Source organism: Pelmatolapia mariae, linkage group LG13 (assembly GCF_036321145.2).
Source record: "Pelmatolapia mariae isolate MD_Pm_ZW linkage group LG13, Pm_UMD_F_2, whole genome shotgun sequence".
NCBI lineage: Eukaryota > Metazoa > Chordata > Actinopteri > Cichliformes > Cichlidae > Pelmatolapia > Pelmatolapia mariae.
The window spans coordinates 10,801,856-11,090,213 of record NC_086238.1 but is presented as its reverse complement, the minus strand read 5'-3'; the positions used below and the strand labels follow the sequence as shown (position 1 = coordinate 11,090,213).

Sequence of the window (288,358 nt, the reverse complement as noted above, 5' to 3'; positions counted from 1 at the left end):
CAGTTTCGGGACAGAATCTCATGCATATTCTAGACCATTAAAAATACAGCTCTTGGCATCTGATGACAAGTATCGGGTCTGTACACTGGGGCTGACATAGATCTGTCTGTCACCTCACAGTAAATCATTTTCACACACTCGGAGGTCACACGTGTTCGGTGATGGGTTTCTCGATTCGATACGAGGAGAAAAACCGAATATTAAGTGGAATAAATAAACGGGTAGAGCTGACGGTGAAAACACTTGTAATATTTGCCTTAGAGGCAAAAATGGGGCTTTATCTTTGAATCGCTTTTAACAGGTTTGTTGGTAAAAGGAATAAGACACTAATCACAAAGATAAATCTGTAGTGGAGCCAACTAGATATCAATTACTTTTCTGTTCTCACTCCATCTTCCCATCCCAGTGTTCAGGGTGGTGACAAGATCATGTTAATTTTGATTTAGCTCCCTCTGTACACCCTCAGTGTCAGCTGTCCTCTATATATGGCTTTTTGTAAGCGATCCGAGCTGTAAGTGTACGAGCTGCTGATGCTCCTGAAATTAAATCTCTCTCTCTCCCTGGATTTGCTCTCACCTGTTGCCAATAAACACCTTATTGGAGAGAACATCGGACCTTTATTTGCAGGTATCTTCTTAGTTTTACATTCACTTAACTCCTTACACACACAGGCACGCTGCACATTCAGGCACGCTCACTTCTATTGATTCATTTCTGCATCTCTGACCTGTGGTGTACAAACAGCCATATCACTTTTTCAAATTCTTTGGGGACCACAATTCTTGGAGCTGGCCTCACTCCTTTATTTCTTTTTCCAGATATAATGGGCAATCCACCCTGCTCGGCTTGCCACCAACTGGCAGCGCCAGCAGGCTGCCCCCAGACCTTGGAACGGTATCAAGCAGACCGGGCCAGTATCCTAGCAGCCAAAACCCAACAGATGCACCACACTGAAGACAACATCACAAAATCAGGGGACTTACATTTATAATGTTCTCCCTCACACATAAACACACTCATATTCTGAGCTAAAAATAAACACTGCCTCAGCAAGGGAGTTAGCAGATGAGTGGAAATAAAATCTGGTGTCTCAGTTTAATCTCTGCTGTTTTCTGTTTGTCCTTGTAGGTGCTTTGCTGTTTTATAAAAAAAATAAAAAATTAAAAGAAAAGCTTCATTTCTTTAGATGAGGGTCTTACTGTACGGTTGAAAAGGTCAGAGTTAATAATGATAGTATCACAACTTCGTCTCAGATATTTAATGAAAAAGAAGATACTTTTTGCTTGCTTTAAAAGGGCATTGCAGTACACCTGTATTAATCCATGGTACCCTCAGGAACTTCCTCAGGACTGATTTACATGTGTGTGTTATATTTAATCCACTCTTTGAGGCCATAGCAAAGAGATTATTTCCAGTGCATAAGCTTCTCCTCAAGTCACAATGATCCACATCACCTGTTCTATATGATCAAAGATCTGCACAAAATCATTGAAATAAGTGAATTAAGAGTTCAGTTACATCATGATTGAGTTGTGATTAAATTACTTTGTATTTATGTCTGTCTCTTGTTTCACCTGAAAAGCAAAAACAGAAAGACAGTTTCAGAATTCACTTCATCTCAGAGCTGACCAGTGCCACTTAGCAAGGACATCCTTGCACGACAATATGCCGTGAAATCCCTTTTTGTTTGTCACTTCAACACAAACTCTTCCCAAGCACTGCTTACTTTGTCTGCTTTGCGGCAGTCTAATAGTGGTTTCATTTGGGCTTATAAATGCTGTAAAACTCTGACAACAAACATCGATCTTGCAGTTTAATAAGAAATAACGTGGGACAGACCCCTCTATCATCGCTCCCTCCCTCTCTTTAGCACCCCGGCTCTTTCTAACAAATTCATGTGCACACTTTCTTTTCTTGGCATTAAAGCACCTGGCAATCAAAAGAACGACAAATTCCCCGCTTCGTGCAGCCGCGTCAGCAGGCATCAGCCGCTGATGCATTTTACCTGAGAAAATTAGCCAAAGGCAAAAGTGCACATTGTGTTAGGAAAATGATTTTACTGTCAAGGAAAGTCACACAAAGTTGCACACAAACACAGAAAGAGAGGCACATCCTGTCCTCTTTCTACAGACCAGTGCTGACACTATACGTCCTCGGGCCTGCCTTAGCTGGTGGTTTGATAAATTGGCCCTTTCATCTCGTCGATGTGCATTGTGTCAGTGGGTTTGTGTGTATTTGAATCTGTGAGTGCATGCGTTCGTATGTGTGTGTGTATGCACGTCTGCCTGGGTACATTGTCTGAGCTGTGAAGTGTTTGGCTTCCTCACTGAGGGCTGCTGTCACAGCCTCTGAAAGCGTGTAATAGGCGCCCATTCTCCCGGAATGAATACACATCCATACACTAGTGAGAAAATGTGGCATTTCAAAAAGACTCGGGATAATCGAACAGAAAAATTATAAAAAAAAGAAAGGATGGTGGGGGTGGGGGGGTGCATGGCAATGTCATTCTTTTCAGCTAAGCTCTAAATTTGGTGCATGATTGCTTTGGGAACTGTTTGCAGGCCACAGTGAATTAATGCCATTTCTAATAGATCAAGAGCCGGGGCTTTTTTTCTGTTGTTGGCTGTGGTAAACATTCTGGCTGCAGATACTGGGTTCCTGTGAGTTTCACTGGGATTCACGACTGTGTTAAATTGCCTCGGTTTCATTGGGATTCAAAGGCAACAGTTTGTTTATTCAGATTCCACTTCAAAATAATTCCTCTTGAAACATTTAGTTCATTTGCAGCAATTTCTTTTTCTTATTTTTTCTGAGATAATCATTTTATAGACTCTGGCAGTTTTAACATTAGAGAGTTTTGCTCCGGCAGGCACCCTCTGAATCATCTCCACACTGTGACTTCTCTTCTGACAAATCATCTTATTTTACAGTCTTTAACATAATATCTGCATGTCCAGAGGAAGCAGCACTATGAAAAGACAACTTTAAGCTATAGGAGATATGCCATAAAACTGTCGGGGACATTTCCTGCAACACCTCATCTGTGGCTGAGGGAAAAAAAAAAACCTGTTCACAGAGGAAAAGTCACACTGGTTCTATGTTTTGCAGGTCTGCAGGATGCCAACCCACCTAAAAAGTTGCATTAGTGGACGGTGAGCAATATAACAAAAGACTGACATCCCTGTTATTTCTTCAATTTTTATTTTTTTTTAATTTTTAATTTTTTTTTTACCACATGGCATTTAGATTTAGAGGACCATTCTGGGTTGAAGAGAACTTTTTAACACAGAGCGTGCTGCTTCATCTTAAACTCTATTGGTAGATGAGTAGATGCACTTCTCAAAATCTCACCGTTGTCGCTGCAAATGTGGCAAACATGCATATAGAAGCCCGGCTGCACAGGTGGTCAGAAGAAAAGTAAAGGTGGAGGAAAGAGATTATTATGCTATGAGTTGTGTGTTTTCTGATTCTTTGCAGGTGTAAGTGTTTGCAGCACCCAGAGCCCTAACAAACCTTTAAAACTTATCATTCAGATGCATTTCTTGGCAAGTAGTACATTTTGTATACTTTTTTCCTCTTGAAAATGAAAAAAAATCTGGATAACTTTTCTCTCAAACAAGCACAGTGGAAATATTCATGACTAGTCTTGTAAGTGTTACATCAACGCATTGATTTAGCCTACAAATGGAATTAGCAGTCTGGTGGTTTGTTTGACAGAGAGGCCTGGGATGAAGTCAAATTCCCAGCCTTAATTACGGTTTCGGGGCACCTCTGCACATGAACCCTATGGTTCTTCTGAGTGCTCGATGAAGACCACACAGCTGGAAACTACACTACATCTTCTCAACAAGACAGTAACAGTGCATGATATGCCTTATAATGAAATGATGGGGATTAAAAAGTGAGTGTGTGCAGAGACGCGTTAATTTGTAAGGGGGGGTCATGGAAACAGAGCATCGATATTACAGTGACTGGGATGACAGGGAATCTGGGTGCTCTCTCGGGTTATGCTCGTGTAATATGACATGCGTGTGGGTGCGAAGACCTACTCACTCGACCAGTGCTTCCACTCACTCACTCTACAAATCGAGCGTTCCGTGTATCACACACGCTGCGTGAGCCGAGAGCGCTTTCTGTCTCTCATTCATCCCAGTGAAGGCTGCTCACACTTTTTTCTTCTTCTTCCCCCTCTCGTCTACTTCAAGCTGGGATAGCTCGCTTTGTGTGTGTGTGTTTTTTCTCTTCCTCTATTTGTTTCCTCTCCGGTGCCTTTCGCACGGAGTAGTGGTGGATGATATCAACAGAGCTTCGTTCCTTCTTACCTCCGCGAAACCGAGGATTGGAGAGGAGTCGCTAGGGGACACGCGCATCACGACAGACGGCGGCGCGAGGGAGTTTTTCTTGGAGGGGGACATCGCAGCTTAAGACGAGGAACAAATCAAACAGCTACACTGGGAGGACTGGCGCTAAGTTTTGACGGATTTCGCGGTGCAGGTGCGCAGGTGCATCGGGTTCGCGGAGAGGAGTCAGTGCCTCTGCGGAAGGTGAGCGATGGACTCTAAACTCCACCGTCGCTATGTCCCCCCCCATCAGTTTGTTCATTGGATGACTTGTTGTATTGATTGGCCTTGTTTGATTTGTGTTGTACAATACCTAAGTTTTTACACCACTCAGAGCATCATGTGGAATTGCTGGGATACTCATCGTCGGTTTGTGGAAAACCTTTGCAAACTTTGTTTTTGTTCTCTAACTGTAGGCAAACCAGAAACGTGGTATCAGTGTATGTTGACGTACAGCCATGCTGCTGCATGGTGTCACAGGTTTTCATCTAATGCTCATAACATCTTTCTTAGCTGCTTTATTATTTAAAAAAGCAGCACTTTGAGTTATTTATTATTCATTCATCCACTGGGGCCATCTCTGAGTGTGTTGAACATGATAAGTTAAACTGATGTGGAGAAATCTGATTTGGGTCTGCAGCTAAAAATTGTTTTCATTGCCGGTTAATTTAGGTTGTTAATGGTTTATTTGTCTGATCTACAAAATATCAGAAAAGCCAATCACAGGATGCCAGAGTCTAAACATTTACAATCTAAAGAGTGGAGTGACACAAAGAGAGCAGATGCAACACTGGAAAACATGAAACCAGAGAACGGATGGACTGCTGGTTAAATGACTTTAATGAACAGTGCATTGCTGAAATAGTTTTAGATTAATTTTCTTATTGGAATGATTTAAACATCCCAGGTCGAGTTCACTTTTCAGTTAAGTTACAGAAAGTTGACCACACGCTTGAGTTTAAATTGTGTGCAGGAAATTTTCTCATTCTGAATCTGTTCAAAGCATCTGGTCCACATTCAGTGACTTCCTGTGAAACATGAAAATGAGACGCGTCGGATGTAATATGGATTAGTTTTGATGCTGTTTCACTGCTCCATATCCATTCTCATTTAGAGCACTCTTGTTGCTAGCATCTGTCACTTTGGGAGGAATGTCCAGTCAGCTTGATACCGGGTGTCTGTAGCAGAGTGATAAGAGCTTATGGTCTTTTCAGGTATTCACCTACCCGTCAACAGGACAGACACACACACACAGACACACATAAACAGCACAGGCTTTCCTTAAAAATCCCTCACTTAAGCACGATGTGATGAAATATGAATTTGGACCATTACACTTATTAATATCACATGCGGCCATCATCTCAGTGTCCTTTTCAGTCTTTTGTTTTCTCCCTAAAATGAGCATACATGACTTCCACTGAGTGGCACTGGTTCAGTTTTTCCCACATTTGCCTCAACTGTCCGAACAGCACTGAACCTTCATGCTCTGTTTACATAGAGTTACACTATCGATCACAAGTCATCGCAAGTGATCTTTAGTCCTACGCTGTGATCGATTCAGCCAGCGCTGACTTTTACTGTACTTTAGGTCAGTGCAGCAGGAAGGCAGGCAGGCGGGCTGGGTCTCTGAGCACTGGAACGGAAAAGAAAAACACCCTCTAAAGGCAACAACTAACTAATCGTTCACATCACTGTAAAATTTGTTAAATAATTATAGTAAAAGGTTCCCAGTTCCAAAATGTGAGAGCTAAAGCAGATGAATTATTTCAAAGTGCCAGTTTATGGACATAGATTTTTTAAAAAAGTATCTGAGAGGATTTAAAGTACATAGAGTGCTAAATCATCACCTCTGCTTTACAACATATTCATTTATTTACAATGGCAAATATGTTTTATGCTTTACATTCTATTGTATTCTTCTCTTTCGGGTTTATGAAGAGTATAATGGCTCATTTAACGTATTGTTATTGACGCAAATAGAATTGTTCCAGCTATTTGTGCCTGTTCCCTCTATGATGAACAACAGAGTTCATAGTCTAATTAAAGTTTTTAAATCACCCCTCAAAAAATAAAGCAAATTAACAGGCATGCTCATTATGCCACACTTACGCGCCGTTGTTCTTCCCAACTCTGAGGCGTCTAGAAGTATGGTAGCCTATTTCATTCTCCCCCTCGCTTTCTCTCTGAGCCTCTCTGGTGAAGAATCTGATTAACCAACTGGCATAATTCACTCTGTCCTAAAGGAACAAATGGAAGAGCAATGTTGTTCTTGAAGAGTGGCCCCTTTTTCCTTTCTAAATATAAATAAAACATATGAAGGAAAAGACACAAACGCTGACACACACACACACAGAGTCCGAGGGCAATAACTGAAGCTGTGATGCTCTCGAAAGACGCTGCAGCTTCATTACTTTCTTTAATAGGACAATGATTGATTGAGCGTGTGCATATGTACATGCATGTATATGTGTGTTTATCTTCACGGGTGTGCGATTGCTCTGTTTTCTTTAGGATTGATAGAGCATCATGTGTAGGTGTGCGTCTTTGTGTGTATGTTTTCCTCTCAGAGTGCTCCATAGCAACAGGCAGCATATCTTCTTCAAATATCTTTTTCTCAGTCACTGTGAGCCCTGACCTTACTGCTCACTGTGTGCTGTCTTTGCACGGGAGCATCTGCTTCTGTGTTAATAAGTGTACGTGCAAGAGAGACCATGTACAGTACATCAGTGTGTGGGCCATTTGGCCTCTCGTTAATAGCAGCATAGTAAGTAATATGGACCCGCTCGCTCTGACTGTCTACACAATCAAGATATTGAGTCCGTCTCATAGCAGCATCAATGCATTGCCAACTAGAGCTTTTTGTTCTCCTTTTTCTCTCAAACAAAGTAGATATCATCAAAACTATGCAATACTGACATTGATTTGTAATGCTTTGAACAAGTGGCAGTTTATCATTTTTAGCCTTTTTTATGTATCTCTCAAAGGAAACAAGAGCGACATCTTTAATATACATCTTGACACGGTTGTCGTGTTGTGTTAATATCGGGGTTAGACTAATAACTGGTTACGTATTTCATATCCGGGCATAGCAGCTCTTTAGAAATCAATTTTCTTTTGCTCCATCACCGTGTTAGGAAACTGGCCTGCTGCCAGATAGGGAGGGAACATGGGGAGGAGAGGGGAATATTGTGGGTGCATTAGTGAATGAACAAAGAAAAAAATATGCTTATCAGATGTAGAATTCATGCTTTTGCTTTTTATTTCTTTTTCAGACTCAGTTCTCAAAAACACACTCACACCAAAAGGAACAGATGCAAGTCGAAGAAGCAAAGACACTTTATACAGGCTATTTATATAGGCTAGGTGCTGCAAGGTCATACCCTATTTACTTCATGCCAGTATGTGTCTCTGTGTGTATACATCTGTTTGTGTGATGCACAGCATGTTTTTTACATTCAGTCATATCAGTATCACATTCCTTTGTGAGGACGTGTGTGTGGCCATCCATGCACACACAGCATGAACACAGTGCTGCAAGTGTGCTAACTTTGTCGATAGCAGTACAATGTTCATGTGGAGGCTGTACAAACTCATATACCTATAACCTTGCTGCTCTATAAAAGAATCAGGGCTGTACTGTATTGAAAATATTTCTCAAATGCGAAATAAAAACCAGCTTTTCATTTTTAATCGGATTCCCAAACTCACACGAGGTGCCACTGCAAAGTTCCATAATTCTGCTTGATTTAAAGTAGGTCAATCTCCCATTCAAGGTCATCTCTTGTTGCAGGGCTGCACCGCTTATCCAAGCTGCCATAGGGGGAGAGGCGGGTTACACTCTGGGCAGGTTGCAACTCTCTTGCAGGGCTAACACAGAGATATACATATGGGCAATTTAGAATCACTAACTCAGCCTAACCTAACCCCACTAACTGCATGCAAGCCAGAATACCTAGATGGAACATATGCAGACACAGGGAGAACAGAAAGCAAGAAAGACCTTCTTGTTGTGAGGCAACAGTCCTAACCACTGCGTCATCATGCTGCTTTGTGGAGGAATAGCATTATTTTAAAAGTTACAGAATGTTTAAGTTTTAGCTCAACTTAAAATGGCTTAAAGTTTTAGTTGCTTTCTTGTCTGGTTAATTTCAACATGGAGTTTATTCCCTTTGTTTCAGGAGTTGAGCTAGTTGCAGTAATCAATCTCATTAATTGCTTCCCTGATCTTGGAGCTGCAGCTGATGGAAGTACAATTCTCAAACAAACACCCAAGGGCCAAGCAAGCTCAACATTCAAGCCCAGAAACCTCTATTTGTACTGAAATTTAAAAAAAAAAAAAAAGAAAAAAGAAAAAAAGAAATCTCTACAGTGCAAAATTTATACAAAATTAATTGTCAAATTGGAAGTTGCAGGCAGCATCCTTTATCACAACTGCAGTTACCAGGCTTGGCTCTGTGCAGCTGAGCAGCTCTCCACGCATACACCAGCAATTAGTGGTGTACAGTATTTGTACGCTTTAATGTTGTATCAGATAATATTGCCTGCTGACATGCAAGAGTAAAATTGTCACGCAAAAGTAACATCAATGGGTTTGTCACTTCAGCTTGCATTCACACACTTTACACAGACACACATTACACGCATATATAAAACAGAAGCCCTATGACTGACAGATCATCGTACCATGATGTCTTTGTAACGTCCTCTGAGGATGTAAATAGAAAATCAACTCTCAGCTGTATTGTACTGTAACTACTCACACACCTGTTTCATAGTCAGACATGCGGTAAGAAGACATGCGGTTATTTAACTGAATGATGCTGTGGGATAATCTGTATGTATTGATGCTTCTGTGAATTTTGAAGCTAAACAAGCTTGTTTTAGTAATTAGGAAGAGCGATTGGTAATTAGCTTTATGAAATCATGTCAGCGTTTTGTGGCTTGTGTCGTTTTAGTTGTTCCACTAAATTTTATGCCTGATTAATTTTTTACTTCTGTGTCTTTCCAGTATGTTCTCGTATTGTGTGCATCTCCCTCCTGCTTGGTCTCAAATGTATATCTTTTGCGTTGAGGTGCATGTTGCCTCTTGGGAAATCTGTCTGCTTGCTCACTTCTGCTCTAATCTGCTTGTATAATATGGTTTCTATGTGGGAAAAAAAGGAACAATATTATTCCTGTATGACTTTTTGTTTGGGCTTGGGAAAATATATTCATGAAAATACTGACTTATCTTTAGTGCTCTGATCTCACTTCCATTCACTGCCTGTCAGAACGGGTCTCTGTGTGTATAGCTGCTGCCATAATGTACACTGAGTCAACCATTAAAAGCCAAAATCCTTGCAGCATGTTCTTTTGTACAAAGTTCCTCTCCACTTTCTTGCTTATATTGGATCTTCAGACTGTGCTTTGATGTCACATAGTTTTTTGGGGGGTGTGCCATCCAAATACCAAGTCTGCATTTTGTCAAAAGTTGTTTTACCTTTTTCGAAAAGAGATTTTAAAATGAAAACATGTCCAGAAAGTCCCATAAGATAGAAAAAGAACATCTGGCCAAAAGGGGGCAAACTATATAAGCATATAAAAAGAAAATCCAATCAGTTGCTAATGAAACTGATGAACCCCAACAGTTTTGTTGCTATCTAACATGGCATTTCCCATATGTTAAAGTAACTTAACAGCCCCCATTCAAATTTCAGGCTGCCTTTGGTCTCCCACCATTAACTCAGTTTGCCTAGAAGTCTGTTACTGAATACACACACACAGGCAGAGAGACACTACGCGGAAATGTGAGCTGTTAAACTGCAAACCTAACTTTGCCCAGGATAATGGTCTTCTTTCTCCCTCTAATGAGCCCATATTATGGCCTAAAGGGTTAGATCTGTTATTAATACCATTAACAACTAATGGTCCACTGAGAGAGATTTTCAGAGATAAAACTAACAGAGCACCCTCATGAATACAAGGGTCTCATCAAGCCAGAGAGGTTATAAAATATAAATGCATTGATAAATAGAGATGACTAATAGACACTTTCACTTATGGAAAATCAGACACACACAAGACACAAAAGCACCACTGAAGCATTTGATCTATTCAATCCACACCAGTACCGATCTGCATTCAGCATCACTGCCTTCAGAACCAGTCTGTCTCTCAGAAGTACAGAGGAGCTGAAAGGAGAGCGTTCAGATAAACTGTCTTCACCAAGCTGACTGACAGCATAAATATTCTTAATGGAAACAGTAAAATGAAGCAATAAACAGTGTTTATAGATTTAGTCGTTTCATTGATCGTTTTGTATTGACAGCAAAGCCAGAAAACAGGTGCATAATCAGAGTCTAAACTCTAGTAGTCTGTGTGGATTGGTGCATTTAATAGAAGTAAATGTCTATGTACTAGTGTACCTTAAAAAACTGAATATCGTCAGATGCATCTTACCTGTGCTGTGCTTTCATCTGAAAATGCCTCTTTTCAGATTTAAAAGAATTTTGTATTTCATTTGGAAATCGGGGTCCCAGAAACTGGAGGAAGGATTGAGAGGCACAGAATCCAAAGTGTTTGAAGTCCAATGTGAAGTTTCCACAGTCTATGATGATTTGGGCTGCCATGGCATCTGCTGGTGTTGGTGGTGGTTGGCTCACTGTGTTTTTGTCATAGACAGCAGCCCATTGTGTATTCTGCTAAAAAGACATAACACCAAAACCATAAACATTGTTAAAAGGCTCAGTGATTCTAATGAGCTCAAATCAGCTACAGCTACCTGTGCTGCCAGCCAGCTGTCAAAGCTGCCAAACCCCTGATAAGTTACACTGAAATATTCTTGTGCGTTGCACAATAGACGTAATTGAGTCTGTATGCTAAAGGCTGACTAATCAGGAAAATATGTTTTTACAATTTTGTTTTGTTTCTGTTAAGCTTATTTTGTTAAGTCACTATTACTCACTATTACTATTATAATGATCATCTCCTTGGCTGGGATAAGCTCAGAATTCACATATACATCCATCTCAAATATTACATAAAATACCAGTATATACCTCTCAGAGGAATGTGAGTCTCCAACTTTAAGTTTCACTAAAATTCATTCCAGTAGTAAGGTGCATAATACTGCAGCTTATCTCCTCTTCTCTCCCAAGAGTGGATAAGTCTAGCCTACACCATCTTTCATGAATAATCCCTGCCCTAAAGGGCATATTTCCACCACTGGGAGAGAAAAGAGGCAAATGAGATGAAGATAAGAGACAGAGAGATAAAAAGCATAGTGTGACTGTCTTTGACTAACAGTATCAGAATTAGGGATGAGATTGGTTGTACCATGTGAGTGATTACACACTCATTGTTTTCCAAAATAAGTGGCCAAAAATGGTGCTGCGATCGATATTTATGTCATTTAAACTTTTTTAAACAGTTGATGTTATGAAATTTCTTACTTTAACATTGCAGTGGCAGTTGTCAAGCAGTCACGTTTGTTGTGCGTTTATATTGTGTGCTCTTTGGTCATGGCTGACAGAGAAGATTGTTTTAAAAGTGTGGTCTTTTCTTTAATTAATGAACAAAAATTTAAAACGAATTAAAAAAGGAAAGAAAAAAGTCAAAGATTATGTGCATGCAAACAGTGTAATACCTACAGGGTCAACATTCAATTCAATTCAATTCAAATCAATTTATATATTGCCCATTTACAACAACAGTTGCCTCAGGTCGCTTTATATGATAAGATTAAGACTCTACATAGCACAGAGAAAAACAGAGAAAACCCCAACAATTAGATGACACTCTACGAGCAGGCGAAAACTCCCTTTTATCAGGAAGAAACCTCCAGCAGAACCAGTCTCAGAGGAAGCAGCCGTCTGCCATGACTGGCTGGGGTTGAGGGTAGGAGGACAGGACCTGGAAGACAGCCAGAGATTAATAATAACTAATGATTAAAATCCTGACATTTTATAAATCTAGAGCAGTCCAGCTTTTTTGACTTATACAGCAAACTGGCTGCAGTACTGACCTCAGTTCAAGGTAACATTCACTCTTCAGTCATTATAGAAGGAAACTCGGACAAGAAGTATAGCATCTCAGAGCTGTCACCAAGGTTATTGTGAGAAGATTTCAGGACTTGACGGGGCAATTGTCACTCAGATTCGCAACGCAAATTGACGTGTGAGAACTGTAAAATGTATTAAAGAGCACAAATGCACAGAAAAAAATGTTACAAAACTCAGAGAAAGAAATCCAGACATAAACTTAGAAGAACACACAGCCAATTTTGGAATAAAACATTGTTGATTTTCTTTCTGCATCGCAATCACACACTCTCTTCTTTTACTTCTTGATTGAACTTGTTGAATTTAACTCTGGGGAACAGACTGGACCTCTGATTCCATATCTTAAGCTTTTGGCTTTATTTTTTTTATTTGACAGCAAATCCATGTGCTTGTACCCACGCTGTATTTGAGGTTGTGTACGTATGCAGTTTGCAGTATTTAACAAGAATAGTAAAAAGCAAGCTTCTGCAGTGCAAACAGAATGAATGTGGATTTGGATTCAGACTCTGGCTTCAGCTCCTTTGAAGACTTTGTTCCCTCAGTCTATTACCTTTGATTGCTACTGTACAAAGGGGAGGGTTATGAATCTTGGAGTGTGTGTGCGTGTGTGTGTGTGTGTGTGTGTGTGTGTGTGTGTGTGTGTGTGTGTGTGTGTGTGTGTGTGTGTGCGTGTGTGTGTGTGTGCGTGTGTGTGTGTGTGTAGGGGTTTGGCGAAGGGAAGACAGTGTTGGGAAAGATTACATTACCAGGAGTGAAACAAGAAAAAAACCTGTAATGTGGAACATCAAAGTGACACGCCACAGCGCCTTTGCGATATAGGGTTCCATATTATTAACCTCCAACCCTTGCTATTGTCATTGCGGCTTGTGACTCATTAGACAGGTCATTGGCTCACAGGCAGATGTCAATATTTCAACATCCGTATGCATAATTTGACAGTTAAATGAGGGGAGCACTTTATTTTGAATGAGATAGAAGCTGTATGAAAATGTGAGCACGGAAAATGGAAGAGGAGGAGAGACAGTCCAGTTCACAGCAGCTACCCCCTGATGGAGCATAAATGAATAAACTGAGAAATGGGGGAAGGGAAGATAGGATCTTGTAAAAAAATGTCTCTGTTTTTTTCTTTTTCACCCTCTAAGTTCATTTTAAGGACACATTTTACCAATAAAGTCGTGCTGTCAGGCTATAAAAAATGTATCTGTGATAGGAGTAGTGTCTCTAAAGCTCCCCACTGGGCAAACACTTCATGCTATATGTTTGTCTACAGTAGGGTAGGGCTTTTGTTTATTACACTATCTAGTTGCAAGTAATATTACAACCTAATTAATATTCTAAGCCTATGTGACAAAAAACAGCCCCACTAGCCGCATTTATTAGAAAGAACAAAAAGTTCTTTCTATTCCAAGGCCAGCTATTTAATGAAGAGTGGGCCAGAGGCTGAGATTCTAAGGAAGTTTCAAAGTTCACATCGATGTTAAATACTTGATGTGGTCTTAAAAGAGCGTTCCCTTTTGTCTTTATATTCCTTCCGATGAAGACAGAAGGTTTGTGCATGTGCCGGCTAAGACTCATTTACTTTTTATAATTCTGTCCAAGTGAGTTTGGAGGTTTTTTCATTTTTAATTGGAGATGCTGTTTTTGTTTTCTGTCTTCACTTTAACTCTTAAAGACTTTTAACTTTCTTTCACATTTTAATTCTAAGCCTTGTTTTTGCTTTCATACACTATATTGCCAAAAGTATTGCCTAGTCTGCCTTCACACACATATGAACTTGAGTGACATCCCATTCTCAACCTATAGTGTTTAATGTGACGGCAGACCATGCTTCCGAGAAGGCTTTCCACAAGGTTTAGGAGTGTGTTTATGGGATTTTTTTTACATTCTTAAGACGCTTATTAGTGGGGTCAGGAAATTATGTTGGATGAAAAGGCCTGGCTCACAGTCTCCACTCTAATTCTTCTCAAAGGTGTTCTATGTGGTTGAGGTCAGGACCCTGTGCAGGCCAGTCAAGTTCTTCCACACCAAACTTGCTCATTCATGTCTTTATGGACCTTGCAACAACCCCACACCATAATCCCTATTCACCAAACTTTACACTTGGCACAATGCAATCAGACAAATACTGTTCTCCTGGCAACCGTCGAACCCAGACTCGTCGATCTGAAGGCCACACTAAGTCTGGAGGTTTGTACTGATTGTTTATATGAGATGTTCATAGAAGCAGTCTGCATACCTAGGTGCTTGATTTTATACATCTGTGGCCATGGAAGTGATTGTAACACCTGAATTCAATGATTTGGATGGATGAGTAAATACTTTTGACAATATAGTGTACTTTTCTCAAACCTTGTGTGTTACCCCATCAGGTTCCCAGCTCTTCACATCTATTGCTCTGCCAGACCCTTCGAACCCCTGTCCACATCTGCATGGGTATTCTGAAACACATCTTTTCTATGTGTTTTGGCCTTTGGTCCACACATTCATTGCATTTTAGGTGACTAAAAGTTTTTGAAAGGTTCCATCTTGGACAAAGAAAATGAAGATTTTCTCTTGAAATATCGAAGCCAAATTAACTGATCTTCTTCATAGTATAATACAAAGCCAACAACACAAAGCAAAGGTGAAAATCAGCACAAAGACAGTGATTCTACTTCAGAAACATGAAGAGGTAGAAAACAGCGGCTGCAGCCTGACTGCTCATCAGTTTTTTACCTGTTGAAATTCAGGGTCTGGCTGCTGGGCTGAGGTAGGCATTTACTTAGTTTTAACATCACTCTGGGTTCCTGGCTAGCATCCTGTCTGTGCAGATGCTGTGTCAATCAGCAATATTCTTCACTCTCATTGGTAGTTGATACAGTGGCTCGCTTGTTGAGAATGTCACAGAATGTCATTCCCTTTCATGGTCTCTGATCACCATGCTACTACAAATCACTTCCGGTATGTATCTAGCTTCATTAAATCATCTGACAACTTCACATCAGAACCTTTTCTCTAGAATGTCACAATGAGATTTCCATTGTGTAGGAGGACCAGGCCTCAAGGGCTGGTGTCCTGCCGGTTTTAGATGTGTCCTTGATCCAGCAGCTGATTTAAATGGCTACATCACCTCCTCAACATGTCTTGAAGTTCTCCAGACTGGTAATGAACTAATCATTTGATTCAGGTGTGTTGACCCATGGTGATATCTAAAACCTGCAGGACAGCGGCCCTTGAGACCAGGAGTTCCCCATTCCTGTCCTACACCAAAGCAATAAAAAAGAAGGCAAATACATTTCCTGTGTAGTAGCATGGCTTTATACTTGGAGGACAGAACAGGTAGATTGTGAATAGGTAGACTTCTAAAAGGACAGTTATTGGTGTCATCAAATGTCCAGCCTTTTGTTGCTCCCGTCCCAACTTTTTTTTTAAATGTGTTGCAGCCATTGAATTAAAATTACTTTATCTTTTTCTTTATTCTATATTTTTCAGGGTTCTATTGTAAATACAAACTAGAGTAACCACTGTCATTCTGAAATCATTTTATTTTGTTGTTATTTATATTTTACAGTCTCCAAACTTTTTTGGAATTAGGGTTATATATTGAATTTTGGTTTAATAAGTAAAATGACTGTGAAACAGTACTGTTGCAGAATTTTCAACACTTAATAAATATTTATTTATTTATTGGACAAAGTCACTGCAAGTCTATGAAAAGCCACTAAATGAGTTAAGTTTGCAACAGTGAACTGAAGCATAATGATTGGTACAACGAGTCCTTTATGAACCCTAGTATACCCTTTTTTGGTGATATGGTGGCATTTAGCTGATAGTTAATGTGATTCTGTCACTAATAACACATTTTCAGGAGCAAGTCTGAAAAATGGCATGTTCCATTAAAGTTATCACTGAAACTGTATGTACTATCAGCGACCTTCTGGTGAAGTGTAAGCCAAAGAATTACTTTCTAAATTGCATTTCTGTCTGTTCATGTCAATTCATGGAGAGAAAACTCTAAAATGCAAGCTCTATATGGAAAGTTTTGGCAGTACAACAGTTGCTGTCCTTCAGCTACAGCATGCTGGGAATTGTGAGCTGGGCAGACTGTGTGTGCCATTTTTATTAAACATGCACAATTTGTTAACTCTCACCAGAGGTTAAGTCTAGTTCTTAATCAGTCTTTCTATATGAACAGAATACATTACCTCTCTGCTGACTCTGTACAGTGCAGTGCATCAGCCACTTCTCTTTTTACAAATTCTGTCAGAAGAAAATCACAGTGGATGAAATCTTTGAGCTGCCTCTTCTAATCCTTGTCCAGTTTCTTGTGGTAGCCCTTCTGATAGCTACCGATCAGTAGTTCAAGCTTTGGCCCAGGAATTTTGTTTTGCTATGCTGGTGCCGCCAGAAATTACCACCACACTTTCCCCTTGTCCTGCTGATGCAGAGTTAGTGGCCAATCTAGAATCACCTCCACCCATTCTAGATTGGGCACCAGCACCATATTAGTGTTTGATGGAGCTCTTTTAAGCAATATTGATTAAAAAAGACAAAATTATAATGTTACTGTGCATTTTTAAGTCAAAATTGAAATAGTTAAAAGTGAATTATGAATTATATTACAATTGTTATTGCTTTTGTAAGTGTTATTGGCTCATGCACATACAAGTTGAGAACAGTTAAGTCCTTTCTTAATGACTGTATGAATTAATTGGGTTGCAGCAATAATTCATACCATTCGTCACACACCAAAATATATGTCATGGATCCTAACTGCAAATGATCAGTTCTTTGACGTAAGAGTCTATTAATGAACTTCCCCAAGTTTGCAAGTTTGGCATGAAATCCATGTGTTCACACTATTTTAGTTACCAAATGGTTTTATTACTAAGAAGTAGCTCATTAAGAAAATAGCTTTTCTGGGCTTGACTATACAACAGCTTCACTCCCACTCCCCTTCTATTTAAAAACTCTCTTTATTTGTCACAAGTGATCACGTTGTCTGCAATGACTTCTGCATGCATCCAAGTGAAAAAAAAGGTTCTAAATTAAACTAACAAGACAAAATCAAAAGATGAGCTGAAGGTAAACTTTCCACTGATACTAAATATAACACATATATAATACATGCCCTGTGGTTCAAATTGATACTAAAGCAGGAAGAGCGCATCTATTTAACCCTCCTGCTGCCTCCCCAACCTTTTTTTTCCTCTTTCCTTCCGTCTTCAATTAGGTATCCCACTATCTGTCTCTCCATCTTTTCGCTTCATTGGGCCTGCCATTCTATTAATCTTGCTAACAGATTGCCTCTATTAATTAGTCTACATCCCCCATCTTGCATGTAATATTCAGAGGTAATTGAGATATTAGGAAGATAAGGATATTTCTGCAGTCACAATCATTTTTAATTAGCCTAAAGATTAAAAGATAGACTCGTTTCCGCCTGGCTGACGTCCAGGCTGGAAGTGCAAGGTCTTTTCCTGTCACAAATTTATAGGAGGTTGCAAATTCTGCTGCAAATTTAATGTGTCAGTTTCCAAGATATATCTGTTCCATCATGCCTCATAGGACACTTCACGTTGTGGAGGTAATAATGCATCTAGGCCTCCAGACAAAACAAGTTTACAGCTTGTCATCTGTGGCATTTCAGATTGAATATTGTGCCTCTCAAGCATGTATAACTTACTGAACACAAGTAAAGATGATAGTAAATTCTGTTACTGTAAATCAAATGCAGTGCCTTTTCATTTTAACGTGCATTATGTGGGTCTCACTGCAGCTTCAATTAGATAATGAAAGAAATGTCCATACAGCGTGTCTGCAGTTAATTGGAAGGTCCAGGGTGCACTAAACAGACAAGATGAACAGACAGGAGTAATTACCACTAACTGTGTGTGTGTGTGTGTGTGTGTGTGTGTGTGTGTGTGTGTGTGTGTGTGTGTGTGTGTGTGTGTGTGTGTGTGTGTGCGGAGAAGCGTTGTGCAAACATATTGGCTAAATGGAATTAAACACTAGGTGTGAAACAAAGAATACCAATTCATTTTCCCTGCTGACACGTGGAGTACATTTTGTCTGATCTCATCACAAATGTTGTAATTCTCAAGATACCGTAGAGCACAAAAGGCCCTATTCTTTCAAAATTACCAGAGCTGACCTCGGCAGGATCCTTGTACTTCGTAGCTGTGAAAGACTTTGCCTCTGCAAGCCCTCCGTCCTGCCACTTCCTTTGCGAAAGGACCTCAGACGGTTTTAATGGCTTTGGTTTGTTCACTATTCCCTACAGACCCGTTACTCACTCTTACCATGTCAGAGCGGTGCCTATAGGGCACACATAATGAAGAGAATAGAAAATTGAACATAAGACCCCAGAGCAGATCATTAAGCTGTTTCTATTATTGTACTCTGTATATAAGCAAAGCACTGTACTAGGCTTTGAGCCATCACTCCCGGTAGGATGCTCATGTTTCTGTGGTTTAAGTGGTTCCCAGCGCTCACCAGGTATAAACACACCTTTTCTCACAGGGAAATGTTACTGGAAACAGGTTCACAGAGATGTTAAACCCTCTCTCTGCCTTACAACATTATTACTTTCCTTCCAATGTTCAAAGTTGCTTACAGCATTTCCATTACATACACTACTGCTTATTATGGTTGGCACAGCTGAAATTTTTTACCTGGTTCATTTTTACAAGAACACCTCCACAAGTTGCACTTTCTAAATGGCACACAGCAGACTAAGATAAATATAGTAAACTCTAAGTTTAGCAGTCTAAGCGCGTTAATTTAGCTCATGTCTGTGGCAAAGGCAGTAGAAATACAAGCACGGGAATAAAAAGAAAGCATGGTTCCAAATATCTATCGTAAACCAATCATTAGAAGCCAAGCTTAATGATTATTACCCTATTATTAAGTACCATAAGTGTTATGTACTTAGGTTGGGTGTCTAATTAAAAGGTAGCAAAACTGTGTACTGTAAGGAATTTTACTGAACCATGCAAACTCTCACTGAGGTTGGTTCACAATATGATCGGGATATTAATAAAAAAAACTTCTCTGCACCCAGAGTAAAAATTCTGCCCAAATGATTTGGGGTAAATTATTGCGCACATTTTAAGAATACGTCTATGATGTCACAAGCTCATTAATGTCTAAAATAAAGTCGTGACTCATTTGTACTTTCCCTGTTCACATTTGTGCAAAGAAGCAGACATTTGTGCTTCATTATTTCTGAAGTCATCACATTCTCGTTTGTCTGGCCTGTAATGCTAATAAAAATAAAACAAAAGGTAGTCAAAAAGGTTTGTTCTTGTTTTTTTGGCGTTTTTTTTTTTTTTTTTTTTGCGTAAATGTCCACTAACTATGTGCAAACAAATCCATACTATGGCGTTTCATTTCTAAAGAAAACAGTGCAGAGTTATTGTAATAAAACTAATAACAGTAAACACATATGATATCAGGAAATGAACAACAACACTGTATTTTTATGATCTGTTATATATGGTTATATTTTATTTTGTCTCTAAAAATACTGTAAGTAATTTTAAGAGTCCTTTAAAATACTCCCAGTATATTCTGACATTACATGGAAAACATGTGTGAGCTTATCAACCTTAAACGCTGAGATAACTGTGATAGCTGAGCCAGCATGGTGAGGCTTGGATTTAAAAATGTAAATCTTCTGATCCAGATTTGAAAGAAAAACTTAACGAGAGCTGAGCTTAGAGTGAAAATTGTCAACAGGTTGTTATGAATATTAGATAAAAGTGCTCACATTTGAACGGTGTCTGTTAGTGACCTCATTACAGTACAATTATGCAATGACAGAAAATAAAGAAAGCGAGTACGTCAACTTTAACTAAGAGATGAAGATGGCTGATTTTATGAGATTATAATTTTTCCATTTCATTTTTATGTTGATATTACTGGTTTTATTACCAGGTTTGATTGATTCAATTAAAATAAAATATACCTCAAATTATGAATTTGTTAAGATTAGGCCTAAAGTAAATCACTTTAGTAAATCACATTCTTGTTTTTGAGTATTTGCACTTGATATTTAAAAAAGTCAGGAACCAATTCTGTTTTTTCTGCTGTGTCTGTCATCAATAAAACCATATCTAAGTAAGCTTTTGCTCTCAACATCATGTTAGAGCTTACTGAATAATTTTTAAAAAGTTTATTACTAAGTAAAATGCAGAAAACTCGAGCAAGAGCCTCAGGCCATTGTTTCCAAGTCTAGAGCCAAAATCCATGAGAAGATGTTCTGACAGAGAGGATCAACATATTTTAGGCTGCACTGTCATAATGAATCTGTCATTCTGAAGGAAAAACGATTTCTAAATTGAGATATTTGCATGCTCATGCGTCTCAAACACACACAGTAAGGTTCACTGACATTTTATTCCGTCCTGCATTTTAATCATATTCATATTTGCATATGTTTGGGTGTGTGTGTGTGTGTGTGTTTTTGTAGTCTCAGATGAAGATGAAGTCTGCGGGCGTTGTGGATGGAGGCTTGTTCACAGAGAGCTATTGTAACATCTGCAATGCCCAGCTCATCTCCGAGTCCCAGCGCACCGCTCACTATGAGGTGAGTCCATCTCCTCTGCTCAGTTTCTGAGGTATTTTCTCATATTATTCCAGAATAAACATGTGTTCAACAACTGAAGAAGACACAAAGGTTCTTATGCATAAAGCAAGCCAAAATGTTGCAACGATTACTGCATTTTCAGGCAGATTCCTGCGTGGTACATTTTGCAAATGCCTTATTTGTACCAATTTCTGCTTGTGGCGTTCAAAATAGTGCTCATCCATTAAACATAGTATTAATGCAGCACGGTAATGCTAGTTACTTGCACAACAACAAATGTGCACACACAGTTTTTATTTTAATGTAGTATAGCTTTCAGCAGACTCTCTCAGAGTAATTTATTGGATGGCCATTCAGCCCTTGCATTATTTAACTAGAATCTAAATGTGTGTGTTTGTGCATGTGAATGTGTGCTTGCGTGAGTGTACTGCATTAAAGTCATACTTAATTACAAGATACAATTGGGATTAACAAGCAGACTAATGAGGGTGAGGCCCTTATCTAGGCAGACTAAAGCAAGGGCGATGATGGTGTGTACGGTAGGTTTCTGCATAGTTGTGCACCTACAGTACGTCATTCACTTGTCAGTAATCTATTTCTGTCCCTCCCGAGCCTGACAAAAACACACAGCCTTGAGTAGAGCAGATGAATAGCCAAGCTGAGTCATTGCATTTCATCAGTTCCAAAAGGTCTCTGTAGAGGTTAGCAGATCAAGGAGACAAGGAAACAAATAATTTGCAAGTAGGAATATTTTGAATGTTATATTCTAATCGGATAGAGGGCAAAGATGGACAAATTTACTAGCAGCACATTTCAAAAACAAAAATAATTTCTCATTTCCGACCAAAAGAAAAAAAAATGTCAGAAGTCCCACAGTTGTTCTTCAAACATCCCTAAATGTCTCACTTAACCAATTCATGCATCCTCTTCTGAGATGAGATCATTTATATGTATTAAATTGTTGAACTTCAGGTAGTTGCTTCAGCTTGGACTAATTAAAATGGACTTAACTAATGAACAAAATCCAGGTCAATATCAGGCTGTCTTTAGCCAATTAGGGGTGTTGCTGTTGGTCAATAGGACCATCAAATGCATTATGTTCCAGCGCGTTATTGAATGTTAAAACCAAAGGCTGAACAAACCCAGGTGTGTGACCTGTCTGTCAACTATAAGCCCAGCATGTGCCCCTTTGTTTCAGTCACAGTCAGTGGTTCTGTCTGCTGCATCAATAAGTGAATTCCTCACCTTCTTGAGCGTCTATCCTGAGATGCTCATTTCCTTCAGCCCTTCCTTTAATTTATAGCAACTCTATCTTGAACCACGTAACACGTCTGTTCTCAGTCTTCACCCTCTGCTGCAATGCCAAAATATCAAAGTGCCCTCCGCTCTTGTACAGGTACTTCTACTTTATCTTCCCAGGGGACTGTCAGGTCGACAACATAAACATGGTGATTAACACGTGACCAGATGACCAGGTCTGGTCTCAGACTAGAAATGTCAGTTTCACTTGGTAAGAATCTGGCACATCAATCAGTATTGACCTGCCTTTACTTAAGTTGCCAGTGTTTGAGTGCTTTATGTTTTAGCACCTTATATGAAAGGTTTTAACATTGCTTTGTGTGTTAGGGCATTGAGGGCCATTGCACTAGCTCTTCTTTTATCTTCAGTTTCATTTGTCACACACTTAAGCATTTGATTGTAAAGGTTATAAGAAAGATATATTTAAGCACTTCATTAAGTCCCTTTAGGTAAGCCTCCTTTTCTCAGTTCCCCTTCCACTTTTTTTCACAGTGCAGTGTCTTTTGCATGTCTGCCTACTTTTTTTTTGACCACATGCTCCTCCATCACCACCACCAGCCATCATGGTCTTTTTCTTGGTTTCATTCTTTTTCATAGCCTTTTCCCCCTCTGCTTTGTGTGTGGTAGAGGGGAAATTTCCATCAGCTGCCACTGACACTGACAAGTATGTCCTTTTCATTGGATTTGAATAGAGACAACTCTAGCATTATCTTGGCACATTTTTATTCTTCCGTAGCATAAGACAGTGTATGTGTGATGGCTTTATTCACTGTTTGATGAGACACTTTTCTAATTGTGAGCCAATCAATACTGCTTTCCATTTTGAGATGTCCTACATGTGATTCAAAACACTTTTCAAAGATTCAAAGATTCAAGATTCTTTTGCTTACACATATACAGTGTTGGGCAATTTACTTTGAAAAAGTAATTAATTATAGTTACTAGTTACTTCTTCAAAAAAGTAACTGAGTTAGTAACTGAGTTACAAGATCCTAAAAGTAATTAATTACTTGAAAACTAACTATTATGTTACTTTAAAAAAATGTTTAACCCTCTGGGCTCCAGGGTATAATTGGCCATTTTTAACCACTTTTGATTTTCCCTCTACATTTAACCTTTAAAAACGATTTACTTTGCCTTGTTTGGTATCATTCTTTTCAGCACAACCTCACGTTTCTGAATTTACAGTTATGTTTTCATTTTGACATACTGCATTAACACAATTGATCTAAAATCAGACAAAAAACATAAAATCCGAGTAGAAAAAGTTATATTTTTTAACAATCACAAACATGTTTATTGAATCGTATTTCATAACTTTAAATGCAAATATAAATTGTCAATTTTAAAATCATATGCACAAGTTTTGCAAACAACAAAGTTATTTGCAGCTATTTACCTTTTACCCTCTTTTTTTTATAACCATTTCAAACTATTTATATAACAATCAGGTGTTCTGCATTCAATATGTACTTACTCGCTCGCTCTCTTTTTCTGCTGTCTTTCTCTCTCCCTCTCTCTCGCCGTCGCTCATAAAACTTCCCCCTCTTCCTAAACAACAATGTCATGTTGCCATATCATTTTTTGATTGGTCGACATGGTGCATTTTTTTCACCAACACGAAAGGGCGTTTTTTTGTTTTGTTTTTTTATTTTTTGCTCATAAGCAGAGAGTGCTTGCTAGCGCTGTCCTTAGATGTTAGACGAGAGGAAACTGTTGACGAAAAAACGCCGCATATATATTGTTTATCATCTACATCATGGTTTTACGTATATACGCCTATCAACACAATTTAAAAAACTGGTATATATCACCTTGTTGCCTTGTCATCTTGAAGTGGTCATGTGATTGGCTTACCGCGACTACTTTAATTTTCCTCAGTCAAACAGCAGCACTCATGCGATTGTTTTGCCCCCTTAGCTCCAGGTGTTGTGCCAAAAAGTGATCGTGATTGCCGTCCGCGGGAGCGCGCGCACCTGCTTAAAGCTGTAGCGCCCAGATTACTTACGTAGACAGCTACTTCTATGCAACTGATATAAGATGCGGTAAGCTGAACACAGCTTCAACTGTCTGTTTGTTGAAAAAAAGTTACTTACTTGTAACGTCGTTATTCCCATCACTACACATATATAACTGTGCCATGCCTAACATTGCAAGTTCAACCATGGAATGGCTAAAACATCTCTGACATATCAGGACATGAATATAAGACCTAGGGATGTCCTTTGCTGTCTGGCACTGGCACAGTTAATTGCAGAATGGGCCTCCATCGATCAGGCTTGTTCAGGCACATCACAAGTGTTCTCAGCCCAGATTAGGATCTGTAGTAGTGATGTGCGGATCGATCCTGAAATATCGATTCCTCCGATACCAATCATTTATGTTCTAGAATCGATTCTCACATTAAAATATCGATATTTTAGTAATTTAGGGTAAATTTGTAGTTTATCATTAACAGGAACACAGTGGAAAGAAACTATAACATTCAGATTGTCTACATTCGAAGGAACTACTTCTTCTTCCGCCTTTCATAGTCATGTGCGAAATACGGCTATATAAATGTGTCGCAGCCCTTGGCGTGCGCACTCACAACAATGGCTGAGCGTAATTGGAGTCATGTGCGGACGTATTTTACCTCCACAAACAGCTGAGACATAGTTTGCGATACATGTGGCAAAAAAGTGAGGTGTTGTGTAAACACCACTAATCTTGTCAAACACCTCAGAGTAAATCATATCACAGAATATGACGAGCTTATGTTGAGGCGAACTGAAGAGAAGGAGAAGGACAGGTGCTGCTAGGGCGAGAGGTCTCTCACGGAGTCCTTTAGTGCCGCGGGCAGGCAAGGTGTTCAAATAGCGCACAACTTCAGTTTTTTTTTCCTATATGATGAACTCTGCATTATTAAGTGATAAGAACAAGTAATCTGATGTCCTGTAATCATGATGACGCTATAATTTGAGATACAATAAATAAAATAAGTTTTTGTACAAAGTATCGGTATCGGATCAGTATCGTCGATACCACCCTGAATTTTACTTGGTATCGGATCGGAAAGGAAATCAGAGGTATCGCACATCACTAATCTGTAGAGTTTGGAGGCTGGATCAACATCTGGGGCTTATCATCTTCCATAAACCATTCCAATTAGTTTTTCCAGAATGGTAGGAAGGTTTTTAAGTGTTCTGGTGGCACAGTGCTTCTCTGCAACTATGTTTACTTTAGTGGTTTCAATCTTGGGGCTGATTTCTGCCCATGTCACTCCTGGCCATATCACAGCTCTAAAGGCCTTTGTGGGAGACATTTTTATGTAGCTGTCTCCAGCCCTGTCTATCTCCTCCAACTTGATTTTACACTCGGAGAAACAGGGGAAGACAACACAGAGAGACATGGATAGTCCATTAGAGAAGGGCGAGCACGGAGGGTCAGTGCAGGGTAACCATGGTGACATGAGGTCCTGCTTTTAGCCCATATCCCAAAGCCATCAACTACATGACCATTTATACACCTATGAACACAAGACACACACACGCACTGACAAAATGCATCAACAGTAGTCTGATAAGTGAAGAGACGTGAGTTCGTGGTCGGGTTCTTCTCCTTGGGGCGAAGAATCCAATCAAAGCACTGGAGCATCAACTACAATGCCTTGTCATTTACTTTCATATCATATGGATATGATGACATATAGATTAAAAAGTTTGGCAGATGAAAGCATTTGACAAATATTTTTACTTTGATCTAATCACATTAATCTTTCATTAATTCAAAAATTCCACATTTTTTGTTCTTGACGCATTTCATTATCACCGTCTTTACTTGTGTGCCTGCACTTGGTTGAACAATCTGTGTTTGCTGCATATGGAGTAGTAAAGGTGTAATCTTTCTAGTTGTGTCAACGCTGAAAAAATAATGGCAGCCCTAGAATTTATAGATAATGATATACGTTATATAGTAGGAAGGAATGAAGGCCAGAGCATGGCAGTAAAATTATGTGTATGGAGCAAGATAGCAGTGTCAACCAAGATAGCATTGTCAAAACACATACACACTCTGTAATCTTTACCCTGCAGTGTTTCGGGGGATTTTCATTGTCCCGCATTAAAGTGACAGTTAGCAGCTTCAAGGACGGCTCGCTGTCCTTTCATGTAAACACCACTCTGGCTTATTATAGTTTATATTAGTTATACCCTTAAGTACAGTAATGCATGCAGACAAAGAAACACAAGCTTAGGTGTAGCGAGAATAACATATTAGTAACCAGAACAAAATAGTCAAGCGCGGCAGAAAAATCTACAGTCAATTAAGAGGCGAGTCTCAGATAATGATGGGGCGCGTGTGTGTTGCATATTCCTGCAAATTTTCACAGCAAAAGCCTTGAAATGAAAGGTTTCTTTCAACTGAAATTGCTTTTACTGTCATTTGAAATGGTTACATGACAAGCATATTTTGAATTATAACCTCCTCGTGGCTGAACATTGGCTAAAATGTCGTGCGTATCATGTAATAATTCATTTTACTAGGGTTGTTAAATACCTGTTTACAGTTTCTTTGCTCTTATTGTGTTTATTCATGTTTATGCTAGTGAAGCTTTGACAGCAAGAGTGCAGTACGTAGCTTGATTGATTACTGTCCTTGTGTTAGCACAGTTGGGTTTGTGTAAACTAATTCACTGCTTATTGAAAAAAATACAAGTAAATGAAATAAAAAAGTAAAAGAACCTTCGATGAATAGTGTTTTAGGAGAGAATGATTGCCTCCTACAGTATTTTATATTCAGGTTAACACAATAAAGTAAGAAGAGCAAATTGAATTGTTTTGGAGTCCGCCTTGTTTAGAGCAGAACAGAAGGAAATACAAGAAAAATGAAAGCTGCAAGCAGCAGTGATCATGCCCTTGCACCATGGTGCATGTTGGGGTTATAGACAATACAGATGGACATAGGCATTTCAAAGCTTTAGTTTGTTGTGTGGGATTTTCGATGCCAGACGTTTCTATCAAGGGGCGGAGTTATCAGCTGTTGCTAGCAATCTTGATTAGCAAAGAGCAGTCATTGGGTGTAACATACAGACACACATATAGACTAATTAGTGTAAAATGACAAACTAATGTGATGCTACCAATCACAAACATGTTGGATTGGCTGTAACATACAGACAAATAATTCCCTTTTATTAAAAAAAAAAAGAAGAAGAAGAAAGAAACAAAAGAAAGCAGGTGTCACGGTGGTGAAATAGTTAGCACCGTTGCCTCACAGCAAGAAGGTTCTGTGTTCAAATCAACCATCTGGTGAGGTTTGATTGTTCTCCTTGTGTCTGTGTGGGTTCTTTCCAGGTACTCCAGCATCCTCCCACAATCCAATGACATGCAGTTAGAGGGGAAATTCTAAATTTTCTCTTCCTGTATTAGCCCAGTGACAAACTGGTGACTCTCCAGGGTGTACCCCGCCTCTCCTCCCCTGGCAACTGGGATAAGCTCCAGCCACCCTGAATTAGATAAACAGGAAAATAATGGATGTTACAAATTAACCAGCACCTTAAACACAGTAGTGGTCTCAACTTTACCAACTTCAAGCAGATGAAACCAAGCAGCTGCCTGTGTCATGTCCAGGGGCGCCTCCAGAGTCTTTTTTATAGGGGTGGCCATATGGTGGCCACTAAAAATATTGGGGTGGCACACAGTGTGCCACCAACCTTCTGTCTGTGTATGTATTTGAGCATGCCTGCAGGCGAAATCACGGGGGACAACAAAGTGACACAATATGAGTGACAAATATAATATATGTAGGAATTAATAACAAGTTAATGTTTCAACTCATTGTAGCATGTCTTCCTTTCTCTTGTGCTCACATTTATTAACATTATTACCAACATAGGCCATACTTGTCAGGGGGAGCCACTGGGGGGGGCAGCAAATTTTGGGGGGTGGCCAGTGCCCGCCACCCACTTAGTAATGCCCCTGGTCAGGCCAACTGTTGGTCAACATGGCCACAACCCTAACTCCATAGGTCAGGTGGATGAGATATAAATATAATTTGCACCACTTAGAGTTGTTAGGATGTTGAATCATGTAGGATCATGTTGCTGTATATCATGTGTTGAATAAACAATGCAAATCTTTACTACATGGTATCTGTTGCACAAGATTGATTTACCTTTGCCCTGAGAGACTATGACGGTGACTCAGTATCAACATTTAGATATCTGTAGACCTGGTCTCTAGACACTGTTAATTTCCTTGTGCTTATGCTTGACATTTACCATGTCCACAAAACAGAAAAGCTTAGTATCGCCAAGATGTTTTTAATTACATCTGAGGTTGCCAGGTTTCATGAATTTTGCCACCCACTGTGACCCACTTTTCTTTTTCTTTTTTTATATCCATCATTAGGGTCTGAAAGTTCTTCTGAACACATTTGTCATGCAAATCGTGTAATGGACATGTCGGCCTACAGTGTCCATTTCATGCTTTGCCTCTCCAAAACATGAAATGTACACACATGCAGAAGTTGCAGTAAGATGCGGTAACAGCAGAGAGAGAGATTTTATTTCAGCCAAGATGAAAATAATCACGGAAAAGCATTTAAACAGACATTATTAACACATTTACATGTAAATACATATTAGCCGTCTAGCTTAACCCTGTTCCCGTGATTAAGGACCCTGGAATGTACTTCATACGTATTTTCCCTCACTATCGCACTCTGCTGGTCATGCAACTTCTACATGTGTCAATTTTATGTTTTCAAGAGGCAAAGCGTGAAATGGCCACAGTGGACTGGCTTGTCTAGTACACACGATACTGGGTTGCAATTGAGGTGGATATGGATAGCCTGTCAAAAGGAGTATATCAAAGTATAAAGCTTGTCATTTCATGTTGCCACACGGTGGAGTTATACCTATCATGAATATTAGCATGTGATTTCTCCTCTCCGATATAAAAGTCTTTCCTCACTTCCAACATTTAGCACTTCACAGTGTTCAATGTGTGCAGATCAAACAAAGAGTCTTCAATCCTCTACCACTAACACACTTCTCCACATCTTAGTCAGGGATCCACAAAGCTAAGGCAGGCCCAGTCCATTAGTCACCTGGCCAGGAGCAAAATGTTTACTAGCATCATCAGCTGAAAGAAAGATAAAAGCTTGCAGGGAGTTGCTAAGATAGAGTGACAGTCATTGATTTTTTTCCACTTGGCACAGTTGATAAAAAACTCACTCCCTAGTTGACCCTCTGTTTCTCTCTTTCTCTCTCTGCCAGAGTAAGAAACATGCCAACAAGGTACGTCTGTTCTACATGCTTCATCCTGAAGATGGAGGACCACCTTCCAAAAGACTGAGGCCAGATAATCCAGTATGCTTCTACTCACTGTTTGCGTGTGTCCGTGTGTCCGTGTGTGTGTGTGTGTGTGTGTGTGTGTGTGTGTGTGTGTGCGTGTGTGCATGTGCGTGTATCTACCTCTGTGCAAATATATAAAATATAAACCTAAAATGTGTATTATCACTCCAAACTTTTTACATGTATGTAAAAATGTATTAAATATTCACTGATGAACTGAATAAGTTGAAAGAATTTTCTGCATTGCAGTTAAATGGAAACTCGTACGAATAAAGGCATTTATTTTGAATGTCCTTTATCACATGTGTATGACAAAAACCTAAGTTTTTGATTAGCTTTAGTCTAATCCTTTGCTAGGCTCGTCCACTTTCATCCTTAACCATTGTGTCCAAGCGCTCATGGGAATGTTTGATCTCTTGTATGCAGTTGTGGGCTATAATTCTCCCAAGAGAGGTTATGCCTGCTTCTGGTCAGATTTAGTGAAGGCACACAGCGCCAAGCAGCTCTGTATCTGACTATTGCAGGCCATAGCAAAGGAGGTCAGTGCATTACCAATGTTTGTGTGTCTGTCCGTGTGCATGTGCAGTCGGAAAGCCATTGTGTCTGTGTTTCTAGAGCCCCATTCTGTAACTGTGGCAAATGCTGAGATTGCATTTGTACCCTACATTGAATTGTTGGGCTTCAAACATTAAGTATAACTGCTATTTTGGTAATGATTAATTTGTATGTGTGCGTGTGTGTGTGTTTGTGTGTGTGTGTGTGTAATTGACTATTGTGTAGAGGAAGATTTACAATATTACATTGTGTGTCCCAATTATCTGGCTCGTCCCATGTGGCATAAAATATACACTCACACACTAAAAACACATACCGTGCACACTGTGAGGACACAGCTGGTGGAAAAATAAAGGTTTTAAAACTAACTGACGAATGTAGCAATTCCAGAGGGAGAGAGAGAGGGAGAGGTGAAGAGGGTGAAAGTCTCTAAAGGTTTCAGAAAATAAATCCAGCGAGACTAAAGCGTAAAAACAGACCTAGATTAACAGTTTCAAGCCCTAGAGCTTGAGCAACCAAGTGGTGGTTTTTAAACTATGCTTCTTGACAGACTTACGTTATTTGGTCCATGGACTGCTTTGTTCCCCCACTGTTTACCTTCACATGAGCCATGATCATTTTACACCATTTCCTTTATCCTTCTATGCAGAGTCTTTCTTTTCCCAATGATTGCATACATTTAAATTTTAAGAATCATTCTTTTAGATCAAATGTAGATCAGTAGATCAATCCAAAACTATGAGACTTCAAATACACTCTTTAGGATCTGTTATCTAAACTGTCAGAAGGTTGAAGAAGTTTATAGGCAAAAGACTAAAACAAAAATAAAGGCCAGCTCCTGTTTATTTTTTTATAAATATTGCCTACTTTCTACACACGTGTCAGAAATAGCTGTGTGACAATATTTTGAAAAGGAAAGTGAAATTGAGAAAAACTAACTATGATTTGGTTTGTAATGAAAGATGAAAGACCGAGCGGTGACAGCGACTGAGCAGCGACTCCGTGGCAACCACCGGTCTCTAGGGAATGGCAAGTGGTTGCTAGAGATTGTTGACTGTTGTTTAGTAAAAATCGGTTGCACGAAGCTTGCTGCACACACAAAAAAAAACTCCCTGTGATTGCTTTTGTTACTTGCCGATTTGCATTGGTAGACTCCAGCTTGTCTGCAAATACTTGCCAAATACTGGTGCACTAGTGAAACGGAAAAGTAGAAAGAAAACTGGAACCACAAGGAGGTTTTGGGAGCAGCTCCAAATACTTCTTTGTGATCAATTTTACCTAGAGACTGTCAATTTGACTCACAAACCAGTCAGGGATAGTACATTTTTCCCTAGTGGCCTGTGGTTTCAAGAGGGTCATCAGTTAGTCTCTAGGGCTGTGTGACCTGGGTCTCACTCAACCAATGGAACCATAGTTCACAACAAAAGTTGTAAAAAGGTAACACATAACACTGCAGACACTCATAATATAATATGTCAAAGGCTTATGGGTACACACACACACACACACACATACTGTGGATGTATTCACACCTGCGTCTCCATCTGTCTCTCTAAAAACCAAATAAGACATGACTCAGCCCACTGTGGATTTCACCTCATATTGGACACTAAACACACATAAATAGGCTGTGTGCACAAAGACACACACATCCCACATCTGCTATACTGTAACCTACTGTGAGTGCCACAGCTAGCACTTTGTTCATAACCTTTCACGCAGAGATGTGACATTGATTATTTGACAAGGTGGGAAAACTGATGTAAGATGAGCAGAGATTAATTTCATTTCCCGAGGTGAAACTGTCAGCATTCAATTCGGAATAAACTTTTCTTCTTTCATCTCTTTCATCTTTCTTTCTCCCAGGGGAAGCGTTGCACGTCTTTTCTCTAGACTTCATCCCAATGTTTTTTCCCTCCTGTTTTGTGCTGATTGACATGGTGCAGTCCAATGGGAACTGCAGAAAATGCTTTTTTCCCCTTTTTTCTTTTTTGCAGAGTGATTGAAATGTCAGTGTAAGGTTTTTAAGGTTTTTGTGCTCGTGTGTACAGGTGAAAGTTTTTGTCACAGAACAAACAGAACAAACATAGAGAAAGTAGGTCGTCAAGGTGCTCTCAGATGAAAGAGGAGACATGATCCATTTTTCTGCCCTATTCTCCACCCTGTTCGCTCTCTCCATCTGTGCAGTTTTTCACCTGCGCAAAGGGCAAGACAGAAGAAAAAAACGTTTTTCTCCTCTACTGCTGTATTTTCACTGTGACTACTTCTAATTTACACTTTCAGAGCATCCTCGAGCTCTAAATGAGAGCTCTGTTTCCCTGAGCTGCTCCACGAGTATATTTAGCAATGTTTCCCACAGCGCCCCAACACAGAACAGTGGGGAGAAGTGAGAAGGAGCAGAAAAAATAAAAACAGAAGGAGAGGAAGATAAACACAGCTAATTAGGAATCTATTGTTAGGTGCGTGAGCAGATTGAAGCCACCCAAACAAAAATGAAAAAGAAAAAACAAAATCTGCGATACAGACGTCACTGTCAGGCAGCGGACAAACAGGCATACGTGCGGCATGTGCAAACAAGAAACACACACAACAATTAGGTTGCATGCAAATCGGTCTCAACAGATGCGCGAGGTGCGACAGGTAGAGACAGCGAGGTGTGGAAAACAGAGAGAAGCACAGTAATGAGCGATGGCAGAGATTTAGAAATCAAAAACGAAGAAAGCGAAAAGGTGATGACTTTCCGCACGATGGAGGAAAAACAGTGAGTCAGAGATGCTATTTAGTGTTTGAAGTGGTTTGGTAGAGTGGCAGCTGTAATGAGCTGACAATTATTCATATGTCAGTCACCCACACATGCTTCAGATTGTTTAAAACATTCCCCGCACTGTCACTAAATCCCTGGTGTAACATCTTTGATTTTTTCGAGTAGATGCTTCTTTGTGTTTCAGTTCCATCTCTGTCGACTGCTTCGCTTACTTTTTAGTGTTTGTTGTGATGGGTTAGACTGCTGCAGACTGCCACAGAGAAACAGCTCAGGCTTTTTGTCCTGAGTCAAAAACTGGAAAAACAAAACAAAAACCCCAAAACACACAAGGATGGGACATCAGCCTATTGCAGTTTATCTTCCTCCTTCTGGTACAACAAGATCTTAGTAGAACAAGAGCTCAACACCACTGCCCAAGGAAGGAAAAGGTATAGGGAGTATGTGAGGGGGAAGTGGAAAAGCAGAACAATGGGACAAATAGCAAAGGAGATGAGAGGAGGCACAAAAACTGAGAGGCAGTGGGGAAGATATGGTAATGAGGAAGGAGGGAAAATGTAGGCAAGAAGGAAAGATGGAGTAAGAGAAAAAAGTTTCCTAGAGAAGAGAAGAAAAGAGAAGAGGAGACTTGTCCTTACAGAGTCTCTGTCGCCCCATGCTGCAATCATGAATAAAAAACACTGGATAAATATAGATAAGCTGTTTTTTACTTTACATACAACAAAATCAAAATGGCAAATACACATTACACAGTGCTGCATGTGCTAATAAAGAAACCAAGATACTAATAAAAATTTCTGGGGCCTAAGTCCATATCAGTTTCTAGAAAGCTTAAAATTCCATTATTGAAATATCAGCTGATATTCTTTTCTAACAGTGCTTTCCAACAAGATTTTTAGAGCCTATTTTGCAACTTGCTGTTGTCAAATAGTCCACAAGCTTCTTCTGCTCAGCTGCAATGCTTAGTCTGCTCCATGTGGTGCAGATAATGGTTTGAGTCTTAGTCTAACCTGATTTGTTGGAAAAACTGTGTGATGACACTGTTTCTAAAATATGCTCCATTAATTTAAAAAAAAATAAAAAAAATTGTATAACTAATACCTTTAGTGTGTTCAATACCGTAAATAATACAGAGTTCAATATTGGCTGATGATATTGGCAGAGCAAGATAACAGTGTAGCTCTAATGCTAATGGTGATGGAGGGGGGAGGTCTGGGACAGTTCATAGCAAGCCTTTAACATGATCACAGCAGGGAGAGTCAGTGAAGAGGAGAGGAGGCGAGGCGGGAGGAGGGAAGAGGAAGGAGGAGAGGCGGTTGCGCGGGCCTGCCAATACAGATAAATATTTCATCCCACAACACACAGAGTCACTGAGACTGGAGCCCAGAGGGGGAGAGAGGATGGAGGGAGGCAAAGAGATATAGAAAAAGGCTAAGAGTGAAGGCAAGGCAGAGAGACAAAAAAGTAAGAGAAGGAAGGAGAGAGAGAGAGATGGGACAGCTGAGAGACAAAGCTAAGCCTGCAAGGTAAAGGTGTCCTTAACTCTCACATCCAGTGTCCGTGATGCTAACCAGAGCTGACATAAGGCACACATGCAGACACACAAACACACGCACCGCGTGCACCCACATACTCAGATATGGTATCTCAGACACATTTCTATTATTGTACTCTCACCGAGAGTGAGGTCTCTCTCTCCTCCAACTCGAATTAACACCTGGACTAAAAAGTGTGCTGGTGTGAAAAGAAAAAGAAAGAAAGCCCGGATGAACAGACAGAAGGTGGAGGTTCAATGCGAAGAGTTCAAGGAAGACATAGAAACGTTGCTATAACAGCCTCCAGTCGTGTGGCAAGGGCTATCCGCAAATTCTGGCACCTGGATTTGACCCGTTTGAGATGCCAAAGCATTAGCAGAACTAGAGACTAATGCGTAGACACTGTCTACAGCTGTTTCTTTAAAGTATCCTTTTTAAAAGTGGACAGTGCTGAATACAAGGGTAAGATAAGACTATGAAGGCACATTAAAAACAGATCACTCAAAGCACTTACCAGTGTTGTCTGGGGGGCATCTTTCTAAGTGCATGGGTCCTGATGCTTCCCAGCAAGCATGTAACAGAAAGAAATCGATATACATTTCTTGTCTTGTCTTAAAATATTTTGCTTTCTTTGCACTAACGAATTCTTTGCTCTTGACTGGCAAATAATGAAAGTAGTAATTGTGTGTAGGGACCCTTTGACATAGTCTAGTTAAAGCTGAATGCAAATGGTTAGTTGGACAGCTTGGATATGAGAGATAAAGAGGTCTCCTCTGCTGACTTGTAATTCAGTCGTGCAAGCTCCATTTTTAGGTTGATTTAAGGCACGGAGCTGACTGTAACAGGTCATTGACATTGTGAAACAAGAAGGTACCTTTCTCAAAGCTTATGCTACAAAGCTGAAAGCACACAACTCTATAAAATGTGATTATATGGGATATAGGATTAAATTGAATTCATCTGACCTATGAAGCCAGAACTGCTACTATATATAAACCATAAAGACTTCTAATGACAGTGTCTCTGTTTCTGGAATATCAGATATTACTCTGACCTTTCCCTGTTCTATGCCCCTGTTTATATATGTATATATATATATATCCCACAAAGACTGACATTGACAGTTATTTGCAGCATATGTGTGATATGTTGCACATTCTAGTAGGCTTTAAAGTGTTTCTGAGTGTTCAGGACAAGGCTCAAAGTAAAGTACACGCGTGCATGTATTACTCATCCTGTGAGTACATAAATGTATCGTCACAGTCCCTCTGTGTGGATTGGTTTAAGGTTGAGGCTAGGTTAGATTTAGGGCAAGACTGGGGTTAGGCAAATGTTTATTGCCTAACCGCAAGTCAGTATACTCTGATGGATTGGATGAAAGAATGACTGTGTGTGTGTGTGTGTGTGTGTGTGTGTGTGTGTGTGTGTGTGTGTGTGTGTGTGTGTGTGTGTGTGTGTGTGTGTGTGTGTGTGTGTGGGTGGGTGGTTGCATGTTTGTGTCAATCAGGCGGTTGGTTGGTCTTTTTGTTTGTATTCTCTCTCTTCCGTAGGGAGCAACTCCCCCTCATCATTAGTAATGAACCAGCTGCGGTGAAAGGCCGAAGCCACAATCTCAGCCCAGAGAGACAGATGAATATTTGATTAGTCCTCTCTTTGCCTTCATGTGTGCACGTGTGTGTGTGTGTGTGTGTGTGTGTGTGTGTGTGTGTGTGTGTGTGTGTGTGTGTGTGTGTGTGTGTGTGTGTGTGTGAGGAAGTGAGAGAGAAAAAGCCCAGTGAGGTCAGTGTAAAGTCTACATCTTTCCATTTCCTTCCCCCCCGTCTCTCTTCTTTTTCTCACTTTTACCTCTCCCTGCCTTTTTTCACACCATTCCCTTCGTCATCAGCCTACACCTCTCCACTCGCTATACTCTCCTGTACTTTGATTTATTTTTCTCTCTCAACACCTCTCTTCCCCCTTCTGACACTTTCTTTTACCATGTCTCTTCCTCTGTTTCTGCTATAGGACTGTGCAGAGACAGAAGTGGACAGGAACAAGTGCTGTACCCTGTGTAACATGTTCTTCACCTCTGCAATTGTGGCACAGTCCCACTACCAGGGCAAAACCCATGCCAAGAGAGTCCGCCTGGTGCTGGGGGAGCCACCCAGTGTACCCACAGCCATAGCCAACCCCACAAACACAGGTATCGCACGCAGTCTAGTTGTTATATTGACCTGTGTTAGACTTTTACATAAAGATTAAACTCAGATATTTAACTTAACGTACTGTGCAGCAGTTTGCAAATGGTGTAGTAAGGCACGCTAGTGTGCCTTTGAGCCAAATCCTGGTGTGCTGTGAGATTTTATGATAACCATAGTTATAAATGAAGGGAACTCCAGTCTCATTTTGCAGTTGCTGGATGGTGGGATTTATCCGTGTGTGATACATCAAAGACCCTGAATGACACCAAGGAAGTTAATAAGGGGAAAAAACACATCATTTTCTTGTGTGGAGTAACTACCTATCACTGCAGAAGACACACAACTTTTAGAAAATGGAAAAAAAAACTGTCAGCAGACACTATCACAAAAGCTGCATGTCTCTTGGCTACAGAAAGACCTGAGGTGTCAACACTATTCAAATGCATCACCTGTGAGAAGTTTGCTAATGCGAAGAAAGTGCCAGGCAAGATAAAGAGGCTCTTGGAAACCAAACAACCATTCTGACAGAAACGCAGCCCATTTCAAAAGCTTGCTGGATTTGAACCACTCGCAGCAAGGACTTTTGTTGTCTGACAGTTGGAAAGGGGCAAGGCATATGGTAGTGGACAGGCAAGTCTTGCAAAAAAACAAAATTACATGTCAGAGGTCCAGATGCAGCAAATAGATTATCAAAAGTGAAATTACTGAGAATAAAATCGAAAGAAAAAACTAAAGATGTGCCCGACAACACAGAAGCTGTTTTGCACAGATATGAATACGGGCATGCCTTGAAATATTGGCTTGCCTCAAAAAGTTTGAAAACCACAGTCACAGTGCTTTGTTTCTGTTACAGCAGTCACAGCAGCAGAAGAAGTCAAGGCAGTGTCCAAATATTCTTTGAGCTTCGGACAGCAAAGTAAAAAGAGCATTAAACTGTTCCTTTAAGGAACAAACAGCAGACACAGCTCTGCTCTTGGTCACAAGTTGTTTTTGGTGGATCTCTGCTCTCTTTGCCTCATCCTCCATCGTTCTTTACTGTTGTTGATGACAGACAAAGCCCCTCCCAGTAGTCAACAGACTACCAGCTAACAAGCTAGCTAGCTAACATGCCCTAGCTAACATGCTTCTGTCATGTGCTCATTGTTGCTATATTACTGTGCAAAATCCTTCAGCCAGTCCTCATTTCTTTCAAAGTTTTTCTTTGAAACATCGGCTGATTTTTCACTCATTTTCATAATGTTTTTGTTGTTTTTTGTTTCATTTTGTTCTTTGATTGTTTGTTAAGCTGACTCATTCAAGCATAAAAAAACTGCTGTGTACATAGTAAAAATTAAAGTAAAATAGTATCTTTAGTCACTTTGGTATTAGCACTCCTTTTCATAAACCACTAACAAGATGCTTTCCAAAGAGCTATTTTCTGAAAGGTTGGCATATTTTGGCAAAAAAAATCAAAGGAAACTAGACAAGTTGAATAACAAAAGAAGAAGTCTATGAAACTATCTAATGAAGATGAACCATATCTCAAGTCATGTCCATAAGAAATCAGGAAAGAATCAAGCAAAGATCTGACAGAGGAACTGAGAGATGTGTTTGGCACTTCAGTTAAACCATCTAATATTCACTGTCAACAATCATTTATTAAGGAAGGAAACAAGGAGAAAATGCTGTGGTATGAGGTATTAAAGTAGGTAGAACTGGACTGAAAATCAGTGTCAACTTGTCTTATGTAGTGATAAATCCAAATTTTAATTGTTTGGCTTGTCATCAATATTTACAGAAGAGAACGGTTGAGACATAATAGTGAGTGTATACATCAATCTAAAAAACATGCTGGAGGCTCTGTCATTGTGTGGTGCTGCATTTCACCAGTGGGGTTGGGGTTCTTGTCAACACTGTTGGCATTATTAATATAGAAAGAATCTGCTAGGATTTGATCTACCATTACCATCATGAAAATAACAACCATTTTTGAGCTTAGCAATAATCCCAAACCCACTACACAACATTATTGAAGCAGTGAGGGATCGTCTTGACAGCAAATGGAATAAAACGCAGCCAAGATCCGAAGAAGATCTTTGGATGTCCTTCAACAATCCTGGAGAACTATTCATGAAGACTACTTAAAGAAATTACAACAAAGCGTGCCTTCAGGCTGTGTTTTAAAATAAGGGTCATCATACCAAATGTTGACTTACAAGCTTGTTAGAATAGTCCAAACTCAGTTTTTGCCTTATTTGCATTTATGTTTGCACATATTTCAATAATTCACTGCACCTCTTCCCCATTTTTCTAGGAAAATATAAAGAAGTAAGGGATAGCTCAAGGCTTTTGCACACTGCTGCTGGTTACAAAAACCCTCTTTAAAATATACAATGCTGATATCGATTGATTTGGTAAGAGAAGTGATCCTGATGAGTGCAGAGGTGTTCCAAAAGCCCAGCTCTGTGAGCACAGTGCAAAAAACATGTTCTGTCCTGATGGTGTTTTTTGTGGCAACAACTTTAAATGCTGTCAGTGGTGAGCTTCACAGGATGCTGTCTCTCCACGTGAGCTCTTATACATGTCTATGTTTCAAATTTTGACAGAGTTTGAATCATTAATTGTTGGCTTATATTCTTTTTTACATCATATGATTAGAACCTTGAATCAGAAGTGTTAACTTTATTCTGGTTAATAATAGAACACATTTAAAGCTCTTAGACCGCTACACTAGGCATCTTGTCTCTTCAGCATTTAAAGGGTATGTTAAAAATTCCTTTCAATCATGAAATCTCAACCAGACTACTAGATGCACCAGTATAGCATTCAGCAATACATAATAGACAGAACACAATCTATTATTCTTCCATGCTAAGCTATTCATCTATAAGTTCTCATTCCTGATCTTAACACAAAAAGCCTGTCATCACTAGAGACCATAACTCAGTTGTCAAATAGACTCTCACCTCTGCTCGTATACATCCCCTCTTTGTGACATGTTTTACTGAACTGAGAACTATTTTTACTTCAAAGGCTTTATTTTTTTATCTGAAGTGGATTTGGACAGCTTTAGTGATGGTTCAGTCAAAACTACTAGCCTGGGATTCAGGGGGAAATGTGTTTGAAAATGGCAACATGCCAGAGGTCCAAGAAGTAAAACTTAGCAGATGAGGCACACAGACAGACATTAATTTATAAAAGTCTCCTGATTAGTAAAATGTGTTCTTAACAAATCAAGACATCTGCTGATTGATATTTTTTTTGTTGAAGCACATGATTGTTCAAGATTAGTGTGTTTTTAAGTGTCTGTGCTGCTAAGTTGACTCCAGGGGAGCTTTACATAATGTGATTCAAATTGGATTCAAAGGGGAAACTCACACAGCTATAAAGGCACAATCGCTACAAAATGGAGTGTTATAATCAAGCCCCTGAGTGACTTTTGCTAAACTCTGGCCTACTTTTGGGGAAAGTGTCACTTCTGTACAGGCACTGTCGTGCAGTTTGCTTCATTTTGTGACAGTAGGACCTGAAGGAAAAGAAACAAGAGAACAAGAAGAGAGAAAGAGTGACCTGGGAGAGAAGAAGAGGATTTCAGGAGAGATTAAAGTCAAAAAGCACCCTTCACGATCATTCCGAGATGAGCGCGCCACAGAAGATGCACAGCCAAGCTGACAGGCTTGAGCACACATGGACATAGAAACACACACATGCACGCACAATCATTATTAGAAAAACACAGAGGCAGGATGACTGACGCAGGCACTCACGGCATTCACTTGCATCTCAGGACACTTGGACACTAACAAACACACTAACACATATTCCCACAAACATACAACACAGTGAGGTTAGAAATAGTAGAGTCCATGTGTGTTGGAGAAGCCTTTGAGCGGTGGAGAGCAGAGATTGTACCTGCGCTCCCTCCCCGATGCACATCACATCCCCATACAATTCAACTCAACACCTCTTCCTCCAGAACACACACTATCGTGCACACTGCCTATGCCCCACTCTGTGAAAAACACTTATTTCTGCTCCAGTGTGCAGAGATCACAGTCAGGAGAGGAGAAGTGGTGGTGCAACAAGGGATAGAGAGGAGAAAAAACATCACAGAGTCTCTCCCTGTTGCTGCTCATCACATGCAGTTCCGTAGAGCTGTCAGAACCGAGGAGTGTCATTTACGCACTGGCACACGCAAGCACACATGAATGCTACACCGGAGATTTGATGATGGACTTGCCTTTGAGCTCAACGGCAATAAAATAAAATGACAGTAAGAGAGTTGCAGGGTTGAGTTTTGAAAGTGAGACGATGGCAAACACAAGCAAAGGGAATGTGAGTGGGTGTGGTTGGTGAGATGAACAGAGACACAGCCATAGATACAGTAACTATGTGAACAGAGCCTGAAGACACATCAAGGTATGAGCAGCCAATCAGCTCGAAGGGCTGGAGTCAATCCGGCGCAGGCCCCCACACTAAAAAAGACACATAAACGAACCCACCTCACACCCGTGGTCACTGGTCAAGGATTCATGCGGGCATTTGTTAGCAGTGAGACGATGGTTGTTGTGAAAGAAGTGATATGACTCATCTGAGCTTCAAAGCATGTGTGAGTGGGCTTTTGTTTGTGATATAAAATGTGAACTAAACGTGCGGCATCGGGGCTGTGTACTCACAGTCAGTATAACTCGAGAGTCATTGACACATTGTGGATGGCAAATCGGCACATTTGGACATGCCATCTGGCACTGTAAGCTTTCTCACGCAATTTGGCTGTGGACATAACCCCCTCCCTGCCATCCCTACTCAGGATGATTTGTTTGGTACACATACTGTACCTTACACATGCAAACAGCTTATTCTGGAGCTTCTTTCACACACACACACACATGCACGCGCACACATATACAAGACTTCACACGTTTTCTTAAGCGTGGCTTACACATTCTGTCCGCCACCCAAACACCCACATTCACACACAGACACACGAGTAGCCACACGCGTGTACGCAGTTTTCGCTGTGAGAGCTACAACCCTGTCCTGTGGACATGTCAGTGCCTGTTGGCTATTAATGGGCAATCACCATGGTAACCAGTGCCATGTCATGAGTAGCAGGTCACCTGGAAATCTGCCGTTTCTCTCTTTTTTTTTTTTTATTCCCTTGTAGAAGAGAGGAGAGGAGAGATGGTACAGGTTGAAAAAAAAGATAAAACAGGAAGGTTCAGAAGCCAGTCTCTAACACTTGCAGACTGGACCCCGGAGTGCAGATGGCCTCCTTCCAGCCCTCATCTATGCTCCACATATGTGGCTCACAGCAATCCATTTGCTCTTTGCTCTCAGCCTTGATGAGTACAATCTGATTACGGAGTTTTTAAATGTAAATGTGGTTTTTCAAGCATGTATTTGAGATTTCATGTGTCTGCGAAGAGTATGTGCGTGAGAATCTGTGCAAATGCATCACATTTTCATGTTAACGAGTTTCATGAAAATATTTTCATTTCATGTAATTTTCACATTAGAGCTCGATTTGCATTTGAATTCATGTTAATATCCTCCCTCCCTCACTCTCCCTTTCCTTCTCCTGTTCTCATTTCCTTCTACAGTCTCTTACCCTTGACTTGTCTCTAACTCCTATCTTTTCACTTCTGCTTCCAGATTCCTCCCCTTCCACCCCACTGCCCACAGACCCCGCGTCGTGCCCCCCTCCTCCACCTGCCCTACCCTGGCCCATGGCGGTGGTCAGTGGAAATGGTGGGAGAGAGGCTGGGAAATATTGCTGTCTGTGTGGAGCCTGGTTCAACAACCCTCTGATGGCCCAGCAGCATTACGAGGGCAAGAAACACCGCAGGAATGCAGCCAGGGCACGTCTCCTGGAGCAGCTAGCAGGCAGTCTGGATGCCACAGAGAGCACAGGTCAGCCTCTTGGACCCAAGCCCAGCAAAAGTGGCAAATGAGGGGCAGCAGGGGTGTTACGACTTTGTCAGAGGAAAGACGATAAGTGGGAGATCAGATGCAAGATGTGCAGCAGTGAATGAGGATTCATGAAATTCTGATATACCTTTCAGTGTGGGGGTACATATCATATGTTAAACTGAGGTAAGGCAAACCAGTTATTCATTGATAAATTTAGCACCATCAGCACTACTTAGTGTTGAGATCCCAGCTTACATGCATTTGGCTAAAAACATGGCAGTGTTTTTGCAAGAATTAGCCAAAGCTTCTTCTTTAAGTCAACTACCTCTACATTCCTACTGCTGGTATCTGTCTGATGGTCACAACACAACAGTATATGTCAAAAGCTGTATGTGAAGTGTACAAATGTGAGTAGCTATTTAATGTATAAGAGATTTTATGTCTATTTTATTAGTCCTGGCAAACTGGCAACCACCTATTACGAGATTACGAGAAATGTTTATTCCCCAACCAGTTGATTGCTGGAGGTTTCTGGCAGTTGCTGTAAAATTGTTTGCTACAACTGCAGAAAACCACTAGTCACTAAGGAAAGTATATATTCTGGGACCAATTGGTAAGTGGTTTCTGGAGGTTACTGGCAGTAACTAACATGCACCGGAAACCTCCTTGCAAAACGGTTACAGCAGTTGTCCATAGTTTGCATGGAAGACACCAGCTATGCTGCAAATACTTGCTACATACTCGCTAACCAGTAGCGAAACTGTGCAAAGGGGGACCATCCGACTTGAAAACTGTTGGTTGCGTTTTCTTTGAAGGCAAAAGTTCTTCGTTGCCAGTTTTCCTTGCTTTTTCTTTAGTTTCACTACACGTCAGTCAGTGAAATAGAGAGTGTTTGCAGAAAAGTCAATGTCCTCATGTAAACTATGGGGGAGTGCAGCAGTCTGCTAGCAATCACAAGGAGAGATTGGTGAAATTGATTTTTGCAATTGATTTCGCCAATCGTAAGCCAACAGCCTCCAGCAACAACTCGCCAACTGGTTGGTGAATTATCCTAACGACTGGAAGTTGCCAGCGGGTCTCTAGGCTTGCATGACTCAGGCATTAGGCAGACTTAGTCAGAGAAAATCAGTCAAGTCACATTGTGCAAATTTCTCAGACGGTTTCTAGAAAGCTTTTGTTACTAACTTGAGTAAGAGTTTTAAAATAGCTGGTTAATTTACAAGTAATATGGGTCCAAAAAGAAGTATAGGAGCCAGCATTTTTTTTGAAATACTCACCAAGGATACAAAGGACAGAGTCTCCCTGACCATTTCATTTTTATGTAAATGTAAGATTAAATAAGCTCAGTGCTCTATAAAAGTTGTTTTTCTATATCCAAAAGAAATATTTGCTCTTTGCAACTTACTGTGAAAAATTTCCACTTTCCACGTTTGCTGCAACCTAACCTTCGATGCCGGTTGTCTGGGGTTGGGCGCTTTGAATTACAGCACAGTTTTCACACTTATTAGTCTTACCACTGCAGTGTATTAAAGGGGGGGGGGGGCTCTCCTGGCACATTGCAATAAGCATACTTAAGAGATAATGCAGTGCAGAGCAGAGAAGGCTCGACAGGTGAAATCCACCACATTACATATATGCATATTTATATATGTGTGTGTGTGCTAATTCACACAAAATGACACATGAAATGGTCAAACATTAGTAAAGTAAACAAGCAAATGTGGAGATAATGGGGCAATGATTCCAACACTCACACAAATATTTCTAACAGATGGGTACTTTAATTAAATTATGAATAGCATTTGGCACAGAAACCACTTTCCCTTCTCGGGTTCTTAGGAGTGATATCATCCAATATCACCAAACATTATCCTACTTCAGCAAAGGAGTCCAACATGCATGCATGAATGCCACACGACACCTCTACCGCACACATACAAGTTTGACGCACGCTCGTACCACACAGCACACAGCCTGTGACAAACATAAATCCACTTGTGAAGCCGTAGCAGTGCCATTCGCTGCATGCTCCAGGTGCCATGACACAAATCATCATCTCAAGAAGCCAATCATATTAAAAGCATGAGTCATGTTGCCGCCTACACTGGCTCAGAGGCTTTAAGTGGTGTCATGTTAGATATCATCCCCCATTCACATACTGTGACCCAGATCCCACAGACTCCAAATTTCATAATGTAACCACAGAAAACATTTTTTTATTTAATTAGAATTTTGTTTATTTTTAAGACACTCGTCCTCATTGAAGAGCAAGGCTGCACTGCAAAATCTTTTAAATGTCTCCTGTTCAAGGGCAGTGAACGGGTCGAAGGTTTCTAAGTGAGCTTGCTGTTGCCGTGATTTATTATACGTGCCGTCAGTCATGTGTGTGTTCCAAGGCCTTTAGTCTGGAACGCTTTGTTCACTACAGCGCAGCTCCATTGTTTGTACTCGTTTGTTCTTGAGTTAGACGACTTTCCATTGGTCCAAGATTCTCACGTCAGATTGGCTTTTATCACCACTTAAGGTGTGAAGTCACAGGTGTATCAAGTGTAATCGCAGTGGGAGGGTCGAACAGGAGGTGGCAGCTGAACTAAGCAAAATACGCACAAGAGGGGGAGGAGAAAGGAGGAATTTGGTTTCTGCCAAGCACAGATTCATCTATGTCCTTTTGTCCTCATTTTCCCTTTCTGGAATAGTTTTCTCTTTACATTCGTTTTATCTCTTTCCCACCCCCTTCCTTCTGCCATACTCAGTCTTTGTTTTGGTTAGGTTGTGTCTAAATGTGTGTGTTTGTGTAAACCACTGTGGCGTCCAATCTGGCATCATGTCTCATCTGTCATCCTTATTATCTCCCCCACAAGGCACAGGTGAATTATTTGCACGCCAATATTCTCTTACTCTCCAAACTATGGCTACAGAGTCTGCCTACTGTGTTTTCTTGTTGTGTCCTATTGATGATATTGACCTTTACTTGTGTTGTCTCATCCCCCTGTGGCCATGAACGAAACTTATCATAAGACCTCTTGACATTTAAACACATGCAGGTTCTTATTTTTTATATATATATTTCTCTGGTGTAATTGCACAGACGGGACACAAGCAAGAATGTCGTGATTTTCCACAGCTAGGTGCCAGGCGAAATCCTTGGAGATGGATTACAGTGGTGGACAAGGGAGTAGCTACTGACGAGGGATGGGGCCCGGCTGACTCGGCTGTGTCTTTACATAAATCACAACAGGGGGAGAAACCCCTTAAGACAGAGCCAGCGCATTGTCTCTGCTCTCTGGAGACTCCGAAGAGAATTAGAAGCAGTGAGATAAGCGTCTAGGAATGGAGAGTGTGTCTGCGTATGTGTGTGTGCAGGACCCAAGAGAGGGTGAAGCACTAAAGCCGAGAGAAAATTGTGTGTAATTGATGACTGTGCCAGAGTTGTGAGACGGAGCTGACCTCCTCTCCCACTTACTGTGACACAGTCACACATCAGAATTACATGCAGAAACACATAACTAAGATGTAGTGTAAGCACCGTAGGTCCGAATACCAGCTCGTTCTGGGCATTAAAAACAGTTTCTCAAACAAAGCAGTAAATTTACCGAAAACCAGTATATACTTTTAGGCTTTGAGGATATATTTCCTCAGTTATGTTAAAAGTACCCAAAAGGTCTTATTTAACCCGATAAAATGAGCTCAAATAATAGTGTTATGTGGAAAAGTGACTCATACTGAAGAACATGGAAAATTATCACTCAGCTCCATTCGGCAGCGTGGAGCATTTTAACATTTTTTCAGCTCGTTGTTGTTGTTTAACAGTGCAACTGGCACATCTTTCTTTAGGCTCACCACCCTCGACGGTGTCATTTCTAGCAGCAGCAAGCAGCTGTTCTCACCAGTGATAAACCAACTACCTGTCCAGCAACACATCATGTGAAGTAAGCAGCTCCCTGGTGAATGTAGTGGAGCATTTAGCAGCTAAAGACCTGTGTATTTCCCTCTGGAGTTATTATCGACCAAAAGCTCAGTTAAAGACAGGAAAATAAAGTGAACTATTGGACTATGAAACACGAGAGATGAGAGAAAGATGCCACTAAATGCATTCCTGTTTCCATTTCTTTTGCCCATTTCTATTGGTAAATCAATTATACCAATAATAATTATTATTGTGTCTTTCAAAAGTTTTACTGAACGACTCTGGCAATAATCCCCAAATCCATGAACTTCATCTTAATAAGCTACCTTTAAGATTTATTCGTTGTTTACAGTGAAGAAACTAGAAAACTAGAATAATCTAAGAGAATCTGGAAATCCTTTTTTAAAAGCAATAGTTCACAAAGATAGTTTCCTGCGCCTGGTAATTTTTTCTTTGTCTGAAACAGATGGTCTCTCCAATTACTGTCACACTGGCTGCAAAAATAATTAGTCTCTCTCTAAGTCCTTCAAAGTTTGCTGGTAAAATTCCACTTGGATTTAATCTGACTCTCACCCAAATCTCAACCCCTCTCTTCTATGGTATTTTCGATATATTCCTTTGAGAGGCTCTGTCAAGTATTTGCTGCAGACTGTTAGTTTTGATTGCATCTCAATGGGCTCTTCTTGGATTCAGTTCATTTTTAATCTTGCAAAGCGCATGGTAAACTAAAGCACAAAGGCTCTGGGGTAGTAAGCGCTCCATAAACTAATATCCTACAAGAAGCATGAATAACATTACACATGAATACCCTACAGTGAGTGCAAATTAGAGGAAACTCTACCTTGAATTTATCCATATGAAACTTGATGTTCAATAGTTGTACAAGGCCCATTTCCTTCCCTCTTTGTCTTCAAACAATCCCACCGTTCACCAAAAGTGTGTGCAAAACACTAGATTTCACAACTGCTAGTGCTAACCGCTACCTGAAATGCCTCTGAGCCTCTCACATAAAAAGGAGCTGCAGTCAGAGCTTGGCAGTGCATGCTATTGGAACGAGCCACAAATATCATGCTCCAAATGGGTCATTAATGTTGCTTGAGTTGGGACATAGTGAAAAAGCTGAAAGCTAAAATTCATCACACACTGAAACTGCAGCAGGATGTTGAATTTCGCTGCAACAAGACTCTTGAAACAAACATAATTTTCCCAATTTTCTAAGCACAAAATGTAGCTCATTACTTTTTTGACAACCGTTTAGGCATCTCCACACCAGGGGTGCCAGCAATGCCAGAAGGCTCTGTACGTTAAACGACAGCCACAAACAGCTCCACGCCCACTGCCTTAGCGCTTCTCACCCCCTCTTTTCTCTCTTCTTGGCATATCTTCTTGTGTAATTAACAAGGCTTAGAACTCCCTCACAAATACTGCTCATGCTCGCAAAAAAACCCTACATTCACAACCCTGAGCCACGTGCTGTCACTACCGTTGCACACACACTTTCCCTGCATGTAATTAACATGGATTAGGGCACAGTGTGGTCTTATGCCAGAACTGCTTTATTAACCAAAACACGTTATCTGTGCATGTGTATATGTTTATGTGTGTGTTTACAAAAGGCTGGCGCTGACACAAACTGCAGCATATTGTACATCTCTGCTACTCGGGCAGGCAGTGTGGAGGTGACATCAATCAGGCTAAAAGCAGGGAAGCTGCCTTTGTCTGCGCACGCGTACACATGCACATGTAACACACTTCATAATCACACATAAAAGAATAGACCTCTTTATGTAATCCTTGCAGCAGTATAGAATTACGGGGAGGAGAGAGGAAAGAAGAAAGAGAGACTTATCTTTCCTTTCTTTCTAAATTATCGCTTCTCCAATTAATAGCCTTTTCATTTAGAGAGAACAGAAGTAATGACATTTTGGCAGTGGAAGATGTGCCGGCTCTCTTTTTTTTCCCTCTCTCTGTCTCTCTTTCACACACACATACACACAGAATTTGTTATTAGCTCCTAATAGTTGCAAAAATATCAACATTTAAGCCAAGACAGCAGTTACTTCAGGCAACTAATTCAGTCCTGGCTTTCTTGTAAATGACTGCTTATCCTTAATCACCCCTGAAAGAGACTAAGGGACTCTTGAGGCAACAGGGAGTAGATATGCCACATTATGCAGCCCTAGCCCAAGCCTAAACGACCTCCCACCACTCCTAACTATATTACAACTTCATCTCCCAGCGTACTTCACCAATTACTGCTACGAAAGGTCAAAAGGTGATGGAATACTAAGACAAGTCATAAATCTCAAGGACGATAATGACAGCAGCGAAAAGGGCATGTACACACAAGCAGGCACACCCCAATTGTTAGTTGCACCGCATAACTAAAATTTCACACCCATTGTCAGAAAATTACAATTTAATAAAGGACGAACTGAGAGGGATGCATTAATTTTTTACTTGTTTTTGTCATACAACCCCGAAGTGTCAAGGCAGATTTTTTTTTTCCGATGGAAGTAAAGTTCTGCAGTGACGGCTCTGCAGTGTGCAAAAAGTGAGAAAACAAAAATAGCTCTTCATTGTATCTCTAACAGGGGAAACACGGGCAATTATAGCGTGTTGCTGATTACCCAGAGAGATCATTTCCTCTGCTTCCTTTTATGAAAAAGAAAGAAGATTTTAAAATCGGTGCTCTAGTTACCACGGGACGTTATTTTGGGGCTTGGATACACATTTTTTTGTGGTCATTAAACCCCAGCATGAATGCTACATCAATGCTGCAGTGTAATAAATCATTATCCATTCCCTCCTCTGTTTAAAACATCGTATTATTCTCTGGATATTTCCTCTCTTTCACTCACTTCTTCTACCTAATCCCCATCTCCGCACCACCAAATCTCCCTTCTCCCCACTCCATGAGTATCTCCAAATTCATCTATCTATTTTTGGGTGTTCATCGCGACCACCTGCAAACCCTCTAATTAGTTAACATCTGTGTCTGAGCTGCACCAACTCAAGCTTGCATTCACCAACACAATAAAACTGTGCATGCACACAAAGCAGACATGCACACATCCCACTGTGCTGTTCGTTTCTGATTCCTAGAGTCCTAATTCTTCTGCGGTACCCGCCTTTCTAGTGCAAGTTTTAAAAAGGAACCCCTCACACACACACAGGCACTAAAAAGAAGGGGGCAGTGATCCAAGGATCTAAAAATGTAACTGGTTTTCTGCTAATGATCAGTCTAATCAAATCTCTTTCCAGATGCACTCTAATTAGGAAAATTACCCAGCACTACTGAGGGTAAAAATTAGACTGTTACTTAGTGTCAGTACAGATTTTTATTGTTGCTCATGTTGGGCTCACTACTACTAGCTGGTGATCCAAATGATGATGATGATGATGATGACAGCTTTTAGGGATTGTTATAAATCATACTTACAGAAAGTGACTTACAGTAACCATAATGTGTTTATGTCTCTCTAGGGCTGCGAAGTAGTTACTCTTGCAGTGTCTGCAGTGTGGTCCTCAACTCCATTGAGCAGTATCATGCACACCTCCAGGGCTCCAAGCACCAGAACAAGTGAGTGCAACAACATACAGCAGATTTATACTTCTGTGTTAACTCTACATCTTAGTGACTTGGCATGCACTTCCTTGGATAAGCAACTACACTTCGCCATCAATGCAGCCTGCACAGGTATGAATGCTGCCAGTGGCATCACCCATTTGTGTAGGATCTATATAGAGTCACTGTGCAAGTATATTTCAGGCATTATTTTAAAATGTCATAGTCATTTTGGGCTCTTAATGATTTCTTTGAACTGTTCTTTTTCCAGCTCAAAGTCCAGTGCTAATACTTTCAAGCAGAAAATACGCATTTTTACAATTGTTTGGTGTCTGATTTTCCCATTTGTAAAAGTTGTTATATGAAACTATATTACAGTTTAAAGTTATACATTATCAAGAGCATGGCAACTCTGACTCACATGTGAGTGCTGTTCAGTTAATATGTTTTGTTTAAAGTTTGTATTCCACTTTCCAAAGTTTGCATTCCAGTTAAAGACACTTTCAAGCTAAATGTCACTTCCTTATTCTGAAGCAGGTCACTACAGTGGATTGTTATACATGTTTGACAGATGTTCACACCAGATGCCCTTCCTGATACAGCCCAAAGGTTGTGGCTTGCTAACCAAGAGATAACTAGCAACCATAGGCTGACAACTTTCAATTTCTACCCTCTTATCCAAATATGGTTACATTTTGCTTTGTAAAAACCAAGACAAATGCAATGCAAATACAATTAGATTCAGAACAGAAACCACAAACTAATGGGTGACATCATCCACTTTCAATGCTCATGTTTATTACAAATTAATAAAAGTCTTTACTTGAAACAAAAATAGAAAACAACATAGATTTAATGACAAGAGCTGACTTGTGTTGTAAATGCCTAAAAACTGACATTCACTTATTTGGTTTACTTTTACTTTACCATGCTGTGTAAGGAAAACCATTTTGGGCTGTATTTATTACTGTCACAAAATATACTATAAAATAGTTCCAACATTAGAAGCGGTATGTTGTTTCAAAGAGTAAGGACTGATGGTTCCATTAGTTTCTGTATTAGTCAGATGTGTACGTGAGTGAAATGAGATATAATGAAAGTTCCAGCAGATTTGAGAATTACAAAAATAACAATGTGGAATTTATTAATGAGTCTTTCACAATTAGGCTTGGGTCATTACTGATTTTAGAAAATCCCAAGGAATCACAGCCGGTGTGTGAGAAATTATGTCCACCCGCAGGATGAGACTGTGATATGGAACAGTTACATTTCATGTGTTTGCCATGAGATAGCTGTCAGCATGGTTATAGGCAGGTTAATGGTGTGCTTCTGTGGAATACCATGTAAATTAAGTCTTTTATAAATCTATTTGTCAGATGAAAGGGTGCTTGAGGATATTATATTGTTAGTGCAGCTTTCTGCTGTTTTGTTTTTCCTTTTGTTAGAAATTTGAAGCTTTTTTTATTTTTTGGTATTTAACCACCCTAGAGCATATAGCTGTCTGGGCTGCACAGACTAAACTTCTGTAAGCAAGTTAACTCTTAGAGACTGGTGGGTGTAGTGAGAAAAGCAGCAGCAGCTATAACAAGGATGAAAAAGGCAGCGAGAGAAAGAAGTGAGAAAAACAGAAAGCAAAGACTTTCTTTAATCCATGAAAAAATATGTATTCGGTTGTAAGCATAAAGAGCAGATGATGCTCTGTATGTTTATCATGAGAAACATCAGGCATGTTCTGCCAGCTTTAAAGATTGTACAGTGTGAGGACACTTTAAAATAAATGACATATGTTTTACCATTGCCTGCACAGTTACTTTGCTTAACTAAGTCACACTATGGAAAACAGTGGTTGGACACTGAGGCACACAAAAAAATTGTTGCAACTCTGTGCAATGAGCTTGCAGTCTCGTTGCCTTTGAAATAGTTGTGTTAAAAATGGGTCCAGGTCAGTGACAACTGGCAGTCAGTTGCCATCTTCAAAGCAACTTGCAGCGATGAAACTCCAATAAGATGGTATCAGTCTGCTACCATCAGTCTGAGATTAAATGGGGTCAAGTTGGCAAATGCATGTAATCTGTTTGTGATAATAAGACGATTGACTATGATAAATTGGCAAAAATTGTAAATCTGTTGCCTTCTGCATGCACAAAAATTCACATTAACTACTTACTGCAGCAACCAGTTTTTCCTTTGTTGTAGTGACACGCAAAAAAGGCCATTTTCAGACATTAGTGTTACATTTCACATAAAGTCTTCATGCAATTTATGATTTTTCATTTGGATGATTCAGGCAAAAATGTTATAAAAACCAGTGGATGTTAACCAAAACCCACCCTTAACCCTAGATAGCTCACTAATCATCTGACGGCTGTTTAAAAAAAGGAGAAAGTGTGTCTACAAGTCAGGCACAGAGATAGAGGCAAAGTTTAACCACATTTTTTTCCTACCCACAGTGCTGTCTGGCCCTACTGTGATTTACTGAGATGCAAAGAAGCTTCTCACAGCGGTACAAATAGTATCTGATGTACTAATCAGAAGCTTGTGTGATTTGAAAATGAGAATTAGCAGGTCCAGTTTTGTAGTTGTTGAACTTTCATGATAAGTCGGGTAATAACCTTGAGTAACTCCGTGATTGCATTTCAGAATAGATGCTGCTCACTCGGAGGAAAAAGTATTTTTTTTTATACTTGGTGGTAAGACTGAAGGGCACAGAAGTGATTTCAGAAGTCACTGTTCATTTACTTCCACATACCAGTAAGCAAGGTAACTCAATCTAGTCAACCTTGATAAGAGCATAAGCTAAACTCCTGACATGTGCAATTGTTGAGTTGTATAATGTCTCTGTCCAGAGACAGTAAATCATGGGGAACCAGTGCCTCATAACTCTCTCCTTCTGTCAGTTTTACTGTCGCAAAGCAGAGAAGCGGGCAGACACACTGGAAGAGTCATACTTACGAGAGAGAATGAGAGAGTAAGCAAGACAGATAGGTACTAGAGAGACAGCACGCACCACAGACACCGAGAGACAGATGGGACGAGAGATGCAAACAGACACATTACGTTTGGGACAGAGGAAAAAGAAATAAAACGGGTATAGAAGACACAACAAAAGGCTGAGGAAAAAAACTGATAAGCAGGGACAGACAGACATAAAGCAATGAAGTAATACAGACCGAAAGATGCAGAGTAAAACAAAATCACAACAGAGTAAATCTCCTTAAACTGAACTGAAAGGTGGGACCAGAGATATGTGGAGCAAATATATAGTGGACAGTGAGATGAACCCATTGTTGCAGACAGCTGTGAGGTTTTACTACTTAAGATGGAGGTGATGGATTTACAGGGCATGATAGATGAGCCACTGAGGGAGAGGTACCAGGAAGATTTACAGGGAAACCACTGAAAGGTCACTGAAGAGAAACAGAGGAAGTCCCTCACACACTTTATCTGACAGGCTTCCAGGAAGGTTGTCAGAAACATAGTTTGCTGGATATGTCTGCAGAGTTCGTCTTTAGTCATTTTTTTTTTAGAACAAAGGCATTTACTCAGGTTTGTTCAAAACATTAGGGCATAAAGTTTATAACGCAATAAGTGCTTTAATCCTATAGGCATGAAAAAAATCTCTCATAAGACACTGTGTAGTCCTGTGAAAAAACCCACAATTCATTAGCTTATAAAACCAAGTTTAGCAGCAGTAACTTGAAATAATCATTTTCTGTATGATTTTATCTGCGTCTCACATCGTTGTGGAGGAATTTTGTCCCACTCTTCTTTACAGCTTTGTTTTGTTTAATTGAAGTTTGTGGACATTCATTAGTACACAGTTCTCTTAAGTTTCCGCCACAGTATTATACATTGGCTGGTTTGCTTGGGAGCACTGTCCTGTTGTATGTACCCAATTTTGACCAAGCTTTATCTGTCAGATGGATTGCCTCACATTTGACTCTAAATTACTTTGTTATTCAGGGGAATTCATGAGCTACACAGAGACTACAAATGGCCCAAGTCCTCTGGCTAAAAAATAAAACCCAATCATCACCGCTTCACTACTGCGTTTCACAGTTGGCATGAGGTAGTCGTGTTGATATGCTGTGTTTGCTGTTCACCAAGCATCTTCACTTTGGTCTTGTCTGTTCAAAAGACATTGTTCCAGAAGTTCTGTGCCTTGCTCTGTACTTTGCTTAACTAAGGCGCGCTGCCATGTCCTTTTTGGACAGAAGAGGCTTTAAACTGACAACCCTACCAAACAAGCCATACTTATTCAGTCGTCTTGTAATGTACTGTCATAAGGTTTAACATTTATCATGTTAACTGATGCCTGAACAGTCTGAGATGTCACTCTTGGGTTTTCTTTAAGTATTGCTATGAATTTGCTGGAACGTCCATTCATGGAGAAATTGTAGCACTGTGCTACAAACACACACCTAAATGCTCCAGAGCAGCAAAGTACCCCTGACTTTATAGAGGTGCTCACACTTGCTGATAATCACTCAATCATATGATTGGCAGGACCAGGCTTCAGTGTGTGTGCGTGTGTGTGTAGTTTAACAGAAGAAGTGTAGCAGCTTGACCATTTATAATGCAAAAATATTCGAAATTACCATCTTCTGTTTTTTTATTGCTATCGTTTAAAGTATGCAGTCCACGAGAGGGCCTTTATAGCACAAGCAATTTAAAAGTGTGACAGCTGTGAGCCCTTGTGGCATTATTGCATGCACATGCTAAATTCTGAAGTCTATGAAAGCAAAAACTGGTACTGTAAAAAGAGTCCTGCCAGCTCTGTTGCACTGCTGTTATCGATCCTCTGGGAAACAGAGAACAAGACCGAAGGTTCCACCTCATCAGTCTCACTTCCTCTGCCTTCACCCAGTCACTCAGATGAAACACAAAACAGCCGCCTGAATGTGTGTGTGTGTGTGTGTGTGTGTGTGTGTGTGTGTGTGTGTGTGTGTGTGTGTGTGTGTGTGTGTGTGTGTGTGTGTGTGTGTGAGAAACCAATAAATCTCTATAACGCACATCTCCTAACTGTTTCTACATCAGCACGCTTACCATTTTAGCCTTCGCAATAAAAGTGTAGCATCAGGTTTGGGTTTGATAGAAAATATTGCACTTTCACGTGTTATTGTGCTAAAAACATTTGAAAAGTGTTTTCCTGCTGACATAAAAGTGCAAACGCAGTTCTATGCACACACCAAGGCTGCAGCACAAATAAAAGACTAGACAACTTCTAAGGAATTGCTAGTTTAGATATGAATGAGGGCAGTGTGTTTTTTTCCTTTGCCTTAGAGTTGGTTTTGTTGGCTGGCTGGCACATGGCTTGAGTACAAATGTTTTTTTTACCAAGTCTGTTTCCTTTAAAAAACAAGCTGTCAAGATAAAAGGTCTTTTATATTTTTGTGCATCCCCTCGACCCCAAAAAGGATGAGCAGAGGAGAATGGATAGATAGATGGATGTGTGTTGAAATATGAAAAAACCCATGCAAAGGAAGCTTCTATGATTGTTCCTTTCACAAGACTGGATGGACAAGACTTTGGCAAACTTATGTGCAATCTTACACCCTAAGTTTAAATCTGTGTGTGTGTGTGTGCGTGTGTGTGTGTGTGTGTGTGTGTGTGTGTGTGTGTGTGTGTGTGTGTGTGTGTGTGTGTGTGTGTAATGTATGTGTGTTATTTCACACTCAGGATGAGCTTTGGCTTGTGTAAGGAGCTTTCCAAAAAGCACGGCTGACAGCGGCAGGGGATTAGCTCTCACCGAAGAAACATCCATGAAAAATGCGTGTGTGCGTCTGCGTCTGTTTCTGTGGAGTTTGTGTACGAGCGTGTGCTGTTTGGCATTAGGAATGTGTCACCGTAAAACAACAAGAGATTTCTGTATTCTTTAAACAGCTGGATGCATCAACCTGCCAGCTCTCCCTATCAGTACTGCCTGTTTCATACACAGTCAGCTGCAGGTCAGTTGAAATGCTGCAGAGTCCAAGCAGTTGCTTCAGACTGGCTGTTGTAATTGGACCTGTACAGGATGATAACAGCAGAGATATAACTTGATAAACTGGATGGAAGGCTTCCACACTTTACAGTATGTTGCAATTAAATTGATGCACCAAGCCGGCCAGGAGATAGAGACACAAGTAGGCAGCAGACAGAACCGAAACAGACAGATGAGCATTAGATCCCCGTGTTGGTTTCTAACTCGAGTACTGCGTGCTAATGGCTAAGTAGAAAAAAGTGAAAATTAAAGAAGGAACATAAGGCCATCAACCGACAAAAGCTGAGCTGGGTTTTTTTGCAGCCCTACTGCTGTGTAAAAATCTGGGAAGTCTTCGCATGATGGGAAGCAGCTCCCAGCAGAGACTGCAATCCTGCACTCATAGCATGGGTAATATGAGATCAACTTTTAAAACTTCTATGCAACTTTTTGCCCCACAAAAAAAAAATAATAATAATAATTTTAATGGCTGACATACAACACAAGTTAATCTAATGAATGCAGGTGTAGCCTGTATATGCTACAAATACAAAACCGAAGATTATAAATGACTGAATTAATAATTAGGATGTAAAAATAAAGAAATAGTTTGTTGTGAAGTGTGCAGGGCGAACTGAGTAGTCTCCCATCCTGAGCAGGTCTGGTTGTACGGCTTGTTTGTATTGCTGCCAGTTAGCAGCAGGGTGAACGGACTTTGGACGGTTTTCCATGTAGAAGCAGGAGTCAGCTACTTTTGAATCTTGGTCCAAAGCAGATGTGCCGGTACACAGACACACTATAGTATTTATCAATTATTTACTCTACAGGTATAACTTCCTGTTTACTGTGAACTGTTTGTCAAGGATTTGCACTGGAAACACTAATTTCTTTTCACAAAGTTGTCAATTGCAAGAAACAGCCGAATACACCAACACTAATGTGTCATATTTACCCTTTTATAATTGGAATTGCATTACCTCCATACAAATATTGCATTATTTACAGTTTCCATAAAAGAGATTTTATATTACCCAGACAGTAAATGTAAATAAAATTCACTATGATGATTTATAAAAGCTTTCAGGAAAGGTTAGAGCCAGATAACTGTTTTGAGTTTAAACCATTTACCTTCAGTTCCTCAGCTTATGTTCTCCAATTAAAGCCAGCTAAATTATTCACTGCTCTCTCTCTCTGTGTCTTTGCTCCTGCTGAGATGTGTCTGAAGGCTGGAGCAGTGAGAGCTGCATCAGGTGTGCACCACACAGTTGTTCACAGTTGACCAACACAGTATGCGCTGTTGCAGGTGGATAGCACTCAGTTAACAAGCCAGAAACTTTGCCTCTATCTCATTTTTTAATATTTTTATTATATATTTTAACGTGTTTTTCACAATTAAATGTCTGTCTTTTTAAATTTTAATTAATTTCTATAATCAAATCTAGAATATTAATCAAGAGTACTACTTTGAGCGGTTTGGGCTTGCAAAACTTCTATTAAAGAATTCATAATTGACATAAAGACTACCTTAAAGGCTTTTTTAAGGCTATTTTCCAGTAAATATAAAGCATACTGACAGATCCAGATAAGATTCTGTGTGTCTAAAGATACACTGAAAGTAAAAAGTAAACAAAGAAAGGTCACTAATTACCTACTTGGAACCAAGTGAAAACCAAGTGCAGTAGAGTGTATTTCACTTGATGTTAGCTGTCAGTATGGTTATAATATATACTTATTCTCTGACCAATGACACTGCCTGAGCTTTAACTGCCCATTTAATATTGTTTCCATTCACATCGCCCACTAGATTTGCATGGCCTTTGCTTTCTGGGCACTTTGTTTTGATATATTTCGACCTCTGGCTTGCTTTAATGTGTGTTTATGTGCACCGTGTGTACTTTTGTATGATGATGCTGATGCTGCCGTAGGCCCCAGAGGTATGATGGTGAGGTCTGGGACAATCCATTTAGCCTACTCACCCTGGTAATTATTTAGCGTCAGAGAACACAGACACAAAATAGACTAATGCACATTTAAAAGGGAAAGGCTCAGAGAGGGGGTGGCAACGACTGTTGGAGATTACAGTGCTTATTGTAAGATAAATCCCATGCAAATGGTTGACTTATCGACCTGCTAATAGGCCAGGCTTGCTATATGTATGCATGTGTAATAGCCCCAGCAATGTGTGTGTGCATCCTCTCACTGCTTGAGGCGAGGAAAAGGTTAATTCAGGATTCATCGGTTGGCTCTCGTCTCACATGCCCCCTCTGTCACACTTGAACACACAAACACTCAGAGGTAGGCTCATGCCTTGGGCTCTTTTCATCTCCCCCAGAGGTATTTGTCCTTGTCTTCCCTTACACCTTACACCTGAAAATCAAGACAAACAGGCAGACTTTGTATGCACACACACACACAAGTACACACAAGCTTACGCATACACCCCCCTGGGTGTTGCTGTCCGTTAACTTAATAAGGTAAGGGTGAAAAGGGTGAGTTTTATTTATTTGATTTTTATTTTTTTAGGGTGGTGGTTTGTGTTGGGGGATGGGGTTAGCCGGATCATGCGTGAACCATGACTCACATCGCTGCTCCCTTTGCAACTGCCACTGCTGAACTGTATACCTGACACGCAAAAACACACACACGCATCCAAAGCGTGCCAAGGTGACCTTCACATCCTCACTAACACCTCCCTCGGACACACAGGCTCGTGCACTCCTTCTGCCCTCTTTCGCACACACATTCTCATCCTCATATATCTTACATCCCACATGTGTGGCCCTGGGAGAGATTATTGGATTAGTCTATTTATTAACAACCCCATCCACTCACAGACCGTGACCTTTATTTGTACCCCTTCCCCAGCTTCACCTTCTAGTGTCCTGCTGCTTTTCTTGGCTCTGCCATCTTTCCAGCCTTCATCGTTCTATTCCTCACCATGTGACACCTTGCTCATACACTGGACTAATAAAAGTATGGCAGGGCTTTTTTCAAGGAAAGTCATCACCACTAAAATGTTTTCTTGACTGGATTAAATTGATTCAATCATAATAAATATTTTTTGTTAAGTAAATGTTAAAAAGAAACAGGAAAGCGCTTACAAATTTACTATGTCAAAAGCACTCAATGTAACAGTTGAATGCATTATGCAAAAGGGAGGAACATGTTGGGTGTTTGTGTATTCACTACAAACTCAGCAGATCCCCCGACCATGTTGCTCTATAGAAACAGACCCGCCAGGGGACATTTTCCAAACAATATGATAAATAACCTGGTAATTAATGGAAGTTGGAACCTGCAAGTTCAAACATATTATTGAGCAAACATAGCATACAGACCTGAATTTAAATGCAATTACAATTCCCTCACATTTACCCAGGGAAAATTTCAAACCATAATATAAATCCTAGAAACCATTCACAGCCTTTACTTTACTTAATTATTTTATGGAAAATAAAGCTCCCTGAATCGGTTATTACACTGCCCTTTATGAAATTGCTTTATACTTACAAGAAATAAATGAATAAAGTCTGCCACTGGCTTTCAAGCATCAGGGGAAAAAGCTCCTTGAGTAAAAAATATATATGTACCTCTCGCACCATAAGATGTGATAGAATTGCTCAAACATGCTGTAGTGTGTATCAATTATTTATTGTACAGGCATGACTTCCCATTTGAAGTTATTGTGAAATGTTTGGCACGGCTTTGCGCACTGCATGCACAAATTTTTTAAAAGGCTGAGCTCCATATTGCTTTATTAAACAACTGGAGACATGCCCTTCACATGGCAGTCACAGGAAAACTGTGAAATAGGATGTTTTGACCTTGTGCAGCACTGAACATGTTAAAGGTGCTAGCAATATTATTGTGCGTTCATATGAAAACCAACTGTAAAAGCTGAAGGACATGGGGTGGAAATTTATTGTGGATTTGTTGTAGTACATATTTGTGCCACCAGGTGGAGCCTGTCACTGTTGATGGAGTTAAAAGGTGTACCTGCTGACAGGTTGTAAATTGTAAAACACGTGAGTCTTCCTGCTAGTGAAGTAAAAAAACATCGTCCGCTTAACTGTACCAGTCTAATGATTTATTTAACACAAAGATTTTAAAAAATCTGGTAGCTTTCTCGTTTAGCCAACTACCTGAGGCTGAAGCTAACAACCGATGAACTTATGCGATAGCAAGGTGAGTTCGTCTGTCCCTCCACAGAATGATTGGTCAGATGTTAGCAAAATGGCGTTTGTACTGGATTTGACTTTTTAATGAATTTAATGAATACAGTCTTTCTGTACTTGACACATTAAAATAACCAGTAACCTGTGATGTATCATCAGCCGGATAAACATCGTCATCATTAACGGTATTAATGCTCGGGATCAAGAAAGAATGTCAAACATTTGCTGATGGAACCTCCTAAAATATGAAGATTGTTTGAATAAATATCATTCCACATCTGAGTGGTCGCAAGAATCAATAAATGTAAACTAATTAGAATCAACCATAAACTTTAAACCTGATGTTAAATGACGAGGGGATGCTACACAGTGGTGAGCATGGTCCTTTGAGACGTGTTCCTGCCATCAAATTCAAAATGGGTATTATTTATTTATTCAGAATAAATTGTTTATGCTGCATTTAAACGGCTGCATTTTGTTTTGTTCAGTGTCCCAAGTGCTTGGATTGGGATTTGTAGAATGGTCAAAACAAAAATCTCTGGATAAAATTATTTGTTTAGATAATTGTTTTGTGTATCAATAACACCTTTTATGTATGATGTTTACATATTTATGTAGAATGTACAAAGAATTTGGATTCAGGCCCTTTCTTTCTATCAGCTTACATCATTCTGTTGACTTTCTTTGACCCCTTCTTCTACCCCACAGTGTTTTCGCTCTGCCCCTCCCATCTTGTTGCCCTCCCACCCCTCCTTGCTGCTACCTGTCCCCTCAGAGAGAACAATACAAGCTACCAGAGTCGTGCCCTCCACTCTTCAGAGAATCTAACGTGCTAGATGAATCCTGACAGACCAGACAGGGTGTAGAGGCCACTGTTTTAACAGCCATTACCGGAATAGGTGCTGACAGCTATGGTGCCCATGAATCCTCTCTCTTTCTCTCACTCCATTTCAGCTGGCAACGTGTGTGTGTGTTTCTGTGTGAGCGGAGGAGATCCTGGGTGGGTGGGGACAACAGCCCAATTAGGACAGGAATGACAGTTTAACAAGGACTGAGCTGAAAATGGTGGAATTTGTTGTGGTTTTCGGGGGACATGTTGTCAGACTCAGACTGATACAGACGTATGAAGCCAAACATCTCATTTTCACTTGACTTTTATCTCAGTTTGTGGAAGTTTAGCTCATACTGGAGAGAAAACCACTCAAAACAGCATCATCAAAGTTAAAAGGCACCTCAAACTGACGAGAGGAACAATTACAAAACAGCGTCGCCGAGATGAAGGAAGTGTTGCGCATTATTGTTGAGATTTCTGTTATGACATTTAGAAAAGTGAAATACCAAGCACTCATTTCATTTTCTCAAGATCAGCTGTGGGATTTCTCAAGAATTGAGTCCTTTAAACACCCTGCCCTAAAAATGCCTACTCAGTTAGGTGTGTGTTGCGTGGCGTGATCTTCAATCCGATTTATCTCCTTGTTTTAATTAAATGCGGCATGTTTGCCGCCGCACTTGCTTTGTTTCGTGGCGATAAAGCCGCAGAATGCAGCCGCAGCAGCCGTCATCGTGAAAAACAATCAGCGGTTCAAGATAAAGGCCAAATCCACAGTAATTACCGCACCTTAAACATGAGGGTTTATGCTCGTATCTTTCCTCTTTGTTTCAATTTGGAGTATAGCCAGATAGAAGGCTGCTGTAATTATGAGAAGATTGTGAAACCGGATTATTGGTTAATGCTTTACATAAAGTCGAGCTGTCACTCCCGGTAAAAGGGAATTCTTTTCAGTGCAGCAGATAATACGATATAATAACAGCAATGCAAGGTTACAATGTCTCGTTATATTACAAATGACGACTGCGCTATATGAAAAACGGCATGAGACGCGGATTTACAGGTAAATTAAATTGCTTCCCCGGGACCAAACATATCAGACACTAAAATATCTTTCGCCCCATGGGCTTGATATTCCCTGTGGTTAAAGAGCCCTGTCTTGTCGGATCTGCCTATGTCAGAGACAGAACACGACTAACAAATTCTTTTCTGTGTTTTGTTTTCAGCCTGAAGCAACACCAGCAGTAAGCCAGAGAGACAGGCCACTCTGGAAAGAAGTGATGAAGACAGAGATTATTGGAATAAACAACTTCCGAAAAGAGGACTTGTCTTAGTATGCGAGAGTATGCGAAAGTAGTGCAGTGCAACTTCAGTATGCGTGTGTTTGTGTATATAACCTATATGTGTGTCATAGGCACTTATGCACACATCTGCAGTACGAGTGCGTGGGTCATTGTGAGTGTGTTAATTTCTATCTTTGATCAAAAAATAATATATCTTTGAGATTTATTCAGCACCTTCAATGAGTTCTAAACACCGGCGGCCGTCAGAAGACCTGCGGCTGCGTATTGCCATGTAATTCCAGTGTGAACCACAATCCTGAAATTGAAATGATGTCAGTGCATTGCTCGGAGTGGTGAAAACCATGACAATGATCGTCACAGAACAGCAGTTACAGTAACCATGTAACTAGCAGTCCCCCGCCCCCAAGTGCTCTGACCGTGAACCAAGTCTGACCAGAATCTTGCGTTTCAACGTGTATTTAATATGCAGTGATGCTGACGGTGCCGTGAGCGCGGCTCACTTTCAGACCACTTGAGACCTTCTCAGGCCCAGACTTTCAAGGACAAGAAACTTCCCGACGACCTCAGCCATTGCAGATTGCATGAATTTCCATAACTTCAAAAAGCTGTTGGTTTGAATCTAGTGTTGTCTATCAATTGCGGATGTGCCACTTTGAAACCCATTTTCACATATGCCAAAATAATCAAAACCTGAAGATAAAAGGGAGAGGAAAGTAGCAAAGAAACTATTGAACTTCTACTCTGAAGAGGGTCTGTGCAACTCTGTGAATCATCTACTGCTCAAAACATTCCCATAGCACTAAATACTGATGTCAGATGCAGTCTGGAGGTGATAAAAAAAATCTTTCTGAGAAGGGCAACATGTAGATATATTTTTTATTTTTCTGTTACTGCCAGAATAAAGAAACTTCACACTCATGTAGCAGCCACTGTACAATACAACTGGGGTGTAATTCAATGCATGCAAAGTGTAGAACATTGCATTCACTTGCCTTCTTGAAACCTACTTCTTGCGCATTTTGGTAATAGCGCTGCTTTGTAGTGATAGCTAGGTAATGAATTAATGCACATGCTTGTACCTGAACAAAGAAATCACCTTTTAGTGCTGAACTGCCTTCATCTCAACATCTTACCAATTCATCAAAAAAATAAAGAGGAGAGCCTTTTTAGATATTAGTCCAGTAACCACTGCACAACAACCTCATTCGTAAGTGTCTTCAGGCTGAAGTGTGTTTCAACAATGGTCTGTAGCACCACAAGAAGACGTGCTCCACTTTCCCATGCTGACACATCACATTGGCCATGAGCAGGGGAAAAGACTGAGAAATACAGCAGTCGATGCAAAGCTGCCCTCTGTTTGTTCTTGTTGGTCATCTGTAAACACATTAAAATGTTGTTTTTTTCTTTTCTATTTTGCTTATTTCGCGGTGAAGAGAGTGAACTACATATTACTTGATTAGAAGCTATTTTTCTTCTGGAGATATATGGTTGAGATATATGGTTTTTATGCAATCGTGCTAATAGTAACAACCATACAATGTGGGTTTGAAGTGAAATAGTTCAACAAAGCAAAAAAAGCGGTTTGTGTAAATAAAGCAGTAGCGACAGGTGAAGTTCGTGTTTTAAGTAGTACAGGATTTTTGTATTCATAGTGTTTATCTCCACTGAGCCACAGATGATAAGGGAAATGTTTCTTATAATATTGAAAAATACAAATATGTTGGCACTGGGATGAGAGTCTTTTGTTGGGTCATGTTTTTCATAGATAAACATAAGTGAAAATAAAGTAATGGTGACTCAAAGGGTCGGCGATGATGGACCAAAACTCTGTGTTTGGAAGCCAGTGAGTCATCACATTCATTTAGAGGGACTCTGATAACCGTCATTTTCATGAGGAAAACTGCAGTCGCTATAAAGACAGTGCCCGCAGAGAAACATCTGAAATGCCAGTGGATTCCTAAAACTGCCAAAACAACAAAGTTGGACTACAAACCGCTGGATATTTTTATACCATAACAAAACCACAAAAACAAGAAGTCTGTTTTTTGCTTGGCGATGAGCATCGTGACTGTTCTGATGACTATTTACACTGACTTCATTCTTTCAAACACTAGTGTATTCACAATAGAAGTGATGTCTGTGTGTGACGATATCACAGTCTGTGCAGATGACGACTGCGCCATGAGTCACATATTTTAGCAGATGTTACATAATATATGACAGAGATGTATCTATGGGTAGGAACTGTGTGATATGATGCTTGCGGGTGGGTGTCTGTGAATCTATCAACTGTGGAAGCCTTGCTGCGAGCTATGCAGCCTGAGCACATTTGTAAACACACACGATGATGAATACAATGGTACCTACAGTATATCTATTTTCTCTTCCAAAAACCACAAGTGTGTATTCCTTTTTCTGACTGTGTGTGCCACCATGAATACATCTGAAATGTCCTCTTACTTAAGCATTCATCTGTCATCACACTGCTCAACTTCACAATTTGCAGTAACAAATAAGACCTCAGTCAGACAGCCCTGGAAACTGGTTGGCAACCCAGTTGTCAGGGAAAACTGTATTCCCCAACTAGCTGGTGAGTGGTTGCCTGCTGTAACTAGCTGAAATCGGTTGCAAAACGCACACATCACTGAAAAAACCTTCTTGTGATTGCTTTGGTTGCTGGCACATTGCTCCAGTCAACCATAGTTTGCATGGAGACTTGTGTTGTCTGCAAACACTCTTTGAAATTTGAAAGCATGACACAAACTGTTAACAAACCTTTCACCTTCAAAGTGAAAGTTGTACCGTAGCCTTGCAACCAACACCTTTCAAAATCTGCAGCTTTTTCAAAGAGCGTCACACTTTCACTGGGAGAGCAGTTAGTGCTTGGACCAACAGGCAATATTTCCACACTACAGCCTACTGCTGATCAAACCAATTGCAAGGACCACCTACGATTGCAAGTAAGTTTTCGATGCAGCACTTTATAACCAGTCTTTATAACCAGTTTTGCCTAGTGACTTCCAGGAGCAACCTGAGACCCGGTCAGGGAATTCACATTTTTCCATAGGATTCGAAGCTTGCCAGGCTAACTGGTCACTAACCAGTCTCCAGGGCTGTTGATTGGGGCTTTAGCAATCGATTTCACAGACAGCCAGCAACCACTCACCAACAAATTGGGGAATACACACTTTTCCCTAGCGACAGATAGTTGCCTGCGGTCTATAGGACCTGAGTGACAGATCTAAATCATTTCGTTTATCGACGAATCTCATCACTTTCTTTGCCACTTCCTTCTCCAGACTGACTTTTTACATGCTCCTTAGACAAATTATAATACAGCACATTAGACAAAGACAAAGGTGTTGTGTCGTTTTATACACTTATACACATAATTGTAGTTGAAATTGTGGGTCAAAAGCATTATTCCTTATACTGCAAAATCTGACTCTGAAAAGAATTTCTATATTAATAGTCACATTGATAATCATTTATGATAATAATTCTACTAAATTCATACAGGTTCTACTTAAAGATTTTAACCTCCAACCAATATTATTACTATTTCTTTATTATTTATTTATTTATTTTTCAGGAATGAAACCATGTTCTCGCAAAATGGTATCTGCTGAAATATCAGCTTTTACTTTATGGCTATAAATTCCACCAACCATAACCAATCTACAGATCAACATATCATGCAGATTTAGCTGATGTTCTTATTCCTGCCAGATTGCTAGAGGCTCTTATAAATACACAAGCTGTTATACCTGTATGTTCACCATGGTGACGGCTCATTATTAAAGTAGGAAGCATGTAAAAAGGGAAAAAATTCATGGCCGGGGACTGAACACTGTGTGTTTGTCATTTGTGTGTGTGTGTGTGTGTGTGTGTGTGTGTGTGTGTGTGTGTGTGTGTGTGTGTGTGTGTGTGTGTGTGTGTGTGTGTGTGTGGAATAAAAGCAGAAAATGCTGGAAGGTTTTGTATGAAAACGAGTCGAAGGGAAACAAACAGCCTTAAAGTTTGGTTCCCAAAATAGTTTATGTAGATGCGGAGTAACAGAGGAGCAAAGTCTGGGTGGGGTGTGCCAAGAGCAACCTCACAAGCACACACAGATGCTTTCTTTAAACTTTTATTTAAATAAATGAGCATAATAACTTGCTGAGTGGAGCGAGGCTGAGCTGCAGGAAATCTTTATCATATATTGTTGTAATTTTCTTCCTAGAAACCAAATTGTTATTCCAAGCAAAAAGGAAAGAAAAAGAAGAAGAAAACAGAACACTAATTGCATAAAAACAAGTGCAAGAGAAAGGGAGAAGAGGAAGCAGCAGGTGGGAGAGAGTATCAGTGTAAACAGCAGCCGCTGAGCACTAGTAATGGTGCGATGTAGTCAACAGGAGATGAGCTAAATAAAATATTAATTCTGGTATTATGTCATTTGCACTGCACTACCCAACCTCTGTGTACTAGTCAGTGGGTATGAGAATACTAGGCCATCGCTCCACTTAGGCAGCAGTAGGGTATGCTATCTGAGCTCATCCATATTCATGACCCTATCACTGTAACCCCATGTTCTACTGGGATGGGTTTTTGAAAAGGAAATCTCTTCACTGTAGGTGCAGTTCACAGCTCGCTTTCTTCTAGTCCTGCCATGACCCGGCATCACCGTGGAGTTTACTCTGAATTAACTGCAGTAATCAACTTAAAAGACATCAAGGGATATCAGTGAGTCACACTGATGGTACCCAGCGATTTTACAGTTATCTCTCTGCGACAGCGTGCAACCACCCCATTATGAGAAGCATGTGTTGAAAATGTCACAATAAAAATTTGGTACGTCTCCAGCTGACATTTTAAAGGACATGTGTGGCACAGGGTGTGAACAAAGCTAAATCCCACACTGAGTCCATGAGTGTGTACCGACACCACGTCTTAAATTTGCAAAGGAGCTGAATCGAAAAAGGCAGACTTTCAGGGGAGATTGTTCTAAACTTTTCTTTGATTTGACAATACTTTTATTTTGTTGAAGAATAACAATGCCTGCCTTGTGGAAAAGGTTATGCTGACTGAAACCAGAGTGAATTTAATTATTAAAACCTCTTAGCAAGGACAGACAATAAAACATTTAATAAATAATAAAAGAGTTTTTGTTTTCTCTTGTTACACAAATACGTCAGTACAAAATTAGACATCTAACCTAAATATTTCACCAAATCAAAGGCAGACTTGGACTTTCTCCCATTTTATCATGTTGCATGCTGTGCCTATGCACACTAGCTGTCAGCTGTGATGATGTGAACCCCAGACAGCCCAGGAGCAACAGATTTCCACTCTGGTGCTCTGCTCCATGCATCAGGCTGTTGTACTTATAGCCTGTCAGAGCCTCCCTGTCTAAAAATCATCCTAGCTATTACAATATTGAGCCCACAGCCTCTGCTGGTTCCTGAGACAGCACCTCATAGGCTGGTGGGTAACAGCCAGACACATATGCAGCAGGCTAAACTGAGAGCATCTGCATTAAAACCAGACAACTAATGATAATGTGATAATTCTTAAAGGCAGAAATGAGTGTTATCTTGCAGCAATGACCAATCTGTCCAGGCTGACTTATTCTAAATGGGCAACAGGCAGCCTTTAGACCATGTCCACATTAACTGTCCCTTTAAAGGTCAGAGCAGTTGGGATACATGACAAGGATAAATCATGCATACATAAACGGAAGAACATTTAATAAAATGTACAGTTCTGGATGAGTCGCAGTTGCAAACCTTCCAATCCATTTTCTATCCACGCTGCAGGGGCTGCAGTGTAAGGACAGACGCCCACCCTGCTCTCCTCCAGCTCTTTTGGAGGAACACTGAGGTGTTCCCAAACCACCTGAGAAACATCATTTCTCCAGCATATCCTGGCTCTCCTCTCAGTTGAACAATCCCCCAAAAAACCATTTCACCTTGGAGCCTTCCGGGAGACTTCCTTGCCTGATAATCAAACCACCTTCTTTTGATGTGGAGGAATATAGTGGCTGTTACTCTCCCAAATAATCAAGGTCCTCAATCTAAGGGAGAGACCAGACACCCTTCATAGGAAGCTCATTTCCACCATCTGCACTCTCATTCCTTCGGTCACTACCCACAGCTCGTTGCTATAGATGAGGGTGGGAATGTAAATTGACCTGTAAATCAACAGCTTCACTTTGATGCTCTCTCTTCACCACCTTCTGCTCTCACTCGTAAACAAGAACCGGAAAGGTTTGAAGCACTCCACCTCCGGCAGTGACTCACTCCAAAACCAGAGTGGGCACCCATTTCCCACTGAGAACCCTAGCTCCATATTTGTAGGTGCTAATTCTCAGTCACAGATTAAGGCTTTTAATACAAAAACAATCAGAGAGCACAAATCTCCCTAAAGAGCAAGAGCTTTACTAAAACTTTGATGTTTTATGATGTTTTTGCTACAATGTGATGACATCAACCTGTTAAGGCATCATTGTGCCACTATAGGGCTTCATATTGAAAAAGTGTGTTGTACAGCTCTCTCCATGCCCTTTCATGTGATATTTTACAATATCGTTTATTGATTTTTTTTTCTCACTTTAACCTTGGGTGCTAACAATGAAGGTCAAGGTCAAATGGTTAGCCAAACTAGAAACTCATTTCCCCTAAGGAACAATATATTTTTGTGAAGTTTGAAGACGATCCATAAAAAATTGTGAGTATCATTTGGCGTGACCTTGACCTGATTTTCACCTAAATTAAATCAGCGTGACCTCCTATTAATATGTACACACAAAAAATCTGAAAATGATATCTTGAAGACCTTGGACCCTAGACTGCTAACATTTAGACATACAAATGGAATGTGTGGCATTTCAGTGTCGTTTACAACATTACTTGGTTATTTAAGGATGTGAGTAAGAATTTCAAATTAATTGAGTTGCGCTCTATTCTAACACTTCAAGAGATTTTTTGTTCTTCTTTTATCATTTATTATTATTAATATTCTGTTAGTTAGTGTCTTTTTCAGACAAAGACACTGTTACTCAATGTAACACTGGGACAGTGGCATTTGACAGCATGACAGGCTTCTTAATTAAAAGGCTGCTGAAAAATTAAACATCTGGACACCATTTGCGGTCCGGGATGAAATCAAAAATCAAGATTACTACTAAAATGTCAAGTGCCAGATATCACAAAACCTCAAAAAGTGTGGGAAATGAGCCAGAAGGACTGTGGTTAATGATAATATTCTCTTAAGTGTATGAGTCATCGCTCAGTAACCCACCTCCACCCCACTTCCCTTGTTGATAAGGCGAAATGAACTTTGAGTACAACCCAAGTGTTTACATCAATGCGCCTGTTGCGAATTTGTGTCCCATCTGCCTTTGCGAGTGAGGCCAATTGCTACATAATAATGAAATTATATCAGGGGTAATGCTGACAGATTGCCTCAGTGCTTTTAACCTTGTTTTAAGCCAAGACAAAAGGCTGTGGCTCCAGTCAAGCAGAGATATTGTTTTGGCTTCTGTTATAATCCAAATCTGTCTCTTGCTGTTTTTCAAATGGGGAAGCTTTGCCAAGCGCCAAACAATTCTTGGGTAAAAGCTTTTTGTTGTTCCTGCTCTGTGGCCGGCCAGAGCATCTCCAATTAAAACTGATCTGACACATTCACTGTTTTAGCCCTGAAACACGTACACTTTGGGAGTTGTGCTTCTGTACGTAAAATAAGTGTGCGCCAGTGTTCCCAGCAAATTAATATGCATGTGTGCACAGATAACGTTTATTTACTTCACTTTTTTGCATATTTCTTTGCTTATTTTTGTCTCCCTGAGTATCTGCGCGACAGATTTATGTGAAAGTTTTGGCAAATAGTATATGCTATGTGCATGGGCCCTAAAAATTCATTAAAAGCTGCTCACTCAATCTAAAAGCTGTTTTACCATCAGGGAGACCTTTATGACAAATCAATCTTGTTCCTAGTAAGTCATCCAATTTAAATAAAACAGGCACAGAATGCAGACGAGCCGACATCTGGTTCAAATAAATACTGAAACTTACCACCTACCAAAGCTAATTTACCTGACACACTTGGTCTTTTTTTCTCTTTTAGTTACATTAAATCAAAGGAACTAAGTTTAGAAATGTTACAGGGATGGCCCACAATACCTTCCAGACACTTCCAAACTAGGCTGTACATAAACTGGGCCAGTAAGGCAGCATTTGGCCTAATACAGTATGTATCTGGGCCTCGACTCAGGAGGGGGACAGACAGTGCAATAAGTCTGTCAGCTGACGGCTACATCTGATAACCCCCTCCTGTGACTGCTGTCATCTCAACATCCTGTTCCCAGCCTGCAGAGTGTACTCCAAACCAGGGATCTCAATCTGTAACCAGCATGCAGACATAAACACATATACATCCACAGGCAGCCTGTTTGCAGCTGAAATTATGGGTTGTCAAAGCCTAGTCAGAAGCCCCTTTCCCAACTAAACATCCTTTTATCTTCCTTTTGTAATAAATGAAGAATCAGTAACCAATACTAGACTTTTAACACAGCCATGTTTGATTTTCTTTTTTTCATTTTACTGACAGATATAAGTTGGAAAAAAAGAAAAAGATGAAAAGAAGGAAAGGCTAATGTTTTTCCTTAACACATTTGCATCTTCTGGAGCTGCCTCACCACTATGTGCAATTTTATTTTATTTTCAGGCCTCAAGTAACAGCAGCAGCTCCGGTCTGAGTTCTTCAGTTATCAGTAAGCAGGGTGGCTAGAAAGGTTCGAAAGAAAATCAAACAATCAGCTGATTTTAGTTCATATGCTCAGAGGAGGAGATAATGACATTACTTTTTCTTTTATTGCACAAAAGGACAAGAAAAAGTTCAAACTGCCTACAGGACAAAAAAAAAATGAATTTTCCAGCAAGCAGGATTTCAGCTCTTTGCATTAGCATTAGCCATTAGCCCAGTGCTAAATATATTTCACATCTCTGTACTTGTATTTCCACAGTTGGCACAAATTATGCCCAAGGTATCAGCGTATACCTTTCTGTTTGTGGTTACTATGCAACAAAATGGGTAAAATGTCAGACAAATCAGAGAAAAAAAGATCCTTGAGCAAAAACACAAAAGAAATCCACAGTTTCAATTAACAGTTTCAGTTAAGCAGAAAATTACCTTACAATCCTGAACACAGATCAAATAAAAGGTGTGCATGGAAATAGAACAGGGCACCAGCTTTATCAGCAATTTGCAAATGTGTGAGAGACACTGTAGAAGGAGAAAGAGCCTTGAAACAAAAGCCACACTTTTCAAACATAGGAATTATCCATCTTTTAATTTTACAGTTTTTCTCCTAATTTGAACAGTGATCTTGAACATTTGAAACCAAAGCAGAACTGTGAAATATTCATGACAGTCTGCGTGTTCACTTTGCTAACAAGACCCTGATAAATGCAAATTTACTGAGAAGGATTTGCAAAGAACTTGCAAAGTCTTTTACTGTTAAGTTTAGTGTACAAATCAAAGTAAAAAATAAAATAAAATCATTGTTTTATGATGCAGAGTCCAAAAAACTCAAACATGGACAGGGACAGAGGACCCTAACCAAAGGAGACAACAGGCAGTGTGAGGACTAGGGTTATATATAAACACACTAAGAATAGATTGAATAACAAGACACAGGTGGGAGCAGGACAATGTTGAACACACCCAGCAGGTAAAAAGAAAGAGGCTGAAAGACACTCACAAAGGAAGTATAAAGAGCAGGAAGTAAAACTAGAACAAAGACAGTTGTTACTAAAACATGAGGACACAGCAACATGAAAACAAACACTTAAAAACAGAGACAAGGAAACACAGAAGGCACAGGAAGACAACTAAACGCAAAGTGGCACAACAAAAATCAACAAAGAAATGGGAATATGTCATTATCATGTTTTGAATTCGATATTTATATAATATTTATTTATTTAAATTTAAACGCTGCACTTCCTGCTCTATTTTCCTAATTTAGTTACCCCAACATAAAAGCTTAACGTCTGCACAAGCCGAGTGTCTCATCGACCTTACTGCTGGTACCTTATGTTATGACTGCAACAACAATGAGCATCAGTTATGAAACTGCATATTCATATTGTCACTATTAGAGAGACTGTCACACAATCCCAACCGCTGATATGCAAATGAGGACAGCAGGAGACAGTGAAGAACAGAAACCTTCCTTGTCATCACTCATCAATTTAACATACGAGTACAGCAGATTTCACAGCACAGCTGTTAGTATTAACTTGACTAACTTTGGTTGATTTTATCTGAACAAATGCACACATTAAAACAATAGAAGGCCTAAATGCAGGGAGAGCAGCAAGACCCCCCCTCACACACCAGAGAAGAGATGAATGACAATGGTCATGACAGTGATTAAGTAAGAAATACCATGCACTGACTAAAATCTGCTTCAATAACACATATTTGACTTGACAAGAGCATGCAAATAAGGGAATGAGTTAAAACATCAGCTGATTTGGCCTGGCACGGAGATTGGCTGATCTGTGGAGGTTGTTGGCTGACCTTGCCTCTGTAGGAATCCTAATGTAACATTATGATCTATATTTTGAATTTCACAAATATAACTGTATAGCAAAGATACAACTGAGGGGGACTGTTTGACGTAAAGGATTTTCCAAGGAGACTTTATTTGTCCTCACTCTCTCAGGCGGTTTGTCTCTTGCTAGTAAAGCGACGCAAACACATGCAGTGTAAGTATAGAAGTGTTAAGGATTATATCACACCAAGTAAATGCGTAGCTGGAAAATTATTTTAAGTTCAGGCTTCTGAGAGGCAAGTCAGTCTGGAAAAGAAAAAAACATACCAGATGTGCAAACAAAGTGCAAACACAAGCTCGCACAGTGCAACACAACCGAGGCTATAAGCATTAGAGCAAAGCTTTAGTGAGCAGGAATTGGAAAAGGGATATGTGAGAGTTTGTCAGACTGCGCAGTGTACTTGTCGGGATTGGAAGATGAGAAAGGGTTGTTAAATAGTTTGCACTGAATTTCACAGCAGAGTTAAATATGTTTATTAAAAAAAACATTTATTTTCATTCAGAAACGCAAAGCACTGGATCAGCAGGCATGTCTGGCAAAAGCCTACACTGAACCCATTATCTGGAATATACTATTGTAAAAATGTATTGACATAAGTTATTACAGTTTCTCATGGAAGCCTTTTACTATATACAGTTTATGTATTTAAGGCCTTGAAAATTGCTTGAGATGAATAATTGAACACTGAAATGACTGAACTCCAGTAAACCTCTAACAATGAATAACCCTTCTCCCTGTTTAAATAAGAATATTTATGAGTCTTGGCCTTAATCAGGCACTGTTGTGTAAGAGAACCGGATCAGATGGGGCTTAATGCAAAGCCATTAGAACACTAAAACGCACTTAGCCTTCATTAGAGGAGGAACAAGTAGGAAGTGACTGCACGGTAAGCAGATTCATCTTTTGTGCTGGGAAATGTAAAAGGCCTGGGAGTTAACTGTTAGCTGTACACGAGCAATATGTAATCTTTTAGGTCACAAAGCAGAGGGCGGCCGTCATCACGATCACTGTGGGATATTAAAAGAAAAAAAAACACCACAAGGTTTTGAAGAGGCTAATATATATCTCAGATCCCTTGGGTGGATGACGTCAAACCTCCTAAAATCTGCGTCTGTTTTGACGCTTGTACGACGGCAGTCAACAGCGTGCACATGTGAGTCAGAAGCTTTACTTCTTCATAACAAATCACGACAAGGAAACTCTTTCTCTTAATCCAAACAAACATGCAGAGAATAAGCCAAACTGACTGTTTAAAAAGATTTCAAAAATGTGAATGCTCTGGCACTGACGGCATGTCACACACCCCTATACGCGCTCCATTACAGCTGTCATCTTTCTAAGTGAAAACATCGTCTAGATTTAGAGTAGACTAAAGCCTGCACACATCGTTGTGCGGGTATTACGATTACCTCACTGTACAAAGCTGCAACAAGGTCACGCCGACCTTGAACAACAGCTGCATTAACATCAAAGTTGAAATGATTGATCACCTGCGACTGACTTTAAATCCTCATCTAATACAACAGAGCTGTTGCGGCTCGCCAAGGGCGACATGTTTATCTAATTACAGCCTCTTTTCAGTTCATAAAGGACTAATTGCAGACATCTTTTGCCAATTAGACCTTTTCATTTAAAGGTAACTGTTTGCCAACAAGCAGTAAACGGATGCATTCATCTGAAAATGAAAGCAGAGGCTCGTTATCCACACTTTACAAACGCATCGTCATCTGAAAATCGGCATTAAATAGCGAACTCCAATCAGCGTCTGAGTCATGGCTTAGTTAAGATTCAGATCACACAGTTGTGGGAAATTGCATCATAGCTGCATGTGTGACAGGTGACAGAGCAGCGCTGAGAGGAGGCAAACGGGGACAGCAGAGGAACTGTCAGCAATTGGACCGGTTACCCTGTGGGTACAAATAGCAGCAAGCGTGAGAAGGGAAAGGAAAGTGTGGGTTTTTTTCACCGTTTCAGCCACACACAGGTTTTCTATTAGATGATAGATGACACACTTCACACCCTGCACATTGCAGATATCACTCAGCATAGCCCTTGCTTCCTCCTCCCTCCCTTCTCCCTCACCTCTCCATCTGGCAACTGCCTCATCCCAATTTTACCCCTTCCCTCCACCACCAGCACCGCCACCGCCTCACCCCCACATACCGCCATACATTGTCTATTTGTCTGTCAGCGTGACTTCCTTTCCAGAACTGAAGTTCTAGCCAGGTATGTTAATGAAGTTAATCGGATTTTCCCCTCAAGGAAAGCAACACAACTTTCACAAAGTTCCCAGTTAATTTTACCTTAATTCAATCTGCAGTTTCCCATCTTCCTCTGCTCTGTTTATGTGTGTGCGTGCACTCGTAAGACCAACGGTGTGTGAATGTTTGTGTCTATGCATTTGGAGGCATTTGTCTTCCCAAGCCACATTTACCAGCAGTTTGGCAGAAATTAGCTATAATGATATTAGCCAATGTCCCTCCGCGTCTGCTGCGAGGAAAAATGTGGAACAGAATTAGCAGCAAGTTTGCCTCCTGTTTATCTCCTGGTTGTGATCCAACTCTCCTGACAAATACAGCAGCTTAAGTGTAGACAAAGACCACTCTAAAAGACTGCATAAGTGCTGACAAAGATACTGGATGGGAAACTTGAATTTAATGCCACAGAAGTACTACTCAAGGCATCAGAAATCCTAAATACGAGGCACTTGTCTTATCATTCAGTAACAACGTGGATCAGGTGTCACAGGTTTGCGGTGACACAGTGGTATTCCTTGCTAAGAGTGGACACTCCTGAGGATCATGTGGCCCTGAAAACAAAACAAAAAACTGCTTCCTTCATAACATTGACGTACCATGGTCCTTCATCCTTGGCACCTGCTGTGTGGAAGTGTGAATATGACTGAGGCAGTACTTTATTTACCACAGAGTTTATAAGCACTAGGAGGCCTCTCCATTTTTACTCTCCCCTGATAGTGGCCGTGCCGTGCTGTTTCCGCACTGTCTCCTCCTTAGTCTGAATGCCACTGCTGTCAATCAACCTCCTCACCTCCCCCTGAGCTACCTTAGGGACTCTTCTAATGAGGTGTGTGTTGGCATTATGGTACAAAAAGCTGCCTGTGAAACTGTTTCATACAAGGGCATCCATTACCCCATCCATGTGTGTGCCAAGAGAAAACAGAGAACAGTAGGAACATTATTTAAGCAATTCATAAGCTATAAACAATGTTTTTTATTCTGCTGCTGCAAAACAAGAAGAAAAGGCATTACTGTGTAAAAGTCGTGAGCCCTTTTGTCACTTATAAATCCCTCAATGCCCTCGCCCCTCAGTACCTGTCTGACTTTATTCCCCCATACAAACAGTTTTGGGTGCTACAGTCCTCAGCTGTGTGTCTGCGTTCTGTCCCTTGCAACCAACCTCCATACCTCTATGGTATTCCTACCCTTTGGAACTCTCTCCCATCTGAGATTTGCATCTTTGGGTTTCTTGAAAGGTGGTATAAAAATCTAAGTCATGATTGAGCCACCACTCATGTCTTTATATTTTGCAAGAAAATATGTGCAGAAGTTTATTGATACATTTGCAGTGTTTCTTCAGTCCCGATTAGCTTGAACGTCAGTATTTGGTATACCTCAACATTACTGAAGCAGTGCGGGATCATCTTGGCAGACAACAGAAGAAAAGGGAGCCAACATCCAAAGAAGAGACTGGATGTCCTTCAAGAAGACTGGAGAAGACATGAGAAAAACTTACCTAAGAGAGCTCAGGCTGTGTTTCTCTGGGGAGTCCAATCTATGACTGATAGTTTTCCATTGTGTGTTTTTGTACCCAGTTATACTTTTACTGCATTGGCAGTTTGTTTGGGATCACTGCTTAGCTGAAAAATGAAGCTGTTGCCAATCGCACGTTTTCCAGATGGTATTGTCTGCTGGATCAAGATCTGACTGTATTTTTCTGTCATAATTACATCAATTTTGACAAGATGCCCGACACCACTGACTGAAATGCAGAATCAAACCATAACACCCACTCTCTTAGGTCTTTCTTGACGAGCCGTAGTAAATGAAACATTTTTGAAATGAGTTTTTATTTAGGGTTAAAAAGAACCTTAAAATAATCAATTAATTCAATATTAATTTGAATATATTGTTTTCATTTGTATCATATTTGCTATTTCCAGTATTTTTGTCATTTATTGCTTTTTTCCCTAGGGGGGAAAAAGCTGCTTATTCTCAAAAACTCATGTATCAAATATGATATATTTGACTTTTATTCTGCTGAATTCTTTCCTATTTCTTAAGGTCATGACATTCAGATACTGTTCATCTGCTCCAGATCGTTTTTCGGGGGCAGCTACTTCTTCTTTTGTCCTTCACTTGTCCAGCTTCCTCAGGTTTTTAGGGCATGCTGGACGCCATGCTGATTTCTGGCTCTCTGGGAGTCATCTTGATGGTGCAAAATTACAATGTTGAGCATGTCAAACTTCATTTTTCTTGGGCATGTTTCAAAAAGCCTGCTACTTTAAAAAAAATGACAAGTCCAGCTACTTGTCAAGACTTGCACAGTACTCTACAATACCTGAACTTCAGAACAGTTTTCCAAAGTTCATATTTTTTCAACAAATATCTTCTTTAGAGACATATTGAACTTTTTACAGGATAAACCCTCTTCATTACACAAAATGCCTTTTCAGTTATTCAGTGTGATGGGTCTTTTTAGGACTTTATTTTGTCTTAGGAAACTTTGTATGCCAGATCTTGATGGCAAACAGCTGAACTGGAAATTTCATGGACAGATTTTAGATACTAAAAAAGGATTGAAATCTGGTATCCAGCTCTGCACACTGTTGGTAAATTTTCACCCTTATGTTAATTTGGGGTGAAAAATTACTGTTGACAAAATTTTGAGAGACTTGACTTGGAGTTTGTATGATTTTCTACAGCAACAAATAGTAGGACAATAGTGCCAGCTGTTTGCATTCCAGAAATACCCAAAAGCAAGGCTCCCAAGAAATAATGGTCACTCTGGTTTCCTCAAATACACACAAACAATGAGATATACAGTCAAAGAGCATTTGCTGACACAATGTTAACCTGGTTCCCTTTTTTTTCCCCATACACGTTCCAACACATACTGCTACGCAGCTTCCATGCATGCTTTCTCTCACACACTAAACTGCATCTGAAGGTGGTCGATCAGACATTTAATTGTCCTCCAGTGCTGACAAAGGCCTCTCACCAGTGGAGACAGACAAGTTGCTTTTATCGACTGGTGTCCAGAGGGTCCCGGCAGCTATTATAGCAGCAATGAGTGTCTGGCCCAGTCAATAGACTTTCTATTAGTGGACTGCTCCCTCAGCTCCACACCAGAACACACAGGGAGCTTGAGAGAGAGAAGGGACGAGAGACTTGGAAGCTCTGTGGAGGTTTGAAAGAAGCAGCGAACCCCCCCTGTGGAAAATGTGTTTGGTGGGAGCAAGTAGACCAGAAGTAGATCAATAAGGAAAATAAGCAGAAGCACCAGGCTCAGACATTAGAGACATGATGCTATAAGTTGCGTGAAAGTCCTTGCCTAACGCACGTGCATGTGGAAACACTGATTCTTCTGTTATTGACACATTTCTAAAGGATGCGTTTTATTTACACACAGAGCAGTGGAAGATAGTGATGACTAACCTTAGCTCTTATACTGTATATAGCACACAGTATGTGAACGTGATGGGAAAGCTTCAATGACCTTGGCCCTGCTTGCCTGAGGCAGATTTAGACTGATCTAGATGAGCTGCAAGGTAGTCATGCTGTTTCGCTCTAACAGAGGGAGTAATAGCCAAAGCAAACACCTTCATCCGTCTCTGAGCTTTTCATGTAATACCACCTATTATAAATGATGCTACACTGCTTAAACAGACCAAGATTAAGCACAGAGAAGAGCAAATCAAAAAGAAGAAAGGCAAGGAGTGCTTCAGACTTTGATTATAGCTCCATAAAGTTTTGTTTTAATATCACAACAAGAGCTTCAGTCTTATCAGGGTTGAGTTGGCTACTGGCTTTTAAATAAAGACATATGTTTTCACTGAAATACTGGCACTCTGCCTCTTACCCAATTTGATTTTAGTCTTTGAACTGACAGATTATCAGATAAATCATTTAGTGTAATACACAGCTGTGAACAGCAGCCATTGTCTCTGTTGATACCATTGCAGACATAGTTGAAAAAGTAAAGAATAAAGTCTACAGGAATATTTGTGAGGGATAGACAAAGATATTATACCTTACCTGCTTTGCTATATTGGCTTAAAACACATGATGAATGAGATCAAACATATCTAGACAACACAAAAACATATATGTAGTCACTAAAGATGCAATAGTATTATTTATTCTTTTTTAAGTGACTTGGCTTAAAGTTGCCCTTTTTTAGTCTTCAGTTTCAGTATTTATTTACCCTCAACTGACATTTTGGGCAGGTTTTTATTTCAGACCATGTTATTTCAGCCATAATTCTTTTTCAATCCATGGGGCTACAATTTAATTAGTTAGGTTTTACCATCAAAAGGTCAGTCCCCACAGCAGACATTTTGATCTAGTTGCAGTGGTTGAGAGAGGACCCAAGTGGAAAACACAGGGGCTGATTAAATAAATAGAAAATAAGCCAGTATAGGCAGAAAAAAATCCATAGTCCAAAAATGAAACAAAAACAGAAGCCTGTAATACAAAGCAGGATTTGGACTTCCATCCAAGGTTAAGCCTGGGTCTTCAGTATTGGAAATGCTGTTTACTGCTTAACAGGGTACACTGCCATGGCAACTGATGCAGCACCTAACCTGCAATGGAGCAGGTTATGTTCAAAATTAGAGATCAACAGGCAAAAAAAGACCCAATACTGACCATAAAGGTCTCTAGAAAATGTCACTAATCATGGAGGATCCCTCTGACCTCTATACTTGGATAGTATAAAAGGTTAGTGTTTTTAAATAGGATTTAAAGTCTTTGTCATATTTGAGCCCTGGATTCAGACTCGAGACGCCAAAGGCAGCTTTAAAAGATTTATTGAAAGGCAACCGGTTCTCAAATATTGAGCAAGTGTGAAACTTGAGACTTTGGTTTTACAGCAGCAGTGACATAACTTGGATCACTGTGGAGTAGGAGAACTCAGATTAGCTAATGCCAAGGTGGGTATAAATTTTATAGTAAAAGGCAGAGTTCAAGTTTAACAGTCTTACTCGGAGGCGTGACTGAGACTCAGGAGGGGTCTTCAGAAGACAGAAAAGTTTCTGGAAAAGGTGAGTGGTGCAGAGTTTCAGGTAATGTCCTTCTCATTAAAGCTCGATTCCAGAGGTAGGTGGCTTTTGGTGAATGCAGATTTCCGTGGAGCTGCAGGAACAGAGCACGGCAAGATATGAGCTGACGATGTAACTGAAACACCAGAGGCACCTGATTACCACCATGATAGCAAAGACAATCAGCGAGAGATCTGCTGCATAACCAGCCATCCTGGTCAACCTATCGAGTTCATTTCACTTTGATCTGCAGACAAACTAAATTTTCCTGTCTCCTTTATCAGGCTGTGGGACAGTAAATTGATCTAGTTTAAAGTTTCATACATCACCATACTCAGTCTCAAACACCACTGAGGCAGCAGCTGTAACAGTAAAAACTAAAATGATTTCTTACACAAATCTAAATATTAATTTAAAGTAATAACTAGTGTAATCCATCAGATTCCCCCATGTCTTAATGCTAGCACTCTGGTACTCATTACTATGTCAATTTACACAGTCATCATTTTTTCACAACTTTCTTTCCCAACTTCAAACAGTCTAAACCTTATTATTATAGAAGGTCTTTTCCAGTCTTACTAACCGAAATGGACATATTTATATGTAAATATAAATATGTACATATTTAATACTAAAGTACTGTACAGTGCTATTCCTATTACCGACAGTTATATCTTCCTTTGTAAAATCAGCGTTTTCAGTGCACTTACCCATATCTGTGATTGGTCAAATGCTGTTTATGCCACATATTTCATGCAAGGACACTTGTAGCTAGATTGACAAACCCTGAGGTAACTTATTGAGTCGATAACCGCCTTGATATAACTGCTTATCTTGATTGAGGGTTGGGGGTTACTGAACTTGTTCCTTTGTGCCAGGAAACTGTGTAAACAAGTAGGAATAAATATTATTAATTGTGAGAATGAGCTGAATACAGTTGAAAGCAGTCAAATGGGGGTAGGGAGGTAATCACAAAGGATGGAAAACAGAAACATTTCAGAAAATCAACTGTCCAAAGACTGAAATACTAAAAACAAAGTCAGAGGGAGGGGAACAGAGAAAGCACACGAAGTGAAGAACCGATCCATCACGGTTCACAGGTTATTCTAATGTGTGATGTACAAAAAGAAAGTGATGAGTTTTCTTGTCATTGGATATTTTCATTTCACAAACTAATGAGCTAAATTCCACTGAGAGCACCAAATGTGACCTTGACCTTGAGCACAGTTTAGATGAAGATCCATTAGTGGATCACGGTGTGCTAGTTTGATTCAATTCTAAACAGTATTGCAACAACTGGATCAGACAGAAGGCCAAATATTGTTCAAGATGACAGCACAGACCTTTTTCATACAAATAACATCCAAAAGAATATGTATGAAAGTATATCCTACTTTATCTATCATGTTCAACATCTCTTTGTGACTCTGCAACTCTCAAACAGTACCTGCCAGTGGGGTTACTCTGCCACTGTTTTATACTTCAGTGATGCCAGCTCATGTGGGCTGATCATGTTAGAGTTGGATCTCTTTGATCCTGAAGAGACTTCAGAACTGGTTGTCTATACAAGGATTGGTAGACCATAACATTGGTTGGCAACTTACCTAGGCTGATCTGAGACTGATCAGCCTGTCACCAATTATGACTGAAAAACTGAAAACCGATCATTCGATCTTATTGTAACATGTAAAAATATCTTCTGTGAACAAGTCATTTCTATATTAGTGAGCAGCCTCATTTGCAGCAGATTTATGGTTCATTTGCTCCTTTGTGTGTGTGTGTGTGTGTGTGTGTGTGTGTGTGTGTGTGTGTGTGTGTGTGTGTGTGTGTGTGTGTGTGTACTTTAGGATCATCCACATAAATATAGGAAGCAAAGCAGTATGTAAAGGAAGTTCGCAGACTGAAAAAGCTTTCTAAAAATGTATCTGAGTCATATTTTGCAACATGGAGGCCAAACTGAGACTCAAATGTAACAGCTAAATGGAGAATTACAAAGGCCGTGACTTGTGACTAAAACTTGGAAAGGATACTGATAGAGAATAGATGTTAGCATTTGGAGAAGTGGAGAGAGAGGCTGAATCATTATGAGACTGCTGTCGCTAGGAGGCCTCTTGATCTTGTGTTCAAGGCAGATGACCAAAGTCTGACCATACTTTCAGTCAGTAGACATAAAATGTCGAGGGGATTGAAATACAAAGGAACAGACTGCTGCATCTCAGTGCTCCTTCTTTTGTATGCTTCTCTGCACAAAGCAGGGAACACACTGAGATATGTCACCAAAAACAATTTGACAAAAGCCCAGTTATGTTTATTTTTCACTTACTAATACAGAGTCCGCCCTAGTGCTGGATGTAGAAGTTCACAGTACTCTTGAGTTTGATGTAATAACAATGAATATTCATTTTCTTTCAGAAGATGTTATTGTTTATTTTAGTATAATCCGAGGGGGCAGCAGCATGCCTGAACACAAGGGCAAACTAAACAGGAGCAAAATTAGGAAAGACATAGAAGAGGAAGCTTTCGCTTTTGCTGGAATTTGTTGCGACAGTCACCAAGAGCTCAAATGCTTTTCACAAAGAGCTGCACACAGGACTAAAGGAAAGACTCTCTCCAAAATGTTATGCGGGCATTTGTCTACCATCTACCGCTCCAGTGTGAAACTAAAAGCCCACTGAAACCTGTGAAATAATGCTTGGATCCACAATGTTTATTTGCTGCCTCAAAAGCTAGTGATATTAAAAAGAAGCACATTAAATAATTCACATAGCCTCCGCCGAGCAGGCAGTTCAGTTTGTCTGTTTGTTTGTTAGCACGAATACTCAAAAGGTTAAGGACAGCATGAAAGCATAAAACTTTAAAGACTTTCTTTCACCAGACTTTGCATCAGCACAAACAAATCATAGCAATAAAGGAAAAGAGAAAAAAACAAGCCTGATTTCATCAGACTAAACAATGCAGGTTTAAAAACGCCCTCAGTGTTTTCTATGGACATTGTGTACAGGCTTTTATTTCAACTACTGATATGAAATTCTAAATAACCAAGAGGTGGAGAGCATTGGCTTCAGTGGTTGCAGGATCTCTACCCTGCTTTTTATAGATGAAGTGATTTTGTTGTCTTCATCAAGCCCTGACCTGCTGCTTACACTGGGGAGGTTTAAAGGAGAGTCTGAAGCAGCAAGGATGAAAATTAGCACCTCTGAGTTTAAGGCCCAACTTCTCAGCCAAAAAGCTGCTGCCTCAGGTGGAGGTATAAAAGTATCTTGGGATCTTGTACGTGAGTGAGGGGAGAGTGTAGTGGGAGATTGACAGATGGATTGGTGCAACATCTGCACAGATGCAGACACTGTGTTTGTCTGTTAAGGTGAAGAGAGCTGAGTGTTAAAGCTAAGCTGTCAGTTTGCCAGTCCATCTGCATTCCTACCCTCACCTGTAGCCACAAGCTCTAATTAATAACAATAAGGATAAGACTGCGTACAAGTGCTGTAAATGAGCGTCTTCTGATGAGTTACTGGGCTCTCACTTGGAGAAAGAATGAGTAACTTGGCTATATGGAAAGGAGTCGGAGTACAGCTGATACTCCACATTGAAAGGAACTTTTTAGAGCATGTCCAACTGGAAGGAGGCGATGGAGCAAATTAAGGACACACTGGCAATAGTACTGCCTTGTGCCTTCAGAGGTGGCCGGGGAGAGGGAAGTCTGGGTGTTTATTTAGAGTGCTGCCGTGGATGGAGGTATGGATGGACTTCAACATGTGCTGTGTTTTGTGCTACTGATGTAGAACCATCCTTAGTTTAGGGGGTCTGTCTGGTTCTTTTATAAATTAAATCATGACAATTAGATGGATAATGTTAGTTCAAGTCTATTTCTTTTTTATATTATTCAGTTTTGTGATGTACATGGATTAACTCTGGTCTCCAAGAGGCAAACATAGCCACTGTAATTTACTGAGGAAATTGGTACCATGCTTAATCAGCACAGTACCACCTGGACCGATGAGAATCAAAGAGAAGCCTACATGGAAAATGAAAACACAGTTGGATATCATGGTACCTTACACTCGAGAAGGGCTGAAGAATGTAATTTTGACCTATGAGTGTTAAAATATCAGCTCTCGCTATTCAGATGGAATTTTCACAACCACTCACAGTTATGTCTCACACCGTTTCAAAGCCTTAAAAAAGATCAGCTATACATTTTCTGCCAAAGTGAACACTTACTGATTACTACGTATATTAAAAACTGTGTTGCAGATTCTTATTTTTTAAAAGCGTCCAAACTCTTAATCTCTTTCCCCTTCTTTGTCAGATAAACACACACTTTCATTCCACAGTTACTTATTCACAGTGTGTGCATATTCCTGCAGGCAAACGCATTAACAGCATCCTTCTGACAGCTTAATCATGCGTTGAGAAATGTGACAGACTCAAATTTTAGGGACAAGCCGGGAACACTGACTTCACAGGACTTTTTAGCATGCCAGTTCCTTATGCTTCATTAATAAATGCACTTTACACTCACACATTATGCAGACACTTCTAACCCTCACGCATTATGTGTCTTGTCATTTCATGGATGTTTGAGTCTTCTCATCTGTAGGTGGTTTAGGGCTGTGGCACGGACATTTTTTTTCAACTACAAGATTGTCATGGCCAGTAATGATAACATTGGGATATCTAGAGAACATCAGAAATAATGTAGACTTTGCAAGTACCTACAGAGCATATAAAGGGATTAAAAACATTCAAAAGGTTCAACTGTAAAAAGAAGAATTCACTATGTTCTTGAGAATGAGGCAAATGATTAAAAAATAGATTGGCTAAATCAATATGAACAAATGCCACTGATAAATGCAGTACTCCAGTTGTACAAAAAATATTATAAAGCCAGAAAAAGACGACCAAACTGCAGCGACTCAAGCAAATCTTCCAAAACCTGTAGACAAACCTGTGAGTCAAGGCCCAGGGCACAGCTGTGCATTAGTTTATGAGCACAAAGAGAGGACATGAGACATAAGACTGTAGCTGACATTAACTGATTCATCATACACATTTTAGTGTGACATCAATTTATTTTTTAAACATCACAGTTATCAATATTACAACACTGCTTTATTTTTAGCGCCATAGATTCAACAAGCTGCTGGAAACATCTCTCAGAGATTTTGGTGCACATTGGCATGATAGCATACATTAGTTCCTAATGATTTATCAGTTGCATGTCCTTGATTCAAATCTGCTTCACCACACCAGACCTGATCTGCTGGACTGAGATCTGGTAACTGTGGATGACTCCTAAGTACACTGAAGTCACTGTCATGCTCAAGAAACAAGTTTGAGCTCATTTGACTTTTGTGACATGGGACATTATCCTGCTGGAAGCAGCCATCAGATGATGGGTACACTGTGGTCATGAAAGGATGGGCATGGTCACCAATACAACAATACCCAGACAGGCTGTGGTGTTTAACAAAGCTCAATTGGTACAAAGGGATCCAAGCCAAGAAAATATCACTTACACTATTACAACACTACACCCGTTTGAACCATTGATCCGAGGCTGGGTGTTTTCTTGTTGTGTACACTGAATTCTGGCCATACTACTTGAATGTTAAAGCAGAAATTGAGACTAATCAGACCAGGCAATGTTTTTCCAATCCTCTGTTGTCCAATTTTCTGAGCCTGTGTCAACTGTAGCCTCGGTTTCCTGTTCTTAGCTGACAGGAGATGCACTTGGTGTAATGTTGTAGCCCATCTGCTTCACTGTTAAACGTGCTGTGCATTCAGAGATGCTCTTCTGCACACATTGGTTGTAATGAGTGGTTATTTGAGTTGCTATTACCCGCCTTATCAGTTCAAAGTAGTCTGGCCATTCTTCTCTAACATCTGCAATCAAGAAAGCATTTTTTCACAGAGAACTGATGTTCACTGGATATTTTCCCTTTTTTGGACCATTCTACATTGGCATGGGGAAAAGTTTCTGAAGTACTCAGATCTAACCATCTGGCACCAACCACATTCCACATTCAAGGTCACCGAAATCACCCTTCTTCCTCATTCTGATGCTTAGTTTGAATTTCAGCGAGTCATCTAGACGATGTCTACGCGCATAACTGCATTGAGTTGACGCTACATTATTGGCATATTAGATATTTGCATTACAAATACAGTTAAAAGATTGTAACCAATTCTGTATACCACTACTGCTGCTGTTGGCAACATGATAAATAGACCAAAACAATAAAACAGGCCTTGTGTGTTCTGAAACAAATATCCACATTTAAGAAAATACACTTGGATAAAGTAAAGACCAGCATCATGTTTAAAGCAAAATATTTTTAGCAGTTTTATAATGACATACACAGGTGATTTGTTTGTGACCTAATTTTCTCAGTTTTTAACTTAGCTGCTTTAGAAAGTGACTTGAAATATATTCTAATAGCAACTAAATTATGCAGGGTCGTGGATGCCGGACCAGTCCCAGCAGGCTCCTGGGTGAGAGAATACACCCTGAACTAATCCCAAGTATTACATAGAGTTTACCTAATTTGCATGAGATGGCAATATTGCTCCCACATATAAAGCCCCCAGCTAGGCAGCAGCTTTTATTAACCTAGAACCTAATCTGTCAGGTAGCAGTGTCGTCATCAGTGCAGGCAGGTAGAGTGTTCACGCTGAAAGTAGGGCTGTTCAATTAATCAAACTTTAATTTCAGTTACAATTTTAGCTTCCAACGACAAACCAGAAATAAAGGGGCGCATGAGTGATGTATGCAATTTTGCTTTATGTTTGGCCATTTGATAAACATGAATGTCTATTACGTTTAAGTTATTAAAAACCCAAGTTAACCAAGCTGTACAGGAATTTTGTTACAAAGCTTTGGCTCAGTGGAACCCTCTGTGTCTGTATTGTATCATAAAATATGTTGCTGTGTGTCTTGTTGATGATGTTGATACACTGGCATCTCTGACAGAGGATTCTCCATCACCAGATTAAACCGACCAAGATTTGCAATAAATAATATTTACAGTTACTCTTAATAATATGTCAAAAAGCTGACATCAGATTAATTGTCATGCTCAGTATTTCTAATATAATTTTGTTAGCCACTATGGACACGAGGGACAAGAAAGCCCTGTTTGATTGTTCACATGGGCACCTGATTATTTTTATATAAGACAAAAATTTAAAAACTGCAGATACGTCCTTTGATCCAGCTGAGAACATCCTGTCACCTGCGGGCTCCATTATGGTCAGTCTCACCTGCTCCTGCTGCGTCATATCCATTCATGTGCTTGAAAACGATGTGAACAGAGCAGCACAGCTGTCTCTGGCTAATGAGACAGCTGAGCCCACCCACTCCTCGATCATATTCACCATCATTGATTAAACACCATGACAATGGAAAGTTCTTAATATAACATAAAAGAGTGCCCAAGTCTGCGGGGTGTCAGAAAAAGGAGTGTAGATGATAACACGCTTTATAAAAAAAACAAAGGCAAAGGGAGTGCATGTTTAGGTCCGTTGTGTAGGATCAGAGAGGCCTTTCTTGGGCTCAACTGTGACCACAGCACAGCTTACAACTCTGAGAGGGCGAGTACCCATTGCTAATTGTAAATCCCACCTCAGCAGCTCAGCCACTCTCTCATTATGGGACACTAGGGGCTGTTGAGCCCTGCGGAGGAAAGTTGAGGGGGTGACCGTTGTGGGCGTGGGGGTAATCCTTGTGCTTTTGAGCCAATTTCCAAAGCTCAGTTTGGTGTGGCAAAGAGATGGGGACACTGTAGGCATTTGTGCAGGAATTCGCAATCGAGGTGGGGGGGAAAGAGAGCAGGGACGCATACAGAGGGTTGGAAGAAGGTTGAAGCATGCAGAAGAGAGAGAATCGTAGAGACGTGAAAGAAAGGAAGGATGAGGCATTAGACAGATGGAGGGGAGAAAGATATGAAAAGTGCACGTGCCAGTGCATGTGAAGCGTGTCCATCTATGCTCACTTGCCTGCTCCAGTGTGTATGTGCACCAGACTGACTAAGCCTCCCTTTATTTGCTGTAAGGATTAGGGGGACAGCACCGACACATGCACATTCTCAGGCTTAACGCGGTGCCAGACTCTGAGGCACACTCACGAGGGGGTGTGTGAACATAAGCACACGGCTGCAGAAAATGACGAGCACAGTCACTGACTCTTGTTGAAGTCTCCACCATGAAGACAACGACAGTTTATTACACGATGTGGTAAATTTTGAATGCCAGTACATAGTGCTGATATCTCAAGAGGGCTGTTATCCGATTAGGAATTGTTTGGTTACTTGTCTGAAGCGATCCCACTAAGATAGGACCATTTTAGGCTCCGTTTTTACTCAATGTTTGGTTACATTTAAGCCCCGGAATGACTTGGCAAGCATTATAAAAGCTATTACAGCTAGGCTTAAAACTGACACTTTTAAAACATTAACCAATAAGCTCGAGTTCTGTTTGATGTTCTTTTCAAAAAGTGATGACTCCAGCACACTTTCAGGCAACTGCTAAATGTTGCATAACGTTAAAAACGTAGTAAACTCCTCCCTTTACGGGAGGACAGTCTGAAAATTTCATATCTCTAATTTCTGAAAATGGGTACTCCTGAACAAACTTTCATCCATCATCTCTAGTAGCTTATGCGTTACCCTCAGGTGGAGCTGTGTGCTACTGCTTCACCCAGTATGGTCATGCAGGTCAAACACTATCATACCAATTCCCTAGGTTTGAGTAGCTGCTAATCTCAGCTGGCTCGGGACTGGATTATCCAATTAAAAAACCCTGACCCCTGAAATGACCCGCTCAGCACTAAGCACAGGGGTGTATACTACTGTCACTGTGAGAGATAAGAGGAACAGGATTGGATTTGGGGGTAACAGGTAGATATGGGAAAGATTTTTAGTAATTACTTTCTGCACAAAGCTGGAGATAAAATGGATGAAATTGCACCTAAATTTGTTTTATAGGGAGGATTATTTTCTTTCAATCTCTTAAACAGTGTCTTAGCTTTTACTTAAAAGCTACACACTCACTGGGTGCATTATAGTGTTAACAGCACCCCTAAATCCTCTTAGTTTTAAAACTTCACATTTAAGTTTGATCTGACATAATTTGGTGATTAATCCATTGGTCCACTGATAGAAAATTAAGCTGCAAGTATTTTTGCTAATTCCAAATCAACCACCCACCAATCATCCAGTTTTAGTAGTTGTTTTGTTTAATGAAAACGTGGTACTGGAATGATTAATTGAACATCTGCGGTTGTGTTGTCTGTGGTATTTTCATTTCTGGATATTTCTTAGTTTTGCATTGCTGGTCAGATGAGACAGAAACGTTTTAACAAATCAAGGCATTAAGAAAGATGTTTTGTGGACCAAACTTGTTTGTTTTTTTTTAATCCAAATAATTGAGAGAATAATGAGTAATCAATGCTGGAAACAACTGTTTAACTGACTAAGAAAAAAACTGCATTCACTGCCCATTTTATTAGGTACTCTTTGTTACTACTGCTTTGCCTTTTGCCTTTAAGCCTGAAGAAAGCGTGTGAGATTATCTTAGCTTTGTTGCATGATACACTATAATGTTTGAAGCCTAAGGTGGATCTCCTTCTTCTTCATCTTTTGGCTCCTCCCTTTAAGGGTCACCACAGCAGGCCATCAGCCTCCCACCCTATCCCCAGCACCTTCTTCTGTAACACAAATCCTCAGCATGTCCTCCTCCACTTGATCTCTCAAACTCTTTGTTCTCAACCTCGTTTTTTACCTTTGTCACCAAAATTTTTAACTTGAGCTGTCCCTCTCCACTACTATTCATTTCTAATCATGTCCATTATGGCCATTCTCAACAGAAATCTTAGCCTCTTCAACTTCCAGCTCTACCTCCTGTCTTTTTGTTAGCAGTATCGACCTCCAGACTGTACATCATAGGAGGTCTCCTACCTTCTCGTAAACCTTACCTTTGGTAACCTTGCAAAACCTTACCAAAATTCACCATGTTGTGCATGCAGAGATGCTTTTCTGCATACCATTGTTGAATGGTTATTTGAGTTACTCCCGCATTCCTGTCAGCTCTAAGAATTTTCACCCAGACATTCTCTGTAAACCCTAGACATGGCTGTGTTGGAAATGCACTCCAGTTTCAGTCATGTGATTGCCTGATAGTATTAACAAGCTGTTGAACAGCTGTCTCTAATAAAGTGTTCAGTAAATGTATTCAGTTATCAAGAAAAAAGTTTATAAAGTTTGGCTTAACTTGCTTATCTGTCCTAACTGTAAACGGATGTTATGTCATGGGCCTGAATCTAGAAGCTATGCATTACTTTTTTATGGTAAAGTTTCTTCTTGGATGAAGTAGTTCCACAAGGGAAGTGACTGGAAAAAAAAAAAAAACCTAACACATACCATCCAATCAATATGTCTGTAAACCATGAACATTTATAAACTTCTCTTTATCTTTGGAAGTTAGCTAACTTATTTGTCCTGATTTTTTACATTCTATTTCTTCTTTTTAGCAGACAGCTTCAGTCATATCTGCACTCGCTGATTTAATCAGAGGAAATTGTCTTCATTTTAATAATCAAAAACCAATTTCAGAGGCTTCCAAGAGATTCCCAGGCAGGCTGCTGCCTGGCTTCAGCATGCACTGATGTTTGTTTACTGTATTCACTTCAGAGTGCAAGAAATTCCCTGTCAGTCATACACAGAGACAGAGACACACAAAAAAACTCACACATTGCCTTCACATAAACACAAATTTGTGTCCCTGACCTATATATGGATAATTTGGCAATGCTGCAACTCTCCCACTTAAGATTCCAAACACACCCAGCCTCTTTTTCTGTCTCCTCGAGCAACAATGTCACTGTTTGTAAAAATCTATTCTGATATTAGATGTTAGGCATACACAGTACCTTCTTCAGTATCACCACTACGGTTCATTGCTTCTTCTACAGTCTTGTGCTGTTTCTTGTCTGTACAAGGTACACTACTGTTCAGAAAAACTAGGCTTTTTTCATTTCTCTAATTCATGCCTCTTCGTCTCCTCCATCCTCCTCCCTGTGACCCAGAAATCAACCTCAGTGTGCCATGTTGGAGGATGTCTCAATTCTTAAAATGCATCTGAAGGACAGAGGACAGAGGAAGCCTGCCAGAGGAGCTATAATTGAGGATGCACAGGTGTATCCTTGGCAGAAGTGTTTTTACCTTCCAAATATAAAACAGGAGAGGCTGACTGGAATATACACATCATGGCAAGACTTTTTATTCATATATTGTTGCAGTTACTCAAAACCCCACCTCACACAGACTTAGAGACTGTGCTGCAACCCCCCTGGGAACCCCACACCCTTCCGACCTCCAGCAACCGCTCAATGACTAAATTCAATTCTTAATTCATTGGGTGGTTGGCATTGGGGAATGGACATTTCACCATAACAGAAGACGGTTGCCAAGCAGTCTCAAGGCCGGTGTGACCGAGGCTTAAGATGATCAAACTTTCTGCCCTTTGCCATGTGTATGCGTGCGCATTACATCTTGTCACGTTGCACCATGTTGTGAGTTGAAAAGAAATGCAGCTCTAACATTTAAAAAATACCAAACCCACATTACACCTGAGATGATAAATAAAGAAGTAGTTGGGCTAAAACTAAATAATTAATGTTGTGACAAACTTTAGAAATTTAGATCGCTTTATAATGGGCTACCAAAAAGGACGCCTGTTAAATGTTTAAATGTTTGTTGTCTCGATTCCTCTCACGCTTTTTGTCATCGTGCCTCCTCTGTTGCATCTTGGTGGGAAATGCAAAGTGGAGTCGAGGACAGAGATCAAGTATATGCAGCTTAAAGAAATGAGAAAGACATCCTGAATCCACATACCCCCAAAACTCTAGTCTGTATACAAGTTAGAAAGAGTAGAGTCCTGTGAAGTTCTGTGTGCCACTTTGAAAGTCCTTTTTCGTCTATTTAATCAAACAAATTGCAATATTACATAAAGATAACCTGAGTAATTACAAAATGCTGTTTTTAGGTGATGATTTCATGTTTTAAGGGAACAAAGATATGCAAACCTACCTGGCCCTGGCTCTAAGTAAAAAAGCAATTGCCCATAAAGCTAATAACTGGTTGTGTTACCCTTGGCAGCAAAAACTGCAATCAAGTGTTCAAGTGGCATAAATATCACTCTGAAGGAATTTTGGTCCACACTGGAGAGTTTTCAAGCATGAACATTCTGTTTAAGGTCATATCAAAGCATCTGAATCAGAGTTAAGTCCTAACTTTGATTAGGCATCTTGCTGATCATGAAGACAGAGACAAGGCAAACTTTCCTTCAAACTTTCCCATGGATGTCATGAATCATGAACTCTGACCTTAACTAGGCAAATGTGGTCTGCAAGTCTTTAGATTTTGTTCTGGGGTTTTGTTTTTCTTTGTTTTTTTGTGAACTCCTGAATGACTCGTCAGTGGATAGATAATAGAATCCTTATTTTAAAACTTCTTTTTGTGAAGAAGATTGATGATTTTGATCTAACATTAAAATTTATGTGTTGATCTGAAACGTGTAAGTGTGACAAATATGAATAAAAATAAGGAATCAGGAAAGGGGTAAATAGTTTTTCACAGCACCGCATGTTTAATTTATTTTTAAATACAATATAAAATATCTGATTGTATTGTATTGTACTGATTTAAATACAAATTGCAAGGCAGAAGAAACACGCAAACATCTGACAACACTGCAAAATGACCACAGCAATTCATAATTTTCATTTGTTTGACTTTATGAATGAAAACCCTCACTGTGATAAAATGGCACTAACCTGCAGACTAGTTTCCAATATCCAATGTTTCCTCCAGCATGTGAATGCAAGATAACAAAAGTAGCTAAGAAACTGTTACAGTAGAAATCCAGAACAGAGATCATCATTACACTCTCATCAGCTGCTCTCACTAGCCAACATGACAATATTGAAGTGTTTGGATGGTTAATCACATGTTACTTCAAACACAATTTTGTTTCACTTTTCTTGTGTTATAAATCAAGTGAACCCCTTTTCTGCGCAGTGATAGACTTTAGCCCCTTCCCAAAAGTCCAAACAAACACTGTTTAGTTTTTCTCGAGCCAAGATGACAAGAAGAAAGCCTTTTGCCAGCAAGCCTATCAAGAGGAAGTAAAAATCATAGTCTGTCCAAAGGCGATAGTGCAAAGGGATTATTAACAGCTGTCTGCTGCATGCCCTCTTTTGTCTCAGCATCACTAAAGGTATCTCACCGAGTCTACTTTCAGCAGTACCCAGTGACAGGAGGCTAGGTATTCATGCAAAGTCTCTAGAGCAGGGATGTCAAACTCACTTCACATCCTGGGTCACGTACCGCCCACTTTGATCCTAAGTGGACCAGACCAGTAAAACTCCCCTTTCTGTCACTACACATTTAATCCCTGAGATATCTTAATATAAGAAAAACAAATGCAAACTCACAGCATGTCTCAGTTTTTCTACAACATAAAGAAATGCTGTTGTAGTAAATGAAAGAAATCTGTCAGCACTACTCCTTTGGTTTAAATTGTAAGAAAGATATATGTCGTGTTGGCAGCTCATTGCCCAAACTGTCTTGTAATCATAAAACAGAAAGGTTTTGTTCAATTCACAGAACTTCGTTTTTATTTTTTCTGTAGACCCATTGTACACAACAGATAGTAGATAGTGAAAAAAAAAACCTGAATTATTTCTGTTATTTAATTGTTTCTTTATTACTGAATCATTTTGGTGTAGTGGACATAGACATGGGCAACACGTTCTCACTCCCAAAGCATAACATTTTTTTTTTTTTTTTAACATTTTATGCTAGGTGACAAATTGTCCGTATATTACGCTTCCGGGCACCCAACACATCCCTATATTACGAGATCAGAAAAATTAGGAAACATGAGAACCATTTGGAATGAATCTACACATCTGCATTCATTTTACTTAAATCGCTTTGGAAAACACTATCTAACGTCATTAAATTGCTGGTTAAGTTGACCTGGCGTGTAGCATAAGAACGCAGAAGGTCACCTTTTGCGATCCTCAGGAACGCCGCGGGACAAATCGTCACTATATTACACCTCGGGAGTGAGAATGCGCAGTTGAAAGTCCAACATTTATACACTCTGTCACATTTTCCAAAGCCGTCCAATGGGTCAGGTTTGAGTGTTTGCCAAGCTGATTCTGGGCCTCGTGCCTTATGTTTGACATCTCTTTTCAAAAGGCACAACGGTCTGTCGCCACCTGGCTCTGTGTTGCTCCCCATCTACACCTTCACACTGAAAGCAGTGGAGGTTGCAGCCAGCTCATCCTGACATGCCACATTATTAAAATAGAAATACAAGTTTATGATCTTGAAAAGAGAAGTAGCTGTGCAAAAGGTACGCAGAGGTGCTGCCAGCGCCCAGGCCTGTACACCGTGTAAGAGTGAACAAGTTAAATGTGTGTATGGGACTGTGTCTCTGATGCAAGCCAGATGCAACCATAGCAGTGAAGCTTCCTTTTTATCAAGGTATATGCTGGCTTTGTGTCGCACAACTTCTTGCATCAAAGATGAGCCAAGGAAAACAGGCGTCTGAGCAGATAAGGATGGGAACCAAGCTGGAATAAAGGAAAGCAAAAAAAGGATAAAGAAATCTGGTATTTTTCCTATGATGGATAGCTTAACCTCCTGCTGTCATGGCTGCCAATTTTAGAAGCACAGTACAAATACATTTTTGCTTCATCCTCAATGTCATGCAGTTGCACCTTTATAATAAAACTGGCTTTTGAAAAACAGCTTGCATAAAATATAAAAGTTTCAGAATCTCTTATTACGAAGCTGAGCAAAAAAAACCCAAAATGTTTATTCCTCAATGACCCTTATCGGCCTTGATTCTAATGTTTAGAATAGTGAACAAATCCAGCCAATCCATAATTCTCAGCCCCGTGACTGGCACGGAGAGCTGGAGGGCAAAACACCGTTCCAACATGCCCCCAAGCAGTCCGCAGGCCTGCAGCCTGATAGTTTTCCATCTGTTTTGAGCCACAAATATTTAGATCACCTTTTAGAGCAAAACAAATATGTGGAAAACTGCAAATTTGGGGACATTTGCAATCCACACACAGCACCAGCTGGAGTATTTCAATCATTAAAAACAGTGAATTTCTATTTGTATCCTATCATTGAATTAAATATTACATTTCCACACCCTTCTTTTTTTCCTGCTTGTCCTGCCTTGGACATCGTCGTACTATACCACATATAAGGTAATAAGTGCAATAACACAAATAGAAATTAATAAATAAACAGATAAAGGACTCACATAACCAAGAGGAGCATTTAGAGATTCTATAAAGCTGTTCTGAGTACAATAAATTCTGCATTGTCACAGCAAAATGAAGTGCTACAGTAATTAGCTATATGAGCTTAATCCATCAGGTTGTTGCAGTATTAACCAGGCAGGAGAGGTAGTGCTGTAGTTCACACTGTGAACAAAGTGAACGACTTATCATCCCACTACTATACAGCAATTTGGCTAGACAAAGCTGGTACCAAAATAAGAGGCAGTCAGTGGAAGAAAGCCTTGTTTTGCCCTCCAGGTGGGCGTTCCTGCCATGATGTAACATCACGGGAAAACTATAAATTGCTTTCAACCACTGGTGACAAGTGAAGGATTCCTTCCAGCAATACTTCAGCCATTACTGACTCTTTGAAGGTCACACCACTCGGAATGAGCTTTGGCCTCATCACAAAGGCCCCAAATAAAGACCGAAGTTATGGTTTCTTTATTTTTGGGGTCAATGCTTTTTATGAGCACAGGTTTTTGGCCCGGAGAGAAAGAGAAGCAGTTGGTGGATAGGGAACAAAGGAACAGCAGAACAAATGAATAAGAAGACCTGAATAATTTAATTTGGAGAGCAGAAATGTCATCTCAATTAGACCGTGAGATGAACTCAGCACCTCGCATGCACATGCATACACACACGCTACATGGGGGGAATAGAAGTCACTTCAGTTGCAGGAATAGATGAAACCATGAATAGAGAGGAGAGAAAGACACAGAGGGAGCCATCTGCCTCTTGCATTAGTGCATTAGGAACTGCGGACTTGCTCCAAGATTGCAGTGCTTGAAGATGAAACAAACCTCGCTCAGTCTTCACTCTCAGCTCAGCTTACTGTCCAAATCAGCAGAGACACGCTTACATAAAATTGTGTACACAACACACACACACATACCTATGAAATAAGACCTGTAAATGCATGTCCCCCCAAGTAATAAGCCTCTCGCTGACAGCTCAGAAGCCACATTTACACCATCTCAGTCTTCCTCCGTCGCTCCCTGGCTGGCCGAGCTTGATGCAGTATATTTAGTAAGAGCAGCAGAGGATGAATCCTCTGATTAATGCATCTCTCATCCCCACTCTAATCCCTGGTTCAAGCACCTGTCAAAACAGGAACTTTCACATGCACTTGTGAAAATCTCCACTTAAATTGCACACTTGAGTTGCATGAGGGCCACAGCAAAACTTACTCAACCAATATATATGGTTACACACAAAAAACACACACACACAATTAGGCCTAAGATTAAAGGCTTTGTAGTGCAGAGAAAGAGATAGCATGGATTCCCTTGTTGGGGTAAGAGAGTTCAAATCCAACTTGTGGAAGGGTGATCTGTGTTTTATAAAACGTGGTGCATTTCCACTTTATGAGTAAGTACTGCCATGTTTACTTATTCCACACCTTCTGCACTAACCCCTGTGAAGGATCCTGTGTAAGCACGGGGCAAATCCCCAGCTCTGGGGCAGATTAGGCAGATTACGTTAGCACCTTGACGGAGAGTTGCAGGAAATCTGAGGCATTCCCATGGCGGTATATAAGTCATGTCAGCCCTGACCTAGCACAAGCTTTAGTCTGTCAGCCACACATAAACCATGGCCTGGCATCCCAACAAGAAACAGTGACGAGGACTATCAAGCTTCTGGCATGGCTCAAGAGAAGAAGGCATATACTGGCAAGCCAGCAGGGGTACAGATTGTTTTCATTATTTTGTTGGATTAACAAATCAAGAGGAACAAAGTATACATGACTACATTTCCCCATTCCCAACCCAGCTAGGAATGTGGTTTAGTAAGTTATCAGGGTATCTTTCTGGGTAAATTTCAGAGCTCCCACACATCTACCCAGATATCAGGCTCTCATAATTGGATAGTGGTCCAGTGTGTATAATATGTCAGATTGAAAAGGAGCCCGGGGAATGTTTTAGTTCAAAATGAGGACTCAGAATGCAGACATGACAGGGAATAGCAGGTAGGTGGTAAAACAAGCAACTTTAATGAATGAAAATGTGGTTACAGAATGAAGAAAATGACTAACAAAAGTCGCCACAGGCAACTGATCCAAAAACAGTCAGTCCTGCAGAACAGAAGAGACTTGTAAACAAAAGGGAACAGAAATGACAAAGACTGAGGAAGAACACACAGACTACATACACCCACAAGGGAGACAAAGGTAATAAGGAACTCAATCAAACACTAACGAGGGCGACAAAATGAGAAAAAAAAAAAGGAAGGAAAGTAAAAACACCAGAGCCCACATGAGGAACTAAACTTCAAAATAAAGCACGGAAAATAATTTAATGCAGAAAAGAGGTAGATGAGGGAGACACACGAGGCACACGAAAAGTCATAAAGACATGAGGAATATTTGAACTGACATTCAAAAACACAAAGTAAGAGAAAAACTAACAATAATAACAGAAAACAGAGAATTACAAAGACTGTTTACCTGAAAATCCCTAAAAGCTTACCAGGATAACTGCATACATTAACATACTTCTCAAAACAGATACACATAATTGTTTTTGCCATAAAACAATAAAGTTATTCTAAATCAGCTGGTTCCCACAGTGCTGGAGATATTTCACTGAGACAAAGGGGCAGGATGATTAGGCACTGATCTCCTGACACCATCCTTAGATGGATATTGATAAGATTTTACTGATACCATTGTTATTATCCATTCTGCTTATAGGTGCCATTCTTTATTGATTACTTATATTGATCCCTTTTGTTGGGAAAAAAAAAGTAGGCGTCTACAGGCATCAACATCTATTGACATTAACTGTGAAAACTGAAGAGAGGAGAAAACTGGCTTGCATGTGACTCGTGTGCATCAGCGCCATAAATATGGGTTTGATTGACAGGTTCTCGCCCCGCCTCCCAGCTCTTACCCCACGCAGCTCATTGTTAAAGATGGTTGCCGTAAAAACAGTAAATAGTTGGGGCGGGGGTTCAGAGCAATTCAGGATATCTGTTAGAAAAAGAAAATGAATTTATTATTCGCCAAAACTCAGAGGTAATATTTAGTTTTCCATGCTAGGCATAATAAACCGAATAGTCTCATCACACAAAGGACGAAAATTAAGGATTTCAATCCCTCTAACTTGGCTATTCTTGGCTATGAAGAAGAGACGAACGACAAGGAATTTCCAGAACTTCTGTTTTGTGTTCTTTTTCCAGATGTTAGACCATGCGTGATGTGTTTTAAGGAGAAGGAGGGGGGTGAGAATAGATGGGGGTGGTTCTATGACTAAAAACAAGCCCCAAGGCCTCTCCAGATACTTCATCTGAATAAACCAGTCTTTTTAATCAATAAGTCATCTACGCTCTCTGAAGAGGACTGAGGCTGCACAATCCAAGATAAATACGCGCACATTCATATATACGCTTGCATATAAACACATTCAGACTCTTGAAAGAGTGAGAAAGAAGGAAATACAGACTGATAAAAAGAAAGACAACTGTTTTTATCTTGTTAAAGGCCTTTAGGATAAAGCAAGCCTCTATTCACATGACTGGAAACTGTGAATGCGAGAGTATGTCCTCAAAGGGAATAATTTTCCTCAAATGGTTTTAATGCTAATTAAAATCTTGAAGATAGCTGAACAATATACTGTGTTAATTACTGCTTAAATTTGCATGAAATCACACAAACGGGTTGATTTTGTAATTTGATCAGCTGGAGTACATGATAATAGGTGTGGCAGGCCTTTAGCTGGATATTGATACTACGTGCTGTTCTGATTTGGCCGTTTCACTTCTGTGCTGTGTTGGGCTTCCCACGCCACATGTCAGCACCTGTGTTGGTTACTACCATAGTTTGGTGAAAGCCAACAGTAAACAAAGTTATTTTATACCAGCGCCCACAAGTTTTTGCTGTGTGTTTGCAATACGTTATTTATTTAACCACACACTGCGGTCAGGTGAGCTGACACGAGTGAACACTTCAGACACTGATGCCTTTCCTATTGGCTTCTCTGTCTCACCCCTCTTGTGTTGCATTCAGTGTAAAAACTTTACTGAGCTTGGGGTAACATAATGTGTTGTCAATTCAATCAATAGTATTTTACTGCAGCTGTCTCTTGTTAGTGCCACATGCAATGCACATGTCTAGTACACTGTCTATGATAGCAGTAAGATGCATTCTGATTGTCCCAATGGACAATGATTTAGCTTGTTTTACATTAGAGTAATATTATCATCAAGAGGCTAATGAGCCTGAAAAGAAAGTGACTGGACTTCTTTAAGTTTCTTGAAGACGTTTCACCTCTCAGAGGTGAAGAGCTGAAGAAGCTCTTTCAAACCCTTTCTAAAACCAAATGGTGGCGAGATCCCTTCCTATTGAGGTCAGGTGAGGCAAGGTCTTAGGTACAAGCACTTGGGTTTAAATACCTGGGACTCTCAACCATTTAGTTTTAGAACTAAAGAAGCTTCTTAGATGAGAGGTGAAAAGGGTGAGAACCTTCTGTCATAAAGATTAGATTCATACATCTATCATCTTCTTCTGTATCCAGTTCAGGGTTGCAAGGCAGGTGGAGCCTTTCCCAGCTGTCCTGGGTAAACAGCAGGGTACACCCTGGAAAGACAACCATTCACTCTCACATTCACACATAGGGTCACTTTAGAATCACCACTTAACCTAACCCTATGTATGTCTCTGGACTGTGGCGTACTAGGAGATTCATTCATCTCCTGGGGAAAAGACACAGAGTGAACATGCAAAGTCCACACAGAAAGGGCCCGGACCTGTGCTAACCAACACACCACCCCTACTGTATATAGGATTCATATTAACTTTTATCAGCCTCAGTATAGTTTTATTCTGGCATCCATGCACATATCTGACACTCGTTACACCAGCATGTTAATACACATATGCATGCTTACACTTCTTCACACTTTAAATGATATGCATGTGGGTCATTGCACATTACAAAACCAGAAAAAGGCACAAAAATTAATAAAATGGATAAGTCTGATTGATCTTTTATTTCATTTTTAATTAACAGAGAAACTTTTGCTCTGTTAATTAACTGTGCTGTTTCTTTGCAAACAGGTACAGCAGAGCATATCCTTTTTTATTTCTTCTCATCTACTGTACACGATGCACACATGGCAAGCATAATCTACATAACATAATCTACATTTAGGTTTTCATCCACGGCTAATTTGAGGCAGCTTGTCTGACCATCTGGTTTGTTGCCTTTTAGTATTCTTTGCATCACTGCAGCAGCACACAGCAAATTGCCCTGCAACTTAATTAAAGCAACTTGTTTAACTTATCTGCAAAACGGGAATATGTTGATTGCAGTTTTTCTTTTTTCTAAACTCTTTAGGTCTTTTTTTCCCAGAGGGCATTTAAGCTTATCATATAGACAAGCGATCCGATCCTGTTCCCTAAGTCCCATTAAGAAATGACAGGGTCACAGTGAGCAAGCATGCAAAAAAAAAGGACCCTGAAACTAAAGCAGCTAAATGCGATTCAGTCATTATTATTTTATTTTAGACAACTGTGCTTTTCCTGTCACGAAATGTTGTCTTTTGTGAAAAAGCTGGTTTGACTGACAGTTGCCACGGGCAAAGGCAGAATTTCTGAACTTCAGCAAAAAAACAAACCAGAAGGTATAAACCTGCCAAGAGTTTCTCAAAACACTGAAAAAAAGTTATAGCTGCTTGTTTATTTATATTTCACAGTTAGTTGCAAAAAATTACCTGTTTGTTCAGATTTTTTTTTTAAAGATTATTAGTTAATCCTCCTTTTATGTTCATTTCTCAGGTACAGCAATGATGTTCTTGGGTCAGTTTGACCCAGTGCATGTTTAGTTGGTATTTATATCTCATTATTAACTCCTTTACCAACTATTTCAATCACTATTTAGCGCAGTGGTGTTCTTTACCTGTCACAGATCATGGTTCACGGAGGATATATTACTCATTTTTCATAAAAAATATACATTAAAACTTTTTTTAACGGGCAAAGGAAAAGACTTACTCGTCCATATGACATTTTTTTATTTATTTAATTTTTTTTTTTTAATGGAGTAATAATAGCTGAAAACATCACTCTCCCGTCTGACAAGGCGAGTTTCTAGTGGCACAGCCTATCGCTCTGCCTGTCTCTGAATCCCACAGAACAGCTGTTGAGTCATCCTGTGACTTATAGACCACAAGAGTGACAAAATATACATTTACATGCAAATTTACCCATGTAAAAGCATTTTATGCAGCACCTTTCAACTCTCCCCAAAGTTAGCCGTCTGTTTAGATTCATCATTTCAAGAATCATTTTCTGTATTGAGTTTGGCACAACCAGCTCAAAAGCTGACCTGATGTCTGTCACATGAGTCGCTGCCATTCTAGTGGCACAGTGTTTGTGATGTTTTGTGCATACAGTTTTCCCTGTATGGTTGAGAATTAAAATATCATAAAAATATGATAAATGCTTTTTTTACTGCCTCATTCACCTACTTTATTTAAACAAAATAACAAAGTAGGTGATAGATGTAGAAGATTATAAACACTTTTCATTTGATTCATTAGAAAAAATAAATCTGTTCTTTTGTGGTTAATTAATATTCCTTTTTTTGTGTTATTTGTACCACTTAATCCATTGCTTAAACCACTCAAAAGCACTTACAATACTTACATGTATCACCAGCCCATACAGCAGCAGCTTCATGACTTCACAGTTCTTTCGCATTTCATTAACCTTCAGTTTGTCAGCTGGGATGGCGCCAAGTCTTTGCTACTTGCCGTCACAGAGATTTCGCCAAAAGCGCTGGAGGAACAATAGAAAGACGGGAGGAGGAGAGAAATGGCAAAAGACAGACAGTTCGAATGGGAACGGGATAAGATGAGCTATTTTTACCTTGTCTGTTCTCCAGGTTCAAAGAGCAAACAGGTGCTAGAGGAGTTCAGGTGTCCTAAAAGAGGGCCGGCACACCATGAAAATTTGAGTCTCGTGTCAAAATGACAACTGTTTGCTTCTCCATCTTCATCTCGCTCTCGCCGCTCTCTCTCAAAGATAGCTCTCTGTAGTCATGAATATTTCATTTTCATACTTCTGAAAAAGAGAAGTGTGGCGTTTGTAGTTCGACTGCTCTGCATACTAACAAGGAGCTTTTTCCTTTTTGGGGGGAAAAAAATTCTTGTGAAGTCAATAAATGTGATGAGAAATGAGGATGAGGGATGAACTCAGCGAGTGAAAGCAGCGGAGCCTCATCAGGAAAGTCAAATTTGCGCTCGGTACCACTGATTGAACAACTTTGCAGAAATAATTTTTCTTTTTTTTTCTTTTTTTTAAAGGTATCCCTGAGTGAAAGCCTCCTTTGCTTAGCAGGTTTGGAGAGTTTTAGATGAGAAAGTCCAACTCGTAAATCTCCCAGGCTATGAACAGTCTGCTGGGCATCGATTGGGGTCACGTCCTGTCTGTATCGTGCACAAGGACACCGAGCCATCGCTTTTTTGTTTGTTTTTTCTTTATCCTGACAGCCATTTACGTTTGACTTTGAAAAGTAATCAAAAAGCTGCCAACCTAAAGTCCGTTCATTGATTAAATGTCAAGATGATTGCAGTTTAAAAGATGCAATATTGTGCTTTTTCGTTATTTTCCTTTAGTGTAATATATGTTTGGTGTTTTTTCTTTCCAGAACTCTGAATTGCTTAAAGTCCACACTAAAGGGAGTCATTCTGTCCCAGTAAACATTCTGACCTACCCAGCACATTTTGTTGGTAGTTGTTCACAGTTTCTTCCAATACTGATCTGCAGTTGACCATCACACTTTGGGTAAATACCCATCTTTTTGCCATCAACATCATTCTCGTCTCTTTCTTTCTGCGCAGACTTCTCTTAAGTTAATGTTAACGTAAATTTTTTAGCTAGTATTCAATGTTTGCATACCATCCTTCATGTTCATAACTTTGGAATCTGTGGATTTATGTTAGCAGAGCAAGTGCTTCCTCTGACGTTTCTGCCACTTGGTCAGATTGTTGGTCCACCATCATCTAATCAGCTGTTAAAGCTTCTGGCCAGTTGTCGCAATTGTCTTTCTATTTCTCTCCCATGTCCTCTGAGGGCCCCTGGGCACACCTGTTTCCACTTTCCTCATCATCTTCCTGCCCATAAAACCACCAGCTTGGCCTCCATACTTCACCAGATCATTACACCTATTTCAGTGACGACTAGTCAGGCAAACGTTTGGTTATTTCTGAGTAACTGTTTCCCTGCTCATTGATTTTCTTCTCCCCATTAAGATTCTGGATTGTCTCATTCATCTGACTGCTCACTTTCCCTTGGACGTCACTGAGAGATTGATTATATTCTTACTAGAGACTGATCTAAAGTTTATCACCAGCTGTAACTCCTATGTCACCTGGTTCCGCTGAATAAATCACTATCAACCTGAGCCTTCTTTTATAAATCATTCAAGCTACAACATCCCATGTTTCTTACAGAAAAACTTTGGAAGAGATGCACACTGGGTCAAAGTTATAACCTTACAATGGTCCCAAAGCCTCTGTCAGTGTCCTAGTTTACTCCTAAAGTTCATTCATGCAATCACAAGACACAACCTACTCGGGCTCTAAAAAGAACATCATTTTTACTCATGCCTGATACATGACATGTGAGTTTTCTAGTTAATCAGTAAATGAAAAAATGTCAGTAACAGGAAGTAAGTAACGTTTGAATAACAAAAACCTTAATATTTAATTAAATATTCTATTGAACAATACATTCATGTCACCACAGCCAGTAACAGAACAGCTCTTTCACTACAGGAGTATCACTCTCCTTGAAGTTTTGTTTGTGTATACAGGAAATAAAAGAGGTACTAAATTTTCTGATGTTTTTTCTCTTTTGCCAGTTTGCCTGAAGAAGATGTTAAGATTGATCTCTGCACTGACTGAAGAAACCCTAAACAAACATCTCACCGCAGCAACACGCTCAGTCAAAAGTAATAAAAATATGATGTAAAGATTTGTTTTTAGGGCCAAAATGAATTCTTATGATTCTGAAGCAGGCAAAAACTGCTGAGTTTTATGGAAGTTTTTGACAACGCATAACTCATCGTGCATTGGAGAGCGTGTGTGTGACAGAAGGCTTTAGAAAGAAAGTGCTGCACTAACTTATTAAGCTACTTTATATGCAGTGTGAAGACGGTCATTTTGGATGGGGCATGATTTAAACATTGAAAACAACTTTTTCAAAAGTGAGGGAAAATAAAAAGCAACATTTAAAAAAAATCAACCCTGATGCCCAACACCTGAATTTCGTGAGAGAATAAAGGGGCTACGTGCAGTTTTTATTTCAGCTTTATCATAAAGTCTTTGCTGTGCAGTTCCTTCTGTGTTCTCTCTTTGATATACACTTTTTATGCTTTAAAAAAAACACATAGGTGGAGAAAAAAAACAGCAGAAAAACACATCCGAAGTCTCCGAGTTGGAGATAAAGCATTATTATTCAGACAGAGAGGAGGGGGAAAAAAGTTTGTCTTGTTATTCTAAAATTGTATATTTCACATCTCAAGGCTCCACCTGCAGCTGAGATAAATAATCGTGGTGTACAGTTTATCGGCTCCGACAGGCCTGTTTTCCCCTCACCTTTCCCCCATGCTTTCATAAACAGCCAGAGCTGAATAGGCTTGCTGTAGAAATCCTTGAATACAGAAGATTTCTGATGTGATTTTAAAAACTACCGTCTTCTTGTGCAATTCATTCTCACGTCTATCAGTCCCCTCAGTTATTCTGAACATTACGTCTTGTTTCCCCACTAAGTTCATCCTTTTTTTTACCCTTTTTCCAGGATGTGCCTCTTTTCTTGGTGGTGTCCATCTTATTTCAAAGGTTTGAATGTAATTCATAAAACATCCAAGGACACCCCTGTTTCTTAGTGTGCATGTGTGTCCAAGGAGAAGACCAGCGTGGTGCTGCCGAGGCCTAAATCTGTCTCCAACTCTTAATTAAACCATGGGCTCCAGTGGCCCTAACTTATTAAAGACCTAGAGAGTGTAACACCACCTCAACCCTACACAGACAGATACACACACAGACAGGCCGATGTACTCAGACACATCTGTAAGCTCAAAACATCCCACCTTTAAGCTACCAATGATTTAATGCATCTCAATATTTCACCTTCCCCGTCTGCTTAGTGACCCACTTGCAAGGAAATAAATTATTTCCCGGACTCTTTTAGCAGCTGCTCGAAAGTATGGAAGGAGATCAGCAAGGATGGCTACTAAGTGGAGACTACAGTTTTAAAAATAGCTTTGAAGGAACTTATGCTTTATTACTTGACGCGGTAAATGCAGACAGGCGAGAGGTGGAGAAGCTTAAAGAAAGAGGCGTGCTGCATGAAACAACATTAAAATGCAACCAAATAAGAATTCAAGACAGGATTGTGCAGGAAAGGCTTACTGCCTCAGTGTTTACAGGTTTTTGGAAAGAAACATCAGCTTGTCGATATTTTCCCACTCAAGGGACGAAAAGGCAGGTCGCCACATTTCCCCCAGTGCTAAAACTCACTCTCACAGGGAACTTGTAGCTGGAACACACAAGTACTTTTTATGCCAGTTTTGAAAGTCGTGGGTAGAGTCTGTGGTGTTCCCTCCAGCAGTCCAGCAGAACCTCCACACTGTCTAGGTTAAATGAGTGTAGGGAAGAGTGTAGCTCAGAGGCTGCACCCCTCTGGTCTTCAAGAAACTCCCAGGGGGGGTGGTTATATCTGGAGTGGGTGCATCCTCAGCAGCCTTGAAGAGTGTGGTAAATAAAAATGATTAATGAATAATCATCTTATCAAACATGTCATATCATCCAGTGTTAATTTTGTTAACCAAGAATTTTTTCTGCCAAAAACAAGACGATAACTAAATAAAATCTACTGGACGAGGATAAAAAATTATGATGAAATGAAATGGATATGCGAGTGACCACGCCAGACCTGGTGACATGTTCATGCTTTGCAGCATCTTTATTAACCACTTTTCCAACACGCGGTTGCTGTACACTCACAACGGGCTGCAACAACCACAACCACAGGATGGGACATGATTGTGGATGCTGTCCAGGTGCATCCGCCTTCCCTGCACGGCACCGCAGACCACGCCCTGCCAAGGATACAAGAGGAGATGAAAATATTCTGGAGAGATGAGATCTAATCAGAGCTAATTCAGTTGTGTGAAAAAAAACTGGGACGAGTTGATCCAATCAGAAATGATCTCCTTGAGCAGTACCCTGAGATGCATAACCCTCAGATCTGCGTGCGACATGTTCAGCTAACTCTCATGCTCCTCTTTCTCATGAAAATGTGACAAAATGTCAGCGACTGGGAGGAACAGTTGACATATTGGACACATTTCACACTTAATGTCAAGGAAAATAAGACGCTTTTATACTTTAGTCAACTGGATGAACTTTTTTACATTTAGTCTACTATAATCTTTTATTTAACTGGCTAAAGCTTAAATAATTTATGACTAAAACTAAATTTTCTGTCAAAATTCACACTGGTAAACAAAGTTCATGACATCACTTGATTTTAAAGCATTTGAATGCGCTTAACTTTGTTCATTTATATGAAGTTTTATTACATAAACATTTTTACCAGTATTATTGTGGATGCTATAATGTTGCACAGCCCTAGCTGGCAGCTTCTGATTGAACTGCACTGAGTGTTTGTAGTGTCATATGCACCTTTTTAGGGGAAAGGTTAAAAAATTAAAAAGTTTGAGACTGCAGTGCACATGGGAAACCAGCAAAGTTCAAGTAAAGAATTTTTTTTCTTAATGTTGACTGGTAAAAAAAAAAAAAAAATGCCAAGGCTTCTAACATCCGTAACACTGCCATTGAGGTTAATCAATACTGCAGAAAATTTGTTTGTGATGTCGACTTGTACTAGAATATTTATAGTGTCCTCCTCAATCTACCTACTGAAATGTCATGGGTCACCTGAAACATATTTTCCCTCTGGTCCAACTGTACTGAAGCATAATGAAAACACACTCATACAAATATACTGCGTATATCATCATAAATAATTCCAACCCCGAGCATTAATATTCGTGGGTTTTTTGTGCGGTTTTTTGACAGCCCCCCATCTTACAGGTATTAATGTGAAAAAGTCCAGAGAACTGAAATGTTTAAACTGCTGCCAAAAGAGGATGGAAAAGCGTTTAACATTTGGCTGAATCACTGACAGCTTGGGGCTCATTTTTATTGGAGGCTAAAAAGATATCAGCAATTGACATCTATTCATTAAGTCACCTGGAAATCAGACTGCGGATACAATAATATGAGGTTATTCTGCACAAAATCTTATATTTCAGCTCCATTGCTTGTATTCATTTGCTTGATTATTACTGTATCATCAAAATTATAAACTAACCCACTCTCTGTGCGTTAACTGGGGTGACAAAATCTAAAAGAATAAATTCTTAACCATATTCAAGTTGAAACTTAACAAACCACATAATCTCTGGTGTTTCTGTTGTCTCAGCATCTGTTTAGTATGCAAGGAAGTTACAGTCAACCACAGAATAATACCTTTCTATAACAACTCACAGCAATATACAGATGAAATTCAACGCCCATATCAGACACCTTATAACTAAATACATCTGCAGCATTGTTATATGAGCATATTGTATATTACAAAAGCTTCGCTGATACACGTTTATTAATGCAGGATTAGATTAATGAATTCAGCTACAGGGGAACATCAGAGCAGGCTTTATCCATCAGTTTCCATGCCATCTGTTGGCAACTTTCACAACAAAATACCTGGCTTTACATCCAAATGCATCTGTCTGATAGCTGCCTGTCACACCTGGATCACACTGACACCCACAAATTCTACACAGACTACCAACTAGGAGAGCACTGATCACAGACACAAACAGACATTTGATGTGCTCATTAAAACCAGCTAGAAACATTAATACCCCATAACAGAAGGAGCTGTCTTACCTGAAACAAGCTGCTTGTTCAGTTTGTTCCGCAGCCAGTCAGCTAACGTTACCATGAAACACTGTCAGCTCCAGAGGCTCAGTTACCGTTAGATTTACTCCCACCTTTCACCTGTGTTCTCAAAATATGCACTGTCACCATCGCTGTCACCTTTCCCATCACTGTTTGGTTCTTTATTTTTTCACTTTTATTTATTAAGACTACAATAAATCCATGTAGTAGGTGGTGGCTAAATATTGCACAAGCATAATGCATTCACTCGAGAAACTTACACGCATTTCTGGATTAACCATATAAGCTTTTAATAAAAATCAATAAATAAAAATTATTCAACAATTTAAGGTCTCAAGAGAGGCTGCTCATTGATCTGAGGGCCTATTCTGATTGGATTAAATGAGAATAAGCTCTTTGGGGATTAACCCAAGCCCTCTATAAATAACGTAGACGGTATAATTAGTTGTTTGTTTGATTTTTTTAACTTTGACACCTTGTGAGATTGCAGTTTTTCAAATGGAAAGTGCATTGTGGCATGCGTAACACTGCAGTGGTTCTCCATGACAAGTTGAATTAATATGTAATGCTTTATGAATTTATGCTTTCAGACCCACTGTTAATTATGGAAGTGTCCCATTATTTTATTTTTTTTAAACGTCCATAAGTGAAAAATTTTGTGTTATCTCAAAATTTTGACCTAATAACTCAAAAATTTCCAGGGGTTTTTGTCTCTTCTTAATTATATAAATAACACAAATTTTTGACTCACAAGTTTCAGTAGTTATGGCCCTGGTAGCCATGGCTTGTTGTCTTTTCAGTCTTAGGCTACTTGTTACCTCCACATATCCCCTGGACTTCACACCTGAAACAAAGTACTGTTGCAGGCTGAGGCTGATTACTAGTTGAAGCTTATTTTGAGCGCTGAAAAACAAACGAAACAGTAAATCCAATTTTTTTATTTTTATAAAACCCCTTGAAACTAAAAGTCTGCAATTCAATCACACATGGATTGTTTCATTTAGAATCCACTGTGGTGGCGTACAGAGGCAAGAATATAAGAAGTGCCTTTGTCCAACAAATTGTGGGTGTAATAGTGTGTGTGGTTTCTAAAGAAACGAATACAGTGCACAGTGATTTTAATTATCTTGCAATATTACTTCTATTATGGGCAACGGCTTGTGAGGTCTAAAGAGTTCCACAGTGTATTAAACTTTAATTATGACATTGCAGCCAAACTTGACCTGCAAACCACGTACTAAACATTCACAGCAAGGATGGAGGATTCATGTAATTACTGACATAAATAAACGCTGTATTTGTCCTGTTCAGAACTGTGGTATTTTTCTCGCTCCCTCGCCACAATGGCTTTTAGTCAGGCCTTTAAATGGACTGGTTTCCAGTTATTACTCTAACACCTGTGCTTTTTCTTAAGTGTCATATTGACAGTGCTTCACTATTAGCCTACACAAGTTTAATAGCAAAAGGCGCATTGCAATGTTAATTATGGCTTATTTGCTTAAGTAAAACACTAATATGCATTAAAAGTTAATGCAAAAGTGTTTTAAATACCTCATTAGCTGTGACCAGTGCAATAAATGTACATATGATTGGTAAAATATGTGCTGGTTAGTTTTAGTGCCTACAGAAATCCACTCAAACTCCCAAAACAGTCCTTGTACTTAATGTCTTTTCATTACCAGAGGTATACGGTAGGCCTGTCAGAAGCAAACTGGCTCAATTATTTGTTTTCATTTGTTTCAACTGCTAATGTCTCTCTAAGCATACAGGTTATATTATTTTAATGGATGTAGCTGAATCACGTGCACACTAATAAACTGTCATAAAAATTGTTGAATGTCAAAGGAGCGTGTTCTTGTGATCAGACTTACAATGTAGAAACCTCTGCCTCATGTTGAAAGAAAATGTTAAAGACTGGAAAACAAAATAAGATAGAAGAAAAAATATATATAATACTCCCACAGGCTCATGAACAATAATCTTATTTTGAAAGCCAAACTCAAATCTCCAATCCAGATGTGACAGTTTTGACACATGACGCATTTTAGTATTAATTCAGTCTGACAGATTTAAAATCAGAGAATCCAGAGAGAGGGGACGGCGAACATAGGAGTGTCGAAGGTGGTTCAGGAGACAGCGAGACAATAGATGAGTCCACGGGACAAACTGACAGACACCAAAGGATGAATCACACTTGCGCTAAGAATGAATTGCTCCTCGTGTGTGTTGGGTGAGGAGGTTATCTCGGTCTTTATGAGTTTATGCGTGTGTCGTGGCAGTGCTAGAGGAGATAGCAGCATTTGCCCTGTGACGAGGCACTGCAGATTGTTGTGAAGTGAGAAGCCAGTTCACATCTTGCGTAGCAGCACTGTGCATGTCACATTGGATCTGATGGCACTGAGTTAAAGGGGAAACAGCGGGGCCATCAAATTTAACAGCCTCTCTGTTCTGCTGATGATGAGTGGAGGATGAATCCAAAAGCAAAAAAAAAAAGAAAGAAAAAGTCCAGCAGCATGGCAGCTCTGTCCACTGGGACAAGCCAGAGGCAATGACCAGAACATGCTGCAAGGTCACCTACACAGCGTTCACAAGGACAAAGTCAAAATCATTGTTTTTCAAAAGTTGCAAGAAAATTTGCATGGAAATCAAATTAGTTTTAGCATATTTCAAGTCATTTCCAGAATGTGTGATTTGCTTATTACTGACACATTTAAGTGTTTAATCTACTTGAAACATACTCAATTTTTAAAATTTCCTGAGATCTAGTGTTAAAAGTAATCCCACTACTGTCATTAGTATAAGTGCTGTAAACAATCACCTTTTCAAATAAAATGTCATCTCGGACAGCTCAGATCAGAAAATCAGAAAGGTACAGTTGTTTCAATTAAAACAATATACAGTGGCCTGTATGCACGCTCACCACGCAAGACTCTCTTACTGAAGAAATGACACGTTGAAGCACATTTAAGGTTTGCTGAACAACAAATAGACAAGCCTGTGAAATACTGAGAGATTATAGTCTGGTCAGATGAGACCAAAACTGAACTCTTTGGATGCCATAATACATTCCATGTTTGGAGATCAAAAGGCATTGCATATCACCCCAAAAACACCCTCCAACAGTGAAGTTTTGAGTCGGGAACATCATAGCGTCTCAGCTGGTTTCAGAGAAAGAAAATAAAGCTGCTAGAATGGCCCAGCCAATCACCTGACCTGAAACCAACTGAAAATCTATGGACGAAACTTTCAGGATTTAAAGATTGTTTGTGTGGAAGAATGCTCCAAAATCACACCTGGGTAATGCATGCGCATGTGTCTATACAGGAGGTGTCTTGAAGCTCTCATCACCAAGAAAGGCTTTTGTATGATGTACTGCATACATTTCAGTAAGCTTGTGGTTTGATGGTTTGATTTCTTTGCATGTGTGGATTGGATGGGCTGTTATCAACATCTGCTGCAAATTACTTAGAAAATTGGTGACATGTCCAAATCTTAACCAGCTGTTGTGACTCTTAGCTGTCTGGAGACGGGAGGGTCACATGTCTGATCTGCTGACAATAAGTAATTGTGACAATATTCAGAAAATAAATAAGCAAGTTTATGCATGTTGTTATGTGTTAATTCATCAGATCAGGTTTGAGGTAGGTGGAGTGGTAGAAGGAGCAGATGAAGGAGGTAGATGAAGAAGAGGAGGAGTAAAAGATAATGAAAATATAAATGTGCAAATCTTAAATGGGATAGCAAAACCTTTGGGAGTGAACAAATCAAAAAAGCAAATGTAATAAAAAAAGGAAACACGCCAACTAAAGGGAATGATCACAGAATTATTTCCTTCTTGAAGAAAAACACCGAACGCAGTCAAGCATACTCTCACGGAGGTGCAGTAGACTCTTTCATAAACAGAAATATCCATCAGTTCTAGACTTCAGACAGTGATTAACTGCAAAGTATTTTCATCCAGGTATTAAAAACAGTCCTATGTAAAATTATTCTGGTTTGTCCAAACTATTTTTGAACCTCTAAAAATGGGGGATTTACATATAAAACAAGTTACCTAAGTACTTTTGTTAAACTTGTTGAATTAAAGCACTTGAATCACATACTGACTGTTTTATTTAAAATCCGCTGTGGTGGTGTACAGAAACATTACTATTTTTTTTTCTTTCCAGTTTCAATGTCCAAGAATTTATGGACCTAATTATATTTGTGATGAGCTCGGAGATTAGACTCCAAGCTCAAACTGCATCCTGCTGCTTTATTGAATCATTTCAAATGTGAGTTGTCTGATTTAAATGGCGATTAATTCACAATATTCATGTACAGATAAAGGCTTGATTTCAGTTTTAATATTACTGATTTAACATTGTTACATTTAAATTTGCTCCAGTTTTTTAAATCAGTGTTATTGCCACAAAAAAGTCCACGTTAAAAGTACATTTACTCTTTCTTCTGCGCTGAAAAATCCAAGACTCATACATATGCAATTAAGTTATATATCAAATATTTAACTGCTGAACACAGGAATCCCTCTGATGATAAATGTGAAATGTAAAAGTAAGCTTTAAACCCACATCTTTCTGCACTGTGTTGGTCAAACATCCAAGTTAGGCGATAACAGTGCACAGAGAAGTCATACACAGCTCGTTTAAGCCACAGATTGAGAGACTTAGTGAAACAAGCCAGCGGATAGATAAATGCGCATCTATAGTATTTATAGGCTTAGCAATCAAAAGCGTGAAGGCGGAAAATTATGACGCAATTATGTGAAAGCTCACAGCTGTCAATCTCATATTTGATAGAGAGAGAGGGAGACTCAGCTGGAGTTGGAGAGAAAGACAGAAAGATGGAGAGGAACAGATCAAAGAAGGAGGTGGAAGAGAATGAGGATGGAGGGTGACTGGGCTGGGATGACCATCAGTTCTTCTGCTTACTATTCAGATATGTTTAGAAGAAAGTAATCGAATGTGAGGCTCTGCAATGAGGCAATAGACCTGGCTGTAATGCAATCGTGTGCGGTGTAAGGAAACCACCGGTATGGCTCTGCTGGTGTCACTGATCAGGGTTTGAGGGCTTGAAAAAAATCATGACATTAAAACGTACTGACAAACAGAGTGCTTGACAGAGGGTAAAAGCCTGAAAATGTGTCCTTTTCTTCATGTAGCCATTCTGTTTCTCATCATACCGGCATTATTAAATAACCTTTATCTAGTAGGTTAATGCCAGTATTAGCTACCTTTCTGTGCCTCCCTGTCTATAGTTAAATCATATACAAACGTGATTGAATAAAGTCGTCTGCTGCAAGACATCTAATGAGGAAAAACTGTATGCATTCATGTAGGTTTAAAAACCCGTGGTAGTGGCCTCGTCCATCTTTTCCTGACATCAGAGTCACTTCCCAGATGGGGGGTGCGTTCAGATTTCCGCCTGTGCCCAAAAAACTTCCTGGAAACCCCGGAGATTTAATTAATCTTCATTTCCCTCCTGCTGCTTTGTGCCGTGGCCTCATCTCTCTCTGCAACATCACCTCTCTCCCTCCCTGAAATGAAACCTCATGTGGAAAAACTTCCTGCTGAGTGAGGCTGACACATTGTGCGTGTTTGCGTAAAAAAGAACCAGCCTGCGTGTATGCATGAGCAAATGGGTGGAATCACATCACCAGCGTTGTGAACATGAGCCATGAGTGTGAAGGAGAAATATAGACCCACTTCTCTGGCAGAATTACAATCCTGGATGCAATTCAAGAACGGGAGGACTTTGTGTGCTCGGAACAGCAGAGAAACTAAGCCTGTGAAGAAGTTATTAGTCCTTGCTAACATAAATAGCACCTGTCATATGAGTGCTGCGTTTAGTCACAACATTACTATGCATGAAGCTCTCAGGGCCCCTGTGTTTCCCATCACATTACCTTTGAGGAGAAGCATAGAGAAAGAGAAAGAAGCCAGAGAGGGCACTTTTCCCTGCCACATGAAACTCCAACCTAAATATTGCCATGCTTCCTTGAACTTTCACCTGCAATTTCACCGCTGCTTGAAAAACCCAAATAAGCCACATCAAGTGATTTACAGAGAGCTGGTGGCTTCACCCCAGCATCCCTGTCTCCAGCCTCTCGGCCTGTTGTTTCTGTCTCCAGCATGGAACCGGACTGAATAATTGAACAGCGAACAGAAGATTCACGAAAAGATTGGCTGCCAGAGCGCTCCAGGGGCCCAATGCTCAACACAAATCCCCAGAAACTGTGAGAGAAAGCAAGAAGCTCATCCATATTTACTGTCTCATCACATCTCTGTACGCTGGGGGAGGGAAGGAGCTGAACGCTTCGATTCAAGTACGAATGTGGAGGTGATCCAAATTTTTTAAAAGCAAAGCTATGGTTGCTTTGGTGCGGGGAAGTATTTTTTTTCCCACTTCTAGCCAAAAACTGCTCTTTTGATGCTAACAGTGGGCCACTACTTTGCAGATGGAGGAAAGCACAGAAACAATCATAGTAACAGTGACGGTAATGAATGAAACTCGAATGACACAGTTTTATTAACCTGTCTGTTAAATTATGTTATTTGTATGATCAACGAAACAGCAGCTTTGGAGTACAAAGGTTTGTCACTAAAAATAAAGAAGGCATATGCAGCATTAGACCCAGAAAAGTCAAGACCATTTATTTTTATTTGCTAAACTCAAGTAAAGAAAACTCTTTTCCTCAAGGGGCTGTACAATTTCTAGAGCACATGTCACTCTCTCTTTGTAAGACGCTGAGCTCAGATAACAAAACACTGCATTAATAACTACATTTAGTAATAAGCTCATATACACTTGCCTCTATTATTTAGTGGGATCTGTTAGCTGGGTGTAAGTCTCTGAACTAACTAAAAATACTGATACATGTATTTGCAAAAAAAAGTTTTGTCAAATATCCAGCTGCATACAAACAGCTATATAAATGTGTAAATTATGGGTGTCTTATCAGTACAAGCGGCTTTCTGTTGTTTGATATACCTGAAATAACAAAAAGCACCAACAAAATCCAGAAGAATGGATAAAAAATGGTAAAATCACACAAAATGGGGCGAAATCTAGCCTTTTTTATTCGTAAAGACATAAGACTGCATTTGAGCTAGGCAGTCTGGAGAGTATAGCCTGGAGTGTTGTATCTGAGTGTAAAACAGTGAGTTGGCTTTATGCATCCATATAAAAAATAGTCTTATTAAATGGGCTACCCCTGCAGTTCATCTGGTAAAGCATGCCCCGCAATGTACTGCAGCCGACGTCCTTTTTGCATGCAGCGGTTCACTGCGTGTCATTCATCCTCTCTCTCCCTAATTCCTTTCTCTGTCTTCCTCTCTGTACTGTCTTGTCGAATAAGGGCCATAAAAGCCCAAAACTGCATGTAGCCCAGGGAACATCCCCTTATTTTTGCTTTCTAGGTAAATCTATCAGTTACAAGTGTGACAAAATATCAGAATTGCCTTTTTCTCCACAGGAACACTGTATTTGATTTATTTGCCTTTATTTGACCAGCATGAATTGATGCCACATACTACAGCCTTCCTTGGGGCATTTTTAAGCTGTTTTGGAGAAGCTCTACCTAGAAATGTCTTTAAAGTACATAACAGCAAAATAGGAAGGTATCCTGACAACATACACGCACAGTAAATCACAAAAGGCACAAATCAACAAAACTGTTTGTAGAATACAATTTCGTAAATAAACCATTGCACAAAACTTAAAGAGTTGTATGATTTAAAAAAACAAACAAAAAAAACAAGAGAACAGATCATTGACGACTGCATGAAATAATGCTTTAACAACAGTTTCACTTAAATTATTCTAGTCAGTATAAACTTAGAGGTTTGTGGACTTCCTTAAACAGAATAATATGAGGCTTTAGATGAGCACACCTTACAATTTCTATTGTCCTCTTCTTGTCACTTAAGCAGAAATATTGATAAGAGCTGTCCAAGTACAATAGGATGGGAACCTGAACTGATAGGAACCTGATAATGTGTGTATTATAGATATGCTTAAATTTTAATAAAAGGAATAGCTTAAAAAAATAATAGTTTGACCTTATCAGCTTACTATCTGGAATTTCTATTGCTTAATTATTCAATTCAGTTCATTTCAATTTTATTTCTATAGCACTAAATTATAGCAACAGTTGTCTAATTATATGGTAAAAACCCTATAGTAATACAGTACATAGTAATAATACATTAATATAATGTATGCAATGTAAGTACATATTACTATTAATGGTGCTGGTGAGCTTGTATAATTGAGAAAATAAAAAAAATAAGGCTGCTACATGTTTCTTATGTGTTTCTTATGTGTCATTTTGGTTCCTCTTGGTGGGTTGTTACTAGGCAACATGCTGATGTCCTAATAGCCGATACAGATAAAAAGCTTCAGGGGCCTTAGATGTGCCTGTGTGCTAAGTTTGGCTGCTCAACTTGTGGTGGTCTAGGACAAGTTTGCAGACAAACAAGCGCACAGACAAAGATGTTGTGTGTTATAGTAAGATATCCACCACGACTGACAGCAGATGGCTAGTTGAGCTCCAGCAGGGAAAGGTGCGAAAGAAGTAAACAAACCAGCTTTGTAGCTCACACCAAATACCCCAACCGTGTGCAGATGGTGAGTTGTTAACAGTGCGAAGGAATACCAAGAACCACACCAGCAATACAGGTATGCTGTTAAATGTGCTGGAGGCGAGTAGCTAATTAGCAAATGAACCTTCAGACCGACTTGAGCAGTGAACTTTTGCCTGCTGAATGTTTCTTTAATTGCTCATTTAACAAGCTAAGGTGTAGGACCAGATGAGTGTTGGATAAATACAAGTCTTTAGAGGGGAAGCTGATGTGTTTTGATAATAAAAGTCTGTGGCCAGCCTTGTATCGTAAGCGAGGATGCTCTCAGCTGTTCACCAGTCTGACCTTCCTGTCTCTGGATCTGTATTTGTTGCTTCAAATGCAAATAATGAATCAATTTGAAGAGAGACGAAAATGAAGAAGAAGGGATAGCATGTAACGAGAGAGAGGGCAAGCACTGTGCCACACACTTGAAGATATTTTTGTCGACTCTGTTCTCCTCCTTCACCCCTCTTCTCTCCTCCCCTCTGTGTGTGCCACTCTGCACTGCTCTGAACCCCGTGATCAAAGTTCGACCCCCTGAGTCTAATCCACAGCCACACATGGCCAGGATGAGCCACACAAACACACACACGCAGCATGATAACCAGATCCTCTTCTGAAGATTCACAGGATTTAATGAACCACAGTCAAAACCCTAATTCACTCATACACACAAACACATATACACACACTAATATGTGGTATAGCTGGATCGTTCAGTGTAATTAGAACAGATCTGCTGAGCAGTTCCACAGTAAAAGGACAGAAGGTGCCATGAAAGAGATTTAAGCGAAGGAGCGAGTCATGGAGAGACAGACACTGACAGACGGTGAGAGAAGTGGGAGTGGTGACACAGTTATTTGATATCCTGGCTTTGAATGTGAAAGTGTGAAGCCACCTAGACAGAGTCACTACTACTTATAAAGACTGCTCGCTAACAGAGCGTAAAGATTTCTTCAAAGGTTTGTGACATAAAACATACTCAAAAACTGTCTTATGCATGAGACTGCACTAATTCATCATTCATAGCCTGGCATTAAAAGCCCATAACAGTGAAGACTGGATTCACAACCACAGAATTCATGTAGGAATTTCAACCAGGGTATATGTGATTCTACATGGACTAAAGATACTCAAGCCACAGTTAAACCACTGACAGGTGAAGTGATTTACAATGATTAACCTGTTGCAGTGCAATGTTCTGTTACTGAAAACCTTGAGTCTTGGTATTCTTGCAAATGTTTACTTGCCATCAATATATTGCTGATGACCAAGTCTCCCTTGGGGCAATACAGGGTTCGCTATGTTGCCTTGGGGGGCACAGGGCAAGACAGTGCATGCTGTCACAGTGCAGTGCTTGTGCCCCCAAGGCAGGACAGTCCGCTCTGTCACAGTGCAATGCTCAGGAACGTTTTGAGCAAAAGGGAAAGAGCCTAGGGTGTTTAGCTGACCTCTGAACACCCCATGTCCAATTTATATCCAGTGGAAGTCGAATGAACCACAGGTAGTCCCCCTTTTTCAGAAGGGGACAAACTAACATATTTTTAAATATAGGGATTATTTCTAATCATACCATCATATTTGACAGATAATGTGATATGCTTCAGGTTATGAGCCGACCGTTTCTTTCTTCTCCTTGGGTCCTGTCGTCTATGTGGATCTTACTTTGACACTTACCACCTGCCTAAGCATTGTTACAGACTGTGTACACCCTTTCATGGAAACAACGTATTTCCTGATAGCGGGGGCCTCTTTCAGCAGGATAATGCGACCTACCACAAAGCGAAAATGGTTCAGGAATGGTTTGAGGAGCACAACAAAAAGTTTGAGGTGTCGACTTGGCCTCCAAAATTCCCCAGATCTCAATCCAATCGAGCATCACCAACACAATATTAGGCAGCTTGTCATAATGTTGTGCCTGATTCGTGTATATATGCATAAATATGACAAAATGAACAATGCTTTAAATTTTACGCTTTGTCCTTAACAATGTTGACAGGGTGTATTTCTAGCATGCAGACGTACAGTCAGTGAGTGAGCATTCTGATTGTCTCTCGTGCCCAAGGATACTTTTTTGAAGTGACACTAAACTGCCAAGTAGCATTCAACCCCTGACATTTAAATTAGGATTTCTGAACACAAAGCCACCAAATCAATCAACTCTGAATTCTGCTTATAATCACATTTTTCATTTCAATCATGTTTTTTATTCACTTTCAGGCATAGCACACAAAGGCTTCTCACTTCATTCCTTTTTCATTTTTGTGATGTGTGAAAATCAACAATTATGAAGCCCTAAGTAAACTTGCTATTAACTAATCAATGCAACTTGTCGTTTCGGTAATTGTGTTCTGCTCATCAGCTGCCTACTTATTACTGTGTGAAAGAAGCCATTAGTTGAACACTATTGTGTTTCACAGGGCAATTCAAAAACATTCAATAACCATCACAAAAGGTTCACTTTGTAGGACAGGCTGAATTAAACGTGATTGGTTTCAGAATGTCTCTGAAATAGGGGAATCTGATTACTTTTCAGAAGCAAAAGAAATTCCAGTGTTGTTTGAAGCGAGGCAGCAACAGAGTTATCGCTTGAGTTGGTCTGAAGCCAATAAATAGACATTTTCATAATGAACTGAAATAAATGCTGCAAACCTCTTCAGGGCTAAAGGAGCGAGAGGTGAGAGAAGCTGATAGCTACTTATGGTGAAAATCTACCAACACTGAAAGCACTGTGCGATGTGCTTTCACATCGCACAGTGCTTTCACCCCCCCCCACCTCTTTAGTCCTCATCTCACACTGTACATCCTCCTGCTAATGCCCTGATATCTGAGCAGCTGCTCTTCACTGAGAGCTGCAGAATGATAGAGTAATTTTCATAATTAATGCAAGAACCCATTAGAGCCATCTTAAACCTATCATAACACATCATGACAGGTCAGAGATCTGATGCATTAAACCAGGTGCATGGAAGGTGAGGCGGGTTGAACTGGGTCACTACTCCCTGGCTTTTCAGCTGATTTTTAAACCTGTTCACAAACTCCCACAGCTCTGAATCCTGATAAATAATAACAACAACTGACAGCAGACTGTCAGCCCTTGTCTGTCAGTCATTTATTATACTGACCACTTTTTTTCCCCCTCATAACACATCAGAGCGCTCACAAGCAATTATATCTTCAATTTAATATGTGACATTTTGCCAACCTAGGCCCTTTACTGTTGTTTTAAAGCCATTTCTGGCACCAACTACCCACTTGTCTTCTGCACTGCACCTCAAATAAGTTCTCCCTCTGAAAGTGACAATGCCTGCGGGGAGCTGTGTTCAGACATATTTGCGTTAGTAGTGTTTGAATTAGCCCCTTTGAAGAGACTAATCTGAATGCAAAGTGATGGGGAGGGAGACGTCTATAAAGGTGCAGGGTTTTATCTGCCACACACGTTCTTTGTGTCCTCTCATCGGATCAAGGAGGTTTAGAGGGCTTCAGGGGTCTTTTTCCATTAAGGATATCATTCGTTTAGCCCTCTGTCACGTCCTCCCTGGGAGCTACAGACTAACTTCAAAGGTTGGTGGTGGTGTTGGTGGAAACCCTTTAAAATGCTTCTTTTCTTGGGCCTCCATCCTCTGGAGTGCTTTCTTAGCATGTCATGCAGAATGCACACAGAATACTTTTTCTCTTCTTCTAATTTGGGAAATTAGTGGAAAGTTTGCATGTAATAACCAGATCATCCTTTATAATGTAGCCACCTACATGTGAGGAATTTAGTTGTGGGGATACAACATGACTGAAAGTCTATAGGACACTAGTTTAGTGGGTTAGCATGTCCATGTGCTAAATTAGGGCAAAAAACTTATTTTCAAATATTTAGTCACCATACAAGGTCGGCACTGAAGAAAAACATGAAACAAAATGTAATATTTGATATTAAGAATAAAAATCAAGTTTTCTACGTTGTTACCTGTATTTATCTACTTTTGAACTGAATTCTTTAACCTATTTTGATATTTGACAGTAGTACAAATATTCTTAATGTTATTCTTTAGCCTGAAATTTGATGATCATCAAATTTACCCAAGTTGCCACAGAGACAGGCACCAGCTGGCTGTTGAAGGATGATGGTGAAATTTCAAAACTGATAGTAAAACAGCATAAGAGTGGTCATGGATGGTGAGCAAAAGGAGCAGAGGCCTGAGAGTGCCATGACATAGGCACAAGATCTGTAATAGTAGTACATGGTTCCTCCTACAAATCAATAGGTTTTATAGGTGGGCTTTGCATGTTCTCCCCACACCTGGGTGGGTTTTCTCCAGGTACTCCAGGTTTCCTCCCATATTCTGAAGACATGTATGTTAGTTTACCTGGTGATTCTAAATGAGCCATTATTGTAAAATAGATAAAAGAGGGGGAATGGTGCACAATGAAATTAAACTAAAGAAGTGTTATTTAAGTGTATCTGCATTTGCAATGTAACAAAATAATCTAAAATTAAACAAATTAGAATTCATTCATTGTGAGCTAACTGAGACTCAAAAAACAATCAAAAAATGGGCCAGGGAGTCATAAATGCACCTGAGCTGCCATTTCAGTCAGTGTGGGGAAACACATGTTAGTCGCACACATGCAAGGTTTTCTGCCACTGCTTTGAACACACACTAGACAATAAGTACCTTTTTATGTTTTGTGTTTTAAGTATTAATAGACTCTCTGGAGTCAAACACACACCGACTCATCCTAATCACATGACAAATTTAAGGCAATGAGCAACAAACAAAACCTTGTTTAGTACCGGTTTTGAATCCTAACAGTGGAGTTGCGTGGATTTTATTGACAGGTTGATGCATGTGTCCTACACCACAAAAAAAGATTTGAAGCCACCAAAATAATCATGGTTATTTAGTGATTGATATGATGTATTTTATAATAAGATAAGATGAGATAAGCTTTATTAGTCCCAGAGATGGGAAATTCACAAAGCAAAGTAGACAGGATATATTTTAGATCATCTCAATAGATTTCAAATTCAGGTATTTGTTTCACTTTGACACTGTAGATGTGTTTCTCTAAAATAAATGTTGTAAAACATTAAAAAAAACACTCTCCCTGTTCTCTGAAGCATTAATTAAGTATTAACCACCAATTTATTAATGCCAAATAGGCTAGTTAGACAGTTTAAATATGGCTGTAGTTCAGAATTTGGCACATATCTTGAGGGAATTCTAGGCCCTGCTCAATTTTGATCTGGAGCACACCGTCAGGGCATGAAACAGGAACGTAGTCTAAGGTTTATAGCAAAGTAAGTGCATTTTTCATTAACTAAATGTATTTATTCCATCTCAGGAGATTTCCTTAAGCCAGCATTTACTTATTTACTCAGTATTAATATAACTGCAATCTGTAAAGAGAAAGAGATTCAAAATATTTGGAATTTTACTTTTGAAAAACCACCACATTGTTACTGAGCTTTAATGAAGCGAGTCTCTTGAATAAATGCATAATGAAAACACCTGTGTGCTTCCTTTAATCTGCAGCTGTGCATTAATATTGTAGCACCCTAAGAGCGCTTGTCAGGGTAGATCATTTGTTTGTAGTAGCAAAGCTTGTTAACGTTAGTTAAAATGTGATGCATGATCTTTAGATAAGGAAAGCTGTGACACCATGAGTGCAGTGGATTACTTGGTTGATGACAATCCCTTGTCAGTACAGATAACCCATCACACAGGTTATTTATGGTCAAAATGATTCTTTAGTCTTAGTTTTTCCCCAAAAAAAGTGTATTACTGTAAGCTACAGCTAAAAGTAGTGGAATTGCATTTTACTTTCATAACTAGACACCAATTAAAGGATCCAGATGTTGAAATGTAAAAACTAGCTTAATCGAGCATGACTGACTAAAGCAGACTAAATGGAGGCTGATCTTGTGATATTTTTTTTTTAACACCAGCAGAAGGGTTACAGAGTTTTCTCTAAAAACTATAGCTGCAACACAGCAGAAATTGACCATAATAAATCCACTGAACCATCAATTCCTGACATCAAAGCCTTGTGTTTTCAGGGATTTCCTGTTTGCAAAAATGTTTTGCATCCTTGTCTTAGTGTAATATGCATGATAGTTCTATGTTTAGTGTGGGCTACACATAAATATCCGCTGTATTGGTTCCATGTACTGCCTGCTGGTGTGCTGGCTGGGAATGGAAATGGAGAACAGGGATCAATAAAAACTGAAATTCTCACAGGAACTGCTCTTTTTGTACTTTATTCTTTTCCAATAAAAATATACTGAGGGAAAAAGAAGCAATGAAATCGAGCCATGCCACTAAATCAGTTTTGTCAGCCTGTGAAGCACTTTTTATTTCAGCCATTCAGCACCACTTCCCCCTTTAAACTCATATTATCACACACAATGAAGCACTGCAGTGGTGTGTTAGTATTCCTCTTTATGTTGTTGAATTTGTGTCTTTCTGGGGTTTTTTGTTTGTTTGTTTCTTTGGCTTGGTCTGTGAGGACACGGCCACATATGTGTGTTTACGTCTGTGCATTTAATGCTAGATAGTATCTCCGTCCCTGAGGTTGTGTTGAGCTGTGACAGACTCTGTGAAATTTGAAAAAAGGTCACTGAACAAACTGCTGTCCTGCCCTATGCTGTGTTCTGTCACATGTGTAACACATATCACCCAGCTTGAGGAAGACCAAACTCTCTTCAGGGCCTTAGATGCATAATTTTAAGTTTGAGCACCCATGCATGTCGGTGCACGTGTGAGAGCAAAAGCACACGGTTTCCATACGTGATACGTGAGTAAGTCTGAGTTACAGAAGAAAGCGGTAAGCAAAGTTGCTGTGTATATAGTGTGTCACTGGCTCAGAGGTCTCTTTTAAACTAAATTATTCCAATGTGCTTTCCCTCTTAGTTCCAACTCAGTGATACATGCTAATATAAAATTAGTCCCACTTTAATCGTCTGATTTTTATTTGCACATGCTGTTATTACAAATCACAATAAACCAGCCCCTGCAACCAGATCTCCGAATAAATTAAGGTTGCGTGATTGCCAAGTCGAGGGGACGTGAGAGTTTTCTCCTGTGTTCTTTCACACAGGTTGTACTGAATCCACTGGCAATGTTTGCATGCACATAGAGTATTAACTATTTAACATTTAATTACCACTAAAACACTAATGGATGAAGTTTGCATTTAACTAAAATCACGCTGCACTGCTATTTTGTGTTGTGACCAGCTCTTGGAACTACAAAGGCAAATTTCCTGCAAACCTCCTGAACTAAAAGTGGTACGGCTTGGGCACTATGTGATTGAAAGTGTATTCTGCCATTTTCTAGCTCGAGTAGCACCATCCCAGCCGTAAATCATATACTCTGCTTATATGAAGACTCCTCTGTGCTGCCATTATCTGCACCATTATTATCCTCTTAGAATTTTTCCAAGTTCTGTCATTTCAGTCACTTATGCGAGGTGCTCGGTCTCTTACGTAAGCTTAAAATTTCATTTTTGGATGCAGAGATTGCAAATACAGCAGCCCCCACTATCAAGATACACAGACGGGATAGGTTTTACAGGTATGTAATGCATTTTTCTCACTCATTCTATCTCACCGTCGCACTGGATGTCACACTAAATCTCCAACCAGCAATGACACACTTAGGCAGACGTGTTTACACAGCACCAAAATCCCGGGAAAACAGTGAGTGAGAAATACTTTTTAAAATGTGAGATACATGAGAAATATTGTTTTTATTTCATACACTACTGAACCAATATAGAGAATACCTCGTTAAAATTTCATTGAATCACTTATTTGTTTCCAGATAATACTTGTTTGCATATTAATTCGAACCTAAAACAGGCAACTATAACAGAAACTCTTCCAGATTTTGGGTTTTGGAGATATATAAACAAGCTGTACTATAAACAAAATAATATTATTGTATGTAATGAGGGTTCAGAAGAAGGACAGAGAACAAAGGAGCAGCACAGTCATCTGATATGTGACCTTAGCTACTCAGGTATGAGGATGCTTTGAAAATCTATTCTATGCCCTGCTGCTCTGAACTGTTCAGGATGCCGGTATGGGCAATGCAACATTATATGATGTGATGTGAAGTTGACTTTGCACGTTTCACCACAGACGAGAACAGCCCTGCAGGCAGCAAAGCATGAAGACGGACCAAAAGGTCTCAGATGTGGAAAGCAGTTTGACCTTGAGCGAATGAAATGAAGGCATTGAGGCTGAAGTCCATTTTATATAAGTGACCAGAGAGGGAGGTTGAACTCTCAATTCACAACCAGCGCTTCGGCTCGCACATCGAGTTTTCTTTTCGTGGTTTCAGGAAAATGATCTGTCTTCCACTTCAATAAAGCAGCTTTCATTTCTAAAGGTTACAGAAAGTGTTTATGTTACTCAAGTCCCTTTAAATTAAGCAAACTGAAAAGGCGCTAGCTGACACTTTTGTTGAATCATGTGTGATGTTTTGTGTTCAGCTCAAAGGGAGCAGGGAGACAGTGCCATGTCTGTGTTTAGAAACTGCAGAAGCCAACGAGAGCGTGAGGCGGTACAGTATCGAGAATAAGAGCAAAGGCGCACGCTGACACAGAGGAAGGAATAACAATGAATGCCGTGCCGCAGTGTTGTGTGATTCTTCTGTGAACAAAGACGAAGTGCAGCACAGAGGTTTTGTGTGTGTGTGTGTGTGTGTGTGTGTGTGTGTGTGTGTGTGTGTGTGTGTGTGTGTGTGTGTGTGTGTGTGTGTGTGTGTGTGTGTGTGTGTGTTAGGGATTATTATCAGAGCACAAGGAGCATGTACTGTATATATCATTTCATTAATTACTGTTCAGTGCTCTAATTATAATGCAGCAGGGACACATTCAACTCTCAGATCTATGCCTTTGCTAAACCTCCATACCATTTCCGTTGTCAATCACACATACACACACACACACACAGACACACAAAAATAGAGAGAAAAAAAGCTTGTTTTCCTCCTTTTGAAAATCAGACCTGCTCCCCGCGCTCTCCATACAGCTGTCACTCTTCTCTTTCTTCATCTGTCGTCAGCTTTGAGTTGATTCTTCTTCACTAAAATGTCTGGAAAGCAATGCAGAAAAACGGGCAACTGATTTGAAATCTGGGTTTCTCCTGGAGAAGCATCAGAAAGGTGTTTAGGGGATATAGAAGACAGGTTGCAGGTAAATCCGCCTCATGATCATCACAAAACAGGATTGCATCGAGATGCAATATCAGTGATGGAAGTCCAGCTTTAAAGGGGAAACTCTCAAGTGTGCACCCAGTTATGCGCAATTTGTAACTGAAATGGAGCAACAGAGAGTTCTCATAAATACCGAGAAGGATCAGAGTGCACATAAAAATGTTTGTGGACTGAACAGCTTTTGGGTGGACTGCTAAATATGAGAATACCTGACTGTACAAACATTAGAGATAAGTCAGCTGAATGCATAATATAAACCTCAACACGCTGTGTACGGTTTTGGAATGAGGGCCAAAAATACATGCCATTTGCAAATGCCCTGAAACATTTCACAGAAAAGCCTTTTCTCTGTTATTTTTCATTAGCTGTTGAATTTGACTCAGAATTTAGGGAGCTTAAAGATGTTTCATTTATATGCACATAACTTAGAAAACTGCTCGTTGTGCATGTTGCCTAAAAGGAAACAATACCACAAAGGAATCCGACTTTGCCACCACATTGCTATTGTGTACAGAATTGCAATAACTAGCACAGAAATAGAGACGTCAGCATGATTAATTGTGTTCTGCAACTCTTTTAAAATTTAACCTAGATTTAGATGCTAAATATACCAAATTCAAACATCTCAGTGCACACTTTTAATTCATTTCTCTAAGCAGTGAAGTGATTTCTTTGGGGTTCTGATCCATTATTACGCTGCTACCTCTTTAGCATCAAAGACTGGATCCTGGTGCACTTATTAAAAATGGTTGCAATTCTAGTTTTCACTAGACCCTATTTGACCAACCCACCATACCTAAAACCGATTTTGACCGATTTTGATATTTAATTCAGTTTCAAGGTTTCCACTGTGTTCAAATGCCACGCTAGGGCTCTGCTTTTAAATCATACCTAAGTAAGAATACAGAAGTGCTCATTCTGCAGAAAAATTATAGATGTGACCATAAACACTAAATCTAATGGCAGCTGTATGCTGGATCATCATTCCACCTTCCCTATACAGTCATAAGATTTAGGTACTAAATGAAAAGCTAAGAAAACTTGTATGGGCACTAAAATTTTCCGTGCAATAAGCTCATTTTAGCACAACAAGGTGAGAAGTTCACCGAAGAGAGGATTAACTCTGAGCCAGACTCCTGCTTTCTCTGTACTGAGGAGTCAGCTGAGGTTTCAGCTCCTATGAAGCAGCCCCATAGATGCCTCAGTTTTGCCTCAGGAGGAGTTGGGGGGAAAATGGAGGAGAAGAGGACATCTGGTGGATGCAGAGTAAATGTGATCCTTCACACAATCTGGAAGATAAAGTCCTTCCTGCACTACTCTGTGGTATCTGTGTGAGCACAAAGAAACTGGGTGGTTGGATGGATTAAAAAAAAAAAAAGTCTCATGGGCACATGTCAATTTTTCTTTCTTCTTTTAAATTGTTGAGAAAATGAATGACGTAGATTTTTTTAAAATAAACTGAAGCATAGACAGACGTACACACACAGGACTGCTACCCTAACACTTGGATACTCCTTATTAAAGACTGGAGAAACAGGATTGTCTGTTTGTCTAATAAAATTAGTCTGACCTTTAAGTTCATGAAAATTTTAATATGCAATGAAAGTATGAGCGACATAACCATGCTCAATACAGCGCTTTAACCACAAAGTAAACCCTTTGGCGCCATCTAGTGACTGAAGGTCGACGTGAACGCTGCTCTCACAAATACACCAGAGAGAAAATACAAAGACTTTATTACTAAAAATCAAAAATGACAACTTCAGTTTCCAGCCATCTGACGAGGTTTTACATTCATCGGCACAGCGGGATTTCACACTGTGAGCTTGAGCAATGCTTTTTCAAGTTTGCCTTTCCCTGCGCAGTGAGCATTGCACTCAAAATGTATTATTTTTGACTTCCTGACACTTTAAACAAATGAAGCTTTGGTGAAAATTCTATTCAACACACTGAGAATCCCTCCTCTTTATTCTATTATTTATGCTTTGATCTGCTTAACCACTCCCTTCAGAATTTGCCTCTTGATTTGTTTCTGGTGGCGCTATATGTGAGCTAATCAGTCTGCTGTGGCTACTTTTTAATGTATATCCTTCATTTACTCTTTCAAGCCTATGATTATCCAACTTTCTATCTCCCCCTATCTAGCCAGTTTATCCTTCTCTTTCAAGTGGAATAAAAGCATCCTTCCTGGCTGTACTTACCTAATTTCTGTGTTGTCAGGCTTAATAAACATCTTATGCATTTTCTACTGATCTCTGCTTATTGAAGCACAAACCAAGGACAAGATAAACTGGTGGAGCAGTTCAATCAATGTAACATTTGACTCATTCACTCTGTACAATGACGTGAGTCCAGTGTTATTCCTACTTTTCATAATATTTATAATGTAGTGTAATGTACCACACTCATGACTCCGGATCATGGGGGGTAAAATGCACCTGATCTTGGTTGTGTGACATTTTCCTTTTTCAGCATTGGTTAGTGTTAATACAAAATTTGAACATTAACATATTTTCAAGCTAAATTACAAACATATAAACATGTGTGCATACATAAAGTATATAATATGGAAATACATATGCCTTCTGGTTGTACCGAAAGTGTGACTTTGCAATATAGTTAAATCGTTTTATAATGGGTTGATTTCAAAATGGAAACCACTTAAACTCATATCAGCAATAACAAATTGTCAGTGTGCCTGGTTAGTGTCGCTGGTAGGATGAATTTAAGAAAACACAAGGCAGTTATGGAGAGCCATTCACTGTAAAAAGGTGTGAGATACCTTCAACCAGTCACTGGTTTGTTGGTTTGTGCTGAAATGTTCAAGTGGATGTGTAGTGCAGGTGTGCCACAGGGCAGATCCTGCCAATAAGACACTTTGGTATTATGAGAAACTTTTCCATTATTAGTTCCACCTAAAACTGCCACTGCCTCATCTGTGCCTGTGTTATATTTCAACCTCATTCCAGTTTTGACTGTGAAGTCAGTGGAGTATTCGGTGTAGGTATCTCTCTGGTTTGTTCTCCCCTCCTCTTCTCAGTACTAAGTTGGATCTGACTGGTTTCTCAGGTGTCATTGCAGGGTCCTGGCTCTCATTTAGTACCACTGAGGACCCTGCTACTCTTCCTGTTCCTACTGAGGTGTGTCTTCGGGGCTCTGGACTGCTCTGTGCTCCTGCCTCAGAATCACTCTCCTCGCTGGGATCCTTCCCCTGGCTGCTTGGTGAGCTCTCCCCAATCCTGAGGGACAAAAATTCCTTTCAGATTCACGTAACTGAAAGGTTGAGTTTTTTTAATATGTGTTAGGTTAGCAGTGTTTCTACCTGAGGTGGCTGAAGGCTCGCAGCCAGTGTGTGCCCAGCGCATCCCTTCCATTAGTCCTTAGCCCTTTGTGGTGGCTTCGGGCCCTCAGTCCTATTAAGGCCTTAGCAAGTTCAGCCTCATCTCCGTGGCCCCAAATTAACTGGGCCCTCTGCTCCGCATCCTGGTCCCCTGCTGCCCTAAAGAGCCTCTGGAGCTGCCACAGATTCACATTGCTGAAAATGTTGGCTGACCCAGCCTTTCTGCTCCTCCTCTCAGACAGACGCCACAATGTGGAACGGCCCGCCAACATGGAGGAAGAAGGTGAGGCGGGTCCACTATCCATCCAGAGAAACACAGGCAAAGGTGGCATACACGGGGTCTATGCTGTGGAGAAGGAACCGAGAGTTTCAGCTCTGACATGAAGGGTGCTTAGGATCTTAAATTCATATCTGATTTAAAAAAAAAAAAAACAACAACAACAACACAATGGTCACGCCATGTGGAAATCTACAGCTGTCAAAGCACCTGGCAGTCAGCTGTGAGTCTTGAAGTTTGATTCTATAATCCTTCTTTAGGAAGTGAGTGACAGGCTGCACGTCAAAGCCCATTAGACTGCAGATGGTAACCTTGTCTTGCTTTCACATACAGTGAGCGTCTGAGTGGGACACTACCAGATAGATAAGTCATCAAGGTCATGACTGATTATGGGTCAGCGGAGCACTCACTTCAGTGACCTCAATAAAGGTGTACTTACCGCCTTCCTGCACAGCTTTCATCTGTAATCCATCTAAAAGAATTACTTGTTTAATCCAGCCTGCATTTGTTCTGTTTAAGTCCAGCATTATTTATGTACATTAATGTCTCAGATGTATCAGCTCCTGGCCAGGAAGGAAATTTCCCACACTCTATGAACCAAGTTTCATTCTGCAAAGGTCCACGTCTGCTTTCCCTGTTAAACATTAACTATTTTGTTCTACATATTTCATAACCGTAGAAGCCTCGGACAGTTTCCTGTGCTCTGTGAGTGTGTGTCATCATAGCCAAATTATAAACAAGAATTCACATTGTAAGATACTTAGCATGACATCCAAACACTGATGCTGCGGTGTGCGGCTTTAACGCAATGTCGCACATCTACAGAGCTATTTAGCGTTCGCTTTAAAAGTAGGTTACACCAACCCAAACGTCACTGACTTCTCCTTTCATTCCCCTAGCTGCGTTTACTGTTTGCATAACAAACCGCTGCGGATCACTGGTGCAGACAACCTACCGGGTCGCTTTCAAAATGAACGCTTCTGGAAAAAGTTCAGTTGATCCTTGAAATAACCTTGTTTTAAAAAAATTAAAAAAAATAAAAAATAAAGCAACATGCATGCAGAGAATAAAAAGTAATAGCCCTAATCCGCGCTGTGCTCGCTGCCCTGTGGGCAAAAGGCAGCAAACAAGAATCTCATGAGAGTCATGTGGACAATAAAAAAGCTTCTGCTTACCCGGAGATGACACCGAAATGTTCACTTTTCTTCTATCGCATCTCTCTCTTTCTCTGCTTTGTATTCATCGGTGTGCTTATTCCACTCAAAACTACTCCAGCCGCTGCAGGACCGGGTTTGTCCAGCCTCCGCGATCAGTAAGTGTCCTTTGTCTGGCTGTCAATCACAAACGAATCGAATAAGATCTGAAGTATATTCTACTCTGGGCTTGTTCAGTGTTTTCGCTCCACCAATACCCGCTTTAACTGGGTGGGACATGTCATTGGTCCCGCCTATTGGCCACGTAGGGCGTGCGCACTGAAATCCATTGACGTCAATGAGCCTGGCTGGCACGAGAAGCATCTGTCAGTTATGCGAGAAAGAAGTAACATGTGATAATCCTGCGCCTTACACACGTAAACACAGTGACGCATGGGGCTCATAAACACTGGTGCTGTACGAACAGACGGTGTATTATCATGGCATGTTAGAGCGGAAAGCCAAAGTGGAGAAAAATGCCACATCTTGATAATAAAGAAGAAAAATAAGCGCTTCCCGCTGGTCCCCTATTAAACAAGGGCTTGTCACAGCGGGTAGCCTATATTTTGATCTGGCAGATTTTTAGACCGGATGCCCTTCCTGACGCAATCCCAAAGGGATGTGTGTCTCCTCCTGGAATCGAGGCATGGATTTTTCAGCCGAAAGAAACTAAAGTTTCTTGGCTCTAAAGTTGAAGCATCGAGGTTTGATGTTTGTACATGCATGTTATACATTCAGTCACACTAGTATATAAAAAGGGGGACTACACGAGGAATCTAGCAGCGGATGGGTGAAATGTCCGTTCAGTCCAGCAGAGGAGGAGCAGGCTTTGAATTACAGGCCACCCCCTATCCATCTCCCAGCCCCCCTACACAGATGCTACATTCAACGGAGGAAACGGAAAAGACGAAACACACAAGAAGGTTTATCATTTCAAAACTCCGGAGCTGTGGAAAGAACAGAGAGTTCCCTTTTTAACCCAACACTCACCCGCTTTTGGCTTCCCTGTTGTCCCACCAGAAGCCCGGCCCTCCAGGCCTTTTATTTTCACACTTTGCCCATCTTTTCCCCAGCTGTTTGCAGCTGGCAAAAAAGCACCCGCCCTGTTCGGGAAAAAGTGGACCGAGAGTGACCGGAGGAGGAGAGAGAGCGATGCCACCCCAACCTCCCCAGCCGCAGGTGAGGGGGAACATCCTGAAGTTCCTCAGGAGTTTTATGGGAATTACGCGGATCCTGCAGATCGTGTTCGGAGCCTGCCTGTGGGTCACCATCGCCGCCAACAAATACGGGGGGTCTATCCACTTCGTGCTGTTCGTCGCTGTCTTCTTTTGGCTCCTCACCCTGGCCCTTTTCTTCCTCACCCTGCTGGACAAGCAGGACCTCGTGCCTTTGCTGGGAGGGGATCGCTGGTCGTGCACCAACCTGGTGCACGACGTGGTCGCCGCGGTGCTCTACCTGCCGGCCATAGGCGTCATGATCTACAATACCGATCGAAACTCATTCTGCAACTTGCCTCAGTACAAGCATCCATGTCTGTACAAAGTCTACCTGACAGCCGCTGTGTTCGCCTGCTTCTGCTGGCTGGCTTACCTCCTGTCCGTTATTTGTGGAGCGTGCAGAAAGTGTCAAAGAGGGTAAACTGTTGAGCAGCGTGGAAGCTTAAGGGTGGTCATGGCAAGATGAGGAATAGTTAACGTCACTGTAATTTCACTCAGCGGTTACTAATCTCTGTTTTCTCCTTTCTCTTAACAATCCACGGTGGTGGTGAAACAGGATCGGCCACTGTTTTCTCGGTGTGTGTTTAATGGTTACTAACATGAAAGAGACCTGTTGGTATGGTGGCTAAGTGCCGTGTGTTGTCTCCTTGTTAAGCTCAACAATAGCCTATGTAGTTATGAAGACTCTTATAATATTAATGTATGGACTTGTTATTGTGGCCTAGCAGTATATTTAGTGGTAACAGTGAAATGGCCTTAACATAGCCTACATTTTGCAGATTACTATTGATACTGGTTAACAGTTCACCTTAAACTTTTTTTAAATAGAATTGCTACAGTTGTTTTAACAGGGGTTTATTTTCATTACCTTTTTAAATATATTTTTATGTTTACTTATTTTTTACTAAAAGGTTGGACTGAAAAATCAGTTTGTTTGTTTGTTTGTTTGTTTGTTTTAAATCAGTGCCTTCTGTCCGAATGCTGTATACTCAACAACAAGGTGATAACAACAACTCCACAACACAGATGTGATTGGTGCTACAGTGTGTATGCTGAACAAAAACCTTTATTAACAGTTCATTGTGTAAAAATCCAAAGACCAAAAAATAGGCTTTTATAATAAACACTAGTCAGTCAGTGAGCTCTTTCTTTCATTGTGATCGTGTATCAGTGCTTTCAGATAAGCTGCTTCAGGACATTGTTTTAATTAAATTTGGAGACAAAACCGGGCGAAGAGCACACACAGCACCGAGCCTTTTGTGGTCTTTTTTTTTTCTTTTTTAAATGAAACACATAATTAGAGCTGAACAGCAATGGAACTTCCTTTCAGGAGATTAAAGCGTCGGCCAATCAGCAGGGATCATTTACATGCTACGCCACAAAACCACATGAAAGACATCAAACCTTAGACCTATGTGTTTCTTGAAGTAAAATGAGTCATTCGCAGGGGCGCAAACAAAATGCATGCGCTGTAGGATAGAGTTGTCTGGGAGTTATCCTACTTTGCAAAAAATGTCTGAGTGCGTGTGTTTAGTCTCGCGTGAACAATAATCTGGGAAGAGGCTTGTTCTTACCGGAACAGTCTGTTGGGGTTCTGGAGGTGGGCTAACATTCAGCCAATGAAAATAAAGCCAAATGAGTTAGAAGATGATTTGATGTCTCATATATTCCAGTCAGCATACAGTTCCTAAAAACATGCTGCAGACAAGTTGCTTGAACAGCACCTAAAACTACATTCTGGCAACTTTTTGGCCACCTTTATTCAAAAGAGGCTGATTTGTTCTGATATGCTGCATACTCATTGCTGATATGTAGTTAAAAAAACACAAACACACACTTTTCCTTTTTTGGAGTTTACTTTTTTTTGCCTTGCATACTGGCAACAAACCATGATGAGTTTTTCTTGGAGAGGAACGCAAGGATGAAATGTTGTATTATTACCACTCCAAATTTTAGTATCAAGTGCCAGAATAAAGGCAACAGCCATGCAGTTAATGGATTATAGATCAGCAGTACAATTTAATCATTATCTGAAAAAGAGCTGGAAAAAAATGCTTTTGATTTTGGGAAACATCTGTGGCCAGAATTTCAGGAGTGAAAGGGTTAACATTAACCAGCTGGAGCATCAGGATATAAATCTAGTGCTTCTAAAGGAGGGAAGGAGCCCCCCTTCCACACACGCACACACACACACACATGCACCCCTCCCTTCCCCCTCTGAGATCAGGAGTGTCGTCCTGTCCACGTGTCGGCGCCTGTGGGAAAGCACTGTTGTATACAACCAAATAGAGACGGCACACAACAGCCCACTTTAAACAAAGCAGTATCAAACCGAAGCCATGGTTTCGGTTTGATACTGAAAGTACCCACGGAGAGTCAGTTTAAGTTTTGGATGACTCACGGTGATGGTGGATGCTCACAGTTAAGGCCAGAAAAGGAGTCTCCACATTTAAACCTTTAAATTTGACCACATTTACAGGCTTCTCGTTATTCACTGACCGCAGTTTAAAGATCTTGTGTTTTGTGAGTGAGTTCATTGTGAGTTTATTTCACAAACATTACATCGATTGTCCAAACAATGAACCCATTTAATCACAGGTAGCGAGACTGGAAACTTACGGGTGTTGGTGCAACATGGGCGAGGTTGCTGTTTTGGGGGGTTTTTTGTTTGCTACAAGGGGCGAAAAGAAAACCCAGACACATAGTACATATAGAGTCAGACCATACCCTGGAGTGCCAACTGTGTGATATTTATTCTGGCAAGTCGACCAAAGAGACGTTTCCTGTATGCCTGCGTGCGCTCTCCCACCCTTTTGCAAGCAACCAAGTTATAAAGAGTTCCTCTGCCTCTCCTTGGAAGCACAGCACCCTGTTACAAACTGCAGCCGTGGACTGATGTCACAGAAAAACTTTATTGATCTAACAATGAGGCCAAAAATGGATTACAATGACATGACTATGTCTTATGGTTGTAATTAAATCACTGGTAAGATGACCAAATCCAAGACTGTCTTTTTTTTTTGTTTAAAAACAAAACTTTATACTGCCAGACGTACAGTATTTAACAGGTTAGATGAACAGGAGGCTCAGTCTGGCTAAATTTAAAAGGAACACACAGCACACCATTTGGAACTGTATCACCTGTCTTTGATTTTCATTTGGAGACATTTTCTTATTTTGAAAATTCCACACGTACAGTGGAAGCAGTTTTGTTGCTTCCTGTCCACAAAAGCGGTGAGTAGAGCTGTTTCCTCTAACATGGGAGGAAACATATAATCATATGATGAGTGATTTTAAAAAATTGATTGAAATTCTGTCCCTGATGCTTACATTGACATCTGGTCAGGATGATTATGGACAAGAGGAACCGAGAACATAAGAAGTGATCGAAATACCTTCTGTATAATTTTAAGACAGACTTGAAATAAACATGCATCCATCTTTTGAACATTTTGGGATTTATACATGCTCAGCATTATTCAAATGGAAATGTTCACATTTAAGAAACATTTACTTTAAAACCACATCCTTCTCTTTTTACTGAGCCTAGTCCTGATCTTCATCCCAGTAGATGATTTGGCAAAGCATTCTCACCAACCAGACCTGGTGGCCTATGACACTGTATTTTTTAACAGTAAGAGCCAACTCCAAGACTGGAAGAGGTCCTCCGTGTTCCTAGCGACCCAAATTCTGGGTGGGTAACTCCCACTGGAAGTGTTCTGTCCTACCCATGTGTCCTATCAGTTTGTTTGGCTCTTTATTTCCTGTTGGCAGACATCCTGTCTCACTTGGGGAGGTTACGTGTACTCAGATGAAACATGAAAACACTGACAAAAGCACACAGCCGTGCCCTGTTAAGCACATTTTCATCGGCAAGTGCTGAGACATACATTCCACCGCTGCAGAGAGGGAAAGAGGGGCTGACAAACCAAATGGAGGCCAACTGAACAAGTGAATGAGCAAGGGGGGGGAAGTAAAATGTGAAAGGGGAAGATGTGCAAAAACGTCTTTGAGTTCCCAGCAAGAATCTGAGATTGACATTTCCTGTCTGTGTAAGGCATGAATCAGCACAGTGTTCTGGCCATGGAAGGTTTGTTTGCCAGTGATGTTTCAGTTTCTGGTTTCCTATGGTAACTGGGATTTCTTATTCTTATATCTGTTACAGCAGTTTTTGCCCAGACAATTTCTGAATGTTCGCAGTGTTCATGTGTTGTGCGAAGGGAATGCCAGCGAGTGGTGGGAAAGGATAATTGCTATTTATAGCCTTGAAAATACCACAGCTTCCCTCCTCAGTCTGCCAGTCCTTAGTCAAGATGTTGAGTGTGTTACAGAGTGAATGTGTCAGGAAAAAGGGGAGGGTGTGGTGAAGTTTTTTGCGTCACTGGGTGGATAAAATAGCAAATTTTCTGTCTGACATTTAATGATTCTTACTTCCAACTTACATTATTCACCCTTCATTCGTTCGTCATTAAAACTTAATGTCAAAGATGATTACTTTTCCTGTGCCCCAAAACTCTTTATGTGCTGTGTACACAGACGCACTCTGGGATGCAAAACAAACATTCCTTCCAAGTGTGGATCATGGAGTCCTTGTTAATAGCTCACATGGCTCTGAACTGTTTCCCAGCTCAAGTTTACCCAAGCACAGTTTTCACACACAGAGATCCAAACACTTTTTGTTACATCACACTGCTGTTGTAAGGAAAAACAGCAAATAGCTCTTTCAACCCATATCCCCTCAGTTTAGAATGTGTTTAAAACAAATGTGCCTGAGGACATGACACAAGAAACAAAGAAATGATATTTGTTTTAGTTTTAAACTTTAGATTTTCACACATTGACTTGTTTCTAATAGATTCAACTGCACCACAAATCTCTACATGTCTAAAATCTATGTGCATCGCACAACTTTTCACACACAGTTACAAATTCTTGCTATGATCCAGGCATCCTCAGCGACTGCAAGCAAGGACTAATTTTACCCACAAGGAGGCACAATTGGAACAAAGCATTCAAATGCGTATTTCTCATAGCTGTCCCATCCACAGCCACTGAGAGTCATGAGAGGGCTGCAGTGGGACAATGAATTGTTTGACTGTTGTCTTAAGTGGGTCTGAGGTCTGACACATCAAAAGTGAGTCGAATTTTCATGCAAACTTGGATATACACTCTCTGGCCACTTTATTAGTTTCCCCTGTTAAACTATTTGTTGAACAAATTTCTAGTGAGATAGTTCAGTGGCAGTAACTCCATGCATTATGCAAGTAGACATAGTCAAGACTTCCTGCTGAAGTATTTTAGAAATTGCAGATCTACTGGGATTTTTCTGCAGAGCCATCTCTAGCAGTTACAAAGAGTGAGCAGCAGCAGCATGAACTCAGGGTTCACCTTGTTCATGTCAGAGGTGATGCCAAGGCTGCTTTGAGAAGATATAAGGGCAACAGTAGCTCAAATCTAGTTCCAACTCAGCTTAAATTCTCACAGGCTCACCAAATTTGGGCAATAGGAGACAGAAAAAAACTTTCCCTGCTCTGAGAATCTGTATTTTTTTCTGTAGATTTCAGATGTTGGGGTCTGAATTCGGTGTATCAGGATTCGTCTCTCAGGATTCGGTGCATCCTGCCTTACATCAACGATTCAGGCTGATGGTGGTGGTGTAATGGTGGAATATAGGTATTTCCTTGGCACACATTGGGCCTCCTTATTACTAACTGAGCATCCTTCAAACGCCACAACCTGCCTGAATTTTGTTGCTGTCACATTATAACCACTGTGTACCCATCATCTGATGGCTGCTTCACAAATGTGACTCACAGCTCAAATGATCTCAAACCAGTTTCTTTAACATTACAGTGAGTTCACTTTACTCAAAGCAACTGACAAATCTGCAGTAACTGTGTGATGCTATCTTGTAATTATCGTGTAATCTTTGACCAGAATCTCTGAGGAATGTTTCTTGCAAGTTACTGAATCTAATTCTGATGGCAAAGGGGGTCCAGCCCTGCAGTAGCAAGGTGTAATTAATGAAGTGGCGAGTGTATTACTCTCATTTGTCCTTTTCAAGACTATGAAGAGACATTAAGAGAAATATTACAGATATGTACTATTTCTTGTTCACCAGTTGAAGTACTTCTTCTTCTTCTTTTGAAAAAAAAAGAACTACTTCTTCTTCTTCTACAAAAGATCAGTTTTCTTGAGTTCTCTTTACACTGAAGAAAGTTTTTGATGATATCCATGTGGTTTTCATTGACTCATCAGAGGCTTGTTCCAGTAAATCAGCTTTCAGACACTCTTCACATGCACAAAAAATGCTGTTCCTCAATTTGTCCACTGAATACTTAGTAGTATTGCAGTATTATAAAAGATAACATCAGGACACACAAGTCCATATTTAGCAAAGAGGGCCATTCTTGGGGCTGACTAGCTTCACTGGAAAATTCTAAGAAGCAATGCAAAGGCCATTTTAAATTGGATTAGTTTAGATCAAGAGCATGACCAGGAGACTAAAAGTGACAACACAATCAAAATACCAACATTTGTTTCTTTAAAAAATGTAGCAAAATATCTGAAAAAGTAAGATGTAACAGTGGAAGATGGAACAGTGGAAAAGTCCCATTTACTGATCCAAGTGTAACAATTCTAGTTGTAACATATGGTTGTAATGAAATGAAGAGGAGAAACATTGATGCAGCAATGTATCAAATAAAAACTTGAAAGAACCAGTGACTGCTGAGTGTCACTGATTTTTCAACTTGACTGAACACCCAACTCTTGGCACCCAAGACTCCAGACATGATAAGAAACTCTTTGAAACACCGTCACATATGGCTGGTTATCAGGATTTGCACAAAAGCGGAGTATACGACTATCATTATACTGTGTTTCGTCAGGTTTGCAGTGAAACATTTGATATTAAATCTGAAGCTGGACAAAAGTGAAGTTTCTTCACTGGACGTTTAGGCTTGCCAGATAAGTCAGACATGCATTACTCAGATTTTGTTTTTATTTGTTATTCATAAGATTTTATTCAGTATGTCACACAACCCGTCTCTCATATCAGCTCCTTTTCGTTGTTTTAATTTTGCTCTTTTCTTACAAACACGGTTGCTTAACCTTTTAGTTCTTAAGAATCTCTTTATAAATACATGACTGCTACATTTCAGTGTCACAGGGGTGATCCTGGTCATTTTCCCACACTTTAAAGGGAACTGTTAAGCTTTTCTTTATTTCCTATCATGAAAAATTATACCAATTATTGAAGTGGGTGTTCATATTACAGATGAACAAATAATAAAATCACCATATATACAAATAATCTCTGTAATCTCTGCTGGAAAATAAGGGGGGCTGTTACTAATTTGGTTGCCAGGCACTCAGTAGCATAGCATCTCTGTCCAACTGCTGTTCAAACTTTCTGTTTGTGAAATGCAACCAATGAGAAGACAGCTCAACAAATTATGCAATACTTCTAATAGAGTCCAAGGAAAAATTAAAATATGAAACGGGTATTGATAGCAAAAGATTTTAAATGTGTAATAGCCATTTCAGTAAGCAGTAGCAGCAGTTAAATGTTTTATAGGCAAAGCACAAACAGGTAAAATAGAGACGCAACTGGATTATTACAAATGCAAATGCCCATTAAAGAATTAACTTCTTTACCTTTCTTACATGCTGCTTTCTTACACTATACCCATAAAAATATAATATAAATATAGATAGATAGATAGATAGATAGATAGATAGATAGATAGATAGATAGATAGATAGATAGATAGATAGATAGATAGATAGATACTGTTGAAAAGAAAGCCTAAAGAAAATCAATAGAGTACAATGTACAACATGAAGGTCAGAGATTCTCCACCGTTCACTCCCACCTCGCCCATTGGTTGATAAACGTCATTCTGCTGAGCCTCATTGGTTCTGAAAACCAGGAAGTGGGGGAGTAGCCAATCCAAGAGATAAAACGGTTTGACAGCAGCAAGTGGAGTCGTCTATGTCTCTGGAGTTGGGGGGTATAGATTCAGCATCCTCAGCATCCTTCAAAAAAAAATACTGTAACTAGTTTTCATTGACTGAAGTAATCGGCTGAGACATATCTGTCAGTCATGGCAGCCTACAAATTAGTGCTGATTCGTCACGGAGAGAGCAACTGGAACCAGGAGAATCGCTTCTGTGGGTGGTTTGATGCAGATCTGAGCGAAACAGGTGAAAAGGAGGCGAAGAGAGGAGGACAGGCCCTAAAAGGTGAGGACGAACCGATGTGAAGTCTTCCTTCATTCCGTGTGGTATCACGCTCTCGGCAAGTAGCAATTGCATAACCGCATACTCTGAGCGCACCGGGTCATATACCGCCCCCTGACCGTGTGCAGACGTGCTGAGGCGATGCTTTTATGTGGCTGCGTTGCAACAGAAATAATAAAGGCCTGTAGAGCAAAGAGAAAATAAACCTGCAAAGTAATGTATTTAGTTACATGTTCATGCAACTGGCTCTGTCACCCAGCTTCAATCAGAAGACCTCATTTTTATACAGCTCAATAATAGCTAGACTTCTGAGCCCCAAGTCATTTTTCCGTGCAGTCATACCAAACAGCTATCATTGTGTTATAATTAGATGCTTTTCATTGTTATATGCACCATACCTTTTACTATGAGGTTGAGAATTTTTGACTGCAGAAGCATATTGAAGACATCACCTTGAGCTCTGAGCAATCCTAAATGTAATTTCTGCAAGGCCTGCGATACAGGCTTCTTATCTCTCTCTATACCATCATTGGCATTATTCCAGGTGTTATTCTTAGACAACAGAGTGAAGAAATGTAATAACTACACAACTATGCAAGTATTCCTGTAGAAATATATATTTTACCAGACAAAAAAACCCCTCCAGTTTCTCCCACTCTATGAATCTCACAGATGCTAGCTTTGAGTTTGACATTTGCTACACCTCCGTGCTGAAGCGGGCCATCAGGACACTGTGGCTGGTTTTGGACAGCATTGACCAGATGTGGGTGCCTGTTCATCGGACATGGCGGCTCAACGAGCGTCACTACGGAGGCCTGACGGGGCTAAATAAGGCAGAGACTGCTGCCAAGCACGGAGAGGCTCAGGTGAAGATCTGGAGGCGCTCATTTGATATCCCACCTCCTCACATGGGTCCAGACCACGACTACTACACTATCATCAGCAAGGTAAGATATCATATTGGCACTGCATGAACACAATCAATGAACTTTGCTGACGTCCGAGAGAAACAATGGTTTTGTACATATTGACTTTCTTAATCAAGTATCTCCAAACAAACTTAACAAAAATGAGCCACGACTTAAACATATCTCTGAATTCAGGCCTAACCAGCTGTATAAGAGAAATCAGCAGAAATGGCACGAGTGTTTAGAGAGAAAATAGTGGATTTAATGTCATGTGTCTCAATCTTTTTGTCTCCAGCATACTTAGCTTAAATACCACAACAGTGCAAAAATCAAGCATGGCCACCACAGAGACGTAGTAGATTACTATTTGCCAGTAGGAACCTTGCTATTGCTTAATACTAAGTTCAGTGTGAGTTAATGTATGACTGAAAGAGTTCTTCTGCGTTCAGGTTCAAAGTTCAAGCCAAGGTAGAAACAAATTTCTCATGTCTTCCTTTCTATTTTTGAATAGCTAGGTTTCATTTGACGTAGACGTGACGTCGACGTAAAGCGCGAAATTTGACTGGCGGTCGGAAGTGAAAAAGATAAGCGCAAAATCACAGACAGACAGTACGCAAAATGCCTATGTCCTGTTGTGTTTACGGATGCTCCAGTAGGTCGACCAGAGAAACCGATAAACGGTATTTTAGGGTACCAAAAATAGCCCAACGAAGAGGAGAAAAATGGAAAATTCTAACCGAAAAACGTAGGAAAAAATGGATTTTAAATTTACGTTTACAGTCGGGAGGAGCAGAGTCTGCCAATGCCCGTGTCTGCAGCGACCACTTCGTCAGAGGTAATGTTATGTTTGCAAACGAACTTATTAGCATTAGGTTGTCGTTAAATTCTCGTTTACTTAGTGCTTTTAAGTTAGTAGTCTAATATTGACTTGATTGGGACTATAGGCTGCCCAAGTGCTTTGGATGACGAAGAGTCGGAGGACTGGGCTCCGACGGTCAATCTCGGCTACGAACGAAAACCCAGATCGGAATCGGCAATTACCCAAGTCTTCAGAGGTGTCTCGTTAGACCTCTGGGAATGGTTTACCTTGAAACAAACAACTGTCACTCTAACGAAGTCCTAAGGATGTGGCATGTTTGTTGACGTTAAAGCCGCTACCGCTAACTGTTAGCGTGTTTAAGATAAAGCAATATAAGAACAAACACTCACCCTTGCAAACACCAAACTGTATCCATCACGGAGACGTTTTGTTCCAAGGTTGTGGACCCACCCGCTGACAAAAAAATTGTACGCCTCCAGACTCTTGAAAGCTTTCATTTGCTGCCTAGTGTAGTAAGAAGTCTGGAGGACCAAGTAGTTGGTGATATCCACAGCCTCGATAGTAGGCAAATCCTTTACTTCTGTGGTGTATTCGGACATTTTCAAAGAATACGGATCACGTCCGATATATTTTTTAACTATCTGTTTATATCTCTCCCGAGAAACGGGGTCTAAAGTTGCACAATAGCTGCTCTCCTGACTCTCCACAGTGTCCTCCATGTTTACTTCCGCCCTCCACTCAAAAATCGCGCTGCCTCCGCACGTCATCAGAACCACGTGACCGCAACCCAACTATTGTAATATAAAAAATCATGTGGGTTTTTTTGGTTTTTTGGGTGGGGGGTAAAATAAAGCTTAAGATGCTATCTCAGTTTTTTTGTTCTGTTATTTAGTTTGCACAATGAAGTTGTCATGTTTGCAGGATCGTCGTTATGCAGACCTGACTGACGACCAGCTTCCTTCCTGTGAGAGCCTTAAGGACACCATTGCACGGGCGCTGCCCTTCTGGAACGAGGAGATCGCCCCTCAGATCAAGCAGGGAAAGCGGGTGCTGATCGCCGCCCATGGAAACAGTCTGAGAGGGATTGTCAAGCACTTGGAGGGTGAGTAACACTAAAGCTTCACTTAGACTTCTGCAAGAAATCTACATCCTAACTGATGATGTAACCAGAAACTCCTTTTATCCCTACACCACAACCTTTCAAGCAATTCACGTCGTAGTATGCATGTAGTTACATTTCTCAGGAGGTCACGTAGAAGGTTGCAGCGCAGGGTTAAAATGGGGTTCTGGTTATGGTGTAAGTTACAGCATAGATCTGATGCAAAAGTATGAGTCACGTGGAAATGTTTTAAAATTCAGAATTTGACTTGGTAGGTTCACGAATATATATATATATATATACATATATACATATATAGATATATATTCATGCTTTAATGTTCAAAAAACACATTATTTTTTCATACTGTTCATTGCTTAATCACCTCTACTCACTCTCTGTCTGGAACACCCATCATGTACGATATAAAACAGCCACTGTGATGTTTTCCATTGTCATTGTTCTGTGAAGATCCTGTTATAAAGGCTTGAGCTGAGCATTTTCAATGTTGCCATCTGAGGATCGAAGTGTGAAAAGTCACACTCACTGGCTAGTAACTTCTGTTTGAGAAGCCTGAGTGTCTTTTACGTTCCTACTCTAATAATGACCATAATTTACAAATGGACTTTATATGTTATGTTTATGTATTTGATTGAAACTAGCGACTGAGCCCAGAAACACATCAAGAAAGTGTTTACTGAGGTTACAGAGCAAAGAAGCCAGGGGCTGTTTTCCCATAAACATAAGTCTTTTTGTAAGCATGGGGGCCACCGCCCCCCCCTTCAGAAGAATGCACGTTTAACCCTTTATTGACCAAGATTCATACAAAATGTTTCTTAGGAACAGTTGAGTTTTCTCTCTAGCCCAAATGCTTGAGAGGAAAGGTGATGTGAAGTTCACATGGAGAAATCTAGGTAGCTGGTTTTTCTTTTTTTTTTTTGTTTGTGCTCAGACAGCATAGCCTTGTGAATCCATTATGACACCATAATACATTAAATAAATCAAATCAATTTATTTATATAGCACTTTTCACAGGATAAAAACCACAAAGTGCTTCACAGTAATATAAAAACAGAAATACATAAAATACATTAATAATCAAACATACAGCACAAATCTAACTAAAAGCCAATCTAAATAAATGAGTCTTAAGCTGCTTTTTAAAAGAATAAATACAATCAAGGCAACGTATTGATGGAGGGAGAGCATTCCACAACCTGGGCGCCACCGCTCTAAAAGATCTATCTCCTCTGGTCTTAAAACGAGTTCGTGGGACTACCAACAGCCTTTGATTTGATGATCTCAGGCTGCGAGAGGGAGCGTGGGGTTCTAAAAGATCAGAAATGTAGGCAGGGGCATCACAAATCAAATATCCCCATAAAGCTCGTCTTTTCTTCTTTCCACAATCATTTGAATTTTGTCTTTAGCATAAACAGTTATGCAGTTACAGTCATTTTAAAGTTAAGATACTTCTGCATTAGCTTTACATTTTCAGCACAGACACCATCCCTGTTATTTATACTGTCTCTGCACTTCATTTTAGCTCCTTTCCTCCCCGTGTACCTTTGATGATGAGTTTTGGGTGTTCCACTTGTTGGTTATTATAAGCTCCTAAGGACCAAAAGATAAAATAAGCAGACATTAATGAGGAAATATAGCTATAGCTAAAAGCCTAGGCTAGAGGAAAAAAACAAAACAAAACAGGATATGGTTATACAGAGAATTGGGGAGTACCCTGTAGTCAATCACTCTGTCAGCAATTGCAGAATATCTGTACAAAATGACATTTTGACTGTTCTTTTTGTAGGAATGTCAGATGAAGACATCATGGAGCTGAACCTGCCAACAGGGATCCCTATCCTTTATGAGCTCGATAAAAACTTGAAGCCAGTAAAGCCAATGCAATTCCTTGGAGACGAGGAGACTGTACGCAAAGCCATGGAGGCTGTTGCTGCTCAGGGAAAGGCCAAGAAGTGAAAAACACCATGAAAGCTCCCTTTGTGTTCGATGGAACAGGTTGTCCCTAACAGCTGGCCTCAGATTAGTGTTTCCTCTAAATCCTGATTTATTTTAAGTTGTAATATGTGATGAATATACTGTAGTTTGCTGTCTGTTTGTACAGTACAGGGGAGCAGTAGACAGTAAATGACTGATAAACATTAGAGCCATGGGGGGCATGACTTTCAAGAGATTGTAAATATTTTTGCCTAAATATTACATTATAATCTTATATTATAGCCTTTACAGTGCAAGTATTGAAAGAGAATTAGCAATGCCGTCAAAAAAGACAATAACTAGAATATGTAATTTATATCCTTTTGCACTAATGACAGAATTATAACACTTTGTTTTTGTTGTTACATGAAACAAGTCGTTGGCTGTGACATCGTTAAAGCAAATGGCTGTGATATTTGAATGCCTTTAAATAGTAAAAAGGAAAGATTTTAGTCTTTCCTCCATGTCTTTCCTCCAGGAGGAAAGATTTTAGTCTTTCCTCCATGTTGAGGAAAGACTAAAATCCATGTATCCATTTTATGCTGCAGGCAATTCCAAGGTTAGCAATACTATTTACATGAAGAGATGAGGTCTCTGTTGGCCTCACATACAATACTTCTACTTTATTTTGGTGAGAGACTGGCAGCGGTAAAGAAATTATACCTGTTTAGATGGCATTGTTATTTCTCTGGGTGACCTAGGATACTGGGATATTGTAGGATATTAGAAATTAATTTAAAATATAGATTTACTGTATTTTTTTTACATAAATAGTACCACCAAAGTGTACAGAAGTTATTTTCTAGGTCATTAATTTCATACTTTCCACTAATAACGGGATGTAATTTTACAATCTCTTGAGAGCAGGATGGGATGATAAGGAAAGACTAACAGTCCTTTTCTCTTATTTTGCTTGTCTATGATTGAAATATATGCTGTCTCCTTCTATGTTGTTGCTGTCTGTGTTATTTGTTGACATTTTGAATGGTGCTATGCTGTGTGTTTTGCACCATACATGTGATCAATCCACTGTTTAGACAATGATATTGTGACAAATGAATTATAGGAATAAAGATAAAAGGTCTAAATTTATCATTGCACTTGTTAATGTGTTTCTTTCTCCTTATCCTATTCCATCAGCTGACCCTGCAGCTGATTTTAGACCAGCTAAAAATGTGTGAAGTGGTACAAGCAGTTATTAGTTTTCGGGGGAAATTACTTTTTCACACAGTGACAGGTAGGTCTGGGTGGCTTTTTCCCCTTAATAATTGAATTTAGATCTGCATTTTGTATTTACTTGGGTTATCTTTGTCTAATATTAAAATGTGTTTAATTATGTGTTTGGTATGTAAATGTAACAAATATCCAAAAGTAAAATGAATGAAGCATGAAATCTTGGTGGTGGTCAAACCACAGTTTTGACTAAACTCATGAAGGAGAGAGTATTTTTTGTCCCAAGGGCATATTGTACCTGCAAGACATTTTCCAGAAATAACCACTTGTCATGATGACCTCGAAAAAAATTAAAAATGACAGGGTGGGTTCTAATAGATGGATTCAGTTCTATTTCGGAAGCACTGGGAAAAGACTTGGGGAAATAGTTTGAACATCTACAGAAAGAATTCTTTTAAAGTGAAATACTTTTGAACTCCAAGTCCCATGATGCAGTTCGTGTTGTCTAAGCGGTTGCAAGCGGGAGAGGATGTTTGTAGCACCGGGATTCACCAGTAACGTGTTATTGCCGCCGTATGTAGTTGCAAACAGACTTCCCAGTCCTCAAAATGAGGAAAGCAACAGAAAACCAAGGAGACACTCGGTATGAATAACTGCTAACTCTGAAGCGCAATGTACCGGTAATTTGCACGCGCGTTAGCCAGCTAGCTAAACATTACTTCCTCAAACGACATGCTAGTATTTATTATGCATTTTATTATTCGTTAGCTAGCAACAGAAAGACGTTTATGTAGGTTCTAAAATAAAACGTTAACAGATGGCTTTGTTTCTTCTTAAAGCGAGTCCTACACGACGCAAGGAACTGACGCTAATGAATAACGCTGTCATACTTAGCTTTCTTTTTCTCTAGCTCCTAGCATATTGACAGGTAATAATATTTAACGGTTAGCCAGTTTGTTGACGTCTGTTTGGGACTGAGGTTCTCAAGCGACACTGCTAGGTGATGTTAATTTGAGGCGATATGACATTTTTATGTCAAAACAACATCACGACATGTCAAAGCGTCAAACTATTTGATCTCATGTAGTCACCTCACGTAGCATGCCGTTATTGGTAGCCATTAGCCAAACAGAAATTCTCTAGCAAGTGTCTCCCTTTTGTTGGCTGTGGAAGGTTAACTCGTGTTTTGTTGGACGTCTTCTTTTTCTAATTTTTTTGTGTGTGGGGAGAAAAAAACAAAAACTGAAGTTGCGTCATTGTCGTCGGCTTGGTGACCGGACTAACTTCAAACGTTAATAGAAACATGTTGAGTTCCCATTTCTCTGTCTTTTTTGCAGCCCACTTGAAGCTTGCTTCTCACCGAGAAGTAAAGGTGAGTCGAAGTGACAGGTCGAGTGTTAATTTTCATTAAAATAACCTTGTACTTGAACCTGCTCCGTGAGACTTTGCCTCTCGTGTGTATGCTTTTACTTACTGTGCAATAAAGCACTCGACTGTAATGTTTATGATGTAAGTTTTTGTTTGTTTCTTTTATTATATAGTCTCACTTATTGTGCAGTTTCATGCTGTGGGACTGTCAATGAGCAGTTAAATCAACAACTAAGCCAACCAAAGCGTCAGATAGTGCTTTGGGTTTTAAGAGGAATCAGACACAATGAGAAAAATAAGTTTGGCAGAGGGAGATCTTTTTGGCACTCTTGTAAAAGCTAAACACAAGAGGGTAAGCTAGTCATTACTTTTCTCTTAAAACAAATTCAGACCTGTAATTTAAAAAAAAACAGATGGATAATCCTTAGTAAGTACAGTAAATGGGTAAGGTGTAATGTAACAGATTCTTCAAAAGACCATAATGCATGCATCATATTTCTTCTGTACCTTAGTAAAGGACCTTGTTGTTGAGCAGCGCTCCCTATCCAACACATCTTTTCACCAGGAGACTCCAATGAAGCCTTCTCAGGTCCCTAACCGGCTTTCTAATCCACCACCAAGGAGAATGTTGCCAATTCAGGCACCTGAGGTGTGCTACAGGGACAGAATTGGTCCACACTGGCAAAATCCTCATCCCCCAGGACTAATCCATTCATCAGGATTTAATTCAAGCAATTCACTTAATCTTGGTTCCCCCGTGGAAAGACCTTATTTCATGCCAAAGGAAAGGTTGTGTCTTCCAAAACACTTTGGTCAACCTCCAGGGCTTGTGCCAAACAATCCAGGTACCATTAGGATGTCATCAAATCCCCCAATACCAGGAGGCCATCAGCCAGGATCTTTTGACACATTTTTACTTCCAGTGGCTATCAACCAATCACCATCTTCCCACATAGGCCGAGATCAAGTGACTGAATTCAAGGCTTCTTCATCCAGCTCAGAAAGTAAAACTGTAACAACACAAAGACAAGAATCAGATAAGGTATTGTTTCATCTTTTTTCATATGGTCTTAGGTGAAACTCAGAGTTTGTGCTGGTCGAGTGTTTTTATGATAAATATGATTATGATTAGTTATGCTGAGTTGATGTGGCTCTTAACATTTTGTTAGGCTCAGTCCAGTGATGTGGGATATTCTATACCTACGGTCCAGCTGCACAGACCATCTGTGAGTGTTACAACCCCATCATTCAACTACAGAGCACCCAATGAAGTTCACCCACAATCCCCTTCACACTCACAAGGCTGGTATCCTAATATCAGCCATTGGCCCTCGCAGGGCTACCATCTCCATCCAAAACCCCACTCATCCGACAGTAGTCGTTTATCCATCATGCATATCTCTGTAGCCTCTTCCCAGGTAAAGTTTTTATATCTTTAATAAAACAAAGTTTATTTCGAGTTTTGAAATCATGATGGATGCTTTCTACTTGTCCAGTCTTATGCCAGGCTGGTCAGGCTGAGAGCTTTTCAGTACTTGGTTGGATTGAGGATAGAAGATGACATAGCCAGCCTTGGCAACATGACTTTTTAAAATCAATGATTTAGCATTATAAACAGACTTAATTGCCATTTTTTTTCATCTTACTATTTAGCCATTTCTAAATAGAAAATGGTTTTTAATTTGCCAGTAGGAAGACATGTCTTATTAACATGTTACTGTATGTTATTTAACACAGAAGTAAGGCAATTTAAGAGCACCTTTTGTCTTACAAACAGTGAGAATTTGTTGCCACTTTTCGAGTTTGCAACACTACCATAATATCTATTTTTAAACCTGAATCAGCTATTAAAATATTTGTGAACAAAATCAATGCTGAGTCTAACTATGATTCAAATTTATGAAACTGGCAATAGTTGGAAGGTCTTTAGCTGAAAACCCGACCTGTTTTCACACATGAACTGTGGACATTGTCAAGAGATTCGATTTTTTTGATATGGGCTGGTGTAACCCAATCTCACATGTAGCACAAAACAGGAGATTGTCTGCATCTCTTTGGTTCTTATTACTGTAAATATTATATATTTATGTTATGTATATAAATATTACATTTGGTTTAGGCGAGGGGTGGCAGAGCATGGAAAGAAAACTGAGCACTCAGTTTACGTAGGACAAACTGGCTATTATTATAAATTGACTTTATAAAATGGAACTGGCAGGTTAAAGACAGTTATTTTCCTGATTCAGCTGGTTTGATTATTTGTTTCTTTCTCGTACAAGTTCATTGGGTATGATCTAGAAAAGTTTAGCACCAGAGGGCATGCAGAAAACAGCTTTAAATAAGTTAAAGTGTATTTACTAGCTATTTATTAAGTCTGTTTATTTAAAGAAATAATTTCTGAAGTGGTTGTTACTTGTTTTGTTTTTTTATAAGATAAATTGCATAGCCACAATGTTATTGCTGTTCAAATATCACTTAAGTAGATCGCTAACTATTTTTTCTTTTTTTTGTAGAGCCAGCAACAGGAGCAAACACCTTCAAGTGAAAAGTTAATTTCAGGTAATATTGTAATTTAAAGTAAATTCTAAACTTTCAGATAGGTTATCTGTTTGGCAGTATTGCTTGTTAAGTCCTATAGCTTCAATACACTGAAAATATCACTGACCTGCAGGTAATGTGGAATCTCTTAAGTCAGGCCCGCCCCCTAGGGGGGGCGCAGAGCCATTGCAGGGGGGGCGCGGTATGAAAAGGGGGAAAAAACAAAACAAAACGCTTGGACACTGCTAGCACGGGGCACCCTCACAAACGCAAAGCAGAAGATGAAGCATAGCTGAATATGTTTCCAAACCAACTTCATTCTAAGCCAAAGACTAGAAGATATGGTGAAACATATCTTCCCTTTGGTTTCACCTGCACAAGTGCCAAGGTAGGTCTCCCCTGCAGAATTGGTTTTCCCTTCGTGGGGAGCACGCGCTGGGCTGTTCAAATCACGGACAAACAGTATCCTACATTCTTGATTTTTGGTTCACAAACACTTCTCATAATGACTAACTACTCCTGACATTTTGGAGATGTTAGCTCTTTATACAGTAAAGTTACAGTGGGATACAAATAATATCAGGCTGATCCTGCCAACGATTTGTCCCTCGGTTCAAATCACGGACAAACGGTATCCCACAGCTGTTTATGTTTTTGAACCCATTTTGCACAAAGAGGCATTTTTTTTTGAAAAATGTATTGATAGCAATGTTGAATATTATTACACAGGAAAAAAACAACTACACGTAAAATAATTACACCGTGACGCCTCTGCCTTTCTAAATGGAGGGACAGTAACTGCGTGTGTGTATGTAAGCGTTTAAAAAACTGAAGATGGTCAGATTAACAGTAACAGTATTTTGTCTCTATCTGCCATTCTGCAATTCATCTCATGTAAACAATAACGTGGCGCACAGCGTGACGTGAAAAAAGGCATATACCTTTGATGTTGCGTGACGAACTCTGTATTCCTCGTCCACACATAAACGCAAAAAAGGAGTTTTAAAAAAATCTCAGTTTTCGGTGATTCGAAACGCCGTTTACGTGTGGGGGCGCGAACATTTTTCTTGTAAAACAAAGGGTGGCCTAGCAAAAAAAAGTTTGGGAACCACTGTCTTAAGTGATGAAAACAAATTGTACTAGGCTGACTGTATGGTTGGCATGCTGCAGCAACGTTATTATTATTATCATCATTTGTACAACCCCTAAAGTATTATCCCCCTCCTCTAAAATGTACACTTGGCATAAAGCAGTTAGGCAGGTAATTTTCACCTGGCATTCACCAAATCCAAAGTTGTCCTATGGGTCAACTGGTCAACTGCCAGATAGAGAAATATGATTTGTCATTCCAAAGAACATATTTCCACTGTTTCACGGTCCAGTGGTGCATGCTTTACATCACTCTGATTGTTGGCAGTGTGTTTGATGACATAATGCTTTCATGTCATTAAAACCTGTGCCATACTATGACACTCCGAACACACAGTACTTGTCCTGATGTTCATGTCAGATGAGGTTGTAAAACTGTGAAGTTACTGACAGTTTGCATCTATAATGCCTTATTTTCCTCAGCACCCACTCTCTAACTTTATGTGGTCTGCCACTTTGTGGTTGAATTGCTCTGGTTTGTAAACGCCTATACTTTGCAATAGTCCTACTTACAGTTAATCATAGAATATCTAGGAGGGAAGAAATATCCCCACCTGACTTGTTGCAGTGGTGGCATCCCATTACAACAGATGCTTGAATTCAGTGAGGTCTTTAGGTTGACTCATTCCTTCACAAATGTTTGTAAAGGTAGACTGCATGACTTGGTGCTTAAGTTTTTACACCTGTGGCAGGGATTGAAAACCTGAATTCAAAGTTTAAGAAGTATGGCTTTAAAAAAATCCCCTAATCCTGATCTGTTGTCACTATAATTTGTGCTTCAGATGTCCCTTTAGGAATTTCTTCATGCTAAAAACAAAAAATATCACCTACTCTTCTTTATTTTCATGTGACATATAGAGCTGCAGTAGATATTTTCACGATTGATTTGTTGGTTGATTTAAATATTCAAAAAAAAAAATATATATATATAATACTTAGGGGGGAAAAGTGTCCATTGCGTATGTGGTTTTGTCTGACTGCCATTTGTGACTCTAAAAAAATTGTAAATTTGAAAGCCTGGAATCATAAAATGTATAACCTTATCCTTTAAAAGAAATGAGTTTATTATCTGAATAGCTGCCAGTAAATTTCTGCAGTTGCAGACTATCATTCTTTTGTGAACAGATTGAGGTATATTTATCTGATGTGGGTAGTAAAACCTTTTTAAAATAAAGTTAAAACTATCGTAAATTCTGGTCATTTTGTAGACATTAGTGAACCCTGAATATTGTTCAAAAGAAAATATCGTCTTTTTTTTCCTTTCTCCAGCAGTGGACTTGAACTTCTCATCACACAAGAGGCACAGCGAGTATGAATATGGTTCAGAGAATGCCAAGAAACCATGTCCTCAAGGGGCAAACTCAAACAAAACGGAGACAACAAAACCCACTGTTCCCACTGCACTTGCACCTCAGCCGTCAGTGATGCATTCTTCAGTGTCAGCAAACCAACACAAAACCACAGATGGCTATCTACTTACAGAACAGGCATGTGGACAGTTAGCATGCTCAGAGCTATCATCTACTGTCGGACCTTCTCAGTCATGCTGCAAGTCATCATCGCATAAAGAATGTACAGAGAAAATAACATCAACAGGTGCAAAGGAATCATTTATAAATTATTCTCAGAGTCATGTACCACAGTTAAAGGAAATGAGATCACATGTAAAGCCAAATGAGGGAAGTGTGAAAAAGACAAGTGAGCAAAAAAATAAAAGGGATAAATCAAGCACTTTGTTCAACTCTGATGTTCCTCAGAAGGACACTACTAGCTCTTCACCTGCTGAGTTAGGCAGTCACCACTCTGGTTTTTCTTCTAGTAGTAGCTCTGTCAAGACCCCGAAAAGAAGTAATCCCGGAGGAGAAAACAGAAAACTCAGCAGTAGCACTCACAAATCAACCTCAAAAACAAATTCGAGTTTTTTGACTGGTCGGACAGGAGAGCGGAATAAAGCTTCTCGTTCACGAAGACCTGTAGCTTCTTATGATGCCAATGATCTTTTCACTCCTGATCCTGTGACTTACATTGTTAGCTCCTCAAATAAGACTGTAAAACCCAAGATAGATGGGGAAACAAGCAAAACAACAGAGAAAGGTTCATCCAGCATTGCAGGAAGCTCCAGCAACTCAATTACTGAGTCCTCTTGTGAGAAACCTCAAAACTGTAAAGTAACCGGTCCTCTTGAAGCATCGTCCACTTTACCTAACCCACTAGGCAGTTTTCCAACTGTAACGTTAACACGGGTAAAACTGGAAAACTTAATAACACCTTCTCCTCGAGATAAGGACAGCAAAAACAGCCCCATCCCTTCTTCACACAGGCAGCTTAAGGGTGACCAAAATCCATCTCTCCTCTGCAAAAAAATGAGTACAGGTGCTGTAGAGACTGACAGTGCTGCTGCTGAACAGACTTCTACCTCCAGTTATTGTCAGTCTCTACCACTGAAGGGGCAGGAAAGTAAAGGTGATAACAAGCAGATAAATGAAGAGGATCCCATAGATGTGGAGCTGGACTTGGGGCTGAGTTTTGCAGTAGATGTGGATCTAACCCAGAGCTCCCATAGCAGTGACGATGAGCAGCTACTTTCCTTGGAGGAGATGATGGAGCGTGCTACTAAACCTCCAGATACACCTGAGAAGGGAACATACTCAGAACCTAGTCCACCTAGACGTCTGAGCTCTCAGTCAAAAAATGTAAGTAAAATGTCTTGGTCTTTGTTGTACGCAAAGTTGTTACTGTATGAAAATAAGCTTGCTGAGCTAAAGGACAGTAAAACTTTATTTGGATGTTAACTATCACATGTTGTTTTCCACAGCAACCATTTCAATCCACAACAAAGTCAGGCAATTACAAGAACAATCTTGACCAAATACTGAAGGAAATAAATAACAATAAAAAGTGAGTTGTTCATAAAGTTTCACTGCCATTTCATTTTAAGAGCTACAGCATCTTCATGAAACTCTCTGCATTTTTCACTAGATCAAAAGAGATTGAGAGACAACTGCTAACTGCATGTGAAGAGGACCTGTTGAAGATAGCTGAATATGAAGAAGCAGAGGAGAACCGAGAGGAGGGCATTTCTTCTGAACAACAGTAAGGCACACAAAGACATGCTGACACTTTATATTTTGTCTCTGGGGAACCGTGTTTTCACGGTAGTTAGCTAAACTGTGAACTGCTCGAATTTGTTTACCAGGGAGTTCTTGCAGCGGTATTCATTGATGTCTGCTGCAATCAAAGAAGTCCCTCCAGGAGAAGAAGTGTTCAACCTGGAGAAGTTTGGCCAGATCTTTGACCAGGATACATTACAGCTCAGGCAGTGCCTGGTCAATCCACAGGGAACAGCACAAAAAACTCTTCTGTGGTGAGCTGAATTTCTGTGTGTAAAAATGAAAGGGCAACATTTGTTGTACTTTTGTACTGAAAATTACATATACGTAAGTAATTATTGTTTGGAGTGCATGATATTTTGATGATCTTTTGAACTTTTGCCCAAATACTGCATTAGCAACAATTGTTCATCTATAATTTCTTTAAAGTTGTCTTGAATACTAATTGGACAAATTACATTGAATTAACTTCTGAGGGCATTTTTGTTGCCTCAGCTTTAAAGGGTAAACTGGCCTTCCAATTCAGCTAGAAACTTAGCAGAGAAGCCCAGACTTCCCTCTCCCTGGCCACCTCCTCCAGCTTGTCCAAGGGAACACAGAGGCATTCTCAAGCCAGCCAAGAGATATAATCCCTTCAGCATGTCCTGGGTCTGCCCCGTGGCTTCCTCCTGGTTGGACATGCCCGGAAAACCTCACCCAGGAGGCATCCTTGTCAGATGCCCAAACTGCCTTAACTAGCTCCTTTCGACGTGGAGGAGTAGCAGCTGTATTCTGAGGCCCTCTCAGATGGCTGACCACCTCACCTTATCTCTAAGGGAGAGGTTAGCCACCCTTCAGACAAAGCTCATTTCTGCTGCTTGTATCCGTGATCTCATTCTTTCCATCACTATCCAAAGCTGCAGCACCAGTCTGCTGATCACCTACTCCCCTCACTCGTGAAAAAGACCCCAAGATACTTTTTTTTTTTCTTTATTGCATAGATGCAGTGAAGACCGACAGGAAATCGGAGGGAAAAAGAGAGGGGGAGACATTCGGCAAAGGGCCACGGGTCAAACAAAAAACCAAACCAAACAACCTTTATTTGTCACATACACAATTATACAGAGTACAACATGTAGTGAAATTCTTGTGTCCGAGCTGCGGACAGGCTGCAGACATAGCCGCGCCAATCCAGGGCTTGGATTTTTTTTAGCATGGGGGGTCTAGCCAGGGCCCTTACTGGATACCGGGTGGGAGTCAAACTTGTGACTCCTGCTCATCCAACTATAATAATCCAACTAGATACTTAAACTCCTCCACTTGGGGCAGTAACTCGTCCCTGTCCCGGAGTGAGCCCTCCACCCTTTTCGGGGTGAGGACATTGGCCTGATTGTGCTGACTTGCATTCCCGCTGCATACCGCTCCAGTGCCACCACCTGATGAAGCCAAAAGAACCGTGTCATCTATGAAAAGCAGAGACAGGGTTTTGAGACCACCCAAGTGGAAGCCTTCTGCCATTTGATTACACCTAGAAATTCTGTCCATAAAAATTATAAACAGAATCGATCCAACACCCACCAAGAATGAGTCCGACTTGTTGCCGGCTATGCGGACCAAGCTCCTGAAATGGTTATTTAAGGATTGAATGCCTCGTAGAAACTGGTCAGACACCCGATACTCCTGCAGTACCTCCGACAGAACATCCTGAGGGACCCAGTCGAATGCATTCTCCAAGTCCACAAAACACATGTAGACCGGTTGATTTTTTTTCTTTCTTCTTTTTTTTTAAATTTAAATTTAATGTCAGCAACCATGTAAATCTACCTCTACTTAAAAAGAGGTTTTATGAGTCCTGTATAGTGTATCATGAACAGAGGATTCACAATCTCTTGAAAATAAACTGTTAAGTGGGTCCCAGAAGTCACCAGATCTGTTTGCAAAAAACAATAACAAAAACACACAAAGTTAGCAACACTGAAGTTAAGAATGGTAGGAGGAGTAGGCATGTGGGAATGATTATGGTAGGGTATGATGTGGAGGGTTAGGGAACATGTGGAAGCCTAACCACTGGTCATTATAGGACAGCTACACAGAGCAGATAGTGAGAGCTCTCATCAATAAGAAGCTTCTATGAGACTCGTTGTTTCTTGGCTGGAGAGTGAAGTGTAGCCTTGAGAATCACTCAAAGCTCATTTATGGCCCTTTGAGAGCTTGTGTGTACTTATTGTAGCTGAGGAAGAGACTCTTCGGTGTGTAACTGTTGGGTTGGAGTGTTACAGTCTGTCTGTTGAACTATATAAAATATAGTTAGCAGTGAGCTCGTGTGTAATTTACTGAGACTTATAGAGTGTGTTTTCTTTATGTATGATGTTGTTTTTTGGGTTTCAGGTACGCTTATTAATCTTGCTACTTTTGATAATTTATAATATTATTATCAGTATTATTAGTATTAATATATGTTCACAGTCTCTTCCTGAGAGTGAGGAATATGGCTTATTAATTTAATACTGAATATTGAATCAGTACTGTATCTGCAGATACCCAAAGCCATGATATGGTTATGGAATTCAGAAAAAGTTGTATTGGTGCATCCCTATTGATGGTTCAGCTTTCTGTAAGAAGTAATCATCCAATAACACTGCAGCTACGGGCATTCTTTCAGTGTGACTATTACTGGGCTCTGTGCTAATTTTAGTTTTATACATTATTGACATTTTTCAGACACTGCTGTTGACCTCCAATGGACATCACGGATGCTTTTATTATCAGCTGGTTTGACTGTAGGATAACTCTAGTGCATGCTGTTTGTTCCCCCAAAAAACAAAGCTATGAGGAATCTTCAGAAGCATGGGAGATATTTTTGAAGTATGCACTAAGTTAGCAACTTGAATAAGGTCAGGTAGAGGACCATTTTTGGCTGTGGTGTCAAGTTCTTCTGAGTGCCTCTGTGTTGGCTTTTTAAATTTCAAACACCAAATTCTTTGCATGAATGACTCATTAGTCTGGGGGAACTCCAAACCAAATACATCCTTTTCCTGCATAAACACCAAAAATCTGATAACAAGTTTTGACAATAACATAAAAAAAGAAATCTGTCTTGTATACCAATAGCATAAAAAAAATACACAAGTTTAAATTAAGACCTGGAACATTGGTCTTGGCTTGTTATATTTTCTACAGCAGCTTTACTCTGTGCTTGATGTTGATTAGATTTGTCAATAGTGTGCACTGTACTACAGAGTGGAGTGACAACCTTTACACGGAGGATGGAAAGGCTTTTTGTGTACGTACCCTAAGGCCACAATGTACCTTTTTCATAATCTAATATGGAGCCTTCCGATAAACTTCGCTGAGGACATTTTACTCTCAGGGTAATGAACAACAAGTTAGGTCCTGTCAGGAAAAACTACATTTTGACCTGAAGGCACTTACTAAAAAGGTAAATTAGCACAGTTAGTCCTATCCAACACACTGCACTCAGGGATGTATTTAAGTTTGCACACTCAGTTTTCCTAAATAAGGAATAACTTTGATCTTTCTCTCCACTTACACTCTCCTGCTTTACATCAGGTCCAGCCCAGCTCAGCTGCGATTGCATGTGAATATCGGATTGTTTCAGGAAGCTTATGACTCTAGCTCACCCTGTCCAGCTCAGGTTACCCGTTTCCTTTTCAAGGTAGGTCTGACACATCCCCACACTGAGTTTGCTGTACAAATGTTTAAGTTTGGGCAGTAATTCTTTGTCGATCTCATCAGATGATGTCAGTCCATAGTGAGAGGATGATATCTGAGAAGTTGCTACAGGCCCTCTGTGATATTGCCTTGACTGCTGCTTATCAAATAGGTCGGTGCTGTCCTTCCCAAGCTTTTGGTATTTTGTCTTTAAAATGTACATAGTGTTGAAGTTCTTGGTGTGAATACTTCCACAGTGAAATATGGAAACCAGCAGTTTAAAGTGTGGGTTCCCAGTTTATCTGATGTGACGCTGGTCCTGATGAATATGGGAGTGCCGTTTGTTAAACTTTTCCCTTTTGAGAATCTACAACCTTCATTCACAGAAGGAGATCTGCTGTGAGTGTCATCACCATATGACTCGCTCATTCCTTTTGTTACCTTCTATATAAAACTATAACACGTGAGCTGAAAGTTGTTTGTTTGGTCACTTTTTAATTTAAAGGAGTTGAATTCTTCTCTGTTTCTGCAGGGAGGACGTCTACATCAAAAGTGATAGTCCCACCCACAACAAGGAAGAGACCACTTTCCCTGAACACAACTGCAGTAATGTTTTAAAGGTAGTATATGATGACATTTGAGAGCTTAGCAGATTGAGTACAACTCCACCACTCATTGTTTTGTTTTTTAATCTTGTTTATAGTACCTGTCTTACTGCATGGGTCTGTGCCCACGTGCATACAGCGACAATGAGTTGCTGTTGCTCCTTACTGTAATGAGTCACATCGGCCTGGAAACGCGGCTCATCCTCGAGTCGAGTGTGGCACTGGAGCCTCTGCTGTGTAAAATTGTCAACAACATCAGGGATTGGGACGCTCTGGTCAGTGCATGAATGTCATTGTCTGGCTCTTTATTTCCTCACATTTCAGTTTGGCATATTAAAGCAAACAGTTTTCTTGTAGCTGTTGTGTTTAATCATCCCCTAAGTGGTGTATAGTATGGTTGTTCCTTATGAAGACATGTAATTAATCTGCTTTAGAATATTAACACGTTCTAAGAATTAGCTCAGTGTTCTCATTTTATACTCTTTACATTGACTCCCAACAGATTTTAGGATTTGTTTCATAATTCTTGCATTAAATACAAAGCACTAAACGACCAGGCTCCAGATTATTTATCTCAGCTTCTTCGCTTGTATGGCTTAAAAAAACTTTATTTACTTCCTTTATGTCTTTAGCTACCAAAAATCTGCCTGGCTCTTACTGATTTGACAGATGATCACCACAACATGTGCCTATTAGTTCATCTCCTGCCTGACAACATTCGTGGAAAGTGAGTCTTTTTATCCTTCTTTTTTTACTCATATGTACTTAATTTCTAGATATGCTGATTTTCTGATTATTTATTTATCTGATTCTTATTTATTTATGCATTTATATACACAGCTGAATCTAAGAAATTTGTCAGCCAGCAGTTGATGGAAGTGAAAATGAAAGGGCTTAGATACTTCATGTATCAGCATGTCTTGTTTTGCTTGTGATATAAGATTTACCGTCCCATAATACAGCACTATAACCTACTATGCTCTGAGCTACAGAATAGCATGAAGGCATGTAAAAGTGAAATAAAGTCAGTATGAAAACATAGTATGAAAACAAATACTTTCATCGTTTTGTAATTTTTTTTCACAATACCATACCATTAAAAAGAAAAATGTTCTTTTTATGTTTGCTTCATTTGGACAGAGAGTTGCGCCGACATCTAAGCCTGTGCATGATTTCTAAGTTGTTGGATGGAAATTGCAAATACAAACCTGTGGAAAGAGAATTTCAGGTAATCGGGTTAACTTGTAACCTTTGCAGTTTCCTTTAAACCCAGCGCTTGAAACACTTCTCACATGTAATTTTACATTATGTACAGTAATCCATTCATCCTCAGGGTTGTGGGGAGTTTGAAGCCTATATGCACATTAAATATGTAAATCCATTTAATTAATAAAGTTTGGTTTTTGTTTGGTATTTAGCTCTCTAAACTGAGGCCATACCTTCCCCGCATGCAACCTTCCTCCCTTTTCCGACACATGACGAGCACCTCTGGCATGAACCAGAAAGATAAAGAAGAAGACCTGGGCACACTAGACCAGCAGGTGATCATTTTGTTACAGTCTGAATTGCAAAGTATTCCAACCTTGAGTTCGTTTTACATCTGTAATAACACCTGGACATCGTTCTGAACATGATTTTTCTGACCCAAGATCCTTTTATCATTTCTTCCAGTCCTACTACCTGTGCTATAGCCTTCTGACATTAGCAAATGAAGCGTCCAACTTTCAGTTTTTTCCCGCTCACCAAAAGGTGAATTCTTTTTTCCAGTCTTATCTGATTTTAGATGTTATTGGCCTGATTTTGATTGAATGTTTAAACCCTTCCCTTTTTTTTCTGTCCCTCAGAAGCAGCTGCTGTTTTTGTCAACTGAGCTGGAAACGCATGTTAAATGTGACATCAGGGAGAGTGAAAAATGTCTTTATCGCAGCAAGGTAAGCATGATTTAACAAGTGTGTGTTTGTGTGTGTGTTTTTTTGCAACTCAGAAAATAAAATCTACAATACTTTTAACCAAATATGGGAGCCGCTGGTCCAGGCCTATGCAGTTCAAAACAATTTTGAATGATAATGACTTGACTAGTCATTCGCCAGTAGCTTGTTAGCAGTAACACCAAGCAGACAGAATATCAGTTATTGCCCCTCAGCTGTAAAAGGCTGATGGGATATTTTAATCGACATTGCGGGCAGGTGGGTAGACACTTAACTTTTTAAATGCGATAACTCAAAAACGGGGCAAAATAGAAGCTTCAAATTGATACCAGAGAACAAGGTGACATCGGATTTGGAAATTGATACAATAGGTGTGTCTACTAGGACATTGAAGGGAAGCACTGGTGGTTGCCAGCATTTTTGCATCTTTGTCATCAGATTCAACTTGTTTTAGATAGACCCGAGATCACAAGTAAATCTGATGCTTTTTCCCCCTTGTATTTAAGTTCCTAATTTCAAAAATTTGCCCCACAGTTAATGCATTAGCAGTTTTCGCTTTCCTCCTATTGGCATCCTTTTTCTCCAAAATTAAATGTTTCAAGTTTAGTTCATAGATAACACTGTACACAGATCTGTTAGTCAAGATATCAAAACTGCTTAATAGCATTTCACAGATTAGCAAACAGTATAGATGAGGCTAGACCTAATAGACAGTCGTAATATATTTCCAGATTGGGAACCCGTTTAACTTGCTGAAACGCTATGCCAGAGACATCTGTACTACTTTATATTTATATTAAATATATTCATATGAATCATCAGAAATATCAACAAATCATTGCAAGTTTATTTTCAGAGGTTCTGATAAATGAAATTTACAGTGTGCTACATAAACCTGTATGAGAGCTCTTGCCTTCCTCTTCTCTCTCCAGGTGAAGGATCTGGTGGCGAGGATCTACACCAAGTGGCAGATGCTCCTTCAGAGGACAAGGCCTCTCGATGTACAGTAGTCACACACATTATTTAAATAATTTCTTTACAGGATGTGTTTACTTTGTCTGTTAAAAGATAATTTTATAATCTTATTGGCTATGCTGGTCTTTTCCCTTCTCTAGGATAAACTGTATGATTATTGGCAGCCTGGGGATACTTTGGGGTACAGCCAGGAGGAGCAGGAGGATGAAGATGACACTGCAGAAGAGGAGACTGTGGTGGAAGAAGAAGTAGAGGGGGATGAAGAGGAAGATGGAGAAACAACTATAACTGAACAGAATGAAGCTGTCATGGTTGCTGAGGAAGAAAAAGATGCCAGGGTGGAGCCAGAAGAAGATACGAAACTTGGTGAGACAGAAAAAGACACAAATGTTATTGCAGCAGAAGAAGGCATGACATTTGGTGAACAAGAAGATATGAACACTGCAGAGACGGAGGAAGACATGAATATTGATGAGGTGCTAATGGAGGAAGATGTTATCCCAAGTGACATAAGCAAAACAGAAGGGGAAAAAGAAACGGTACCTGGCAATTTAAACCAAGTAGTGCCTGAGACGGATCCTCAAGCACCCTTGGAGTCTGAGGGAGTGGATGAGCAAGTGGCTGCTCCTAACATAGAGCGTGTTGATGAGGACACTGAGACTGAAGCAAGAAAAGGATCTCACCCGGCACCAACAGCTGGTTTATTCTGATAGAGATGATCAGTTTTCAAGGCTTTAACAGCCATTGCCTTATGTTATGCTGAATTTGCACTATTTACCAGACCTCTTTTCCTAATGCCAAAAGGTTTGAGACTTTCACAGTGATTTTAAGGCAAACTGTGTATTTACCTCAGTCAGTGAGGTTATGTTTTTGTCGCTTTGTTTGTCTGTTGGCACATTAGGCACAAGCTTCCAGGCTGATGTATTTTTATGAAAGTTTGTGGAAAGATGGAGCATTGGTATATTAAAAAATTCATTGTTTTGTTGTTTTTTGACTGCTGCATGTGTGCATATTGTTGTTTTATTGTTAAGTAGCCAAATATGGAAAATAAACTTTAAGTTAAATTTATTTCTTGTCTCCATAAGCAGTGCCAGACAAAATGTCCACCCACCAGTGTTTACAGTATTATTATGTTAGTGATAATCTTTCTAATATGCAGATAAGTAACAGTGAGAGGATTTGTGGAAATATCCATGACTTGCTAATGTAGCGACAGATTAATGAAATGATTTCATTTGTTACCAGCAGCATATTACAAAAACACATCCTTTTTTCACAATTATTTAGTTGGAAGCATGAAAAATGCCAAAGCTAACACATTTTCACAGGCATAAAAGAGTGCTATTTGGCACCATCAAAGTGATGCCAAATGGTATGCACTGTGTCCTTTAAAAATCTGGGCAAATGTTGGACAAAAAAAAATGTTAGGAAGAAACTGTACTCCAGGTAAACAAAATCTTAAAGTCATGTTCTTAAGAAATAGGAAAACATTCAACAAGAGATGTATCTGGCCCCTCAGTTGATCCATTTACTCATCAGAGCTCTCATCAGAGATGGTCTTGTCAAAATTGGTCTAATTAATAACACAGAAAGGTACAGTCAGAAACTCCATACAATACTATCCACAAAGCATCAGATTCATAGTTGCATCATTTTTCAGCATGACAATAATCCCAAACAGTGCAGTAAAAGCACAGCTGGATGGAAAAACACAAAAGAACGATCATAGATTGGCCTCCCCAGAGCCTGGACCTTAACATTGAAGCAGTGTTGGATCATTTTGACAGACAATGGAACAAAAGTCAGTCAACATCCAAACAAAAGCTTTGAATGTCCTTCAAGAAGCCCGGATAGTTATTCTTGAGGACTACTCAAAGAAATTACTACAAAGCTTGCCTATGAGAGTTCAGGCTGTGCTGAAGAATAAAGGTGGTCGTACTAAATACTGACCTTCACGCTTGGCTTTTGTATAAACTGTTTTTACCTTATGTAACGTAGTTCCATGTATGTTCGCCTATGTTTAAATAAATTACATGTATATCCCATTTTCACAGTGAAATAAAATTAAAAGACTTTTGTACAGCATTTTAGTTTAATTTTATATAAGCAGTATTCACAAATTTCTTTTCTTGTCAGAATTATCATGGTCAAATATTAATCTAATCAAATATAGAACTTGTGTAAAGGTGTAAATCAGTGGGTTAATTTTAAGGTGTGCTTTAGATTAGGTACATGCATCAGTAAAACTCTGAAGACATTTGCTTTGAAAAATGTCAGTTTTAGTAATTTGTTTAGCTGCAAATTACCACAAAAGATAACAGTCTTTTCTACATGGTGTTTATAGAAAATATATTCATATTAGTAAATTGTACATGCTTAGAAAAATAATAACAATAACTCTAAAATCTCTAGAGCATGCAGTATAAACTTGCACATTCAGCACTGTTACTGACCTTTAGAGGGCACTGTCCTCCATCTAGACTCAGGGTTCTCAAATAAACACAGGAGAACGGGAGCTCCTTGTTATCTGTCCCGGAAATGCTATAAAAAAAAGACTAAGCACCCACATACATGGCAAACAAGAGATGAAGCAGCAGAATGAGACCAAATGAGCCCTTGTTTTTAGTTTTTTCTATCTATTATAACTGATCACAGCTGGTGTCAAGAAGTGCCACGTAACTGAGCACGCAGCCACATTACTAAGCAATTCATGCGTGCATCAATCTTTTCATCAATGGGCAAAGAATATCAGCGGTCTGAGCACTTTTATTTGCTATAGCAAATAAACCTAATAAGAAAAAGTAAATTATTTGCCTTTGCAACATGAGACTCATATGAGGTTGGTAAGATTTTACAAAATAGGCTTTCTTTAGTTGTTTAAGAAGAAGAAAAGGTCTGAAAGGAACCGATTACTCATAAAATGTGATCTAATCTTGTGCGCCACCCCCCTGTCCATGACATACACAGTTGGTGTTTGGAAAGGCTTAAGCAATGTTTTTTTGTTTGTTTGTTTTGTTTTTTGTTGTTGTTTGTTGGGGGGGGGGCGTATTTGGTCTTGTTGTAATTTCAATAACAGATAAATGTATTCGGTTTTGTTTTCGTTTTTTGTTAACAGCTGACACGTGAACGAAGAGTTTTGCTTTGCCGTTACATTAGTTGTTCTCTCTCGCTCTCGTTTATATATATCGGATTTCTTCTGGCATTCAACAACCTATGTATTTTAAATAAAACGCAACACTAACAGGTATGAAATGCAGAGACAACCACACCAGTCACCCAACGCGGAAAGCCAGCCGTTTGGTTTGTTCCACTCCGCCCCACTTTCACTATGTTGCTGGGCAACGACAGTCAGGTGACTGTCTGCAGACAGAATATGGCTGACCTGTCAGAAGACCAATGAGGGAAAGGCCAAATTTTGCATAATCGATCTTATTTTCCTCGTCGTTTCTGACAACACTTGACCGTCTTAGAAAGCATTTATCCAGAGGTCGTCAAGGTAAGCTCGGGAGCGCGTGGTTTTTGTCTGTGTGTGTGTCACTCTCGTTATCTCGGAACAGCAGCAGCCACCGTTGGTGTTGGCTAGCTAAGTTAAGCTAGCTGTTAGCCAAACAGTCTGCGCTTTCTCTACCAAGAAAGAAATTCTAGTTACAAGAAATGACATTTAGGCAACTCTGTGGATTCCTCAAGCTTCCTTCCGGAAACTTGTAACACTATTGCAGAACATGTTGTGTCGAAGGATATTAGTAGAATGATAAAAGTTAAAAGGGGAAGTTATAAGTTAGAATTGCATTCATCGTGTTGCATTTCAGGCGCATATTTAAACCAGTCAGTATCTGTATACACACACATGCACAGACAGTCCTCCCATGAAAACTTTTAAATCTATATTTGGATAAGGTCTCCAGAAAAGTAATCTGTTCCGATTTACTCAGAAGTAATAACCGCTGTAAGTTTTTGGTTTGCTTTGTTGTGGCTTAATTGGCTCAAAGGTCTTGGATTAGAATAGGTACTTGCATCACATTCAAACCACTCGTAGCTAAAGCGACTAGCGGTGACTATCTCGTTACAATGAAATGTTTTTCTGGCTAGGCTAGTCTAGCTAGGTTAGTGCAAATGCTGTATAAGCACCTGCTGCATCCAGAACTATTAAACATGGAGTTGTATTATAAGGACGTGCGACGCTCTGTGATAATTTCATTTCATGTGCATTTTTTCCAATTACTGTTTAAGTTAAAAAACAACAACAAACAAACCCACAAACACACATATACGTGTATACAGGAGCACTTGGAATGGATCTCTAGCATCAGCTATGCACTTCTATTACCAGCGAACTGTGGGCAACCAACATTGGGCTCTTCCCGCAGCGGAAAAGTGGTGTTTGTATCCACAATATACAAGCGTCACACCACAGGAGGAAAGTAGCTGACCTCTGGAGAATAGGCACATGGCACTGTAGTAGTAGTAGTGACATACCCACAGTTGTTTTCAGTGGAGAGTTTTAAACCTTTGACCAGAGTTCATGCTGGCTGTTTAGCTGTGGGAGGCATTATGTGGGGTTTTTTATTTGGCCATGCCGATGTCCTTGACTCTGATCTGGAGTGCCACAGTCCTGCCAAAGACCGCATTGTCTGTGTACTGTTGTAATTTCTTTTGATCTCAGAGCAGTGAGATGTATTACTGATATTGTACAGTTTTGCACTCAAAATCTATAGGTTAATTTTTAACAGATTTGTCTGTTTGATACAATGTTCCAAGCTTATTGGGTCACCTTAAATGTAGAGCATATGACAAACTGGCCCTCAGTTCCTACTTTATCTCTGTGATATGAATAGTTTTTTCAGTGTCTGAAGACTTGTTAGTAAGGGGAAAGTTGTTTCTGGATGATGCACTTGCAAAAACTACAAAAAAAAAAACCCTAAACTTTTTAAAAGCTATTTTCATCACCAAGCTTTGACATTCAGTGCATTTGTTCAAAACAGGCTCAAATAAAAATTGCAGCAAGCTGAATCATTGTAGGCAAACCTTCATTTTATTTGAGTTTTTATTTATTTATTTATTTTTACCATTGGAGTTTCAGAGGCATTTAAGGGCTCGTATGAATTATTAAATCCATTAACAGAAGCACGTGATCTGGTTGCAGATGAGTGGGTTGCCGGAGGGAATGGCAAATGGCCCAAGCAGGAGTGAACACTTAGAGAAAGATGCTCAGATTTGGGAGAGACCCTGGACTCTTGAAGAGATGCGACAAAACAGCGCCAACTGGTCCTTAGCAGCGGACTCAGGGGTAAGTCAGAAAGTTCGTCCCCAGCTCTGAAATGGAGCAAAGAAACAGAAGATTATGATGTATGTTCTGTTTGGTGAATTGAAAGTCATCCTGCAAGCAATCCTGTCTTAATAATGTCTAACAATTTCCTTTTCTTTACAGCTCTTCCTCTTTCTTCAAGATTTCTCACAGAGAATGCTGTCAAAGACACACGAGATTGAAAAGCAACTGGACAGTCTGATCCGTGACACCAAGACCACAGACAGCTGCTTGCACTCTGTCTTTAATGACTTTTTGATGCTGTCCAACACACAGTTTATAGAAAATGTAATGCATAGCTTTTAAACATTTACACTGCAATTCCTTCTTTATAGCTTAGCTGTGTCTGTACATGATGATAACTCACACAACTTATTGATGCACTATTGGAGCCACGAGTGATCCAAGGTCTCTTTTGGTGAAGTTTACATGATGTAATCTGTCTTTTAACTTTATGTCCTGTTTCAGAGAGTGTATGATGAAGAAGTAGAAGAGACTGTACCCAAGACTGAGGCTTCAGAGAAGAAGCCTGAGCAGGTACGTTAAGAAATTCAGCACAGGTTACTCGTATTTCTTGAACTATTCCCATAACTGTGATTATGTGTGGTTTTCCTTAAGGAGAAGTCTCGAGAGCAGAAAGAAGCAGAATTGATACCTAAGATGCAGGAAGCTGTGAATTATGGTCTGAAAGTGTTGGAGTCGGCCTTTGAGCATCTGGACATTAAAGCAGGAAACTCTGACTCGGAGGATGAGGAGGTGTCAGACAGAGCAGATGCAATCCTAGAGCCCAAGGTATGCTTTCATCTTTGAAGCATTAAAGGGGATTATTGTAATAACTATAGAAAACCTATTAATAATGTTTCTTTACATTCAATTAATTTACTTCCTGTTTCCTGATCCTTTAGGATCTTTATGTGGACAGACCACTGCCGTATCTGATTGGTTCCCAGGCCTTCATGGAACAGGATGATGTTGGACTTGGTGACCTATCAAGTGATGGTAAAGTACTCATTAATACTGACGACAGCTTATGTAGGCACTCGCGTAAAGTAGTGTATATTTCTAACAGTGTATTTCTGTCACTGTCATTTCAGAAATGTCAGTTGACAGTGACAGGGACAGTGTGATTGAGAGTGAAGATGACAAAGAAGAAGTTGTAAGATCATTTTCACATTTTTTTACAGCATATATATCTTCTTTTTTTAAAAATCCTTACATTTATACATGTTTCTAATACTTTAACAGCATTCAGACGATGATTTTAATCAGGAGGAGGAAGTTCACGATAGTATTAAGAAGGTAACCTGTTTCCCTGTTTGTCCAACATATTAACAACTACAGTACATGCTAAAATAAAATATAACTAACATTTTTTGTCTTTTTGGGGGGGTTTTCTCCTACGCTTGCCTAGAAGTCCTCCATGGTGAGTTATGAAGATGATGAAGAGGACGATGAAGATTCTGACATCTTCGGGGAATCAGACAAGGAGGATGACGAAGACACACAAGTATGCTACGCTCATATAAAGGACTAACAACAGTGTTATGGAAATGTCTGATTCCTTTTTTTCTTTTCTGCTTTCTAATCTGCTCTGTTTGTTTTTGTCACTTTCAGAATACGGGTCCATCGTCATTTGCTGATGAGCTAGCTGCCCGAATCAAAGGTGAACCATTCAACAAACCCGAGGGAGATCGGGCATGTGAGTCCTGTTATTATGAAACTTTTTAAATATTCATCTTTTCCACTCATTGTATTCCATTTGATTGAAAATCAGTGCATCCAAGTTTACTTTTAAGATTTCCCAGAAAGCATTACAGCTCATCACTGCATGCTCAGATATTTTGTTTTTTCTACCGTGTTATACATTGGAAGCATTGGCATCTAAGAAGAAAAGTAAAAGCAGAAAAGAGCCAAAGCCTGCAAAGCCACAGGGTAGGACACTCATTCATTCATCAGTACATGATGATTTTTGCATTAGTGCTTTTCCCATCACTTATTTCCAAAGCAGGGATTTTGATTCCATTATTCTCAGTTTTGTCAATTTACATTGTAACAGCTGCTGAGGAAGACAGTGATGACATGTTCAAGCCACCGAAGATGGAGGATGATGATGATGAAGAGGATGATGAGTTTTCACCATTTGGGGGGAAAAGTGGTCTCTTCAGTGGAGGGAAAGGCTTATTCGATGATGATGACGAGGTGATAAAGTTATTTTGTTGGTTGCTCTGTTTCACCCGATTTCCACATTGTAGAGACTGAGTTTGAATTGTGTTGTCTTGTATTGTTGTATCATCATGCAGGGTGATCTTTTCTCTGAGGCACCAAAACCTGCTGTGTCTCAAGAGAAGAAAGCAGTGAATGAAAGTGTGAAAAGCACAGAAGAAAGTGCAGGTAAGAGAACAATATACATAAAATATTTACAGATGTTTTAAAAAGTGGACCTATAACTTAACGCATATCTTTTCATTAACACCCAAGAACCTACCAAATCTATAAAGAAGATTCCAGTTGGTGCTGTATCAATATTCCCAGGTAGGAATTAGTTTTATGATGGCTAAATAACCTTGTGGGTGTGTGTCATCATCCTTAAATAAAGTCAGTCACTTTCTGCCAACAGAAAGCAGCCTCTTCAGTTCAGGGAACAACTCCGAGTCAGAGGAAAGCAAACAGAATGGGACTCCAGCTCCTAAGACCACTGCCCCTTCCAAACAGGTTCCAGTAGGAGCTGTCGGAGGAGGGGGTGGGCTGTTTGATGATGAGGAAGACGACGACGACTTCTTCGGTGGTAAAAGCCGGAAAAAAGCTGACTCGGGTAAGAAATGAAAATGGGAACCTAAGCGCTACAGTGAAAGCTGAAATAAGTTCCACACTCTGAATGGAATATGTGGTGATTGTTCTTCCTTTTTTACTTTTCAGAAAAATCCAAACCCAAGAAAGCTGTTGACCTTTTCAGTAATGATGATGATGATGATGATGATGGGGACATATTCAGTGACAAGTTCAGTGCAGCACCTCCACCTCAAAACAAGAAGGAGGTAGTAGCAGAGAAGGAAAAACCACCTGAGAAAAAGGTATTTTATTGCTGCTGCGAAACATGATGACTCAGTGTGTAAGATGAGTTTCATACATTCATTAATTTTTATGTTTAGATGCCTGCAGGGGCCATCTCCATGTTTGGTCCTGGGACTAAAAGCTTGCTCAGTGAGGGCCTAAAGAAACGGCAGCCATCTACCAGTGAGGAGTCTGAGAAAGCAGAGGAGGTCTGAATGGAACATTGTCTAACAATATTCTCCTGACAAAATCAAATTTACTGTGTTTTCACTTGCAAAATGGCAGGACTTTGGGCAAAAAGCACTCAATTTGGCTTCATTAACTTGAATGCGAAGGCCATCTAGCATTTTTAAAAATTTTTGCAGTGTTTCATAATACGCTATCAACTATTTGGAGACTTGGCTGTATATTGAATTTTACCTTATTCCATGAAGGTCTGGGTGTACAATTTGTTTTGTGGTTGTTCCTGCCTGTGGAATAAGTCATTTGTCAGGCACAGATCATATTAAATGCGCAAACAAGGGCAGAAACTCCAGTGCTTTCCGAAAATAGGCCAAATTCAATTTAGTCTGGAAAACACTGCCGGCTTTTTCTCCCGTTGACAGAGTTCACTTCTCTTTGCTGTTTATCACTGTTTTTCTCATAAGATTAAAAACCTTATTCTGCTGCTTTAAATTCAGAAAGGTATTTGTATTCAGTTTCACATCATCATGTTATGGATTTCAGAATGGTCTGCCTCCAGATGTTGGAAGTGCTGCTGTCAAGCAGCCTCAGAAACCCCAGACCAGAGGCCTGTTCTCTGATGATGATGAAGATACACAAGTAAGGCTCTCAGACATCAGTGGGTAAAATTAAAAACAGCATTGGTACATTTTATTACACTATAAATGTGTTTTGCCTTCCACAGGTATTTTCAACCAACATTAAGAGTCAGTCTAAGCCTGAAACTACAGGCCAGAGCAAACCCGCCAAGGCTCCTTTGTCTTTATTTGACGATGAGGATGAAGAGGTGAAAATATTTCTTCACAAACTTAAATGAAGTTAGTCTTATTTTGGTGAGACTGCATCACTATAATCTGATGAATCTTCTGCTTGCAGGATCTGTTTGCCTCTGTAGCTAAATCTAAACCAAAACCACCTCAAGCTAAAGCCTCCACACCACAGCCCACTAAGCCTGTGTCCAGTTCACTCTTCAGTGATGACGAGGTATGAATATATACAAAAAACAAAAAAAACATTCCAATTCTTCCTGCCAGCACTTTATTAAATGATGGATTATTTTCTCAAATGACAGGACCAATGGCTAAGTTCAAAAAGTAGTGCAACAAAACCAGAGACCAAGACCGGAGGTATGAAATCCAGTGCAAGTGCCCCATCCAGTCTCCCCAGTGCCATACCAGCTCAAAAGAGCACCCTCTTTGACGACGATGAGGATGATTTGTTCGCTCCAACAAAAGAATCAAGGTATTTACAGCATTAATGACTTTCTCTTCCTCCATGCAGAATATTTCTACTCACTGTAGAATGACTTTTATCTTAGTTGACTGTAATAAAGTAAAACTTTTGCAACGCTCCTTGACAGGATTTCTTAAATATCCTCTTGTTCTGCCACTCTTTATAGTAAGACGAAGCCGCAGAGGGTTGCTCTCTTGTTCGAAGATGAGGGTGGTGATGATGATGAAGATAAAGGTTCCCTCTTTGGCATCAAACATGCTGTTAACACAAACGCATCAACCCCAGCGAAAGTGAGTGCACTCATGATTTGTTTTGGGGGTTTTTTGTATTTAACATTTGCTTTGATGCTTCGTTACAGTGATCTTTAAAGGGGTCTTCAATTGAAAAAGCATCAGCAAACAGTATTGATATTTAAACTGAGATTCTATGTAATATATTACACCCTTTTGTTGTATTCAGACCAAATTCTATAAATAACTCTTTTCTTTAGAGACCTGATGTGACCTCTCAGTCGTCCTCGGTCTTACAGAAGTCTGAGGAGGTTGCAGTTTCTGTGACAGCATCAAAGGACAAACCATCAGTGCAGGAGAAACCTGCAACAAAGAACACTGAGCCAGTAACACCACCATCATCGTCAGAGAGCAGTGAAAGTAAAAAGAAGCCTGCTGGAGCTGTGAGTCTTTTTGGAGGCATTAATGTTCTCCCGAACAAGCCGACAAAGAGCCCGTTGGATGAAGACGATCAAGATGACATCTTCCTGTCTAAAGACAGCCCACCAACAAATGTCAAAAAGGACGAAAAGAAGGAAGAGAAAGTGAAAACAAAGACCGTTAGTCTGTTTGATGATGAGGAGGAAGATGAACGGGATTGGAATGATCCAATATTCACGCCCAGTAAACCCACAACAAAAAACCCTGAAAAGGTTTGTCTGCTTCACAGTGAGCCTAAGAAGAATTGAGTGAAGAATTAATTGAATTGCATTATTTTGTTTCTCTTGTAGTAACTGTTAAAAAAGTCTGTCTGGATATTATTTTATAGTCTATAGAGGAGCGACCGCAGGCAACGAGCACCGGGGTGTTCCAGGATGAAGAGCTGCTGTTCAGTCACACACAGCAGAAGGACAACGACCCAGATGTTGACCTATTTGCCACTTCAGGAAAAAATACAGTCAGTATATTTGATATGATTTGTACGTCTATCTTGTCCTTGTTGATAACATATTTCACTTAGCTACATAGTGTGTCTAAAAGCAGATATGTTCTTTTACTAGAGTTCCAAGCCTAGCTCAGTGAAGCCAGCAGCACAGAGTCTGTTTGCAGATGATATTGAAGATGACCTCTTCAGCTCCATCAAGCCAAAAGCTCCTCCTCCGGTACCAGTATGATTATTTTTAGCAATTAGATTTTGGGCTTCTGTTGTGTTAGGAAAAAAAATCAGTTGTGTTAATGTCAAGTAAACTCAAAACCCAGAAATCCAATCCCTCCTTTTCATTCTTAGAAAGTAGCAGAGAAGCCCAGTAAGCCTGTTGACAAAGCACCACTCGCCAGTCCAGACCCTGTATCAGAGACTGAGGTTAGACTGAATTGCCCATATCATGCTTTCTTCCTTCTAAGTTTTTACTTTTTATGTATTTTTTTTTAATGGTTTTCAGTATGTTGTGATAGACGCACTTATTTCATAGTTTCCCTTATTGAAATACAGTGCTGTTTCTAGCTGAACACAAGAAATGCCAACTTTTGGATTAAATTCTGACCTGTAATTTGCTGTAATTTGACCACACAGAAACCTGCATCGAGCCCTGTAAAACCAAAAGATTCCTCATCGAAGATTGGGAAGCTTCAAGTAATATTTTTGTTTTCATTGAATCAAAAGTCCTCATTCCTGACATTTCACTCTTGATTCCTTCTGAGGAAAGCTTGTTCCCACTTACATGTCTTTCTTTTTAAGGTTTCCTTCTGTCTGGGCTTTTTTTTTTTTTTTTAAATATATTCCACCTTCAGATCTTCAAAATGAAGCATATTGTCTGCTTTGTATGTATTAAACAGAAAACAAAGTTTGCACCTGCTACTTTGCAGTTTCACTTGTTGGCACTTAGCCATCTTGTTCTTCCTTCACTTCCATCAACAGTTCTGGTTTCTCATTTCTCTCTGAATGATCTGCTGTTTGGAACCATGATGAGAAACTTCATGAATAGAGAATAGCCAGAAATGTCTATTTTTTGAGTCACATAATTAGTCTGTTTTAAAAAGGCTAGTATCATATTTATGTTTTTCACTTTGACCCTATTTTGTTTGCATTCAGGCCAGTCTGATGATCAACCCTGCTGCGTTGCTCCCTGGTGCAGTACCCACTATGCCAGGAGATGCAAGTTTATTCCCTGGCATGGCACCCAGTTCCTCCTCTGGTGTATCCAGCTCAAGCTTGAGCCCAAGCCCTGCCACAACTCCTGCAGGAGTTGTGGCAGACAGAGAGGGAGGCGTCAGCTTTGACACCCCGGTCCAGGTCACAACATTGGAGAGTGCACACAAGGTGTGTTTTTTGATTCCTGAGGCTTATTATTGTCTTCTTTTTTTTTTGTCTTTTTTTTTTAATTTCTGGGTTGACATTGGTAGTGTGAATCTTCTGTCATGCAGAGTCGCACCAAAGGTTCTGCACTTCGGAGACCCCAGTCCAGAGCAGCGAGGCAGCAAGCGGCCCAAAGATCTGTGGAGGATACAGAAGAGACCCTAGGTAGAAATGTTCTTGGGCCAAACCCCACTGTGTCTGGTTTAGTCTCACCTACATCGGACAAGTCTGACCATTTGCACATCGATCCAACACTACCAAGCTTAACTGCACCTATAGCCCTGCCTTCCTCTACACCTTCTCAACCTTTGCCCTCTTCCACACCTGCTCAACCTTTACCCTCCCAAGCTTCCCCTAGACCATTTGAACTAAAACTACCAGTGTCCTCGAAGGCTGAAAAGAAAGACTCTGTAAAGGACAGCAACAGTAACAAGCTGCTGCTGTCTCCTGATGAGGATGACCTTTTTGGCTCTGACAGTCTGTTTGGGGGAGCCTCAATCTCTAACAAATCCTCCACCAGGCAAACTTCCAAGGCGGCGCCCCCTCAGGCCAGTAGCGGGACGGGACTAAAGAAGGATAAAGATAAAAGCACACTCCCATCCATTTTTGATGGCAACACTGATGACCTTTTTCAGAAGGTTAAGCCAAGACCAACTACTAAAAAAGCCAAGGCAGCATCCTTTTTGGGAGAAGATGATGATGATGATGATGACATCTTTGGGCTGAGCGACAGCTCCACTCCCTCATCTACAAGCAGTAAAGAAATCAAGAACAGCAGTAGTTTTTCAAAGCAGGACCTCTTTCAGGTACCTTTCTTCTTATTTTATTTTTATGGAAATGAGATTGTCTGTGTCGTACTCCTAATGAGGTTTATTTCCTCAAACATTTGTCTGTTCTCAGGATGAAGTAGCCGCTGTGCCTAAAGTAAACAAGAAGCACAAAGAGAAGACCATTGATGCCAGCTTGTTTGACGATAACATAGACATCTTTGCTGACCTGACGGACACTTTAAAAACAAAAGAGAAGTCCAAGGCAAAGGGAGAGACCAAATCGATATTTGATGACGACATGGGTAAGCGACAATAAAATGCACGTGGTTATTTTTAATGGACATGTTCAATTTCGCCTTTTCTCTTGTCTGCCTGGCTTGTTTGACTAAATATTATGTATGCCTCTCTGTTCTTTAAAGATGACATTTTCTCAACAAGCACAATAAAGCCAGTGGCAAAGGCTCCCCCTAAAACAAAGAAAACAACACCATCCAAGGAGAACAGCAGTACCGCAACGGATTCAAGCAACATTTTTGATGATCCACTTAATGCTCTGGGCGGGAATTGAACTGTCGTTTCCATGTAGCCAGATTTGTACAATTTGTGGATTCATTCTTTTGTCATTTGGATCATTGAAAGATATCAGATTCACTGTTAATAGAGTATTTATTCATATAAATTCATATAAATAATGTGGCATATTTTTGGCAATCAAAGTCAAATGAAAATAATTCCAGCTTTTCCAAAATCATCCTGTTGTCATTGTTATTTTATACTGTTAGTCTTTCCTATACATAATAGCACTTTATAAGCATACTATATGCTTAGCCTCGAAGTCTGCAGAACTTAAACAGTAACTGTTTTGTTTGCATCCATGGGCTTTGCCATGTGAGATTTCATCTCTTTAGGTTTGTGCCATATCATGTTTATGAGAAATCATTGTGTTTACTTACTATCTTAGGCATTTTTGACAATGTTTTTATTGAGGAAATTCACCCATTTCTTAACTTTGGTTGTGATTAAAAAGAAAATTCATTTTTAATAACTAAAAAGAAACATATTTTAAGGATCCTTATTGCCTGTGATTATTTCAGAGTCTGTGAATTTCATGTATGCTGTCTGTCTTTAGGTATAGGCAGTTATGATTTTACGTTACGATTAAGATTCTGTGATTTTTATTTATTTGTCTTCTTTGGTTGAAGTCACCAAAATTAAAGGTAAAAGGGGGGATTTTAATTTAGTTACATTTCTTGATTGAATTAAAAAATTAAGCTTTAACTCGTGATACCAAATTCTGTGCTTGACATAGCAGCCTTTTCTGTAGTATTAGAAGTGCTTGGTGACATAGAAATATACAAATTGGTACACTTTTAGATAAACACATACATACGATGATGAATGATTTTAAATGCACTTATTTATTTAGAAACTTGAAAAATAATACTAGTGATCTAAATAAATATTTTAAAGGTTTTAAGTCAGGTCTGATGGATAAACCGATTGCAGTACATAAACTGTACGCTTTGTTTAAGGGCTTCATGTATTCATGCTGTGTAAAGTGAAAGAATTTGGTTTTGTTCGCAATGATTCGTTGTCCCGCCCACCTCGTCGTTCGTCAATTGGTCCCTTTGTCTGTCAGTCAAGGGAAGTCGGAAAGGTGTTGTTCTCCGTCTTTGGCAGGTATGTCGCCAACCGAGGGCCGCGGCGACAGATACGGGTCGACGGTTTGTTCCGTGTGTCGTTTTCATGGTTTAACACGATGAGGTGCTGCTTAATTTTGAATGTAACGGTGGCCTCGACGATGGACGGACAGAACTGAAGCCCGTGAAAGTAGCCTAGCAGTCTGCTAGCCAGCGGTTCAGAAAGCCATTGTTTGAGTTGTTGGCTAACATGGCAACGAAAGCTACCGTTAGCAGCGTCGGCTAGACGGGCTTCCGACCGTGTTATTGCAGCAGATACTGGTAAGCGGGTTTGATCAATACTGCGAACGTCATTCATGTTTACGCCGTATTGGGAAAAAAAAACTGCGGGGCGTTAAAACGGCCCGTATGACCTTTGCTTGTTAATGTTAGCTTCTGGAATTGTACTGAAACCATCCATCTCCGTTGTCAGGCAGCTAGCTAACCGAGTTCATGTCTTCCTACATGGCCCGTGGCTGCTTCTGTGGGTTTGTGGTCTTTTGTATACAGTTGGATATGGCTGAAGGCGATGTGTAGATGTCTTTGTCTTTAAAACTGCAACCTAACAGGTTCCTTTAGCGAATGGGTTGTTTTAGAAACTCCCTAATGTCTGAAAGAGTACACCAGAGGCCTCGTTTACCGAAATTTCTTAGACTAGACTATTCATATTCAGTTTTTATGCAATTTATTTGGGCTCCACTGGTTACCAGCAGATAGACGCCTGTAGGGTCTCAAGTGAAGATGACGTGTTACGTTCAAATGGCAATCTGGTTATAGTACGTTTTGAATCAGTTCAATCGAAACGAAAATGACAAATATACATATATTGCTGGTCTTTGTCCCTTCTCCCCCCCTTTGTCTGTTTCTCTTAATAAAACTCATCTCACACAGGTTCTATCCTGGATGATGCTCTTTGAGTCATGTGACCGAAGAGCTGTGCTGTCAAAGGCTGTGGTCAGTCACAGGACACCTCATACCAATAATAGGCTTATGTAACACATCTGATCTTCTTGAATTTTGGCCAGGCCCTTTTAATGATGTCCTCAATATTTTATGAGAAGGTTGCATGTGTCTCCTGATACTAATAACATCCTTTATCTTAAAACAGTTGCTAAATAATTACAAACACAACAATGCAGTTTCGCAATTAGGACAGTTTTTCATTACACGTGCAGTAATGGCTGATGTAAATTTGTATACTACCAGTTGTCCATCATTAAATAAACATCCCAATCATTAAAGCAAGAAAAAAAAATGGTACAACATGCACGTGTAGACAAAAATGACCTTGATGCTTGACTGTGAATGCTCAACCAAATAGTAAGTGCCAGTGCTTCTACTTCTAAGTTGGTGTTGATTAAATGAAGGTTTTTCCACACTTCTGTTGTACATATACAATGACAATAAAAGGCTATGCTATTCTGTTTTACATTGTGATGTTAACTTGTTGTTTCTTTCCTCACAGATGTGGTCATCTTGCATGATGTGCGACAGTTGTGAGGCCACTGAGCAATCTCTCTCTCCCTCATCTGGGGGCAGCCCCACCATTTCACCACCTTCCTAAAGTCATTCTCCCACTCTGCCAAGATGACCGACAGGAAGGAGCCTCCCTTCTTCAATGACGATAGCGTGGGAGCATTTCAATATAAGCTCCCTTTCTATGACACTATGGAGCTCTTCATAGAGACACTGACAGGGACCTGTTTTGAGCTGCGTGTGTTGCCCTTTGAGGCTGTCATTTCAGTCAAAGCGAAGATCCAGCGATTGGAAGGTACGGAGCTCGCTAATGTTTAGTTTGTATGTTGCGGTAGTTTGCACTTCAGGGTAGGTTTGTTATCTTACAACACATATTATTGCACTGATTGGAAAAAAAATTGGATGTACAGATTATTGTAAAACCTTTGACATACATTTTGCCATCGTATTAGTCAGGTTTTTCTGAGGTGTGCTGCATTAATCTGTAGAGACAGAGTTACACAATACTGGATACTCTATAATTTTCTAGTTGTTTGTATTGTTGACTTAAATTACAGATTGTTATCGAGTGTAATGAAGCTTAAAAATAAGTGGGGGGAAAAGTATCAAACTCAAGTTTACACTGCGTTTTTGCAATATTTATTACTGTATGACCTGATTAATCTTGATTGGGGTTGTACGGTTTAATTTGAAATCTGAATTATCCCCATGGATGAAATTGGAAAAAATAAATCGGGAACGATCTGTCCTAATTAAAATCCCATGCCTCATGATCCAGCATTGGGTACTTGTTAAACTTACGGTCGCTCTGACCCAGAGCATTGCTATTGTTCCAGTTGTTTGTACAAAATGAGAGCAAAAGCGATGAGCTTGCTGAGTCACATCGCCAAACTAATCTACAGTTTGTAGATACACTTTCCTGTGACATTCAAAACTATGTGAAAAGGTCAGTGTGTTTGCTGAATTTTCCTTATGTTATCATTACCACAACAAATCTGCTGGCTTGTCTCAAGAGAAATGGCAGAGACACCAAAAATGGACAGAGAAAATCTGTTCTGTGTTAGAAAGAATTTGGCCACATGGATTGTATTAGGACATAACTGTTTGTTTCCATTTATACAAATACATAGAAATCTTTTTTTTAAACTCCCCCCAAAAATTTAAGGTTGCTTAGTAAAGCATCAAGCTGACCTTGAGTATTTGCATTCCTCCCTGCTATTTTTCATTTGTGGTCAGAAAGCCCTCTGCGTGTGATGAGGTCTGTCAGCCAGGCCTGCGTGTTTGTGATTGAGCATATCACTCTGCAATGAAGAGACCACTGCTTGCTCACTAACGCTGGCTCACCTCCAGCACCGGGGCAGTGAGTTCACTGATTGTGGGCACAAAGAGCTTCCTGAGAGCTTCCTACTCATACACTGCTTCTTATTCCAAGCATTACCTCTAGAGATCCTTTGTATTCAGTAGCCTGTCAGTCTTGTACTGGAGTTTTATTATTTTGGTCCCACTTGGAATAATGTTTCAATTTAGACACGTATCCAATAGTTTTAGATACAACATAAGCTGACATTGTAGCTCATAAATAGATTGTTTTTATTTGCCTCCATGTTTTAGTCGTCATTGCTTCTGTGATTGCTTAGTTTTGTCTTTAGGGGGCAGACATTAATCATCTTTAGTCATGTGCGATTGCTTGTGATTGGAGCATGTCTGTCAGGTAATTGAACTTTGTCTATCAAATATGAACAGGTCCTTGTCAACTTTGGTTGTTTTCTCTCCTGCCTTCTCTCTGACTGTAAAGGTATCCCCGTTGCCCAGCAACACCTTATCTGGAACAATTTGGAGCTGGACGATGAACATTGCCTACATGACTACGGGTAAAACTGTTCTTCCTGACCCTTTGTGTCCTTCAGAGCACTGCTGTCAAGGCAAAATCACAAATACAGGGGAGCTTGTTAGAGCAGTTACAGACAGGAAGCATTTAAAAAATTTTCTGTGAACATTTAGTGTCATTTGGAGGTGCACATTAAAAGCCTTCCTGCTGTGGTGGTGACTCACTTATAATTCACTTCAGCATGCTGTAGATGAGCCAGATATGTGGCATTGGGTGAGACAAACAGCATATTTGGAGAATTTGCCCTATCCACTCTTGTCAGTTTATGAGATGCAGAACTCATCCTTCAGTGCTCTGCTGGCTGCAGATGGTGGTATTGTTATGAATGCTTGTCACTTAATTTTCCACATGAACAGCCTCTGGTGAGATCTCGTTTGGCTCCCCTATCACACTCTGCAGCATGCTTTTTAAGTTTGTGAAGCAGAGGGGTAGAGTAGGCGATGAAACATCTGCTCATATGCGCCAAATGTTCCAGTGGGATTCCCGTTCCTGTACTTAAGTTCATCTGGAAAACATCCTGTCCCTTGAAGTGCTGTTTACTTTAAATCAGAGCCTCTGCTTCAGAAGTAAAGCATTTTACCCTCCAAGTACATGCATTATTTCCTTTTCTTTCATAATATTTGCACTGATATTACTGGTATGGCGTTTATGTATTAATTATCATTTGATTTGTGTTTGCAGCATTGCAGAGGGCTGCACTTTGAAACTGGTCTTAGCTATGAGAGGAGGCCCAATTAACACCAGGAGAGGTAAGAAGACTGACAAACTGTAGTCAGTGTTTTTATGCTTTTGGTTTTAATCTGCTTCCTTGTTTTTATTAAATTACATAAAGTGTCTTGTTTTTTTGCAGTTTAAACCCCCTCTCTTCTTTTGTCAGTAACCATGGAGGATCCAGTTAAAGAAGTGGCTGACCTGATGGACAGCACAAAGGAGGAAGGCTGGGAGAAAAACCTGGCTAACAAGCAGGTCACGTTTGTGGTCTATCGTGAGGGAGACCAACTAAATGTCTTCCGTGTGGTCGACAGGGGAGATGGTACCCTGACCCCCGTATCTGAATCTCTGAGGTTGTCATAGTTTGTTTTATTTTTGATTTTATATGATCTTTCCACATACTGTAAATATGCACACAATTTGGATTGTGATTAGAAATTTGTACTCTTCATGGTCACATGATTATGCATGATAATAACCACAGCAGAAATGTTTCCGTTTCTTTTTAAAAACAATTCAATGTGTCAATGTGTGAAGTATAATTATACAGACTTTGTAGGATATTTAGTTTTAGCTGTAGATCGTTACAGCTGAATTTATGGGCTTTTTTTCCCTTGTTTTTGTGTCGATTAAATGTTGTGACACTGTATTGCTAATGTGTTTTTGTTGTCGTTGGTTTTTTTTTTATTTCTCTTCCCTCATTGGGTTTTCCAGTGGTGGCTCTGTGTTCAATGTGTATGCCGAAGAAGATGGAGAGAGTTCTACAGCTGCACAGCAGAGCCTTGAGAACTCCATCACTATGACCAAAATGAAGCTGCTCAAAGCCAAGATGGAGGACATGAACCTCAACAAGAAGGTAGGAACCTTTGAGATCAAAGAAAATCAATGACATTTTGTCATTTGTCTGACATATTTTATCAGGCTGAGGCATGATACCCTGTATGCGGAAGTGAATATATAAACCTTGGATTCATTATCTGTGTTTGCCTTATGCGTACAGAGCTTTCTGTATTAAGATGTAATGCTCTTTCACAGTCTTTGCTGCTTAATATTTTGTGTTGTAATTTTTTGATCTTTTTTTTTAATCAGGAAAGGAATAAAATCAAATTACATCTAATAGTCTAGTCACTTTTGATTAGTTCTGATTATTTTAAAGAGTGATAATGATATTTTTGCATGAAGCCAATATGAAGCACCAAACACTAATTTCCCTTCGTTAGTAAGAGGGTAGAGGTTTGTTAGATTCAGCTGTGCTGGCCCTACATTTTCTTTAGCACTCATCAAATTTACGCAATAATCTTAAGTCTAGTCAGTAGTATGATGGGGGTTTTTTCCAACAGGGGTAAATATACACTTAAGATAATCATCTGATATAACTCTGTCTATTCATTTCTGTCCATGTCTCTGTCCTGTAGAAGTCTGCAAAGGTAAAACCACGGGCCCCTGTCAGCCCCCATCCCTGTGGCAGCTCTTTTGGACCTTCCAACACTCGACACCATCATCGCCTCTTGCGCTCACTCCCTCAGATCAACCAGCCTTGGCAGTCAAATGCCCCTCTACCTCCAATTGTAGACCATGAATCCGTAGACCCTTCTCTGGCCTCTCCTGCTGCGACCTCTGCCCATCTGCCTATCCCTAGACGACCCCCTCCCTCTTTCTCCTCCCCATCTTGTTATATGCTTCAGGAGGAGGAGCCATGGGAGACATGCCCACCTTTTGCCAAGATCCGCCCACCTCCTAAAGTGTCCCGGTTGGACATTGGCAGCACTAGGTTGATGAGGGACTGCGTATACCCTCAGCTCCCTCCATTGTGTACCAGGGGGCCACCTGATGCCACATTTGACCCAGTTGAACCTGTAGGGGAATCATTTGGGCTGGGTGTATTGGACGAAACTGTTGGGCTTGTAGCACCAACTCAACCTGGATCTCCATTTGGTGACTTGTCAGATCCTCTGAGTCTGGATGTGTCCACCCAGCCAGAGGGAGGTTGTCAGACCCGCGAGGTTGAGGCTCAGCACCAACTGCCACATTCCCCCTCCCCCGTTAGTCCCTGGACACGTGGGACAAATGAAACTCTCACCAGCAGAGCTGATGGGACACAGCTTAGCACATCCTTTCATATCAGCCCTCCCTCACCATTACCTGCCTCCACCTCACTGACACCTTCAGCTAGACTGTTGTCTCAGCCTTTTGAGTCCACACTTTCCTGTTTACAGCCTAATCTTCAAGCACAATCCTCAGCGAAACAAGGCAGCACATCTCCTCACCCTTCAGCCACCTTGTCAACTCATCCACCACGCATTCGTGGTGTTAAAGTAGAGTCACCTGGCAAAAGGCTAGAGCTCATCTCTAAGAGGGAAGCAAGAAACATCACTAAGGTGGCAAACCAAGCATATAAGGAGCCAGTGGGGTCTCTCAATAGCTCGGAGCTCTTGGCTTCTCTTTCCACAAGGGCTCTAGACATCAGCAGCGGCAGCAGCAGGGACCGTATTGGAGAGAGTGTGGGACTTGCACTGGCTTTGTCTCCTGCAACTGCCTCAGGACAGGGCAGCCGTGGCTCCAGGCTGCCATCCATCCCTGCTGACAGACTTCTGCAGGATGATCACATAAGGCAAATGTCACCATTACCCCCAGCATCAGCTTCTTACATGGTGAGCACAGATAAGTGTCAGCATTAGCTGCTAAGATTGAAATTGTGGAATTGAGTTACCCTAAAAAGATTTATTTTTTATTTTATTTTTTTTAGTATTTGTGTGGTTAGCCAGTCTCATTGAAGTCTTGGTTCAGTGTTTTTTGCTATGAACGTCACACTTTCAGGACAGCAGCTTTTTCTATTGCAATTATAAAAAACAAACTAAGAATATCTTTTAGAACATCCCTTTAATCCCTTCATGTGCTGGGACTATGGTAAACCATGTAGATGGATCCACTGTGCTTGAAAAACTGACACAATTTATTGATAACCTCTGGCATCATTTTATGCTTTATGTTCATTCAAAACAATTTTTAGAAAATCACATTTTTTTTTGAAAAGTTGAAGGCTGCAGTTGTTTTAGTTTTACACCCTTAAAAAAACATTTAATATTTCTGCTCTTTCCTCAGACCACCAGCACTCTTGCATCAGCTGGAGGAGTCATGACTTCATTTGGGACTATAGGTAAGGGAGACGCAAACGACATTAGCGTTTATGAAGTACCAGCTTAAGAAATTTTAGCATTGTTGTGGTTTGAATGGACATCTGAGTTGTGAATTTTGAAGCAAAGTGCAACATCATTTGCTATGCACTGGTGGTATAGATTGTAAATGAACAGTTGTGAGTTAACATGGCGTCCTTTTAAAGGCGCAGTCACACACAGACAGTGTAGCTGAGTAGAAGATCTTAGTGTCTACTGTGTCAGCGCTACAAGAATTTTAATTCTCCAAGCAAAATGCTGACTTATTTGTAGTTGCTACTTTGGTCTGTTAAAAGAAAATATGAATTAATACATGCGGACCAATACACTGAATAATGAGGGCATGATTATCACAGGTGGGGGATTGAACCACATAAAGCTGACCTATGAATAATTGAAGCATAAAAAAGACACCTAATGAGGAACCAGTATTGTGCCTACTTACAGCTGACAACTTCGCAAAAAAGCAACTTTAATTTGTATCTTTGGACACTTTATTACTAGCAGCATAGGCATAGTTTGGGCCCAAATGGTGGGGATCTTGTCATAATTGATGGAATTATGAACACAGAGTACTGTCAGATTCTGATCCACCACGCAGTACCATCTGGAAAGCAGAGCTTTGAATGTACTTCAAGAAGCCTGGAGTCCTGATGACTATGTAAATAAATTACAAGAAAGCTTTCCTAAGAGAATTCAGGCTGTTAGAACTGGACAATCTGTTTTTGCCTGACATACTATATGTCTGCTGTGTCTCTTTTCCATTTTCCTAGCAAAAGAAATGAGGGGCAGCTCAAGACTTTTGTACAGTACTGTGTACAAAATTGTGTGTGTGTTTCTACCAGGGATAGGGTAGGGTTTTTGTATCTTTTTGGGGTTTGACCCTTCCATGTTGATGTCTTCAATCAGGATCTGAAAAAGTAGGGATAGTTTCTGTATATTATCACCTAAAGTGTTGCCTCAAAGTTATCAAGTGCCTCCTTCATGGTTTCTTTAAAAGCAAATCTATCTTCCACTTCAGTGTAAAAAGAGGAGTCCTGTACCATCTACCTCAGTACTAATGGAGGATATTCTCACATTATAAACAGTATAGTACTTGGCATTCAGCTCAGGGGTTCTCTTGTTTTCTCACCAGTCCTTTACATCATTCAGGGATTTTGAAGAAAAAAACCTTTATAAGCTCATTTTGAGATTATTTTTCTTTTCCTATGGCAAAAAATCAGTTGTTTACGCTTAAACTGAGAAATCAAATTTATTTATTTATTTTTTAAATTTTGGGGTTGTTTAGAAAAAAAATGTAATTATTGAAAAGCTTTTTGATTTTATAGTGTTAATTTAGTTTTTTTGTTGTTGTTTTTTGTCATTTTAGCTTTGACAGGACATAGCAGAGAGTAGGCAGGAAAGCAGAGACGGAGTGGGCTGAATGACAGGCTGGAATTGGTTTAAGCAATACTCAAGCTCAAGCCCCTGCAGCAAGGTCTCTAGATTTTGTTATATGCAGTTGGTCAGTCAAGTGAACTATAGAGGTGCACTTTAGGTTGTGTGTGTCCTGAACTGCTTTCCAGAGTCTTCCTTAGAACAAGGCTGGTAAAGTTATGGCAACACTTTCTCTTATGACGCTATTATTTCCCAGTAATAAATTAAGTTTTTAATTTGTTACTCCTTAGCTAAATGAGTGAACCAATGAGTGCACGAGGCTTCTACTGTCTGTCCCTCCCTACACAATTCACAAGAATCACTCTGCTTCCTTTAATATTGGTCAGAATTTAATCAAACTTGAACACAAAGATCAGCTAATGGGACAGTTTTGCTTGAGCACCCGAGTTATGCTCAAGGTCACATTTGTTGTTCCTGCAATTTTAATTGTCATTAATTTCTATACTTCACACATTACGGTAACCTATAAATTGGATCGTGATCTACTAATGATTGTGAGCTAGATAAGCTACTGAACATCACTGATCTGGTTGTAGAGCCTCAACTGTCCAATTATAAATAATTATATAGAAAATACATAGGGCCTGTGTATTAAAACTCATTTCACCTTGCATGCGCTTCTGATTTATGAAGGTATCAGATAAACCAACTTCCACAAACCTCTTACAGTTATCCATTAAATCACTGGAACCTTTATTCTGACACCAGTGACTGATCTATGGCAGAACATCAGAAATGCTAGTCTCCCTCTGCTGTGTACACACAAATTTACATATCAGCTCCCCTGAATTAAGTGAGCACTATAAAGATTAGAAAAATGAATTGGGAACACACTTAATTAAATGTAAACAATATGAAGTTCGGCTTACTACAGAAACACAATGTGGATAATGTGAGTGACACTGGCTGTAGCTGAACACTGTCTGGTAGCAGACACATGATGGCATACAGAAGAAAGCGTACAAAACAAATAAAAATCCAATCCCATACCCCAACCTGCTTGACGGCAAGCTTGCTGTACTTTGATCACAGAGCCGTCAGTTTTATCTGTATGTTCCCACATCCCCTTTGGCTCACAGAGCTGAATGCTTCCACAGACAGGATTATCACGGATACACGCTGACAAAATAGTGTTTCCTGACTAAGGAAATGAATCATGCATTTTATGCTGGGTTTCTTCATAGAAAGATATTTGATGCAAAAATGCAGACTGTTTGCTTTTTTTTTTTTTTATTGCCTAAAACTATAATTACAACAACACATCTGGTTTCCCTCATTAACAATTTTTACAATGCAAACTTTATTAAAACCAACCTTAAAATAACTGTGAAGACTTGCTTAGAAACTCTTGTTAAAATAACACAAATGGGATTTTTGTTTTTACCGGCTGACATTGCTGAAATAATACACGATACGAAAATAACTCTATGCACTCAGTTAAATGGCAGGAAAAGGGTCAGAGAAAAACCCGATGGCTGAGCTTTCTGAGACTGAAAAACATATTGCGTTTTTGGTCACCCTCCAGTTCGTGATGTCACAACAGGTGTTTTGCCTTTTGACAGCTGATGAAAACAGCTGCTTGATGTGCCTGATGCAGTTTAGTGAGAAGCACAACATTCCCCAGAGCATTAAATGATGAGAAGTGCTCTTTTCCTCTTTTTTGGGACTCCTGTGTTGATCGAGCATTTTTATTCCTCTGTGACTGCTGTGATGGATCTAACCTGAGCAAATCTGAAGTATAGGGAAGGTTAAAAGGGTCTAAATTACAGGGAAGTGATTTGTCAAAAAGTGAAAAATGTGCCTAAGATATTCAGTTGCGCTTTGTGCACACATTAAAAAAAAAAAAAAAAAAGCTGGGAAACATACCATCATGATGTGCCCTGTTGTTTGATTTTTGTGATACCTGTACATTAAATTGAAATCCATATTGGAATAATCTTTTTATGCACTCGTTTCTTAGTACAGGGGTATATTATATTCCCTTTTAAAAGATAGTGATTTGTAAGCATCAAAGAGAACCTCAGTTCCTTAGTGCTGTTGCTGGATGATGGGAGATATGAGCATGAAACATCTAAGACCCAGATTGACAGCAAGGAGGATTAGAAATTTCTTCTGCAAACAATAATTAACCACAAGCGCAGATAAGCTGTCACCTAAGAAAATACAAGTCGGTGGAGAAAGGGATGGTTATTGATAAGATTTTGGAAAACTACCAGTTTTGAGGCTTCAGCTGGATGGGAGATGTGAACGGCTTTTAGGGTTAATGATCTGTCTGTGTTAGGCTGATGTGTTCAATGTAAGAAGACTGACTCTTGCTTTTTATTGTTGGGTTTTTTTTGTTAAACATACATGATTACAGGTCCATAATGGCTCTGTAGTTTAGTGGTTAATGCATTTGCTTGGCAAGCAAAAGGTTGGTAGTTTGATTCTAGCGGGAGGCACAAATTCTCTTTTGGGAGTTGCCAAATCAAACGTGGAGTTACCCACTGTGACGAGCAAACAGCCAAACGTAGCTTTATGAATATGGGTCCATACGCTTTTGGCTTGCACTGTTTTGTCTGATCAGCCGTTCGTCTCTGGCAACTGTCTTGTAAATAAATAGTGTTTCCTCTTCTCTCAGGCACTCCAAAATACCACCTACCTCCAGTCAAGGCTCCCACAGGCACTAAGAAGAAGAGCTCAAAGCACTGCTTCCTCTGTGGCAAGAAGACTGGCCTGGCCACCAGCTATGAGTGCAGGTACAAGTACCAGCCGCATTTCCAGCTGCGCTCACCCACACAGTTGCTGTCTGCCTCTAAATCACATCTCACCCCCGGTTTTGTCAGTCTCGTCCTTGAAGCGAGCCTTTTAGTACAAAGCAGTCTTTTCGTTGTTCGTCGTTTTGTCCTACTGCCATATCCCCAATGATAACACATCTCTGTGCGCTGCTTGTTCTGTCACAAGTTATTAGCTTTATCAAAGTTTCTCCTCACCACATTAATATGGACTACTTGTCCCTCTCGGGCCTTGTCCAGGGCGTACACACTGAATCTGATGCAACACTGTGTAATCTCTTAACATTTAACACTTGAAGTGGTTATGTTCCCAACTACCACTTTAGTCAAACTGTAAGCCTTTGTGATTAAATGAGTAATGCAATTTACTCTGTTAGTGCTAATAAATTAATCAAATTGGAGGGCAGAAGAGGTGTAACCAAACTTAAGGAACTGTTTATTAAGGAAAGAAAATCTAGACTTTGCATTTATACATTTATACAGCAAACAGCCTGCTGAAGGGGGATTTTGTTGTTTGTTTTTTAATTTACCGACTATCAAGTCTCAAGAGGAATATACTATAAAAATATATATTTTGCATACAAACTTGAATGTCTATTTAAATCTTCCAGGTGCGGTCATAACTTCTGTGCAGTTCACCGCTACGCAGAGACACATGACTGCACTTATGATTACAAGGGTGCCGGACGGCGCTTTCTGCAAGAGACCAACCCCCTTATCAGTGCTCCCAAGCTGCCTAAGATCTAAACTTGCAACCTTGTCTCAGACGTGGGGATGAGGAGTGAAGAAGTTTAAAACTTGCAGGATGGAAGCGATTCTGCAAATGAATTTGTAAAGGAAAGAATGAACTTTTACACCACTGTGTGCTCTTTTTAATCAGCCAAGTTTGCTAAAATTTAAATAAAATATTCTGTAAAGCCAAGTGTGAACAAACCAGTGGGCTGAAACGGCACAGAATTATCACCTCTTGATAATGTGAAAGTGTATTCCCCCCCTTTTTTTTTATCTGTTGCCTTTTTTTTTCATTGCATTAAAAAAAATCTGTGCATGTACGTAGGTAGTTTTTGCTAAATATATCTGCTGCACGTTCAGACATACCTATTTTAGGCTTTTGTTGGGTTTTTTTGTTGGGTTGTTTTTTTAATCGGGGCGACTTCATTTGACAAGTCTTTGAGAGATGCACTTTAGAACTATGATATTTATATATTTGACTTTCCTTGTGAGGGAAAGGTGGCGTACGTTTCTGTGTTTGTCTTACTGTTAGTTGTCCTCTTCAATATTACTTTTTTGTATTCTGCACATTTAAATATCTTTCTTACATGGGCACATACATACCGGCATCACTAATGAAATCTTCCTAAAAAGAGAACCGTACACCCACCTAATGATAAAATACTTAATATTTATTAATGATTTATTTAAATTACAGGTTGGTTTTTAAAAATAGGGTTAAGTATGCAGTGTGTAGGTGTGGATGTCAGTAATCTGTTTGCCTATTGAGTAAACTGTATTAGGAGTGGGTGTTGGTTATGGTATTTGTGTCTACAGTGAGGTGGTTGCCATTTTAAAAAAAAAAAAAAAAAAATCTTTTGTAAGTCTTTTTTTATTGCTCAGCTGTTTCAAAAACTTTAAATGCTCGTAAAGTATCTACAGGGGTTTGATCTAATAAAGTTTCTTTCCAGAAAGTTTCTGTCTGTGCGTCATTTTTGTTTGGGTGAAATCCAACAGCTGGTCTAAAATTATCATTCTGATAGAAGACTTTGTTTTCTTGAGGGAAATGCTTATTTCACCCTCTTACCGGAGCTCTTCTTGTCATTTCCACGCAGTGTCTTCAAGCTTCACTGTTTCAGTTCCTCAAGATTTGCAGACTGAATATTTGACCTTTCTCTCCCAGTAATAGTCCTCATCACGGTGCTGTGAAGTATGAGGGGAAATGGTTTCTGTTTCTTGTCATTAAATAACCCCTCCTGCCGAGTCAGACCCTCAGCTAGCTCCTTAGTGACAAGTTGAACATTTTTAAACCTCGGTAAATGTATAAGCTTGCCTTCATGAGCTAAGTTACCGGTTCATGGCAAGCTTGAACCTTGGTGGTTCCTGGGTTGTTCCTGAATATCTTTTTCTCTCATCTGACGGTGACAGTTTGGGTTTTCTTCCAGACCTTGATAAAGTGGTGACACATTCAAATAACTTGCACTTACAACAAGGTGATCTTGGAATCTGCAGTTCTTTAGAAAAGGCTTCAAGAGACCTTCCCAGTTTGTCCCGACTTTAAATCCACGGTTCTCCTTCTTAAATCTTCACTGAGTTTCTTGGACTTTCCCATTGTTCTTAGTATTGGAGAGTCCAATGACTGCTGTCAAACATATCCCTTTTTATGCTGGTAAAGAGAAACTATCAGTTGTACTCAGTCATGATCACCATCAAGAAGTTGATAGGCCTTGGACTTGTCAAGTTAAAAGACACTGTAGGAGCTTTGGCACCACTGTATACTTTTGACCATGTGTGGACTAGGGAAATCCATAATAAATTAAAAGATGGTGACCCAGTTCTTATTTTTAAAGCTTTTAAACATGCATGCTGTACAACCATTCCACCGTGGCAAAAAAGAAATCATTAAAAGCCCAGAATTAGCATGACATCCATGCCCATGATGAGTATATGTAAACTTTGAGAGACAAACACAATTAAATGTCTTTTTGTTGCCGCACAGTTTTTATTTTTTATCATATGCTTGAAGCTTTCTGATCTGGTTGAGACATTAAAGCAAATTGCTTAAAAGCGTTCTGATCACATATTTAAATGTCCACCCATTAACAATGCTCAGAGAGAGAGCTGTAGTTTTACACACACACACATCTGAAATACAGGTTAATCCTGTGGAGTGGGGCTAGTTCAGCAGTCAGTAAATATGAGAACACTCTTATGTTGCTCAGAACAGAAATATGTTGTCTTTGTTTGCTTGTGATTCACTCCGATGAAATGAATGAAAAGTGGGGGGCTCTATTTATTATTCACTTTACTCCCACTTTGGGTGCTGTTGCTGTGAAGCAAACAAACCCTGTCCTGAGTCACGTCTCGCTGTTTTCATCCCCACTTTCCTCCTTCGTGTTGCCTGGCTTTGATCTGCTATAATTGGGCTGTGCAGCATATACTGCTTATTCTCTCCTGGCAGATAAATGCACCTAAACCTGGAGATGGGCAGGTACTTTTAAAAAAGTAAAAAGGATGAAGTTTATAACCTAATAATGCATCAGGCTGATTTCATTTCAAACTCATCAGTGCAGCAACAGGAGGGAGTAGATTGGTGAAAGTGGTGAAACTAATACATGAAAATGTAGTTTTTAGAACATTAAACGGAAATTAGCAAGCTACTGGCTGAGTAGTCAGAGGTGGATTCAAGTGGTGGTGATGGCCGCCATAGGCTAAAGTCTGGCTGCTGCGTGTGCCGTCTCATCAATGCCTTTCATCGCTTCTCCAATTCTCTGATTTATGACCAAATATGTGCAAAGCTCATTACAGTCTTATGAACCTTAGCTGTAGTCAGGTGGGAAGTACAGTGTGTGTGTGTGTGTGTGTGTGTGTGTGTGTGTGTGTGTGTGTGTGTGTGTACACATAATAGCATCAGCGTGTCAATTGCAAACATGTTGTGGTTTTTTCCTTTTCATTATTTTGGTATACACAAAGTTTTATCAGTTGATGACTATATGAAAAGCCTACTCTGTAAAATTGCTGGTAGTGTCCTGACCTGAAATAGTGGCTGACTTTCACAGCCTGTTGTGCTGTAGCATGCAGATAAACAGAAAACAAACTGGCCTCAGCTGGTTCTGCTGTTCCATTGGGAGCACTGCTAAGGTAAGGAAGTTTCCCAGAAACTTTTAGGAAAACAGCCAACAAACTTTTAAACAGCCACTGACCTAAAGGTACAAGCTCACAAAATGAACTTTACAGAACTTACTTGGATTTAAGGCACATTATTTTGGCTTAGTTTTGGAGCCAATACATTTTTTAGGAGAGCCTGCAACACAAACTGTGTTGCTGAGCATGAAAGATGTGGATTTTTTTTTTTTGTGGATTATGAAAGTGCAACACTAAGTCAGTGCAGTAGTTTTTCCAATAGGGGATTCTTTTCATTCCCACATGATAGAGCACCTTTCGGGATATATAGAGGTTTTGTCTGAGTATTTGATTCGGTTTCCTTCGGCTGCTTCTTTGCAGTGTATCACATAAACACACCCAGCAAATGCTTATTTTCTACTGTTCTGTTTTGGGATTGTTCAGCTTGCTGTTTGCAACCCTGCCAAGTGCTGCAAGTCTATATTTTCCACCGAGTGAAAAACAATGTTTTTTTTTTTCTCTTTTTCCAAACATGCTTTTAGAAGAAGAAATCATTCTCACCGAGAGTAAAACCAGTGATATGCATTACTAAAATGCTGGTTTGGCAGACTCTTTTCATAGGAAAGGGCTCCTTCAAAATCCAAAATCTTAGGTTACTAATTGTCCATTTAAAAACAGTTCATTAAGACAATCAAAGTGCACAATGTACCTGAAAATGTGTGTGTGCTTTTTGTCATTAGAACTCTTAAATGCTGTATTCGGCCATGTTTTGGGTTCTGTTGGCTACAAAAATTTGAAAAGAATAAAGAACTGCTCTTAGCTTGTGCTGGCACAATGAGGAACACCGATCACATGTTGAAACCAACAAACAGAAAAGTGCGTAGAGTACAAAGGCTTGTTTTAACACAAACTAGCATGATCCTTTTCCACCAAGTGTTCAGAATATGCACATGACTCAACACTGCTGAGTCATGTATTTGCACACTGGGGCGATCAAGCTCTGCTAGTCTGACGGGTTTCATGTGCGGGTAAGAGAGCTCGAAGGAAAGGAAATCTTAACACTGAAACCACACGGCTGTCTTTTACACCAACTCCCAGTTTTGGTCCCACCTACTAACAGAACCACTGACCTCCTGGGAAGAATTAATCCTACATTGTTCTACCCGGGTGCCAACTCCACCTTTTCTCTACCCTCCTCTGCCCTTTTTCTTCCCCTCTCTATTTCTTTCTGCTTACTTTCTGCTTATCTTTAACTCAGTGAGACTTGTTATGTTAACTCCCTGCTCTTACGCCATCCGTTCCTTCCACTTAAGCACACACACACCCTGTTCTAATCTCTTTCAAGAGAAATTCTCGCTGCTTCCTAAAAAGACTGTTAGGGCTGGGTATACAATTCTCTCTCTGGCTCTGTTCTCCCTTTTGTTAAAGAGCTATGTTTTCATCCTGTAAATGTGTTTCTTTCTTTTTCGTATCAACAGGACAGCTGTGCTTCACTCGCCTGCTTCTCTGCCCACTTAATACAAAAGCCATGGCCTAATCCTCCCTACCACACTGCAAGACGGCCTGTATCTCTCTGACGCAGAGACACACGCATGACGGTTTGGCAGACTCGTTTCTGAGGTGCCCACTTTGTCCAGACAGAGCACAGAAGCGCTGTTGTCCCACGCCAAGGACAGAGCGGCGGACTTCGCATCAGTAATAAGGCTGAACACAATGAAAGGCTTCACAGAGATAGAGCTCAGGCTTTGAGTCAACAGAGGATACGTTCCCTTCTTTAACAACTGAGTCTCTCCCAACATACTGCACTGCGAGTGAGGGGCTCTCTTGGTGTGGAGTTACAGCACAAGCAGGGATTTACTTGAGCTGGAAGTGTCACGATACACAACCAGACATTTATAATCTGAAAACTTCTTTACTAGAGTATATTAGAACAATGTGACAAACTAGAGCACTTTTAATTAAAAAGTTGTAGTTGTCACTTTATGTGATGTCATTTAAAATAAGAAATGTCTAATCAATTCTTTCTGATGCAGTGTTAAGTAAGATGTGTGTAGTTTGGTGTAGCTACAGATGGGGGGAAACAGGGAGCCTAACTCTGTCTAAAGCGAACAAAATCCACCTACCAGCACATCTGTAATTAACATGTGGCATGTTGCCTGGTAAATTGGTACAAATATGTGTCCTTGACTGCCCCTTTCTTAGTCACGATATGTAATTTCCCAGAGTTGGTTGCATGAGTCAAGAATATATTACAGATCTTCATGATGACTCCAATAAAATGGATGTATTTTTTTAACCTCATTGTTTTGTACGAGGCAAACAGGAACGATATAAGCTGATGGTGCTTCAACCTCTATGATAATGCAACTTAAATTTAGTTTTTGGCCACTTGAGAGAACACGCTGTTGTGGTCATGTGTGCATCAGCTGATGAACCACAGACTCCAGAGGGATTTTTTTTTTTTTTTTTTTTGGCTCCTTGGCTGTTGAGACTTTGTTAGACTTTTCATGACCCTGTGATGTTCCAAGCACCATTCTTGAGCCACTTCTGCCTTTGGTGCCCTTTGACAACCATTTTTTACAGAGCATCTGTCACTCACTGATAAATTTCTCGGAAGCCCCTCCCAAAGCCACTCAATTGAGTGGTTCAAACTTTAGACACAGCAGTGCTGGTACCGCGCTTTCGGCACTGGCAGGGTAGCTTTTATAGTGAAAATGCATAGAAATGCAGAGGTATACTTTTCACCAATGTTCCCTCTAAGCTGCGCACGTGCGCAATTGCGCACTGCTGGCACGGTCTCTGCGCACAGAAAATCTGCGTTGCGCACAAAAAAAAAATCTAACCTGAATTGAAATGAAAATAAATACGTTAACAATTCTGTTTTGCAGTGTTAGTCAGTAAGTCACTGGCTGCTCCTGTATGTGTTTAGAACGATGCCACCTTATCCCATAGTCCAGCCAATGATGCAATTCACGTTCGTATATACGCAGCCAATCAACGTGGTTGACAGGCTATGACAGCGTCCTTATGTGCCGACACCGGTGTTTTAGCAAAGCGGCGTGGCTGATGTGGAGTGAAGCCACGTTAATGACAACGTGTACAGCCATTGGAGATGTGAGCAGGACAGACGGAACAACTGACGGAAAAAGTGTGGACTTTATACCAGTTTTTAAATTGTGTTGATAGGCCACGTAAAACCAGAGTTATGATTAAAAAAAAATCTATGCAATGTTTGGTTTTCTTCCTGAATACTATCGTTGTTTATATTTACTGCGGGAAGAAACGGTAAAAACGGCGTTTTATAAGGAAAACGCTCGAAAGCGCTCTCCGCCTGTGAGCAAAGACGAAACCAACCCCCACCCTTTCCCATTGGTCGAAATAAGTACCATGTCGACCAATCAAAAAATGATATGGCATCGTGGCATCTAGTTGTTAAGACACGGGGGGAAGTTTTAGGAGTGACGGCGGTGTTCTGAGATGTGAGAGATTTGCGACGTTTAGCACAAATCTTGTGTAGTTAGTGTGTAGTGTAGTCAGTAGTTTTGTTGTGTGTGTCAGAACAATGAGGCGACTACTGAATGTTACAGGTGCTACAGGAGTGATACATCTCCTGTTGTCATGCCTGCAGGTATCAGGCTGTTGTTCTCCTTTATCTCATAGTGGACAGAAATTATTTTTTGGAGAGGCACAAATAATTTGTGTGGCATCAGATTTGATGCCACACAAATTATCAGAACAGCTGATTGTTCTGTAAATAGTTTGAAATGTTTATTTAAAAACGCCTTGGCTGCATTAAAAAAAATAGCTGCAAAAAACCTTGTTGTTTGCCAAACTGAGTAACTTTTTTGAAGAAGTAACTATATAATTAATTGCCCAACATTGGTCATTATATACTGTATTTTGCAGACAGAGAGTTACAGGACTCTCTCCCAGACCACAGACTCATACTCATAATACAAGTCAGAGCTTTATGAAAAAAAAGAAAGAAAGAAAGTTGTGTTTTTAAAATTGGAGTTCAAGTTATTTTTACTTCCAATAGTGTTAACATACTACACAGGTCATGAACAAGATTTTTTTAAATTTTCATTGTAAGTGGGCTAAAGCAGTTAATTAAAAGTAGTCTAACATAAATGTAAATGCTGTAATTTGATTATTTTAATAAACCATGTAACTTGGATGGATTCGATGCTGGCGTGACCACAGTGCACACGTCTGATGTCGCTCACAGTGGTCCAAGGGATCGCTCAGGGAGTTTGTGTGTTCGCTCAGACACATGAAAAATTGGAGGGAACATTGCTTTTCACCTGGTACTTTCTGTCTGCTTGCCCATCATTTTATGGGCTGCTGCAGATTTTCTTTAAAACTGCTGCTCGACACTAAAGCAAAATGTTAAAGGCCATAATTTGAATATTTGTGGGCTTCTCACTGTGAGTAACACCCTTAAAATTACACAGGGAACCATTTATCGCATAAAATACTGATTATGGCACCTTTTAACCATCACTTCTTGTTATTCACTATCACTATAATCACTACGGTGGGGTCATTTTCCACCTCACTGCCATCACGATCATCAAAAGCTATCATCGTCACCTTCATCACCACATCATCATCATCATCGCCATCCTCCTCTCCTCGGCAGTGCACAGCCCTCAGTCAGTTCGCCCGCGTGCGCCGCCTGTCCTTTAAATTAATTATTTCTTGCATTTTGTTTCCACTCCATCTTAACGCGGAAGTCGGTGACGCACCACTACAAACAGCTGCTCAGCGGGGGCAATGAAATAAACAACGCATCGTCGTTCGGTGAGTGTTTTCTTCGCGTGTGTCATTACGAAAATGGAGCAACGTTCGCTCCGATGCAATTATGTGTACGTCCACGCTGAGGAGGCTCCAGCGTGTCCGCTGCGCCTCTCGCTTTATTAAATCCGACCTGAGGCGGCTGGAGGGGGTCGCTCGGACGTGCCTCTGAACTGTGCTGGGATGAGATAGCGTGAGAATTTGCTGCTTTTTCTTTTTTTTACCCTTTTCTTTTGTTTTGTTTTTTGATTTTTATATTGACTGCTGTTGAAGCCGACACTGTTCCTCACGACGGTCACTCGTAGCCTGCTGTGATTAAGGTATGAAAATCTAGTTTAATGTGAGCGAGTGCGCTCTGCAGCAAAAAGAGGGAGAGAGGGAGAGAGAGAGAAAGGGAAAACAGCAGCAGAGTGTTTGTGTCAGCTCAGATGCCTGTTATTAATTATTGCCTCGTTGTTTTGTGCATTCAGCGTGTGTGTGTCCATGTAGATGTGTGTGCGTGACTCGATGTAGGAAGACGTAATGTTGCCCGAGCAAGCCTTTTGTTAGTTTTCCCGGATCCCTCAACGCGCTCCCACAATTCCGCAATTTGCTGCTGGAATGCGATGAGACTCCGGATGATGAAGAAAGAATTTATCGCTAAAAACCCATCTTAGGGTTTTGCTGTCAGTGCTGTGCCACCACGGCGAATTTCTTCTGGATTACTCAGAAAGCAGCGGAGTCCTGTCCTGACTTTACCGGATTAATGCTGATTTGGATGTTAATGTTCAAAAATCGGCGTGCTGTGATCTTAGCAGCTCGCTGTGGCTCGGAGTGCATCTCGTATTCTCTGTAGGTCCGACGAGGCGCACTGCCCAGCCGGGTGTCGCCTTATTATGAACCATAATAAAGCCAGCAGCAGCGCCCTGCATAGCTGCGCGCTTTTCAGATCAGTGTCATCAGTGATTCTGGTTTCTTGTCTTCAGCTTGACGTCAACAACAATACATCTGCGCAGTAACGTGGAAAATATGAATTGAACTTTATTTATTTCTTAAATGGTAAGGCTTTAATGTTGACATCAAACCCACTGATCACTTAATTGCCACAGTGGCTCTCACATTACACTCTGTCCTCTCATTGGCTGCAGGATCAGCTTTCTTCAGTTGTTTCCATCATCACCCCCGTCATGATGCGTGCTGCTCTGCTGTACAGTTCCTGCTTGTGTGTTACAGTTTGTTCAGAGCTTTTAAACATGCAGTAAAGCACTCTAGTGTACTTTAAAGCCTTCTGTTCTCCCTTCATCCTCGTGGTGTGTGCTTTACCAAATGGGAGGGCAAACCCTTCACTCATGTTCAATTTGAGGTAACACATCTCAGCTTCACGTCAAAGAACGGTTCTTTTGATGCCATCTGTGCTGCGGTGTTGGATTTTTCTGTGGTTTGGGGTTATTGTTGGGTTAATGCTGGGGAAAGGGGAAGAACCGGCTGGGTGTCTGTGTCATACATTATTGTAGGCTTGGGTTATTTCTTTGCTGAGAGCTTGTTGTCATGACGAGCCTCATCGTGCTGCTGGTATGTGTAGTATGCATACATAAACGTTCTGATAACTAAATGCTAATTTTGTCTGTAATCCTCCTTCTTCACATTGTATTGTGTTTTTTCTTGTGATTTTTGACAGGGAGTGTTTGAAGAGAAGCGACAGATGGTGATCTTTGTAGGCAAGCAGTCTGAGTTTAGTTTAGTTTTTAATTTATGCTCAACAGAAAAATCTGAAATTAGAAAAAAGGAAATTGGGAATATGGGAATTTCCTATAGCTAAAAAGGTGATTTGTTTTCCCCATGAGTTTTCCTACTGAGTGCGTATGCCTTACAACAAGGAAATCATATCATTTTATGCCTACTTTCTCGTATCTTTTTCTTGTCCAGACGTTTGATACCCAGTGTGTTGTCTACACTTGTTCCAGCATATTATTTTCCACATAAAGTCTACATTATGGCCACATTATGCATAAAGACAGCCTTCCCCTCTCCGTCTTTCCATTTCTTGACTTCTTTGTGACCGGCTCACTGTGTGTCCTCCGACAATGACGACTGAACAATCATTCTGCAGTCATGAGAAATTTCATCTATTCGAGAGCTGGCGCTGCACGAAGCTGTCAGCAGACTCTGTCATCCCGGTAGAACCGAGTGCTGATGGAAATGAGAAAGTAAGGCCGTAATTATGATTCCGAACAGGAGGAAGAGGGCATCTGAGGCTGTCTCTGCCTTCCAAATCCCATAATTTAACTTTTTTATTTTTCAACTTAAAGTAGTTAGTGCAGCTGCCTTTACTAATTCAGTTCATGTTTATTTGTGTAGTGCCAATTCCCAACAAATCTTAATCATAGAGCGCTTCACTTTGGAGCATGAAGAGCTTATGCCTTTAATATGTTGTAAAGGGAAGACCACAGACTTCCTATGAGAATGTTAACAGGAAGAAACCTTCCGCAGAACAGGCTCAGGATGGGCGGCCATCTGTTGAGCTGAAGGGAACACTTGCGTGATGCATCTTCTGTGCAGGGGCTCGTGGGTCAGAATGACCACAGAGCCGTGCTGGCTTGAGTTAATTAATAATGGAAGGACTTCCTGATATTGCGTTTTGCATGTGTTGGGAGATGGCATACTAAATAGCACGAGAATGGGTACTGGAACACTGTCTGTTAAGCTGCTAAAACTGCGAGGGAAGGAGCCTGCAGTCTTAATGGACTGTGCCATTGTGTGCTTGCAAATTAGCTTGTACTTTCCGTCTTCAGAGATGGGCTCTGAGGAAAGTAATTGGAGGGCGGAAAGAATTGCAATCAAAAGTATCTGAAGGCTTCGATAGTAGCTTTCTGCCAGTTCACTGCCGTCATTGTTTGACACAATTGGTTGCGATGGAGAAATGTGCCTCCCACGGTATTTTACAATATGGAACAGAGGATCCGTTTGACAGGCTCCATTGTGGCGTTGTGCAGCGGTTTCAATCAAATTCAATTTAACAACAGGCAAAAACATTTTGACTCGCAGAAGAGTTTCAGCTGAAAAAAAAGAAAGGAGAAAAAATGGGTTTTGGTTTTGATTCATCCGCTAGTTCACATCTTTGTTTTGACAAATTACTTTACGGGAACAGGAGCAGATGTCTCTTCTTACTAAAAACATAGAGCTTGTTTGCGCATAATTTAGCCTAAGAACAGATATAGAAAAAAATTAATTTGTTTTTGGTTGTTATTTATTGCTTTTTCTCTCTTCCATAAACTACAAAAAATTAACATAATCAATTAACCTGTCATATTTTCAGTAATTGGTCTATAAAGTAATCGATTACTATTCTGAATTTATTCAAAAAAATGCTATTTTTATACTAACAAGAAAGCACTCGGCGCACTTCCTGTTTTGTTGCCCTACATTAACTTTGTGCTAATGAAGAACCACACTGCTTTATTAGTAATTTAAACCCCAAATATTAAAATAATTTTAATCTTTTACATTTTTTAATGTGCTGAATTCCTGTTTTTATGTCTTGTTGTAAAATGGCATCTGCAGACATGCTTTGCATCTCTATGTTAGCTGCTCCCCGTCTCCTCACTCTCTGCGTGCTTAATCTGTAAAATAATATTGATTGAAATGTGCTAAGAGACAGGAAATGGATCCAGCCAACAAAAATCAGGCTTCGTACGTATTTGTCTTCCGGTTTTGCAGGAGAATGTGCGTGTGTTATTCAGGATGTGGGTTTTTCCTGGACTCCAGTGCCTGCTAGGAAGCTGTGATTGTGTCCATGATTAACCTCCCTTTTAGAGACTTTCAGTTTAGCAAGTTTTACTTTTCTTAATTGGCCGTAGACTGTGAACAAATTAAAATTATCCCAACAGTATTATGGCCATATGGCAGCTGGAACTGTACCGAGAGGTTTCCAGTGTAATTTGTATGACTGGTTCATGCTGCTTCTGTTATCTGATTCTGGATATACAATTATAGGTATATGTCCCTCGCTAGTCGTCTTGTATGGCTGAACTGTAACATAATAACATAATAAAGGTATCATATTATGCTGGCCGGGATTGGGTTATTGTTTCCCTGAGGTCGGACTTCGTCTGCAGGGAATAAAAGCATTGATTTAATCTAATGACTTCCTTTCTTTGGATGATGTCATGCACCTATGTGAATCAGACCACATGGGGTAATGCTTATGGCGGCATAGGTAATACAGCAACATCAGCGTTTGTAATGATATTTTGGTCAGATTTTAAGTGGCCTTCTTCACTCTGACTGTGTGTGTGTTGACCAGGCGCAATGACGTTGTAATGCCTCTGATGAAATGGGGTACTGTTCGACAGCTGCTATACATCAGCCGAGGAGAGGTGCTGGCTCAGCTGAATGGACCGTGGGATGGTACTGCTGCAGTTAGTGGGCTATGGTTGATGATGTCATTAGGGCTTTCACAGACTCCCAAGGTGTCTGTCTGCTGGTGGCAGCCAACCAAGAATAAGGAAAGGGGAAGGAGACTGATTGTTTTCTCCCCCCATTGTAGATTGACTAATCTGCCACAGTGTAAACATGATACCTGCTATCCTGTCAGCCTAACAGACACACATTTAACATCTTATTAATTTATGCTGAAATGATAACAGTGCTCTCAGAGATAACCAAATAATCATGAGTCCCCCCCCCCCCCCCAATAAAAGAGCAATAACCTATATGTCCTGAGCTGTAATAATACAGTCACAATCACAATGTTTGTTTGATGACAGCAGACTTTTAAACACAAAAGCTTGCAGAACATGTTGCTGTAGATAAGATTGTAAGTTGTTTTTTTATGTCTGCTATAACACAACACAGCCGTTATGATGGCTTCTTTGACGTGGTGACGGCCACTTTGGAGCCAACTTCATTTAGTGTAAACACACACACACACACACAAAAGGAAGTTTAGACCTAAGGCTGTTTTTATTTCTCTAATTTGTGCCTCTAATTTGCATCTCCTGCCCATAAACCAGAAAACAGCCTCGTTAGACTATGTTAAAGAATTTTTCAATTCTTAAAGTGCTTCTGAAAGCCAGCGAGGACAGCAGGCTCCCAGACAAACGATGGTGGGAGCAGTACTCCCGCCGTTGTTTTTATCCATGCGTTTTAGTTATTCACAATGATAAAATTTGCCACCCTTCACGGTTTCTATGGTATAATATCTTGTCACACTGTACCATGACAGGAATTTAATTAGAAGTGTTCCTAAATTAAAAAAAAAAAAAATGTCATGAACGCTGTTACACCTGAGATAATAAAATAAAGCTGTGGTTGGGCTATAACAAAATAATTTATGATGCTGTTATGTCAGCTGTCATATTTAATTGACTTTGCTTTTAAAATGACGCCGCAAAGCAAGGCTGTCTCGATTTGCTAACTGCTTGTAGCCTTGACTCCTCTCCTCGTATACCTCCCTCACCACGCCTGCTCAGATCTCTGGTTGGGAGGGGGGGACAAAGATGCAAGGAGAAGAAACAAGGATGTGCAGTTTGGGAAGTGAGTGAGAAGGCAAGTGGTCTCAACTAGGTTACGCAAGTCCAAAGTTGTGTTTTCAAGCTAGTTTAGATAGCCAGCAATAAGCTTATTACTTATTATCTGCCAGACCTTTGGAAATGTTCTGCATACTGGTTTGGGAGTTGACAACCATTTCCAAACTTTCCAATCCACCTTTTAAACTTTAGTCATTAAATCTCTTCAACCTGCTTTGTCAGTGCTTTCGTTTCAGTTAAAAATTGCAAAACTGTCACATCAAACTTGTCGTTGGAGCATTTTTACATCTGGGTCACAAGCAAACCCTTTTGCCTACTCTGTCTACACTGTGTTCAGATTCAAAGGTTAAAAAAGCAAACGCCTGTGTTTGTCCACACAAAAACCAGGAAATGATGAGACGAGCAATAAAGGGTCTGACCTATAAGCAGCTTTTATAATGACATCAGGTGATGTTAAACTCATTTTACATCGTGGGCCACATGCAGCCCAACATTTTTACATGGTAAAATGAATTTAATGGCATAATTTAATACAGCCCACTTAGATGTGTCGCAGCTCTTTACTTTAACAGAATCATTTCAAGTAAAATAACATTCGATTTGTCAATTGGTTTGTTTACCACAGTAAGACCTCCCAGTTGGCGGCTTTCATTAGTTAGTACCAGCTGTCTTTAAGTGCTAACATTGTATTGTGAAACCCTTTTAATTTAGTGAGCAGTAAATCTTTTCTCCATATTGTATTTAATTAGATTCCTGAAAGCCACTCAGCCGTCCATTTCAATTAGTTTTGCTGTAGTAAAAAGTCCACTTGCAGAAACTTGTTTGATGGGTGATTCATCATAGCGACTGTGCTTTCCAGATTAATTTTTGTCAAAACTTCAGCTTTGGTCATGCGCATGCTGATTTCAGAAGTGTTCGTCTTCTAGTGCGCTCGTGTGGTGATGATAGCCTGACAGATTTGATGTCCACATTAGTGGTGCAGGGGTCAAAATAAGTTTGAGTTGTTTGTCCTTGACATGAATAAAAATAAATAAATTCAAATAAAAACTATTTTAGTAACACCAAAAGTTCTAATTGTCTCTTGGTGTCTAAATAGGCTGGATAAAGTGGGCCTGGAATTCTCTTTTCTAACGTCATACTTTAATTCTTGGACTGTATTAGAGTAGCTTTGCATGATTTTACAGTTCAGAATAATCCTCATTTATCTTATGCTGGGCTTTGGTGTAGCCCCTTAGTTTATTCACCTGTCTGAAATGAGCCCTTATAGGTCCTCTTCCTTTAGGCCAAATTCCTTTTTATTGGCTCGCCTTTGCAAACAGCAGGTGCGCTCGCAGTTAAAGCCGTGTGCCTGAGGTGACCATATTAAGGATGGTCACTCTCCTACAGAGCCAAGACTGGAAAAGAATTGCCTGAAACTAAGTGGTTAGAGCTTTTGGGTCACAGGGATTACTTTCACATATGCGCTAATCAAATTATTGAAAACACAAGCACCCAAAATTGCAACTCTATAAATGTGGTACAAAATAAGGTTCTCCTTTAACTTTCCGGCAGTGCATTTTAAAATCTAGCACACAACAACATGATGACACCGCTTAAGCCAAACCACAGTTTGCCCAACCACGGTGTACGATATAGTCTACCTGTGATAGGCCAACACTGGGAAATATTGCATGTGGCTGTCTGTAATTTTACATGAACTGGTTTATCCCAAATGTTCATGTTGCGTAACAAAACTTTCTAGCTGGCAGTTATGTTTTCAAACCATAAAATATACAGAAAGAACTGGCATTTAAGAAAAAAAAAAAGGAAAGGCATGATATGCTAAATTATGTGTGACCTTTTAAGAAAAATGTTGCTCTTTCTGTCAGAGTTACTGGCATTATGCAGTAGCGATATGACCTGTAGGCATCTCATCACAGTTTCTATATTTGTTTGTTTCTGGACTTACTTTGGGGGAAACAAGGTAATTGGCGCGAGCAGCAGCAGCAGCAGCAGCCACTGTGGCTGGACACACAAAAGCGTTTTGATGTCATTGTATTTAAAAACTCCGACTGTGATGTAATGTCTGGGAAATGCCGTGCGACGTGCGGAATTTTGGTTTTTCTTTTCAGTTAACCTGACTGCAAACAGCACGGATATATGATCAGCTGCTTTTAATATAGATCGAGGTGAAATGAGCCAGAGCCGTCATTTCATCATGAATATCAATGAGGGTTTCTCACTAATGACTTTTCAACTGTTTGCCGTTGCTGGTGGTGTTTGCATTGCTGCCAGAGGCTCGGTTGCTTCTAATTTTTCATTAGGCGTATTCAGAATTAAATCTCATTACAATACATCCATGTTAGAGACGTTCTCCGGTTACAGCAGCAGAAATAATTCCAGCCCAAATCCCCTCCCTGCTTAAGAGCACCCCACATTTATTTGATCACGATAATTCAATCCTGAGTGTGTTGCAGTTATTAATAGTGATTTAAATAATGAATTCAGCCTGCTATAGCTTGTATAAATGAGCTTTGCTAGATATTGTGAGATGTATTATGTTCAAAGAAGAGTTTATTAGACAAATAGAATTCAGCTGAACGAATGCAGATGTTGATACGGGCATGATCTGTGACATCGTTTAACAGTTTCTTGCAGTAATACTGGATAAGCTTCTTTATCTTGACAAGCATAATATGTTCTTAAGATGTTGTTTTGTCAGAGCTCAGGTTATGGCCTTTACCTGCTGATATTCCCAGGAATGTGCTTTTCGTGGCTTAGTTAACCATAGCCATTGTTAACCATGTTGATAGTGTCACATGGGTCAAACTAAGAGGCCAAGGTTGGGTTATTTTGCAGCCCTGATTACCCCAATTACAGAAGGATGATGGGTGGATGGTGCAGGTTGTTTTGTCAAACTGCCCTGACATTTTCATTTGTTCTTTTTTTTCCTTGAAAGGGAAAACTAAGATGAGCTTTGACTACATGAGGACATGTTTTGAAAGGTTTTCTGATAAATAAGCCGCCCTCCATGTGTGGATGATGTCTCACTGCCACAAAAATGCACTCCAGGGCTTTTAGGAAACAAAAATTTATGATTTTTTTTTCCTTTTCTTTTTTATAAATGGTATCTAACCCAGCAGAAACAGTTTTTACTTTTTAATGTTTCCAGATGTTCCTGTCTCCACACAAATAGTTGTGAAGTCTGTTTTGAAAAATGTGAAAATGTGTTGCCTTTTTGTTTTTATCATATAGAATGACGTTGAATTGTTTTTGTGAATTTAAATTTGCCAAACGATGACCTTTACAGGAAAAAAGAAAAAAGGCTTCAAAGCAAAAGTTTGTTCAGTATAAAGTAACAAGTTTTTTCATTAGAAGTTTTTCTTGTTGTTGTTGTTGTTGTTGTTGTTTGAGTCTAGTTTAAGGACTTTCATCCATTCTTCCTGCAAATTGCTTGTAGTTTTGTGACATTTTTGGCCTTCTTGCACGGACTGCTCTTTTGAAGTGTATTCAAAGGTTTTTCTATGATGATGATGATTAGGTTCAGGGCTGTGAGGGCGATGGCAAACCTTCAACACGAGCCTCTTGAGTTGGCCCATTTGCTATTATAGTGTGCAGCTTGCTTTTATTTAATTGAGTAAATCATTCCACTTAACAATAAAATGTTCCCCCGTGCCACTTGCTACAAAACAAACCCAAAACATGATTGATCCAACTAGTGCTTAACACATTCTCAACCATTTTCCTTTAAACGTTATTTTGTTTTTCTTCTTCTTCTTTTCCCTTTTTTTCCACAGGACTTTGTATTTAAAATGCATCAGGCATCTTTTGTTGGAACATTTGAAGATGCAGATCCATAATTGTCTGCTTTTGGGCAGCTACACTATATGGACAAATGTATTGGGTCATACCTCTGAATCTTTGAATTCAGCTGTTAGTGCAGGTGTATAAACTCTAGTTCGGTTTGCCCGGGCTGTTCCAAAAAGCACAGAGTTCACTGTACTGTAATAGCATAATACTGCTGCAACAAATCAGCTCATGAAATTTCTTCTCTCCTAGGTAATTTGTATTATTGCAAAATGAAAACATTCAGGAACCACAACAAATCACCCACATTAAGTGTCAGACCACATGAAGTTAGAGAGGGAGGTTGCTGAGGGCTGGGGTGCAAAGTATCTCAGCACTCGGCAGCGCTCTGCTCATTCAACAACAGCACAGCTCCAAACCTCCTCTCACATTAACATCAGCACAAAATCTACATGCTGGGAGCTTCATGGCAGGGTTTCATGGTTTAGCAGCTCCTCTAGGTGTAATATCTAGGTGGCCCAATGATGATACAGCCTGAGGAGTCTGATTATTTATAAAGCTTTAAAATTTCTTTGTTTTTCTTGGTAAAAGTTGGTACTCAAACTCCTTGCATGTTGCTAATTTCTTCTGTAAAATCTTCTTGTAGCAGCTTCTACTATTAGCTGCTATTACTAGCTGCTACCGCTACAGGGGCTGTAACAGCATTACACTCTATCCTTAGCATCCCTCTCTTTTACACTAACCCTCTGCTTGACCTCCTTTTACCACATTTGAATCTTCTGTTGTCTTCCTCTTTTCCTCCTGCTTGGCAGCTCCATCTTCACCATTCTTTCTCCAATAAATCCATTACTTATGTCCAAACCATCTCAGCCTTGTCTCTCTAACGGCATCTCCAAACATCTCAACATGAGTTGTCCCTCTGATAAATTCATTTCTAACAATTTCCCTTCTGGTCCCTCCCAATGGAAATCTGAGCATGCTCAACTCTGCCACTCCAGCTCAGCCTCCTGTCTTTTTTCTCAAAACCATACATCATAGCTGGTCTCACTACCATCTTGAAAAGCTAAAACAAAAATATCATAGGGAGCATGGTTAAAATGTTGACTTAAATGTTTTATCTTTTTGCTCTTAGGATATAAAATGAGTAACAGACAAACCTCAGAAAATCTTTTTCAAACCACCTTTTGTTTCCTTTTATTAGATTGAGAAGGATAGTGTTTTTTAAAGTTGACCACAGCTTTAAAACCTGCTGGGCACTGATGAACCAAAGGTGCTTTTTAACAAAGAAATAAATTTAAAAAAATTAAAATAAACCCAACATTTCGGTTTTAAAGCAAGTCTTAAGATTAAGACGGATTGTACTATAGCAGTTGCAATATTAAGTTTTTCTAATTCAGATTCATTGCGTGCGTTATATAGCAAAGTGACTTTTTTTTTTTTTGCTGGTTAAATGCCGTATAACTGCTGGAGGCTTGTTCTCCAACTGTCCACCATGCAGTTATAAAGTCATTTAGCTTCTTTTTGCTGCTGCTAGCCACTGAGTCGACCTGCAGCCAGACCAGCAGCCTCTAAAGCTGCCTCTCAGTGTGTGGTTTCCTGTGTCCACGCACTTACTACACACAGTGGTGAACCCCACATGCACTCGCATATTACACGTCTGCTGTTTCACGGAGCGTTGTGGTGGGCTGAAACTGCCTGCTGGTCCATAACTCCTCCACACAGTCGGGTTATTCTGCGAGGCAGCAGGAGGACAAACACTAGCCCGGGGGACAGAGTTGTCTGTGTGCCGAAGTGCACGCTTACCAGTAAAAAGGCTTTGTTTACCGGTATGGCCAGAAAAGTGGTTAAAAGGAACATGCTTTCAGTTTCTACTCGGGTGGTGAGTTAGTTTTTCATTTCCTCATTCTTCACTGATGAGACCACTTTTCCCTGAATTGTGTTTTGAACATTAGTGGCTATAATACAAATAAATCTATTGCACAGGACAAGTTCAAGTCAGTGTGTTTCATATTGTGTGCACAATGTCAGTAGTTTTTAGACTTGCATAACCTTGAACACACACACAAACAGCTACAGTTTCCTCGACAAATCCAGACTGCATCCTGTTTGGCCGTCACAGCTGAGTATCCAGTGTTGTGTAATTTTTTTTTTTGTGAAATTCACCTTAGTGATATTGATTACTGTAAAACAGGGAGTAAAATCATCAACTGTTCAACTAAGTAAGAACAAGTGTCAGCTTCCCTCGAGTTATAGACAGGCTTGAAAACATCATGTACGAGGATTTTGGAGCTTAATACGCTTAATATGAATGATATTCTAAAATTTCCACCTATGTTAGTAATTTTCCACTCTTAATTTAAAAAAACAGTATGGAATACTGTCATTATTTTTGAGGAATTGCACTAGATGTTTATCCTGTAGTAAGCCCAGTGACGATAAAATGAAATTATATTTTAGTATTTTAAACCATGTTGCAGTACTTGTTTGCACAGCATGGATAAAATCTTGCATGATATTGCATTTTTGGGGGGAGTTATCTTAGTTTGTATTCGTACCCATTGTGGATGTCATGGTATTCCTTACTGATAAATGAAATGTACTGAAGAATAATCAGTGTCTTCTCCTGTTGCACATGAGCTAACTACTCCTTTTCGACTGACGAGTGATTAAGGTGCCTGAATGAGAAATGAAATGGAGGAAAAAACATTGAAAATAAGTGAGGAAGTCTTTAAGTTGTTGCAAAGCAATCAAAAAGTTTTTGTCAGTTTTTTGTGAAAGTGGCCTCGTGGTGGCTGCAGTGCACTTCACATGTGTTTGTTTCAGTGTTCAAACAGACCATGTGGTCTTTGACAGGCAAACACGCAAGTAAAACCTTGTTAGCATGAACCATTTAAAAGAGTCTCACTTCACTAAAAAGGTTTTTTTTTTAATTCATTTTTTTCTTTTCTGGTTTGGTCCATCGCAGGGAACATACAGCCTTCAGATTGCTGTTTTAAATAGACTTTCAAGAACTGGTTGGTTTAGATGTTTCTGACGGTCAAAAAGTTGAGTTTGGAAAGTACACTTCTCACCCTTAGCGGACCAGTTTCGAAACACGTGTTACTGATCGTTTTGGCTCTGTCTCTAAATAGAACAGAAACTGCGTTAATATGATTCACAGCAAATGTGTTTGGCTACTATTTCCTGTCAAAATGGCTGCTTCAGAATAAGTCTAGTCACGTCTTGGCCACATGACCAATTATCCAATAGGAGTAGGGTTAGGGTGAGGGCTTGGGTTGTGTTGTGGGTGTGAAACTTTTTTGGAAGTTAGATTTGAGGTCAGATGAAAAGTTGTAAATAGCCACAAAATGCAACAGCTAGCACAGCAATAATGGTTAAATGTTCCAGTTATACTAACCGAAGTATTCAAACTGAGGCTCAGTAACACTATATATTTGTACTCCATTTGACCATCCAGCTTATGATTAAATGTATTGTGGACTGGTTTTTTTAGTTCTGTTATAGAAGATCCGAGTTCTGGTGTAAGGAACCAGATTTGAGTATTTTATAGAAATAGCACATAGTGGCTGCTGGCTTTTATCTATAATAGACAACACTGCAGACAACTCAGCCATTTAAAATGTAGTGGTGAGTGCAGTTGAGGAAGCGGATACTACCTCAGATACACAAGCATCATTTTTAATCAAATCTTTTTGCTTAAAAATAAAAAAATAACATTATGTGTGTTTATAGTTAGATCATTAATAGGAAGCGAGAAGAAGGGCTAAGCTGTTGCATATCCAAGTTTTATTTTGAAGCACCATTCTCAACATTTGGCGCTTCCAGCCTGCGACATGAACATTTTCTGCTTACAACGACAGCATATTCAACATGTTTGGGTATGCTTTTACAAAATAGGACATCTGATTACATGTGATTGCTTTGTTTACCGTTTTCTGTTGTTGCACAGGCTATTTGATTGATCTAATAGGCTCTTGATTTGCTTGTGCCTGCTCTGTTTGAAATGCATATTTCCCTAACACAGCAGAGGGATTTATGTAACCCACAATGGCACTTCAACACACAGAAATCCACAACATCAGCTGAAGAGCGTGATGCTTTACACACTGCAGTGTCTCCACATTTTTTTGTCCGCATCTCATTAAAATTAACAGGCTTTCACTAAACTTTATTCAACAGCCTCATCACTAGTGGCCCCAAAGAGCACATCCAAATGAGGAAAGAAGGGACTCTGCAGTGAATTGATCAGTTATTAACAACTCATACTTGTTTTAAAAAAATATATATTTTAGATAAACGTTTATTTATCGTTACCAAGATAGAAGGCTTCATAAAAATATCAGATTTTCCATCTGTTCATTGACACCTAGAAGCTGCACCTGTCCGCTAACTATAACTCAATATCTGGGTATCGCCTTTGGCTATGTTCCCAAAATGCAAATGGGAATCTGTACTTGTGGTTTTGAGTTTGTATCTGTAGCTGTACCTGTGTGCAGTTGTGCTAATAAGTCACTGAACTCTGACTACACCTGCAGACGGGGTTTGATACGACTGTAAATTGGGCATGTGCTGACAAGAAACTGCGTTTTTAAAATATATCTTGTGTGAGGGTAATATTCAAATCTGCCTGCACACAGCAGAGATGGCTCTTGCTTCCTCTATTCTATGTTCTCCTTTCCCTTCATAGTATTTACTGTTGCAGAGAGATTACAGAAGCTGCATACTCGAGTCTGGTGTTTTGTGGAGTGTGGCTGTTTGCCTATCTTGACAATTTCAGTTCCCATCTCCATACAGTAGATTTTTGATGATTGTGCTTTTCTCCCTGCGTTTACCCCACAGATATTTAAGTCTGCTTTTCCAGCGAAATCATTATTCATTCCATTTGTACGATAAACAGGCTGGTAACTTTTCTTCCCCCTTATCACATCACACACCCACCAAAAAATTGAACAGCTTCTTGTCAAAACTCTTATCAAGTTCCCTTTGAGTCAGCCATGTTTCCTCTTTACTTACTGGCATTTAGTTTTTTTGGTGCCTCGTCACAGCAGTTTATGAAGTCTCCATAAAGAAGAAAATTGCTGCATTAAAAACAGCGATACTGCTGCATAGCCCTCTGTCAGTATCCCTGTTATTTATCTGAAAACTGAAACTGAACCCTTTCAGATCACTTCCAAGCGAAACCTTTTACAAAACATAAATCACCTCTTGTTGGATGAGAAGGCATAAACACTTCAGCTTTGAGGGTTAGCCTGAGGTTTTAGAACAATAGACGATCACCGAAATTTCAGTTTGGCCTCTGGTCAAGGTAGTTGTGGGAGTAAACATTTATTAACTGCAGGCTGAAACTGATAATCTGCTCCTGGCAATGTCAGAGCTGCATAAAAATGTATCCCTTCTATCTGAATATTGTGGTTGTTGCACAATGTTTAGAAAAAGATGGGACGAGAGATTTCTTCATATTTTCGTTCTGAATTTAGTTGCTTATTTTTGTTGCGCTACTTACAGACAGAGAAGTACATTTTTAAACAGAACAGAATAAGCACTTTAAGATGCCGCTTTCCAGTGAATGACTTTTTCAGTTGGGGTCCAAATGCCACAGTGACAGAGGCCTGCTCGCTTTCATGTCAAGACTTGGGTAAAGAGATTGAAACAGCTCTCAGTGGTTAGTGCTAGAAATAGCTAGCCTGTCTGTCTGTGTAAATAATAAAACAAACAAACCAAAAAAAAAAAAGAAAGAATCCTGTCACCTGTCAGCCCGTCATACTAATTATTATGCTATGCAGTGTCTTCTCTTTTTTAAACTTGTACAAGGATCAAAGCATAAGGAACAAATATTAGCGTGACATTAAAAAAAAAAAGAAAAATCCCAGAAATTTCTGCTGGTTGCCCGGCAGACTCATTGTGACACCAACACCTCAGGAAGTTGCTGTGAACAATTGCTCTGAAGGAGTGGGAGGAACCATCCTCCAAGTCCTCAAAATGCCTGACACCTAACGAGCTGCCGCAGCTCATTAAACGTTAGTCTGAGTCTTTGAAAGCAATGCTAGATCCCAAGAGGTTCTCTGTGTAGTCCTGGGGAAAAACAAATGTGCTTTTCAGAAGTTAAGACACGAAGAAGCGTCACCTAATTCCGGATTTTTCATACTGGGATAAGTGTAAACCATGAGGTGCCGTGCTCCGCCCTGAATGACCTTTTCAATGACATAAAAGTTAATAACACAACAGGCGGCGCAAGTAGCTATACAAGAAATGCGCAATAGAAAAAATACGGGGTTCTGTGGAAATTAGCTAAGTATTGAGTAACTAATTTCTTCATATTTTGCTTCCGAGGAGCCACACTTTCTTGTAATTGTGTAAAGTGGTCTTGAGCAATAGCTTTCCCGGCTTTCAAAGGTTTTCTTTGGACATTGGCTGCTTTTTTATTCATTTTTAGCCCATTTGCAGAGAAAACATTTTCAGGGAAAAGTTGTTTTGTTTTGTTTTTTTTTAAATAAATCATTCAGGCATGAAAAGGGCACCCAACCCAAGGGACGAGTCAGTGTTGTATCTACACATAATTGGAAAGAACCAACTTTAAATAGTGTTGTTTCTAGCAGTCTGTCACAAAAACACATTTACACATTAGTTTAGCTGAACCTATGAAAAAATGTCAGATAGCACAGTTTAACAGGCATAAAATAGTATTTTTGCAGCAACAAGGATTTCACCACGGTGTGCAGTGTGTCATTAAACTACTGGAGAAAAAATGTGCTTGAAAGTCATGTCCTTAAGAAACAGGAACAAAACAAACAAACACAGGAAACTGGGAGAAATAAGCTGAGGTATGTGGAATTACACAAGAGCTTAGCTAAAAATGGATCTTGTGGAGTGGCGAATCCAAATTTGAGACTTTGGTTGAAATCATCATCAATATGTACAGAGGAGTTCAGGAAAAGGGGCACAACAGGTATCTCTGGTTTGGTGGAATTCTAAAAATTAGATTTTGATCCACCATGAAATACTATCTGGGAATCATCTGATTGCCAATGGTTTCCTTTTTCAGCATGACAATGATCCCAAATGCACTGCTAATACAATAAAAGCATACCTGGATGGAAAAAAACACAAAATGGGACACTGTCAGTCTTGGATCGGCCTCCCCAGAGCCAGTCTCAGCATCAATTTAGCAGAAAATAAACAAAAAGCAGCAAACTTCCAAAAAAGAGATTTGAATGTTCTTTAAGAAGCCTGGAGAATTAATTCAGAAGACTACTTGAAGAAATTACAAGACAGCTATGTTTGAAGGTCATGTAAAATACTGACTTTCAAGCTCTCTGGAGTCATATATTTTATCTCAATGTAAGTTATTTACCTGTAAATACACCACCGCATTTCCCATTTCCCTAGAAATCTAGAGAAATGAGGGGTAACTGAAGACTACTATAATTATCATCGGTGTATAAAATAAGATTTTTATGTAAAAATATGAATTGCGGATGATTTTTTTTTTAACATTTTGAATTTTGCAGCAGGATGAGTCATTTCATCCCAGTTTCACTTGAAACAGAATTTCCATTAAAAAAAAAAATCTAAATTAAGATTTAACTGATCTTTGATTGGCCCACTTCTGTGTATTCAGGGCAGAGAGCACTGCATCTATTCTGGTAACGGTGGTGAGAGAAAAAAAATGTATACTGTGAATTAACACATCCTCTGTCCTGCATTTAATCGTTAAGCTGAGGGGGAGTTTCACAAGGTGTCTTTATGAGTATGCACGCTTCTATTTATGTCGTAATTTTTGTTTTCCTCGGTCTTTCTGCTCTGGCATCGCATGAGTCACGCCTTCCCGTCAGAAGAAGAGAGTCAAGGTCATTTTAGTAAATGTGGGTGAAGTTTTTTTGTGTTTATAGATGCATTAAACAAGGAAGGCACTAACTCATGCATTTTTCTAGTCAACATGCCTGCTTATCCCAGATGTCAAAAGAGCTCGTTCCTCCTTCTACACAATTAATCACCTCCAAACTGGGACTCATTTGCATATAATAAAACGGGACAGCTAACAGACATTAGGGATACAATGAACTTTAATCAAAAACATCTATATTATTAATCTTGCTTTTAGGATAAATAGCAATTTGGTAGTCAGAAAAGAGAGTGAAATATAAGCCACGGTTGTGCAAATGATGCAGCTACAGCTGAAATGACAATAGGCTAAAAACATTATGGTAATTTATTCCCAGTACTTTATGAAAAAGTAATCAGCAGTCTTGGAGCTCGGTGCGGCACATCCTTGTGTGTTTGTGTTTTGTGTGTGTGTGTGTGTGTGCTGTCTGTGGCTGTTAAATTATCCAACAGTTTAAGTTTGACAGCTAAATTTGTTTAACATTTTATTCAAAGCTATGAAAAACAGCAGTGCCTATTTGTGCAAGTGTACGAGGCTTTATCAGAAGAGTCCATCAGGTCTAACTGATGCTCTGTTAATCTGAGCGGAGACTGGAGAGTGTCTGATTTCTGGCAGGGCATCAAGTCTAGTTGTCGCTGCCAACACAGCTATAGCATCTGCGCCATGGTAAAATTGTACCCGCCTTCTCTCCCCTGACTTGTATCTTTTAGTGGAGCCACCAGTACAACATGCAACCATATTTGTAGCCTTTCCCTTTTTTTCCTTTTCTCTCGTAAAAGAATTCAGTGACAGTCGCACGTCCCCCAGAGGGAGAAATTGCATTTCCAAGCGTCGTACTGTACCTGCCAAATGAACACTGAATACATTTCTATGAGACAAAAAAAAATTTCTGAGAGCTGTATGGTGTATCTTAATGAGACACACCATACAGTTGGGAGCTTACTGTGGCTACTACAGTCACATTTGAGCATTTTAAATATTATCACTCATTAAAATGCAGAACAGTCTCTTCATTAGGATGCAACATATGGCTGAAATTCCTCCACGTCCAACATCTTTCAGACTCTGTATCTATCTGATATGCTCTGTTGGTATCTGCCCTAACCCACTAATCCTTTGGGAAGACACCTCTTTAAATATAGACTATAGCTATACTACAGTGATGTTTGGATTGATTGATACACAGCTGAGTTTTTCTGCCTGGTTGCACATCAGAACTGAAGAACGCGCTCTCGACCATATCTCGGGTCTGATCTGACAGCAGGGACACAGAGGAGCCCCTTGGCAAACGGAGTAAGAGCAGAGCTCATCTGAGCAGAACGGAGAGCAGACAGGACTGTGATTTACCTGGCTCAGGAGCAGAGAGGGCCAGAGATGGTGAGAAGGGCTGAGTTGTTTTTCAAATAAATAGACTTCATTGGGTAATAGGAGCTAATATTTTGATGGCCTTGTCTCTGGGTGGATCCCCTGTGGCCAGGAGTCTTATCTACCAGGGGCAGCAGTTTTGCCATCTCGGAAATATCAAGATGTATTTTGACACATGCAAAAACAGAATATCCTGAATTTTACTCTTTTTAAATTCCCTCTGAAATTTAAGAGTGAACTTTGTTTGAAGTTTGTTTTGTTTTCCTTCATAGTCTGAAAGAATATTAAGAATAAAAGTGATTACATGGAAAATAAAGTTCCTCTAAAACAGACACGCTAAAGATTGCTTGCCCGTAACACCACAATGACCCCAAAACACTTTGGTCCTTCAAATGAACAGGTACAAAAAAAGAAACCAAACACATCAGACATCGCAATAAAGCTATTGCCAAATAAAGGTAACCTGAAGAACAGTGAAATTGAGATGATTTACAAGAATCTTCTAAGAAGGGCAGTTGTTGTATCTTGTATACAGGCATATTTTGGCTTGGTTCAAATAATTGGCACAGGAAATTAGCCAGAAAATGACCCAACTGCTCCTTTGATATGTGACAGCAGCAATAGTGTTTTAGAGTAAGTCTCAGTAAAATAGGATTATTGTTTTGTAAAATATGGTCACAATCAGGCATTGTTAGATACACTACAAAGTAGGACGTGATGATTCACTAGTCGTCACAGTGCCTCTCAGTTTCTCAGTCAGATGCTCATCAGGTTCAGTTTTAATGCACCGAGCTTTCACAGAGGATTTGAGGTCTTCTGTTATTAAACCACCCTACTTGGACTTTTACACTCTGTGTATGGCACTATGCCTCAATTCTTTCATCACAGGCTAGATTTTGAAAATTTGAATACAGGCCTTAAAGAAGGTGTGAGATGTTTTTTCTAGTTTTTCCAAATTTTCCCAGTGAAAGAAAATAAATAAATAAATTAAAGGAACTATTTAAAGTCTTCTTTTGCTCAACAGATCAGCATCAGCCACTGACATCGGAATAATTTCATTTGTCATCGATGCAGTATTTTTATTTTATTGTTTTGTACCATGTTGCACAAGGGCACACAGCATATGTCCATACAGTAGTCAGATTTGTCCCATACTTTTGTAAGCATGCCTGGATTCAGTACAGGCACTGCTACTGTTATTCTACCTACCAGCAGCCATGTGAAACTCACGAATCCCTTCTGTCTGGTTAGGCTGCAGGATTAAAGCCTTCTAAAATCAAATTTAAATCACTCTGTATTTCCTACATATTGGTTTTATGAATGGCTGGTGTTTGCTTAAAAACTGCCCTCACACTGAAATGTGTTTTGAATTTTTTTTTGCTGACGTTATGTAACCATTTAGAAGTGCATTATAAGAAACTATTGTCCCCCTTAGAGATTAAGCTGACCCTTGAGGCTGCTGCCATAGCAACAGGTTAACTTTGAATTGAAACCATAGGAGGTCTGAGATTGGTTGGAAAGTTGCTAGCATTTTAATGGTGTTACAGTGAACTCTTTGACTAGTAGCCAGCCTGGAGGACACACACACACACACACACACACACACACCTACACACACACACAACAGGAAATGGCATGATGTGACATCACATCCAAAGGACTTTATGACAGCTTGATTGACAGAATTAGTTTAGCTTTATTAATCCTAAAAATATTCACACTTAGAGCTCTGAACTGAATGTTTAGGCATTGTTATATCGCAAACGTGTTTTCCCAGCTGTCTTTCCAACACATCTCTCGCCCCATTAGTGCAACCTCGCTGTCCAACAAAGACCTTAGGTTTGAAACACAATGCCAATTAAAAGCGAAGAGTGCTGTTGGGCTTACTGCAGTTGTTATTTTTGGGATGTATAGTAATGAGCTCGCTGGTGCAGCAGCACTATGTGTTGTGGAGACAGCGGTGGACATTGGTGTTGGGTCATCGGACTGCGCCTCGGAAACATTTGAGCGAGTGACACGGACCATCCTGATTTATCTCATTCCTCCTTCTTGTTTACTTCACATCATAGTTCACAAAATGGCTTTTTTTTTAATTAAGGCAAACCTTCGTGGATGAGCTACAGCGTGAGCTTTAATGATTCTTCCCTGTGATAATTCCCTACGGGCTTTACTCGGTCCCTGACCCACACTCATTTACTGCAACTCATTAGCCTCATGCACACAGGTGCAATATGACTCTGAGGGCTTTGTGCCCATCAAAGTGACCTTTCATTCTTCGCTCACACTAGGGAATAAATTATTTACTGTTTTTGCATCCGAGTCCGTTGTCTTTTTAATGTAATCAAGAATGATGGTGAAGGAAGGGAAAGGACTCAAGAGCTGAAGTTTGGTTAATAAAACCTTTAACATTTAACAACTGCGGTAGCGTAGCAGCTCTGTAAAAAATGCCATCAGTTGAAGAAATTACGTCCACGTAGACTCGGCGGCCGAAAAACCACCCTGACATCTAAATATGGTTAAGGACACACGGCTTTCTGCAATAGCTTGGTAAATGGTGCACTGAATTGTCGAATATAAATGCGCGTTGTTTTGTTTTCTTCTTCTTTCCTTCGAGACTCTGCTGCGCTTTTGTGTTTCACAACAAAACAGACTCTTTTATTTTCAGTGGTATGTGAATCAGCAGTTCGAGACAAAGATGTACATCTTTGTATGGCACCGTTTCTTCTCTGCACCCCACTCCCCCCCCCCTCCGCCGTTGTGGTATTGAGTTGACCTTGCTACTGTATAAACGCACCACAATGAGCAACCTCTGCAGGGTTGTGTAGAGATGGATGTTACATAAAAGGAAAAACTGGGACAAACTTACAGAAGAGCTTCAGCGCTCCTTGGCATAGTTTCTCAAAGTTTTTGAAACTCTGCTGTTGTGTATTGATGATGGTGAGAGTGGGCGGGCTGCTGTCTAAAGCAAACCCAGACTAGCCCTTTAGCGTTCTGCTCAACCAATTGATAGAGCATATTTTCAGGCCCTATATCTAACTGAGGCTTTCACTGAAATAGACCTACCTTATTGAGTCTTTTCTACCAATTGGCTTACATCCGTAATGCCCAAAAAAATCCACCAGAAGGCACTGTGAATGTAAACGGTTGGCTCTTCTTATCCCTCTCCCAACCAGGAAGTCAAAAACAAAAAACCATCCAACATATTTTGAGTGTTTTTGATTAAACTAAGGTAGGAAGATATAATTTTTTGATATATGATAGTGTTAGAGGACTTACTAAACAGATGTATGTCACGTGACAGCATTAAAAAAGTGAAATTAAATGTTTAATAATTTTTTTAAAAGTGGTCAACCAAACGGTTGATTTGTCCCTTTATGGTGCTAATGCTAACATAACCTAAATGTTATTAAAATTGATTATTTGCCATAAAATCAGACCACTAGACCCATTTTGTTTATCCATTGCTGTTGATAAATCACATTAAGTGTTAGCACAGCAAGAATATGCTGAAATAATTTCCTCAGTAAGTCATTTTTGTAACTTTCTGAGTTAATATTAGTAAATATTGTAAAAATCAAGAATAACACGTGGAAATCACAAATATCACAGTTGATTACCTTTTAATCAAATTACAGTAACTGGTAAATTAATATTACTAAGTTGTCAAAATTATAATTTCATGTTGAACAAGTACTATATGGATGCTAAATAATTATATGGCTAAAAATCACATGGTCCTGTGGCATGATACTCATGATACCATCCACCTTCAGTGTGTTTGAGGTCATGGTTTCATATGAAGCCAACAGGGCTGGCACTCTCCACCAGTATATTGCCAACAAACCAGATGAGTGGGGCTTTAAATTGTTCTGCCAAGCAAGTTCATCTGACATCATTCACGACTTGCTGCTCTATCAAGGGGATCTACATTCTTCAATGCTCCCCTCAGTGAAAAGGAACAGAAGCTTCCTCTAAGGGGCCAAAGTTGTAAAAACCACTATGCAACCCCATAAAAGAACCTCAGCTCTTCACAAGTTTCAGCTTGGGCCAGAACTTGCGCACCTCCTTGGGTGTAAGGTGCATTGATACTGTATGACCAAACTGCACTGGTGGAGCTCCCCTGATGAAGAAGGGCCATGGAGCCTGTGATTACAGGTCTGATGAAGGTCTGATTTCAATAAAATGGTTTGACACCAAATGTGTCAACCTAAACAATGCCTGTGGGCTTATGCCTCTTTCATCGGTCAAACGGCGGAGCAAAGAGTCCAATGCAAAGATCACCATTCCATGCCCATCACTCATCCCTGTATATAATTAGCATATGGGAGGAATTAAACTTTCTGATTTGCTATTACACCTGTATAAGACAAGTTATAAGTTACAAGTAAATAAATATAAAGGAGATGGCATATTCTACTGTTCGGATACATCCTTGACTTGAATACCTGGTCTACAAGAGGGACTGTGACCTACTGGACCAGAAACCGATGGCTCTCAAAAGGTTTCTGCTTGGCTGTGTCTGAACCAAGTTAACAAGCCAGCATCTAGAGTTGGACAACCATGATTCAGCTCTCCAAGACCGCAGAATAAATGCTACACCCTAAGACCCCAATGACCAAAACCACAAGCAGATGTGCTTGATTTGCACTGTTTTTATTTATTTTATTTTTTTAAACAAAAATGATTTTGCACAGTAGCATTCAATCAGAAGTGGCCTGAATGTGAGTATTTTGTGCTGTTGCACATTTTTCACATTTGCAGATTAAAATGATCACTGGCATGCTACTAGAAATAATAACAAAAACTATTCAGGGCATTGGATACAGTTTATTTCTAGTAGCATGCCAGTGATCATTTTAAAAAATTTATAATATTCAATTATAATTTGGCCCTTTATTTGATTTTTTTCGACTGTATTATCTACTGCACTTGTATTTGCATTTCATACTTTTACCATGAAGTGACATCTCAACCATTTGGTAGAGATCAATATTTTAAAAACTACAGGGTCTATTGGAAAAAAAAATTGATTGTGGTTATTACTCACCCAAGTCAATAAATACAAACAAAAAAAGTTTTCCATTCCCATTTTCTTGATGTGGACCTCAAAGGGCTAGATAAGTATTCAGCTGGGTTCAGGTCCTAATAATCATGAGAGTGTAATCGCCTAATTGCTCAGAGCCTCTTTGTGCCTTTGGTGAAATATCTGCATTTGTTGTTACTTCACTGATTTCAAAAACAGACGGGTCAAAATGTATATTTAACCCCACAGAAATGTTAAAAATAAACAGTTTATTATGCACCATTATGAAGCTGTAAATAAATTTAAGGCTGTATTATTTAAGCGTTTAGTAATGTACATAATTTGCAAACAGTTGCACTGATCATTAGGAACGAAAGGAGGTTTCCACTGATACAGTTATTGTTTTGAGTGCCACTGCTTATAAAAATCAGTGTATTTATGTATTTTTTCTAGAGCATCTGCAAGGATAAACAATTACACAAGTGATTACCTGTGGAGAAAGAAGGAGTATCTCACAATACTGTCGCAGCACGTTTCCCACAGTAATGACGGCATCAGTGATTCTGAGATTCTAAATATGGTGCAAGATGATCATCTTCGATATATATCGCCTACATAAGAGGGGCGAAGAAGCAATGAATATGCATGTATTCTCTGCATGTTGAATTAGTGTGCATTGCTATTTTCTGGTAATTTAGTGTATTAACCATTACTGCCTGCATGTTATAATCAAAATGCTGTGTTATAGCAAGAGGAAAGCAGACCTGATGCACACTTTATTGCCGTATCAATGCTGTGTGATATTTATCTATGATGTTATAACAGTCTTAAGGCAAAGAGTGACCACACTTTGGACCGATTGTGGATTAAGGTGTTCATCCTGGTTTGTGATACTTCTGCACTCTCTACTGCATCCCCGATTCTCCCACTGGGTCTGAGACAAGCCTGCAGTTTGTTTGTTCGTTCACTTAAGACTAGTTTTTTTTGTTCGTTTTTGGGTGCTGAGGTGCTTTCTGCTGCCTCTTTATTACACCCCCCTCCCCCACACTGTCTGCTGACATCAAGCTGAGACTGCCAGCTGTTGCACAAGAAGCTGATGCGTCTTCTGATGGTGCGTAATCACCTCTCCATCTTGTTGAGTACTTATCAGATACAGTGCGGTGATGAGCTGAAGTGACAGCTCTGGCTGCGATGGGTCTGATCGTCTCCTCAGTGAAACTGTATGGCGTTCTCAGTCCGAAGCCCTGAATGAGTGCCGCCACCAACCCCCCCGCTTTTCCCCCTCCTGCCGTCAACACTGGTTTCTAATTACTGCCATTTTACTGACCTCCCATCTGTCCCGCTTGCTTTTTGGTGTCTTAATCCAGTCATTTTCATACTGTGGAGCTTGAGAGTTTGTTTGGCAGGCTGGGCTGCGTGCAAATACACACACAGTCGCATATACAGCCTAGTGGTGAGAAGGAACTACAGCTTAATTGCTGTCAGCGGGAGTACAGATGGCTGCATTAACTGAAGTTAATACGACCCATGTGTAAAACCTCTTGTGTAACTCCACAGGACAGTCCCACGCTGCTGCTGCCGCTGCTGCTTTCATGACTCTGACTCAATCAGATTGAAAGAGAAACCGACTCGCCACCAGTCACTGCTGCAGAAAGTCTGAATCCAGGTTTCTGGAAAAACAAAAGTGAATTCATGCACGCCCCCGCAGTGATATGGTTTACACTTTGGAAATCACCCCTGTGGTAATATATCTCACTCAGTGCTCGTGCTGTTCAGAGACGGATCTCTTTTGGAAAGTCGCAGCTGACTGTGCTTTTGAGATTTGAGGAAAGTCTGAAGGTCCTTTAACACTGTACTCCGGGTCAGAAGGGCAGAGGTGATTATGGGGAATGCTTTCGTTTTGTTCTGATTTAAAATTGTAAACTAGTAAAATAAGTCTGTTTACAAACTTTTGTTGGTTTACCAAAATGAAGCTGATAATGAAACACCAAATACAGCAACATAGATGTCTATAAAATACACAGATGCCTTGTAATAATCACTGAGAATACACTTACACATACTCAGTTTTGCACATAAATGCAGCATAAATCTACAAAACAAAACCCAAGTCTAAATTTTATGATCAACACATCATCAGCACTTAGTATTTTTGGTTTTCTCAAGTCTCAGCTAATGATAGGGTCTCCACACGGGCCTTTTATCTGCTTGCAACCCGTGGGTTGATTGGTGCCTACAACCAAGAGTCTTACAGTTGACTAAACAAAAGGCTAAAGCTAGATGTGGGAAAAACATTTTAGTTACCTAAAATCAGAGTAAAAACAAGACTTTATAGAACATTAAAACAAAAAAAGTAAATTTTGAAAGATATAAAATAAACAAAAGTAAAGAGGAAATGCACTTTTAGAGACTCACTCTTTTCAATCGTGATCTCTGTGTTTTTATTGTAATGACTTTGCTGATTTTCCTAAATCTTGCCTTCAACATATGCCCTCAGCAGGACTAAACCTGACACTGAGACTAGTAAAAGCTAAACTGAAACATGCAAAAGTCAAAGTAAAATGTAAAAAGAAACTAATTAGAAAATACAAAACTATCATAAACGACTACTACAACTACAAGTTCTAGCAGATTACAAACTAAACCAACAGAGAGCCTCCAGTGTCAAATATCTGCCAGCAAATGCTGTACATTCATATGCAGATATCTGTTGTATAGATGTCCTTTTTTCCTTCCTTCTTCCCTTACATCACATGTAACTAAAGCCACATTACCATAAATAAAAAGAGCTAGGTATATTTACACATGAATAGCCAGACTCCAGAGGTTGGCTCTCTAATGCGAAGCATTTGAATTTAATCAACTTAGACTTAAAAAAGACCTGAAGAATCCCTAAAGAAGTCAATCGAGTAATGAGCAAACCAGGTGAAAACACACTTGAGTGTTTAAAATGCAGCTGTACCACTTCAGGGCTGTCATTTCTTGCCTCTTACTCCACATTTGCATTTCATCGCTCCAGCTGCTCTGACAGAAAACGATGCTCATATTTAATTTTGATGTAATGTGTGTCCTCCGCAGGGGCGGTGCTGGCAAGGCGTCGTAGTTCAAACCAACATGCTCTTTGCTCTGGCAGCGGGACAGGAAGTGTGTGTGTGAGCGTCCCCCCCGGTTGGCTCTGCTGGGATGAACATGCCACTGCACCAAATGTCTGTCATCCCCCGTGATGTCACCTCGTCGCGGGTGTCGGGCAGCGGGAAAGCTAAAGACAAGGACAAGCAGGTATGTGAAGAGTTTATGGGATAAACCGGGTCATAAATCTGAGGGGCAGGGACACAGCTGACAGATATGGGACGGTTGTTATCTGTAGTTTTTGTTCCCTGGACGAATGGATTTGCAGAAAGATCTAATTCAACACACCTTTGATATTTGCTGCCCAAAAAAAGGACAAGTCCCTAACAAGGCCTGTAAGTGGGGGGAAAATGACTTGTTTTACCAGAAAGCCAAACTTTCCTTTTTTATGATCAGGAGACAAAACTCTAAAGTGGCTGTTAGGAGTTATGAGTCAGTCTGGAGTGATGGAGGAAGTAACGGTGCTGTTCGTTTTCAGTTTCCCGTTGATAGTCACATTTTTTTGCCCCTTGTCACAAACCCAAGCCTAGCCCTTAAATTTTTATGACTCAAACCATTTTCTCAAAACTTTGTTAAATATCACCAAACCTCAGCATCGGCACTGTCGTCATAAACGTCTTAATGTGCAGTGCTGTTTCGTAGGTTCATTACTCCTAACCTAACAGCCTCTGAGAGCCACACATCTCTTCAAAAAGTCTGTTTTTTATTTTCATGCACTATGGTGGGGAAAAAAAAGTTCCCTCACATTTTACCAGAGCAAACAAAGCCTCGGTTATATTGTTGCAGCTTTTGTTTTGTCGTCGTTCCCGAAGCCTGAGTCGAGTGTTTCTGTTTAATGCCACTTTAAGTTATACTGTATTTACTGTCACTCAAACACCCACAGGAAGAAAATTCTCCAGATGGCTTAAAACTTAATTATTCTAATCTCTTTTCCTTTTTTCCCCCCATGTTTACTGCGTCATTGCTTCAAACTGGGCTTGACAGGGTGGAAATGTTGTAAAACAACTTAGTGAAATGCCTCGGAGGAAGATTGGCAGAAATGTCAGCTTGAGCCCAGACAAAAGCAAAACGGTTTTAATTCTGTGTGACGAGAGCGGAAGATAAAATGTGCGAAGGTGGGAAGTAGAGAACGTTATCCCAGGTGTCCTGTCAGAGAACAATCAGAAAGTGAATTTTTTTTTTTAATGCCGGGGGCGGCAATCTAAGCACAGAAACGTAAATTCTTCATTACATTTCCATCACAAACAAATTATTTCTGCTGCCTGTGGGTTGAACTGAGATTTGTCATCTAATGAGGCCGGTCAAAGCCCGGGCTGCTTTTTTCCATTTGTGCCTGAAACCACCTTTAGGCCATCCGGTTTTGCAGTTTAAGGTGCTGCAGCACATGCAGGATTTATTCTTTGTGTTTGCGAATTGTTCGCCGTTTGTTTTTTTTGCAAAATAATTGAGTCGAATCACCAACTCGGAACACTTGTATCTTTTTATATTTTGCTGCTTTTAATCTGAATTTTTACCAGTGAAGAAGATTTTAACCACAAATTTCTAATCTGAAAATGCAAAGATTTGTGAAAATATGAGCTAGTGTCTGCCTAATTTTAAGGTTCTGACTAAATATTACTCTTCGTGCTTTTTGACGCATCAGGCTTCTTTTTAAATTAGGCTTTTCATCATGTTTATCAGTAATAAAAAAAGAAAACCAGCAGTACATCTGTGGCCACTTTCAGTCTTGCACGGACTTTATCTTTCTTCTGCTACTTTCTCTCCGCGTACTTCAGCATTTATCAAACAGCACACTGAAGTGCTCTCAGCACGAGAACAAAGCGAGGCGATATGTGGGTGACCCTCTCTTTCTCCTCACCCTCTTTTAGAGCTTCACCAACTGCAGCAGCGCAGGTGTTCCCAACAGGTTTTTTACGTGCGTGCACACACACATATTACTGACTGATCCAGTGATGCGCCCAGTCTGTATTGGTTATGAAACTTAAGAGTCATTGCAGAAGTGAAAGTGAACTGAAATTAACTCTGAGACTATTTGACATCATCCTGTTGTTTAGGCAGGAAACGTGTTTGTGGAGCTTGGAAACCTTTTTTGCAGAGTCCATGTGAAACAGGATTGAAGGGTTTAAATCTGAGAGCAATTGTAGGAAGGTTGCTTCAGTCTGTTGGGAATAAAAGTGAAACCTTAAGCTTTATGCTGTCTGGGTGGCGGTGTTTGGTTTCCCTACCACAGTGTTTGCTAACAGTGTAAAGGTCCAAGCTTTGTCTCTGCTTAGCCTCTCACTCTGTTTCTCTCTCTCAGTCTCTGAGTGTCTGTGTCCTGCTGGCTGAGCTTCCTTGTCTTTCTTTTTTCTTTTTCTTTTTTTTTTTTTACCCCCTTGAGGAATAACTGGATAAACAGTAACGATTCCAGTCCTCCCCATGGAGCCATCAGCAGAGAGGAAAAAGGAGAAAATGAGTGTAGGACAAGAGAAAAGAGGGGAAACAGCAAGCATTTACTGTGAATGCTGATGAGCTTGAGGGTCCTGGAGGTGTGTGCGTGTGCCCGGACTTTAGTCACAGAGCGCAGACCCATCTGGCCCTCTCAGACAACACAACTGGTCTTTTAGCGCCTCGAGGAAAAAGAAAACGCACAGCTTTCCTCTGCTTAGGATTCAGAGTTAGTCAGCTGCTCCTTCGGAGAGCAACACATCTTGTAACTGTTGCTGGCCCCTCTTCGGCCTCGTTCCTCCAGCTCCGCTCAAGTTCATTTGTCTTCTTCGAAATTCTCTTTGGCGGTGTGCTCGCGGGCGCTTTGTCTACGCGCTCAAGTCCTTCACTTGAGAATTCATGTTTGGGAAGATAAATTGAGGTTTAAAAATATTTTAATAAGAGCATCAAATGACTTATGGAAGTTTTATTACTTGGAGGGGTGGGTGAAAGAAAGTCCTCAGCCTTTGCAAAAAAACGGTCAGATTTGTTTGAGTCTGGGGTTTTTGATAAGCTCTGCAGCAAATGGATTATTCATGAGTTAACAATAAAGTAAAGCTCTGGAACATGTTGCCAGGTAAGGATGGAGAAAAGCAAACCGACTCGGCTATTTGCGATGTGGGGAATGTATACGTATACTTACCACGATATGCTAATTATCGTGGCTCCATCTGCAGGGTGACTTGCTGCCTGTTTATATTGTATAGTAAATCACAAGATCATGCCGCATGAACAGAGAAGGAAAGCTTTAGGAGGTGCAGCTGTGTCTCTAATTGTCATACTGACATCTACTTGATAATAATGCAGACATATGGGATCTCAGTAACACTGGTATTATATTCAGTAGCATGTTTCTGTGACTGTGCATACACCGAACACTGTGATACCCGATACCTGCCCTTTTTGATGCCGCATTTATTTTTTATGAAAGCACAGAGAGCGCTGGAGGCTTTTTCCTTCAATAAGTGTGTGCCGGAGTCAAGGACAGAGAGGACCGACTGTTTCTCCTCTGATGTTTGGCGGTTTGATAACAGCTGCCGCCGTGGCGCTCCTGGGCACTGATGGAGCGTTGTCTGGCTTTGTAGACCAAGATCAAACACTGACCACCACGGCAAAAACTTAACAAAGCCTCCGGGATAGACTGGGACCATTTAATGTGTCTGTCTTTGCTGTCATAATGAAGCTGTTGTTGTTGTTGTTGTTTTTGTAGCAGAATTTGGTTTTGTTCCTCAGGTTTAATGCCGTTTGTCCGCCGGTTCGTACATTATTTTGGATGTGTTCCACAGTATTTTAAATAAAGAAAAAAGATCACTAACATGACAAAAATGAAGCACATCCCTACATTTATCACACCTTCATGTGCAGATTTGATGCCACAGAGAATGACAGGAGCGACTTGTCTTATTTAAATATCTAAAACTGAGTTTCTGTATATCTCTTTGCTAATGAAGTGTGTGTGGGGGGCTATCGTGGCACGATCTAAAGGCTTCTTTAAAGACTTCAAGGGGAAAAAAAGGTTGAGGATGTGTTTCAGTCTGGCAGGGGATTTAAATCATTTCACTTATCTACAAGTGGTGTAGATTTCTGTCATCTGCCAGTTTGTTTGGGACTTGCCTCTAGAGCGAAAATGTTAGTGTCAAGATGCTTATATCAACAGTCAGATAGATGTGGTTCAAATTTAATGCTTACTTTTTCAAAAAGAGCAGAGCAGATAGACAGATATCTGTCCATCTGCTAATGAATACATAATGGCTTTTTAATGCATGTATGCTGGTCTTGTGCAGAACCCGTATACGAGTCTCTGGCTACTCTTCTCGCGCTATTGTTAGTTCATCAGTCAGCCACCGCGAAAAGCAAAGTTGTAACCTACAAAGAGCTGAAGTGAAACAGAGTGTTTAAAAAAGAATTACAAACTGTCCAATACAGACACTGTCTGTGCTTTTCATTATGACCCTATTTTTGGTTTGTGATGCTTCCTCCATTTGCGGTGACCTACAGTATACACGGGGGGGGGGGGGATGCACAGATTGCATACTTTTCAAAATAAGCTCTGCATAAGCACAAAACTATTCAAATGGACACAAATATTTGGGCGTAATGAATTCATTGTCACCAAATTTTTCCAATTACAAGTAAGATTTGACAAAACGAGTATTTACGATTACATTTTAGGGGATTTCTTAACATTGAAAATGATTTATTTCATTAAAATGTTTATTAGAATCCACTTATAACTTAATTATTGTCAAAGAACATCATTATGGAAAAGTTGGATGACTGATGGTATTAGTAGCCCTAAAATAAAGAAGGTATCAAAAGAGAGCGCTCACCGTAAGCCGATCACTGCGCAGATTTCAAAACTGATCTCACAGTTGGCTAAAAAGTTTATCACCTCGTCCTCTTCACCACACCTGCAGCGTCTCTCTCACCCGTCATCCACTCTGCTCTGCCTCAGTCTGCTGCCCTGCACCACCTCGTCAGTCAAATCCGGAGCACAGCAGCCGATTTGGCTGCTGTGCTCCGGATTTCACTCTTTATTTACTTGGATTATTTCGCCACACTCTGGACTCTCTGCTTAGTTCAGCTACAGTGCCCCCACTGCTCTTCACAGCCAGCAGCCCACCCAGCTCTCCACATGTCCACTCACACACTCTGCCAACCATGAACCATTCAGCCCTGCAGTCATTTATTTTTTTTTAAATCTAACTACAGTCTTCTGTGTGTTTATGTATCAGTCACATCTAGCTCTGGTAAATTCTACTGTTTAAATCCAATTTTAAAAAGTTGCGAGGAGACTTGAAACTAACAATATCCTCAAACATCTTGTAACTGAAAGACTGTTGCATTGAAGAGCGGTCAGAAATTTCAGCAAACCAATGAGCAAAATGCCTACAAGAAGTAATTTCTCCAAAAGTCATAAATGATCAAATCTTGTCTTGTCTTTTGCTCCAGTTACCTTTTTCCACAGAACAATTTTAAATCTATGCATTTAATTTCAAAAAATGTGTTTATTCCTGAACAGGACGGGATGTACTTACTGCTTCACGTAACTTTGTTAGTGGTTGAAGCATTTCAGCTGACATGGCAGACAGACTTGTTTACACCCAGCACTTCTATATCTGTTAGACATTTTCCAAAAGGAAAGAAAAATACTGTTCAATGAAATTCTACAAATGTATTTTTTTTAAAAAGTGAAAATATGTTTTTCAGCCCAGAGGCAGAGAAACATATTCCAAACATTTGGTAGATCAGAACTGTCCAAATCAGGCCCCTCCAGATTGCCGTGCCCCGGGGCTTACAAATGGAAATACCATGATATTTGCCCGTAAAGCCTTTGGGCTGGGAAAACTCGGCGTGAAATGCTGAATTATCAGGAAAAGGAAATGTTTACATGTTGTGTGACTCGACTGTTAGGAGTAAAGCCGAGGCGGTCACATCTAGTTGGACACAGCTTTGGTTAAGTAGGAGAGTGTGACTGCTTAAATGAGCACTTCAAGGGCAGAGGCACATTTTTAAAATTAATGTAATTTACCGTAATTGTGTTTTATCTTTGATGTATCTCTAACCAACCATGTGCACCTACACTCTATGCATATGTAACACAAATACAAACATGTGTGCACATCATTTCTCTGCTTGCCTATCTTACTTGCGCACATCATCCTGGTGTAGATGTTCTGAGGCCAAACTGGTGCCCTTGCCTGTGCATAAAGCAGGATCTGGGGAGAGAAGATAACACATAGGCAAATGGCATTCTCTCTATTCTGGCAGCAGTTTTCATAAAGGTATGAATGTTATGTGTCAGCAAACTAACCTACTTTACATATAACGCTCGAGGAATTCAAGAAACTCTGCATCCTACCTTTAGCCTCATACAAAATGTGACTGATGGAAACTGAAAGATGTGAGTAAGACTAGGAAGTGTCATGTGTTTGTTAGTTTAACCCATGAGGCTGTAATTATCTTTGTCATTTAGCACTTTTATATTAAAAAAGAAATACTTTTCAGCACAAAGTTGGAGGATATTCTATCCACGCTGTATTTGCAGTTATCTGTAAAGCTCCTCTCTCTATATTTGATTCGGTCTCACTAGAAGCGCTTTTGAGGACGTGCGCTCCAAATACAGGTACACGCGGCGGCAGCTGGTGTTGTTGTTCTCCCCGGTCTGTGCAGGACTTGCAGGGGTCTCCCAAAGGCCCCCGGCTGCACGGAGCCACTTGAGGCTGAAGTGCTAAAAAACGTAATTAAATTTGGAAGAGTCGACATGACGGCAGCGCCTTTGAGGGCCTTGACTGCTGTGAGAAAGGACTTTGCTTCACCTTGTTAAAGATTTCATTTCATTAGCCCCTATGATGGCTCCACGGGTGATTTTGCTCTCTTTTGGTAGCCGCAACAGTCTGCGCTATATTAAGTTTTATATATGTGATTACAGCCGACCTGTAGCAGAAGAAAATAGACTTCAAGAGAAATGGCAGGAAATAATTACAGTCCCCCGAGCTGCTGTGTGTGCTAGTAGACATGGCATAATATGCACCACTAAAACAGAATGCAAAGAGATTTTTCTTTGTCTCTGGTGTTAGGGTGAGCGTTTCAGAAGGGCAGCTATTAGAGGAAAAAGTGGTTAAGGGGACGCAATCTCTTCTAATTATCCCATGCCTCATTGCCTTCCACCACCCCCACCCGTAGTCTCTCACACCCCCCATATAGGCACGGTTTCAAAGCTCGAAATTAACACTTTGCTACAAAAAAGGGCAATCAGTCAGTAAATGTGTGTATACATTAAGCTGCACTTACACTGGGAGTCCTCTTAGGAACAACATCATTTCATGATATTGTAATTTGCATATTCTGTGGGCTGTTCTCTATCCTAAGCGGACAGATGTATAGCTATTAACCTAGTCACCTGTGGAAATTTGTTCAGCCTGTCACTCACTGCAGGGACAGAAAATCCACAGAGTCTGAAGGGGAGGGGAAAAAACACTCAGCTGCAAATTAGACACTTTGCTGGAATAAATTTTAGGGAACCAATTTAATTTTTGCACCTTGTTACAAAGGTGCTTTTTTCCCCCCTCAGATTTTTCAATATCTCTGTTAAAGAAATGACTCTGGTTTGCAGTGCAGAGCAGCACAACTGAAGAGCCAGCAGATAAGCAGAGACAGACAAAGATGAATAAAAAAAACACACAGATAAAGTTATTTCCAGGAGGGAGTCATGAAATCACCACATGAAAGGCTCAATCCGCTGGTCCCCTTCCCCCTTTGAGATGCTGCTGCCTCCTCGGCCTGTGCTCTGTTTCCCATCCGGGCCCTTCTGTTGCTCCTGTGTTCCCTGGAAAGTGTCTCCGTGGGGTTGTCTGAGGACGGCGTTAATTGTCTGTGACATGCTGACTTGACTCTCCTGACTCGAACAGCCCCCAAACACTCAGCCAACACCGCCAGCCAGATCAATGGTGGAAGCTCTCTGAGCTCTCCCACAGTAAACAAATTCATCTTCTTTGGGAGACACTGCAGATGTTTCTCTCACTGCAGCGTGACGTCTGGCACGCAATCGCTTCCTGATGTATACTATTCACGTGGGGCGTCGTACCCCAGGTGTGTAATGAAAGTCTCACAGGACTCTCAGTTCTGTCACAATGTGGTGGACACACAGGTGTATAATAAGTCTCTTGTGAGCGGAAAGAAAGATATAGTGGGCAGAAATACTTTCTTTTCTTGGTAAGATGGTAATCGGATTCCCAGTGGTCGGTCCGTCAGAGGGGAGGTTTATTACATGAACTCCTGTAGGCACAAATGCACAATATACTCGTACTACCAAGGCTTCATTTTCTTTCAGTTCCCGAGTCCCTAAATGCCTCCATCTGTACTTCTCAACGCTTCCCCTCTGCGTCCTGTCTCCTTCCATCTCTTTTTCGATCATCTCAAGGGTTTTATCCATGACCACACTGTGAACTCTTTCCTGTTGTTGTCTAGGGAGCCACAGTTATGGACTATATTTAGCAATAGTCTACACATAATGCAGTTCACTTCCAATGCAATATGATTTTATTTAATTTTTATTTGAATTAAAGCTCAGCTAAAGGGCATCAGTGATCTATTTTTCCTCATAGAAAGCTCTTTATTTTTCTCTATCTCATCCACACCGCTCCACGCTTGCGGTAGCAGCACTCCAGGGGAGCCTGACCCACAGGTTCACCACCTCCGTCAGCCACCTGCCAGTGTATTTGTTTTTTTTGTCTGTGTATGTCATGAAAAGCATCTGTTATTGGAGAAAGAACTGTTTTTTTTTACCCCAACCATGAGGTCATTGCCTTTGTTTTTGAGTGAAATTGCTGATCATTGGGTGGATCGACATTAAATATGATACAGACATTTAAGTGTACTTTAGTATGAATGGTGTAACTTGTCCTTTGATCTCTTATTGGGCATCGTCATCTGAATCCAGTGTACTTGTAATAATCCCTCAAAGCTGAGCTGAGCTGAAGCAGACAGTCGTTTCCCCTGAGTGATTTATTTTGTCTCCATTTTGTTACACTTAAATTTATGAGTATAATGTCATTTTATTAATAGGACTGATGCTCATAACCATTAAAGTGTCTCCCAAGTTGCAGAAACCAGAGCTACCCCCTTTAACATGTTTAATACTGGTACACTGTGTATGCAGACTGACAGGACTTTGTTTGTGTCTCCACTTTACTGAGAGCCTTAAATGGCACATTCAATGGTCACTTTGATGACAAGTTTGAGGATGGAACAAAATAAGACCGCGTAAATATGGTTGTTTATACTTTAGACACGAGAGCCATCCAAAGACTGGAGACTCTAATTGGTATGTTTGGAGTCAGTTTGAGAGCCGGATTTAGACACCTTTTAATTTAATGATATCATCCACATTTGACTGGGAGTCATTTCAGAAAATAAGCACATTGCAGCATGTCGGCAAACATTCACAAAAAGTGCATCTGAAATTTGTGCAGGCTGTAACTTAATGGAACAACAGCTACTTTTGTACTGTAACATGCAGGGTGGTGGTTCACAGCTGTTTTCATTAAAAGTGAATTGAAAAGGCACGGAGGAAGAAAACAAAGACTATATTAAGTCTGTACCGATTACTGAAGCAAAAACACAGGTTTGTTTCCTTTTTCTGACATGCCCGACGGAGCTCAGAGAGTAACAAGTCTATTCAGGTTCTGTGCTTTTGCTCAGTGTGTTTATATGAAAGAAGTTTGTAGTTTATTTAATTTTTTTTAAGTTACATTGGAAGCAGATTTCTCCCCCTTTTAACGACTCTCTGTGTATTAGTGAAACAATCACCTATAACTAAAATCATTGTGTTCTTATTGGCTTTGAATGAACCCTTTATATCTCCATAAGGATTTTGTCCCCATCATAGAAGCTGGCCCGCTCCACCACCAGGTTTTTAAAATGCAAGGTTTTTTATAGTGGCGTGACAGAAAACTACATATTCTTCAACAACACAAGAATGGGAGGGGTGCTGCTGGATGACTTCAGCTGGTGGCCACTAAATCCTGCACAGGCTCCTGCAAGTGGGCACAGTACAGTTGTGTAATGTGTAAATTTATTGATGTTCAGGGGTGTTGTGGTGGGTGGGTGAAGTCGAACTCACTATCCAGGACGCTAACGGCAGCAAGGAGCCTCGCAAGCCTGGTTTCTCTAAAATATTATCTAGCACAAGATGTGACGGCAATCATTTGTATCTATAGTAGTTTGGACTGAAAGCTTAGCCATACTGAACATCAAGTAGCTTTAAGCTTTACCGTATGTTGGACCAGCTGTGAGGTAAGAAAGTCATTTTAGAGGAAGCTGGTACAGTCTCTTTTTAGGCTGATGAAATATTTTTAAAACCCACAACAGCACAAAAATATAGCGTATTTTAACATATTGAGTTTAGTGAGCAAAATTTTTACCATGCAGCCATAAGAGGCTTATGTGGTATTGTTGTCACTCCGTTGGGCGGGCCAGTGGGTACCAAGTTTGTGAAAGCGATAACTTGAGAACATGGTGATGTAGGTGCTTCAAATTGATACCATAGATAGGATAGAAGGGTGTGTCTACAAAAAAACCTCAATAGAATCTCAGTGAAGTTCAAGTTTTTTGAAAATCCTGTGAACTCAAAAACTGACGAAGGAAGTCATCTAGGATTTTAAAATTACCATACCATACCGTACCATAGGTGTGTCTATTCGAGGGCTGAGGGGTAGTATGTCGGTATTTTTTACATTTTATTTATGTTATGAGAGTCGTACCTACTTAAATAAGAATTAAGAAAATAATGCACCCTTAAGCTTGATGCAGAACAGGCAGAACTCATTTTCTTGTAAAACTAAAGCAAGCTTCACAATGAAGGTTGAAATGATTCTAAACTGTGTGACAAGACTGCTTGTGGGGCCCAGAGTTATACATAAGTTAACATTTGAATCAATTATAGAAATTCTCTTTTCACTCCGAATGATCATCCTCAGGATGTATTATTGCCCACCTGTCTGTTACATATTATAAATCTGTGAAATCATTTATGTTACATTGCCATATAATTTCCAAAGAAAACCATAAAAAGCATCTTTGAGTCTCATGATGAACAGATGAGTGGAAGTCTGTCAGGCTTTTTCACCGTGGGCATTTAAATCATCTGCTGAGTTTCCCTATTATGTTTTACTGCAGGGGGCTGTGCTATTATGCTACAAAAAAGAGAAGGAGAAAACATCCGCAAACACTTCCCTTAGGTGGAGTGGAAACCAGATGTTTGTTGCTTGGAAATCTCAACAGCACATTTTCTTTCATTTTCAGCAGCCAAGCGCAAAATATCTCAACGTGTCACACGGCTTGTTTCGAGAGAGGAACTCTGTCTACAAGTGTTTTACTTGTAGACGATTTTATGTAAATTATGTATAGTTTGAGACGAATGTTATTCTTTGACCCCTGTGAAGCGAATACGCTTGTGCGCCGCTAGACTACTTCAAGACAAGAGAGTAACCGATGAAGATAACGGGCAGTGCGAGACGTAATGACATGTAGCACGGGTCATACGCTACTCTTGAACCCATGAAATTGTGTGCACAGTGCTCCTCTTCTCTCCCCTTAGCCTTTGGATGGTGCTGCTGCATGAATGCACTAGCACCCGGTGTCCTGATGAGGTTTTCAGTGAGTACTGCAGAGTGCAGAGGACTGCGGCCTGACATTAACATTCACCTCCATCTACCGAGAGGAGAAATGAGTAAAGGTAGAGTGCGCCGCGCAATCACAGTGAGAGGGGCCAGGTGAGAGTATAAAGAGATAAGGTGAAAAAGAGCACAATTATGGTCTGTTGTAAACAGCGTGAAGGAAGCGAGAGCCTGTCGTTGCCGTAGAAACGGAGCAAAGACTGAATAAGAGTACTATCGGCAGGAGTGAAGCAGCACGGGCAGAACGTGGAGAAATAGTTTGCCGTTCGCCACAGACATGCCTCAGCTCTGCTTCTGTCGAAGCTGTCAAAAGCCGTGTGTGCTAGGAGAGCGCCGTGCTTTCCCACTTACTTCAATGAGTATTCAGGCAGCGCACCCGATACGTCCACCCTCTATACTAGTGTCCCCTGTTGCCGATCTCAAGAGCAGCCAAAACCAGAAAGAATGTCTTCCCCGTGAAATCGAGGTGAAGCCTATTTGTAAGAGCAGGAGCTGTGGATAGTTGCTGTCAGTCCTCTGTCACTGTGATTGATGCGTTTATTTCAACTCACGGCACCTTCCGCACAGGCCAGGTGGCTGCTCCACTATCCCTCGCCTAGGGTCACGCTGCCAGGGCTGACAGCAATCAGGTGGTGTCTTTTCAATCCATGCATGCACGAACACATTTTTTTCCTTCTCCTTCCGTCCTATCTCTTTCAGGGCCGTGGCCTCCCTCAGGCTCGCTAATAGATTACAATGGTGCTGTATGTGAAACACGAAAATCTCAGGGTACAGAGACAAGACAAACATGGGGGAAGAGAATATGTCATCACCATAGAAACAACCTGCCAAGGACGTTGGCGAGCTGCTACCTGAAACTCTTTGGTTTTGTCTTTTTGTCTTGCATCGCGTTGAACTTTCTCTAAGCTGCTTTTATCCAATTTATAGTTGACGCTCTTAAATGACACATAAAAGCTCTGTTGCTGCACATGCACCGGAGCAGTAATGTGCAGGAAAGTTTTTGTAAAGACTTGTGTACTTTAGGCAATCACTGATTACTTCTTTGTTGACTGCTAGTCCCTGGCTGCAGTAGTACAGGGATCCTTATGTGAGTGAGTGATGTTCAACAAGCAAACTGCCAGTCAGCTTTGATGAGGAGGGGCAATGGTAAGTAATGTAATGGGAGAAACTGATACGGGATGTGTACAGCCAAAGAATAAAAGGCTCTGCCGCATCTACAGGACATCAGTGATATTTGTAAGGTGAGGTGTCTGTGCGGAGCCCAAACTAACAGGCAGTACCCACCGAAGGCACAGCTTGTTGTTTATTTATATTATTCAGTCATTTATATGCTTCTCACGCAACCACAGACACCCAGAAGTAAAGACAAAATCTGCAGTTTTGTTATGCAGCAATGTCTTGCAATATGACTAAATTACGACCCGGCAAAATTTTTTCATTTTTGTTTGCTTTTTTTAAACGTATTTTTTTAAAAGTATTTTTGTTGGATTTGTCAGAAACGGTCGAACAGATTCTGCTGCATTTCAGGCTGTGCACGGTGAATCCAGGAAATGAGCTGATCTGGGCACGGCTAAAGGGTTTTTCCTCTTGGATTGGCAAAAAACCTGTTGAGCTCGTCCTGAAAATATTATCTTTGTGCATCTGTGCTATGTGACTTGCACACAGGGGAACAAAGCCCAACTACAAAAGTGAAATTTGAAGCCCATGCGCCGTCATGTACAAAGAGATCTCAGGACAGCAAGGACAATGGTGTGTTATTAGCTGATGGATGAGGATCTGCTGGATTGCTCCTGTTGACCACTCAAAATACACTGAGTTCCAAAAAAAAGGTAAAGCCTGCTGCCAATCACCCGGGGAAGATAAATAACTGGTGAACAAACAGCAGGAATGCTGAATGCAAAGAATATAAAAGGTGTTTTTATAAAAATGTTATCACTGCTTCTCCCTGGAGTTTCACATAAATCCATTATAAATTCTTACATACCTGAAATCTGCAAAATAAGTGCATTTAAGCATAAAGTAAGGATTATCGCTCACCGATTGACTGCAAACCACACTAAAAGTCATTTTGTGATGTCACTGTGTAACACTCCTGAGGTCGGTTCTGCAATTAAGGGCAAGCTTATGATGGAACAAGCCAAGGAGAGATGCTTTAAAAGCCAAAGCATGTCATCAGGAAGAAAGCGTGTAATCATTTCAGGTGGAAATGCTGCTTTTTTTCCACAAAATATTTGCTTGTACCTGTCTTTGCACAGGCAGAGAGCTGACCAGACAAATATTGATAGGGCGGAGTGGGACGGGAGAAGTGATGGAAAGGAGGTTTGAGTAAATGGAGAGCTGCTGGAAAAATGCAGAAAGAAAAAAACGGCGAAATGTGTTTCAGATGCCAGCCGTGGGAGATGGAAATGGAGAAAAAGTGAAGGAGTGTGGGCCGGCTGGGAGCGATGGGATTTTGACTTCATGCTTATCACTTCAAAAGACAGCCTGTAAAAGGCAGTCTGCTCCTCTGCAAGCCTCGCTCCATCTTTCTCTGTGTCTCTCTCCTCCTAACCCGAGGTGAAGTGGATCATTTCTGGCCTAATAGTTATGGTTTGATTTGCTGTGCAGTTTTCTTTCTCTGAGACAACCTCTGTCCTGGGGAGGCTGCTCATTCAGTGGCTCATGTAAGCCTCGGCTCTACACTCTCCTACTTAATGTGAGCAGCAGCGGTCATGGAGTGCAACATTTTTGGAGTGTGACATTGTTGCTTTAACAGTTCAAGCAGCCCTCCGGGGGGGTGAAAGGAGGGGGGGGGGAGGTTGAGCCACTCAGATCTGTGCTATGTAAACACAACACTGTTGTTTTTAAAATACGGCTCCGCTTTCTTTCGTGCAATGATACTCCTCTCATCCGTTTTTTGTCATCCTTGTGCTGTCTTGTACTGTCAGAAAAATGATCTGAAACAAGTCACAACAGCTTGCCGCGGGCCCGTCGTGAGATCCTTACAGCTGTGTCATGAGAAAGTGAACAATCCTGAGCGATACCGTAAGGAGATTGCTCGGTTTTGGCTCCATATGGGCCAATGCGTAGATGAGGATCAAGGACCGCGACAGATGCGTCGGACACGACGATGAGGTGGACAGATGTGAAGGCTGCGTTTAGCCTCAGTCGAGACAGCTGAGGCGTCAGCCAGGGTTGGGTTGGGGATGTTTTAGATTTCAACTGAGGAGCATAATAAGTTTGGCCTTCTTACATTGTAGCAGCAGTCAGTGTGAAAATTGGACTGTCACATCTCATATGTCTTGTAGGGAAGTTGGCACCAGTTCTGTAATTATGTTGAAATATCTGATTGGCTTTGCTTTGCACTGCGCATACTGGTCCTATTATGGTGAGGTTATGTGTAATTTTCCTGTTAGTTTTGCTCCACAAATGACTTAATTTGCCACTAATTTTAGGGAAATTAGTAACAATGTTTGATTGCTACACTTCCGATTAATTTAATCCAAACAAACGCGGCGATATAATGTGCTGCTTTTGAAGTAGCCACACAACAGGTCAAATTAATATGAAAGATTCACTTGAATAACAATAATATTCACTCTAGTACAACGCACACTTGCTGTCCATTACAATAATTTGTCTTCCATGGCAAGATTATGCAGAAAGCACCTGGCTGATTTTCAGTAAAGCTTAGTGAAGAGGCTGAAAAGTCTGTGTACTGGCATTGAGATCAAAGTCATTGGTGTTTCTAATAAACTGCCATCGTACATGGTAAATGGACTGGTTCTTATACAGTGCTTTTTTGCTCTACTTGAGTATTCCCAGCTCTTTTTCTCATTCATCTAAGAATCTAAGTGCTTTCTATCAAAAATTCACATACAGATGAACGCCCTGTGAGCAAGTCGGGGTTCAGTGCACACTGCAGACTGGCGCAGTTAGGGACTGAACCACCAACCTTCCAATTAGTGGATGACCTGCTCATCCTCCTGAGCCACAGTGAATGGTTAGGCCCAAAAATGTTGTAGTCAAATTCAGTAACCCCTTTAATCATGGCTGAAGTAATAATATGTAACTGAATGTAAATATTTCCAGAACTGTGAGCTTTAAAAAGAGAAATAATTTAGCGAGGCTGTGTTTGGATGGATGATGGTGATTGTCGTTGTCGTGTTTTAATTTCTGCCAAAGAAATTTCAATCTACTTTAAACTAAACCGACTGATGTTTGTCTCCAATGTCCCTTGAACCCCAATATTTTGTGCCAGTTAACACGGATCTTTCCAAGAAAGTGTCATTTTTACCATGACTGGTGTTACTAATCAGACCCCAAGAGAAGTAGTGCTGTAAAGGTATGGTCAGCAGGGGGCAGTAGAGCAAACAGTGTATTATCCCCCGGCCCTTGAAAGACCAGGCCATTTGAACCTGAAAATGCTTCCTGATGCAACGCCTGTAGAACTAGGAGATGTTTGATTCGCTTCTTCTACTCATCGTTCACACTCTGTGGAGTTTTGGACCTAATGACTTCATTTTCCTCTTTAGCACTGAGCTTGACTCTAACCACGAACAATTCTGGTCTTTTTCTTTGTCATTACAGGCTGTTATAGCTTCTAATTTTTAAAATAACTTAATTTCCTAGTTTTGCCTTGTGGTTTGGATTTCGAGCTTTCAAGTTTGAACATTTTTAAGGCATTCAAAATGCAAATGTTCATTTCAGTGAACTGCAGGAAGGAGGCGTGTAAGATGAATAGCCTTTAAATGCAAATTGCCTTCCGCTGCTGTGGACTGTATTTGTCCGGGAGCCAAATGAGGTTGGACCTTAAAATGGGGATTGTTGTAGGTGGGCGGAGGACAGATCTATCCTTCGTCCATCATCAGCACACAGAAGTGGGAGAGCAAGAAGATTTGTAGATCCAAGGTTGCACGCCTTAGGTACCGGTATATGTAGTGTAAAAAAGTAAATTGAGATGCATCTCACTGGTGTAAAATACATCAAAGAATCTAACGCTACAAACGAGCAGAGTTGGAGAGATTTGAAACTGTCTGAGGAGTTTCTGTTTGCTGTAGTCTTTTGTTCATTGGCAAAATAACAGATCTCTGAAGACGCTGTCCTGTGATGGTAAGACTTAGAGGAATTATTTATACTTCCTCTGCGTGCTGTTTGCTTTTGTGTGAAGAAATGCATGCAGCTTTCTGTTAAGATCACAAGTGAAGCAGTGCTGCTTTGTGCCATTTTAGCATTATATCACTGTTGCTTCTGTATAACGATATTAAACACAGTCTATTGGCTAACGCGTTTCATTTTAACCCGTCGCCCGCAGGTGAAAAGAGAAATGAAAGGTTCAGGTGTAGGAGAAGCATTTTTGTAACATCAGGTGTGTTTGCATGGCAGGAATCACCTGCTGAGGGTTCACGTCCTGAAGGGGGAAGCTGCTTATAGCCCTGAAATTCTGATCAGATCTGTGAAGGCTGGAAAAATAAAATCACAACTGGGTTGAAAAGGAACCTACTTAAAAAAAATATATTAAAAAATCTGTACTCGTATATTTGCAATGCAGACTTCTCCGTCTGTCCAGGGTCAGAAATAGGGCGCCATCTGTTTAACAGCAGGTGAAGACTAATGATGTCATAGATGGTGGTGGAGAAAGCCCAAAAGGGAGTGAAGTGGGCACTGAGGAGGGGATATGTTTGTATACTGAGGTCATTGCTGCACTGATGCATATAAAGTCCAGCACAGATGATGGATTTAAAGGAGCTGGATGGAGTGCATCAATTGTGTTCACAGAGCCTTTGAAAAATAAAAACCCTCCCTTCTCCCTGCAAAGCCTGGAAATGGCCGAGTAAATAAAAATGAAAAGCTGGGCCTAATAAAAGTCTTCAAACTCTACTTTCTCATTCAAGAAAAAAGATATGATAGCATCCTTAGTTTTTCTTCTCAGTCTGCCATCTTTGTAAGTCAGACTCGGCCTGCCTATTGATTTTACTTCAAAGAATATATACAGCTAGCGTAATTATTTCTCTCCCAGAGAGTCGGTTAAAACAGAATAACCACCATTGTACACTGTTTAGTTGCATCTCTGTGCTTGTGTTCCAGGCATTCCTCCTGAGCACGCTAATTGTCTGTTGCTAGCGATATCAGGTCAGCCGGGTCAAGAGTTAAAAATCACAGTGAGCTCCGCCATCGTAGGTCTGAGCCGCTGTCCGCATTCCAATAGCTTTTAATGACTAGTTTCATCAGGCATGCACTCGCGCATGCACGCAGTGGGAGTTTAACTGAGTGCAATTTTGGTCAAGCTTGGAATCACTTTGCTGCAACTTGAGAGGCATTTTGAAATGATTGATCCACATTTGAGCAGGATTTACGACCGTTGCCAACTCCGGCTTTTTGTCCTCCGCTCCTTATAGACCGTAATGCACTGCTGAAATACTTGTCTCATTTAGAAGGTTATCACAAGCCCCAGGTTCTGATGTGGATAGATAGAGCTGATGTTTACGTCTGCAGAGGTGCTTTTTGTCTTTTTATTCCCAAACACTGATAAACACAGACACTGGCAGACTTTAGAAAAGAGGCCTGCGTGTATTCAGTGGAGAGGTGAGAAACAATAAGTCCTTTCAAATTATCTTCATAAAAGTATGTAAGTGCCTTGGCTAATGCTAATGAAGATGAATGGCAAATTAAAGGCAAAAGTCATGATAAATTGTCTTGTTAAGCTTTTGAGCACCTGCGCGCTTAAAAAAAAGAAAATTAAAACCAGCTTTAATGCATCTGGTCTCCAAGGTTCAACTCAGCTTTTCTAAAGGATATTCCTTCATTTGGAGTTTTAACGATGCTGGTGGAGAGTGTTGTCTAACACACAAGATGAGAATCTCTCCAGGAGATATCAAACCTGCAGTGCAATCAATGAATCATGATGAAAGTGTGCGATGGTTACTACACCAAGTGTTTTAGCTTGATGATCCGTGCCTTGCAAAGACATCAGAAGACTTTTAATCAGTATATCCCATTAATTTTGTCATTCCAAAGTTCAAGAAACTATATGGATATGATTTATTAATGCAGCTATTTTACATCGAGGTGCATTAAGGAATCATCAGTGAGATAAAAGAACCCCAGAGCTCGGTGTTATCACAGGACTTAGGTAAAATGCAGCGTTGTGTTGGGATGGTTTCAATAAAAAAATATCTTGGTTGCTAACAAGCAACTTCATGCTACTGAGAACATTCAGCAGGGCCTACAAAGAACGCATCACACTGATGCACTTCACTATTGGTGAAGTGCATCAGTGTGAGCATCATCATTTAATGCTGCTTTTCTGCCTCAGGGCACGGACAGCTCCACCATTATTGAGGGGAAATTCCTAATTTTATCGACACATCTTACAGCGGGATATCAGGTCGGATATCCGGCAGCTGAAGCTCCGGTACAAGCTGGATGATGTGGTTGGATAATGACACTAAACATCAAAGCAAATCCAGAACAGAACGACTTCAAACAAAAGAAAATCCGTCTTTTTTAAGTGGATTCGCCAGGCGTCGACCTATAGACGGGTTAAAGGAGACGCTGGCTTGAAAGCTAAAATGTGCGAGAGGCACGGAGGTGTAGTTTATAGTTAGCTGGAAGTATTTTCAAACACAAATCAGAGGAAAGGATTTCAAGCATGACGAACAACTGGTTAGTTTACCCAAAGCACATCTGGGGAACTTTCCGATCGCTGATGGAGAAAAGAGCACAGCTGTTTCTTTGAGCGTTGCAATGGGAAGAATTTAAAACTGTCATCCAAAGCTGGATAAGAAAGATACCGTCCTGAATTGAGATGGTCTTTTGCAGAAAATTAGTTGGGGGTTTTTCCCTACATGAAGCATTTGGTAAATGAAAACACTTTAGTAAAAGCACTGCTCTTAATAACACACATTTACCAGCACTGTGGATTTAAATCAGGTAGTTTGTGATTGTCTTCAGTTTTTATCAACATGCATAGTACAGTTCACTTACATGAAGTCTCTGCTTATTGTCAACTGTACTGCAGCTACTCCTCTGTCGCCATAATAATAAGTACAGCCTGTTCTGCTCCTCACCACGATAGTGACTCACTCATTAGTGATATTTAGCTTTTTCTGATCTGTACTGATGTCCGCAGCAGGGGAATGCTAGGAGACAAAAAGGATTGGCATCACGACTGACGTTTCTGGATGCTGCTCACAGAGGAGAACAATGTGTTCAGATTTCTCCACTGGGGAAAGATTAGTTGAGAAACAGGCTGAACAAAATTTAACATGTCTGTCGTAAACGTAGCAGCTCAGACCCCAGGAGAAAACCAGTTGGCTGAATTTTGAGAATCTTCAAACGTGTCTGTCACTTCCAGCTCCTCCAATTCCTATGCTGCTGTGAAGAAAAACAATTTGTGTGAAACTGAGGTAAATTGATTAAAAACTGTGCAGCTTTAATAGGATTGTGCATCATGCAAGTGCCATGTAAATAAAAAAAGATGAATAATAAAAGACTGGAAGACAAGACACGGTGGCAAAATTGGCTTTTGAATCACAGAAAGTGCATGAGTTTATAAATTCATAAATCATCTTTTCCCAGCTCAGGCCCCCTGTGTGTCTGGAACACCGCTACCTAGATCAGTTAGCCTTCCAACTCTTCAAAGACAGACAAGGCTTGGAATAAATATTATGTGTACATCAGCACATACTTAAGTTACTCATTATCTTTACACACGCCCCTTTTTTTTGACTGAATGTACAAAAGGCTAAAACTACTAACGGGATGTTCCTGCTTTTAAACATGATGACAACGTTTGAATCTTGAGAAACCTCGAGCCACCTCTTGTTTCTTTGTTTTTCTTCCAAGGAGCCAGACTTAATTGTAGTTTTGAAAAGTGGTCTTGAGCAGGTTTTCACTGTTTTTTACTTCTAACATTGAGAGCTTTTTCACTCATTTTCAGTCCAGTCCTTATACCTCTGTGTGCGTGTGTGTGTTGTTTTCTTCACTGACCTCAGCTGATCATTCAACTGTTGAACCACCGCTATGTCTGCACATAACAGGCAAGTTAGAGAGACAACCAACTTTAAATTGTATCTTTAGGCACTTTGTTACTGTCAGCCTGTCACAAAAACACATCATTTGTTCCCATTTCTTTAAATGAAAAATGCCAAAGATAAAAATTGATTCCCAAAGAGCTTGTAGCTGAAAGCTTGGCATATCTTGGCATGGTGTGCAGTGTGCTCTCAAACAGTTTGAAGAAACTGGACAAGGGGAGTCAAAAGAAGACATGTCAGGCCTAAAAAAGAAAAAGGAAAAAAAACTATAACAGATGAACAGTAGGTGAAAGTCAGGTCCTTGAGAAACAGAGGGGAAAAAATCCAGCAAAGACCTGACATGGGACCTGAGAGATGCATCTGACTCTTCAAGTGATCCGTCAACTGTTTGCAGAAGCCTCATCAGAAATGATAACAGTGATAACAGCCAAGGATGGCTGTCAAGAAGACATTCATAAGGAAGAGAAATGGCGAGCCTGGCCTGAAGCAGTGTGGGATAATTTTGACAGAGAACACAACAAAAGGACAGCCAACATCCAAAGGAGAGCTTTGAATGTGCTTCAAGTAGTCTGGAGGACTGTTCCTGAAGACTACTTAAATAAATTACAAGAAAGCTTCCTAACAGAGTTCAGGATGTGTTGAAGAATAAAGGTGGTCATTGCCAAATATTGACTTTCAGCTGGTTAGAATTGTAGAAACCTCTGTTTGTTCTTTGTATATACTGTATTTCCATGTAGATTTGAACACATTTCAAAAAGTAGCAGCGCCCACTTCCCTTTCTCCAAAATTGCAGGAAATGAAGGGCAGCTCAAGAACTATGTGCAGTGTGTTTGTCTACAAAAACACTTTTTTTTGCTTTTGCATCATGTACACTGATCCTGATGTCTGTGAAGTGCCCAAGGTTCAACATTAAGATTTCCTATTATAACAAGTGCATAAGTTTATGTTGTTTTGTTTGCTTACTGTCCTCAAGCTTACAGGCTCAGAGCATATCAGTGCCTTTCTTTCTGAAATCGTACTGAAGTCTTTCTCAAATTTAAGTTGATAAACTGCCTTTGAATTAGTGCAGTTTAATTGAAGTTCTCTTTTTCTTGAGGTAAACTTTCCTTGTGGGCTTCTCCGCCGTCTTTAAATACTTCACGTGTGTGTCACACCGGCACCAGCATGAGTGTTGCGTGCTGTTTTGTCATTGTTTAACACTGTAATCGGGCACATACTGGCAACGCTCCACAGTCCGATCTCTGCCACACAGCCTGGACAGAAATAGCTTTTGAAAGTGTGGCTCGCAGAAAGAGGTCACTTTAAAGTTTTGTTCCATTCTCCACCCATCGGCCCCGCTGACGGTCACGCGCCCTCGCAGCAGCCGTCCCTTTCAGCCGCTCTCCATCGGCGTTCACACGTCGGGATAGATGTGCGCCATTGGGTGACAAAATTGAAAAGATGACAAGATAGGGGGCAAGAGGACAGTGGGTAGCGGGGAGAGCTGCAAATCAATGAAACTGCTACTGTCAGCCTCTTGTTATTTTTGGGATGGTGAATTGATGGCTTTGTGCTCTGGCTGTGCTGCCGCTGGTGACGGCCCACTTAATGTTTGGGCTTGTGTATTCGAGTCTGGAGATTATGTCCCATGAATACACCATGCGCAGAAACAACCCTCTGCTGCATTATACCGAGATATGTAAATGAAAAGCAAAGCCCCAGATCAAAGAATTGCATATGGTTACACCAGATAAGTAGCAAGGGATCCCACTGCGGTTATTCAACGTTTTATAGAATATTAAAAAAGCAAAAAAAAAAAAAACCCAAAAAACTGTAGTTCCAAAGAGACTTTCCTTACGGACCTCCCGTTTTCTTCCCCCCTCTCTTCCCCTCATCCCGTTCTCTTAATTGGAGGTAGATTTGGTTGATGCTGCAGACATACAAGCTGTAGAGTTGTAGTTATCAGTATGCATGACTGTATTTGAATATGAAGTGAAAAGGCTATTACAGCTCAATTTCACGCCCAGCAGGATATCTGACATGTTTCTCCCTCTGTAGAAATCAGCCTGTCAAAAGTTCTCTTTCCGCTTTCCGTCTCTCTCCGTCCCTTCACATTTTCCCTTAAATGTATGTCTTTACCCCCTCATCCAACTCTCGAATATTTGCCTTGTGTCTCTCACTTTTGTATGCCCTCTCCGTCCAACCTGTAGTCTCTGTGAAAGGGTTTTTGATGCAGTTGTTTCTACCATAAATTCTATTGACCAATCACATTTGAAGAGGCTTTGGTGATATAGAGGTAAATGACGTTGTGGAGCGCAACAGTGTGGTCGAATGCCCTGAACTGCAATTAAAGTGTAATTATAAGCAATTTGCGATCGATATTTATTGACACCTGTGCTGAGAGATCTTCACCTCATGATGTTATGTTAATGCGTAGAGCTGCTGGCTGACTGACCAGAAAAAGCTGCACTTGCATCATCTGACAGCTGATGGTTCTTGTATTGGCTTTCTGATCTTTTCATCTTTGTCTTGCTTTTTTTTCCCCCCTCCAAGATTAGATAATATTAGCTTGTCTTGAAACTTGCAAAGATTACCGTTGCTGGAGTGACAAGACTGGCAACAATGTGATAATGTGCTGTAAATTCGATGCATCGTCGTTACCTTTAGAAACTGTGCCCCGCTGAATGGATTCAGGAGTTCATTATACAAACCTCCTCACTCGGGGAAATCAGCTTCTGGCTTGTTGCTCCGTCATTTAGTCCAACTGCGTCCTGGATCCAATTTTGTAGTGTTCATTTAGAGACTGTGGTGGTTTGTTCTTGCTCCTGTTTTGCTGGTTTGTACTTTTTATTCTGCTTTGATGTACTCGAGAGAATGTGGCATGATCAAATATCACTTTCAGCGGAAAACTTAAAAGATTTGGTAAAGTGGGAATGCTCATTTGATATACACGTTTAAACCACATCACATAATTTTCCTCATTATTTTGACTACAGTTGCATTATTTTGTACAATTTTTGGTCTCGTGGTATTTCACAAGAAAATGATCTAATAGGTGCCACATGATGTGGAAACATTATTTCTTTTAAACCTGAGGGATACGGAGTATTTGTCTTTTTGTCTCGGAAATCTGTGTCAGCAGACCTCAAGAAAACATCAGCAGTTATAGAGGAAGTTAAACTTAGTAAGTACTGCTTACAGATTTAAGTAAAAGTCCTACTTTCAGAAGAATAATAGATGTTAATAATATACTGAAAATCACTTATTAGAAACTTTACCTCTTTCAGAATATCTAGCAATACTATATAGTTATTTATTTACTGTTTATTTAGTCTTTTATTATTGACTAAAGCCTGACTAATTTATCGGTGGGCTGTTATTAGATATATTATATTATATGTATATGTATTGGCATTTATAATGGCAGATAAATGAAAATTTAAACAGTAAAGAAGAGATGGAAGAAACACCCTTTACCTATGTTATCAATGTTGTTGCATAGTTTGTCCACCAGAGGGTGCTGTGCAACGTACCTGTTGGTAACGCTAGTTTTTTGTTTTTTGAATGCCACAGAGGGCATAAACAAGTAAACAAATAAATAAGGAATACATATAAAAGTATATTTTATTACTAATTGTATTTTATTTCTTATTTAATATTCAAATCTCAGAGTGTTCAAAAAAAGTCTTAACCTGCTAATTCCTGTAGAGGATTAAGAAGTGTAATTAATCTAATGTCTAATATCTAAAATTAATATTAATGACTGTAGAAGCAAATGATTAAAGTTCAGGTAAACTGATCTATTCTTGAGTAAATTCATTTTACACTCAAAGTTTGATGCATGGCTGTGATATGGCTGTTGTTGTTTGGTTGTTAAAATCTCTGTTGCGTTGACTGGGCAAAGTTCATGAGTGGGACCAGCAACTCTGCTCTAAGACTATTGCGACGCCAAAGCTGTTTAAGCAGTGTTACTCAAATAAGGTAAAGTGCCGCTTAGCTTGTTATACAATCCAAAGGACCTGGCCTTTCTTTACATAGTACAGTAAGTCTAGTGCGTCATCCATGGTGACTGAGAAAAGGACCTTTCTTATAACTTTGTGCAGCGCTAACTGAACCTTATATTAATGTATTAAAAAATATTACATGGGCAAAATTTGGATTTTCTTTTATTTAAAAAACTGTTTAATCATTAAAGTGGGATTCAGCAGGTGGAGGAACCCTAAGACTGGTTGAAGTGGCTCATCAATGTTTAAAGAACAGAAGTGAAACCAACAGAAGACGGCCACATTTAAGATTCAGGTTTCCAGAAAACTGGAAACTCTTTCAAGCCCCAGTGATGAATACACCCATAAGATTGTTTTTTGAATGTTATTCTTTCCTCCATTTAGACTATAATTGGTTTGATGTTCGAAGCGTGTAGTGCTGGAAAATAAGAACTTCACTCAAATGCATTAAACCTAAAGTAACGAGCCTGTTTTGAAAATGTGAGGAATGGGAAGTACAGACAATTGTGTTAAAACGTTGCATATACCTGAAAATTCTAAGTACAGTAATGAAGTATTTGTACTTTGTTACAATACAGTTTTAGAATAATAAATGAGTTGAACGATAGAGCTCAACAAAGTCAAATAATACATTATCTAGATGTCTCTGTACACAGCAGATAACTTATAACGCAGCTTTAAAATCATTCATTCTCATTAAGTGGGCTCTAAGGTTGTTGAGTCCTCAAGGTACAAGTCCAGAAAAGGTCGATTTAGCAACACTTTAATCAATATTGATCCCCCGAGGGAAGGTGAGACTGTTAAGGCAGGTTAAGTTAATGTTCGATGAAGCAGGAATTTATAGTCCAGAGTGACCCACAGTCAAATTTTATGGGCCCTGTGGGACTTTTTGCTATACATGCAGGATGTGATCTGCTGGTGGCAGGCACGGGATGTTTGCGTGCTTCAATTGCTTGCATCCCCCCAACACCACCACAACCACCAGTTCTGTTGTCCGGTTGCATTTTCAGTGAGTCACGGCTGTCTTTAAGGTTTAATAGGTGTGTTTATTAGTTTGTTTCATCCCCTATGTCCTAGTGTTTATTTGGGTGATTCTGCTATACTGTAGCTTTGTCCTTGAATGCAGCTGTGAGGATGTGTGTAATAAATTACCCTCTGTCATTTCTGCTCCACCTTGCATCCCTCGCTGCCAGCTGGGGATTGGTGGAGAGACGGCAGTAAGGCCCTCTCGGATTGGTGGACAGTGATAGTGGCTTATAACAGGTTTGGTGGCTGACTCTTTGTCTTAAAACAGTAATGGACTGAAGAGGAGGAGGCTCTGTATGTCTGAGTGTGTGTGTGTGTTTGTTGGTGTAGGACAGGCTTAAGTAGGGTTAGAGGGAGGTGCTTTTAGGTTAAGCTCAGTGTACCGAGCAGAGGGAGTCTATTTAAAGGGCACCACCCTCCCTCTCTTGAATGATTGAACAACATTTGCCCCTCCCCCCATTGCTCATCAAGATCAGCTGGAGGAAGTGGTGGCTCAGCCAATGGGATTACAGTAGCAGATTGACTCTGTGTGTGTGTGTGTGTATGTGTGTGTGTGTGTGAGAGAGGGAGAGGGCGAGCAAGCCCGGACAAGCCAGCAGCAGCAGCAGCGTCGGTAGCAGCTCAGCCTCTGTGTTTGTATATGCGTGTGTGTGTTTGTGTGTGTGTGTCTGTTTAAAGAAATGTAGGGCAGCCACTTGTTCTCCCTCCCTCTGACGTCTCTCTCTCTATCTTTTCCTGTGTCTGTCTTTGTTTCTGCGCTCTGCTGAGGTAGCTCCAGTCGCCACGGCGACGGCTGACATTGTTACTTCCGCATTGGCTCAGCTGTCTCTCCCTCTCGGTGTCTCTCTCTCTCGTGTCTCTCTCTCGGTCTCAGCTCACCTCAGGGATTTATAGAGGGGGCATGCAACCTCCCTGAACAACCATTGTCAGTGTGAGAGGGTGAGTGTGTGCGCGCGTGAGTGTGTGGGTGGATGAGTGTGTGTGACTAAGGGTGAGGTGACTCCAGGATCCAGACATGAATTCCTGTTGGAAGATGAAGATTCAGGTACAGATTCTTGCTCTTGGTGATGTTACTGCCGTGTGTATTTGTGTTGCCTTTGTTTGTGAGTTGTACTGATGTCAATGTTGTTCTTGTTTATTTTCACTGCTGCTGCTCCCGCTCGGGGACGAATGCAGATAGATCCTGTCAGAAACGTTGCTTACATCATGTGTACGTCCATACAGTAAATGATCCTATATGAGGCTTTATTCAGAGAAAAGATCGTGATAATAAACGGGAAGTGAGGCTCACTGTGGTCTCCATATCACGGCTTGCTATGCTGAGGCCTTCTTTCCACTGCAGTCGCCGAGTGATGAAAGAGTTGCCAGGAATGTGTCTCTTTACGTGTGTTCGTATGTGTCAGAGAAAGGAATGAAGACTAAAATGAACAGAGACAGCCATCTATCACTGTGTTGGTGGTTGTTATGGCTTTACGTGTGTGTGTGAGAGAGTACATTACGTTTGTTTTGCCCTCCTTTTGTGTCTTTTGTTTAGTTTGTTCTCTCTCGCTGAGGGATCCTGTTTGCACGTTTGTATTCGGTGCATGTACCCACATGCGTCTTTTTGTTTTGGGGTTTTTTTAGTCTTTATAGGGGAGCATCCGCCATCTCCTCTGCGTGAACGGTTGACCCACATTCTCCTGTGCCGGTGCCCTTTTGTTCAGGATGAGTAGGGGTGCGCAGACATACTGTATATAACTTCCCTCAAACTGTTATCAGTTTGAGTGCTGTCATCGTGTTTGGTAACAGGCTGCCAAAGTACAGGACATTGTAAACTAAGCCCTGTCTTTTGTCATGTGCTCTGTCATTTAACTGTAAGTGCAAAAAATAGACTGTGCTGTTTTGAGTGTTTACTAATAGTTAAACACAGTTGCTCCAGATAAACGCACAAGGTCTCAGCGGCAGAGAAGTCTGACATCTAAATATGTATTTTCCCTGTTAGTCAGTGGCTTGGCATATCACATCATTGACTGATGCACCGAATCGCAAAGCTTTGTGTCAAATCGCCAGCTGGTAACGGGGGTGATGGGGAGATTAGTGCAGTCACATGTCATGGCAGGGCTTAAACCTGCTCTAGAGGGGAGATGAAGGGAGAAATCAGGAAGAGGAGCCAAGAAAGTGATGAGGCCGAGGAAGGAGAGGATAGTGATGCACAGGCTGCAGGAGTTTCAGGGTACCTTCCCAGTACTCTTTTGACAATTTATTTTGCAAAGTATTTTGCACCAGGACCTGTGTTCGCTGCTTTCTTTTCCACTTCTGCTTCTTGTTTCCCCTTAAAAAAGTCTCCTTTTTGAAAACCCACAAGTGCGGTTTTAATATTCGGCAGAACTGAGAGCTGCGCGTTCATGCCATTGTTACTCTTCACGCTACATACTAAAAGATTTTCCAAAAAAAGGGGGGGGCACTTGTTTCGGATGTGAGTGTCAGAGCTAAAGCTCCTCAGAGCAGCTGCTAAATGCTGCCAGCTATAAAGAAAGGAAGCTGTTTGGTGTGTTTGAACTTCATGTTGGCCTCTCTTTCTGTTTTTTGGTTGTTGTTTGTTGTTTTTTTTTAAACTGAGTGCCAGTAATAGAGTCTGCGAGTTCCCTTTTGAAACTGAAAGTTCACTGATGTGATGACTCGTGGTCAGCATTTCTCTCCTTCCTCTCCTGCTTGTCTCTGTGAGCCTGCCAGTGTAATGATTTTATCACAAGGGGACCAAGGGTTCAAACACTAATAATGCAGCTAGTTAGGAGGCACTCCACTGAACTAATTATCTGTAGCTTGACTTTTTCACGCAAGTTATAAATAATGACTTGTGTCATGTAGGAGAGTGCACGCCCAAGTGCAGCTAATGAGGAAATGTGGCTTTCATGTAGAGTGACAAAAATATTTCACTGTATCTTTGGACCTTTTGATGCTTTCACAGAGCAGTCGGGCCCGGGTCATACATCGCTTTCATTTTGTCATGCAGCTACTATAGAACCAACTTGTGGTGCTTCATTGTTGGTGAATTTTATATTGACTATAACAATAAGAAATATAGCTTTACTAGAATAGGCCACCGTCCATGCAGTACTGCATTGCATGTGATGGTCACTGTCTCTCCTGCTTGGACATACTGATATAATTATGCCTAAGATGAAAGAAGATGGGGGACAGACAGAACAAAAGAGGCGGAAGAAGGGGAAACCACAAGCTCACATACGTCTGATGAGAGCACAGACATAACGCACATAACGTGTGAAAGCTGTCGATTAGTGCACAGATACAGTCTGTGGGGGGGGGGGGGGGGGTGGGGGGGTGGGGGGGGGGGGGGGTTGTTTCCTTCTCATGAAGTCTCCACAGTGTTTTTTTTAAACGCCTACACGAGTGCATAGAGACACACACTGATGCTGAGCAACGACACTTTAGGGCTGCCAGTTTGATTAATCATTTCCTCCTCTCTACAGAAAAGACTACAGCATCCAATTTAAGGATAGATCTTGAAGAAAGCTGCACTTAAAAATCTGTAATTTGTTCAATTTTTCACCTGTTTTTCTAAAGTGCATGACCTCCTTTGTATATCATGCCTCTTTCCCCCTCCTGCACACAGTTATTGTAGGTTTGCTGGAACTTCTGTGGTCAGCCGAGCTCTCCATTAATGGTTGGTACTGCGCATAGTTGAGTTCGCTCATCTGGTTCTGCTCTCCTGCACAGCTGCCCCCTCAGAGTCAGCCTGTATTTCCCTTTTAAGTGGCCACTGGACACTGACAGGACAGGAAACCATATGAAAGCCGGCTTCCTCCCTCGATGGCACTCTTTCTTGTGGATACTTGATATTGTGATGACGTGTGACTATAATCTCAACAACAGAGGAGCGAATGAAAGCGGTGTTTACTCGGATATCCCTTTATCTCCAGTCTGTCCTGTGCGCACACTTGTGCACCCCAGCTGTACTTCCAGGCTAAGAGTGTCTTGATAATGGAATCTTTGACATTGATGGCATTTGATTTATGTGATTTTTATGTGATCTCGTTTTATTATCTGCGTTTGGAAAGAAGGTCTTATGCCTGTTTGTCTGCGACAGTTTGTGCGTTCAAAAACAAAAGAAGAAAGCACCACCATGATTCAACTAAAAACTGTGTGTGTGCTCGTGTGTGTACATGCGTGTGCGCGTGTGTGCATTTGTGCCTTTAGTCTGCAAAACTTTACTTCCTCAGAAGTCACTTTCATAACCTATTTTTTAAACCTTAGTCTTCATTGAAGGAGGAACCTGCGATGCAGATGTTCATGTGATTGAATCCATGTATATATTCCTGTTTTGCTTAAAACCAGAACACAAAAAATGCTACAAGTAGTACAAAAAAATATATAAAAATAACATATAATATTGCTGTCAGTCATGTTGATGTCTAATTTTATTGTGTCGGGGTTTTGTTTGTGTGTGTGCACACTCAAATGCACATTCAAAATAGGAATGAAGGGAGGTAGAGCAGCTGTATCCCAAAGTGCTGTCGTGCTAATATGTAAAATTATCATTATGTCAATAATTGTATTTTAAAAGATAATTATAATCAGCAATGGGATATCACATTATTAAAGGTCTCAGGCAAAGTGAAAACTGTAACAAGAAAAGCAAAGAAACCTGAAAGTCCAGCCAAGTATCATGGAAGCACAACTTTCCATGATAAAAATTTAAGATTCGGAATTCTAGTACAGTAAACGTGTAAAATTAGGGGTTTTTCTGCAGATGAAATATAAAGTGCTGTTTTCAGTTGTTCTGGGTGATCAGAGTACATGTGTGGGTGTACGCTGCAGGAGCTTTAACAGCCTGGTCATGTTTTCAGCCTTCTCTGCAAGTATGCAACGTACAGAAGACTTAAATGTGAAAATTGAATAGTAACACATTTTGTGTGAATTGTGTGGGTAATGTAAGTGTGCATGCACACAGCTTTTATTTAATTTCTTCTGTTTATGCTACTTCTTTTTTTGCCTTTTTAAATCCATAACACCCACCAGGGTTTATCTGCTAAAACACAAACAAATACATCATTTTAGATCTTTTGACCCTTGAGATTAAAGACTTCAAGGATTATTTACAGTATTGAACTGCTCAAATAATGTGGTTGTAGGAAGGCAACATTTTAATGGATTGGATTGGATTCTGAATGGAGTATGTTCTGCCATGTGTTGAATTACTTTAAAGGCATTTATATTCATGCACCTTTTTTGTACTAATGGAACTCTCTGAAGGCTGTAGAGTGCTGATGGAGAAGTATAAAAAAGGTCACTGTGTCTTTGTGGAATTAACGAAAGTGTTTGATAGGAGAGCCAAGAGAGGAACCGTGTTACTTTATGAGGAAGTCTGGAGTGGATGTGTGTGAGGGCTGTGCAGGAGAAGTGACAGGTGGAAGGGTCTGAGGGAGGGGTGGGATTACGTCAGAGCCGCTTCCTGTTTGGAGTGATGGTGGACAAGTTGACAGATGAGGTCAGGCAGGACTCTCTGTGGATTATGATGTTTGCAGATGACGTTGTGATCTATAGTGAGAGTAGGGAGCAGGTGGAAGAGAGTCTGGAGAGAAGAGGAACGAAAGTCTGTAGAAGCAAGACAGAAAACAGGTGTATGAATGAGAGGGAGACAGGTGTAACAGTAAGTAGAGGTAGTGAAAGCAGATGAGTTTAAATACCTGGGGTCAGCCATACAAAGCAGCGGACAGGTGAAGAAGAAAGTGCAGTCAGGGTGGAGTGGGTGGAAATGAGTGTCAGGGGTTATTTGTGACAGAAGCATCCCAGCAAGGGTGAGAGGGAAGGCCTACAAGATTAGCAGTAGTAGTCCTATTACCTGTGAGACATGTAGCATGGACACAATGGTACTAACAAAAAGACAAATTGGGATTTAGCTTTTGGAGCCAGACTCAAATGGGCTTTAAAGTAACTGCAGTTTGGGGCAAATCAATAAGTTTCCAGTTGGTTGTAGGTATTGTTTGTTTGCTGCAGAGGGGGGAACACACAGCATGCACAGGAAAAAGTCAAACCTATAGCTTGCAGCCCTGTGGTTGTTTGAGCTTTCAGAGGCATAGCTGAGTTGTGGGTCATTCAGCTGTGGTGATTAACAAATGATACATCTTCTATTGAATAGAAGAGTTCAGCAGCCTGCAGAGGTCGTGTAGAGTTGTAATGAATTTACAGAGAATGAACGAGAGAGGAAGAAAAAGAACGCCACACATGCACGCACACACACACGTACATCTGTCCATTAATTTCGCTGATTTAATTCCTTCGACAGTCACCTTATTACCACTGTCTGATAGCAATCATTCATTTGCCTCCTCTGCTTCTTACTTTTTATGTCTTTTCCTCCTCCTCCCCCCTCATCTTGTTACAATGTCAGCAATTTGTAGCAGGAGATGATAAAGAGGTACTACAACTCTTTATTGTTACGTTGGCAAAAAAAGCTGCTTTATTTGCACAGGGCAGAGAGAGCTAACCCTTCTAATGAATTAAGTTTGAGGTTTTGTTTGAGATATTTTGTATTTATAAGTCATTTTTGAACAAAAGTGGGGTTTTTGACTGGGCCCATTTTTCAAGGTGACTATTAAAATGCCCCACATTCATTTTTACTCTTCCCAATTATCCTTCAACTGACACCCTAATGAAGGTGTTTATTCCCCCCTCCCCAAAAACCCCCCATTGTGATTCTGTTGTTGAACCTGATCATTTGTCATTATAGTCGTCTTTGTTGTTCTATTTTTGTCTCTAAAGAAGTTGAAAGCGTTGAAAGCTGGAAATGATTAAACTATTCCAGGCAGGAGATGTTGCTGGTAATGATGATGAACGGTTTATTTTGCTCTGATAATAGAAGTTGAATGACTTACTGTGAGTAAGGAACACCAGTGTTTCCTTTTTCTCAAGAAAGACGTAAAATAAATTCTAGTGCCTTTGCCAAACGTGAGCCGCCATTACTATCATGCTTTCCATGGATCAGAGATGCAGCATGTCCAGGCATGTCCTCTGTGAACCGTTGAAAGAATCTTAAGTGGGTGAAGTCAAACTTTTGAGAGGGCAACAACAAATAATACACACAGACTGAGAAGAGTGAAGAGTGAAGTGTACTTTCACACTGATTTGCCGTGAAAAAGTGTTAAAAATCATCCTAAATAAAAGAAGCAGCATTTTTTTCAGCACTTAAAAAAGTATCTTCTTTTATTTATTTATTTATTTATTTTCGAAGCATTTTAAAATGTGCAAAAGTCTGGGATGGCAAACTTGACAAGCAGCTCTCACTCGTGACCTCGTGTGTTAAACCCTGCTTCATGTCGATACTGAGACTGATGCAGCTGCTGGTTCAGGCAAAGAGCAGATGGTGCTTTAAACAGTCTTGCTGACTGTAAGTCTCAGGTTTGTATTCTGAGAAGCTGTTGACCTCAAACACAAGACCTATCTTTATTCTGGTGCGACAATGGCGAGAAATGATGCAGAAAGCGGACGGAAGCAGCTGTTAGCAAAATTAACTTCTCCAAAACAGCATTTCAGTAGAAAATCAGACATTTACTGCAGGGCTGTTTGGACAGTTTTGCCCTTACCGCTATCCGTCCTCCAACAGCATGCAATTCAAAGAGTTTTACATTTTATTCCATCCACATTTAATTCCTTTGTGGTTGTGCATCAGTAATGAGAGTTTGGGTTAAACAAGACATTAAAAGGCATCATCTTGAATTTGGAAAAACTGGGATAGATGCTTGAAAATGAGTTAGCTGCAGGCTTCGTGGGCTCTCAAAAAACTGTGTGACTTTTGTAAAAACTGGCTGCAAGTTGTTGCTGATGTTTCTAATTGACAATTTGGTTCATTTCTAGGTTTTAAGTATAGATCACAATTTCAGTTTCAAAACCTTTAATGTGATTAACGAGGCTAAATATTTCATATTGTGTTTGTTTGCCCTACTAAACAATAAAGGTATATAATGATTATCTAAACAAATTGTTGATGGGTGATTTTTATTGGTGAAAACTGAACAAAGAAACAATCTTTGACTACTTCAATTGGCTTCTGGTGATGAAGGGAACTTGGAGAGAGTCTGGGTTAAATTCAGAAGTCTTATCTTCTTGAGATTCTTCCATAAAAGTGAGCTGAGCCATTCTCTCTGTGGGCTAAGAACAGACCCTTCAAAAACACAGTGATCCCCCCCGAATATGACCTCTCCTCCTCTGTACTCTCTTAAGCTTCTTCTGTTACAAGCCAGAGTCTTCAGAGTCCAGTGTGAAAGTTGTGTTATCAAAGACTGGAGCTGCTAACAGACCCACAGAGGAGATGGAGAAGGACAGGCACAGTGGACTGTGAAACCTGAGCTCTCCTTTATCAGAATTATGCATGAGCTTAGAGAAGCGGGCCCTTTATAGTCTACAGACGTGGCAGTGAAGGTGACTCCCAGACCTTGTACTGTAGGAAAGACAGTTAGGCAGTGCGGGTTTTTAACTGTAACCTGTGCTTAAACGAGACGACAAATGAAGATGTATTTCCCATCTCTTCTTTTGTCATCTGTATTCAGCTTGTCTGCTCTAATCACTGCTGTCTATAAAAGCCATGAGTCCATTTGTGGCCTTGTTATTTCCAGAACCCCTCAGTCTGGGGATGTGCTCTTGTTATCGCTTTTTCCCCCCTTTTTTTAACCAAGAAGGAAGGATTAAGGGCAAGGATCATCAATTTGTTCTTTTTCGTCTCCCGTTCCCTTTATCCCTCGCTGTCATCTCCTGGAAGAAAAAAATGAATTTTTATGCTCCTCAACTATTTGACAATTGATTTGCTGAACAAATTGCGCCCATTGAGAGCTGTATTTGCCATTTTGTGCCATTGTGTTGAATGCACTGAAGAAGTAATGACATGGAAATGGGGAGGAACTGCTTCACTTTAATCCACTAGTACAGCAAGAGACCATCTTGGTTCTTCATGCATTTAGATCTGCAAAAGTACATTTTTGCAATTAGATGTTTTTTCATTTTTCACCATGTTTTCATGTAATCGCTGTACTTTTTGTTGTGTGTCAAGTGCTTCAAGTTATGTGGCAATATAAACCAGGAAGTGCATCATACTGGAGGATTTCCCATTTAAACTGGAGATAAAAGCATTTTGAGATTGGAGATAATCATCACAACTTTGACGCTTGAGTCAACAAACAATGACACGAGATGTCAGCGCTGTCTCCTCTTCAGTTGCGTTCACTGCTGCCGCAGCACTTTGCTCCACAAAAGACCACAAGACAGTAGGACACTACCTTAAAGGTCAGGAATTTTTACACCTGCATATGAGTGCATTGTCCAAACTCTACTAGTTAAGAGATTTTAATCGCATAGTTTTAGCTAAGAAACGATATCCAAGTTGCCATATATTCGTTTCAAATTTTGATAGAACAGTAGCAGTATAATGTCCTCGTAAGTGGATATCAGGCCCATGTAGAGCAAAATTGTGAGTATTTTAGTCTAAATAACCCAAAATGTGATGTCCATGTATGTGGACGCCAGGTCCTATGAGGTTAAATTAGTGGGAGAAAAACCACCAAAATGAATAGTAAAAATTACATTTTCGGTGTAGCGCTTTTCTCTTGTCACTCTAATTTTAAGGGTCCCCTGACTCTGATGCTACCTTGCTGTTTAATGCCTTAAACAGCAAGAAAGTGGTTATTGTAAATTATTAGATGTGATTACTTTTTTTTTCTTTGGATCTCCCTCTCTCTTAAAGAAAATCCTCCAAACTTAACTTTTGTTCTTAAAACAAACTCTTAAAGAATTGAACAAGAGTGCTACTGAGAAGAAAATCGACTTGAAACAAGTAGAAATTTTTTCACTTAAGCAAACATAAGCACAAAACATACTCGGCAAAAAGGTGAATATAGCAGTATTAAATGTCAGGGATGATTGGTACTCACAGGAGAGTGAGTGGATTGTCAACTAACCGCAGATATGGTGGTTTGATTCATGTTCTCTCCACATGCCGAAGTGTCTTTGAGCGAATCTGAATCCTATAAATAGATTAATGAGAAAAGCTCTCTGAAGTCATCTGTAAAGCAACACATTTTAAAATGTGTTCTATAAGTGCAGGAGAGTTAACAGTTAACAGTTTATCTAATTAACTCATTGACACATTACATTTTGGTCACGTTGCACTAATCATCACTGGGGATCGGTTGGTTTAAGGGTCTCTGAGCGCACAACGTGTGGTCTACAGCGTGCAGGAAGAGGAGGCAGAATTCAGCGGGGGCTAATATAGCCAATTTTTACGCCTCAACAGTTTAATCGGGCCGTACTTTCATGTCTTCATAAATTTGAAAAACTCTCCCCACAGAGCTGGTTTCTCTTTGCAAAGATTTGTTTGTGTCCAACTCATACACAGCCCTGTCAGACCTGGTGTGAACTTGGATGTTATGTAACTATGATTGATTACTCATTAAGGAACCATGCCCAGCCTTAATAACAGCACTGAATGCAGCACAGCGCCCCAGCGGCTGTTTGTCTCAGTCTCTGATGCAAGCCGAGAACACTTAGTGCGACTCGAGGATCATTATAAAACTTGACTATGCTGAACGCTGGAAATATTTGCCTGTTTTTGCTTGCTGGGTAATGATAAAAATATTGTGACTGAATTTGATTTGGAGTTTGGATGGGTGCGTTATACAATCGGCTTGTCCTCCTTTTGTCTTGTGCCAGAGAAACTAGATTTACCAACTTAAAATGCCAAACAGCACATGCTTGCAGGCCCTTGAGATGCTAAGAAATGTAGTGCATTACACTGAGAAAGACCAAGAATCGGGCCTAGTTGATCCTTCCCTATTTGAGTTTTTTCATTTATTTTATCATACATTTGGGGTTTTATGTTTCAAGACGCCCTAGCAGCATGCCTGTAGGGACAGTAATGTTGTTCTGCTGGTCTGCTGCATTCACCCAGATTGAAAAACAGTCATGTTACAGAGTTTTGTTTTTTAATTTCTTTATGTAGTCATCTGAAAAAACAAGTACACTCCATGATTCAGTGGCCTGTGCAACCACCTTTACCAATAATAATAATAACAATAATCTCTCACATAACTGTGGAGGACTTCTGGCTCACTGTTCTGTTCAATGTTGGTTCAGCTCCTTAAGATTTGCAGGTACAGCTCTTTTGAGCTCTCTTAAGGTCCCACCACAGTATTTTAATGAGGTTGAGATCTGGACTTACTGGATCTGTGCAGCACTTTGCTTCTTTGATTTTTCAGTCGTGCTGTAGTAGATTTGCTGCTGCTTTCCTGTTTGACCCATATTTGGCCAAGTTTAGCTGTCGGACAGATGGCCTCACATTTGACTCTAGAATAGTTTGGTTTATAGAGAAGTTCATGGTGACCTGGGGGCCTTCCAGTCCCGAGGTCACATTCAACATGTTGTCTTTGGTCATGGTGCTGTGCATTATGCCTAAATATTTCTACTTTGGTTTTGGTTTTTGTCCAAAGGACATTGTTCCAGAAATCTTGTGGTTTGTTCAGGTGCAGTTTTGCAAACCTACACCATGCTGCTATGTTCTTTTTAGAGAGAAGAGGCTTTAAACATGCAAAACCTTCCAAACAAGTTATACTTGGATTTTTTTTTTCATATTGTACTGTCATGAACATAACATTTAACATTTTGCTCTTTGGGATTTTTGCAATTTCTCTTAATGCTGTATGGTCTGACAATTGGGAGAATTTGCTAGAATGTTCACTAGGAAGATTGTGACATTACGTTAAAACTTCTGAACTTCTGCATTTTTGGAGAAATTCAGAATTGATTATCACATGCAGTTGATTAGCAGCACCTAGCTGCTACATACCCTCTTAATTCCTATGGAAGCAGTAATGATGGACTTAGTATTTCAGCCTTATGTATCCTTTGAAAACTTTTTAGTTAACAGTATTTGGATACCTTCAGGTTTCATGCTGAACAACGTGCTTAGTACAAATTGTCAAAGGTTAGCATACTAAGCTAACCCGGTGAGCAGTGTAAATATTGCTAATGCTAACATTACCATGATAATGCTATCATTTCACATATTTCTGTCCGGCAGCTTTTCACTTTGTTGTCTGCTTTTAGTATGTAGAGTGCATGCACAGGCTGGATGGCATTTTTGTGTTTCTGAATGTTTTTCACTTACTGGAGCTGTCGTTCTATCTTTTACAGAATGAAAAGCCTCTGGGTCCTTCAGCAAGCCGGTCCAGCAATATATCAAAGGTGAGCAAAGCACATACAAATGAGAAAATTTTGAATAGAAGATGTACAGCCTGGGTCCATCACAGAGAAAAGGGAGCACACTTATAGACAAGAAGATGGCAGTGAGGTGAGCTGTATTTGAAGGTGGAGATTGACAGAGTAGGTAGACATGCACGGGAGTGTAAGCAGCTGATAGATGACCTGCCTCGTTCTCATCACATCGCCACAATCAGAGCCGCCTTTCTGATCAGCCTCTGAGACTTCTGTCTTTCTACGTTTTCTCTCTTTCCTTTTATGCTTCATGGCTCCCATAGGTAAAGCTACAGCCTGCATTGAAAATGGCTCTATGGTTTCAGTCTTTTTTTCCCCTCATGAGCCTCTTAGAGGATAAACCCTTTACTTGTGCTAATAGATGTCAGGGTCATTCTGTCACCACGGAAAGGCTCCAGCAATAACATTTGATCCACGAGCTGCTCGCTCTTTAAACATGAGCAAGATGAGAGGTATTGCACCCGAGAGACAAATGCACTGATCGTTTGCAGGATAACGATTATAGTAACAAAAATACAGTTTTTCTAAGGCAGCGTGCCACTCCATGTCTGCAGGGGAACAACTGGCTCACATTTACAAAAATATGCCCATTTGATGGCAAATAAATCTGTTATATGTGCCATACCTCGTAGACATTCAACGTATCATGTGTAACTTGATATAAAATATATATTAATGCCACATTTTTTAGCAGTACAACAGACCATTGATAATCCGTGTAAAGGGAAATGTATTTTTACACCTAGAAGCCAATTTGCACCCTAGTCTTAGTTACAATGACTTCTTGCTCTCTAGTTAAATCCGGGAGGTCCAGACTTTATAGCACACTACAGTTGATTGTTATGTCAGTGCAGCGGCAGTGAGTACAAAGTCTGTGAACGTTGTACCTAGAGTACGTGCAAACAAAACTTTTTGCAATCCTCAAAGCAAAAACTATAAAGTTATATAATCATATAATAATTTTGATCTGGGTGTTTTCATGTGTGATAAGTTTTTAATCTTCCCATGACTTTTCATAGCTTCTAAGTTACGATACTAAGACTGGCACCACTTTGCCTAGAAACAAGCAGTAAATGGGAAATGCACTTAATCACTCTAAGAGGACAGGGTTACACCACTCTCCTGTCTGCTCTTTAAATATGTCGCTCCAGCTAGCTGTTAGGAAACAACCTGAGTGGTGTTCATCTCATCTTACACTTGAGAAACAGGTTATTTCTTTAATGGAGTGTAATTATTTTATTCAGTGTCTGTGGAGAGAGAACAGTGTCACTCGCTTTCAACACAAATCTCATTCATAAATGGAGGGGTGGATGTCATCAGGTTGCAGACGCAGTCCATTGTCATTGAATGTCATATATAGATCCCCATTCCTCTAACAAATGTGTTTGTAATGAAATGATAGACATAAAGTCTGAATAAAGCTCTTAACTTTGACAGATTTAATTAATAATCACCGGTCTGTCTGGCAGCTGGTGTTTCCTACTCGTTCCTAAAGGGAAATGCATTTGACTGGCAGGTATTAAGTTGGTATAAATTGTTCTCTGGATGGACAAGCCTGCTGGGAGTCTTCAGAGTTGGAGAGTGAGTCAGATTATGACTGTAAAGTTTGCCCGTTTGAGTCGGTAGACCGTTTTGAGAATCGCAGACAAATAAATGGTGCAATAATCTTTTGACAGAGACTCCAAGTGAGAAGATTTAGCAGTGGATTATTGTAGGTGGGTAATGTGTTTTCACTAAGACGGCATCTCCCTGAGACCACTTTCCCTAGAAGCCGCTTGAAGACGATGATTTTATGCATATATGCAGTACATTTATAAGTTTCCGCGCTTTGCAGTTATGACAGGGTGAGATGAAAGATGTTCGTATTTGCAACAGTGACTCGAATGTTCCTCTTTGCTGAAAAAATATAAAATGTAGGTCAAGTTAATTTACGTTTGTAAAGCTGAATCTTGGTCAAATGTACATCTGATAAGAGTCACTTTATTTGCTGCTGAAGGGTTTTTTTGGGGGGGGGGGGGTCTTGACTGATACTTGATTGTTTTTATTCATTTGCACGTGAGCTCCGGCCACACTCAGAATAAGGACACCAAAACAAATGTTGAACGGCTTCGCGTGGCACTGATTCAAGCTGAATCGCATCAGCTCGAGTCAGACCAAATCAAAAATGAAACGTATTCGATTGTTGACCTACTTAAAAGATTTCTCTCTGTATAAATAACCACAGCGTCGGCCTGAGAGGAATATTTCATAACATCCCCAGCTCGACACAGTCATACAGCCAGAATAATCTGAATGCTACAACACTAAAGCATTCGTTCATTTTTATAAAGCACCTGCTCTCGATTTACACGGATAGCCTGGCAGGGATGCGTTTGGCCTTTTTGGCTTTCCCAGTATTTATTTATTTATTTTTTGCTGTTTTCTTTAATCGAACAGCTTTATCCTTTTCTGAAGATGACTCAGAAATAAATCGTATTTCTAGCTATCCTGTTGCTCCCCCTGGAATACCTGTCACAAGGAATACACACACTGGGAGAGAGAGATTTATACGATAACAGGAAAACAAGCAACCGAATATGGCCGGGGGCTCATTTGTTTCATAAAGGTGATATTGCCTCCATCAGTGAACTTGTCATTGAGGGGCGCTGAGGTGTGTGGTCGTGGATATGAAGGTATACGCGTATCCACAACCATAAACTCATCATCTCCCTTGTCCCCTGTGCTTGTTTGTTCATTGAGTCGTTTCTTCCATCAAGCCGAGCCTGAGAATCGTGAAAGAAAGGCAGTGTTGAGGGAAGATAATCCACATTTTTTTGTTAAATTTAACCGTTATCGGTGATAAACTTGTCTGAAAAAACACAGGCTTTTCTGATGTAGGCTGAGGATTGCCTCCTGATTTGGCGTGAGTTGATTTTTCCACTCAGTGAGGTCAGGAGGCTTAGCTGTAGCCCTTTCTCTCTTTAGCACAGTGCCAGGGTGCTGTGTGATGCCTCCTACACTGTTTGGGAAGGAATTATAGTATTACAGTCCTCATAAAGACACAAAGCAGCGACTCACAGCTCAGTGGGCTGCCGCTTATAGTCGGCCAAACATCTGGTGGTGCTCTAGAATTCAAGCTGCTGCAGTTTTGCAGAGTTTTAGGCTCTGTAGCTGCAACATCCAACCTGAATCTGCACCTCTGATCACTAGAAGAGCCTCTCTGTTGGTCTGTTCAGCTTGGCAGACCACAAAGTCAAAACAAGGCACTGAGCCGAGCTACTATTTTGATAAAAATGAAATCGCTTGAGCACATAATTTTTGTGTTCAATCTGGCACATTGCTTATTTCTGAGCGTTTCTGCTGAAGCAGGGCCTGGTCCCTGAAAAATGACTGTATGACTGAATGCTGTAAAATGACACCTGTGGAGGATGGGCACAAATAATGTAAACAGCAATGGAAATGAACTTTATCTGAGAGGTTGCCACAGAAGTGGCTCATGTTGTCTGCTGTTTAGAGCTCCTGCTATCATAATTTCTATGATGGTTTAGTCTTTTCTTTCTAGTTAACTGAATCTTGTTTGTTTTTTGTTTGGGTGTTTTTGGCCTGAAAAATAAATATAAATTAATGCAAAGACTGTTTGATGATGATAATTTATATCTGTTAGCTCTCAGGCTACGTACAGAGAAGGATTATAGGAACTCAACCAAAACAGAAGCTATGGAAATGCACTTGCATACAGTCCAAAAAACCAACAGCGTGTCGAACGGCGGTGATGGAGGCATGCGTAGGTCGAATGCTCAAAGAGAATTTATCAGCGAGATGGGATATGCTTAAAAAAACATCCATCAAGATTTTAAAAAAAATGCACAGATGAGAAGGAAAAAAACAACAGAAGTTTTTGTCTGACAGAAAGCCGATGCACAAACATGAAGCTGCGTTACTAGTTGATCTACATATTTCCACACAGTGTGTAGATGTCACGTTACATGTGCTCCACCGCCACAAACCACGTCAGGAAGCTTTAGTCTGCATGGAAAACCCGGCGCTCTTAGAGTTCCTTGCGCTTCAGAAGCTGGAACAAGAAAATGTTGAGCAGTTTTGTTAAAAAAAATATGTTTATGTTGTCATCTAGACATGACACGGTTGTGAAAAAGTTTTGGCAGGTACTTTCACACAGCCACACTAAAGAAGTACACACTAAGGAGCCCAAAGTGCAGGTTTATTAGTCAAAAAATGTTATTTAGGGAAAATTGGTCTCAAAAGTCATTAGACAGCTGCGTAGCAGTATTTATCAGTATTAGTTAGCATAATTATTTTGACATTTAGGTCATAATTATGGCTTGAAACAGAAGTATTTGACTTCTTAGTGTCATAAATTAAACTAGCATTGATGTGAGGTCTGCCTGATGGTCTAACGTGGAAACAAGAGTGTGCGACTGGTTGAGGTTCTTGGTTCAAGCTGTGTATAATGTCCTAGTCAGTCCAGCAAACCTCCATGTCTGAGTGAGACACCTTCCAGTCCCCTTTGCTTTGGAAAGGACTCCTTCCTGGACACCTTGCCTTTGGAGATGGACACTATTGTTCATCATGACCACTAACAGTGTAGCCATAGCCCTCATGGGCCACCATTAACCAAAGACCAAAGGGCTGGAGAAAAACCTCATCTACAGTTTGAAGTTTTATTTGGCCTCTTCAGCACTGCCAGTGACTGGCATGTGGTACTGAGGTATTGAGCAGGCTGGAACTGGCAGAGAGGCCGTGTGCCGAGTACCAGAAGTGAGCCATGCTAAAGGCAAAGCTGCCGAACCTGTCAGAAGCCTGTGGAGGTAGGATTTGCTCCGCAAAGCTTTTGCATTGCTGAGCATCGTCGGACAGGATTAGAGGAAGTCAATTAGATGAGCTACTGAAGCCTCAGAGAAAGAAACAAGGTGGCTTTGGATTAAGAAGGCAGATCCCTGGATAATTGCTACTGGGGTCTGATCAACCGGGACTGGGTTGCCGGGGAGATGGTGTCTGATGTTGACAGTAAACGCCTCATGATCCCAGGTTAGATCACTGAGGATGCTTCTGTTGCTCACTGCAGTAAAATCTACTTTCAGCTGGTACAGCATTAATACGGCACGAGATGATAACTGTGGTGTGAGTGAGTGGGTAGTTTCTCCTTCATCACAAGTCATTTATAGTAAACAAAGGCACGGATGGTGATATTCAATTTAAAAAGGAGTGTATTCTCTCGTTTTCAGAGCTTGGTGCTGCCACTTTGAAGCCTGTCCAAGAGTTGAATAAACCACACTGATTGCCATTTTTTTGCAAGCTCACATGAGGGCCCATTGAAACAGATGGATAGGCATGATTTAAGATAGTCTCGAGTGCCAGAAAAATGATTGGCCAATCAAGTCCATCAGCTTTCCTGCTGCCTCCTGCATAACCTGCTGCTACCAAATCACCCTTATTAAAGCTCTAATGAGTTTGTAGCTTCTCAAAAAAATAAAAATAACACCAAATCTGACAGCATTAGATTTTAGGGAGGATTGCTTTGGCGTCATATTTGTGTGATTATTTAGTATGCGTGTGTATGATTAATGTAACTAGGCTACTCATCTCGTGTTTGAGGTCTCTTTTATCTGATGGTGGTGGTTGGATACACAAGCATCTGCAGCACAAACCCATCAGCGTATTCAGCTTTGTGGGTATCACTGCACTGCATGTAATGACACATAAATGTATTGTATATCGCTGGGGTATGAATTGCACAGCTGGAGGCCCCACTTTATATTAGCAGCATGACCTTGCGAGAGCCACGAAGAAGCAGAAAGTGAGTGAGCCAGAGAAAACTATAGAAGTATAAACTGCGGTCGTTGTAGATGGATTAAAGAAGCTCTTGATTAAAAATGGATTTTATCAAATGTTTGCGCAGGGCTGCTTGAGAACGTATCTCAGCTGTAATATTCATCAGTTTTATGATTAACCTCCACGAAGGTTATAAACAAAAGCCGAGGCCGAGTTAATCACCTGCTGGCTGCAGCTTCACATATAACGCGCAGACCTTTTATAATTGTATCGATCTTCTCATCTGAACCACGGGCAAAAAAGATAATAAACCTATTTTCCAAAATGTCAAACACTTTCGGTAAAGTTCATTTTTGTCCTGGGAAATCAAAGTTTGACAAAACATTTCAAGTTTAACTGGTCTGAACTGCATATTGTGCGTCACAATTAAAAAAAACCTCACTCATAATCAAATTGATATGTTAATAATTGACACGTTAAACTTCAGATTAGACTAGCCGTATTTTCTTGGTTACAAACTTTGACACCTCGGGTTAGGTTTGTACAGTTTTAAAGGTCAACAGTGAACTTTTGATTCTTTTCGTCAGTGTTGCTTCGATGTTGGCTTCTCGTTAGCGTCTAGTCCATTCACATACTCTGCCAGCTTCGTTAGGAGTTTCTCAATGGGAGCCAGTGATTCATTGCTCCTGTTAGATTTTAAAGGTTCTACTTGAAAAGGCCCCAATGGCTACGTCTGTGCAGGTTAAGGCTGTCGAAGAAGGAAGGAGGCATAGGTAATGACATGCGAGTAATAAGGTGTTTCAGGGATAAGAGAGAGTGCAACAAATACAAAAGGGAATAATTTATGCGTGGCGTGAGAGTGCGTGGAGGGCGGTAGTGCTTGAGGAGAGAGGTTAAATTAGTAGTTATTTTAATAATATGAGGGGTTTTTTCAGCAATCACAATAAAATAAACAGGTGTTCATTAGGGTGAATGTGAAGTGAGGCTGGATTATATCTAATTAGCACATCAGAGTCAGAGAACCATAACTGAATGGATACGTTTAAGCGTGAATCTGCTTCCTTTCACAGTTTAGAGGTTTCAAAGTGCGACAAGTGTCGGTGGTGCCAAAAACCAGTTTTCAGCAGTTGTTGAAGTATCATTGCCTCCAGTGTTTTTTGTTATATGTTAAATGGAGGCAGTTATTTACTCATCAAAGCAGGTCCTCACAAGAGAGAGCTGTTAAGAAAGAGCAGCTGTTTAATAGGAGTGTGGAATCATGCAGGGTTTTAACGGGAAGTTAATCATTATTACCTCAACTACGTTATTGTCTGATCGCTCGAAGACGCAGTGAGTTATCTATTTGCCGAGTTGCACAGAACGTAACTAATAAAGATCCCTATCTGCTTCACTGGTAAGCCCACATTCATATTTCCCACGATGCTTCAGGTAAACTCAACATTTCTTGAGTTTCATTTTATTAACTTTCGGGTTTTGTAGTTTATTGTGGTACTGTCTGCTAAATAATATCGCTTTAATTGTTGTCTCTCATCCACTTCTGTCTGTTCATTTTACATTTATTGCCCAGACTGCTGCCAGAGCGCCAAACGGTGACCTTGAACATGAGCTGTTTATAATAAGAGTCTAATTAAACAAGAAACAGAGGAAATAAAAGATTTAAGCAAATTACAACCCTGAGTAAGCAGTGGAAGAACAGTGACGCGAAACAGGAGGACACCGTGTTTAAGTGCTGTTGTGTGCAAGTGGGGAAAAAGAAGTTAAAGGGAAGCGGTGCTGCTCATGTACAGACAGATAAACAGGATGAAAGGGCATGGCTGGAAATTGAATTTTCTATTGATTGGTGTCAGGCCGTGAGCTATAAACTTTCCTTTAGTTAGAAATTAAATCAATAGGTAATTAGTTTCTTGCTGAAATTACCAGGCTCCCCCCCCCATGTCTTTATGTTAGCAACCCAAACACTGTCTGATCTCATTCTTTATGTATCCGGTCTGAACCTGTCAATATGGGAGACTTTAGGGAATATTATCTGTACTTGAGGGAATATACTCAATCATGTTCTTGTTGAAAGTAGGATGAAAAGATTACATTTATGTTGAATGTGAAGCTTAAAAACAACAGAGGTGAAAAAGAGGGTTTCAAAGGCTTCAGTGTGGTCTGATACGACTAAATGAATGTGAGCAGTTCTACTTATTTAAAAGGAGCCACACAGTTTGTGTCTCGTCTCACAAGTGAACTCATCTAAGTGAACGTTTTTGGAACACCCAAGTGACGCTACATCATAATAAAATATGACGTAGTGAATAATTTGTGATTCTAAATTGACCCTGGGTGTGAATTATGAATGATTTGTGAATTAGCCAAGCCGGCGACCTGTCCTTGGTGTCCCCCTATGACTCCTGGGAAAGGCTTCAACCCGTCTCATAAACCTGAATTGGATAAGTGGACTAAAATAGTTGAATGATCTACCAGGATGATCATCTAATCAGTTAGATTTATTATCCTGTTAGACATAAGAGAATATTTTGCAAGTAAAACCCAAGTTGTCATAAAAAAAAAAAGGTTCTTTCAAAATCCGAGGAAAAAGTAATCTTCATATGTTTGTAAAATAAATATTGGTGAAAGCCTTGATGATGCTGAAGGTGTTTTCATTCTAACAGCCTTGTACCTGCAGTGCACGTGTTTAAAAATTATTCTCTGTACAAGCTGAGCATTAATCTGTAGCCTCACGTCCCCCAGCCGTGCCTCGCTCGCCGCCTCGTTCTTCTTAACTCTCGATCGGTCTCATCAGCACTTCTCTCTTCGCAGCCGCCTGTTGATATTATTTTTCTTTTTTTGCAGCGCAGTGAGACAGATTTCACCTTAAACTAGACAGATTAACTGGCAGCATTGTTTTTCCCCTCTTTATCATCTTGTGCATCAGTACACAACATGCTTTCTCTCTTTGTGTAAAGATCACACAAATGTGCTGATGGGTGCTGGCGCTGATAATTCCTCACCACGCAGAGCCGCGGCCGCCACCACAGAAAATACAATCGCCTGTTGATTGATGCAGTATTTATTTAACCGTAGGGTTTCATGTTCACGTGCCCGTACTCTCTGTCCTAAACTGCCTTTTGTTCTGCGTGTGCTTTGTTTCTCAGGCTGGAAGCCCGACTTCAGTCAACGCTCCGTGCAGTTTCTCGAGGACGTCAGTTTCCCCGTCTAGCCAGGACATCTGCAGGTACCTTTCAGTCTGAATTCATGCCAAGAAATTATATTTGTCCAGGTTGATATGAACACCTGCGTGCAGTAAATGAACTTTATTTATCAGTCTATCAGTGATGAAGTTGCTTATCAGTGGGTGATGTTGGCTTACCTTTTACCCCTGAGTGGCACAATGTCACTGCTGGGAGCAGCTTTAGTTGCAAGCTGCTGTTAAATGGAGTTAATGGTAACATTAATCATCCGGTGTTTATATATCCTATTTTTCAAACTCCTTTATTTTTAAATGCATGATGTCTCTTCCATTTCTCTTTTTTGTCTTTCCCCCTACCTTTTCCTGTTGTCCTCTACCGCTGTTGTCTGTTGCGTGCTCCTTTATCACACACAAACATGCACAAACACATCATCAGTCAGGATCAGGACACTCAGAAGCAGACAGCAGTGGTTCTTTTGAGTTCTAAGGGTAAAACTTGTCAGGGTTCAGGAGATGTTTCAGTGACCACCCTCTGCACAGATGTCCTACCTGCTTCCAAACACGCCAAACAGCGAGACTGGCTCTCTCTGCTGCGTCCGTCCTCCGTCAGCATCCGTTCCAACAACTCGCTCAGGTTTTCGGTGTCTCTGAATGACGTCGGCCAGCGTGTGGACAGTCTTTGCCGAGGTCTGCAGTTTATAGATCGCACGTGCTCTGAGGGAGAGTTGGAGCTGAAGCTCGAGCCCGCTCAGCCTCCTGGCTTGGATCGAAGGGCTAACACACTCAACTGCAAGCTGGCTGCAACACCCACACAACAGATCCCAAATCCTGGCTTCTCAACGCGCACCCAGCCCCACCTCGTTCCCTCCTTCACCAACAACTACAAGTACATGTTGGGCATAGCGCCTGCCAGTTGCCTCCCAACTGATCACGGTGTCCTCACCGCTCCTCATTCCAACACCCACCACCACCCCCATAACTCCCCAAGCTCCAATTTTCTTCGTCTCCTCCTTCCCTTCTCTCGATCCTCTACATCAGCCAGCCTGCAATGCTCAGACCTGGGCAGCTACGCCTCCCACCTCCACATCAAGTCCTCCAGTGCCCTGCTGGAAGGTAGCGAGTCAGGCTTGCCCTCTGAGGATTTAGTGGGAGATGATGATGTGTTTGAGGAAGACCAGCCCAGTCCTACTTCAAAAGAAACGGGCCAACCAGCATCTCCAAAAATGGTGACAGTGGCTAGGTCAGTTGGACTTCTAGCTCCAGTGTGCTATATGGAAGGAGACAGCGATCTGGACTGCTGTCCATCCCCTTTGTCAGAGAAAACGGGGCCACTGTCACCCTATTCTCTATCCGGGGACTGCTGCAGGTGGGTGACTGTCTGGACGGCGTAATCCACACCCACCCTTCCTGTGACTTGGTAAAGCCCAGACCACCCCTGTACCGTGATGTGGCAGTGAATCCCAGAGCCCTGTGGAGTAGTGGAGAGCTTCTCATCCCATAGCCTGTATACCCAGAAAATATCTCGTAGTGGTATTTGTAGTCTAAATCCCTGCTCAGAGTCGAGCAGTTACTCAGAAGAACCTGACACGTAGATGCTTTAATTTCCACACACCGCAACACTGTCCACCTCCTCCTCAGCTGTTCCAATTCAACCCTTTTGTGTGTGACACAAATGTGCTGTAAAGTAATTTCATACCATCTAATTTCACTTCACTGTTATCTCAATGTTCTGCTGTGTTTTTCATTGTGCTGCCAAGCTGTGTTTTTAAAATATTTTTTCATTTGTTAGATCGATGAGGCAGTAAAGTGTCGTATATAGGCTGCAAAAAAAAAAAAAAAATCTGATTGATTTTGGCTCATAAGCCTGAGGCTTTGCAGTAGGAATAGAGGGCAATAGGACTATTATGGAATTGATAGAAGGGCAGAGGTTAGCATAGAAAATTTAATAGCACAGAGGAACAGAGTATATGTCTGAGAACTAGTGGAACAGAGAACAATAAATAGCCCATGTCTGGGTCCACCATCAGTCTTTGTCACATGACCAATTGGATCCTGTCTTACTGCCAGAGCCAGTTCTTATTATAAAGACACATTGTGAGTAACTTTATTACAGACCAGGTCATGGCTGCGAGGTCTCTGCAGATGAGTAGATCTTGCTGGTTGCCAAGAACCGGAATTTTGAGCATTAACTCCTGCTGTCGATACGAAGCGTGGCAGCACTTCACTGGATTAATGAGATCTAAAGGATTTTGAATTATATATGACTCTGTTTGTTGTCACTTTGGCTCTGGTGTGTGCATCTACTGCTTTCCAGATTTACATGTCAGCTGTGGGCCGATGGAGAAACACCAGCTTAGAAGTGGCAAAGTGAAGGCCAGAGATCAAAAGGCAGATTATTGGCTTCAAATAGCCTGCATAGTCTGACTGCACACACACACACACACAAACACGTTATTCCAGTTCTCTGTCAGGTGGCCTAAAACGTGAGCGCAGCTCTAATGCTGACCTCACCTATGAAAAGTATGTGTGGGAGGTTGTTTGTTTCACAGGTGACTAGTTGGTTAATTATTATCAAACTCCTTTATTGTCAGCAGTTCAGAGAGTAGTGGCTGAAAGTCAGCTGTGTGAAGGGAGTTGCTTCAGTTCCTCATTAGAAATGTCACCAAGCAGATAAGTGTTTCTCATCTAGACGCATTACAAAATGGCCGGATTTGCTTTGTCATAAAAAGCTTATTTCTTCAAAGAATTCAAACATTCCTATTGATTGCATTTGTATGTTTGCTGGCCCAGGGAACCAAGCTTGACAAGGAAGCATTTGACTTGAAAATTCACCTTTCTCACTTGAAAACTATTTTTATTCCAGAGATAAATAAATAAATAAATAAATACATCTTCTTGTCTGGAGCCTGTCCTGGCTGTTGTAGGGCAAGAGTTGGATGGAAAGGTTACATCTGTCTGAGCGCTAGTACAAGAGAAAGACATATCTATGGGCAATTTAGAATTACACTTTAACCAGGTAAGCACGTGGTTTGGACTGTGGGAGGAAGTCGGAAGTACCCAGAGAAAATCCACACAGACACGCGGACAACATGCAAGCTCCACTAGAAAGGTTCTGGCCAGATGTTGTCACACACGCTATGTTCACAAAATTCTAATCAAAGAAAGATGTGCGGTTTTTCAAATTAATAATAACTTGCTTAAACATGCAAGCACCACAGGAGGCTATCCTGTATAGTCGTAACCGCACGGTTCACCTTTACAGGTACACAAATTCATAAAAGCGTTAACAAACTACTTTGAACCACATTGTGAACCCGTGTGCAATCATGTTTATTTTTTCATTTGAATTTGTTTATTTGAAAGGGGCCGTGCATATTAATGAACATATCAGTGTAAATATGCCAGATTTATCCGAAAGGCTGCTTTTCATCTGTAGTCGCTGGCAGGTCAGACAAAAAACAGTAAATAAGGAATTAAGCAGACCGTCAGAGAATGTCAGACAATGTAGTCCAGACAACAAATACATCAAATTACAGCATAACATTTCATAGCAAAAAAACAGAACAACAAGTAAATATAAAAACTTACAACATTAAAGATGATTGATGTTATTTGTATCACTAATCTGATCCCCTTTTAGCCATCGTTTGAGATGAGTTTTAAATGTATTGCAGGTAAAGAGGTCATATATATAGTAACTAGTTATCCGTCCTTTATTTAATCCAAACTTTTTTCCAGTATCCTCAAACTCTGCACCATAAATAAGCTTCATGTGTTGTTATTTTCTATGCTATGTTGTTTTCAGTGTTGTCTGTTGTTGTGTGCACCGAGAGCAAAGAAACAGCTGGAGCCCAATTCCTTGTATGTGTACACGTACTTGGTCAATAAATCTGATTCTCATTCAGATACAGAAGTGCAAAAATATCTGTTTTTGGTGGCATAGTTTACAAAATAAGAGACATAAAGACACACATCAGAACAGTAGGGAGTCACAGAGTGTGAGCACAAAATGGAGTTTTGAGCGGGATCAGGCTTTAAATGAGGGGTGTATACTCCAAAATCAGTCCTTCTCAGTCATGCTGCGGCGTTTGCTGCAGGTGCACTAAGCTCCCAGCGCTTGGTTGTTACTGCGATATCTGTGATGTGGGTGTACAACCTTTTCATTACCAAATTGTAGGATTTAATTTCACTTACAGCTTTGAAAGTGTGTCAGCAGAATTCAGCCGAGGGAGCACAGTGACCTTTTCAGATGGGCCTGAACCCCCAGAGCCTGTATTGGCCTTTTTTTTTTTTTCTTTTTCTTTAACCATGACCAACCTCCTAACTAAATCACAGCGATTGTAGTCAAGTTTATATTTTCTCCAGTTTTTGTTTCTTTTCTTGATACATATGCATTACTGAATGCATATTTGTGGATTAGGCAAGAACATGCAATGATTTTCAAATAGTTGGCATCGATTTTAAAAAAATGTATCAAAAGTTTTACTTATTCTATAAACAACTAAATGTAGGATTTAATGACTCAGTTTTAATTTGCAGGAAATTCAAATAACATTGAGCCGCAGTGGCTCTAATGTTCAAAAAACAGCATTACAGGGTAGCTTTTAAGCTTTTAAATCTGACAGCATAAAACAGCTAGAGTCTGTGTAATTCCTTAACCTTCCTCCAACAGTTAAATGTCTCCTCAGCAAATTTAATATTCTCTTTGAAGGCAAGCGTGCTCATGCAAAGACAAACGAGTACCCTCTTAAATGATCAGAGACAAGAAAGGAGAAAGAAAAATAAAAGGAGACAGAGAGAGATTGCTTAGCCACTAAAGCCACTAAATTGATCACTGATCAGCATGTCTCTGGCAGCGCTTAAACTGCGCAGACTGAAAACAGTCTGAGGCAAATACTTCAGATGCCGCACATATCTTCCACAGGAAAATCTATTCAGCAGAAAAGCAAGACAGATTAGTGGTGTTAAAATTCATTTGAAAAAAACATACACATACATTTTTGGATGAGGGCAGAATGAGGAATAACTGGAGGGAGGGCAGTCTTTAAGCAACACATCGAGGGAGTGTGGAGTGCAAAAGACTGGCTTCATGCCACCAGAGAAAATTATAAGGAAGCAAAAAAAAAAAGAGGAACAGGAAGAAAGCGAATGCTTCGGCAGGCATTTGAGCTTGTTTCCTTCTCAGCTTCTGGGGCTTGTGATTTCCTGACTCTGTTTGCTTCTCACATTTTAATGTTGTCATACTCGTACGGCGCCTCTGCCATCTTAAAATTACCGTCAAACAGGGTGTGTTGTGGATGCAAGTCATGCAAATTAAATTTTAACGTCCCATGCTTAACAGTGCACGGAATGTGCCGCCGCTGACAAAAAGTTAATTTACCTGCAAATTTCCATGCCGGTGCCGGGGTTATTATGTTAATCTGTTGGAATATATGGAAGCGCCTCGTGTTAAATGACGAAGTTGAATGTTGCCTGCTTTATTTGTGAGATTTCTTGTCTTTAAAGTAGTTCCGAGGCGGTTCAGCCTGTTGCGGAATCAGGTGAAAGTTCCTTGAATGTCTCAGTGAAAGATTCCTCCGCCCTCATCCGCTCGTGTTGTTTACCGATCGCTCCATTTCCACCGCAACTCCGTGCGGAGGTGTTGGGATTTTTCTGTGGTTATCTCCTCCCACATAAAAAGAATAATTTGTCAGATCTGTTTATTTCAGCAGGCAGAAATCGTTGATATAAGCACCAAATGATCTACTTCCTCTGGCTTTTCTTTTTTTTAAATTGAAATAGAAATACAGTATGTGTGGGATGAGAATCTGCAGTTCATCATCTCGTTATGCAAATGAACACAAACAAAGCAGTCTATCCATAATCAAAAACAACAACAACAAAAAAAAACTTGTTCTAGTGATGTTAATTGTGTCTTGCCTTTCCTTTAATCCCCCAGTCCTTATTCCACTACTTCCACCTCCTCTGCTTGAGAACCTTTGGATATGACCTATTTTTATCCACCTTTGTTCATTTTGTCTTTTAATCTTGTAACACTCTGGCCAGTTCAGCAAAGTCTTGAAATAGACGTCATCTCGTGTGCTCCCTTTTCTAACATGTGTGAACGCATACGTGGGCGTGCATGTGTTCCTTCATGTTGTTATCCTTCCACGAACCAGGATAAAGACAATCCCATCTGAACACCCGGCTCTCTCCGCCTCCTCCACCTCGTCTTCTCCACGCTTTGTTTGCTTGCATCTTCCAGCTCATAAAGACATGCCATTGCTCCTCGCTACCCACTCAGGAGAAGAAAGCATCACAGAAGGCGTTCCTGGATTATTGATCTTACTGCTTGTGAAATCTGTAGGGAACAAAATGTATTTGAAAAATAGATTAATAGAACATGTGCCCTCCTTTGTGTATTCTGTACCCATTTAAGGTATTATTTGCTTTTTAAACTACAACACAACACCTTTAACCCCTTTATCAGGCACCCTGGTAGTCTAGAGAAAGACATCAGTCTGACTTTTAATCAATGTCATGTTGTGGTCTAACAAGCAGCCTGATTTTGGTGCTTATTGGTTATTCACTGAGGACTGTAATCTGAAAAACCACAACAAAGTCGATGTCCTGACATTGAAGTCTAAGATCATAATAATTTTCTACTTTCTCAAGTAAGGCATGGCGTGTGATGTAACCTCCTCTAACCCCTCTCTTTGTCCTCTCACCACTAAAACTGACAGATCCTGACTATCGTGCAGGTGAAAGTGTCCACATAGTCTGGAGATTTGCTCAGACTGCCCATCAATCTGCCTTACACTGAGTGGAAAGATTCGGACAAATATACTCCTCCTTAGTGTGGATGTCTGGCAACGCAGACCAACATCCTCCATCCTGTCAGACGGCGTCTGATGTGTGTGATGTTGGAGTGGTGGACTCCTTCAAGTCAGTCTATTGGAAAAGTGATTGGTTCCTCTCACTGACAACTGCCTGTCCAGCAGTCATTAGAGGCAACAGACGCCTAATCGAATGTTCCAGCTGTCGGTGTCTGTACTCGAGGCTTTCCAGGCATCTACGGGGACTGGACACAGCATCACAAACACCTGTTAAAGAGAATATAGCTGCATCCTGTAGTATTTTTAACAAATATCGTGTTCATGTGGTTATTTTTTGGCCAACATTTGTTAGGTGTTAAAAGTGCACCAACTCCAAGGCACTTCAGCCTTCATCACAGAGTTCGTAGCAGTGCATTGCAGCGATACACAAACTTGTCATGGACTGTATTACAGTAATTAAAAAACTCACATATTTATAACATTTATTAACTCTTGTCTGACAATGAAACTCAGCGCTGTACAGCTACAGAGTGAAATGACATTAAAAGTGTTAAATTTCGCACGGAAACACAAAAAAACGCAGGAGATCAGTTTCTCAAAATGTTGTTTGGACTCGCAAATGAATCAGTTTAGTTTGTCTTTACTGGGTTTACTCATGTGGGACATGTATTGTCTGCTGTGACAAGGGTGTTAATTTTGTTTTCTCTGTTTGTGAAATCATATTCTCACCTGTTTACTTAAAGCTGTTGTAGGTGTGGAACAATCAGTTGCATATTGTGCTCTTGGCGATGCTACTCCAGCTTTGCTGACGTGCAGTCTTATATTACACAACTCCCAAGTTTTCTCAGATTTGGAGAAATGTGTGTCGCCTTCGCCTGCCAACTTTTCCCTTTTTGATCTTTCCCCTCTCTCCCATCTTGCTCCTGTTACTAGCTGTCTAGCCTGTAGCTTAGTGTTGACTGTATTCTCTGCCTCCCGCAGGATTTGTCACTGCGAAGGGGATGACGAGAGCCCTCTGATCACACCATGCCACTGCACAGGGAGCTTGCGCTTTGTCCACCAGTCCTGTCTACAGCAGTGGATCAAGAGCTCTGACACTCGTTGCTGTGAGCTGTGTAAATACGAGTTCATCATGGAGACTAAACTCAAACCACTGCGCAAGGTAAGCTGGTTAGGTGTGTGCATATTTGGTTGTTAAGCAGTTCAGCCTCAGTTAATAAAGTCAGGGTCTTGTCTCTGCGTCCTAACTTAGCTCACATCACTCGTTTGTTGTGAAACGAAAAATACCAAAAAACTATCTCCAGTCTTGTCGTGCAGACACAAGAGCACAATAAGCCATTTTCATAAGCAAACCACTTGTCCGGGTGGTTGTGATCCCTTTCAGTGGTTTAGAGGCAGTCCACGTTCCTGAAAGGCTCTTATCAATCACTGTGGCCTGAAGATAGCAGGACACTCTAATTAAAATTCCTCCACCCTTCATTAGCTGCACAAAAGGCCTTAAACAAATGCTCCGCTGTTAATAGCTTCCGAATCCCATGGGTGAATATTGAAGTTGTTCATGTGTGAGTGCACAAGGAAATTTGAGATGAGAGGCGGATGTTGTTGTCAGTATGAAAGTTTTTATTAAAGAGTGCTTGATGTCATGTTGTTCGGCAACACCCGCGTCTTATTAAAGTGACCCTGCAATTATTCATCACTGAATTCATTATTATGGATTTGGATGTTTGGGAAAGCTACACAAAGCTATCTGACAGTACAGATATTATATGATTTATTTTTAGTGCTGGTCAGATTTCTGGCATTTATTTTAGTGCAGCCAATGACGGACCAGGTGCTCCACAGTTATCTGAGCTTCCTGGCAGGTAGCAGGGTATATCACCTGGATGCTGCATGCCATGCTCTTCTCTATCTCATTAACCCTGCCAAGAAGCATTGTGTAACACTGGATTTTGCTGACAGGAGCTGAATAAAAAAGGCCTTCATGGTACTTTCACATCTGGGAAAAACAGTAGGTGAAGACTGCAGCACAACCAAAATTTATTGCGATTGTGTGCAATGAACTTGCGATCTTGTGGCTTTCGAAATGGCTGCTCTGAAGACGGGGACCAGGTCGGCAACCAGTTGCAATCAGTTGCCATCTTCGAAGTGATAAAACTCCAATAAGCATGGGATCAATGGGATCAAGCTGCCTATTGCATGCAATCTATATGTATTAATACAGCAGTTAACCATGACAAATCTGCTGCTGTCTACATACACAGAAATTCAAACACAAAATCGCTTAGATCTGAAACAGAAATTCCTCCACAAACAGCGTCTCGATGTTATACAGGAGTATAGCCAGAATGCAACCAGTCGAGTCGAGTCCTCTGCTGCTAAGTGATCAGTTTCAGGCGAGTTGCGCTCATCCATGCAGACCGACTCAGATTATAAATAATACAGCAGTGATTTGCAAACCTTCACCAGTCTGTGATTGCGGTCAGCCTGAGTCAGATCGTGATTGTTGGGAGACGAGTTGCCTTGTCAACAGTTCTTCGCCCAGAAGTTCAAGGTGTTACTTGATAAACCTCTGGGCAACCACTTGTTTCTAACCACAAGGAGGCTACCACCCTGATTTTAGTGCTTCAAACATAAACTGTATATAAAAGATGGATGATGCCACCTTCACCTCCCTTAACTTTGCCATTAAGGCTGCCGTCCTGTTTTTTTGTGGTTGTTTGTTTGTTGTTTTGTTTTATTTTGAATGGCCTGGCATAAGTAGCCATATTTAGATCAAAGGGTAGAGTGCTGTCATCTTATGCTAGCAAGCCTTTTTAGCAGGCTGCATTCATCAGTTGTGGAGGTGCAATACAGAGACGTATATATCTGCTAATTGGTGCTAACTAACAGACTAATCAAAAGAAATAGAATTTCACTAACCAAAGCTGGAACATGAACAGTTCAGACAGACTGTCTGTAGAGATGAAAACAGTTTTTGTAGCAGAATGGAAACATGTTTTTATGACTGAAATTTGGCATTTCAGTGTAGGAGTTTTAGGGGATTGGCTCACTTTGGAGCCAGTTTCGACTGGCCATTAGAGGAATTTGCTCTTCGGCTTCAGTTTTGAGCCATAGAGGTTCTGCTTAGTTTGAAAGCATGTTCCTTTTTGTATTTTTATTTTTTTAAATGTGTGTGAATATTCTCAAAAGTCTTCCATCTTTGGCAGTGGGAGAAACTACAGATGACAGCGAGCGAGAGAAGGAAGATCATGTGTTCAGTCACCTTCCACATCATCGCCATCACCTGTGTGGTGTGGTCCCTCTACGTTCTCATCGACAGAACAGCAGAGGAAATCAAATCAGGTCAGCACTGACTCTCATGCACACAAACAAACACTAAAACATTAATACAACATCATCTGTGGTACATGTTTGTTCTGGATGTTATCTATTCATCCACAATTGTCTCCAAGTTGTGACTAGCACTCAATATAATATCTGTATAACTGTAGAGTTATCTCAATGGTGTGTTTACAGTCAGTGTAAAATACGCTTTAAGACTGGTATATATGTGGGCGTTAACTGACAGGCAGAGACTCAATGGGAATCAAAGTTACAGCTGGGGCTGAATAAATGCTTAGAAGAGTTTCATCTGTGCTTTAAGTTCACTTTGATTCCAGAGGCGTAGTTAAAAATATTCATCTCATTCTTTGACACTTTTAGAGATTGTTTTAGCAAAGTGAGGCAATTTTTTTTAAGTGATGCTGTTTTTGTGTGTCGAAGGTTAGTTTGTGGTTAATCTGACTGTAAAAGAAAAACTGTACTCAGCAAAATAACCAGACAGGAATAGTGTGCAAAGTCTGGAATTTTTTAGCATATATGTGTGATGTGAGTGGTATGACAGCTGTGTGACAGCAGCAGTTAGTATGAGTTTGGCACATGCATGTTTGTGGCAAAAAATTGGATGCAACAGCTGACTACACATCACACGCAATGCTTTACGTCACTGAAGTGACAAGGATAAGGAAAGGATTTACCGTAGGGTGATTTTTCTTATGAACTTCTTTTTGCTCATACATTTTTTCTTTAAATACTAGTATACACCCACGCTACAGTATTGTTTGGCCTGTCCATATTGTTGTTGGTAAAATGAGAATAATGTGACACTTTAAATGGCTGATTTTTATCCCATTGGTGGGTGGTTGCTTGGCAACATGATGATGTTATAATATGCCATGTATAAGTCAACTTTTAGGAGTATAATTTTTTTTAATTGGTGTAAAATGAAAACGATAAGATATTTTCTTGAGGTGTCATAGGTACATAAACAAGTGACTTTAGCCTGTTGCTAGGAGGTGCCAGACAACCTGATGACATCATAATATTTGAAATAGATAAAAACCTTTAGGCTGTGTGTAGGAGGATTTGGAGGCCTGCTTATTTATCATTATGAAGCACATCTGTCTGTCTACATTTGCTGAATTCAGTCTTTATTGCAGGTTATTTACATATTCAAAGGGCTTCCGCTTCACTTTTCAGACCTGGTAGCTACAGCCTTCTTTTATATACAGTCAATGGACTTAGATAATTTATTATTCTGCTATTTTAGGCTGGAAACGGCTAGCACAGCTATATCCAAATGTAAATAAAATGTGCCTGGTTTTTACTCTTGTGTTTGACGAGCACATCAAAGTGTAAAAAATATGTAATGAGTGCTGGACTGTTCATGAATGGGCACAGCATATTTTGGGGACTCTCTGGAAAGCTCAAAAGGGACCGTTGATCTGAACACATCAAAATGACAAACAAATAAGTGAGTTTGTGGTGCTTATAGCGTGATTTTGTTACTTTTGAGGAAAACTAACTGGCCACTCATGCTTTATGTAGCTTACAGACATGAGTGGTATTGATCTGAAATACAATTCCTTCAAGGTGTGCAGTTTTCTGAGCACAGCACTTGTGTTTACATTTTTATATTTATTGAAAAGGGTGACTGCTTTCTTCCATCACAATATTTCAGATTTTGCCTCTAGCTTTTTCCGGTTTTATGTGTGTGCCAAACTGGTACCTGCTGCTGGCTATAGTAAAAATGTCCAGTAAGCGGGGCTTTATGGTTTTTCATTCAAATCTCAGAATAAGAGGAAAATAACACTGGGCTCCCTGGGCTGCTTCTTACAGCCATAAAAAGTGGGCATCCACTTTGGGCTCCCATCATCAGGGTTAAAAATGGAGAATGCTCCTGTAATGGTGACTTGTTGTAGCATCAGCTGGCACTACCTCTGCTGCTACTCATCCCTCCCTGGCATATTTGGCACTTTCAAAACTGTGTACAGATGGAAGAGCAGGCTGTGCCTGTTAAGCCCAACCTGATGATTCAGACTTGCTACAGTCCCTGAGGGCTGTCAGGTCCAGTCACCATGGTGATGCCAAATAGTCCTGCTTGTCTGCTGCCTCACAGAACCACGGTCATTTATTTTTCTTCTGGATTCGTTCTCAAAATAAAAGGAAAGATGGATGTAAACATCTTGACGTTTGTTCTCCATGTATGATTGTGGAACAGAGCTGATGTTTGATTGCATGATGAAATTGTGTAAATGTAATATTTGACATCGCTTTTAATTTCTGCCTTTTCTTTCAATCTGTTTGTGTGTCTTTTGTAATACATGATACTTACACTCTTTACCCATGCAGCCGGAAGAGTCCCAGGTAAACATTTCAACTTTGACCTTTTGACTTTCACATTGTGTCTTCTCCCTCCCTTCTGTACCAAGTCCTTTTTTCAGCCACTCTTTACGTCCGTTTCTTTCCCTTTTCTTCTTTGATTTCCGAGTAGAAATAATCGTACTTCATCCTTTAAGGATGGTTATATTCACACCACCTCCCTGAATGTTTCCGCCTAATGAACACAGACAGACAAAGCTGAGGAACATGCTGTGATTTATTTTCTGTGTTATACTTAGTGGCTGAGGGCTTTGATTAAAACGAACCTCGCTGACATATTCTCACACAACAAATGACACATTAATCGCTTCTCATAATGCTAGATAGAAAGCCCCTGACATCTCTGTCCAGCATAGTTAATACCACACTGGTTATATTATGTTTGCCTTCTTTGAATTGGCATTCCTCATATGATGCACTTTTATATCTTAAACTAGCTGTTATGGTAGCCAATATGAAGAAATGGATGGGTTTTTGAATACTTTCACTGCCTCTTATTATTTGTTTTAGAGAGCACTGAGGCTTATTACAAATATTTATATGTCCCAGAAATTGCTAATTTTTTTGCCTCTTCTTTGATTTCTGCTTTTTGCAGGGATGTTATAATTACCCCTGGAGTCACAGAAATGTACTTTGCCTAATTAACTGCATATCACATTAATGCTAAGCGTTTTGCATAGACAGATGCACCTTTTTTGCAGTGTTTCCACTTTTAAAAGAGTCATTTGTTTGTTCATTTTTTGTACCAAAGGCTCCCAGCCTATCATGAAGTAGAAATGTTGCAGCAGGGTGCCACCATTTATCCCCCTGTTTCTTTGTTTCTGTTCGTCTAATTGGGCAATTCGATTTTGAACACCATGTCTGTAAATTGTGAAAAGTCTGCACTGCAGTGTGGATGGGTAATATGGATATCACTTTCATAGCTTATACTTCAGATCACTATACTGATGTTCATAATATAAGAGAGTTTCTAAAAAGCAGTCAGCTGAGAGATGTGTATAGGTTGTAGAACCAGATAAGAATTTCAGATCATTTAGTTACTTAAATATCTGAAGTCTCAACAGTGTGGAGGAGATGAGCCATTGCACACGGAGAGCTGGACAGGGCCGTAGAAGGGCTTCAACCCAGGAGCACACCCGGTATCTGCACCTTTTTCTGAGGAGCAGTGTAACAACTATTGTGGCTACTCATGCTTCCCCTTTTTTGGGGGGTTGACTTGTTTGTTGTTGCCTCTCCATTGCACCTGTTAGTTTCATTTATGCCAGAATAAGTGAAATCACAGTGGTTTCTGCTTCCTTAATTTCCTTCACATCTTTGACTAGTGTGTAAATTAATGCACACAATAAACTAAATGTTAGTGTCAGCTGCCACAATGCAAACAATATAGCATATCTGAAAAGATAACTTAATAATTGACTTTTATCCCATTTAATGGCCCCACCCACATTGCATTACCATAGAAATATGACAGGATGCTCGCTATCTCATGCGTCTCTCCATGCTCATGTCTTTAACCCTGTACAAATTTCAGTTTTAAAAAAAGGCAAATCTCTATCAGTAAATTGTTAAGATCTTGTTTGAAAAAGTAGAGCACACTGGGCAATTTGTAATAATAGTGTCTATTTGCAGTATAGAGGAATGGGAGACATAGTTTCCTGCAGTGGATATCCTCACTGCTAATGCATATTCTAGTTGAAGGATGATCTGTTGAACGATTCACTGAAATGTGATGAATTTGCAGCAGCTTATAAACCAGTCCTTCTCTCTGTTTTATTCAGATCTCCTACACTTGAACGTAAATAAAGTGCATCTGCTTTTCTTATTTCGCAGCCTTCTCTCTGTTTCACTTGTCCACTCGTTGTTATTTATGTATTTATTTTTTTGTCTGTTCTCTGTTCCTCAGGAATCCTGGAATGGCCTTTCTGGACCAAGCTTGTGGTGGTGGCCATTGGATTTACAGGTGGACTGGTTTTCATGTACGTCCAGTGCAAAGTCTACATCCATCTATGGAGGAGACTCAAGGCGTATAACCGGGTCATATATGTGCAAAACCGTCCAGAGACATATAAAAAGTATCCACTGGAGAAGCCCCCCCTAATGGAGCCGAGTCTGGAGAACAAAGAGGCTCTGGCCCCCAATCTGTCAGACACAAACTCCTCCCAGTACACAGAAACAGAGGACTACAGTATGGAGGTGCTTCATGTCTGACACCAGAGTCTGTGCCATTGGTTGTCGTGCACATACTCCACACCCAAACAGGCCCGCAGAGGAGAGGAACAGTCGTGATCGGTCACTGAGGAACAACCGTACCCTTTTCCCTGAAGCCACAATGACCCACGTCCTCCACTATCACCTTATACTCCCTAAACTCCATCCACAAAGACAGAGAGGCCATGAGTTTCCCTCTGCCTACATTCCTCCTATCACACTGTATTCCTCCCTCCACCTGCATCTTTTCCTTTCCCAGGAACAGACTCTTTACACTGACTTCTGTAAATGTTGGAAGAGGCCTGGTGCAAACCACTCTGTATACACACACACACACACACAGACTCTTTAATGTACACCTCCGGGAGAGCTGGACTGAAAAGAATGGACTTGCAAAAGGCTCTGGAGGTCTACACGTCCCCGATGTGTGGTTTGTTTGTGGGTTTTGATCAATCTGTTCATTTTTTTACCTCCTGTGAGTGTCGGGCTAACCTGCCGTGGATCAGTATGTAGCGCCATGCATCAAGATCTCTGGAACATTCCAGATACTGCCATCTCTGCGGTCTGTCAGCTCCACGCCGGTCTGGATCCAGCGAGACCTGGATCCGAAGATGCATCAAAGCACTTTTTATTTTTTAGTCCCCAAAGCACATCCCACACCTTCTTCTCATTGCCCCCTCTTTTTTTTTTCCTTGTATCTTGTATGTTGTAAATGGGGGAGAGCAAACAAACTTTTCTTCAAGTGCAACATATGCTTAAAGATTAACCCTCCTGTGGATGACTAAAAGGATTTCGGGTTAAAAAAAAAAAAAAAAGAGTCATTTGAATGACGTCAGTTGCATAACTTTGATTCAGATGATGGAAAATCTAGCCACTTGACTTCTGTACCCCATCGTGAACTTTCTGAAGGCTTTGAGAATGTAATCTTTTTAAAAATGATTTCAAAAAATTTATAAAATGTAATAAAAAAAATCATTTTTTTACTGGTCACGGGAAATTGCGCTTTGTCTCGATCATAATGAGGCCCTTCGGGCATAAACAACGTCGCGCTTGTGTTTTGTTTTCTTTGTTTGTTTTTTTTAAATCATGCGAATGACAAGGTATTTACAGTGTGCTGTTTTTAACATGTTAATTCGCTTGCTTAGCCATGGGACAAGCCTCGAGGAATCCACAGCTGCCTACTTTCAGTTTGTCCATTGAACTTTAACCAAAAGTTTTAACTAAAAAAAAGAAACATGCGTTTAGCTCCAACCTACCCTGTTTTTTTTTTTTTTTGCACATTTACAATCCAGCCACACTTAATTTTTTACTTACCTAAGCAAGATTAAGGTGGAAGCGTGAAAGGATTTTTAGTGAGCATTTTAGATGAGTACTCGGTTTAAGCGTATTTTATTTGTTTTCGCTCTCTTACATGTTGGTGTACTTTAGTATTCGATCACAAGACAGCCAACTGATTTCCGGCTTAAAAAACACTTTTTTGCCACGTTTACTCCACAGTTAAGCATTAAGAATGACTTTAAAGTCAGTGTAACATTTCACTGCTGCTCATTACGTTCAGAAACACTTAGTTTCTTTTAATAAAATCAATGCAATACAGCCGCTTATTTATGGCTGTGACAGAGTCGATGTGCATCATTGCTTTTTGAGGAGCTGACTGTGCCGCCACCTGCTGGTGTTAAAGTGAAGGTGCAGCCTGGGATGGGCAGCGGTTGATTTCTCAGGTCGAAGTGGGTGTTTTTTTGGGGGGGGGGGCTCACAGTCATTGTAAGTGCGTTTGTCTATGTGAGAGCACAGCAATGCCCAGGCTCATGTTGAGCCTTACAGCCATTCCAGCAACACACACATTTTTCAAAAACTGTATTTGATACCAGTATACTGTCTGTGAACAATGATGGTCCAACAACGTACCTGACAATTACTGCTCAGCAGCAGCAATAAAGCGCTTTGGGGTTTTTGTTTTGTTTTGTTTTTTTGCATACTGTATTTATGTATATGCCCCACGGAGACTTGAGATCTGGAGTTTAATATAATTTTAATACATAAATGAGCCGAGGGACTTGTGTGTCAAGTTGGATTAAGACCTAGTAATGAGAACCATCTCAGATTCTTCAGTACCCGGGAGGCTCAGTGCAATTAGACAGATTTTATTTTTTAAAAAGTGCAATTACCCTTTTGTTGATGTTCTGTTCTGCAATTATGTACCGGTGTTTAAAGTCCAGGATGTCCTCTGGATAGAAAATTACTTTCTTTATATTGTGTTGTATTTATTTTTAACAGAAAACAGCATATTTCTGTTCATTTACACAAAAAAGACCCTTTCATTAGTGAATTTTATGCAACTTACACTTAATTTTTCTTCCCAGACACTAATAGAAGAAAATTATTTTCAGCCCTTGTTTTGCATGTAGTCATTCAGATAATAGAGTTGCTCGAAGCTTCAGTCTTTTTTTAGTTTTTAAATTGATTGTGGTGTCTCGTTTTTAGTTGGGTAACCAAAGCATTAAGTTTGAACATAAATTATTAATTTGGAGTTGATGAGATGGATCATTAAAATGGGCTTTAGGTTGTTGTTGTCTTTTTACTTTCTCCCCATAGGAGCTGGCTCCTTCAATGAAACATGAGAGGAGTTTTGTTCTAGTGTGATGGCTTTGGATTGTTTCCTCTCTGAGCATCTTATCCTCTTTACCGTCTTTGCGTCACTCACCCTTTATGTCCATAATCCCACGGAGCAGAACATCAACTGAGACTCTTCTCAGCCTCACTATTTTAGGCTGTCTGTTGATTACCTGGTGACTAAAATTTGATCATGTCTGGGACTAGTGTAACTTGCATAAAAGCTACATTTGTTTACTACTGACTGGACTTGAACATATATGACTGTTCCCCTGTCTTATACCATTCCGCAAGTCTGTCTGTGAATTTGCTTTGAAATAGTAACTGTAAAGAATTTGGTAAAATGTACTTTTTTGTTTTTATGAAAAATGTTGATGTGCTTTCAGTTAATTTCCCACGTTTGAACAAAATATGTAGTAATTAAAAGAACAACCAAATAAAAAATTAAGTGACTTTTAAAACTTTGTGACTTTTAAAAAAACGAACAGGGACAAATCCAGTCTTAATGGATAATTAAAAACATTTCAAAGGGCGTTGCGCTGTAGCACTTTAATTTATGTTCACCCAAATAAGCTGCAAATAATTTTGAAATCAGCTCTTTAGCCAGAAGCTGTAATGCCAGCGACAGAAACGTTCAGCTCGCCGCTCG

At 40.3% G+C, this 288,358-nt stretch overlaps 7 protein-coding genes across 24 annotated transcripts; all 7 read left to right on the top strand.

Annotated features, from left to right (window-relative positions):
• Positions 1–4,010: 4,010 nt before the first annotated feature.
• On the top strand, positions 4,011–63,661 carry zgc:171482 (zinc finger protein). 2 transcript variants are annotated; one of them, XM_063491837.1, is made up of 7 exons: positions 4,011–4,544; positions 20,835–20,951; positions 29,509–29,601; positions 36,442–36,619; positions 42,252–42,509; positions 49,903–49,999; positions 62,177–63,661. In XM_063491837.1, the coding sequence occupies exons 2-7, from the start codon at positions 20,841–20,843 to the stop codon at positions 62,196–62,198; spliced, it is 759 nt and encodes a 252-aa protein (XP_063347907.1). In that variant the 5' UTR covers positions 4,011–4,544; positions 20,835–20,840; the 3' UTR covers positions 62,199–63,661. The 2 variants fall into 2 exon arrangements, with proteins under 2 accessions (XP_063347907.1, XP_063347908.1); XM_063491838.1 differs by lacking the exon at positions 20,835–20,951.
• Positions 63,662–131,887: 68,226 nt separating this feature from the next.
• marveld1 (MARVEL domain containing 1) lies at positions 131,888–135,477 on the top strand. The gene has a single exon (XM_063491426.1). It carries the CDS (start codon positions 132,269–132,271, stop codon positions 132,752–132,754), a length of 486 nt encoding a protein of 161 aa, XP_063347496.1. The 5' UTR covers positions 131,888–132,268; the 3' UTR covers positions 132,755–135,477.
• Positions 135,478–140,285: 4,808 nt separating this feature from the next.
• LOC134639867 (phosphoglycerate mutase 1-like) lies at positions 140,286–146,491 on the top strand. The gene is made up of 4 exons (XM_063491368.1): positions 140,286–140,580; positions 141,250–141,524; positions 143,227–143,407; positions 145,212–146,491. The coding sequence occupies exons 1-4, from the start codon at positions 140,442–140,444 to the stop codon at positions 145,379–145,381; spliced, it is 765 nt and encodes a 254-aa protein (XP_063347438.1). The 5' UTR covers positions 140,286–140,441; the 3' UTR covers positions 145,382–146,491.
• A 591-nt stretch (positions 146,492–147,082) lies between these two features.
• On the top strand, positions 147,083–162,885 carry slf2 (SMC5-SMC6 complex localization factor 2). Of its 4 annotated transcripts, none has more exons than XM_063491366.1 (21): positions 147,083–147,215; positions 147,910–147,944; positions 148,453–148,982; positions 149,110–149,166; positions 150,454–150,499; positions 152,897–154,320; positions 154,443–154,525; positions 154,607–154,720; positions 154,824–154,991; positions 158,287–158,392; positions 158,473–158,560; positions 158,646–158,787; positions 158,921–159,008; positions 159,092–159,268; positions 159,626–159,720; positions 160,134–160,221; positions 160,412–160,534; positions 160,665–160,742; positions 160,838–160,924; positions 161,854–161,922; positions 162,037–162,885. In XM_063491366.1, exons 1-21 carry the CDS (start codon positions 147,181–147,183, stop codon positions 162,604–162,606), a joined length of 4,203 nt encoding a protein of 1,400 aa, XP_063347436.1. In that variant the 5' UTR covers positions 147,083–147,180; the 3' UTR covers positions 162,607–162,885. The 4 variants fall into 4 exon arrangements, with proteins under 4 accessions (XP_063347436.1, XP_063347434.1, XP_063347437.1 ...); XM_063491364.1 differs by having other exon boundaries at positions 149,110–149,358; XM_063491365.1 differs by having other exon boundaries at positions 147,145–147,215; positions 148,506–148,982; positions 149,110–149,358.
• A 2,375-nt stretch (positions 162,886–165,260) lies between these two features.
• washc2c (WASH complex subunit 2C) lies at positions 165,261–176,143 on the top strand. Of its 6 annotated transcripts, none has more exons than XM_063491359.1 (31): positions 165,261–165,392; positions 167,040–167,183; positions 167,325–167,489; positions 167,670–167,738; positions 167,820–167,993; positions 168,107–168,200; positions 168,296–168,357; positions 168,447–168,500; positions 168,613–168,708; positions 168,816–168,900; positions 169,074–169,133; positions 169,258–169,400; positions 169,502–169,592; positions 169,680–169,733; positions 169,819–170,013; positions 170,118–170,272; positions 170,351–170,461; positions 170,979–171,074; positions 171,160–171,261; positions 171,351–171,458; positions 171,547–171,716; positions 171,874–171,997; positions 172,237–172,629; positions 172,746–172,874; positions 172,978–173,079; positions 173,205–173,279; positions 173,490–173,549; positions 174,009–174,236; positions 174,341–175,078; positions 175,173–175,344; positions 175,462–176,143. In XM_063491359.1, exons 2-31 carry the CDS (start codon positions 167,040–167,042, stop codon positions 175,608–175,610), a joined length of 4,398 nt encoding a protein of 1,465 aa, XP_063347429.1. In that variant the 5' UTR covers positions 165,261–165,392; the 3' UTR covers positions 175,611–176,143. The 6 variants fall into 6 exon arrangements, with proteins under 6 accessions (XP_063347429.1, XP_063347428.1, XP_063347431.1 ...); XM_063491358.1 differs by having other exon boundaries at positions 172,198–172,629; positions 175,462–176,142; XM_063491361.1 differs by lacking the exon at positions 169,074–169,133 and having other exon boundaries at positions 172,198–172,629; positions 175,462–176,142.
• A 526-nt stretch (positions 176,144–176,669) lies between these two features.
• On the top strand, positions 176,670–189,858 carry zfand4 (zinc finger, AN1-type domain 4). Of its 5 annotated transcripts, XM_063491057.1 has the most exons (11): positions 176,670–177,003; positions 177,613–177,675; positions 178,187–178,492; positions 179,993–180,068; positions 180,767–180,834; positions 180,963–181,149; positions 181,511–181,652; positions 182,212–183,447; positions 183,899–183,953; positions 188,027–188,144; positions 188,792–189,858. In XM_063491057.1, the coding sequence occupies exons 3-11, from the start codon at positions 178,309–178,311 to the stop codon at positions 188,925–188,927; spliced, it is 2,202 nt and encodes a 733-aa protein (XP_063347127.1). In that variant the 5' UTR covers positions 176,670–177,003; positions 177,613–177,675; positions 178,187–178,308; the 3' UTR covers positions 188,928–189,858. The 5 variants fall into 5 exon arrangements, with proteins under 5 accessions (XP_063347127.1, XP_063347125.1, XP_063347126.1 ...); XM_063491055.1 differs by lacking the exon at positions 177,613–177,675; XM_063491056.1 differs by having other exon boundaries at positions 177,613–178,492.
• A 6,844-nt stretch (positions 189,859–196,702) lies between these two features.
• marchf8 (membrane-associated ring finger (C3HC4) 8) lies at positions 196,703–287,050 on the top strand. 5 transcript variants are annotated; one of them, XM_063492281.1, is made up of 9 exons: positions 196,703–196,817; positions 223,453–223,653; positions 261,349–261,399; positions 270,339–270,418; positions 270,810–271,739; positions 278,170–278,350; positions 280,395–280,530; positions 282,859–282,873; positions 284,792–287,050. In XM_063492281.1, exons 2-9 carry the CDS (start codon positions 223,558–223,560, stop codon positions 285,094–285,096), a joined length of 1,794 nt encoding a protein of 597 aa, XP_063348351.1. In that variant the 5' UTR covers positions 196,703–196,817; positions 223,453–223,557; the 3' UTR covers positions 285,097–287,050. The 5 variants fall into 5 exon arrangements, with proteins under 5 accessions (XP_063348351.1, XP_063348353.1, XP_063348355.1 ...); XM_063492282.1 differs by lacking the exon at positions 196,703–196,817 and adding an exon at positions 196,859–197,131; XM_063492283.1 differs by lacking the exon at positions 282,859–282,873.
• Positions 287,051–288,358: the final 1,308 nt, after the last annotated feature.

Coding starts and splice junctions, on each gene's coding strand:
- slf2 (XM_063491364.1), top strand. CDS start 147,181: ATGAGGAAAGCAACAGAAAACCAAGGAGACACTCG. Junction 148,983..149,109: donor AAAGACAAGAATCAGATAAG/GTATTGTTTCAT, acceptor ACATTTTGTTAG/GCTCAGTCCAGTGATGTGGG. Junction 159,009..159,091: donor ACTGCAGTAATGTTTTAAAG/GTAGTATATGAT, acceptor TCTTGTTTATAG/TACCTGTCTTACTGCATGGG.
- marveld1 (XM_063491426.1), top strand. CDS start 132,269: ATGCCACCCCAACCTCCCCAGCCGCAGGTGAGGGGGAACATCCTGAAG.
- LOC134639867 (XM_063491368.1), top strand. CDS start 140,442: ATGGCAGCCTACAAATTAGTGCTGATTCGTCACGGAGAGAGCAACTGG. Junction 141,525..143,226: donor ACTACACTATCATCAGCAAG/GTAAGATATCAT, acceptor TCATGTTTGCAG/GATCGTCGTTATGCAGACCT. Junction 143,408..145,211: donor GATTGTCAAGCACTTGGAGG/GTGAGTAACACT, acceptor TTCTTTTTGTAG/GAATGTCAGATGAAGACATC.
- marchf8 (XM_063492281.1), top strand. CDS start 223,558: ATGAACATGCCACTGCACCAAATGTCTGTCATCCCCCGTGATGTCACC. Junction 223,654..261,348: donor CTAAAGACAAGGACAAGCAG/GTATGTGAAGAG, acceptor TATCTTTTACAG/AATGAAAAGCCTCTGGGTCC. Junction 270,419..270,809: donor TCTAGCCAGGACATCTGCAG/GTACCTTTCAGT, acceptor ACACATCATCAG/TCAGGATCAGGACACTCAGA.
- washc2c (XM_063491358.1), top strand. CDS start 167,040: ATGAGTGGGTTGCCGGAGGGAATGGCAAATGGCCCAAGCAGGAGTGAA. Junction 169,593..169,679: donor AAGCACAGAAGAAAGTGCAG/GTAAGAGAACAA, acceptor TTAACACCCAAG/AACCTACCAAATCTATAAAG. Junction 171,075..171,159: donor ATGATGATGAAGATACACAA/GTAAGGCTCTCA, acceptor TGCCTTCCACAG/GTATTTTCAACCAACATTAA.
- zfand4 (XM_063491055.1), top strand. CDS start 178,309: ATGACCGACAGGAAGGAGCCTCCCTTCTTCAATGACGATAGCGTGGGA. Junction 180,069..180,766: donor CATTGCCTACATGACTACGG/GTAAAACTGTTC, acceptor TTGTGTTTGCAG/CATTGCAGAGGGCTGCACTT. Junction 183,954..188,026: donor GACTTCATTTGGGACTATAG/GTAAGGGAGACG, acceptor CTCTTCTCTCAG/GCACTCCAAAATACCACCTA.
- zgc:171482 (XM_063491837.1), top strand. CDS start 20,841: ATGAAGATGAAGTCTGCGGGCGTTGTGGATGGAGGCTTGTTCACAGAG. Junction 29,602..36,441: donor GACTGAGGCCAGATAATCCA/GTATGCTTCTAC, acceptor TTTCTGCTATAG/GACTGTGCAGAGACAGAAGT. Junction 50,000..62,176: donor GGCTCCAAGCACCAGAACAA/GTGAGTGCAACA, acceptor TTTTGTTTTCAG/CCTGAAGCAACACCAGCAGT.